This window comes from Siphateles boraxobius, unplaced genomic scaffold, assembly GCF_051911475.1.
Source record: "Siphateles boraxobius isolate OS27281-9 unplaced genomic scaffold, OSU_SipBor_1 7, whole genome shotgun sequence".
In the NCBI taxonomy this organism is placed as follows: Eukaryota; Metazoa; Chordata; class Actinopteri; order Cypriniformes; family Leuciscidae; genus Siphateles; species Siphateles boraxobius.
In genome coordinates, this window is record NW_027509197.1 from 6,400,339 (window position 1) to 6,688,696 (window position 288,358).

Below are 288,358 nucleotides of genomic sequence, written 5' to 3' on the forward strand. Positions count from 1 at the left end.
ATGAATATCAAACCATAAAGCATCTACGTAAAATACAATGGAAAAATAAATGACTAGTATAGTTTCAGTTCCAAATCTTTGTCTTACGAATACACTGGATGGATATACATCATTTTAGATTTTTAAAATGAATTTCCTTTAGCTATGGGAGATGTCAGGGAGTGAAATCCCATATAAAAAAAAAATCTATTCTATTATTATAATAATATTATAATTCTATTTCTCTTGGAATATGTAACCAAAAAGTTGTTTAAAAACGATTTTAACCAGTTCATTTTCAGGGTACCCTTTATGAAATCAAAGTCAATGGCTTGTAGATCTCAATCTTTAAATTTTGGTCATCTCTGCTCTTTTAATGTAGGTAATTGACTTTTCCTTCTCCGTGTAATCAAAATTAACCTGAATAATTTTTTCAATTGCTTTATTTGAATACAATCCTGGGGAAAATTCTGGATTATTAGGCTAATTCAATTTTATAAAATTGACATCATATCTTTACTTAGAGCAATCAGAAACAAAGCTTGTTTCCGAATGCCCTAAGTAAAGATATTATGTCAAAAACTTTATAACCCAGCCAAAAGACATTTTTACTTACCCTTATTTTATCCTCTGATTTGAACGCTCTGTTTGAAGGGGTGTGTCTGCTGTGAGACAGTGTAAACGCCCACTGCTTTGATTGGCTAACATATGTGCATCATGTGGAACTCGCTTGAAAACTTTTATCATATTTGAACTATTACAGCTCTCAAGATAATCAAGTGAAGAGTGTTGATTATAGCATTACATTTAGATATATAGCATTATGTTTAGCTCGTGGCATGAAAGGTTGCAATGCAGTGCCATTTAGCCAATAACAAGACATGCTGAGCGCATGAATGCAGTGATCTCATCATTGCAACACAATTACACACCCACGAATGCTTTCATCGTAACTAACAGTGCAAACCATGGTGAAAACACAATGTAAATAAGAGATCCGTTGATTAAAACGGGAGTTCAGAAATCATTCACTGATAAACTTGCGCTGCGTGATTGACACATCCAGCCATTGTAAAGGGGCAGTTCTTTGATTGCTCTCTATATATATAATTTAATCTCAGTTAAAATAACAGATTATTTTCTTCCTACTAAGAGAAACAAAGTGATGTTGACAGAAGTCACTGGTTACATCGATTAAGAACATCTGACTGTACATGAATGATTTCATATAAGAAATCACTGGTACTTACTTGTTGTTGCATTACTGTCGAGTCCATGTCGCAAAAAGTCTGTTTCCAAAGCCTGCACCGAAATTGTGACTGATTTATCAAAGGATCCACAGGGAATGTACCGAATACAAATATATAATGCTCAAGTGAAACATTCACATTGTTGAAAATAAATAACCACATTCCAAGCATTAGGATCTTTTGGAAGGTAATGTTATTTTTAGTCCAGTGATCCTGTATTGCACTTCTCTCCTCTCTTACTCTCATCTCACTTACACACCAGTGCACAATTCACAGCGCGAGAGTGAAGCCCAACTTCCATATTGATGAACTCCACTCTGCTCCGCGCATCTTCGAAAGCCGAACCCCACGCAATTGTTATGGAAATAAAGACAAAATGCACATCGTTACGCGGAATGGGGGCTCGCACAATGATGATGGCATTTTTTCCCCCCGCGTGCACCTTCATGCTCGTGCAGAAATGGTGAGTAATCAGTCTAATATCAGGCTTAACCAGAAGAAATAGGCCTATAATCTTTGTAGTCTTCAACATAATAGTGACTTAACTTCTATAATATTTCTTGTTCAGTCATGTCCCACATGGACTTCTCAAAAATAGACCTGACTTTGAGGTCGAATGAAAATCTGGGACATTTTTTAGAATGACATAGAACCCCATGGGATGTTGTTTGTTCAAGGCCAAGTGTGGTTCAGGTTCATACATTGTTGGGAAAAAATGTTTTTTTGTGGTCCCCATGAGGAAAACAGCTTATAAATCATAATAAATAATGTTTTTTGAAAATGTAAATATGCAGGAAGTTTTCTGTGAGGGTTGTGTTTAGTGGTAGCTCATATTGTGTCTAGAGAATGTGCTCACTAATGTAGTGAAACAAATATGTATTTTCACAGATCTTATAATAGAGCATTCTCCTTCAGCTGACCAATATCTAGGGCCCGAGCGTGTATGGTGTGAGGACCCTATTGGATTTGCTCAGTTTTCAGATTTTGACTTGTACTTCAGTTATTTCTCAACAGATGGCAATGTTTTCCAATATGTTTAAACATGCTGTTTAAAAGTAGGCTCTTAGGTTAAAAGTAGGTAAGAGCCTGTTAGGTCACATGTAGGAGAAAAAAATCCAAGACCCGAAAATCCGTGGCCACAGTTTTGCAATTCGTCACCTCAGTTAACCAGAGTCACAGATTCTAAAATTGGTCACTCAGTTTTTTAAATCGCGACCACAGATTAATAAACCGTACCCACAAGTTTTAAATCTGCGTTTAGATTTGTGAACCATACCTTTGGTTTTTAAAATCCGTGATTTAAAATCAGTTTGTAGTAGAGAATGTATACGTGAGAGAGTGATCTCAACTGATCTTACGTTATTTAGCTCATACTCCAAGCATTACAAGCACAGTAACTATTTCTATTTCTGATATCTATATCTGACTATATCTATTTCTTGGATTTGGTGGTTGACACTAGTGGGTCGTAGGATGTGTGTTGACCTCAAAGAGCCAAATAAAGCAGTGATTGTGCACTCTGACGCATGACTGAAATACTCTCTGGTCTAAAAGGTTTTCTCTATCATCGACCTGACTAATGCTTACTACCAAGTTTCTCTCCATGAGGACAGTCACAACCTCACAGCCTTTTTTACTCACTACAGACTGTTTCATTTTTGTCGTGATCCTTAGAAATTGGTTTCAGCGAAAGAAGAATTTCAGAAGATGATGACCACTGGCTTGTCAAAGGTTTAAAATTACCTGGATGACATTATTGTTCACGGACGTGACATGTATGCATCACTAAGCACTTCAAGCAGTCTTACAACGACTAGAAGCTGCTGTCTTGCTGTTCAATAAAGACTAGTGTAGTTTCCGGCAAACCAGCCTGCTGTTATACTGTTCCAGTGGAGGGTCTTCTTCCTGATGAATCGTGTACAGGCGATTCACAATGTCCCAGCTGATTATCTATCACGTTTGCCTTTACCTGCTTCTCCTGCAGATATTGCTGTTGCTTCAGCTCCTGTTGATGAGGATTCTGTTGCTTTTCTATTTGCTCCCTGTAATTCTCTGCCTGCTGATGTTGATGCTGCGTGTGCTTCTTGTCCTGTTCTAACCAAACTTCATACATAGATTTCCAATAGTTGGCCTCCTTCACCCAAGGGACTGGATGTGGAGTTGTTTCCGAGTTATAAACTGCATCTGGAACTGTCTGTTTTGGACCATTTAATTTTCCAAGCTCACGGCTGATTGCACCTGCTTCTCCTCGATCTGTGCTGGTGTCACTCTTCATAGTGCACAAAGGACATCAGGAAGGAATGAATGAATGAGGCATTTATATAGCGCTTTCATATGTACTACTGTACGCCCAAAGCACTTAACAATAATATCAGGGATTCTCTCCTCAACCACCACCAGTGTTCAGCATCCACTTGGATGCCACAGTACAACAGCGCCAGTCCGCTCACCACACACCAGGTATAGGTGGAGAGGAGAGAGAGTGATAGAGCCAATTCAGTGGATGGGGATTATTAGGAGGCCATGATTGGCAAAGGCCAATGGGTGGTATGTGGCCAGGACACTGGGTTACAGCCCTACTCTTTACTAGCAGTGCCATGGGATTTTTAATGACCACAGGTCAGTCAGACCTCAGTCAGGACCTCGGTTTTACGTCTCATCCGAAGGAGATGGTGCTCTTTGACAGTATAGTGTCCCCGTCACTACACTGGGGCGTTAGGACCCACACAGGCCACAGGGTGTGCGCCCCCTGCTGGCCTCACTAACACCTCTTCCAGCGGCAACCTGGTTTTCATGATGATTTCTGCTATGCATGTCAGCTCAATGACAAAACTGTCAGGTAAAAACCCTGCTCCTCTCCAGCTGGTGCCGCTGCCAGATGGACCATGGCAGAAAGTGCCTGTGGATACAGTCGGTCCATTTGACACTGCTGCATTTAACTGCAGGTTTGCTATAATATTAACTGATTATCACAGAAAATGCCCTGAGGTCTCCTTTACTCACACTGTCACTACGGATTCTGTGGTTTAATTTCTGTCATCAGTCTTCAGCTGGCATGGAAATCCTTTGAATATTGTTACTGATAACGGTGTTCAGTTTTTGACAACATCAGCCATGGAAACCTGTGGTAACTGACTTCTTGCAGGTGTACTGTGCCACTCCACATGCTGCAACTGGTACTTCACCCTTTCAGCTCCTCAATGGCAGGCGCACAAAGCAGTCTTCTGCCATCTGCTCCTATGTACTCCCCAACTGACATGATTGTTCACTGAAGGGTTATGTTGCTGCAGCACAAAAAGAAAAAGTACACTGATGCTATGCGGGGTGCTCGCACTCCTTGTTTCCAGGAGGAGGATAAAGTGAGGGTACGGAGACCCATGCATGGGATTCACAGAAAGTTCATAAGTGAATTGTGAATTGTGGACTCCTATTTTGAAAAGAAAGTCAGAACTGTTGATGTTGTACCTGAAGTGTTGTGTAATGCTGAAAGTGTGCGAGAACGGAAGTGATGACGAAACAAGTCCTGTCTTGTGTGCTTGATTTCTGTTTACTAACTCCTGACACATACCACACAAAGCTCGGATTTGGACCTGACTGCTGCATATTCATTTTGGCGTTGATAGTGTTGCCATAAAAACGCATGATTCAGAGGACATGAACAGCTCAGAGAAGAAGGTAATGGGTTGCCATCTTTTAATTACGGTAATTACGACATGGTGTGAACACAGCATAAGCTTGTTGTCTTGGTTCAGGGGGAACTGTAAAAGGTGGCTGCTGTTTGTTTTAGCAGCTCGATGACTGTCTACAACTCTATAAAGCCTCATGAAACGTGTGACGTCTGCGCGAGCAGGTGTGCAAATACATACGTAGACAGGCAGGTAGAACATCTTTTCATTTTATTCAGACCAAATTCAGTAATTGGACAAAGTATTTTTGGTCCTAAGACTTCCACAGAATATATATGTAATTTTTTAAAAATATTTAGACCACTTCTATTATTGATTGCTATTAGGATGTGGAGAGAGTTTCCTCCAGTATAAAAAAAAGTGTTTGTGAAGCAATATAAAATACCAGCTGGCTTACCTTACCTTTATGTTCCTGTAAGGACATCCTCCTATGACTGTATCCAATTTGTGTCCCTTTAACTCGTACCATACATTCTCTTTGTATGCAACTTGAAATTAAATTTAAAAAATAATAATGCATTTTTGAATAATTTATTCATTGTAAGAAAACAAGAATCATGTTCAAGTTTTAACAATATTCAGATGAATGTTTATGGAATATTGATTAATTTATTGAGTTATTTGAAAATTTTGAATATTGGAATTGAATAAGACAAATTTCATGGTAACTTCAAATATCATTATCTTCAAATATACAATCATCAAAAACTTTCTGGGATTTCTGGAATCATAAATATTACAGAACTGAGCATGACTAGTAATATTTCAGATAGAAATAGCTCTTTGTGCATTAAATAAAAATAACTATACAATTAAAAAGGTAAGAAAGAGCCATGCAAATTCATTAGTGACAAGGATACAAACCTTTTTATATTTCTCTCAATTATCTGAGTAAACACAGTGGCATTGTTTTGCTTCTATTGCATTTATAAATAATGTTCTCCTCCTTCAATTTCTGTGCAACACTTTATCCTCTGAAAATGTTGACACACCCAGATACTAGAAATTGTACCAACACCTGATGCCGGCTCTGTTGACTCACCAACAAGTCTTCATTATTCACCTCATCATGAGCCTAACCAGTTTCATTCTAATCAGCTCCAGTAACAGCGTATTAACTATGAGCAAATATTAGACTGTGCGTGGTATCACATTTCATAGATATTTCAAAATGGCATCTTGTATTTTATTCTTATTTTCCAAAGAACTATCTCAAAATAAAATCAAAATAAATTCATGTAATCAATTATTTGAAATACAGTTTTTAAAAAATTGTGGGGATTGTGTGTCCAGGAAAATTCCAGTCACAGTAGCGTAATTTCATGGGCAAAACGGTCCTTTGTCTTATCAAAAGTGTAAAAAGTTGACTTGCAGAAATCTATCAGTATTGTTTGAATAATATAGGACAAGTTTGCTAGTCTCAAGCATACAAATGACCTATAAACAATAATACTGAAGCGAACAAATAAAATAAAATAAAATTTGAACTTCCAAAATGGTGAGGCTTTTTCCACAATAATAAAATACAAAATAAATGTACCCTTGACTACACCTTACATAATGTGATATAACAAGACATAATAACATCTTGTGATATAATCACTTGTATTGCATGTCAACACCCCAGCTAAAGCCCAATTTATACTTCTGCGTCGAACTTAAGCCCAATTTAGGCTATACTTCTACGTCGAACTTACTCCGTAGCTACGCCGTAGGCTGTGCGTAGCGCGCGTACCCTTCGGCGTACCCTGACGTGCACCTCTCCAAAAATGTAACAACGTGTCAATTCTACGCGGACGCAAGCGCTGTGATTGGTCTGCTGAAACCGCTCCCTCGGGTTTCACATGCTCCCTCTGCGTGTGTCAACGCGGACAACGACGCAGAAGTATAAATTAAAACCAAAGCGTAGGCTACGGCGTAGAGGCTGCGGCGTATGTCCGACGCAGAAGTATAAATCAGCCTTTACCCCGTGGCTACGCCGTAGGCTGTGCGTAGCGCGCGTATCCTTCGGCGTACCCTGACGTGCACCTCTCCAAAAATGTAACAACGCGTCAATTCTACGCGGACGCAAGCGCTGTGATTGGTCTGCTCAAACCGCTCCCTCGGGTTTCACATGCTCCCTCTGCGTGTGTCAACGCGGACAACGACGCAGAAGTATAAATTAAAACCAAAGCGTAGGCTACGGCGTAGAGGCTCCGGCGTAGGTCCGACGCAGAAGTATAAATCAGCCTTTACCCCGTGGCTACGCCGTAGGCTGTGCGTAGCGCGCGTACCCTTCGGCGTACCCTGACGTGCACCTCTCCAAAAATGTAACAACGCGTCAATTCTACGCGGACGCAAGTGCTGTGATTGGTCTGCTCAAACCGCTCCCTCGGGTTTCACATGATCCCTCTGCGTGCGTCAAAGCGGACAATGACGCAGACGTATAAATGAAAACCAACGCGTAGTGTATAGCGTAGGGGCTCCGGCGAAGGTCCGACGCAGAAGTATAAATCAGGCTTCTGTCTTCTTCGCTACAGAGCCTTCCTTTTTTTAAATGTAGTCTAAAAGTGCTTTGTGCCTTTGCTTTTTTATTTTCAACAGACAGAGGTCAATATCTGCCATTGTATTTAGACCCCAGTTCTTCCCTTGAGAGCACAGTAAATGAGAAACTGTTTATTTTGCCAGCCGCTATCTGAAACAAGGACAGCAGCAACAGCACAGTCTTCTGAGAGGGTTCTTCTTCTTGTATCTGGCAGCCGTTGTGAACTTCTCCTTTGAGTCTGATACATAGTCTTGTGTCTTCTCCACATTGGCTTGTATGTTCTCGATCCGGTGCCCTTGCTCTTCCACCAGCATGAACACATCTAGAAAGAGATCTCTCAGGTCTTTCATGTTGCTTTCCAGGTTCAGGAGCTCTTTGTGGCGTTGCTCTATCTCTGAGAGCTGAGCACGAGTGATCTTCGCATCGACTAAGATGTTCTCATTGAAGATCTCCCACTTGCCCTGCTCCATCATGTTATCCACCTCCTCTTCGGACACCTCACGACCCGAAACCTCCAGCTGCCGGATGATAAACTGCTTGCATTTGTCCTGCTTGGCCAGGATCGCGTCATTGTGTCGTCGCATTACTTGCTGGAACTGGCGGAAAAGGGCTGCGTGTTGGGCCTTCTGGATGCGGGACGTGGCGTTGTCCGGGCCCAGCTCAGCCTCGGTTCGCTTGGCCTGCTTGGAAAGAGCATCTAGCTTTTTATTCAGGCTCTCGGCCGACAACTTAATGTCTCGCGTCATGCTACTCTCCTTTTTCATGATGCTGAGGCGCCTGATTGTGGCCATAAAGTTTCTCTGCTGCTGGCCGAACTTATTGACTTCAGAGTTCAGCTCCTCAATGCTGTCACGGATGTTCTGTGCCTCCTTCAGGAAGTCCTCCAGGACGGGCTCCTCCTCAAAGATCACGGCCTGCAGGCCTATCAGCGAGGATGGGTCCATGTCCTCCTCCTTGTTGAAGGCGGTGTTGTCCAGCATCTTATCACTGGCCTTCATCTGCTGACGCAGCTCCTCAATGCGGTCCTTCATGACTGACCCTGATGAGGAGCAGGTCAGATATGCTCTTAGATTTGAGTGTTGGATGTGTGTAAACTTTTCCTCTGCTTCTCATACCCTGTAAATATCCACAGAAGGCATATTGAGTCACTTTGTCAATAAACAACAAAACATTATGATTTAAAATGTACTTTTTAAAAAGTGTATGGCCTCGTAAAAGTGTTGTGTTCCCCTATAAGCAAACTCTAAAAAGGTAAGTATATATTTTGATATTATATTTCATTGTATTTATATAAAATCAAATATATGAATTTTTTATCAAATTTTTTACATGACTGTGTCCCCTTAGGGGCTCCATAATAATAATGACAGAAGTATTCCTTGATGATTTAAAAAAAAATATGCTATCTATTTTTGTATACTGCAATTTCTACTCTATTTTTGCAGTTTTTACTTTATACAAAATTATACAAATATTTAAAAATGATGTATCTTTGTGTGTGACATTGTTAAATTATTATTAGTATTTATCAGTACTAACATTATTTATATACTACTATAATATTTATTAATATTTTGAATAAGCTTTTTTATTTTTATATTTTTACTTTTGATTTTGTTGTGCTGTCATTTTTGTTAGCATTGTTTTAAATATTTCTATTTAGCTTTATTTTCAATTCAGTTTTAGTTTGTAATTTTAGTACTTCAATTTTAAATTTTAGTTTATGCTTTAAGTTTTGATTGAATATGTATATTTATCTTATTTCAGTTTTATTTTAATTAATGAAAGCGATTTTTAATATAGATTTAGTTTTAGTTAATAACAACACTGGAGTGTGATCATGTGTTTTTAAGGTAAAATCAGACATCCTGTTGGCACTGAGTTACAGAAAACAGACTATATTTGCCGTAAGTAAAGTTCACATTTTTGTCAGATGCTTTTCCATGCATTGTGCCTTCAGCTGCAGCTCTCGTGTCAAAGCAAGGATTAAAACGAAGGCCTCGACTCCAAACCTGTGCAGTTTTCCCAGTCCACATATCACCGCTGCACATTCATCACGATCACTGTAATTTATAATGTCTGTTCTGACACTGTACAGAACATGATATATGAGCATTCACAGGAGTTTGCTGCTAAATAACTCACTGACTGGCTTGGTTTACGAAAAGTAAGAAGCATGACTGCTGATGTTTTTATCCTTGGTCTAGCCTGCTGGACTGTGGTTTTGGAAAGTGAGCATAATGCCAAGGAGTGGGTATACCGAACTTGTCAGAAAGTAAAACGGAGCACTCAAAATCACTGACTATCCGGTTACTATAAGGATTTCACACAGGACAGACTGCAGTCGCATGCGTGTGTGAGAACAGCCCACCCAAGCTCCTTAGGGAGAAAGCTTATGAATATAATAGTGGCTTTTGTTTTCTGCAGGACGTTAATTCTACACACATTAATTCTACTGCTCAGAACTTACGAATGCATTGCACAACATTCTCGAATCCAGTCTTCAGCTTATGTTTGTTTACTGAATTTGCTGTATTGGATTAAAGGTGCCTTCATTATTTGTTTATTAGAGTCTCTTTGTTTTCTAAGAGCAGTTTATGTTATACAGGCTGATATGTTGATACATTCCCAGTCTGGTCTAACCTCTCCTTTTTGGAAAACAATAATGAATATTATAATATAATGAAAGACCAAGACTACTGTAGTTGTCAGACTTTTTTTTTATTTTCCCGGGAACATATCTCAGGCTATAGGTTTATTTTTAAAATTCAAACACGGTAGGCCTATAGATGCAAATATTGAAGCTATTGAACATTCCCACCTTTATTTCCCACAAAAAACAAATTGTGTATCATTTAGCCTACACTGAATAAAAGAATATTTAATTACTGCCCATTTGAAAAAGAAGTGCATGCACTTGTAGTGTACTCCAAATCCTATTTTTTTTAAATGGTACATAATTTAATATTAATGTAATAAAAAGTGTACCTAAAGAGAGGTCACTTTCATGACTATTTCTTAACGCATTTAAAATGTAAAACATACACTTTAAATCTTTGTTTGAATTTTTTGTTGTGCTTTGTACACTTATTTTGATGTGTTGACTAACATACTAAAGCACATACTGTACTTGATTATAATTTGAACTCGTTCTTTATTCAACAATATAATATTTAAACATGTGTCATTCAAATTTAATTGAAGCTGACATTAAAGTTTATTTCACTTATCATCATGAATTTACAATTTATCCATATTTCAAAGACAATAGATGTAATTAAGAAACTCTATATAAATATGTAGTTAAATGGGTCAAAAAATTAAATTAATTGCATTAGTTCAACTAATTGCATTTAATATACATTTACACTACAATGCATATATATATATATATATATATATATATATATATATACAGTAGTGAACATTTGAAGTGGATCACAAAAGTTAATCAAAGTTGTTCTAAGACAAGAACAGGTATTGTTCAAAATTCATGTATAACTTTGAAAGGTTTTGATCCACTTCAAATGTTGACTACTGTGTATATATATATATATATATATATATATATATATATATATATATATATATATATATAAATTGTGTGTGTGTGTATGTTTGTATAATGATAATTTCTCTTTTCCATAGCTACATTGAGATCTTCCATTGACCTAGAGAGGGCTGAAAATCTTATATAAGACTATTTTATCTGGATTCCGGATATCATGGTTTCTCCCTTCTAAACTGATCAAATAAAGAGAACAATTACCTGTTACTGCTTTTAATCCCTGGAAGGTTGAATATTGCTTCATTTCAATTTGCCCAGATTTTTTGTCAACACTTTATCTGGCCAGGGACTCGTACATTAGGATCCTAGCCGGACCTGTTGAAGCGTTCAGGAAGTCCTTGGAATTCCTCAGAGGCAATTGCAGCTCCCAGGAACACAAACATGTGCTAGTGCAAGTTTTCCCTCTGCTCCACTGGTGTCAGTTATGTCTATCAAAGAAAAAAGCACACAGACTCCTGGGAAATCTGGTCAACCCAGTTTAAAGCCACACCCACAGTCACAGTTAGAAGTCTGTTTGCCCAACGGAGGGTGTCAGAAGGAGTGTGGGTGACGTGATTCAAAAGGCATTGAAAGAAGACGTGCAGTGGACCAATCGTTGCCCTCCGCCTTGGCACCCTCTATTGTGTACAAGGCAACAATGAGATCAGGAAGCTGCTTAAATTATTATTGACAAAGGCTGGAAATCCTGAACTACATAAACATGTGCCTATTCTAAAGCCCTCATATTGTATTTATTTCCTAATCATTTCCAATTTAATTTTAGCACAATAAGGGTTAGTAAAAATAAAAAGAATGTCATTGGTTGGTTTTGTTGATACATCACGTTATGGCAGAAGGAGGATTGTATGGGTTTGACATTGTAAGATTTTAAGTAATAAATTGTTTTAAAGACAGTAATGGATATGGCCTATAAATGTATTTAAACATATAAAGATAAGGTGATTAGTTAATTGGGTTAAGAGAAATGTTTTTCAGAACTGATACGTGATCAGTTCAACAGAATGACTCACACAATGGTCTGTGTTTGTCCTCAGGCTGGTGCAGGAAACAGAGCAAAGAGGAAGCAGTGTGTGAAACACACATCTAGAAGCAGCATCTTCAGCTTTACTGAAGACAGCGGCCCGCTGATGTAAGTGTCTACTTTTTTTAATCATTAGTAATTGTTGAATAAGCTATGCATTCATTTTTTTCATAAAAAAATAGATAAACAATTGTATTACATTAATTAGAATATAATGAGAATCACCACCAGAATAGAAATAAAAAATAGGTATCTCTATTCTGAAATCAAAATGATCTTTTAAATACAGTATCCTGAAAAAAGGATGTAACTTTTTTTGCTAAGACATTATGTCTACATCAGTTTTAGACCCTTGAATCTCTGATGATTAAAACGGTTTAGAAAAGGTGCTCCTCGAACATGCTTTAGATTGGCAAAGTTTTAAAAGTGATTGTTAACAAGTATCTGAGTCTTCAAAACAGATTAGTTACAGGCCACATTTGCTATATTAAACACAAAATAATGAAGGGCTCAGACGTTCGCTTTTGTTTGTTTTAATGAATAAAAAAAAAATCATCATAATTGTTTTTTGGTAACACTAGTCTCATTGACAGGTGATTTTTGGCTGGTTTATTGCGCCCTCTGCTGTTTTTGAAATTACAACACTTTTCAGTTCCCAGGGCCTCCAAATCAGCTATAAATAGATTTTGCAGTAATGCTGTACAACAATGACCCATTAGTTAATGTTAGTTAATGGATTTACTAACAATAACTAGCAATGCACAATGCATTTGTTACAGTATTTTTAATTATCCCTAAACATGAGAAGTGACAGATATGTGCAGGTATAAATTATCTAGAGGTCCTCTTTCTTCGTATCATCTTTTGGGGGTCTGTCTTTCTCACTCTTCCATCACAGCTTGATCTACAATGAACAGACACAGACACTTTAGTTCAACTTACTGAATTTACTGAATCAAAGATGTTTGTCGAAATGTCTAAAATGTATCATACATGTTGTTTTAGGATGCACTTCCTTTAAATGAGGATGGACTCGATCATTTGTTACATTTACATATTTTTGAATTTGTAAAAAATCTTAAAGGTGGGAGAAGGTGACAACAAATGCTAATAAATGACACGCATTACAGCAATAAGGCCCTTTCACACCAAGGACGATTACTAAAACAATAAAGATATAGTTCTAAAAATCATTCTAAATATAAAAGAATAGCAGAGTCCACAACTACAATGATAATGGCACAGAGAAATATAGTTGGGATCACTTTCGGAACAATTTTTTTTTCAGATGGTGAATGACAAAAACACTGACAGCTACTCAGAATCCATCCTAGTTTAAAGATTAGAATAAACAGAACAACAGCCATTCTCCTCTGACCTCTGGCATCAACAAGGCATTTTCACCCACAGAACTGCTGCTCACTGGATATTAACTCTATTTCGGGCCATTCTCTGTAAACCCTAGAGATGCCTGTGAGTGAAAATCCCAGTTGATCAGCAGTTTCTGTAATACTCAGACCAGTTTGTCTGGCACCAGCAACCATGCTATGTTCAAAGTCACTTAAAGGTGCAGTAAGCGATTTCTGAGAAACGCTGTTGAAACACAAAACACACTTGTAGCTAATCAGCAGTAAGGGGTGTGTCCACTCATAAAGGCGGAGGCGCCTGAGTTGCATAAGTGTTCATGCATTTGGGGGTGGAGCTATCAAGATAGGGGTGTGATCCTTTTGGGTAGAGGCGCGTTTGCTTTGGTGATTTCAAATACCAACAGCTTGGTGTGAATGGGCCTTTACTGTTTAAATGCAATCCTACATCAAGATGTTGTATATTTAGAACTGGATGTGGATGTACCTGACGGGGCAGAATTCCCATTAGCCCAAACAGAAAACCCAGTAAGTGCCTTGGGCTTCCACTTCAAGGCGGTTGTTAAAGCAGGTTCATCTTCCTCTGCATCTCCTTTGTCCTGCTGTCAAAAACAAAACAAAAAACAAATATATGATTTGGCCTCACACATAAATTCATTCAATGAATTTATTCTTATAGTAAAACAGAGCTAAAATGAATAATTGTATTTTGGGGTGAGAATAAATAAATTGAAATTCAAGCCTTGGGTTTTTTGCCCTGTTGTGTCCTACTATTCATCTCTAACAGACACAACAGACTTTAAATGTTTTTTTAAACATTTTAAATATAAAAATATTAAACATATTCCAGGCAATATGTGCATTTGTACAAATGTTGCAATAAACAACATTACAGTGATAATCTTGTAATAAAAAAATGACAAAACTCAACCCTATCTGTTTTTGTTAAATTTCAGTTCTATCAATAATAGCCATTATAAAAGTATAAGTAAAAGGTAACGTTACAAGAAGCTATACAATAAGAAATAAAGCAAACAATTCAGTCAAATATACAAATTCAGCGCTAGTCTAACGTTAACTTTACAACGGAAAAGTTATAGCCTAAATATATGAAAATTCACTTAGCCCTCAGCCAAAACGATTGGCCAGGGAACGAATTATCGATTTACGAGACCAAAGATCACCCGTTAGATATACACAAGACGAATTACCACTACAGAGTCAGCGGCAAACGTCAGAACGACTAGCCGAGGAAAGGCTGTTCCAGGTGGGGAACATGAGCGCCGAGCGCCCGGTGATCGCCTGGAATGGACCAAATTATCATAAATCATTATAAATAAACCGCAGATTTGAGCTTTAAACAACTACATTCTCGCCTCAAAAACTCTTAAAACTACATTTCGTGAAAGAATAACCGTAGTATTATATTCCAACTGTACAGGTCCTTCTCAAAAAATTAGCATATTGTTATAAAGTTCATTATTTTCCATAATGTAATGATAAAAATTAAACTTTCATATATTTTAGATTCATTGCACACCAACTGAAATATTTCAGGTGTTTTATTGTTTTAATACTGATGATTTTGGCGTACAGCTCATGAAAACCCAAAATTCCTGTCTCAAAAAATTAGCATATTTCATCCGACCAATAAAATAAGTGTTTTTAATACAAAAAAAAAAGTCAACCTTCAAATAATTATGTTCAGTTATGCACACAATAGTCAATACTTGGTCGGGAATCCTTTTGCAGAAATGACTGCTTCAATGCGGCGTGGCATGGAGGCAATCAGCCTGTGGCACTGCTGAGGTGTTATGGAGGCCCAGGATGCTTCGATAGCGGCCTTAAGCTCATCCAGAGAGTTGGGTCTTGCGTCTCTCAACTTTCTCTTCACAATATCCCACAGATTCTCTATGGGGTTCAGGTCAGGAGAGTTGGCAGGCCAATTGAGCACAGTAATACCATGGTCAGTAAACCATTTACCAGTGGTTTTGGCACTGTGAGCAGGTGCCAGGTCGTGCTGAAAAATGAAATCTTCATCTCCATAAAGCTTTTCAGCAGATGGAAGCATGAAGTGCTCCAAAATCTCCTGATAGCTAGCTGCATTGGCCCTGCCCTTGATAAAACACAGTGCACTAACACCAGCGGCTGACATGGCACCCCAGACCATCACTGACTGTGGGTACTTGACACTGGACTTCAGGCATTTTGGCATTTCCTTCTCCCCAGTCTTCCTCCAGACTCTGGCACCTTGATTTCCGAATGACATGCAAAACTGAGCAACAGTCCAGTGCTGCTTCTCTGTAGCCCAGGTCAGGCGCTTCTGCCACTGTTTCTGGTTCAAAAGTGGCTTGACCTGGGGAATGCGGCACCTGTAGCCCATTTCCTGCACACGCCTGTGCACGGTGGCTCTGGATGTTTCTACTCCAGACTCAGTCCACTGCTTCCGCAGGTCCCCAAGGTCTGGAATCGGTCCTTCTCCACAATCTTCCTCAGGCTTCGGTCACCTCTTCTCGTTGTGCAGCGTTTTTTGCCACACTTTTTCCTTCCCACAGACTTCCCACTGAGGTGCCTTGATACAGCACTCTGGGAACAGCCTATTTGTTCAGAAATTTCTTTCTGTGTCTTACCCTCTTGCTTGAGGGTGTCAATGATGGCCTTCTGGACAGCAGTCAGGTCGGCAGTCTTACCCATGATTGCGGTTTTGAGTAATGAAACAGGCTGGGAGTTTTTAAAAGCCTCAGGAATCTTTTGCAGGTGTTTAGAGTTAATTAGTTGATTCAGATGATTAGGTTAATAGCTCGTTTAGAGACCCTTTTCATGATATGCTAATTTTTTGAGACAGGAATTTTGGGTTTTCATGAGCTGTATGCCAAAATCATCAGTATTAAAACAATAAAAGACCTGAAATATTTCAGTTGGTGTGCAATGAATCTAAAATATATGAAAGTTTAATTTTTATCATTACATTATGGAAAATAATTAACTTTATCACAATATGCTAATTTTTTGAGAAGGACCTATATTAAAAAATGGCGCTTCTTATGTTGCCATTCCCCTTGTAGGTCGCGCAAGTGACGATTCTCTGTCAACCAATCAGCGTTCTGCACTGAGTCTAGCTCCACCCTTTAGTACCGTACCACTGTGCTAGGTACCCCAACGGAAGGGTACCCAAAAAGTGATACGGTACGGTTCGGCTTTTTGGTACCATTCACAACTTTTGACAGTGGAAACGCAAATAATTGCGTACCGTACCGAACTGTACCGTACCGTACCGCTCAGTGGAAACGAGCCATTAGTGTCTTGGTATGCTTTTATGTATTCAGTTGCATCATATTCTGGTTTCATGGGGTCAATTTGCGTGTAACAGGTTTGAGATCGATTTTATTTACTTCATTTACATCTGTTTAGTGTTTGGCAATGTTTACTAGCATACCAAGCTGTAAAACTTCTGAAACTCCAGTGAACTGCTTCATCCACTCGATGCTCTAAGGGCATTCCACTACTGACTACAGTCTAAGAGAAAGAACACGGCATGAGACTTTCTCTTCATGGTCCTCTGTTGACATGCACCAGTTAACTGGCAAACTGCACTATTCAGAGGCACAGCAACAATCTGAAAGTTTCTATAAAACCCTCATCTCCAAAGGCCAAAATGGCAATAGAGAGGATCTGATGGCAGAAGGGAGAACACAACTTAAAGGCTTTCCCTTCCTTCATCTGGAGCAGGCTTGAGTTTCAGTAAAGGGAAATCTTTTTAAACTACCCTTGTGAAAAAATACACTATCAAAAAATATTAAGCACACTACAAGTTCTCATTCAATACAAAATAAGCACACTTCTTTTTCACAAGGGTATTTAAAACAACTCTCTTAACAAGCCAAATAACAAAAGTGAGGAACATTTTGTAAACAATTTCTGCTGATTTATGTGATCATGCTGCCTGAAATACATTCTCATGATATTCAAAGATCTTGTAAAACATTAAATAGACATACCTGATCTATCTGGAGGTACTCTCCATGCTGCTCACACCCAATGTCAAACACATACTTCCCTGGACCAGAGGGCTAGAAAATAACACAAATATATAAGACAATAATTAGTAAGAAAAAAGTGATCACTGTGTGAGAGAAGTGCAGATATCTTGTTATATAAATGTTAATATAGAGCAGGGTTCCTCAAATCCAGCCCTGGAGGGCCACTGTCCTGCAGAGTTTAGTTCAGACCCTGATCAAACTCAAATATCTGCAGTTTTCCTGTAGCCTTGATTAGCTTGTTCAGGTGTGTTTGACAGTAAACGCTATGTGAAACATTTTCTCAACCCTTTTTATTTAGCTATTCTTTTCTTACTATACTGATAGTTGCATTTTATTATTGAATGTAGTATAGTTCGCCTCATGTCCACAACTCAATTAGAACAGATCTACAAACCATTTTCTACAACTCACCAGCTCAGAACCATAAATGCAGAGTATTACTTACATTATTATTGACAAAGTTGCCCTTATATCTGTGGTTCAGATGGATGAGCTCCCCGGCTGACTCCATTTTACCCATAATCCATCTGCCCATATACTGAGAACCTGAGTCATGATGTGTGTATGTACCCTGCCCATGTCTAAGAGGGAAAAAGACAGACAATCAGATACTTTTATTAATAAGCATAGTTTGCCATTCATTTTTAGTTGAACTGAAGATGTTATGAATACTGTTACAACTAATATTATTAGATTCGACAGGTTACTGGATTAGATCAGTGAAAAAGAGAGCCGCATTTCAACTACCTTTGATGTTTCAGCCATTCACCATCATATGTGTCTCCATTGGGGTATGTGTAAAAACCATGACCCTGCCTCTGGTCATCCACCCAGCTTCCTGAGGAAGAGGAGGAAACATCACATGTGAAGACTGTGGTTAGAAGTCCGAGACCAGGGTAAAAAAGTCTGAGACAACTAGTTAAATTTCAGAATGTTTATCAATTTTATATACTAGTGCTGTTAATCAAATCGATTAATCATGATTAATCCCATCCATCCAACCACGCATATATATATATATATATATATATATATTTATTTATTTAAAAACATTAATGTTAAATGTGATCAATCACGATTAATCGATTTGACAGCACTATTATTATATACTATTGCTCATTGTTAATTCATGTTTGTTTACAATAAATGAATTCATGTTTATTAACTTGTACTGTTGTAATTAACATTAACATAGATTGTACTTTAAAAGCAGTGTTATTGTAGTATTATTTCTATACTATTATAGTTGTTTTAATATTTTGAGTTAGCTTTTATGTTTTTATTTTCAGCTTTCATTTTAATACGTGTTTAATTTAAAAAAAAATATTTCTATAGTTAAAAAAATATTTCTATAGTTTTCATTTATTTTTAATATATAGTTTTAAGTGATTTTAGTACTTCAACTGTATTTCAATTAACAAAAAAACTAGTTTTAGTTTCTAGTTTTTTTTTAACAATAACAAATCAGACACATAGCCTACAATATCCTGCACTGGTATAGTTACTTTAGAATATAATGTTGTAGATTTACCTTCATATGTGGAGCCATCTGGGTAATAAAATATGCCTTGTCCATGTTTTAAATTCATGTACCATTCTCCAATGTATCTGGCCCCATTCTTGAACTTATATGTCCCCTGATATATAGACAACACAAGGTTTATCAAATCTTTCCTTTGTTTATGAGAACAGAAACTGCATAATAACAGTGTTTGTAGGCGACATGACCTGGCCAGATCTCTTGCCGTTTTCATATGCTCCTTGGTAAGTGTCTCCACTAGGCAGGACAGCTTTGCCCTGTCCATGTCTCTCTCCAGCTTCATTTCTGTCTCCCTCATACTCCTTCAACACAGAGCGATCACTCTCATCTCTACTGTGAACACACTGCCAACTGAGAATACACTGTGACAAAGACTCACCCCCAGAGAGCCTTGCTGGTCGTCAAACTCTTCAGAGCCAACGTCGGTCATGATAAACGTGAGTTTAACGAACAGATAAGAGGGAACTACACCAAAAGGAAAAGCTTCAATTCAAGGCTGTTTACTGTTACCATAGCAATGCCGCGTGAGACAAGACACATGCGCAAACTAGTAGACATACATTCATTATGTCAATGCGCAAAGTGACTTTCATCCAAAGAACAGTCACACTCGCTTTAGAAATTTATATATATATATTTTTATAATAAAGTATTTTTTATGTTAAAATTAGCACTATTCGTCAAATAATTGGACACACTTAACTGAAATTATTTGTTGTTAAAAAACATTTGACCTAACGTTATGCTAAATGCTTGAAATTAAAATTTTAGACAAATGTAAATTGTGCATGTATGATTTTTCTAAACTCCTTTTTTCCCCCAATGTGGTTTAAAAAAAATTATTAAATTGGCTGAGCTGAGACGATGTCTATGTTTGATTTTAGTGAATGTTTTTATTTTAATTTTTGTTCTGCATAAAAGGTAGTTTTAAGAATTTTGTATTATTAGTTATTATAATTATTATTATTTAAACATAGATATAGCCACATATATTATTACTATTATTATTTTTTTTAGAGCGTGACTTTTATTTTGTCATGAATGTAGCTCATATGAAAAAAAAGAAAACTCGTGACTGACCGGTTGACTCAGTTTAGTCCGTCACGTGATCAGTTTTATCTAAAACAAGGATGTGAGACAAAACAGCAACATCTGCAAGAAAGACAGCGCATTGGTGTTTTTCGGAGATTGTGCTGAGATGAAGTATTCCCTTCACTTCTTTCACGCGGTTCTTCACTGTTGGACTGTGGGGCTGGTCGTTTCTAGGGTCAGTGGGAAGCAGGTCTGGCCAGTGCCTTACCAGTAAGTTGAAGCCACTGTACACTTCAGCTCAATTGCATTGCCAGCACTTAGGGCTAAAAGTATTTTTTATCGGTTCGTCTTCCGTCTGTTTTCTCCCCCTTCAAAAATCAATTTGCACGATGGTTTATTAATGTCTTCAGAATCAGAATCAGAGCTTTATGACAATTTTTAACACTCACAAAGGATTTATCTCGGTGGCAGGAGCTTCTAATGCAGAAAAAGTACAAACAGGGATAAAGGGCAACGAAAAGGAATGTAAGACACTAATAAAAAGCCAATACAATGAAATACAATACAGTAATATAGAAAATATCATACATACTTGACAGAATTACATATGTACAGATAGACTATTTACTGTTATGCACAAAATGGAAGTATAAAAATGTGTTATAAACAGTTATGTGCAAATGAAAGTGGAATTAATGTCAAGAGGTGGATAATAAATGGTTATATAAAATTATAATTGTCATGTACAATGAAGAGACGCTGTTGGCATTGTTAGTTTTTTTCAGTCGCTAACTAGCGCTTACCCATACTTCAGATACGTTTTCTAAACTCTTAACACAGACTCACACCCACAAAACACAATTGGCCAAATGGATAGTTTTCTTCTCAAAAACACATTTTGTTAAATATATACTAACTCTTCATTTCAAAATAGAACAAATCTTTCTCTGCACACACTAACTTTACCAAAACACTGGAAATTTGACTCAGAATGAAATTATTCTGTCAAAGAATAACACTTGTTTTCACTTCACAAGATACATGCAGTCAATCAAAGTACACCAGGTTTCAAAATACTGGCTATTGTTGACAAAACTTCATAGACTTTTGTGTTTCAGTTTTACAGGTATTTACATGCAAAACATGCAATCCACTGTTTTTAGACAACATTTCTTGGTTGGGAACTGTATGTCCACATGTGCAGTAATGTTCACATTCAAAAGCATTCCAGTAAAAAGCAAATCATTTTTTTTCCTTTACTGTTTACCAGCCTATCTTAGTGAGAGACCGTGGTTGATTACATGGTCAATGATAGTGACACGAATTTCATCACTGACTACTGTTCTTGCAGCCCTTGGAATGCCACCACCATTCATTCTTACACCTCTACCTTGCCCTCTCCTTGGGCCTGCTCTTCTCCCTGGCACTGCACCTCTCACTGCACCTGCACCTCTCACTGCACCTCTCACTGCACCTACACCTCTCACTGCATCTCTCACTGCACCTACACCTCTCACTGTACCTCTCACTGCACCTGCATCTCTCACTGTACCTCTCACTGCATCTCTCACTGCACTGCATCTCTCACTGCACCTGCACCTATCACTGCACCTCTCACTGCATCTCTCACTGCACCTCTCACTGCACCTCTCACTGCATCTCTCACTGTACCTCTCACTGCATCTCTCACTGCATCTCTCACTACACCTCTCACTGCACCTGGACCTCTCACTGTACCTCTCACTGCATCTCTCACTGCATCTCTCACTGCACCTCTCACTGCACCTCTCACTGCATCTCTCACTGCATCTCTCACTGCACCTCTCACTGCAGCTCTCACTGCACCTCTCACTGCATCTCTCACTGCATCTCTCACTGCACCTCTCACTGCATCTCTCACTGTACCTCTCACTGCATCTCTCACTGCATCTCTCACTGCATCTCTCACTGCATCTCTCACTGCACCTCTCACTGCACTGCATCTCTCACTGCATCTCTCACTGTACCTCTCACTGCATCTCTCACTGCACTGCATCTCTCACTGCACCTGCACCTATCACTGCACCTCTCACTGCATCTCTCACTGCACCTCTCACTGCATCTCTCACTGCACCTACACCTCTCACTGTACCTCTCACTGCACCTGCATCTCTCACTGTACCTCTCACTGCATCTCTCACTGCACCTGCATCTCTCACTGTACCTCTCACTGCATCTCTCACTGCACCTGCATCTCTCACTGTACCTCTCACTGCATCTCTCACTGCACCTCTCACTGCACCTGCATCTCTCACTGTACCTCTCACTGCATCTCTCACTGCATCTCTCACTGCACCTCTCACTGCACCTGGACCTCTCACTGTACCTCTCACTGCATCTCTCACTGCATCTCTCACTGCACCTCTCACTGCACCTCTCACTGCATCTCTCACTGCACCTCTCACTGCAGCTCTCACTGCACCTCTCACTGCATCTCTCACTGTACCTCTCACTGCATCTCTCACTGCATCTCTCACTGCACCTCTCACTGCATCTCTCACTGTACCTCTCACTGCATCTCTCACTGCATCTCTCACTGCATCTCTCACTGCATCTCTCACTGCACCTGCACCTCTCATTTTGTTGGGAGGTATAGCTTGTCTGTTAAGAAAATGTAAGCATTGTGGAAATGTGTTCACTGACTGCATATTGTGTGAAAACGACATGAAATGTGCCACAGAAGGCCGATGCTGTGCTAATTGTGTTTAGAGTATTGAACATGTGACAACTGGTTGGACAAACGCTTGTTAGCGACTGAAAAAAACTGTAATTTCAGTTAGGACCTCAGTAGAGTAGGAACATTTAAAATATTGTGATTAATGTATATTTTTATATGCATTTTAATGTATGATTTCTTAGTCAAGTCACCTTTATTTATATAGAGCTCATTATACAATACTGATTGTTTCAAAGCAGCTTTACAGTGATAAAGAGGAAAATAGATTAATGATGAGTTAACATTGACTGTATGGCATCTTTACAAGAAAACAGTGTCATTGTTCAGCTGAAGTCAGTTCAGTGTTGATTCAGTTCTGTTGTAAAGATCAATTATTAAATTAATGTTCTGCTGAAAACAGTGATGTCATCATCCAGCTCAGTTCAGTTCTCATCCAATAGTGTCAGTGCAGTCGAACCAATAATATTATTGAATCTTAAGTGTCCCCAACTAAGCAAGCAAGAGGCTTAAATTATATATAAGTTATATATACACTTAGATTTCCAGTGAATTAAAATAAACTACTTCGCAATTTTATGCTCATGAATATGAATTAATTACATTATGTGACATCCACCATGTTGGCCAAACCTGTTCGCCGAAAAGCAGACGTAACACAATTTCATATCAATTTCTAGACGACTTGACAGACGTCCAGATGTTGATCCCTACTGCCAGGCTTTATACCCGTTCTGTCCCACTGGAGATCCAGACGGTCGGATACCTGTCATGGGAGACTTCGACGTCATCTCAGTGTTCAGACTTCAGACTCCTGTGTGGGAGTTCAAATATGGTGACATCTTGGGAAAGTTTGTAAGTGAATAGCAGGCCTCTTTTCTTTAAGGGTTTATTCATCTGAGTCTAATCGAGAGTTTTCACTTCAGCATGTCATGCACGATGCCATTGGCTTTGGAAGCGCAAAAACTGGGAGAAACTTCACTATGGAGTGGTACGAGCTGTTTCAGCTTGGGAATTGCACTTTTCCTCATGAAAGAGAGGGTGTGAGTGCTCCGTTCTGGTGTAACCAGGGAGCTGCGTGCTTTTATGACGGCATAGACGACTTACACTGGAAGCAGAATGGGACTTTGGAGAAAATAGGAGAGATTTCGGGTAAGTTTATAATATATTTTTATATATATATATATATATATATATATATATATATATATTCAAAAGTTTGGAAACATTACTTTTTTAATGTTTTGAAAGAAATCTCTTGTTCTCATCAAGGCTGCATTTGTTTGATCAAAAATATAGTAAAATTGTGAAAAATAACTATTTTCTATTTGAATACATTTAAAAATGTAATTTATTCCTGTAATGCAAAGCTAAATTTTCAGCATCATTACTCCAGTCTTCAGTGTCACATGATCCTTCAGAAATCATTCTAATATACTGATTTACACCATATTCACCATCCTCATTTCGTCTGGATTTGAATCTTTTTCTTTTTTGTTTTGTTAGGTGAGATGTTTAATGAGTTGGCTCTGTGGGTTCAGAAGGACAATGAAACGGGTGTGTATTACGAGACATGGGCGGTAAAGTCAGACCCGGGTGCCAATGCCACAACATGGTTTGAGTCCTACGACTGTTCTCAGTTTGTGCATCGCACATATAAGAAATTACTGGAGCTGAGCGCCCAACTGTCGAGCCAAACTCCAACCAAGTACACAAAGATCTATCTGTACAGCGGAGAGCCTCTCTATTTGGGAGATGACACCATCTTTCAACAGTCTTCTACGAAAGATCTTGCCACGGACATTAAGAAGTTCTATCACTCATTTCGCTCTCACCAGTCAGTGATGGAAATGATTATGAGCCTGTTGGAGGCTTATGAAAAGATGGTCCTAGAGAAGACCTTCTATTTCTACTACAACTCTAAATATTGGAAGCTGCCGATGAAATATCCTTACTTACAAATAACTTATGAGGAGATTCCTTTTCCATAATGAACATATTTTTTAATACCAAATAAAATTACATTTTCAATTTTCTACTTCCTTTCCAGATGTCAGAATTAACATCAAATAAGTGTTAATTTGTACTAATGCATGACATTAAAAAATTTTTTTTTATTGTACAACATATTTACGAATATTGTTGCCTTAATGTAAATAATCTGTAAAACATTCACACAGTGTCTGCACAAATGTTTATTTGCTTTTATTTATTTCAACAAAAGACAATGTTACAATCTGATTTTTTAATCATGTTTTTACAACACAAGAAATGTAATGCTTTCATATTAGCAATACAAGCAATATGCTCACTTGCTTCAGAAAAATCAAATACATGAGTACTTGGTTTGATGCTATTTGTACATTTTAATGGTTGATGCACTTTCAAAAAGTCATGTCTAGCAAAAATGGTAAAGATATGCACTGACTAAAGCCTTACATGTGATTGAGTGAGATGCTCCATGTTGATTTATATGCATATTATATCATTTATAAAAAGTCAATGTTAAACTAAACCATCAGTATAAGCAGATCAATAAATTACACAGAAGATCAACTAATCACAAGGGTAAAGATCCATCAAGGAATAATTCCCGCTCATCTGAAAGAGATCAGCACAGAAACACTTTGAACCTCCACAGAAGTATACATTAGTATTTCTATTTATATCAAAAACACAGCATTTTATATACAGACACGTGGAGCTTCCTTCTTAAGGAAAATGTTTTCACTGCTTCACTCCAATACTGAATCATATTGAACTGAATCGAAGGGCGCATGTTAATGCAGCAAGGCCTGAAGCGCATCCAGAAAAATAAATCATTCATTATCTGCTTTATCCCATTCAGCTTTTCATTGCACAACATTCTTCATGCAATCCAATAAAAACCAATCAACAGTTCATTGTATCTTTAAAATTTAATTACCATCTCTTTCTAAATTTGAGGACACAAGTGTTCTGTGAGCCAAACACTGAACCCTTCATTTCCTTCCTCTCTGACCTATAAAGATAATAATGCTGTAATATTATTCTGCACCCTCTTCCCTGCTAACCCATTTTCTACTTGCTTAAACCACACAAAAGAAATATTTCCACTTGGTATGTATAAGGTGCACATTATTCTCTATACATTTTTGTACAAAAGCACTGTAATACCCAATCTATGTATTAATACACACAAATCACACAAAATACAGTTCTTTATCTACATAAACCAAATCAGCACACTTTCAAGTGAGCACTTATTGTATTATCTGCTGAGAACATCAACAAAGCCCATAACATGAACAATGAATATATCTGGATATGACTAGAATCTGATCTAAATGAAACGGCTTTCAGTTTCCTTTCTAAATGAACAACTCCCACCCCCGCCACACACATATTTTGCAATATAATCTGAAAATGTAACACATATACATAGTATGATGTGTACAGCGATGCTCTATTTAGTTAGTAAATGTTACAAAAATATTTTTCGCAAATAACCACCTTTATTTTTGTTGTTTTGTGACCCACAATACCATAAACTGTCATGCAAGAAATAATATACAGTATATCATGGAACTAAGTTGTTGTAGTGTCTTTATGCTGATTAAAAAAAAAATTAATAGAACTGTAAAAAGAACATTACTGTAATGAGAATCTAATGGGATTAACAAATCAAATAATCACTCAAAGAGATGCATTATTAAAGGAATGGGAAAAATGCTTAATTGTCATTTAAATTTTTTCACAATGACAAAAATCTTAATGGATTCTAAGATGGGCTCGATTTCTTTTTGATGCAAAATATAAACAAATATAATTTAAAGTTTTTTCTTTTAATTTTAGAGTTAAATATGACCTCAATAAGCGTTTGTAAGATTCATTGAAGTGTAAATTTGCCACAACATGCCATTAAAGGGATATTTCCCACAAAAATGAAAACCATCACGTCGGTATTCTGTGGAACATATACTATATACAAATTTTTTTTTTTTATGTTTGTGTGCAGTTTTTTTGTCAATGGTCACCAAAACAGTTGGGTTACCAACATTCTTCAAAATATCTTCTATGTCCCGCAGATGAAAAGATCAGACAGGTTTGAAATGAGGTTGAGTAAATGACAGAATGTTTTGGGTCAACTATCCCTTTAACACAACAGTCCACATTAATTATGAGCAGTGAGGGAATTTACATCTCAAATCAAATCTATGTACAAACCTTGAGAATTAACTAAAGACCACATAAAAAGCCCATGTTGCCAAAGGCTTCGGCGTACTTTTCAATGTTCTTTTGAATGCAATCATTGTGCATTTCACCAGGTGGGCATCATATCTGGAAACCAAACCCGACCCAGGTGCTTGGACACTTCCCAGTGGATCTCATCCAGGCTGTATTTGTGGTCTGGGATGAGAACCTCCTCCATGATAGACAGCTGAGAAAGGCGACGGCCACACATCTTCACAAACTCCACGAAAGCGCCGCAGGAGACCTCGCACTCGCCCAGCCCGATGGCCGACAGGTGCTGGCAGCGCTCAGCGATGCGAATCAGCTCCTCGTCCAGAGGCCGGAGCCCGTTGGCACACACCACCAGCTCCACCAGACGGGGGCAGTTCATGCCCACGCGGCCCAGGACCTCCTTGCTGACCGAGCGGCCGAAGTACAGGTGCGTGACGGGGATCTCGTCGCGGAAGAAGGGCCCGAACTCGTCCTCGTACAGGAAGAAGTACATGACCAGGCTGAACTTGGGTGAGTGGCGCAGCATGGCGTCCCAGCTGCTCTTCTGGATGGTGTGGAACTGCTGACCGGGGTTCTCGCTCACCACGTCTATGCGAAGGTGCTCGAGGTGCACGTGTTTCTCTGAGGAAAGCGCCAGGAGGAGATCGTCGCTCAGTAAGTGATAGTTCAGAGCCAGTTCTCTCAGGCCGTGACACTGATCAGCAACACACAGAATACCTGCAACAACAGAAGACGGATGGGTTTGACCGGCACAACACACTGCAAATCATGCAGTCTAGAAAAAAGTAATTGATTCTCAGATGCATTGTGATTTCTCTCTTCAACGATTATGAAAATCAGAATTTTGAGCTAGGTTTTTTTATTTTTATTCCACATATGTATGAACAAGAGAATTTGGAAGAATATGGGTAACCAAAAAGTTGATGACCCCTAATATTTTTTTCCCTCCAAACGATACTATGGAAGTCAATGGGGTCCATCAACTGATGGTTACCAGCATTCTTCAAAATATCATCCTTTGTGTTCAGCAGAAGAAAGAAACTCATACAGGTTTTGAACAACATGAGAGTGAAAAAACACAATTTTCACTTTTGGAACTATCCATTTAATATAAATTTTTTAAATTACTTAAATAGTTGACCTAAAATCAGAATTGTTGTTGCAAACCCATGATCCTTTGTCATTCACAAAACTTTTTTTTTAAACTGACCTGTTCCTTTATAATTGAATGAAAGTGAAATTCGTCATGTACTTGTTTTGTCAGTTTGAGACTTGTTAGCACATTCCCCTATTGACTTTTACCATATGGAGAAAAGCAGTTAAGAACTTAACTTTACTGTTTCAACTTAAATTTTTAGCATTAATGGGAGAGAGAGAGAGAGAGAGAGAGAGAGAGAGAGAGAGAGAGAGAGAGAGAGAGAGAGAGAGAGAGAGAGAGAGAGAGAGAGAGAGAGAGAGAGAGAGAGAGAGAGAGAGAGAGAGAGAGAGAGAGAGAGAGAGAGAGAGAAAGTCACGTAGGTTTGCAATGAAATGAGGCAGAGTATAAATCACAGAATTGTAATATTTGGGTAAACAATTACTTTAAACCCCACAGGCAGACTTATGAGAACAAACATCATGAAAAGATTAGTTTTTGTTGTTTAAGTCTATATTTTAATCATACTGAAGTGTATGAAAGTACATCTTCCTCCAATAGGAGCTAAACGGGTCTGGAAGAAATCTTTATACACTACCGCTAAGTCCCATCAGTCAAGCCAGCAAGAGTGAAAACATTGGTGTGCATCTATTACAATAATTACGGTAGTCTTTATGAGGAGCACAAAGGTGGCACTTTGTTTTGTTTGTTTTTTTCCACTGAGTTGGCAAAAGCCAGTCTCGTAGGCATATCAATAAGCCATAAACATAAGTTATCATATTCTGCCTGTACACACCTTGTTTATTAGCAGCATGTGACTAATAGAGATTGAACAATGACCGTCACAGACTTTACTGTTGTAGGTGATAATAGCCTGCTATACACGTGTAATTGGCTGATATTTTTTGTTTGTTTCTGTACCTTTTCAATTAAAATACAATGATTTACACTACTGTTAAAACGTTTGGGGCTGGCAAGATTTTCTTTTATGCCTTTGAAAGAAGTCTCTTATGCTCAACAAAGGCTGCATTTATTTGAATAAAATTACAGTAAAAACAACAATATTGTGAAGTACTATTGCGATTTAAAACAATATTTTAAAATGTAATTTATTTCTGTGATGGCAAAGGTATTATTCTAGTCACATGACCCTTCAGAAATCATTCAAAATATGCTGATTTGCTGCTCAAGGAACATTTATTATTAATAATGTTAAAAACAGTTGTTTTGCTTAATATTTTTGTGGAAAACTATGTTGTTTTTTTAGGATTCTTTGATGAACAAAGTTCAAAAGAGCAGCATTTATTTTAAACTGACATATTTTGTAATGTTACAAATGTCTTTACTGTCACTTTTGATCAATTTAATGCGTCATTTCTGAATAAAAGTATTATTATTATTTTGTAATTCTTACTGAACCCAAACTTGTTCAACAAATGTGGTTTGTTACACATTTGATGTCACATTTAAAATACTATAGTATTTATTCTGAATGTTTACTTAATACTGCTTTTAGATGTTTACTTTATTTGTAGTAATGCTATCTATTGCTCGTAGTTTGTGTAAGTGTTGCAAACATGCAAAATGTTTACATTTACTTGAGAATATTTACTGCATACTATATTTTAATTTACTTTGTTACCACTGATATTAATATTTTGCTTTTTAAATAAAAGTAAATTATCTTTGGCTGCAATATAATGATTTCATAATTCAAAATATGATCAAGATTGCGTAGGTGGATGTTTTCGGGGAATTTGGCTGTTAAAAGTTTAACGATTAAAGGCACTTAAATGAACGAAATGACTTGATTAAAGATTCGTTCATTTTGAAGAACGAGTTCGAACGAGAGAGTCAGTAAAATGATCCGAACTTCCCACCACAAGAACTTGCCAACATGCTAGAGCACAGATTCTCAACTCCGGCCCTTGAGATCCACTTCCCTGCAGAGTTTAATCAAACACACCTGAAAAAACGGATCTAAAACATAACAGGCGTGTGAATTTGAGCTATACTCAGCAGGAATGTGGATCCCAAGGACCAGTCCCTCAAATAACACATGTCATACCTGCAGGAGAAACATGAGGGCAGCTGCTCATCTTCAACAGCTTGAGTGTGTCACTGTTGTTGGCCACCAGGACCTTGAGCGAAGGATCATCCACTGGCGTGTCGTCAATTTTCAGAGACGAAAGAGACTTGGAGTTGACGAACACGACGGTTAGTGCAGAGATGAAGTGCGACTGAAAAGAGGAAACGATAAAACATCAGGAAACATCCAGCCCATCATCCAAACACACGACTCAGCCATATAGCGCATGTCCCGATACCTTGGGAAGCTCCATGAAGCTCGGTCGAGCAGTGGAGATCAGTCCAAGAGTCTTCAGAGAGCAGTTCACCAGCTGTGACAAGATGTCACACGCAGCCTCCGCTGATTCTGTGCTGCTGTCCACCTGTGCAAACACAAGTCACCTTCATCACAGTCGTTGTAAAAAAGTTATTAATTTAGTTCATATACAGCCGCCATGGAGAAAACCGTGATGCCATCATCCAGCTCAGTTCAGTTCTCATATAATAGTGTCAATGCAGAGAGATCAATTATATTGTAATATCTTAGCATCTACTAATGCATTTTAGGTTTTGATCAGATGTGCCATGTTCAAAGCTACTGTAAAATTGCACACGTTTACTGAATTCTTTAGTAATGCAAGTCTACATATCTACGATATTTCCTCACCCTCATGACAAAAAACCCAAAAGACTTCCGTTCATCTTCTAATCAAATGAAGATACTTTTGATGAACCTTCAGAGATTTCGGTCCATTCCACCAAAACATTGATGCTTCAAAATGTTCATAACGACATTGTAAAAGTAATAAAATATCATATCTACCATATTCCATTTACCATATTTGATGTTCTCTATTTATGTGCAGTTATTAATATTTATATGTAAATAAAGTGCCAAATTAAATCTGTTCATCATATAAATCAAAAGACTTGGATTAAACAACTCTATTTAGATCAGTGGTCTTAAACTCAATTCCTGGAGGGCCAGAGCTCTGCACGGTTTTGCTCCAACCCTAATCAAACACACCTGATTCAGCTAAACAAGGTCTTCAGGATTGCTAGAAACTTCCTTGCAGGTGTGAGTTTGAGCTGGCTGGAGCTAAACTGTGCAGAGCTGTGGCCCTCCAGGAATTGAGTTTGAGACCAAGTTTGATTTAGATGGATTAGTTTCACAATGCATTTATGAACTTTTTGAAGCCTCAACGTTTTGGTGGAATGGACTTTTTTTAATGGAGGAACAGAAATCTTTTTTCATCTTGAATAGGTTTGTAATGATTTGGTAATGCTTTTTATTTTTTAGTTAACTGTCCCTTTAAAGCAGTGGTTCTCAACCTTCTCCTGCAGGGACCCCCAACTGGACATGTTTTTGTTTTCACCCTGAAATGGCACACCTGATTCAATTAGTCAGCTACACATTAAGCCTTTGAGCCTTTAATTAATTGAATCAGGTGTGCCATTTCAGGGTTAAAAAAAAAAAAACATGTCCTGTCAGGGGGTCACTGCAGGAGAGGTTGAGAACCACTGCATAAAAGGGTTAGTTCACTAAAATATAAAAATTCTGTCGTTCCAAACCTGTGTTTTTTCTTCTGAACATGACATTTTGAAGAATGTTGTAACCCAAACAGTTTCGGTTCCCACTGACAAAAAAAACAAAAAACACAATTGTAGTCAATGGGAGCTAAAACTGTTTGGTTACCAACATTCTTCAAAATATCTTTTGTGTTCAGTAAAACAAAGAAAAGTCATACAGGTTTGGAATGACATGAGGGCGAGTAAATATTTCACACTATCCTTTTAGGGCCAGCATGATTTGTGAGCTGTAATGTTTAAAGCTGTAATGGAGTAACCCATGAACCTCTCACCTTGAAGCTGACGTACTGTAAATGATTGGAGTGCCTCTTTATGATCTGCTTTATAAGGTCGGGATGTGTGGCCTTCAGGTAAGAGCTGGCAGGCTGATTGAGCTCAAACTCGAAGCATCTCCACAGCTCGGGCATGTGGAAGGCCTGGTTCCAGCAGCGGCAGACCTGTGAGGCGAAGGCACGGTCCAGGAGCGGCAGGTACTGAAAGATGTGAAGCAGGATCTCCTGGGGCAGTCGGGTCCAGTGGGACATCTGGTCTCCGGAGTCCTCGTCGGGCTGTTTGACCCGCTTGCAGGAGTCCGTAGGCCCAGCGCAGGACGAGGTGCTGCTGTCCTCTCGCTCTCTGCTCAACCTCCTCTTCATTCTGGGGGGCCTGAGAGAACTGTATGCATGAGAAGTATAAACAGCCGAGTGAAAATACACACAAAGAGAAGAGAAGCATAATTATTTTAACATAACGTGCATCCTAAAACCATTTTTAGACTAATTTTTCTATGTGTATTTAGACACATACCTAGACTTTTTAGACTAGGTATGTGTGTGTGTATATATATATATATATATATATATATATATATATACACACACACACATACCGACAAACACTCATATTATTCATATATATATTATTCATATATATATATATATATATATATATATATATATACACATACATACATATATACACATACATACATATAAGTTACAACGTGTCATTATATAAATATATAAATTATATAACGTTACATTATATAAATATCATTTTTTTATATGACACGTTTAAATGGGTCTTAACTTTTCTAGAAACAAGTGCAAGTTAGTCCTCTTTGGCTCAACACACGGCAGGGAAATTATCAATTATTTAAATAATCAATCAGCCCGTTGTAAACATACTAACTTACACATATATTTAGTCATGGAGCCAGTGATCTAGTTAGACTAAGCCACCAACAGACTTACTGCGAATACTGTGTTTACCTGTTTTGCGTATTACTCATGTTGTCTCCGTTCGGCTCGCAGGCAAACAGTGAAAAACAAACAAAATCCTGATACCTCTCTCGTGTGAATGTCAACCCGGACAGGAACCTGAACGCATCAGAATACAGCAGAACGCACGCATTGGAAACGAATGAGCGCAGATTTATAAAGTTATATCTCGTTTTTCGGGAGTCTGGGTGCGTATGTCTCGGCGATATTTCTGGTTGACCTACTTCTGTTCTGTACCGCGGGAGATTTCAGCGTCCCCGCCTCCTCTCAACGCTGAAAATGGCGATGTTGTCGAGTGTGAGCGAGAATATCATTGGGCGGCTGCCTGTGATGTATTTCTGAGTCGAATGGGCTCTTCCTCTAGGGGGCGCACGGCGGCTCAGAGAGATGAACAGCCATAGAGCAGCATTCAGTTTTTATCTTAGACACTTAGGAAATATACGCTTTTTAATGTGTAATTCCCAACGATTAGTGTCTGAGTGACATACACATAGAAAATTAAAAACCAATTCTAAAACAAACAAGCTACTGTGATTAGTCGAGCCAGCGGAGAAAAGTGACACGTACCACGTGACAATAACACCGACTGGACCACCAATGATCTGTAGAAAATATATCTATGGTCTGGATCGTTTCGGTGAAAATGAAATGACACGGAAAAAAGGTTACTATATTATTGCTGTTGTTATATTATATAATTTACCAACCTATATCCAGATTTCAGTGTTATTAGGCTTTTATTTTTATTTTTTAAACTTTACACTTTTTTTTACATTTAAGACTACAGTTTGAAAATCACCTCACATTAAATTACTTTTGATCCATTCAAAATATGGCAAGGCTGCAGCCAACGACTGCGTATAAATACTGATTGGCTTTGTTTCTCTCATCTATTTGCATTCTGTATTATAAAGTACAAGAGAGTATTTCTTGCATCTTTTTCACATTGGCCTACAGCACAGGTACCACACAGAGCCGACGGCAAACTGCTCTGACGTGGTATATTTATGACTAAATTTACACAACAAACTCTTATGCTTTCTGTACACCTGAAGACTTTGAAAAGATTTATGCTGGGTGTACACCAAAGGATTTTCACAGTCCCAGACTAAAGACCGGCAGTCTTTAGGAATCTGACTGGAGCCTCGGCGCGCTCCCGTCGCCTCGATCGTTAAATGTGAGGTGATAATCTGCAGTCGGCGACCCGATTTATGCCAGTCTTCTCTAGTCTTTCATTTCAAACATGTTTGATATTATTGCAAGTCTTTAGTCTGAGACTAAAAACTGTTAACCCAAGTCTTTAGATGTGAGCTGATAATCTTATAAAGTCTTTTCTAATGCTTTCTGTACACCTAAAGACTTTGAAAAGATTTAGAAAAGACTTTATAAGATTATCAGCTCACATCTAAAGACTTGGGTTCACAGTTTTTAGTCTCAGACTAAAGACTTGCGATAATATCAAACATGTTTGAAATGAAAGACTAGAGAAAGACTGGCATAAATCGGGTCGCCGACTGCAGATTATCACCTCACATTTAACGATCGAGGCGACGGGAGCGCGCCGAGGCTCCAGTCAGATTCCTAAAGACTGTCGGTCTTTAGTCTGGGACTGTGAAAATCCTTTGGTGTACGCCCGGCATAATGCAGCTTCGCTCATTGCAGAGCTGCCAACTCTCACGCATTTGACCCTTTTCTCACGCCACACATCCATTTTCTCGAAGCAAAGAGGACACTGATACCGCGACAGACAAGATAGAGGTTACTTTTGATTTGAAACAAATTCTCAGCTCTCAGATTCTGTCAATTTTATTTAGAAATTCGAACAATAAATACCGTTTTGGCGCTCGTGACAGATAGCTAGTGCCTGGCGGCACCTGAACCGATAATCAAAACTCTGACCATTTGTTCTCGATTTTGCTGCTTTCATTTTCAAACTTAAATATTTCATGAATGCATGAGATGGGGAAAAAAGCACACGACACTCCTTTTGTATTGTACCTTGCTGAACAGAGAACCCGGTTTATTATTACCATTCAGCTCCATCCACAGATAATAATACAAAGCATATTCACAAGTTGCATTTTTTGTCTTTTACAGCAGCTGTTTATCACCCCCCCACCCCCCAAATATTCCTTCCTATATGCCTCCAAAACAACCACTAAATAGCCACAATTTCTAATATATCTCGTTTTGCCTCGCATTTCTTCGATTTGGTGAAGACTGGCCCCAAAGATGTTCTTACAATACAAAAGTAGAACATACTCACCTTTTGTTTTTAATTAAAATAACAGAAAAATGGTTTATACCACGTCATTGAGACAAAAGGGCAGACACCGCAGACAATAAGCCCCTCGATAACATTCTGACTACAGAAATGATATTGTACTTGCCGGGGGAAAACACAAGAGCCTGTGTATCACTGTATAAAAATGTACAGTGGCTTTATTGACATACATTCCATATGTTTACATCTGCGAGGAGGCACACCCAGTATTGCACTTCATTAAAAGTTCTGGCTCAAAACATAACCCAGAATATCAAAGAAAACTGAAGTGTAGAGTAGCAACATCGGAAAACACATATGAAGGGTTACTGTCATTATATACAAGATTAGATAAATCGTACACTATTTTCCTCCAGTTTAACATTCTAAAGTCCTCTTATAGCATTTGAATCTTTAGCCGTCAAACCATGATGCACTCCAAAGTGAAGGAATACTGTACAGGATTACGAAAACATAGTTAACATACAACAATAGAATCTTTAATTTGTATTTGAGAAGCTTAAATCATAGCCCATCCATGGTGGTCTCTGATTCGGTTCAAAATCCTCCATACATTGTACGTTAAGGTATCCTCCATACGTTTATACAAGCCGCAGGGTTACAACGGCTGCATGCAAACACGTCACAACGTTTGATTTGTTTTTTTTTTTGTTCTTTTTTTTCCATTCTTCCGTGTCTAAAGAGAGGGAGGATGCACCCTGGAGCACGGCGGCCAGTCCCAGCGCCCTCAGTATGGGACATCCGGTTAGTATCTGCTCTCAGGCTGTGCTGAAGAGGGAGTCAGCCGCCACAGGAGGGTGAATATATATATATATATATAGAGAGAGAGATCATTACAGGACCATGGCGTTTAGAAGGTATGGGCATTTCTACACACACCGCAGCCCAGCGCAAACTCTTCTCCGGTGGGAGGATGTACCACATGCAGGGGACACTCGCTTCCTTCCAACTGTTTTCCTTTTGGTCCTATGAGGGAGGAATGAAAGAAATTCAACATTGCTGTCTTGCCAATTTGTTGGCTAAAGTTTCAATACCCAAAAACAGCTTGTAATAGAACAAAGTCTTATTCAAAAAGAGAAGGATGATACGAGTTTCAAACAAACCAAAAATGGTGGTGGGAAGTTTTTATTGAAGGGATAGTTCACCCAAAAAATAAAAAATTGCTGTTAATTTACTCATCCTCAGGACATCCAAAATGTAAGTGTCTTTTTTTCTCAGTTGAAGAGTAAAGACGATTTTTAGCTGAAACCGTAGTCAATGGAGACAATCACTTTGAAAGTAAAAAAAACCCCAAAAACATATACAAGCAAAACAAAATTAATACCCATGGCTCCTGATGATTCATTCAAGGTCTTATAAAGCAAAATGATCGTCTGTTAAAGAAACAAACATCATTATGACGTCTGTGCAGAGCAAACTCACGTGAGCCGACGCTGTGTTTGTTTACAACAGAGAGGGAAGACCCGCATGTTCTTGCTCATCAAAGAGGAACTTGTACTTATACTGGATCCTATATATGCGTGATCTCAATCAGGAAGATTGACTTTTCCCAGATTCTCAATGTTTAAGGTTCCGCACATACGACAAGCGTCAGGAAGTTCGCGCTCCAGACTGTCTGCCGAGGCTTTGGATTACAGGTAATAGTTTTGTAAATGATGTTCAGTTTCTTGCAAACTGATTGTTTACCTTCATAATGTGACACTGCCACAGTAAAGCCCTGCACGATGCTCACTTAAGTAAAAAAATAAAAAAAAATAAAAGAAAAAATGTTGTATGTGCCATGCATGCCTACATTTTTATTTATTTTTTCATCTGCATGTACAGTATGTTGATTTTGAGCATTTGCATATGCTTTTTGTTTGAGGGGGAGTTAGAGGGACTTTTGTTGGCTTCTAAGGACTAATTATGATAGGCCACCCTTGAAAAGGGAAGGGCGGCCATTTTGAAGAGGGTTGTGTGTGTGGTGAGTTGGCATGCTTTTGCTACCTTAACTCAAGAGCATTGGTCCAAAAAGGATCTCTGAAAATAGTCAGCTTTATAGGTGCACGCTCTAGTCTCGAATATATGCCCTATTTTTTAGATTTGTAATTTGATCTGTAATTTTTTTTTCTTCAGCTGGAGGATAACCTGTGTTTTTGTGGGGCCTGGAACCAGCAGTGGGGACATTTGATTTTTCCATTTGGACTTTCGGTTTGCTGACTGCCCGAGGCAGAAAAAGGACTGATTCATCAGACTGAGGAGTATGATTTGTGTTATTACTTTTTATTTCTATGGACTAAGGGACTGACGCGTTGAGGCCAATGAGCCTATTCATGGACTTCCATAATTGGGACTATTTTGTTGGAGTATATAAAAGGGTAAACAGTTTGTTTTGTTTGGTATTACCTTCTAACAAATGAGTAAAAGGGAACAATACAATCAAATTCTCCCTGTGATAATTATTCGACCCTTTCATAAAGAGTTGCAGTTGCTATAATAAGACCTCAATGAATCGTCAGGAGCCATGTGTATTAATTTTGTTTTGTCTTTATGTTTTTTTTTTACTCTCAAAGTGATGGCAGCCATTGACTTGCATTATATGAATCACCAAAGACCACGGTTTCAGCTAAAAACTGAAAGAAAAGAAAAATACCTACATATTGGATGGCCTGAGGGTGAGTAAATTAACAGCAAATTTTCATTTTTTGGGTAAGTATCCCTTTAAAATGTAAAAAACAAAAAAAAAAAACATTTTACCAGCAGGACAATGGGGCAACTCTTCTTTTGGGACACTGGTCATCCTCTGGAAATCATCATGACAGGCGTTGCAAAAATGTGTCGTCCCAAAACAGAAGAACACAGCCACAGAGCAACAGTAACGACATTTGTACTCCAGGAAATCTGTCCCATGTTTAGAGCACATCTACAACAAAGAGAAAGAGGTCTAAACAAACTCATACCAAATAAGCACATACCTTGCAACCACTGTCTTTCTCTGTTTTGCTATGATTAGCCATAAAGTATTGAAAACACCCAAACACTTTTGAAATGCAAAAAGCATTATAGTGATGAAAATTTGGGGGAGAAATGTACTTAACCGTTATGATTTTTAAAAAATAATTTAAAACTGTAAGTGAAAAAAAAATATATTACATTTTGAATATGTAATAATTTTAATGTGAAACGCATGTTCTTAAATGGTTTCATGAGATTCACCAATGAACTTTGAAAATCCCTAAAGTTGATTGAAAACAGACCTGCTGATAAACTGAAATGCAGCCATGATCACCCAAGTAAATATTTAAATTTGTAAAACTAAATAATTTGGGTGTGCAGACCTCATGCAATACAATAACAATCAATGGCCAATGTATAACAGAAGTGCTGCAGGGATTTTTTTGTAGGCCATGCAGCCTGGAGGTTGGCCAACAAAAAGCAAATATGATATTTCCATTGACTTGGATTATTGCAGAAAACAAGCTCAAGATTTTATTCTGACATAAAATACATCAGTAATACCACATATCTTAAATTCAACACAGACCTTATTTCAAGCATTTAACCAACAAGCCATTAAAAAAAAACATTGACTTGGGTTAAAAAACTAATGTCTGGGTATTGGGATTAATTCCTGCAGCACGATTGTGTTTAAAATCAGGCACACAAATGAAATGTGCTTCACTCCCCACCCCGAAACACTGTTGTCCCACTGACCTGTGCTCTGGACACATCTGAGCACGCTCCACAGATGAGCTCACGGGGATCATAATCATCACCTTGTCCTGCTTCAGCATCACAGCGAGCTTCTCCCCCAAAATAGGCCTGGATGAGTAAGAAGTTCCACTGTTAGCACAACAGCTGGAGAAACAGCTTCATTACGGCAACATGTCTTCTGAACAGATTATAACACGTCTGTTCTTCTAAATCTCTCATTCCATGCCGTCATGCCGAGCAAATAGCTCTTCCTCCACAGGAGTGAGCTGCGTTTCATCTTATTTGATAACCATGTTTTTCCATTCTATTCAAAGTAAACAGAGACATCTCTAAAGGGACAGTTCACTCAAACCCAGTTATCATCTTTCTGGAGAATGAGAAATGCTTTCTTTCTTCTGAAGGTTTCCTCAGCCACTATAGCAGGAAGATTCTTGAAAAACGTTTGTGTTCCACTGAAGATTTGCAAACACTATACAAAACAGAAAACACGCAGGGACAGTGCCATGCAGATCTAACCTTTTTGCACTTGAAGCAAACGTAGTAAGCATATCTGTTCATGGCAAATCCAGCTGGGTTGTTGTGGAATCGAGCTCCAGACATTGTGATGGCTTCACTCTTGTGTAGTCCTTCATACTCCAGTCTCATTAAAGCCTTTCTCCTCACGTCCTCGTACAGCTCTTTGATTGGGTCCAGCAGGTCTTTTAGGACAGAGTGGTTTATTTTGTTCTTAAAAGAAAAAAACAAAACAGCACAGACATGAATAAATATATGGCATATCAAGCGTTGGATTTCATGACTAATGGCCGTCTAGCTGATAGAGTTGAGACTGGCTTTGGTTCTTGCAGAAAGCATGATTTTGTACGTGATTTGGTTGGTTTTGATGTCACAGCCATTAAAGGAATAGATCACTCCAAACTGCCATCAGTTACTCACTTCATCATCATTTATGCCAACATACTTCAATATTTCCCCTTCTATGAAGAAAATCAGTCATAGTTTGGAATGATATGACTGAGCAAATAAGATAATTTTCACTTTTGATTTGGGGGAAAATCTAATTGAGATGTTTCTGATATTTTTTTATTGTACTTAAATTATATTACTTTTTTTTTTTTACAAATGCAATACTAATACAGGTATCAGAACTTGGTATCGGCGAGTACCAAAAATGAAAGTATTGCTATCAGTCTCAATCTGGAAAAAGTGGTATGGTGCATTTCTATGAGAAACAGTACTATTGTACTAATACTATTCCACTGTTAAATAAAAAAATATATTTTACATTACAACTTAAATTACAATACTAATATTTAGCATATACTTCATTAAATCATAGTCTTTGTCATTTTATAATCGCACTAAGCCATATTGCAATTTTGGTTTTATTTCTTTTAATCTTTCAGCCCTACCTTTAACTCTCCTAAAATGAGTCCAGACTAGCTTATTTACCTTGCAAATAGGGCAAGACATGAACCCGAAGGTTATCCTAGGCCCAAGCCAGCGGTTCTCCAGAACCCTTCTTGTGCACTGAAGATGAAACACGTGACTGCAGTCCAGCTGAAAACAAGCCAGGGCAGATGATTACACGATGATCTCCTGCACGTATGCATGTACTGTATGTATGCATGCATTATTCTGTTGCACCTGGATTGCTGGGGCAGCAGACAGAGCCTCAGTGAAGCAAATCATGCACATATCATCAGCATCCTGTTTCAGAGAGGCTTCAGTTTTGAAACAACCATGTAGGCAGGGAAGACACAGCTCTTCATTTTTGACCCCTCCACACGGGTGGCCGCACGGATGAGTCTTACTGCAGGCCAGCTTTGCATACTCCTATACACAATATGTTTGTAAGATCACTTAATTCCAGTAAAGCATTTAACAGTGTAAACAAAGTATATCATTCTGGCAAAAAAAATGTAACATTTTTGAGCAAATACCTGACAGTCTTGGTCTGAACATACACTTCCTACAGCGGACAGCTCTGTGCCGTTCCTGGTGCCGCAGAAGCGACAGGCGTCCGAACTACTGGAAGCTGGTTTACCTGAAGGACATTACAATGATGCTTTATTGTACAAATAGTTATAGCTAAAATGGCAACTAGTCAAATAAAAAAGAATTTTAAAAATAGGATAAATCACAGCTGTAGCCTTACAGTTAACAGTCAGGGTCAGAAATTATGCTAAAGTGACAAAAATGCCCCAGATAATGAAACTGCGGGGGCAAAGCACCCCTGATGTGAATTGCTCTGATTTGATCTGTTATCTGCCATTTAACACGTATTTATATTCTGTTATAGGCTTATGTCGAGATGGGTTTAGTGCCTCTGTAGACACTGTAAGATGTCTATTTACAGTCTCAGAGGTGAGTGCTATTGACTGTGCTGGTAATATAAAGTGATTAATATTAAATAAATAAATAAATAAATAAAAGAAAACAGCTATGAAAACCAAAAGCTTGAAAGTCAATATATCAAAGACAGAGCTTCTGTAACAACATAGTGCCCAGCCAATTATTAAAATATATCAGAATATTTAGTATATCTTGTACATTAATTACAACTACTTTTGTGTATGATTTCATTTCATAGGTAACAGCCATAACTGCTCTAACTGTGAATTTATATACTTGATTCAAATGGACGTTATGATAATTTGATGACGTTTTAATATTATAATTAATATAATGTATTTATATATTCATATTATATTTTATACAAACACTATGTTCGAAAATAAAGCTCTGAGAAAATCAATTCAGACGGCAAATATTGTCTCTTAATAAAAATGATCATTGCAGTACTGACAAAGTTTGAGTCCCGTTTGAAACATTTCCCATTTCTCCTCTTCTCCTCAACATGTCCCATCTTCTCTCTAGATTATTAAAAATGATTACAAAATGAAGAAAAGTCACCTGTGTGTTCACGGAACTCCACCATGGCCTTCATGGTCTTGGAATCAGCCAATGCCATGAGCCAAAAGAGTTTTGTTCTACCGCAACCTTCATGTAGGTCTACTTTAATGGCTTCCTCCTCCTCCTTAAAGACCTGCACAAGACATTGTGTTACGAGAAACTGAAAAAGATCCTATTTCTTATTCCAACTCCAATTATTCAATTCCTGTAGTACTTTTACAGGCGCACCTATTTTTGTTCTCATACCTGTATCATTATTATACCATATTTTTTAAAGTAACATTTATTATAATAATCTCAAGTGTGTATTTTTAACAACATGATGTAATTTGAACCGGCCAGTAACTACACGATTCTTCTTAACCATAGTTGTGCACCATAATTGATCAAACTGACACTGATTAGACCAGTGTGAGCGCTCGGGTTCACCTGTCTCTGGTGGGAACGTGTGCGCCGGTGGAGATGGAGGAACCGGTCACAGTCAGTGCATAGGTTTCCGCATGCATTACACAGAATGATGGCTGCCGTCTCTCCGTCGTCATGGTTATCACACATGGGCTGGGAAATAAAAGTCAAGGTGAAGAGGTAAAGAGCTCATTCTCGGCTGAAGGACTGTAATGAACTTGAATGTGCTTTATAGCATCCCAAAGGCCTATTTAGACCAATGTGCCATACCATCTGCTTCTGCTGCCCATCTTTGCCCATCCAGCGACCTGAAGACAGTCGGTCCACGTGGTCCTGGTCCAGAACACACAGAGAGGCCAATGCGAGCCACAGCTAAAGAAAGGAAGTAGAAAAATTTGAATTGTATATGGAAATCAAACACATATGTGACCCGTCACAGAAACCAGGGACACAAGTCGGCAGCACAACTTTCGAGCAAAATGAGAAAGAAGAGTTTTTTTTCAAAATTGGTGATTTTCAATTTTTTGGAGAATCTGTTAATTGAAATCACGAAGAAGCCTCTCCATGTTTGAGATAGCAGTATTGGTATATTTAAAAGCTTACATTTTGAGGTTGAAATCGGCTTGTTTTCGGAGATTCTAGCATGCAGTAGGGGCGTGGCGTGTCATTGTCTGTGTGTATTTCCATACTGAATAACCCGGCGCTTTTGCCCCCGCCCTCCAAGTCAACCACATGGCTACTTATTATGCTGTGCTCTGGCCAGCTCTCTCTGATATCAAAATTCAATGAAGATGGATGCCGCAAAGATTGTCGCAGACGAGATGAACCGTCTGGCAGTTACACCGAAAATGTTTTCGCCGCACTTCGTGGGCTCGGGAAACTGAACCGGAGGTATGGGCGCAGCGCGCTCGCCCTCAGTGCTTCAATACGGCGGCTCGGCTCGCTGACAGCGGTGGCTGGCTGTTTCATATGTGACTGAGAATCGAAATAGAGGATGCAGTTAAGACCTTTGCTGCTGCGATGAAGGCCTGCCGTGCGTGTTTCTGAAATGTAAGTTAAGCTTCATTTGCTCTTTAGTCGTTATTTAAGATGCTGAACCTGCTGATGATATAATGTGCTTGCGGACATTTCATTTGTGTGTGTATACGCACATAAGAAAGTGGTGTAAAGAGATTTGCAACAGTAATTTGAGGAGGTGAAATGTGATTATTTGGAAAATTGCAGAAATGACTGCTTAAAGAAAAATGCCAGCAGGCATTTGCCTCCTACATAAACTTGAATATTGTTGACATTTTGGGCACACGAGCGTTGCGTACTATTTGCGCTATATGTAGGCCTATGGCTTATTGGTCTTTGTTTGTTGTTGTTGGTTTTGCGTTATATGTATATGGCATATTGGTCTTTGTGTGTTGTTGCTGGTTTTGCGTTATACTGTATGTATATGGCATATTGGCCTTTGTGTGTTGTTGCTGGTTTTGCGTTATATGCAGGCTATATGGCATATTGGTCTTTGTGTGTTGTTGCTGGTTTTGCGTTATATGTATATGGCATATTGGTCTTTATGTGTTGTTGCTGGTTTCGCGTTATATGCAGGCTATATGGCATTATTGGTCTTTGTGTGTTGTTGCTGGTACGTTGCAAATAGAGGGGCAGCACAATTGTTTTTCGCCTAGTGCGGCAGAAGTGCACTCATTCGAAGTGTAAAAAAAGCTGTAAAGCACATGGAGGAGCTTTACAGGGGGTATGGCTTATCTAAATGAGATGTAAATGAGCCCTATTGTCACCCCCAGCAGCAGAGACAGGTGAGAACTGCACAATCTTTAGCTCGTTTTCTCCTCTTTGAGCTTTTTTAAGTGCCTACTTTAAAATGGCCACAACTTCTCCAAATATTATCAGATTTCCACATGTTACACATCGTTGGAAAGCTTGGATATTACACTCTCAGAATAACTCAAAATGCCCCAGAACCGACTTGTGTCCCTAGTTTCCGTGACTGGTCACATATTGCCCAGTGAAAAAGTCATTTTTAGTCCTGGATAAGGATTATATTTATTTTAAGATATTTATAAAAAGGTTATTTATGTGTTATAACTTTAGTTGGTATAATGTTTTGAGGCAAGCATTTTTTTTTTCTTTTCTTTAGAGGTAACTTTTTTAAAGCTGTTGTTGTGTAGCACACTGTTGTTGTGCAAATGAGCAGGCTGGAGCGCATTAAGGGTTTTCTGTTAGAACGGTGTCGTGTAAGCGGCCCCTAAGTTAATAACTAACGATCTTTCCAATGGAAGTGAATCAATCAAAACTAACTTTATTCTAGAGCTGCTGTAAAGCCAAAACAATCTCTTACTTTAATTTCCTATTATCACTGTAAAGCTGAAATGAAACAATCTATATTGTTCAAAGTGCTATATAAATGAAGGTGACTTGAAGCATAGAAATAAAAACAAAATTCCATGATGTTTACAGGTTTTCCATGACTTTGGACCTGTTCATATTCATCTATATAATAAAAGTAATTATTTGTTTTAGGAATGTTGATTTCATGCTGCCGTTGATCTATATCTGACACCTCTAACTGAAGGATCCTGAGTAATACTGATCTAGTTTGCAAATGTTCAGTTGTGACAGAATGAGTGCAGTGGAGTCGTACCCGAGTGGTGGCAATGCAGCGCACTGGAGTGCGATGCTCCTCTTCCATCTTAGTGAGAGCGATGATGGTCTCAGCAATAGCATTCTTAGTCACCCTGGACCAGGCGTCTGAGAGGTGTCCCTGGGGTAAAAAGACACTTAAATGATGACCATTTCTGCAAAGGCATTAAACACATCTGCAGGGGATCAAGTTAAGCAGTGGAAGATTATACATTATATCATTCATAAACATGCAGCTGAAAAGCAAATCTGCTACATATTAAGATGAAAATGGTGTTCAGGATTAGATGTGCCATTACTACTCACGGCAGCCATGTCTTTGACTAGTTTAATGATAATCTCAGCGATCTGGGGGGGGGTGGAGCCCTTCATCCACCAGTGACTCAATCCACGCCGTATGTAGCTGCATAAACAACAATATAAGGTAATTAAATATACATATTTTTAGCATGGTCAGCAAAAAAACATTTGTCACAATGAAGATATTTTTAATCAAATTAAAATCTACTGAAAGTCATTTACACCAAAAGTTTGACACTTCAAGTTCATGAAAACATCATAAAAATAATCCATATAAATCATCTAACCGCATCTAAACCAAGCCTTCTGAAGAGACATGATTGCTCTATATAATGAATAAGTTTAATTTAGGCTTTTATTCTCATATAAACATTAATCAATGACATACATAGAGCACACCAAATATAATAATGCTGGAAGCTCAAATGATGTGCGAGAACCAAAGAACCAACCAAAGTTTTTTCTTGCGTGTCACGCAACATGTTCAAGCTTCGTTTACGATTTTTGATTAAACTGATCGATTCATATGGATTTGTTTTACAATCTCTTTATGAACTTTTTGAAGCGTCAATGTTTTGGTGTAACAAACTTTCAATTGAGGGGCAGGTATCTCTCAGGTTTCATTAAAAATTTCTCTGGAACGACATGAGGGTGAGTAAATGATGAGAGAAGTTTCATTTTTTGGGTGAACTACCTCTTTAAATGCACACCGTGATTAATCCCACTTAAATTTGATGAAGTATTTTAAACAATTCTCAAATAAATTTGATAATGGCCAACAGCTGACCTTGAGTTGAAGATCATGGGTAGGGTGACTGTAGTGACCCCTTTGCCTGCTGCCATGCCAGCTGTGCCACCTATAGTGGTGCCCTTCGCCTTGAGCTGCACAGTGAGGGCCTTGGCGATGCAGCCCAGAAACATATCTAATATGCCCAGTTTGGTCCAATCGCCCTTCTCAGTGGAGTGGATGATGTCACTGATGTCTGCTGGTGGTAGCGCCTTTACACCAATGACACTGGCCAAGCGCATGGGAGTGACCTCAGGAAGAACGCGTCTGAGCAAGGACGTCACCTGCATAGCAAGTACAGTGTTGCATATCAGATCCTGATACTAGAAAGTCAAGTTTAAGACTAGCGGTTCATGATGCATTCACAAACCTGTCTCTGGACACGTGGAGAGGCAGTGTGAAGTAGGGAAAAGAGGTCCTGCAGTAGTGTGAGCTGCTGGGCTAGATACTGCCGGCCAACGTTAGATCCACTCAAGGCCAGCACCATAGACAACAGCTCAAAGCAGTACGCATCAGAGGAGGCGTCATCATCGCTGGGCTGAGAGTTCGCGTTCTCTTTGCTAGAGATGGCATGCTCCCATTCCTCCCGCACACGTGTGGCCTCCATACGGATGGCCTGGACGATATGGGCACATACCTAAGGGAGGCAAACAGTCAAGCTAAATCAAAGAACAAACTGGTCTGACATTTAGAACTAAATCAGGCCAAAACTAAATTTGTTTGGAGTTCGTTTCAGGAGTTGGATAGTGCACTTCATGGAAAAGTTCGCTACGGCTGGTAAACACATATCATCAAACTAACATCTGCTAAATTATAATCCTAAATACTTCTACTTTAAATTGGGCAGTTATGAATAATTCCGTCTGAAATAATTTATAATTGTTGAATACTAATTATAATTTATTAGCCCTAGAAAAAACACTTTGCTTTTCTTTCAAACATACTTGTTTTTTGTGGATATTTTCAAACATTCATTATTCATTAATTTTACCATGGTGAATAAGTAGTAGGTAACTGAACTTGACAGTTCCATGCGACTGCCACTGGGGGTGACATGCAGCAATCTTATGCGAATGCCGGAGACAGTGAAAACACTGCTTTAGCATGTTGCTAAACAAATAATGCAATACTCGAATAAATCAAAAATACTGGTTAAACAATCGATTTTTCATTAGATGAAACAATTTTTGATTCTATTTTTGGTATTTAACTATTAGTATATTTATATTCAATACTTCTCTCACTTTGTCCACCATCTGGATTTTTAGGCAGCTCACTAGGTTTTCTAGAGAGCCTAGAGTAGTTGTAATGGTGTTACCTGTTTCTGAAGGTTGGTCAGTTTACTCCTGCTGAAAATAATGCCAACCATGTGTTCCTTCAAGTCTGCATCAGATGGAGCCTGAAGATGATACATTTAAACAGAATTTACCAATTTCATCTCATGCTTCAGCACTTGATATGGCATTCATCAATGATTGTAAGGAGCCACCAAACATGACAGATGCTGGTACTGACCTTGTCTTCACCCTCAGGCGAGGAGAGCAGGTTCTTCTCTTCTTGTTCTGGTGTTGGTTCTGCATCCCCACAAATTAGTTTTCCAAATACCTACACAAACACATCAACATGACTATTATACTATCTACCTTCCCTTAAAACAATACCCGGAAATGAGTGTTTGAAATGCTGATTTAAAAAAAAATATATATTATTTTTTTCACACAAAAGTGTTTGATGTTTAATCAATGTCTCTGGTATGGTGGTACAAATGTTTATAACATAACAATACTGTGATTTGTGTGAAAACAGCCTTAGTGACCCGTGTGAGATGGTTTTCAAACGCTCCCCAGTATATTTGAGTTTACGCTCTGAAGTGTGTCAAAGGTATGTATTTACAATGCGTTTAGCAGCGTTGAGCATTGTAACGGCCAATCAGAGGTGTTTAAGATAGACAGAATCAAAACAGTTCAGCACTTGTTCACTGACTGTGTTCTGCATGCTCACGAATCCTCTCATTATAACCAACATGTAGACATGATGTAAATAAAAGATTTATGTTGTAGTGTAGTCTGGTTGACTATAACAAGTGTTTTCTGTAGAAGTTTCACTGAACTGAAGCATTTGACAGGTTCACAGTGTTTATAAAGGGAGTGTACTTTGCTCACGTTCTGTTTCCATTCCATTCACAATTTGGATAAATGTTACGTTTTCCATGTTGCTAATCCGGGTGCGGTTCAGGTGGAGGTCTTTATGTCAAACGGGTCGAGTCGCAGGTACAGAATTAAATAAGTGCTGCTGTTGTATAACAGGTCAGGTATTCTATTAAGTATTGCGGTAGCAGATTTAGCAAACAAGACCTGTGAGGGTTTTGGGCTTACCTGTGATGTAATAAGGCGGAAGACACGCAGCGTTTCAGCTTCACAGTTTTTCTGCTGGGCTACACTGGCTGATATCTGCCCAGCAATCTTGATGCTATCGCCCTCCTTCCAGCCAAGCACTTTGACCTGCCGAACCCTAAGTGTGTTCTCAGGACCTTTAAGCTCGATCTTGATCACATGGTGGTCCCCCCCAGGCAGCTCGCTGGTCACCCAGCCCATGTGCCTTGAGTCTAAGTCAATCTGAGAGAACAAAAAGACCATTCAGTGAAATGTCCCTGAAGACCATAAGGGACCCATACGCTGGTCCGGTGATCCTCATTTCCATAGAGACATTTTGGTTGTTGCCTTGTAGCTCCTCAACCTCAAGACTATGAGTTTAACTGTATTTTTCTCAAAATTAAATTAATGTGACCTGCAGAAGGTTGTGTTCTTTCATTTTGAATAATAAGAAAATAAGGTATTGTGTCTAAATTGCTTCTCTATTTAAAAAACATTACCCCAGTAAATATAAATGCTGAAACAATGCATTTTTAAATGTATTTCGAAATATAATAATATACATTGTATTTAACGATAGTCATTGCATAATGAAAATCTACCTTAGGTACAATTTGTCTGGATGTTATGGTAATAAACAGTGCTTGGTATCCAATAATGTATTGATAAGTGCAATAAAAGGTTAGCAACTAGCTTATCTTTCTTAATTTAATTTATGAAGTCACTTTACATCTACATTTAAATCTACATAGACAAGTGGAATAGTATACATTATTTAAATATCAGGGAAATAAGTTGTTTTGATAAATTCAAACCAGCCAAAGCAAAAAAACAAAACAAAAAAAAGTACAACCCATCATGTTAAAGTGAATTAACAGCAGTGCATCTGGTAAGTCCTACCTGTTTGATCCTGCAGAGATCTTCCACAGCCTTCCCACAAAGGAATATCATTGATGTGACTTTATTCTGACACAAAAACAGAGCAAAGGTTATATAAATCAATTGCCGTTTATGGCCAAATGTATTAAAATGAGAAAATAAAAAAAAATAACTCGAAAATTGTCAAGACAAAATACCATATCTGAAGGTTGTATGTACTTTGAACACTTCATTAAGTGTATATACAGAATAATATATTGTGTTTTTAATATACTGACTGACAAAGAACAGACAGACAAACAGAAAGAACAATAGTTCGCAAACTCACCCCAATGTCACGAGAGTTGTCAACATGGATAGAGACATATGACGAATTGATGCCTTTCACGCAGCTTATAGTAATGCTCTTTGTTTTGTTCTTATCTTCATCTCCAGACTCCCAGAACGTCTCAGTGGAGCCATCAGTCAGGCTGCCAATCATGGCTGGTCGACTGGATGTTTTAATGTCCACCACGCTAGTCAGATCTTTCAGACAGGTCACCACACAAAGTTCCTGCAATATATGTAAAATGTAAACCTTGAATACAACATAAGGTGTTTTAGATTATACATAAAAAACAAATGTAAAGGCAGCAGGGAAAAAAAAGTCTGATGAAGTTGATGAAAATATTCCCACCTGACTGATTGCTTCGTATCCCGACTGTACACTGATGTTAAAACTCTCTTCACTGTCCCCATCGTCAGATTTGGACAGGATGTTGTTGATGTGGTGAAAAACATTACTCTGGTGCAGGAACTGATGATCTGACTGTTTGAATTTAAGGCTCCAACACCTGGTGAAACAGCAAAAAGTGACTAGATTTGTATATTTTTGAAGAAAATGAGGCGGAGATCTTTTAGCATGTTTGGGTTGCTAGATTGTCATAGGCTGCTAATGGTGTTTCTATGGCAGAGGCAGAAGATACCTCAGGGCCATCTGCTGAAGTGAGCTTCCACTGGGAAGAGACATCATAAGGTCGGAGATGGTTTGGAGTAGACGGTGGAAGGTGTGGGGCAGCGGGTGAGCCGCCTCTCCTGCGATGAGGATGTCAGACAGGGGGTGCTCACAGACACCTAAATCCTTCTCCTGCAAGAAAGAGGAAAACTGCCCCATGTCAGAAACCTCTTTTCATCACAAGTGAATAGTGACTTATTATTAACCATTGGAAGTGTTATCATCGGGTCACACCTGCTCAAGGTTCTCCTTATTCCCTTTGTTCTCCTCATCCTCTTCTTCTTCCGTCTCAAAGGGAGACGGAGTCAGAGACGCCACAAAGTGCCACAGGATATCATGGAGGGAGGTGGTCTGGGTAACGTTACACAGCAGCCAATTAAAGGCCTAAGAAGGAAACACAGAACAAAAGGTTTGAAAGAAACTGGACAAGGATGTTTATACATCGTATAACAGTGATTTCTTTCATAAAAAAAGCATTTAATGACAAACTGATGATTTTCAAATTTTATTCATTTTTCCCTGATTTCTACATGATTATTCGAACCCTCTAATTAATAGTTATTATTCAAAAGTGTTTGTCTACGCCTGAACAATTTGGGACAGGAAAAAGAGGAATGAAATTAGAAATTAAGGAATGTCAGAAAGAATATCGCTGACCTCCATGGCAAACACCCTGCAGGCTGATTTGCGGAGTGCATGCTTCATAGCCACCTCCAGGCCCTCTAGGTCATGATGCTGGATAACAAATGCCAACACGGGCCACTGGAAGTTCCTTTCACCTTTACTTAGAGAGCCATGGGCTGAGATCAGCCGAGACAACTCAGGAGAAGGGTGACGAAGCAGTGATGACCCAACTTCTGTAGAAACAAGCATATTTCACTTAGATTTTAAATATTTTATCTTAAAGGTGGGGTATGTGATTCTCTTGTTTGTCAATTTTTTCAAAATGACTTGAAATCCTATTCCTAACCCACTTACAGCGTTAGAAGCAATGAAATGAAAATTAAGCAATTTAATCATCTGTGGAACGGGCAGGACTCGAAAAACTCCAGCCAATCATTTCCTAAGACCACCTGGATTCATTGGACATTAAGCTCGTCAATCAAATGGTTGTACCACACCCCCCTCCTCCTAGCGCGCGTGACCCCCTTTGTTCGCATACTCAAAGCTTGTGACGCATGCGCATCTCGTCAGTAAAGCCGGTTCCATGATTAGTAGTAAACCGTCATTACAATCTCTCGCGCATCTGAGTTTTCGCTCGTGCATGATTGCGCATCCATGTTCTTCGAATGGGTGGAGTCAGAGCCAGCGTTGGAGGAAAGAAGGTAGGACCATTTGAATTGTGTATTTTCAAAATCTGCCGGTCATTTTCCAAATCACACACCCCACCAAATCATCGCAATACCACCATTTTAGAAGTAAACGGTGTTAATATTTACAAATTAAATAAAAAAAGTGGCATTTAATATTTCTGGTCAGCTATCACTTTTACTCTGACAGTTTCAATTAATTCCAAACTCTGCTATGACGATTCAAGTACTCAAACATTGCTAAAAAAAAAGGTATAGGTAAATATGGCAATTTTTTAAGCTATGTATCATTATATTGGTGCATATAATCAGTTTCAACATTCTTGTAGCTTACACAGTAAATTATGGTAATACAAAGTCATTTGTAATTTTGTTCTACAAAGTGACACAACAGTACCTGCATCCCCACTGTGTACCCTGCGTCTCGGCACTGCTTTGACCCGTGCTGGGGAAGCTGAGTGCTGCTTATCATACTCAGAAGCAACCACTGAATATGAGCGCTGGAATACTGTCCGCTTGGCTGTGTCACTGTCTGTGATTGGACTTGTCTCCAAACTGAAGAAACAAAGTTAAAAAAAGATGACATCTTACAGAAATAATAAGAATACCTAAAGCATAAAATCTTCATAGAAACTAGGTTACTAGAACATAGCACTTTAGCAGATGGGAAGCTTGTTACAGTACCTTGGGGGCATAGACTTCATGTTACTTCCTGGCTCTTCAAAAACATTGGGGCAGGCATCTGGGGTGACTGAGATGTAGGGAGCAGGGACTGAAGTAGAACGCAGGTAACGCATCTCATCCTGAAACAGGTTGTCATCTTGATAGGCCCCAAAGTTCTCAGTGTGTTGACTGCAGAAAGGATAATGTTAAAGACTCAATGCAATGCAGATTCAATACAATTATTAAAATAAGGCTGCTCTTGGTCATGGTGATCAAGATGAACACAATGTATTTACCGGGCTAGGGTTTGCAGATAGAGGCAGCCCATCTTGTTGGGCAGTTCTTCAGACACTCCCTCCTTGAGGCTGGGCAGATGTGAGTGGAAGGGTTTGGGTGGGTGATGGCAAAGCAGGTTAGGCTCAGCGGCGCTGCTCAGAGATAGCAGGAACAGTGCATTGGCACGGATCACCTGGTGGGCCTCCATAGTTGGTAGAGCCCGTGGGGTTTTCACCTGCAGAGGTTTCTTTCTTGACTGCTTAACCTGATTCAAGAACCAACGGATTAAACCCAAGGAAGATGTATACAGTGTTTTAGACATTCAATATCTACAAATATTGTGTATTTCCCTACATTGGTAATGACAGGCATACCTTTTCTCTAGCAGCTGTTTGTTTTTCTCTCAGGTACTTCTCTCTACAACGATCACACACCAAGTACCAGGTGCTTCCTCCAATTCCACCATCTCCACAGTTTCCAGCCCAGCCTCCACAGAAGTGACCAATACTGTTATAGCCCTGACCTCCAGCATACCGGCCACAACCTGAGAGAACACAATAAAGAACACTGATGAATGATCTCCATACATCGGTCTTTATAACTTTCCTTGGAACTGTTCTGAATAATACCCAAGAATTCACGGCACTATACCTGGGTGGGCTTGTCTCATGTGGTACGTAACAGGGTATGGGTGAGACTCTCCACACAGCTCACAGATGGTATCCTTTTCTGGGCCTCCCATAGCTAACTGTGCCATCTCCCCAAAGAGGTTCCCCCTGGGACGCACCTCGGCTTTATCCTTCTTCTTCTTCTCTTTCTTGGTCTTCTTTCCATCCTTTTCATTCTCCTTCTTTTTAAGGACAGCACTGGATCCTGGACTTGGGAAAATCATGTTCTGTGTAGCCGCTTTTATGGTAGCCATGGAAATGTCCTCCCAGAAAGCTACTAAGTGCTGGAGGGTGAGAGGCAAGATGGACTTAGACCTCATGGAGGAGTGGCTGGTCATCTCATAAGAGACCGCATCATTTTTTCCATCCTCGCACTTCTCAGGTAAAGGTGGTTCTTTCAGCATGGAAAGAACCTTGTTCTTGTTGATGCTACCCATCTTGGAAATGTCTGGGCCATGTGGTGATATGTTGAACATGTTGAGGGCCGAAGAGATCTCCAGAGAGTGGCGGTTCTTCAATTTGTTTTCCTTCTCGTCAAAACCCTGCTGGCAGCTAAGAGAATTACGGATGGGTGCATGCTCTTTGGTCAGCTCAGGGTTAAACTTGAGGAAGGAAGAGCATGCCATGGCATCATGTACTATGCCCTCATGCCACAGGAAAGCAGCAAAAACAGCACGAGCACATTCCGCAACCGAAGGTGACATGGCTTGCTTGGCGGGTTCAGTAGGACGCACGTTTTCACCTTTAAAGAGTGGCCCGGATTTGTCTTTTTTAGGTCTCACATGCCTGCTGGAGGTTTTACGGCTGACTTTGGGTGAAGAACGACTTTCAAGTTCCTCCTTGACCGGGGCTTTTCCAATACTGAAGTGGACCTTGGAGGAGCCCTCTTCAGCATTGTTCAACTCTGCATTCTCATCATTGGCTTCATCATTGGATAGCAAGGCGCTGGACATACACACCTCTACCACTTCACTGTGGAGGTTTTCCTGAACTACATGGGGAGATGGGGCTCGGTTTTCAGCATTGCTACTTCCTCCTTTGCTCTCTTTGGGTGGGACTTTTGGTTTGGGTGATGTAGACCTGCCCCTCAGAGGTTCCATGAGAGGAATCTTCTTCTTTCTAAGTGTGTCAGGGTCCAGCGTATAGGAGTCAGATTTGGATCTCTCACGGGGAGGGTCCAGGTGAACTTTAGAAGAAGGACTTACTTTAGAGGGCAGGTTCTTATCATGAGGAGAGGATGAGCGCGGGGAACTGGTGCTGGATGGGCTAGATCTGCCAGAAGTGAGGGACTTTTGTTTTGGTGAGGAGGAACGGGAACCAGGGTTTGGAGACTCAGCCCTAAGCCCTGAGGTACGGCCATCAGCTTTCAGGGCTTGCAGGGTGTTGTGGTTGGGGGAATGAGAGCGGCTGTGAGAGTCAGACCTCAGTTTGCCAGTGTCCGATTTGAGAATGAGGGCCTCGCTGGCAGACAGACTATCATTGTTCTTGCTCTTCACCTGGTCAACGGATCGGCTAGAGTGACTGTCGGTTTTGGATGATCGACTCTCTTGGCGATGCTTGCTGCCTGGAGACATAGACCGACTGGCCATGTTCTCCCTGTCACCTGCGTATTATAACACCAACAGTTACCAATGTGCAACTAATTTATGCAAGGGGTAGGTCCTGACCGGCCTTTTCACATACGTAGGGAGTACGAAAAAAATCAAGACAATAAAATAATTATGGCATAAAAATAAAAGGTTAAAATTAACAACAGGAACTTAAAAAATGAAATGTAAAACAATAGATGTAAAAATAACATCGACAAGTATCCACTGAAATCCAAGAATTACCTTAAATTTGAATTTCTTTATACAAGAATTTAAGTAAATTTTAAGGTAGCACGATGCATAAATGACTGATGCAAATGGAAAGCACCCAGGTCATGTGAAATGTTTCGTCAAGCCTATAAAACGGTCCCCATATATATTCCAAAGCACTGTACATACTCTGTTGCCATTCCTAAGAGGGGAAATAAATGGACTGTGGTAGAGAGGATGACATGAAACCCATCCCTGTAGTGAGTCTCCAGGGTGCTCCCAGGAGAAGACATGCATTACCCACCCTTTTGTCTGAGAACAAGAGATGATAGAGCGGTGCCAGGGCCGGTCGCACTGCTTTTGTGCACACGCTCACGTGAAGCAAGGCTGCGTGATGAAGCATCTACAGCGGAAAACAGTGGCAAGGAAAGTAAGCAACAAGGCTTGAACCAAGGAAAACAATCAGAAAATGAGAAAGAGTGATAGCCAATGAATAATGAAGAGTACTGGTATGAGAAAATGACTCTGGCCTTGTTTAAAACTGATATTAACATTTGTTTTGGGTGATCTAATCACAAGTGGACAGCCAAGAGAGATTTCAGTTTACACCTGGTATTTACATGCATCTCAAATGAGTCTGTTACCTTACTACGCCAGTTGCTCTGTTCAAAAACCCAGTGACTAGGTAAAGCAGAATTTTAAGGCACCACAGGTGTCCTACATAAAGACTGTTTTAAAAAGTATGCATCTTAATTATGCAACCTCCAAAGAATCATTGTTCTAGATGAAATTAACTAATTTAATAATTAATTATCTTTACAACGTATCTGAATCAACACTGAACTTAATTCATGAAAGACATTTTTCTTGTTTATCACTGTACAGCTGCTTTGAAACAATCTGTATTGTATAAAGCACTATATAAATAAAGGTGACTTGACTATTAACTGGGCATTTTACATGATCTCTCTTTACTGCAGAGATGTTCTGTGAAGTCATGTATATGTATATTTTTTTATATCAAATTTAATATTTCCTTAAAGACAGGTAGTTTACGATTTAAAACCATTGTTTTGCGCTGTGAAGTAGTAGCAGGTCAGTTTACACGACTAATGCAATGTGGTTTCTAAATACCTCCAAATCGTCTGACAAAAATGATATGCATTACAACTCCATTAAAGCCGTGTAATTGGTGATCGGATCACCAGAGAGGGATGTCAATACTAGGTGTAAACAGGGCCAGAGGAACATATAGGGCAATAGAAAGATATATGAATCGAGAAAAAAGCAACAAGTAGAAGGACAGACACTGTGAAAGAGACAGAGACTGGTAGAAGCAGGGACAAGGCTAAAACAAAACTAGGAATCAACCAGTGCAGGGAGGATGAATAAGTCAGAATAAAATGGTTGTGTGATGAGTTGTAATGAATGTGGAAAGCAGATTAAGAGTATTCTGACTGTGGAAATATTGAGACACTTTCAAATCCAAAAAAACCCCCCAAAAAACAATTTCATTTTCCTTATGCAGACATTAGTGCATTCTGAATTACACTTGGGGTTAAATGCAAAAGCACTACATGGTTTTGATTGTGTGGACAGATCCTGGACCTCTTGGTAACTGTATTGCCAATGAATAATCAAATTAATCACTCTACATGTAAGCAAGCAAACAAAATTAAACTGCAACCAAGTCAACAGAAACATCTGACATGAAACATACTGTTACAGTGGAAATAGAAAAGATGAATTTAAATGTTATTCGGCCACTAAAGTTTAAATGAGATGAGAAAGAAAAGAATCACCAATTCAAACATGGCAAGCAAGCGGGTGGACGCCGACAGAAAAGCAGGGGAAATAAGCCTGAACAGAACTCATCACAACCTAAGGGATACTAAACAATTAAGCGCTTAAGACATGAACAAGCAGCACCTGTGTAAGCAAGCACCGCCACTACCTTATAGACGGACAGACTTACTCGGAAGCTGTGGATGCAGTTGAGGCTGCTGGGAAAGGGATTGTCCAAACACAAATGGGCTGTGGACAAGGGAAGAGGGAGGTTTGGCAGCTTGCTCAAATATGGAAGGAGTTGGGAGGAAAGGCCCAGACTGAACGGAATTCAGTATGGCACTCAGCCGGTCACCTGCAATGCGGAAGACAATGGGAGTGCTGTAGCTTATATGATCCTTAAAAGGAGCCATACAAACTCGCTAGTCAGTTTAACGCCCCACACAAGCACTCTCACTTGAAGTAATGGGTGTGTGAGTGGGTCAGCTGAACCAACGTGAGGGGAATAAGGAAAGGCGGGGGAGCCGTTGTTCAGGTTTTCATGAAACCTCATATCTGGAACATCCACATGGTCACAGATAAAGCATTGGCAGACAAAGCCAATGCTATGCTTTCATCCCTTTTATAGTGCAACTCTGGAAATTATTTGTTTTATCCAAATTGTCTTTTTTAAGTATTAAACATTTTATTTTCTAATAATAATCTAACAAGTATTATATAATAAACATGAAATCCCTGAAAACTAATATTTTAGCTGAGTTGTTAAAGTCAACATGAAAAGACTTCCGTGATGCAGGATATTCGGTGAAGTAAGAAAATGTAGAATGGGAATTGATTTTATCTATAAGGCACTGATTGGATCACAAAAAGTAGGAATTTCATAAGAGAACGGAACATGATCATAGTTTGCAGTGAATTCCGAGAAGGCCTTTTGACTGTTTCAGGTCAAGTTCACCCTTGAGAAAATGTCATGGTATCCCACTGGAAGTATCTTTTGTAATAATTCGTAACACTTGTAAATCGCAAAATTTGCTGTATACTTTATTGTATTATATTAACATTACCAAATTACTGCATTTTTACATTATTGGCAGAAATGCTGATATATAACTGGCTTTCTTAGGTGACATTGGCCAAAAAAGCAAGATATTAAATTCTGAAAAATTAGGACATTTTTCCTTTGGAATATTTGAGCAATGATGAATTAAGCGCAGTAAGACTAGGAATGTGTATTAAAGGGGTTAATTAAGGTTAATATTAACTTCACGTTGACTTTTAGTCAAGAAGCGTTTAGTTAAGCTTCATAGGTGAACTTAGGTTAGGTCTTTTTATTCAGATGAACAAAGATTCAATGAGTATAAGAGATGATGAAGGACCCATCAGACAGCTGTCTATGGGTAACGCCACTAAGCAGTGGTGCATGAGAACAGTATGGTGGGTAAGACCCAGCTGCAGCACACAGAGTCTTGCCCATGCACACAATGATGCCTTCACACGCCACAGACGACAGCCAAGACACACAGCATGCAGAACACAATTACTCTGTTTACGGAGCTGAATAAGAGCAATGATTGTGTTTGCTTATTAATCATGTTACATATATTCTATATTATTGCTAAAACATCACATTTCAAGGCACAAGGTTCATACAGCACTTTAAAAAGATAAAAGAGTTTGATCTCCAGTATATCCAAGCCTCCCTGATGTTTCCATGACTTTTCTTGTTGTAAAAGGTAATTTATAGATTTCTCTCTCAAAGATCAACTTCTAGCAGATGAAATATTTTTGAAATTAGGAAAACAGTCCCGAAATTAATTTGCGCAATACACACTACCATTCAAAAGTTTGGGAATTTTTTTTTTAAATAATACTTTTGTTCAGCAAGGACGCATTAAATTGATCAAAAGTGACAGTAAAGACATTTACAATGTTACAAAACATTTTTGTTTCAAATAAATGCTCATGAACTGTTAAATGTTATCCTCCAACTGTGCAAAAACGACCACTTTTTTATTGATTTATTTAATAATACTCTACTAGGGACAGACATGAGTACTCAAACGTGACAGCAACAATCAATCATGAAAACAAATATCACAGTGACTTTAAAAAATATATTGATCTTTTTCTGATTGCAGCATTGTGAGAACTAAAGTGAAATTAGGGCATTGAAAGTGCACAGTGAATCCTAAAATCAGTTAAGTGCAATATGTGCAGTGCCAATCTGCCATATACATCACATTATAATGAGAACACTATTGCAATAGAATATTGTAAATTCATTGTGCAGTGTGTTTTATTGTTGCTGTTACGGGAAGAGTGCATCCACAACGGGACTTACACATTCAGACAAGGACGGACAAGTTCACGTGCGCATTCGTGACCTTTTGTGAATTCAGTAATTCTATTCTATTCTATTTATATATAGCACACATGTACATACAAATTTGTCTATTTTATTTTACTACGCGTGTACAAATGTTGTTTCTATGCACAGGAAATTACTTCTGTCACCAAAACAAATTCCTTGCGTCAGTTGCGTGTGAAAACATACTTGGCAATAAATCTTTTTCTGAGGTCTGAAGCAATTATATTTCACAATATTACGGTTTTGCTGTAGTGTTAGCATTAGAGACTTTTTCAAAAAACAAAAACAAACTTGTTGAATGACAGTGTATGAAAAAAATCATTCTGTTCCACCTTTAATTTATTAAAGCCAAAAGGATTTTACTTGAAGAACAAGACAATTTCAAACAAGAGGAATATAAAGGAAGGTTACTAAAAATGATAAATTAGAAAAATCCTGGATGACTAGCTATTCTACCCCTGGTGGTCTGAAATCAATTTTGTGAAGTAACGCTTAACGTCATGCAATAAGTATGAGATATATTTGCAGGAACATGGAATGAATAATTTTTGTAACCATATAAACAGAGATGTAAGTGTCACTCAATAATAAATGACATTTTATTTCTATCTCTCCCAGATCTTTACTCTCACCTTTGTTGTTGGAGATGCCATAGTCGAAACCCTGAGCTCCCGAGCTGCCCATGCCCCTGTTAAACGCCTGAACTGAGAATGGGCTGGGAGGAGGGGTTTGGGCTCCATGCTCCAAAACTGCTTGCTCTGTTCCAGAGAGGGGGAAAAAAGCATTAATAACCAAAAGCCACCTGTATTTAACTTGGTTTACTTCTGCTGTCTTGTTGGTGCACCACATTATTGATTTCCAGAATATACTTTTGAACTGAATGTAATGTTTTGAACACTAGTGTTTACTGCAATTTAATGAAAATGTATTATAGTTTAAAAGTATATTCAATGCAGTTAGCTGAACTTTAGAGTGCTTTTCTGAACCACTTACATAGGACTGAAGTATATCTTTATAACGCTTAGAAACCTTGTATGTTGCTGTCGGGCAGGGCTGGACTGGGACAGAAAATCGGCCCTGGCATTTTGGCCCAGACTGGCCCACTACATATGATCATAAACACCACCCATCTTTGCACGCCCTTGAATATGTTCAACTCCTATTCATTAAAACCACTAATGGCATGTAATGAGTGAGTAGGAACGAGTGAGAGTTAACAGATGAAATAAGTACAAAATTGTAATTTATTAATACAATTGAACTATATTCCGCAGTGATGCATCAACAAACAAGCTATAAGCTGCACTGGCATAGCAATACCAGTGTTTCCCACAGGATCTTTGGTAAAACTGTGGTGGGTGGACCTCTGTCCCTCTAGGGGGGTTTGGAGGCATGCCCCCCCCTAAGAAAATTTTGTGCATTTTAATGTTTAATTCATCAATCTGGTGCACTTTGAGAGTTAAAAATTAAAAGCTCCAACCCATTTTTAGTGTGCAAATTACACACAGAAAAAAAAAACTCTTTTAGTATAAAACTATATTTACTATATTACACTACTACATAATAATAGTTATAATTAATCTCAAGATAGTAGCCTAATAGCCATATATTGTAAAACAAATGCACTGAAAAATAAAGAAAACTTTCATAATTAGTTTTGTACTAATTTATAAACTTGAAAGAGATAAGCACATGATCTTTTGTTTTGACGGAAACTGCATCAAGCTTTTATTTTGGCGGAAAACATGGATACAAACGTGTCTCATTAAACTTCTAGTAAATTGCTGTAATCGTCAACAATGCAGAAATAATGCGTAACTAGGTAATGGGTTCCTACACTCATAGACAAAGTGTTTTAAAAAGTAGTTCTGCTTACCACAGACTCTACACTTTCTCATCGCTCTCCTGATCCTCCTCACTATCCTCCTCATCAGCCACTGGAGCTGATGAAGGTCCTGCTACTGCAGAAAACACATATACTTTGACACATTTTACAGCGTCTGCTTGAAGGGCCTATATCTATTTTTCACGCTATTTCTCTGCACATTCCTTGCGTTTCTTCTCCATCTCTCAGACTATAGACAGATTGACACTGCACGCTCACTCAAAGCACAAAGGGGGAGGTGTTTCAAGATGTGATTGGGCCAGCCCAGTGTCAATCAAGAAAACAACCAATGGGCCGCTGATCTACGTGTTTCATGGGCCGGTCTGTCATTGGAAAAAAATATGAAATTTTTTTTTTGACCAATGCATTACATCGGCACTAGCCCAGCGCCGTCAATTAAACAAAACAAAACGAATGGGCTGCCGATGTACGAGTTTTATGGGCCGTACATTTTTTTTAAAATAAAAATAAAAATAAAAATATGAGATGTATCGGCCCAAAAAGCACGTCGGCCCACCGGGCATTTGCCCGGTATGTCAGATTACCAGTCCAGCCCTGCTGTCGGGCAGAAACTACATATTTCGTCAATTAAATTTTTTTCAAAAAAATTAAAGTGCCAGAAAAACTGAGTGCCCACATATAATACAATACACTTCATAACCTGAAATGAAAAAGTAAGTTGATACACTTACTGCCGTAGATGCGATTGTTTTGATGACGGAAAAAAACACGTTTGTCCGATATTCACTGGTTTAAAACCTTCTAACTCCATTTGAGCTTGCTTTCGATAAAATGTTAATAAAATAATGACAAGTGCACGTTTCTGACTACATATTTTACATAAATTTATATAATATGTATATTTTATATATACATGTATATACATATATAGCCACAACATCAACTTTGACAACACAGCGTTTCATTATTTTAAAAAAAACACATTTTTCTATTTCCTGAAAAGCAGCGACTTTGGACTCGCGAGGATTATGCCCGACAGCGACGATATATTTCATAAATGCTTCTATTGTCTTTGAAATATTTAATGTGTACTTCTGAATGTACTGACAAATATTTATTGTGAATTACCTTGATGCATTTTCTATTGAAACTTTTGTCATGTATTTAAATACAATTGTAATTGCACATGTAATGATGAAGTTGCAATTTAGTACATTTTAAATATATATATATTGTGTTCGATAGCACTACAGTTAAAATGATAGTACTTTACATGTGCTTTAGTACGAAAGTCAACTCATCAGAATAAGTGTACTTCTTTAAAGCATGATAAAAGAAATGATGATTCAAAAAGTTACTTTAAATATACATTTATTTTACATTTTAAAGTGCACCTTTAAAAAGTGTACTTAAAACATGTCCAAAAAGTGTATTATTTTAAATATCCCTTAAACTACCTTTAATTTAATGAATATATTATCTGCGTATATGAATATGCTTTTAAGATCTGAAGAACACTTGTTGTATTGAAAGTGCACTTTCCGCAAGGGATGCCATGACAAAGACTGGAGTGTGTTTGCGTTACCTTCCTCATGACGCAGGTACTGGTTTCCCCCTCGGTCCCGGGTCAGAGACCAGGCCTCACCATCATCACTCTCACAGAACTCCACCACACTGTTCTTATCCAGCTGAACCCAGGTGCCCTCCGAGTTAACCACCTGATACAGACACAGCTTTATTTACCCCCTCTCTCATACACACACCTGGCACCACATCAATCCAGAGGAGCAAGACAAACTCAGTGGCAGTTCTAAAAATTAAGCGCATTTAGAAAAGTGAAAACAAATATATGATGCACCATTCAATTCTCAAGATTTATGAAATGAAACCACTTTTGAACAAAGACACTGTTTTAAATTTGACTTGACATTCGTGAGCAGAACAGCAGTATTTGTGCAAGTTGGGAGGCTCATAGGCAACAACTTTAAGAGAGCATTTGAAGACAGCATGACACACCACAACCTCTACCGAGAGAAGAAAGAGGCAAAGACCAGCCCTTCCATGATCAGACATGGAGACTATTCAAATGCCATAAAAGACAGGTGTTTACCAGGGTTGTGCGACATTCAGAATTCCCATTCAATTCTTGAATTTGAATTGAGGCAGTAAACAGGATGCAGATTTGTAATTCGAATTTGAATTTAAGTAGAAATATGATGAAATAAAATTCAAAGAAAGTTCATATAAGTAATGGAACAAAAATTTGTCAGTATGAATTAGGGTTGTGCTGATAGTATCGATAGTACCTCAAATTCATTTGCCTTCCCTCTAATTTTATAATGCCATCACATAACCACACTTGAGTCACTGACACGTGCGTATGAGGATTGAGGAGTCCTCAAAATATTTTAAAACAGACTTCAAAACTACATCCCACATTTAAAATGAATTGGAAGGGGATCTATACACAAATCGTCAAGAGTGCTTGTTATAAAAGACACACATCATTCTTATACATGTTTGAGCCGAGATGAAAACTGCATCGTTGTTCATCAGCATAGCACATTAACAAAACCTTTAATGACACTAATAACACACAAAAAAACAATAAAATTACAACTTAATAATAATATTCCTAAAATTATATAAGTCTAATAACAGTCTTAAGGTCCGAACACAGCACAAATCAGTTATCTGTGAAATCAAAAGCAGCTTCAAACAGACTTTCCTGATATTTTCACTGTCATTAATGTATGGTCCACAAGAGAAATATTAAGTCAGTAAATCAAGATAGTCGATATAGGCTACCCTTATCAGCTTTTATTGAGGTAGATTCATCTCGTCGTCTCTGAGAGAGTGCGCTGTTAATGCAGGGACAGATGCCAAAAGCTCGGTCAGTTACTGCTTTCACGGAATAAGTGCGCGCGTAATAAGCCCACAATGCTGGTGGTCTTGTAAACACACATTAACCCGTTTTCCTTTATCGGAGTCAAGTCATAAGCTTAAGCATAAACCGATCGCCTCAGCTAGATGTTTTACACCGATTTCTCCTGGCATGTAAACATATTAACCTGCATTAAAAGTGCACATATGTGATAGCTATGACAGGAAAGTGTCCTTATTGTGCTTATAAGCGCATCCAGACAGACCGAGCTTTTCGCGGTAAGGTTAGGGAGGAGAAAATATATCACAAACTCTCTTTCTTGACCCAAGAAATTATTAAATCGTGTTCTCATCTCGTGCAGAAGAGTCACAGTCAAAATGCTGCATATGTGTCTGTAAATTTCCCGCTGACATGTACTCTTCAGTTTTTAATGCTTTATTTAATATCACAACAGATGTAATAAAATTGAATACACTTAGATCCGATACAGGAATGGTTAGGCTAGGTTTTTACCTCACAACCAGGAAATAACCTGATTTATTAATAAACACTCGACCTTTGCTAGCAAAATAGAAAACTATTATCATATATAAAACGAAGTAATTAAGTAAGCAAATCAATGAGTAAAGTAATAAGCAAATAAATAAGCAAGTTAATGATAAAAATAAGTAAGCCCCGCCCAACGTACGATAATATTGTGTATCGCAGATCTCACAGGCTGACGATAGGACGATATGAAAATGAAGCATCTCGGCCAACACTAGTATAAATTACACAAAGATGCTAGTAAAATGCATAACATATTGGCTATTTTGAGAAGCAGTACACAATATTAAAAATGCTTAGAGTGATATCTATAGAAATATAAACTTCCCGGCCAAAAAAAGGTAGCTCTTTGGATTTAAAAAAGCAAATACTTGAGTCTATGACTGGATCATTATTATGTTTCTTGCATGTTATATGTTTGACAACCGTTCTTCTAACCCTAATAGATGGAGTGTGTAGCTTTTTATTTCTTAAACAAGCATGTAGGAAGACACATCATGACCATATTCCAGGATGACAATGTCAAGATTCATCAGGCTCAAATTGTGAAAGAATGGTTGGGAGGAAGGATGAAGAATCATTTTCACACATGAATTGGGATTCCTCTGAAATAAATGATGTTTTTCCATCAAGAGGTGCATTCATTTTTGGTCAAGATCTTGTACTGACAATGCAAGAGTCGAGCACTTTGTAAAGTCTCCACCAGCACATCCCAAAGACTTTCAATGAATTTAAGGTCTGGACTCAAATTATGGCCATGATGTGTCTTCCTACATGGTTGTTTAAGAAATGAAAAGCTAAAAACTCCATCAATCAGTGTTAGAAGAACTGATGCCAAACATATAACATGCTAGAAACATAATAATCACTGCAATAAAGATCCAATCATAGTTTATTTCCCTATTTAAATCCAAACAGATACTTTTTTTTTTGGGGCATGCAATGTATAATTAATATAATATAATATCCCAGGGTCTTCAAAACGGAATATAGTGGCATAACTACTACAAATAAATTTAATTATTTATGTTTTGTTTAAACTTTGACTCATTTAACTCAGTTAATGTGACTGTGTTGAATTTCTTTGAACTGCAATTCAGTAAATTATTCTTCCTATGATTACAATTCAAATTCCAGTTCTACGTCCTGTGGTTCACAGTAAATTCAATTCAAATTCAATTCCCGAATCGAAAGGGAACCCATTCTTAATTCTGAATTTTGCTCAACCCTGGTGTTAACAGAGTGGAAATTATGAGATGACTTCAGTTCTTGTTGTAATTCACATGCTTCCTGCCATCATTGTTAATAGGTCATTTATTAATTATCACATCACACAGATTTTCCTGCAGAGCATGCCAGATTACACTGCACAGTTACTGTGCAAAAGCTGAAGCCATGCTTGGTGGTTCTTGAAAGGGACTTTAATAATGTGAACAGAACAATAACACACCCACACACCAGAGCCATAGCATGTATGGCCTCTATCAAAAGAAGTTACACAAAGGGATCTATACTTGTCTAAAGACAAATGAAGAATTTGTGTTACAGAAACTGCAGAACTAGCAAGAAATCTGGCTAATTAGTCATTTATTGGCAGCCACAGTAACACAGTTGGGAGTCCATACCTCGCCTACCGCCTTGACTTTGTTCCCCAGAACTAACATTCCAATGGGGATACCTCTAAGGTTTGGGCAGCTTCTGATGTTGTGACCCGAAGGTCCGGTCTTCACTACCTTATAAAGACCCGGTCCACCACCCTGGCCTGCGCTCATGTCTCGTATGGTGGCGTCATGAGAAGGGTGGCCACTGGTCTCCTTTCCATAATCATCCAAATTTGACCTGCCCTCCTGCAAAACCAAAGGACACCAGTTAATTTAAATTTGAAAGTATGATATAAAAATCGTAAAATTATTTCCTCAAAATATTTCGTTCCATCTAATTTCTTAAGCCTTCGTTCTAGGGTCAATGACAAATAAGGATGTCAGATTTGATGGAAAAGAAAAACCTTTCAAAGATCTAGTTCAACAGTCCATTGAAATGTCTTTGCAGTAAAACTGGCCCACATTTTTTTAAAAAGTTAATACAATTTTCAACATCTTTTGTTGTGGTTGTTAAAGAATTAACCTTTATGACTTTAAGACTATGATTGCGGGACAGTTACACAACCTTGACATTTTTTTCTCCACAATATCTCAATATAAAAAATTTAAAATAATCTTTATAAAAGCAGCGTATTCATGCCACTGTTAATGCATTTTTGAATAGAATTTATTCAAAAATACATTTACAACTAAATTCAATTCAATTAATCCGAAAGGGGGACAAAGTGACATCACTGACTTTAAACATAATTTGCTACCAGGATGAAGTGCCTGCTTACATCAGCAATACATAGACCTGTCAATTGTGCTTCTACATACAAAAATAAGACAGTCTTCACAAATATCATGTTATTCTAATTGTAACTTGTAACTAATTTTAGGTTGTGGGATGACATTTACATTTATTCATTTAGCAGGATGAATATCATTATAACAAATAACAATGTGTTCTGATGCCAAGTACTACTGATGAATATTATAAATATGCTGTTCATAAACTGACAAAATTAATTTTTCATTTGTGTGAGAAAAAACAAAACAAAAACACATGCATTCACATATTCTGCTTTTATTAAAGGAATAGTTAACCCAAAAGTTAAAATTCGATCACTATTATTGTAAATTGTTATTTTTACCATGGAACACAAAAGGAGATTTTCAAATAAATGCTTCCATATATGGTTTGGCGTCAGTAACATCAACAGCAACTTATTTGTATGAATGATTTTTGGGGCATGAAAGATGTGGTCATTGTAAGGTCTAGAATTCACCTTCTGTTTTCCATGGAAAACCACATACAATTTGGAAGGACATTAAGCTGAGTAAATAATGACAGCATTTTAATTTTTGAGTAAACTATTCCTTTAAATCCTCATGCAACCTACTTTGTTTGTTTCAACTGTGAACAATTACATGAAAACGCAAAAAGCTTTACCCAAGGTTAACATAAATGTAATGTAATGATCATTAGGTACTGGAAACTTTGTGCATACAAGGAAAAGATGATAAAACATATTTTGTGTCGCTCAAACTATTTACACAATTAAACATGCAACTATGATGATGCTCCAATACTACATGTACAAATCACAATCTGAACATCTCGAAATCATGAGAAACACTGGTGAAAAGCAAAGCAGCAGCCAAGCTACAACACACCTCATCTTCTGACAACTCACCTGGGGAAAACAAGATAAGGTCGTCCAAGACAAAAAGTCGATATCCCTGACTCCTTGGCTAGCGCTAAAGATATTCTGAGCAACAGATTATAAGCAAGTCAAAACACGGTTGGGGATTAGCTTCAATCAGAAACGCAGATGGTATGGTTTGTCTTTTTTTGGAAGAGATGGATTTGTTATAGTGACAGTTTGTTTGGGTGTATTTTATGCCTTTCGAATTTTCTTCACGCTATAGTAAGAGAAGAATTTGAAGGTTGAGAAGAAGGTCTAGCAAATGAAACAATCCTAAACCTAGAATTCTGGGATCTGCTGAAGAGTATGACGGAGAATTTTGCAACAAAATTCAAATCACATCAAAATATGGCAAATGAAAAATAAATCACATAAGAAATATGAAGATTCATAATCTTCCAAAAAAGATTGGTGGTGTGTCATGCTGTTCACACTGGGAGCCTTGATGATATTTTCACATCCAGAGGTAATTATGCTCTCACAATCATGGCCCAAATTTCAGGCCTTTAGTTCGGAAAACGGCTTGTTTCATGGCAGAACCTCATTAAAAGTTGCGGGACCCAGACAGCTTAAAATTTCAACAGATTAGCCACTTTCAAACCAATTGTTGAAAAGGTTTCAGGGCCATTGAGCAAATTTTTAAGCAAATGAATCTTCATCAGTATACATCATCTTTTTTTTTTTTTTTACAAATTGTCTATATAAAGAGGTTAAAGCTTTCATTGAGCTCATGCTTATATACTGTCATGACCAGGAAACAGCAAAGCTTTGCTCACTGATTTTCAGTATCACACAAGAGCTATTTTTCACACCACATATGATGAATAACACAATAGGGCTGCACAATTAATTGAATATATTATTATAATGGCTGACGCAACAAGCAAATCATGAAGTGTCGATTACAGCATTCGCTGCATTTGTTTGCCCATTGGGGAATCTGCACATTGAGCACATTTTTAAGCAGTGTTTTGTTTCATTTCTATTATGAAAAAGAAAGCTGTAGAAACATCACCTGACTCTCTCTCTCTCTCAAAAATAAAAACAGTACAGGCAAAGCAAAAACATTGTGACATGTTGAGCTGCTCACTTACAATATAGATCAGAGATGGGCAACTTCATTCGACTGTTCTGTAGACTTCAGCCCAACCCTAATCAAACACACGTGAACAAGCTAATCATTTGCTGCGGCCAAAATCGCCTATTGTCCAAGTAGCAGTGTGGATTTCTTTAAGACTGCAAAGAAGCTCGGCTTCCCCTATAATGTCAAAAAATGTATGGTCAAATATGTACTATTATGTTCACATTTTATTGACTAAAAATGCGTTAGAACATGTTCATCTTGAAGATGAGTTCGTTCAAAATCAGCTTCATATAGCAGGTCGGCTGACTCGATTTCCTTCTCATACATTCCCGGAGTGTCACAGTGCATTTCCCTGTTGAAGCCCAGCGTCCATTGACTCCAATGGGGCTGCTTTGAATGTTTTTTTTTAGTGCTTGGAAACTAGACGATCATTGGATAAATCTGCGATGACGTCCCGCCCATGGACGCTCAGCGTCTCTGGTGTGAATGGAGGAGTGGGCAGGGCTGGACTCCGGGCTTCTGCGTGATGATTGGAGGGTCTGTCGAAAGACTGCATCTCCTTTTGATTGACAGCGATTTTGTACTATAAAAAGTCGCTTAAGCTGAAGCTATTCGAGCTCAGGCCCATCGCGGATTTTGCAAGTGTAGTCGAAAGACAAACTGCTGCAACCTATTTCTTGGTATTTGCCTATTTCATTTTTTTTAGATCGTTTGTTCATTCATTCATTCATTCATACATACATACAGCTTCCCCTCTTTGAAAGGCCAGCAGCCGCCACTGCCAAGTAGGTACTACATTTGAATTCAAACTTACTTCGCGACCGTTAAAAAAGCTTGTTCTATATAGTATGAATGTGGGTAGCATGAATGTAATCCAGATGTACTACAATCGCCATGATGTTACGGAGGTTTACTTCATGGGATAGTAAAGTGTCCAGCGAATGCGCACTTCAGAAACTCGCCGGAAGTAGTAGGTCACTACGCATTTTGACATACTACTTTGTTGGCGTACTGTTTTTAACATATTATATAGTATTTGATTTTGGACGCAGAGTATGTCAAGAAAGCAACGAGTAGGTGAGTTTTTTTTTTCTTTTTTTCAGGGTTGGAGCTAAACTCTTCAGGACCAAAGTTGCTAATCCCTGATATACACGGTGTGGAACCTAACATACACCAGAAATAAGTTTTGACACCAAAAAAAGAACACTTCTGTTAAGGCTGAAATACACTACATGACTTTTGCAAAGGTATTTGCCCTGATTTGCAGTCTGGAAGAGTCGACGCTAGTGGCCGAAAGTCAGGGCCATTCTACAGATTTTTGACATTTGTAGGTGACAGATTTAGCAGAAAATCGCATAGTTAATGTTAGCTTCACACTACAATTCCATCCAGTTGGAGGATGTCAAACATGTTTGGTATTTTGAACCAATTTCAAAACACATTGTTTTCATTTCAGCGAGTTTGTGTTTGAAACGTTTTGTGCATGATGCCCCGTTTTCGTCTGTGTGTAATGTATAGTGTTTTAAAATCTGTTCAGATTTTAAAAGTTCTTTAGTGCATTCCAGCCTTTATAATAAACAAGGTGCAGATGTGGTGAGAATTGCATTATTTACAAGGACTGTAATATTTTAAAATGAACACTATTAATTGAAATAAATAACTGCCATTAAAATACCAAGGGATAAAATAGACAAAATATGAAATTTTTCATAATGGTGCAGCCCTACAAAACAGAGTGCATGAGTTAGTGTCTTTCAACCAGGAGTTAATAAGACAAGGGACTGGCAACATGCACAACCCCCCCTTAAAAATGTCCATCCTGGTCTCTGAGTGATCGTGCCCAAACTAAACTACAGAATAGCACTAACACATGCAAGGGCACATTTTGTTGGCCTTTGTAAGTAATCAAAACAGCATGCTTGTAGGCATTTGGGACTGGGTCATTGGATGCCCATGATTCACTGTAAAAAGGGCCAAACTGAAGTATATCAAATGATCATTCTAAAATGTGACTGAAGTTAAGCTGACAGTTACAAGTCCCGTTCCCAAATGAGCAGTGTAGGGGCTCCGGCTAATCTACGAAGGGGGAGGCCTTTTACTTACGTCGACAGGGACCAGGAGGCTTCTGCCCAGATGCTGGTTAAAAGAGAGGCACCAGGCTTCAGTGTACCCATTCATGTTGGGAACATACTTCTTTACTGTCTCATCATTCAGTCTGAGCCAGACACCATCATCATTGTGGATCTATGGGAAACAAGCAACAGAGCGGAGCCATGCCCTCCTGTAACTGCTAACACGCCCCTCGCATGAGCCTCTGAGGCTGCAGAACCAATTGCGTAAATGCGCGACACCAACCAGTTGGATTTACAGTGGATGTCCAGTTGTGTTGAGAGAAAATGAGATGCATCATCTACAAAATTTTTATATGCATGTAGGGCTTAACAGCAAGGAACAACAGGCCCTTTCACATGACTTATGTGGGGGCTTCAAGACACTGCTCAGAGCAAGCGTTAAGCGCCACTTTGAGCATGTGAAAAGCGCTGCCATGTCATCGAAGGGTAATTCTATGGGTTTGCCAATTAGCAAGTTAGCAAAAAAGCAGAGTTAACACTACAACTCAAAAGTTTGGACATATGTCTGTATATATTTAAGTGAATTAAATACACTTCTATATCCACTTGCTTTTCCTTTACTATCCCCTCCCACTCATCCATTTAAAAAAAAGTTTAGTTTTTGCAAAGCAATAAATCAGCAAAACTAATTTCGAGCATTAAACAGTTTTTTTGATTTGATATTATAATAATTAATAGATAATACAATACTGTTCAAATGTTTGGGGCAAGTAAGATTCTGTTTTCTATCATTAATACTTTTATTCAGTAAAAATTTATTAAACTGATCCAAATTCAGCAAATAGTAACATGTATAACAATATTACAAAATATTTCCATTTCAAATAAATGTTGTTGCTTTTTAACTTTACATTCAAAGAATAGTAATAGTAATCAGAATAGTAATACTATTTGACCATTTTACTGTTCGATTTTACTGAATTAAAATCAAATAAATCCAGCCTTGGTGAGAGTAGGAAACAAAAATAATAGATAATAAATATTAAGACATAATATAATAAAAAAAACGTATTAAGATAAATAAAGTAATTATTAGTGAGTAAAGTAATTATGAAATGTAAATTCGGTCAAGTGTGTCCAAAATGTTGACTGGTAGTTTTTTTTTAATATATACTGTATATATATATATATATATATATATATATATATATATATATATATACATACATACACACACTATATACAGTTTGACTTGTCATGCAAAAGTCATGCAATTTTTACAATTAAGTGTGCTTTGAAACAGCAAATGGGTGAGCAAAACATTACAAGGTTGACACTTATCTCCATAGAGATCAATGCATTGGCAGTTCATGTGAAAGGGCCTTTAGAGCAACCGACAGCATCGCGGATGTGAGGTTGGGTCTTATAGGAGTATCAGTGATTGGCATGCAGCAATGGACTGGGATAGATAGCTCTTATATGAGCTTTAACTACAGCCTCAAAGTCTCCTGCATGTAAATGAAGCAAAGGATAGGCACACAAAATGCTTCTGACCAAATCATAAGTAAATTAGAAAGCTCAGAAAGATGGAGAAATTGTTTTAAAGGCTTTTTGTTTTAAAACAAACAATTCATTAATCATTCATAATTGTGTTCTCCGATTAAAGGAAGAAAAAACAGAAAAGGACTTAAAAACAGAACATGGACCTATTCTAGAGCGGTTTACCTCATCAATGAATGTGATGGTGCCATTGACTTGGACTATGCCTATTTGTTCGCTCTGCAGAGAGGGGTGACTACGCACGCGCAGCCCTGCGCTGTCCTTGGCCACAAATTTGCGCACCTGAGAGAAGCAGAGGGCGAGAGAGAGAGACTGTAAGACAGATGAGAAGTTGGCAGGAAGTTGCAGTCAGAGAGTAAGGGTTCACGGCACGAGAACAGAAGAGAACAGAACCCGCACATCCTATCAGACGAGGGAAACGTCAGTCCATCCAATGAGGTGTGAGAAACTCGGCAGAAAAAAGCATGAAAGACACTTGATTTTGCACAGTTGTGTTGCTTGTTTCCCAGTTCAGTACACAGTAGAGAAATACACGGTGAAGAAATATAGTGACACTGCACTCGCATATACATAGCACTGATACCACACAGCTATTTACACACTAATAGTCTAGTCTCTAGCCATCTTTATAAAAATTTTAGTCCATGTGGTTCCTAAAATAAAATGAGCTCATAAAAGGTGTCCAATAATTATAAAACAATTATACTTGAATTTTAGCTTGTCAAGCCGCAGGACATCAACTTCCAGAAAGTATTTAACGTCATAAATAATATTCATAAAAAAAGCTGTAATCGAAAGTATACTATCTAACTTCAGCGTAAAACATTTTCGGACACCATTTCCAAAGAATGACAGTCCAGTTGTGAACATTAACATCACCATTCAAAAGTTTGGCGACAGTACGTTTTTTTTTATGGAAATTAAGGATGCTTTCACACATGTGAACTCTGGTACAGTTCGCTGCTGATATGAGCGCAACCGTACTAAATTGCGGAAGTGAACCGCTATTGATGATAAAACAGTGTTTGTGTGTGTTCTCACTCACTTTCCTGAGAGAATGTATATCTCATTTCTGCTTGCCTTCAGCACAAAAGGACTCCCGCATTTCTTAGTACATATTTACAGTACATTCGCAGCAGACAGACGCAAGTGCTGTAATGTGCTGACCCCTTGGAAGCAAAAGGATCAACCAAAGGATCAAAAAAAGTGATGTGAGCAACTCTATCCATTATGGCGCTTTGTCCTTCATAGCCATTACCTAGCAACATGGGTACGTCGCTGAAAGTTGATGACGCAAGCGTACCGTGGTTTGGACCCAAATAATGTGAAGAGACCACCGGGGGAAGGGGGTGAGCAATCAAAATCTGGTTTGGACCCAGCAATCGAACCTAGTGTGAAAGCACCCTAATACTTTCCCAGCAAGGCCACATTAAATTGATCAAAAGTGACAGTAAAGACATTTATAATGTTTCAACTAAATGTTATGTTCTATTGAACTTTCTACTCATCCAAGAAAAAAAATCCTGGTTTCCACAAAAATATTAAGCAGCACAACTGTTTCTAACATTGATAATAAGAAATATTTCTTGAGCACCAAATCAGAATATTAGAATGATTTCAGAAGGATCATGGAACATTTTACTGTATTTTTTATTGAAAAAAAGTTCACCTTTGGTGAGTGTAAGAGACATCTTTCTAAAACATTAAATAAATGTATTACCGACCCCAAATTTTTGAACGTTAGGTTAACCTGGACCAGATACATCTGGCCGAGTAGCACCTCTTTAACTTCTTAACTCAGAAACTCACCTTGCTAGGTTGAGGTTCAGCTTTGGGTTTGACCATCTGTGTGCCAGGAGGGATCATTCCTTTGGGTGGGTCTTTGACCTCGACCTCCAGACCAGCATCTGAGCAAATATTATTCAGTCAAAAAACTCTAGACTCATGAGCTCTATAATATCAACCCCCAGTTTCACAGACAAGGCTTAAGCCTAATCCCAGACTAAAATGCATGCTTGAGCTGTTTTAACGGAAAGCAATTTCCACTGACATATCAGTGCACGTTTATAAAAGACACTTAAATGCCCTAATTGAACAATCCTATTCCTGTTAAATTAAGCCTAATCCTGGCTTAACTTAAGCCCTGTCTGTGAAACCAGGCCCAAGAGTTAAACACAAACAACAGGTCTTTATGTATGCGGACTATAGTACAGAGCACTTAAAGGGACACGGTGATGGAAAAAAACATGAGATGAGGCGGGGGAAATGTATATGCTTTTGCGTTCTCTCGCAAAAACTTTTGCATTACTACGAGAACCTTTGTGTTGATAAACGCAAAGCTTCTCAGGGAAACACAAAGTGTCTTGGGGGAAACTTTAAGAACGAGAGAACGCAAAAGAATTAAGATATAATCTGTCCCCCCCATCTTGCATTTGCTCATAAATCATATTTTATTATGAAAACACATTTTTTTTACATTTTATGGGGGGAAAATGCTGATAATGAAAATCTATTTGAGCACTAGCAACATACACAATCCACTTTGGACACTCCTTAAATACTTCCACAACAAAGTCCTCTAATACAAAGCTTTAATAAAAACTAAAATCCAGTTACCGATCTCAATGCCATCGATGGTCACATGAATGGTGTAGAGTCCAACAGCACCAGGGGTCCAGTTAGCGCTGTATGTTCCGTCTGTGTTGGCCCGGATAAGCATGTTCTCACTGGGTCTGAGTAAGAAGCAGACAAACCAAACCTGAAACCTGTACTTACATTTGAATGTTGACTGTAATATGAATATGACAGGTGGGTCTTTGAACCTCTTTGGTGTCGGCGAGGCAAAGCGAAGCTCTTCAAAGGAATAATTTTCATATGCCTGGGGAAAAAAAGACAGTAAGTGACAATGTAAGAAAAACATACAAAATATCAAACTATCTAATTGCAATGAGCCAATTTTTTATTTTTTAAAATGAACCCCTCTATATTTTGTAGGTGTATTAATCTTACTGTGAATGATTCATCCATATGAATGTATATATATATATATATATATATATATATATATATATATATATATATATATTCTCTCCAATTAAAGTGTTTTTTTTTTAACTTGGCTGAATGTAAACCTGTTGGAGACCTCCAAAACAAAACTAGGAACCTTTAAAATAGCATAATAGGGGCACTTTAATTATATCGCAATCTTTGCAATTTGATAATCACACCAGGCGGTATCGTGATTTCGGTTTTATTTTGACTAATTGGGCAGCCCTAGTCCAAATCATTTTTGAGTCGACTGTAATTATCAAGTCAATAGATGAGAGGAACCTTCATCATGGTGATGGCAATATAACGTGCTTCTTTGATGATCATGGGTTCATATGTCGCCTCCAGTTTGGGTGCTGGGTGGCCACCAAAGGTGAGATCAGTTCCTGATGCAGAATTAGAGGAGCTGCCTGGCAAACGCTGCAGTTTCTTCATGTTCTCCTGCTGGATGGACTTTTTCTGAGAGACAGGAACAGCCTTGACTTCAACCTACAACACAGATCAGAGACGATTAGATGTGCCAGTTTCATAACACACCGTTTGATTCAGAAAGATGCTAACCTTCATGTTTGGCACATGCACAACATCTCCATATTGGTCCTTGGTCTGCACCACAACAGTAGTGGGCCAGCCACAGCGGATGTCGTCCTTGTTCAGAATGAGTGAGGTCTTCTGAGGGTCTGCGTAGGAGTCTGGCTGAAGCCACCTGGGAACGTAGAATGGTAAAGATGCTTGGATGAGGGCCTCAAGCTATCAAAAGACCCATAAAGAATAAAGGGAGCTGTAAAATGTTTGATACAGACCTGGCGAGCCGCCCACCGCTGGAGTTCTGCATGCAGGTAATGAAGTCCTCTAGAAAGGAGTGTTCGTTAGTCTGCAAATGCAGTGGCAGGTTCCCCTCCAGTGCCTCTAGGATGGTGGGAGAGTGAGTGAGGGCCAGTCCCTTTCCCAGGAGCCCTGAGTGGGATTTACACACCTGCTCAACACAAACACACGATCAGAGCACATTCTGATGATGTGCAGCACTCACACACAATAACACTATTTCTAATTTAGTACCTGGAGTGAGGCTTCCTCTAAAATCTCCAAATCTTCCTCTAGTTCATTCCCTGTAGGATGGTAAGTAATCAATACAATCAGACAAAAAAGACAAAGGAAGTTCTTATGATTTTATCAGTGCCACCAATACAAGTAATGGTGTTGGGGAGATACTAACTTAAAGTAAAAGCAGCTCAAATGTTTCAATCAGTGCAGCTTTTCCAGTAACAAGATACTTTTTAAGACTTTTATAACAACCATCAATATGACAAAACAAAAAATTGCTGTTTAAATGTCAAATTGTATTATGCCTTATACAGAAAGGGCAGGTAATAATCAAACACACACTGTAGCTTTAAAAATGTGGTTTAATTCTGATGAAGCAGTTCATTCAGAAGGTTCACATAAATTAACTAATTAAAAAAAAAGTTCTTTAAGCTAAATATTTAGTTAAATTACAATTATTATTATCAATGTTGAAAACAATTGTGGAAACCACTTTTTTCAGGATTCTTTGATGAATAGAAAGTTCAAAATTTGGATTGGTAGTGTATGTTTTCAAAATGTATTTAAAATGATATTGCCTTTTAAGTATCACCCACTGTAGTTTGCAACTTCAGATTATGCTTTAACTGCATGGCACATTCCAGTTTTTATGCATCTTCTCCAACACCGGCAAGCAGCAGTCATACTTACCTATTGGTAGGGCAAGATCCTTTTTCATGAGTGCAGCTGCACACATGCTCCCTAGATAGGCCAATTCCTTCTCCAGCTGAATAATTCCCTGAAACCACACCAACATGACAAATATCTCAAATACATGTGAGATATGAATCACTAGTCCTTTCTCTGGTCCAAAGCAATGCACGACTGAGATACTAGCAGTGGTGGACCTAAAATTATTTTTACTTAGGATATCCAAGCTGAAATGGTTCTCACCCACAGTTTAATAAACATGCTTCTATGGCTGGGTATAGACACAAATTTCATGATTCGATTTGATTTCCATTCACAAGCTTGCGATTCAATTCAATGCTGATTCCGATTCATTTGGATAAATATATCAGGTACAATACTAATACTGAAATAATACTGTAAACTATAGAGGGAACCTTGTCAGTTGCACACATTACTATAATATTAATCTTTTAAATTAACAACTGATGGTGTATACAAACATTTAATTTACTCAAAGCAGTTTTCAGGGGTGATAGCAGAAAAAAATCCTGAGCCTGAACTTTTTTCCCTGGGACAGATGCATAAGGGCGAGTTTATCCTCCGCTAATTTCTGACACAAAGTGATGAGCGATTGTTCTTCTAATCTTCTTATATTGTTGTCATATATTTTTGTCATTATTTTTTGAGAATGCAAGGCACACACAAACACATGCCTATCTTCATAATTCTTGACTTCTAAAGTTTTTTGAATTCGACCCAAATCCTAAATTTCACTTGCACTGCACTGCAATGTATTTTTTTCATGATTAATATTGCATTGCAAAATAATGTGTGGCTGGTCAACTAGTCTAAAATTAAGAAACTCCTAGAAAACAGTAAAAAAACATTTGTACATTTAAGATAGTTCTACTTAATTTGTTATTCCAATATCCAAATATGAAAAATATGAAATATGACGCGCGAATGGATTCAAAGTGGTCAAGCGTATAACTAGACGCGGTAGGCGCGAATTTGACGCGCTATTCGCGTCCGGTGTGAACGCAGCATGAGAGAGAGAGAGAGCGCAGCACTGATACAATGGTTTCTTATCCACAAGTAACGCGCTAGTTTTCATACAAAATTATTATGTAACATAATTAGGTACTTTAGTTATTATAACACAATAACGTAACACATGCAGGCTACGTTTCTCAACACTGAGAATGAATAAATAAACGCCTGTTTGCAGACTCGCGCTTATCAGTAAATTAATCCACAAATCACAGCGCTTTCATAATCAGTAAGCCATAGCGATTTTAATTTTATTTAGATTTATTGTCGAATTGATAGATTGGTCAAATTCCGCTTCTTTTGCTGTTGCTTTTTTCTTTTTCTTACGCAGACACGTCTGTACGCCGGAAATCCGGCGTGGCGCCGGAGCGCTATCAGGCCTGAGTTTTTATAATAATAATGTTATAATAATAACTCTTAATGAAAATGTTTCTACTCCAATACGTTTTATGAAATATAAACAATTAAGTGGTGGATGTCATAAAAGCATATTTATTCAAATATGCAATAAATATTGAAGAATGGGGTAAGAAAAAATATAATGAATATATTATTAAATTCATTATATTTAATAATCAAATAATCATTTGAATATGTAATGTAAATAATCATTTTTATTGTTCATTTTTCTAGCTTACCATCAAGCTATGGTCATTTAATGGCTTTCCTGGGGTAAACGTAATGTTATGTGTCATATTTTTTACCAAGCTTATTTACTGACGTCTTTCTGCCTTTAAAACTGTGACATGATACATTTCAGTAAGTTGTATCTTTCAACATACCTGCTGATGTTCATCACTGTTTTTTTTTTGCAAGTATTTTATTATTTTAACAAGAAATAAAGATGAAGAGTTGATCAGTTCATGTGCACTCAGCACTGTCGCTTCGCTTGAACTGAGGCACGACAGCGATCTGTCACGCTACGTGACATAGCGCTAAAACTGTATGCATTGCTTGAATTTCAAATTAAAATGCAAGGAATATCAAAACTCAGACTTTGTTCCATATCAAAAGTAACAGAGCACTAAGCTTATTGTGATTTTTGCAATGGGAGACATGCTGCAAATAATGTTTAGTCAAGTTTTCAAGAGAAAACAGCATAGACGATTCATGGGATTTAAGTATTGATATTGGTTAATCAAAATGAGAACCAATTGAAATTGAGAAATCAATATGTTCAACCCAGCCCTACATGCTTGTTTGAACAGCAGAGCTGTTCATGTTCTAAATATTGCTATAAATGTTGACATGCAAATTATTATGTGTGCACAGACAATTGTTTTAAAAGTGAGATAAAATGGGCTCCTCCAACATTTCATGCATTGTGCTCAGGTTTAAGACACATCCATATTGTATGGCAAGGAGAAATTTCATACCTCATCAACACCAGGGTTAAACTCATAACCGACAGCTACACATTTGAATCCGTAGAAACAGGCTTTCTCATCTTTCACGTAATCTGATGCCGTTTCCAAGGAGAAGTGGGCTTCGTTACCTTACATTAGGGAATGGAAATGGGTTAATGACTGAGCCAGTGTAGCATAACTCATTTTGAATAATAATAAAATGGCAGCTGCCCATATAATCACAGTCCTCATAAAGATAATATTCTGTAAACAACCGCACAATCTTCCTGTTTAGATGTGGTGTTTATAAACCCTCCGTGGGACCGCACCGTATATAAAAGATTTATGTTGACAGCGTAAAAACTCCCACTCAAGGGCCTGGAAGTGGTGTTAAGTTAACATCTCAATAAACATCTTTTTAATCACTAAAGATCAACAACAATTACTGTCAACAGCATCTTAATCAGCATGAAGGTATAAAGTAAACATTTCTAAAGCTTGGTGGACAGGGACATCACCGTTACCTGGCAGCACCAAGACCGAGGTGGGCCAGCCATTGGAGCCAGAGAACTTCTTGAGCTCGGTCCAGGTGTTGATAGTCTCGTGAGCCAGAGCTTTGGAGCCGAGCCCAGAAAAGTGCATCGATCGGCTGGGGATCAGAAGACGGAGGACATCTTCTGGCTGCGCCGTGCCACACTGAGGATCAAACTCGACGGTTATCCAGCGAACGCAGTCTGGGAAGGAAACCTGAAATCCAGAGCATGGAAATGTGATTAAGCACTCTTTTGAAGGAACACTAATCATACTGCATCTCAATTTGTAACAAGAAAAATATATTTTTTTTCAAGACCAGCTCTGAACAAACATTTGTTGGCCCTATGCCTTCAAAGGACGATATATTGAGAGTTCTAACTAGCTAACAAAAAAAAAAAAGAAATTCTGTAGAGAATCACCTTTAAGTCAAGTGCAATGCAAAAACACAAATCCAATACAATTTGTATTCTATTGTTAAGCACCATTTAAACAACATTCCGCTGACTAAAGTGCTCTACATTTTAAGAACCACATACAAGGACAACCATAACCATAAAAAACATCATAAAACCACAGATAACAACATAAATAAACCCCACAGATGGAATACACAACCAATTATGATCACCCTGCCGTATCAAACGCTACGGCGAAGAGATATTCTTAAACTTGGTGCAAATCTGAGGTAAAAAGGTAAATCATTTCAAAGTTTAGGAGCTGCCATTGACCAAAACCCAAACTCTATAACGAAATGGTAGCCAATGTAAGGAATCCAAGACAAGAGTACTATAGTTTCTCTTACAAGTACCTGTTAACTCTTTCCCCAACCGTATTTTTGAAAAAAGTTTCCAGCAACCTCGGGCATTTTTTATAATTTTCACAAAAGTTTCATGGCTCCCAGGATATTTTGTTGTATGAATATCTGAACATGCAATATATCAAAAGAAAGAACAGGCCCTCATCTTTTAAACAAAAAACTAGTTCTATTCTAGCTTCATGCATTCTTTTTCTGATCAACATTTGAATGTGGGTAAGTATCATTAAAAAAAGCAACATTCTGAGCTGAGAAAATGACTAAGTCTGGATCAGATTCACAACGATGAACAGTAGTACAACTGTAGATCGAGTCCATCCAAACCATAGTGCCCCCATCTAACAGTGAAAACCGGAAAATGTTGTCAATGGCGGGGAAAGAGTTAAGAGCCTCGCAGCAGCATTTTGTATCAATTGTACATTTGTACGTGGTTTAGTAATGATTTGTTAATACCCACCTATAGCGAGTTACAATAGTCTAATCTTGTGAAAACAAAAGCAAGACTTCTTCCAAATCACATGTGGACAAAAATGGTTTTACCTTCGTTATTAATCGCAAGTGATAAAGCATGATTTAACCACAGAATAAATCTGCTTTTCAAAGATCGCTGTCAAAGAATGGCCCCAGATTTGAACTACTGGCTTGTAAAAAGGGTTGCTAAGCTGCCCAGATCAGAAAAATCATTTCCTCCTTGCTTAGTGTTATGCTTCTGCAAACCAGGCAAGTCTAAAATCCCACCTCAATAGCAGCTCATTGCAGGAAACAATTATTTGTTTAATTACACAAGTACATAGTAGTTAGAAACCTAATGTGTGAGTGAAATTTTACTATTACTAATATCTTATCTTATTTCATTATAAAAATTATGCATTTCAGATAAATAATAATAGAATAAACCATAATTTTATTTTACAATACAACAGTAAAACTAAATAATAATAATAATAATAATAATAGCAATAAGAATAATAATATTTATGGATGTCTTAATATCTTAATTTTCAAACATCAAACCATTGAAGGGCGAAGGGAATTTTGGTGGAAAACCTCATTACACGTTTGGGACAGTGGTTGGCACATGTTGCGTTCCCAAATGCACATTATTAACGACTCAAACTCAAAGCCCATGCAAAGATGAGTTTGTGTAAAGCAGCATTTACTGAGCTGCTCTGAGACACTGAAATAAAAACTGATCATGAGCTGCTCGAGTGTAAATGGACACATACCCTGCTTCAATCCAAAACATACAGTGCATTTATTTCTTTAATTAAATTGAGTTCAGGATAGTTTTCAGGATAATGCTAGGTAGTTGCTAGATATATTTGACATCCCTCATTTTGCTGAACATCGGGAAATGATCACTAATGTTGTACCTTGTACTGGGTGACACCAGCCTGCTTGTAGGGGTGATCGCTCTCTATGACAGCATAATGATTAGAGGTGGTGCAAGCTGATAGGCCCTGCTCCGGCTGGTTCCCAGTGGTGCTGTCTGTGGATTGGTTAGGATTGAAGGCAGGCGGTGCATATTTCTGGTTGAGGGCAGAAACAGCCGGAAGAAGTTCCTGAACCAAACCAAACACCTCCACTGCAGCCTAATAGAAAATTGTGAAATTTAAAACAGTTAGGCGAAGGTATCAAGAGAAAAGTAAACAAGAAAGCTAACAATAGACGAGAGGAGACTGGCTAGAGGAGACTGATCATTGTCACATCAAGACCCACGGTTGTCAATTCCACGAAGAAAAACTCCCTTACCTTAGGAACAGATGCAGCCACAGGACCGATGTATGCCAAAATAAGTGGAAGCAACATTGAAAAGAGACTGCAGGAACTCAGGAGTTCAGGAATGTCTTCAACTGTAGAGACATCAGTAACATCATTTACAAAGAGACTACTAGTAAATAACTAATGATACTGATCTATAAGGGTATATATATATATATATATATATATATATATATATATATATATATATATACACACACACGTATATAGCCTAAAAATACCTGTTTATGACAATTAAGCACCCCAATTCTCATTCCATAATGCAGTTTACTTTTGTTTTTTAATTCCCATTATTCTTAATGATGAATCGCATGAGATTTGCGTTACTGTACTGAACTTTACCATGATCAACAGAGACTTTTCAAATAAAATAATGTTTCATCATGGTTATGAGAACGAGATCTTTTTTTGCATTAGGGCAATGATAGGTCAAGTCAAGTCACCTTTAATTATATAGCGCTTTTCACAATACATACTGTTTCAAAGCAACTTTACAGTGATAAAAGGAAAATAATGCTACAAAGTTTGTTTCTAGAAGAAAATAGCATCACAGTCCAGCTTAAGTAAGTTCTGTAATGGTTAATTTTTGTTGTAAAAAACTTCATTTATAAATTTAGTTCATATAGCCGCTCTGGAGAAAACCGTGATGTCATCGTCAAGCTCAGTGCAGTTCTCATATAATGGTGTCAATTCAGGCAGATCAATAATATTGTTGAATATTAAATTAAATGTCCCCAACTAAGCAAACCAAAAGCCAAAGGCGACAGTGGCAAGGAACCAAAACTCCATCAGGAGACCCAGGCTCATTAAGGGGGCCAGTTCTCCTCTGGCCAACGAACAAACAGTGTATGATGTGTGTATTATAATGCAAAATATTCATATGTTATGCAATATATAATTTGTTATTTCTATCATACTAAAATGATCTCATCAAATAGTGTGAGGGTGGGCTGGGACTATGTTTTTGTGCAACAAATGGCAGACGGGAATGTATTTGGGGAAACCTAAGAAAACTACCCTCACCGTCCACAGCAAAGGCCCTGTGGAGCAGGTCTTTGGCCGCCCGCACCACCACGCTGACTACAGAAAGAGCACGGCTGCAGTTCTTGTCCTCTTCATTGGCTTTGCTTAACAGCTGTGATTGCAGGTCACCATCATATTCACTCCTGTAGCAAACAATCACCGTCATCAAGATGTCGCATCCTTTAGAAATAAGAAGATAAAAGAATATACAGGACGGACCTATAGTAGAGAATCTGAGGGATCTGGCCTCTGGTCTGGTTGGTGCCATTGCTGCTCAGGCTGCAGGTGCTGAAGGTGAACGCGACTCCATCAGAGCACTGTACGGTTGTTATGCCTCCATCCCCATTGGCTGTGCGACTGCCATAGTTGCGCAGGCGGACAGCATATTTCACACTCTCCTGCAAGAGCAAAAGGGTGGAAGTGAGTTTGTGCCGAAGTGAAGTTTATTCTTTGCGTGATTCATGAGTAAAATTCGCAGCACCTTCAGAGGAACAGCTTTGTCCAGACGGATCTCAGCGATGTCACTGGGGGAGTCGTCAGTGCTGTAAGTGCCTTTGACCAGTTCTAGAGACGTCCATCTGTGGGAGTGGGCGGAATCTCCAGGGTGCTCCGTCTGAGCCTGATAAAACAGGACAGATGGACAGAACAGGAACACAGAGGAAAACAACAGGGTAAGACATTGGGAGAACTCATTCACACGCTCGAACTTAAAAGATTCTTCAAAAATCCACCTTTTATGTTCCACATAAAAAATAACAGCATACAAGAATGGAACATGATGATGACATTTAATAATGACATTAAATAAAGACATTTAAAAAAAAAATCATTTTTGTATATCATTACCCCATAATTTACTCACCTTCAAGTCATTCTATGTGTATATGACTTTCTTCTTACAGCCAAACAATTTGAATTATATTAAATAATATACTTGCTCTTCCCAGCTTTGTAATTAGGGCTGTTGAAATTAATTGTTTCTACAATGCATCGTGATGTGGACAATTCTGCATCGATGCCGCAAAAGACCGTAATTGATTATAGCCTCTGACGTCCTTCGTCGCATGCGTGCTTGTCTCGCTAGCGTAAAATGCCAGAGTGAGGTGAAATACAAAAGCGAGTAATAAAAAATAGTGCACCCATTATTTTAACATTTAAAGCAAGTGAGTGTGTATGAACATTACTGTAACTTAAGTATTTTTAGGTATATTTAGTAGCCTACAGCGTAGGCCCGACGCAGAAATATAAATCAGCCTTAAGACGTAGGCGTAAGCTTAGGTGAGAATAGACGCCTCTGGCAAAAACCACGCAACTCTCTTGTGAACACACGTACGGGCGCTGGATGGATGTGCTTTTTATGGCACAAGTCGGTCATTCAATGCCATTACAAAGCTAGGAAGAGCCAGAATATTATTTAATATAACGCTTGATTGTGTTCGCTGATAGAAGGTGGCTTGAGATTGTAAAGACTGAGATTGAGTAAATTATGGGACATTTAAAATTTTTGGGTGAACTGTTACTTTAAATGGCTAAAAAGATAGCTTTCGTGAGAGCCACGAAGAGATGAATAGAGGGGGTATATGTGTGACGTCACCGTCGGCCGGAGTGACTGCGCCCACTGAGTGGCAAAAAGACTGAGCGGCAGCGTTGGTTTTCAGAGTGAATGACGTGAAACGCATCTAAAACAGGAACGAGCTTTGCGATTGACTGTATTAAAAGATTTGACAAGAAATCTGAGGTATATTTTTACAGACTGCCAAAAGCTACAGAACAGAGAAGCAAATGGATCGCTGAACCCAGGCAGCGAAAGGTGAATTTGCGTCAATATGCTGAATTTTGGGGTAAAATAATACCATATTTATTGTATTGTTATATACTGTATTGACAACTCATCAATTAAATATTTACCATCGTATTCTCAGAATAATTGAATGCTTTTAAATAAACACTGAAAAAAAACTATACAAGTTTTAGAGCTGGACAATATGATGATATACATATAACATTGATATAAGCGATTTCCCGGATAAAGACCTACCTATGCTGTATTTATATAAAGCGTTCACAGACAAATTTGATTTATGTTTTTCCCCGGCGTCGAAATGAGGCTCATATAAATGTCAGGAAACACGATTCCTGGCTCCATGTCAATATCCATGGATCACTGGATCTTTAGTAAGTTGTGAGGAACACTATCTCAAGTCCAACCTTTAGTTTAACCTGATAAACGCTTGTTTTACTCGCCTATTCGCAGTTTCCCCATTTAAATCCAGTCACGCAGCAGCTCTTCTGCCACTCAGCCCGGCTGAGAAAGTGACATCAATGCATCCCCTCTATATAGAAAAGAACTTACATCATCAGCGAGCACCTCCAGCTCATACTCATGGATGCCTCCTCCCCCGTACACACAGAAACCCACCAGCACCACTCCTGGCTTGTCCACAGTGAAGCAGATGGCGTCGGGGGAGCCGTTCCCCGTGTTCCAGCTGCGTCCCTGGCTGGTCTTAGTGAAGCGGTTGGGGGTGGCCTTCACCGAGTGTAGGGAGTTCAGCCCGTCCACCTGCGCAACAACAGTCCACACGTTGAGATAAGGATTTACATTTAGTTTAGAGGCATTCTTACATTTTATATTTGCTTTGGAGTCACAACACATTAAATGGATAGTTCACCTGTAAATAAAAACGTGACATTTTGGGGTCAACTATCCTTAGAAGAAGAACTCTCACATGTTCTTCCAGCAGGTGGCAGTAGGCCAGATTAGACTAACTGAGAGAGGATGTTTTTGTTATTGAACGGGAGCCTCCATGACAACCAACACCTAAAACCCTGCTCTTCCTGTGCTATTGCAAACAACAGAGACTGGATGCCATTTTTGTTACTCTATTAGCCAACATATGATTTATATTCAACCTTTGGTAATGAACAGTGTTAAAGAGCAGCAAAGCACCTGTAACAGTCTCCATAACATACTCTAATCGAGCATGACATGCCAGTTACCATGGCAACGAGCCAATGGCCTTTTCCAAAGCCGTCGGAGAGAGACGGACTGCAGTAGACTGTTGTGGTCCTGTGGAGGACACACCTGTTCTCATGACTCAGCTTCCTACTACAACAATCCCGCATGAGCAGGCCAGATGGAACCTGTGCCCTTTTCATTTTTACGATGATTATGGGAAATAAACTACAGCATTCAATGCTTTTAAACATGGTGAAATGTTAAAACAGTTAAGCGTGTTAGACAGTTGGTGTAGCAGACTCTTATTGATCTGATTACAAAATATGTAATAAAAAAAGTACAGGTACTTCAGTTAATCTTCCATAAATTAAATTGAAAATGATTATACCATGATTATAACATGCCATTGTATTAATTTTACATTAACATTCTATATTTTCAAAAATTTGTAAAATTATATATGAAATTTAAATAAAAACTTAAATAGCCACTGTGTCTAGCGGTTTAAGTTACTGGCCACAATTATGAAATCGATACCACAGGGAAAAACTGCCATATAGATATTTTTAATACTATCTCATAATTTGGCAGTTGGTATATTAGGCTGCTGTCACTTTAAGACCTGATGCACAGACCCATTATACTGTTTTATCTGGCCATGTGAACACAATTTGGGTGTTGTTAACACAAAATCTGCAGGAATGAGTAAAATTATGCTCAATACGCGCAATCCCACGCCTAAATTCAAGCCCGTAACACAAACAATATTCATCAGGAGCAAATGAAACGAGTGAGTAAAGGTTTGTCAACTCGCTGTCGGAGAGAATAGAGAGCAAGCACGCGCAGCTGGTATTGTGTATCCTGCGGAAAATCTTCAGATATTCCAGTATTATATATATATATATATATATATATATATATATATTTCATATATAATATATATATATATATATAATGTATAAGGTAAAATTGTGTGTGCATATATGTACATATGTATGTATTTATCATATATATATATATATTTATTTATATATAAACTATTTGAAAGAAAGGGCATGGTACTGGGATCTTTTGAACTTTCAAAATAACAGACGTGTGAGCTTTCTATGGAGCTGTACGGATACAGATTCATGAACATGAAGATAACATTTTTCCTTCACCATCTAAATGCTATTTATGGCGAGGCGGTGGCTGCAATGCAATTAGAGCAGCGGGCGAATGCTCTGCGGACAAAGAGACGAAGAAAAGAGTGTGTGTATGTGAGAGAAGTAGGAGATCTGTCCTTCTAACCTCAGAGCCGAGAGCAGAGGCGGTGAGCTCACTGACAATACTGGCCAGCAGGCCACAGGTGTTGGACACCAGATGAGGAGAAAAGAGCTCAACCTCCTTCCTCAGACTCTTCCTCACAGGAAGCACCACAATGACCAGCATCTTCTCCAGAACCTCCCGGAAAGACGTCATGCCCATGAGATTCTCTTCCGTCTGATCAAAAAGAGAATTTTGTAACTGCTGAAGCAGATGAATATTAATGCAATGTTTTAAATGATTATGCATGTTTGATCAGAAGATGGTACTCACGTGGCTGAGTTTCTCCATGTGTGCCACCAGCAGGGGGAAGCGGTGAGCGAGGGCAGAGTCGTTCTCAGTGCTGACCTGCTTGACGAGGGAGCGCAGCAACACCTCCCCGTCGTACGCGATGGGCAAGATGGAGGTCAGCTTGACCGACGTGTTACACAGCGCTGACATCACCGCAGCCAGTAGACGGCTGCTCGACGTGCGGAAGTTCGCCTCTTGGATGTCCTGGAGGTCGACATGAAGGTCAATGTTATAAGTAGAGACTTGCTGCAGTTAACCAAACTAGATGTCTGATACTAATCCAGTAACAACTCTGTTCCTCAGAAATTAAAAAAAGAAAATAAGTGGAGGCTGTTGTTTTTTTTATCTTTCTGATTTAAGGGTGTCACTGGAGGTATTTTAGAGCTCAAATTCATCAGTCCTAAATCTGTCAAGCGGCTCATTTCCAGAAAGAGCTGGGAACTGAAAGTAGTTCAGATGAAAAAGCACACACACCAACACACACACACACACACACACACACACACACACACACACACACACACACACACACACACACACACACACACACGTGTGTGTATATGTATGGATGTGTGTGTATGCATGCATGTATGTATCTTTTAATTTTGGGGTGAATTGTGACCTAGATATGTTTTTTGTGAGTCACCTCTTTAACTGAGAGGCTTTTTGATATAAAAACATATAATGGAACTGCAAAACTTTACATTTCCCCGGATGTTTACACTTTCAGTCAAATTAACTAAACCACCCAATACACAAAAATATTATAAATGAATTATTAATATTAAAAACTAAAAAAAATATAACAATGAAGATGATACTAATAATAATGTAAAATCTAACAAATATATACAGTTTGTATTGCTTTCATTTCAAGTAGGCACATTTCCACCCAAATAGAGAAAAATTGAATTGAGTTTTTTGTATTCCACATTTTTCTTGATGTTGATTATCGTTAGATTTTCAATAGAGTAATAAAAATGACAGTAATATATTGTATTACAAAGCATAAATTAAATACAGCATTTCATGTTCTTTAACATGTTTTTTTTTCCTAAAATAGGGCAAAAGTTAATATATGCAAATCCTAATTTGTTATTTCTTCCTTTTGATGTTGTATGAAATTATGACCTGGAACTGTTCTTGACAGGTTTATTGAGATTCATCCATTTATGATGTATAGACTGGCCTAAATGAGCCGTTTGCTGATTTAAAGGGACAGTCCACCTAAAAATGAGAATTCTGGAATCATTTACTCACTTTCTTTCTGCTGCTAACCATAGAAGATATTGAAAAATATTTTAAAGAATGCTGATGCCCAGACAGTTTTGGAAAACTGACTTCCACTGTATTTTTTCCATACAGTGGAAGTCGCTGGAACCCGAAACTGATTAGTTACCAACATTCCACAAAATATCTTCTTTTGTGTTCCACAGTTGAAAGTCAGTCATACAGTTTTGGAACGACATGAGGGTCTATCCCTGTGGGTGGACAATCCCTTTAAGCACAACTTCAATCTAATGCTTGTGAATACCTGGTCCAGGCAGTTGAGCAGGTCGCAGAGGCAGGCCCACTGCAGGGCTGGTGTGGGGTAGAAGGAGTGAAAGCAGGCGGTGAAGGTGTTGTGGCACTCCTGCAGCACGGCCTCCAGCAGCGTGAGGGGCTGACTCAAATATCCCTGCGGGTCATTGTCCAGCTTGGTCAAGCAGTTATCCATCCCTTCTGACAGGATCTTCTTCAGGAGGCTTCGTGTCTTTCCTACACACTCTGCCAGCTTGCTGGACTCATCCACAACAGCTTTGGTACTGGCTAGATAAGAGACAAACAGGAAGTATAAGATACAATGTAGATGCGATGTTGTCTAAACAGCATGCTTTCAGTCAAAGGTACTCAAGACTAGTCCTGTCTTCCACTTCATTACATGTTCTTAAAGGAGTAGTGTGACATGAGACCCTGCCAATCAATATAGATTACATCTGTAACTCAAGGGAATTACACTTGTGACATGGATAGTACGACTCAGCAAGAAGTGACAGCACAGGTTCAGTGTATAACAATAAGAGCAGGTGACAAGGTCTACTAGTACAGTGTCAAGAGAGTCACAGTAGTGTTCAAAATCGATTTGAACAGGGATTAACGCCTTTTTTTCACCTAAGGAGCACGTGTGCTCTTAAAGGGATAATTCACCCAAAAATGTAAATTGTGTAATCATTTACTTACCGTCATATTGTTCCAAACCTGTATGAATTTTTTTCTTCTGTTGAACACAAAATAAGATATTTTAAAGAATGTCGTAACCAGACAGTTGATGGCACCCATTGACTTCCATAGTATTTTTTTCCTATTATGGGAATCAATGGGTGCCGTCAACTGTCTGGTTATCAACATATCTTTGTTTGTGTTCAACAGAATAAAGAAACTCATACAGGTTTGGAACAACTTAAGGGTGAGTAAGTACTGACAAAATTTTTTTTTTACATTTTGATGAAATTCATTTTTAGAATAAAATTTTCTTTAATAAAAACAAATGACATTTACAAGCAAAATGGATTAGTTTATTAGAAATGCAAAATGTACAATTAGTTTTTAAGTATCTCTGTTTCAATCTGTATTTAATAAATTTATTTATAAGCATACTTTAAAGCGTCTAAACTGTATATGTAGGTAAAACACATACTAGTAAAATCTATATATTAAATAATGTGTGTTATATAATGCTCTCTTTCCTTCCTGTGACAGGTCAGCTCAAACAGAAAAAACAACAGTTTACTTCAAATTAAATTCCAGCTATACAGTTTGTGTAACCATTACTAACAATAACCCAGAAAAAAAAAAACTTTAAGCATAATGCAGGACCTTAATTATAAACAAGCCCGAAATATGCCAATATAAAAATGTTGCTCATTCAAAAGAAAGACTCAAGTTTAATATTCACATAAGGCTCTATCGCGATTCCTGTTTTTCCATCCTCAAATATAAGACCTCTTAAAAAGATAATTAAGATGTTTGTTGTATAATTTATTGATAATTTGTCTGCCAATTTTCCATTGTTAGCTGACAGACAGTTAGTGGACCACCACTTTAAATCCTTTAAACAACAGAGGAGATATAATACCAGAAATGGGGAAGATCTCGCAGATGTAGACACGCAACAGTCGCAGGCAGCAGGTGCCCACAAACCGCAGGCGCTCCAAGTCCAGAAGAGTAGCTGTGAACTGGAAACCCTTCAGTCCCCTCAGTTCCTCCACCCCCAACACCAGCGTGGTCCAGCTCCAGTGCAGGATACTCAGCAGAGACTCAAAACAGTCCTAAAACAAGAACAAACACACACTTGGAAAAGTTGGAAATGAACCAAGGATTTGACCTTTAATTAACTTGGCTTGTTTGTTTGAATGTACCAAGTGGATAGACCACCAGGAAAAAAGCCCCAATAGTAAAGGGAATTCCTTAAAGAATAATAAGCAATAAAAATACACTAAAGTATAAACCATTCCAAATTGGCTGCTGTTCATCTGTTCAATGCCAATTTCTTATAAGACAGAAGCATATTTTATGAAAATACAAGCTAGTAATGCTAACATCTCCTTTTCAGGAAATTGCAGGTCAAACTGTTGAAGCTGAGCATGAGCATATTTATGGGTCAATGACAAACAAGGATTCCAGTGATGGTGGAAAAGAGATGTCTTTTTAAAGGGCAAACTCTCGGAGGTTTTTTTTTTTTACTTTCTGATTCATATGGGTCCTCTATGAAAATATTTCTAATTTTGCCTAAAAAGTGGCTTCCACCATTTTCAACTTAGCTTCAGTAACCTGTCAAGTGATGAAACCATAAAGTAAAAAGTAATCAATTATTTTACATATACAGCCTGTACTCTGTATGTAAATATGAATTACATTTAATGTATTTTTGAGGATAACATTAGCTCTGGTGGGGGAAAAAAACCATTTAAGCTTCAGATTATTGGCCCATAAGCAATTAGTATGTTTTTGCACACACATACCACAGACACGGTCCTGGCGAAAGAACGCTTGAGGATGTGAACAGGCTCACTGGTCTGCTGCTTTCCTTTGGATGTGTTACCATCATTAGAGGGCAACCTGGAAAATCAGAGCAAAATGGGTATGTGAATGAAATGATACACCTGATACATCAAAGTAACAGGCACAGAACTAAAATTTCTCATGTACCTGTACAGCAGCTGAGGTATTTGTCCAGCATTCACATCAGTACCGTTGTTTGATTTCTTTGAGCTCTTGAACTGAAACACCACACTGCAGGAGAGAGTTCATGATGATAATCCTTGCCTTCTAGTATTATAATGCTAAAAGAATCACAGTAATAAGTGTGTTCGTACCCATCATCGGTGGTGATGGTTGCCTGGCCATGGGAGCCGCAGTCACTGCTGGGTCCAGACACACGAGCCCACGCCACATACCACCAGCCCAACTGCAGCAGCACAGGCTCATCGAACATCATGGCGTACTTCTCCCTGCATATATAAAACAAACCATCACAAATAACCAGTATTTATGAGCCATTTTGCTAATTTTTTCTTGTAATTAACTGCTGTTTTTTTTTAAATATTTAGTCAATGTATCAAGACCTAACAAAGACATAGTTCATCACAAGTTGAAGTTGAAGGTACAGTAAGCGATTTCTGAGAAACACTGTTGATATTTGAAATGAACCCAAACAAACACACCCCTCTCCCTTCATTGCTCTGCACCCAAAATGCACGAACACGCAATGCAAGAGTGGATGTCTCTTTATCATAGCTGAACTGATGCAAAATTATGCTTTGCGAAAAGCATAAGCAAAGATGATGAAAAAAACAAGAAAGAACAAACTGAATATACAGTACACAAGAGTGTATACAAGCAAGAGTTGGTTTTTCATCGCCAGCAGCACAGCAGCTCCAGACAAACAATGACACTCAAAACAGTACTGATATTATAGCTAACAATATAACAACATCATATCTTGGTTCTGTGCAACACAGCAAAACCAATGTTACTCACTAATAGAGCAGATATAACACAACCTCCGCATCCGTTTTCAGGCCCTCCGGCTCTCTAATGTCTCTCCAGCGCTGGAAAGCTTTTCTAATATTATATCTAATACACTTCTTTTTCCAGTGATATTCCTCTGAGCATCTTTTGTAACATCTCTTAGCCAGACTTTCTTTCCCTCTTGCTCACTCTCTGACCTCCCAATCATGAGTGGACACGCCCTCTACTGCTGATTGGCTACAAGTGTTGATGCTCGGTCTGATCCACTTTCAACAGCGTTTCTCAGAAAATGCTTACTGCACCTTTAACTCATCATGATCAAAATATCATTTGTCTTCATTTTGAAAAGTACATCTACAGTATAATTGGAAATCTAGCCACTTTTTTGTGCAATGTTTAGCCTGAAAACTGTGCACGGTTTTAATTTAAATAAATCTGTAATAAAATAAAATATTAATTAGATGAAAATTTGGAAGTTTAGGTTATAAAATACTAAAAAGACAAGCTAAAACTGAAATATAAAAAAAAACAATAAAACTGACAAGCATTATTACTAAAATAAAATGTAAACAAAAATGAATATATATATATAATAGTATATAAATAATACTAAAATAACACTTATAAATAGCATTTAATTAGGGATAAACATAACTAGCATATATCCTGCTCTCTAGATACACTACTCAACCAGCATTCTTGAAACAATGAAGTGATATTGTTTTGAATATAGGCATACCGGGCAGCACAGTCATAGGCCAGAACATCTGTCTCGGCCAGTAGGTCTCCATCAGTTTCATGGTCTCCTCCATCTGGACCCAGCTCAAACAGCTGCAAACACAATCACAGCTTTCAATCACGAACCAAAAATCAGAAAACTCGTGAGAATGAAGTGGGCTGAGGGCCAAAACTAAGGAAACACTCAGATAGCACCTGACCTTGATCTTTGCAGTGTACTCCCCTCTGCCTCCAAAAAGACCCAAACCCCCTAACAAGATGTCAGCATCGGCGCAGAAGCGGATGGCTTCCACTGAGTGGGCAGAGTAACCCCAGCCTCCTCCATGGCCTAAAAAAACATTGTGCAAAAAACACAATCAATCAAATTTTTACCTTTAGTTATAATTGAAAAATTTAAGTAAATCGATTAAATCGCTCATGATTGACTACTGGCTGTTTTTCCACTCGAGCTGCTGTATGTGAATGCCCTTTAACAGTCTAAAATGTTATTTAGAAATGATCTTGGATGAACTCACTCTCAAAGCGGTTGACCACACTGTAGTCCTCTTTAGAGTAGACCTTCATCACAGCCTGAGTCTCTTCTTCAGCACTGGCCACTCCCATCTTCAGTTCCTGCATCGCAGCCAGTGTGTCCAGACAACCTGCACAGAACCAAAAAGAACAACTGACACACTACAACAACTACTACAAGTCTGGGCTGAGAGAGTTTTATTTTTTATTATTATTATTTTCCCCCCGGAGGTCCATTTATAATGTTAATAAATGCTTTTTCATCAAACATAATTCAGCCATAATTGCATTTAATCTGACCATTTTCCACCTCCTCTATTACCCTTATAATTAAATGGTTAGAAAGTTAAAGTTGAATTAGAGTCTGCTATTTTGCTTTCACAGGCAGCAGTTTACTGTTAGGTCTAATATAGCTTTAAACGGCTCAATTATTCAATAACAGATACCTTGTTTAAAAAAAAAGACCAACGCCAACACAGTGATGAGATCCAGAGAAATCATCTTAAAAGATGTAAAAAAAGGAACTTAAGCTGCTAATTTGTAATGCTTAAGAATCTGTGTGAAGGATCTGCAAAACAGTAGGTGCTACACAAATCCAGAAACAGCACAAGGTTTGACTGACTTTACCGCAATTTACCCTGTTGTTCTGTTCAGTATTAAAAATATAGCTTCTATCCTACTTCCTCTAAACTACCTCACCGTGGAAATAGGCGTAATTGGCATGTAGATGTAGTCATGTGATCACATGCTCAAATATATTCACCACTCTATAATGTGAACTGTAGAATAAGGTTTTTTTGCTGCTTAAGCGGCTTTAATACGTTATTTCTTAACTAGGAAAAAAGTTCTGAAAATTACAGTGTGTTTTCATAATAAAATGGTCTCTTATTTTCAAACAGACAAAGAAAATTTGATTTGTCAGACACAAAGCAAAAAGACTGCTACCCTTACTTAGACAATAGCAACGTTTCCATTACCCTTTAAATTGCGCAAATTGAAATTGCGGATTGAAAACATGCCTAATGGAAACACGCCAATTTCGCAAAAACTCCCATTTACCGTAAAAAAGTTTACACGTTCACATGAGGTGGTTTTTCAGGCAATTCGAAAAGAAATATTTCTCAAAACTGCAATGGAAACAGTTTTTGCGCATTTACAGGTCACCTGACGTAGATGACGCGGCATGTTTGGACAGAATGCAAGACAGAGTTCTTTATTAAATTCATAAAAGACAAAAGAATTACAGGAATACTGGATTCTAAACCTCAAAAGAAATGCATGCCACAATCAAGACCTCGAAGTAGATGTGAGGGAGAAACACCCAGAAACAACAGCCGCTCAAGTCTTTCCTTACCATTAATCCTTGGATAACACACATACGTTTCCTACGATTAATAATAATGGCCAGTGCAGTGGCTGATATATACGTAAACCCACCAACATCGGTCGCCATGATTTTTGGAATGACTTATCGCGAGAGAAAAAAAAAAGTTTTAGTCGCATAATAACGGTTAATGGAAATGCTGTCATTTCGCAATAGTTTTTTATCGACATTTAAAAAAATAATAATAATCGCAAAAGTTTTGCGCAAATCTGTAATGGAAACGTGCCAACTGTCAGTCAAAGAGCTTGACTGTGCATCAACTACACTCAATGAGAAACAGCTAGCAAGCGTTGAATGTTCTGCCATCGAGTGACTTCATTCCTGACAGGTTTTGAGATCCTGATAAGAGAGTGTTGTGAACTGCACATCAAACAGAGTAAATCTGAGGTAGAATGATGTTGTGGTACCAAGGATGTGCAGTGCTCCATGGGAACGGGTGGTGCTGGCGTGGGAGCCCGAGGGAAGAGCCAGTTCAGGACTCAGGATGCTGCAGAGGGCCTGGATGTCCGAAGCAGAGGGCACACGGGCGTCTGCTATCACAGCGTTATAGCAGCACATCTCACGTGTGGCAGGTAGGAACCTGAAAGAACAGTGAGACGGCTTAGTTGAGAAGATATAGTTGTTTAAATATTCCATAAAATATAATTTATTGTCAGTAGAACAGATGAAGACCACTGAAATCCTGAGAAATTGTGTAGAGTGTATTAATGTGGCATTATTATTAAAGGGATAGTTCACTCTAAAATGAAAATTAAATTATAATTTACTCATCCTGGTGTTGTACTTATGCTGTATGCCCTTTTTTCTTTTATGGACCACAAAAGGAGAATTTTTAAAAATGTCCCGCTCACGCTTGTCTATATAATGGCAGTGAATAGCGGCCAGCATCAAGCTTTTTAAAAAAGATGCTAAAGTATCACAGATTGATCCCATGCGACATGTCCCATATATTCCAAATGTTCTGGGGGTATACACTAGGGTTTGGTTAAAAACAAACCAAAGTTTAATGTATTGTTTAACAAAAATCCAGACCTTGGTCATTGCTGTGCACAGCTACGTGACTAGCGTGTTTGTGGGACTATTAGTGCCACAGTTCACTCCGTCTTACCCAGAAAAAGTTGTGAGAAATCAAGATTAACAAAATCGCGACATGAAATAAAATCCATGTACCTTCTTCTCTGAATTGAATATATCCGTTGCGTTCGACGTAAAAAACAGTTAAAACATTCACATCTGTTAACTGAAATACTTCCTGTCATCGAACAGAATTCTGGTCTGGAGATTTCTATGTGTTAAATTTCATGTCACATATTTATTAATCTTGATTAAACACGATTTTCACTGAATAATGCATTCAACTTCGGCTTGTTTTTCAACAAATCCCATCGTATATCCCAGAATACTTGGAATATACAGCATGTGTTGCATGGGATCATTCTATGATACTTTTGCGTAGTTTTAAAATGCTTGATGCTGGTCACATCAGCATGGCATTAGAACAACACCAGGATGAGTAAACAACTTAATTTTAGGGTGAACTATCCCTTTAAGTCAGCTGACTCCAGACAGCTATGAACCTCACCTCCAGATGACATCATAGACGGGGTCCAAACAGAGGCCGAAACCCTGGAGATCCTCTTGCTCTGAGTCATTGAAGGTGCGGCAGCTCCCGTCCAGTTTATTGATAAGTAGGCATCTGAAGGGAGGAGGCTCAGATACAGATGTTGGAACTAAACCTAGAGAGAGCAGAATGGGAGTCAATAAAGACTTTAACAGGAGAAAAAGCATAGGCCCTTAAACCACACAAGTGAATCAAGCAAGAGAACATACCAATGATGTGTTTGCTAGCGAATATCTCGGAGGTGGCCAGGACGTGGGAGTTGATTAGCGCCTCGTCGATTCTAAGGAAGGTTTGATCACCGCTGGCCCCAATCCATGTTGCCTTTCGGCCGTACTTGGCACCAATATTGGGCATTGGAGAGGGCTTGGCGTTCCAGTAGGGCATGTCTAGGATGGGTCGCCCTAACTGTCCTTTCTGTTGAGACAACACAAGATATATATCTTCAGGATCTTAACCAACATAAAATCAGGCCAATATAAAAAGACTTAATTACTGAAACTGCTAACTTACTGAGAAACTCCCAAAGGTGAAGACCTGTCCATCCATGAGAAGCACAGCAGTGTGGTTACTGCCTGCTGTCACCTGAGTACTGGGGCCAGGCAGAGCTTGCACCAAAGTGGGAGAACCTCTGTGTGTGTGGATCAAATCAAAGGAGCCATGAGTTGAGCTATTTTGTTTGCAATCATTTAAAATAGATAAATAAAATAATTGAGAAATTAAAACTTTTTTAAAATAAATCATTAAAATAATTAAATATTTTAAATAAAATAAATAATAAATAAAATAAAAATAAGTAAATATTTTTTATTAAAAATGTAATTAAATAAAAAATATTTAAAATAATACATATTAAATTAAATAAGTACCAAAAATAAAGAAAAATGTTATATATATAAATAAAGGTCCTTCTCAAAAAATTAGCATATTGTGATAAAGTTAATTATTTTCCATAATGTAATGATAAAAAATTAAACTTTCATACATTTTAGATTCATTGCACACCAACTGAAATATGTCAGGTCTTTTATTGTTTTAATACTGATGATTTTGGCATACAGCTCATGAAAACCGAAAATTCCTCTCAAAAAATTAGCATATTTCATCCGACCAATAAAAGAAGTGTTTTAATACAAAAAAAGTCAACCTTCAAATAATTATGTTCAGTTATGCACTCAATACTTGGTCGGGAACCTTTTGCAGAAATTACTGCTTCAATGCGGCGTGGCATGGAGGCAATCAGCCTGTGGCACTGCTGAGGTGTTATGGAGGCCCAGGATGCTTTGAAAGCGGCCTTAAGCTCATCCAGAGTGTTGGGTCTTGCGTCTCTCAACTTTCTCTTCACAATATAACACAGATTCTCTATGGGGTTCAGGTCAGGAGTGTTGGCAGGCCAATTGAGCACAGTAATACCATGGTCAGTAAACCATTTACCAGTGGTTTTGGCACTGTGAGCAGGTGCCAGGTCGTGCTGAAAAATGAAATCTTCATCTCCATAAAGCTTTTCAGCAGATGGAAGCATGAAGTGCTCCAAAATCTCCTGATAGCTAGCTGCATTGACCCTGCCCTTGATAAAACACAGTGGACCAACACCAGCAGCTGACATGGCACCCCAGACCATCACTGACTGTGGGTACTTGACACTGGACTTCAGGCATTTTGGCATTTCCTTCTCCCCAGTCTTCCTCCAGACTCTGGCACCTTGATTTCCGAATGACATGCAAAATTTGCTTTCATCCGAAAAAAGTACTTTGGACCACTGAGCAACAGTCCAGTGCTGCTTCTCTGTAGCCCAGATCAGGCGCTTCTGCCGCTGTTTCTGGTTCAAAAGTGGCTTGACCTGGGGAATGCGGCACCTGTAGCCCATTTCCTGCACACGCCTGTGCACGGTGGCTCTGGATGTTTCTACTCCAGACTCAGTCCACTGCTTCCGCAGGTCCCCCAAGGTCTGGAATCGGTCCTTCTCCACAATCTTCCTCAGGGTCCGGTCACCTCTTCTCGTTGTGCAGCGTTTTTTGCCACACTTTTTCCTTCCCACAGACTTCCCACTGAGGTGCCTTGATACAGCACTCTGGGAACAGCCTATTTGTTCAGAAATTTCTTTCTGTGTCTTACCCTCTTGCTTGAGGGTGTCAATGATGGCCTTCTGGACAGCAGTCAGGTCGGCAGTCTTACCCAAAGATTGCCTCAGGAATCTTGTGCAGGTGTTTAGAGTTAATTAGTTGATTCACATGATTAGGTTAATAGCTCGTTTAGAGAACCTTTTCATGATATGCTAATTTTTTGAGATGGGAATTTTGGGTTTTCATGAGCTGTATTCCAAAATCATCAGTATTAAAACAATAAAAGACCTGAAATATTTCAATTGGTGTGCAATGAATCTAAAATATATGAAAGTTTAATTTTTATCATTACATTATGGAAAATAATGAACTTTATCACAATATGCTAATTTTCTGAGAAGGACCTGTATATATAGAAAAAAATATTTTTTGTATTTATTGAATTTGTTAATTTATGTATATAAAATATAGCTATATAAATTTTTTTTAAAAATTGTTTATTGTAAGTCCTTTTATGGAGTTTTTTATGGAGTTTTCAGGATGGCTTATTTTCTGATTTTACTTATTTATTTTCAAATTCTATTTTGGGAGAATGACAGTCATGGCCCTTGCAGACGTGACAACTGCATTCCCTTGAAAACCTCATTACCTAGAATTAACATCTCCATGTCCAAGTTGTCCATGTTGTCCGTAACCGAAGGTGTAAACATCTCCATTCTCCATTAATACCACTGAAGAAAAAAAAAAATCAGGTTTACCATTACAAATGGTTATAGTCCCCAATTCATATTCACCATATCATAAAATAAGAACATCAAATATTGATCCAAAATAATGATGGGGAACATAAACAATGGCTTCCTTTGACATCATCAAGGTCAGAAGAGATGTTCACTCACCGGAGTGGTGGAAACCGCAGCTGACCTGCACTGCTCGCAGCTCACAGTCGAAGCGTACGGACCCGGGAGGATATGTAGTGATCTTACTGGCATCTTTGTCCCCACGTTCACTGCTGCCATCTGTAACACAGAACAGATCTTGAGGTAAAGGGCAGACAAGGACAGCAAGAGACGAGATGGATGTCTTAAGGCAGCAGGTGAAGCCGGGGGCGGTTAACGACCTGGGAAGAGAAATGATCTGGTGCCTCAGAGGAAAGAAGAAAAACAGAGAAGTAGTGAAATATTGGCATGCGTGGATACTGAAGGAACAGAATAAACGCGAGGAGATAAAGTGAGCAGGAAGTTGTGATTGTACGCATCCTTAAAAACTCTCTCTGGGGTTGATAAAATAGATTTGGCATTGATTTGTGGCACAAACCCAAAGAAGAAACAAGAAAAGTGGGCTCCCTTTACTCCAGACTGATTGAGATAGTGTAGATCAGCTGCTTCTGTATCGATTCTGTGCACAGCAAAGGACCACGCTTAATTTGAATACAAGAATGGTGCTTAAAACGTAGTGTAAATGTCCTGAAATGAATGAATATAATATAGCATAGGCTACAACAAGTTCTGGCCCGCAGAGCAACATAACTGGGGTTGTCTGATATCAGGAGAATTCATCCCCCAATCAGAGCTTCACACTTACAGTGAAGAGTTTTAGAGTGAATAAGAGTAAATAAAGAGTGAAACAAAGCAATCATTTATAAAACTGATCAGGAATATTCCTCAGCATCCCAGATAGCTTAGAAGAACTTGATATTGCGACAGAAACTTTTGACTCTCTCTTTTCCAGCACTTTAGACACAGTTGATCCTTTGCGCTTAAAGAAGATTAAAGAAAATAGTCCAACGCCGTGGTACAACGAGCACACTCAGGCCCTTAAGAGAGCAGCCAGAAAAATGGAGCGCAACTGGAGAAAACAAAACTAGACGTTTTTCGATTTTCGTGGAGAGGGAGCATGATTGTGTACAGAGAGGCCTTAAAAACTGCTAGATCTGCTTATTTTTTGACTCTCTTAGAAGAAAAACACAACCCTAGGTATCTATTTGACACAGTGGCTAAATTAACAAGAAATAAAGCTTCTACTTATGAAGTTTCCAAAGAGCATAGCAGTAATGACTTTATAAACTTCCTTTTACAAGATTGATAATATTAGAGAGAACATTATAAATATGCAACCATCTACTACAGTATCCCACCAGGCAGTAGGGGTGTGAACCTACACTGGTCTCACGGTTCGGTTCGATTACGATTATCATGTCATCGATTCAGTTCAATTCGATATCGCGATGCATCGCGGTGCACTGCATCTGCAATTTAAATTTTTACTCCAAAAGTGATGTGTGTGCGCGCGCGCGGGCGTGTTCGCCTGTTCGGGAAGTCGCACTGACAGAAACAGTGACATTCCAGTTTAAGTTTCAAGGGAGTAAAGCCTGTTTATGCCATTTAGTAAATAAAACTGTGTCAAATCAATCTTGTTGTAAAGAAATGTTCATTTAAAAGCAGCGCTCATTCATCAGTGTATAATGTTACCATAGAGATGCGCGCATCAACCATCGCCGAGCCCGCTGTTGAAGGTAACGATCATCCATTTATAATCACGCATAACAACACAGAATAATTGTAATTTGACCATCGGGTTCGTATACTTAAATCAGCTCTATGTTTGCGTGACATGAGCGCGCACAGCGCGTGTCTTCTCCAGGTCGTGCTCACCAGGTTGTTCATTAGAGTCGAAATGAGACCAGAATAGATGTAGGCTTTTAAAGTATTCGGAGCATTTTTAATTACTCACACTCGCGTCTCGCCTCCTCTGCCATTGTATGCTACCGCGACAAAGCACACACTCGACAAATGAGGTCAGAAAAGCGTCAGTATAACCGGTTATGGTCTATTACTGAACCGATACCGAATCGTCCTCGTCTGCATCGTGATGCATCGTAGAAACGATTAATTTCGACACCCCTACCAGGCAGTGTATTGTAGTTTCCCGAGGACAAATTCCATTTATTCATTGCAATAGGAGAGGAAGAATTGTCTAAACTCGTTAAATCATCTAAATCAACAAAATGTATGTTAGACCCTATATCCCGACTAAACTATTGAAAGAAATGCTTCCAGATGTCAAAGATCCTCTTATTAATATCATTAATTCATCTTTGTCACTAGGATACGTACCGAAAACTTTTAAGCTGGCTATTATAAAAACATGCTACCCTTAGGAGATATCATTAGGAAGCATGGCATTAGTTTTCACTGTTATCTCTTCGCGCCCCAACGAAACTTGCCAATTCAAGAAATTAACGGAATGCATAGCTGATATAAAAATTTGGATGGCTAGTAATTTCCTATTACTTAATTCCTGAAAAAACAGAGTTTGTAATGATTGGACCAAAAACCTTCACGCGTACTAACCTAGAATACTGTCTAACAATTGATGGCTGCTCTGTTAAGTCCTCGTCATAGGAACCTGGGTGTGCTCTTTGATACCAATCTTTCATTTGAAAGCCACGTTTCTAGGATTTGTAAAACCACATTCTTCCATCTTAAAAATATATATAAATTACCTCATATGCTTTCAATAAAAAATGTGAAACAATTAATGAATGCGTTCATGACATCAAGGCTAGATTATTGTAATGTATTATGGGTGGTTGCCCTGCACGCTTAATAAACAAACTACAGCTGGTCCAAAACGCAGCGGCTGGAATTCTTATCAGAACCAGGAAGTACGACCATATTAGCCCGGTTCTGTCAAAACTGCATTGGCTCCCTATTAAACATCGTATAAATTGTAAAATATTGCTGATTACTTACAAAGCACTAAATTATTTGGCTCCCCAGTACTTGAGCGAGCTCTTAACGCATTAAAGTCCTTCACATCTATTGCGATCTCAAAACTCTTGCCAGTTGATAATACCTAGAATATCAAAATCGATTGCTGGCAGTAGATCCTTTTCCTATTTAGCACCTAAACTCTGGAACAGTCTTCCTACCATTGTCTAGGAAGCAGACACACTCTGTCAGTTTAAATCTAGACTAAAAATACATCTCTTTAACCTGGTATACACATAGAAAATTATGCATTCCTATTATTCAAATCAGTTAAATGATTATTAGGCTGATGATATATATACATTAACTAAATTAATAACTTAAAAAAAAATGAAACATCACTGATCTTACTTATAGGAACACACACAGTTTTTTTTAAAAATGGGGGTTATTATATATGGGCGTACATATATGTCTAAACCCTACATTTAGATAGGTGGAAAAACGCATTTTTGTCTCAGTGCATGCATTGTCTTAGTCTGGCAGCCTCGCCACTAGCTAATGAATGGAATCCTTTGTTGCCGGATAGCATGTCGTGAGTAAAAGTGATCCAAAAAAAACCTAAATTACTTCTTGAGTCCTGCGTATTTACAACGAGAACAAATAGCAATGCAGATTAAGACTAGGCGATTTCCTAGGCAGATATTGACTTGGGACTATATTGGGGTGAAGCACAGGCGAAGCAAAAGATGTCACTGTTTTGCCTAGACGTACTATGAATGCTTTTGCAACACTATTAGGTAGATGGTGCATTCTCCTGCTATGGAAACAAAATTCCCCTTGATATTTCGATGACTGGATGAGCGATATTAAGAGCTTCATTCATTTGGAAAACATTAGGGTATACAATAAAGGGCAACACTGGAATATTTTGATGTTTGATGTTTTTGATGACATCACTCTACACTTCATATTTTCTGTCCAATCAAATGCTCTCTAGAATCTGAAGTGCTGGTAATGGAATGGAAATAAAGTTTCAGTTCTGTGTCAAAAACCTGTATGCTGTAATTTTAGTCGTTAATCATTGATGAATAGGGCCCAAACCCTGAAAGGGCGAAGGCACAATTGGTTTCCTAAGGGTTATTATTATTAGGGCCCAAGCCCTGAAAGGTCCAAAGCCCTATTGGTTTCCTTGGGTATATTGGGGCCCTATTGTTTTCCTTAGGATTCCTTTTATTCTTTTTCATCAAGATTGTGGGGCGTTTGGTTTTCTTAACATGTTAAAAAAAAAAACACTTGAAAATTTCCACACAGGTCAGAATCTGCGGCTATTAGGGCCGGGCCAAAGCTGGTACACAAAATCTGAAATGCTGATTACATACTAGCACGTATTTGAATGAAACTCGGTACACATACAGATCTCATCGGGCTGAACAACTTCCACATGTCATTAGCTATGCCCAACAGGAAGTCAGATATTTCAGGTTGTTTGGAAAAATCATGCGCAAGAATTTTATATACTTCTAAGGGATTTATCCAATCTCCACCAAACTCGGTTAGCCTGAAGTCACGATATTGAGGATCCTAAATTGCGAGCAGATTTTTGATATCTCGAACGGTTTGGCCATGGCCTTGAAACAAATTTATGTCGAGAAAAGGGAAACAGGAAGTGTGTAATAACTTTTGCATTAAAGGACATAAAACATCCTATAACATCCTATGACATTATATTCATCTAAATTGAAATGATCTCATGGATGTGGTTCATGGTCATATTCATACCAGCTGCTGCAGTAAATGTGAAGTATTCAAACGATTTTGACGTAGTTCTTTTACATTTACCTGCTTCAGATGCCTATCGCTCACCCTAAACAGGTTTTCTAAAGCCACCGGGGTGGCGTGGCATTGTGGCTTGGGCCTGTCATCGCTGCTTGCAGATATATTTTACTAATATTTACTCTGATAATAGATAATACCCATTATTAATTATAAATGATAATATTCCCCTTCTGCAGAAGTTCTGGAATTTCAGGCTTAATTTCATAAGGTGCACTGGTTCTTAATGTGTGGTAATAGTTTCAGAGAAATATTTGGAACATGGACACAGGATGGAACACATTATCTGGATCACATGGATTTGTTTGATGATACGTTTATGGTGATTTTTGGAGCCTGGCAGTTGTGGTCACTATGGACTAGGGGTGTCACAATACCAATATTGATGAGAAGCATGATATTTAAAAATTGAAATACCGATTTCATGTTAATACTACACATAACATGGTAAATAATCCATTGCCAGTAACTATCTGTTTGACATGCCAACATGATAGGTGGCAGTATTGCACCCTAATGCAAGTTTCCACCCATAAATCATGTTGGAGGAGATAACAGATGAAAGTGAGACACTCTGCCACTCTATCACCCTACAATAAACTGCTATTGAATGGAAAAGAGATGCAATTCTAGAAAAATCCCTTTTTATGACAGGTAAATTAAGAAAATATAATCTTAACTAATATAATAACAGCAAATGGGTTGGGAACGACATGAAAGTAGCTAAATAATAACAGAATTGTTTGGTGAACTATTCCTTTAATAATAAAAGTTTTGATTTTGACCTAGATATTGGATTGGGCAAATAATAAAACACATTCAGATGGTGAATTAGCACGACTATTATTTGTATGTTTCTTAAAATAACTACAAAGCATAAAGTTCTATTTATATTGGTCATGCACTAGGATTTATTTTAAGCCCTTGTGAAAACTATGACGACTTAAAAGCCAGTTTGCAGAGAATAAAAACTTTTGCTGTTTTAAGTGAAGATTTGGCCACTGTTTTCCCAATAATAATTACCATAACATGACAATTCTCTAGTCTCAGTCTAGTTGAGAAAATTAGCCGTTTGGTTTAATCGTAAACCTTAAAAATTATATTTTTCACCTGACTGCAGAGTCTGATTGTTCAATGCACACAGCATACGACATATGGCCAATTGACTATTATGAAGAGAAAAGAGGTAGTAAAGTTAGGTCTTTATTCTTTCACCAGAGAGGGAGATGAATAGATGCAGGCAGAGAGAGATGTTATTGGGACCAAAGAAAGTGGTAGAGTACAGTTTGTTGAAGGAAGGAAGAAAGAACGGCATTATGGGGCTCCAGGTGGAGTCTGTAGAGAAGACCGCAGTACCTTTGAGTCTCTCCCGCATTAGCTTAAAGGCCTGAAGGGGTCTTATTCTTGCTAGCACCTGCTCACGCTGGTTCATAAAAAGGGGACCAGGGAAAACAAGGGGGCCTATGGGGGAGAGAGAAACTTTCACATGCATGGGGAAAAGCATCTCACAAATGGAAAATAAAACATGGTATATAACACATGGTACATTATGAAAACACAAGCAAGAAGGGAATTTCTACAAGCAGCCCACTCCCAGAGAAGACAAGCAAACGTAAGGTAGAAGGCTGAGAGTTCGGGTGATCAGCCCGCTTTAGGAGTATTATTGAGTAGGTAATAATACTCCATCCATGAACCCAGAGGAATATTATATGGAAAATGTATGAAGTGCTCATAATCAAGGTTGTATATGACAGAATGAACAGGAGAATGGATTATGATTAGATGTTTTGATGGGGGGTAGGGGGGGATTAGTAACATTCACAGTGGCCTGTCTATGGCATTCAATTGTCAAATGTCATTTTATGGTCCAAAAAAATTGTTTTGATGTTAAAAAGAATTATACTATTAGGGCTGGATCATATACCTAAAACCTTAGATAAAAATAAAATAAAATAAATTGAGTTTATAAAATTTATATATAAATATCAAACTTCATTTATTATTGGCTAAAAAGAGTGATTCAAAAAAAGCAATTGTTGCCAATTAAATTCAAAATGTGTAATTTAAGTACAAAAATAAAGTAAAAAAAAATCTAGTTAAAATACACAAGACATATGAACACCAGGGAGACCAATATATAACATTAAACAGCAATATTTATCCATATATAGATTTACTCAATACTTTTCAAACATGAAAAATGTGTTTATACTTCTGAAAATTTATGCAAAGGAATCTGAGCTTTCAATTTAATCCTTTTTTCTAAAACACAGTTGGACCTGATTCACAAAAATGAATCAAAAGCTATCTTTGCTACTGAAATTCTCAATATTCATAACGTTGCTTAATTTAACACTACAGTTCAAAAGTTTAGGGTCAGTGAGATTTTGTTTTGAAAGAAATTAATACTTGTATTAAGCAAGGACGCCTTAAATAAAGACATTTAAAATGTTACAAAAGATTTCCATTCAAATAAATGCTGTTCATTGAACGTTCAAAAAATCCTGAAAAATAACAAAAAAACAAAAATATTAAGCAGCACAACTGTTTTCCAGATGATAATTTCTTGAGCACCAAATCAGAATGATTTCTGAAGGATCATGTGCCAAAAAAGACTTTCAATTGTGCCACTTTACCATCATAGGAATAAATTACATTTTAATATATTACAAAAGAAAACAGTTATTTTAAATTGTAAAAGTGCAATTAGTGCATCACATAAGTGCAGCCTTAGTGCGCATAAGAGACTTCTTCGAAAAACAATTTTACAAACCCCAAACTTTTGAACAGTAGTTGGCAAATTTCCTCTCAAATACATTGCAATAGAGGGTTTTCACTACACGTCATCAATCCCGAAGTCGGCCATTTTGGAGGCACTGAACATAAACAATGCCACTGAACTGAACGGACTTGCATATTTGACTGATTATTGCTGCTGAAAAATGGTCGTGTTTTGGCCTGTACTAATCGGTCGCACCGGGAAAAAACATTTTGAGTTCTACAGACTGCCAAAAGTTAAAAGAGAAGAGTGCAAAAAACGGATGAAAGAAGGCGATCTGGTCTGATCTAAAATGATGTCCACACTATGTATCGCAACTGTTTAGATCCGATTTGTGTGTTCATGCAGCTCTTTGGCAATATGGCAATGTCGTTGCATTGATGGAGGGGTTTGTATTTGCAATAGAGATGTTGTATCATTTAAATTTTACAACATGGAAATGTGTAGCTGCCTGGCTGGACTACTGCATCTTGAGCTGCAGAACTGTAGGAGCCTGGTATGCACAGCTTTTTTCCCACGCTCAGACGTTTACATTTTACGTGGCGTGAGAAAGTCGCATACCACGCGAAATCCGATCAGAGCGTTCAGACTGAAGCGGATTTCCTGATATGTGATTTGAACCACATATGGATGTAGCTTGAAATGGATTTCATGTGCTTTTTTTGGACTGACAATCTGAACGTAGCCTATGTCGGGATAAGAAATAGAAGGAAGAATAGCGGTAAGGGCTAAAGAAGCTAGCTCGTTCGGATCTTTACCACATATTAACTTCCGCGCTCTTTCCTGCTTACCAAGTCCTTCTCTATATGATTTCGCAACTTCCATGTGTTTTTTCCGTAGTTTGGACATCATAAATTAGTGTAACAATGTGTTCAGTAGTACATAAACAGTGCGATCCATGCTGTCGTTTACATCCGAGTATCTCCAATATGGCCGCGCATCCGGGTAACTGACCAAAACGTGACGTAGGTGCAAACCCTCTATATTCGATATATCGCCCAGCTCTAGCTTTACACAGTAAATACTGAAAAAGCTGCATCGTACTGGACAGACACGTCATAGTTTCGAGAGGTGTGAGTGCGTCAAACACGTGCGGGATGTCTGGGTTTATTCTAGGGTCTGGTCATGTAGGCGTCATACCTCGACCTTCCTCTAGCCGGTGCCGGCGGTTGATGCGCTGTCTCTTCTCCTCCTGTCGAATCTGGATGTGCTCCTCTATATTGACGCCTGGGGGAGGAGGGACAGGCACAGCTAAAATAACAGAGGTCCAGCACAGGTGGGGCCAAAGGAGGAAACAAACGAGAAACAACACAGGCAGATGAATGATGAGTATGAGAGACGCAATGCAAGACAGTGAGAGACAAGAGCAGTGAGGTGATCCCAACAAAACACACATACGCAGTGCTGCTTCACTAGGCAAATATACAGAGACAACATTGCCAAAGCAGCCAGTGACCAATGATCTGCATTAGGACTGGACAGTATGACAGTTGACATTTTAGAAATCAGCGTTTGACCAATATAGGTTTTTATGAATGCTGCAATACATTATTTTTATTGCAATGCACATTATTATCATTTTATTTTTTTATTATTTTTAGCAGAAAGGATTACCTCTTGACAAAAAAAAACGTTAATTATTAAATTAATATATTTTTTTCCCACATGGTTATTAAAGTCACCATGAAATCAAAATGGACCATTCTTATTTTGTACGGCATAGTGCAGTATTTATTATAAATGATTTATCCATGCACAAAAGTATTTTAAAACCTGCCCTTCAAATCTTTATTAAAAATAATATCCACTCCATCTTCTATGATGACGTGTTTACTAATGTGAGGGCGGGACAACCTGTCACTCACATGACATCACAGCAATAGAAAACCACAACCATTCAACGATCCAATCAATTCCCGATGGACAAAATCAAGTTCCGTACTGCATTTTTTTCCTTGTTCAAGAAGCCATTTCACATCACAATAGGCAAAAAAAGACTATCACAACTTGCGTTTCATGGTGACTTTAAATTATATTTTAAAAATGTTGTAGTTTGTAATTGTTTTCATTCTGCCCTTCCCTAATCGGAATACTTCATGCATGCAGACAGTATGGTTCAACATTTGACATGAAAATGGCTCACAGACAGGAAAGAGATATGATTTGATGGCTATGGAGCTGTAACGAATGTGATTGGATGACACCTCAGTACCTAAGAGCAGATCCAGCGGTATCATTTCCTTCACAGCATCAAAGATTCCTCTCTGCCTGGCCTCCTGACCATCCAGCTCTCTGGCACAAGCCTTACAGCAGCCACATGACGAACAGCCAGACTCACCAGAGCCGCAGCCACAAATCCTGCAGAGGACAGATACACATAAATGGATAAGGACTGCAGAAGTGCTATAGATATTGATTAGAGTAAATATCACATTTAAAAAGTAACAAATAACAACTACTCTCGTTACAGTACATTTTTCTTTCTTTTTTTCTCTACTTTTATAATTAAATAATTAAAAAGTAGAATTTAATCGTGGTAATTTTACTTGAGTTAATTAAAAATAAATGACTCAACCTTTCTTTTTCAACAAAAGTGTCCTAAACATATGCAGTGAAAAATGTGAGAAAATGCATTGTAAGAAATTGAAACGCTAAAATATTGTTGTGCCATTTCAATACTCCAAAAACAAATAAATGTTTTTAAATGTTATTTTAAAAGTACAAATCATAACTGATTTATTCATTTATTATTTTATAGTTAAAAGTAGCAACATTTTCAACCATAACTTAGTTTATTCTTACTTTTAGTAATTTGAGAATGTATTATTTATTAGTTGAATTTTTGATTTGAAAAGCATTTTTTTTTATAATTAACTATCTTTTTAGACATTTCCCTTGTGGCCGGTTTAGTACATTGAGAAAAAAAACTGTATTCATGGCACTTTATTGTTCTGAAATAATAGCTGGATTATGGTGATTTATGTGTGTTGTTTGGTTTCTCTCACCCTCCTGGCACTCTGTCGGGTCGGCCACTGCTCACACAGCTAGCGCCGTACCCAGTGCAGTCTCCGCACACGGTGCACACCATACACTGGTCCAGCTTCCACTTGTGCATGCCTGGCTGACACATCATAGATTTCTCCTCCTTCTCGTCCAGCTCGTCCTCTAAGTCCTCGTCCATGGCGGTGGCCATGTTCTCAACACCAAACGCTACGACAGGAACACATTAAAAACATGCTTTCAAACGCAGCTGACTACACAACCTGACAGAGCCAACTGAGATTGAGATTCAGATTCAAAATGTTAGTTATGCTCAGGCATAAATATTTCTGAATATATCTGTCTATAAAACATTCATGTACATGAATGTGAACACCATTTTTTAAATGACAGTTACAATACATCAAAGACAGCTTGTCATGTTTCCACTCATTGGCCCACTAATGTAAATCATATTTTGTTTCAAACCATATATTTTACACAGTTGTAACAATATAATAACGTTACGTGTGAAATTATTTGTAAAATAAGTCATGGAAATTCAATTTCATACCAACAGATTTCCTTTCAAAATAAATTTGGAGTAACGGTTGACTAACTGGGGATATCGATGGACGGTGGAAGGAATACTTCAGGAAATTAAGGAAGCAGAGGCCGAGGGCTCGGAGGTGGACTTGTCAAAAACTTTGTGTGTTTTCTTTATTAAGTCATTCATATAACAATTTTATACCAATAGACTTTTTTTGGATATAACAGCATTGACGATATATCGGTTGATCACTTATTTGGAGCATCAAGTATTTTCTTCTAATAAATATTAGATATGTAGTTTATCTACGTGGATTGGGAATTTGAACTAAAGAGATTTTACTGTGGGTGAAGCTACTTAGCACAACACATCAGAAAAAAATACTAGTATCTCAATATACAGTCAAACAATACAAATAAAACCCTTTTTCCATCTCATTTTCTTGTTAAGAAACTCCACAAAAGATATAGAAAATTTTGCATTATACCCATCACTTCATTTGGTGTAATTCTCCCAGGACGGTCAGGAATTACTTAATTTATTATTCAGGGCCTTTGCTAGTGTATAAATTGTACATTTTCATGTTTGGTTTTGATTAAGTGGTTCTCACCTTTCCCTGCCTGGCTCATGGCTCCAGTGTCTCGACCACACTGGCCCTTGTTGTTCACTCCAAATGTCCACACCTCCCCGCTCTTGGTCAGGACACAAGTGTGCGCTTTTCCCATGGCTACCTGAGTTACAAACTGTCCCTTCAGATCTGACACCTGACCTGCAAGTCAAAAATAAATCGAGAAAAAAAAAAAAAAATCATGCATGCTAATAAATCTCTCAGAACATTTTAACATAAAGTAGCTGTGAGGAGAATGATACTCAAATTAGGGGTACCAGGAGACACGATTAACCACTAGAAAATTTTGCCTCTATTGCCTCTATTGCCTCTAATGTGGTTACACTCACGTGACGTTGCTGTGCTGTGCATAGCAGACAACACAGAATTTCTGAAAAAATAAAACATTTTATAGGGCCCTACTGTTGTAAAAATTATAATTATTAAATTTGAGGAAGTGGGGAACAAGAAAACAAGTTTTCTGAGTTAAACTGATTGGATGTGCTTTTTGATAAAGTTTAATTAAAACATTAAAATGGAATCCAGAATAATTAAAACAGAAAACACAAAATGTGGGAAGAATAAAATGGATTTTGAGAAAAAATAAACAGATTGCATGGGTCCTAAAAATAATTATTATTTTGTTTAACTTTTAATAAATTGTCAAATTGTACAAGTTTCGTGATCTCAATTAATTAGTAATGCGTTCTTATGACTAAAAATTAAAGGGATAGTTCACCCAAAAATGAAAATTCTGTCAGTATTTACTCGCCCTCATGTTGTTCCAACCCCGTAAGACCTTCGTTCATCTTCGCAACACGAATTAAGATATTTTTGATGAAATCTGAGAGCTGGATCACTCCTCCATAGGCTTCTTCAGGGATTGAAACTTTGCCTGCCCCGAAAAGTTATTAAAGACATCGTTAAAATAGTCCAAGTGACTACAGTGGCTCAATCTTAAGTTAATGAGATGAGAGTACTTTTTGTGCGCAAAAAAACAAAAAAATAACGACTTTATTTCAACTATTAATTTCCTTCTCTATGGGCCTCGAGTCAGTTCACTAATAGCGTAAGCTTCTGTTGTTGTACGTCACACGCATCACCCACATGACCAGCGTCGGCCAATAGTAAGCCTACGTGTGACGTAGCTCTACGCAATCACACTACGTTAACTGACTAGAGGCCCACAGAGAAGGAAATTAATAGTTGAAATAAAGCCGTTATTTTTTTATTTTTTTCGTCGTTGGATAAACTTAAGATTGAGCCACTGTAGTCACTTGGACTATTTTAACAATATCTTTAATAACTTTTTGGGGCTGGCAAGTTTCAATCCCTTAGAAGCTTATGGAGGAGTGATCCAGCTCTCAGATTTAATCAAAAATATCTTAATTTGTGTTCCGAAGATGAACGAAGGTCTTACGGGGTTGGAATAACATGAGGGCGAGTAATTACTGACAGAATTTTCATTTTTGGGTGAACTAACCCTTTAAGAAGGAAATCCCAGAAAGCTGAACCTAGAAAAATTAAAACAGTGTGCAAGATGCACATCACTATGCAGCAATCATGGATGACAGTATTTGCATATCCTGAAACTCTGCTTCAGGATTTTAAAAGATATATGACTATATAATTTGCAAAACTAAGTATCCCGTATGTAGGGCATCAACTGCAAGAATATTTGCTATATCAGCAAAAATAAGCTGGCAGAAATCCAATCATAAGAAGAAGAAAAAAGAAACTGTTTATGTACATACTCTGAAAATCCAAATATGGCGTTTTCTAAATATATCCCCCTTTTGTGAATGTGGATCATGTACTGGCTCTAAATAATCTCTCCAACAGAGGACAGATATATGGTTTTACAGACAGCAATAAGATAGGCCATCATTTCTTTCCTGCCATCTTTAATGTGTACTTACAGGTACTGTCGCTGTAAATGGCATCCTTGCCGAACATGTAGAGCTCTCCATCTTTAGTGACAATGCTGCTACTGCCATTGTTGCAGGCCGTGTAGATGGCCGTCTTGGTCTCGAGTTTGATCATCTTCTTGGGTTTGTAGGGCTTTGGTTGTCTCCTGCTCTTTGCTAAAGGCAGACACCATTATAAGAGGTTGACCATTAATCAGTATGTCAGATCAAGTATGTACATGATAATAATTCCGCTCATACTTGACTCTCCGTCCTCCCCTTTGCTGGCGGAGCCCGTGAAGAAGACGCTCCCATCCTCTGCCACCAGCAGGGCGTGAGAGCCATCATGGCCCACTGAAAACTGCACAAACTTGGGCGACTTGGTGACCGGCAGCTCCACCCACTTCCCAGCCGACGGGCCGCCCTGCTTGATGCCGAGGCTCTGATACTTTCCAGTATAGTAGATCTGAATTAGTGGAGAGGAAAACAATCACGTTTACATCTCCCTTGTGTGTTATCAAGCCTGTGTGCAATGGCACAAACCAATACCTCTTTCAGATAATAGAAATGAACCGCTGAAATGGCACTCAAGAACTCTTATACAGACACTAGTTAAGGCATTCAAGTAGTGACAGGACAACTATTTTGCACCAGACAATAACTGTGCCTGATTGGCCTATTAAAGGGATAGTTCACACAAATATGCAATATCTGTCATTGTTTACTCACCTTCATGTCGTTCTAAACCTGTAAATGTAAATGTTAGGCAGGATTAAAGCTGCACAATATTTCAAAATAAAATCAATATCACTATATGGCTTAGTGCTGTTGTGAAAAAGAGCAGACTGTGAGTTAAAGCCAGGGTAGGCAATTTCAGAGAGGCCAGAGAGCGTCTCCAAAGCCACGCATCCTACATAACACATGAACGCGCACAGCGAGAGCAGAGTCTGCAAAGTGCCATGAGAGACGGCGTTAAAATACCTCGTCTCTCAAAGAACAGAACATTACAATAATGAAAGAACTTAAGAGAGCTCTGACTTTTACCACCTGACTTGCTGCAGTTCAATTCGGCGTTAGTCTGAGAACGTGCTCTTTATAACAGCTCAGAGAAGAACGTCACGGGTTGTCATCTCTTAATTACAGTAATTATGACATGGCGTGAACGCAGCATAAGCTTGTTGTCTTGGTTCAGACGGAACTGTAAAAGGTGGCTGTTGTTTGGTTGCAACGCTCACTGACTGTGTCTCTACAATGTACTGAATGCAATGATTGGACGAACATTTTTTGGTCCTGACACTTCCACAGAAGATATATACTTTTTTTTATAGTTAGACCACTTATATTATTAATTGCTAAAAATGAAGAGATTCAATTTGAATAGTATTATAGTATTGTAATAGTGTTGTAATTTTACAGTTGTACTAAAAAATGTAATTTATTTTAGAATTATTTAATACTTTTTAACAGTACAACAGTTGTAATATCCTTTTTATTTTGTTTCCTATATTATTTAATAATAATCATAATAATAATCACGATTATTATAATTATTATATACTGAATTTGTCGGAAAAACTGTGAGAATGTGCCCTATGCAAACTCAAGTGAAGAGATATATATTTTAATCTCATTTGAAGAGATATATATTTTAAACTGTTCACTCAAGAGGCTTGTGTTAGTTCCTGTAAAACAATGTGTGAACACCACAAAAAAACAAAAACACATTAAGCCCTTAATAGATGGTTCGTACTCAAAAGATAGTCTTTGAAAAAAAAGTAAAAAAAATTTACTTGCCGTTAATTATTTTTATTGTGCATTCCCTCAAAGAATTACCAATTTATTCCTATATTTCTTCATATCACAAATCCCGCCGAAAAGGAAATGTCACTTTGCAGCCCCAGACAAGATGTCCGTACTGCAAACGTGAAAGGTTACCAGTGGCTCCAAAACTAAAAAAAAAACTAAAAAACTAAGCAGCACCAAAAAGTCTTCTTAAAATGACTCATTCCAAGCCATCTGAAGTTTCTGAAATTGCTCTTTAGCTCTCAAATATCATTTGTGCAATTTGAATACGTGCCTCGCAAGGGCAAACGATGCTTGGGATCATTCAACAAACCAGACGTTACATGTCTTGTATTTGAAGACAAACATGAAAAAGATTTAGTAGGTCAGATACACATACATATAGTATTAGTATTTAAATATTAATTTTATTAACAAAATACTAAAATTAATATAATTAAAATAAAATCTTCATTTAAAATTATATATATAAAAAAATATATATATATATTCAATTTAAAATGAAAAACTAATTAAAATATATCAAATAAATACTGTACTTCTGGAATGGAAAACACAAGGACTACAATTAATGATGACAGAAAACACGCATCAGCATTTTGTAGTCCATTAATGATGTGTGCGAAGAACTTCATAACCTTCTCTTCTATTACCGGCCACAGCATTTATTATGGAAAGTTGCCCAGTCATGACTCATTCAGGCCTGTTTTTACTGCTATGCTCACTGGACTGGATAATCTTCAAATAAGTTTTAAAGGATGATAAACCTACAGCAGCTCCCATATCTCTTGAGGCCTGGCACACACTCACTGCACCTCCCTAAAACACACTCCAAATCAATGAGACACACCCAGTGTCCAAATTGAACGTTTTACCACACGTGACAACGGCAGCTCAACTGAGATAATAAACCGGCAATTCATTGCAGTCATTATATAATTTTTTTTTTCAAATCCTAGTCAAGTTACCATTAGATCGTTTTATGTACTCGCCAAAGCCAATTTGTACTTGCATTTAGTGCTTATTGTGTGTCAGTTTTGGAGCCTGTCCACTCCCCTTTATCTGTACCTCTCCAGGAGCACATGTAAATACACACAAGCTGTGCTCTCTTTGGCCTCTCAAAAGCTCCAGCCTTACAGAGTGTCAAAGAGCCACGTCGTTCAACTGGAAGCGTAGAATAATCAAATTACTTCCAGTTCTTTAAGCATGTGTGCGGCTCTACAGGCTGTCTTCTCTTCTCTGCTGCTGCCGTCACTTTCACACAAGAGACACGATTACTGCCATCAGCCCTGCCAGCCAGACCTAGTGTGAACTCTCACACACAAACAGGCTCACATACTCACACACCCTACCCTTGTAGATTTATGAGGATACAAAATAAATGTACATGTTTAATGGTCAGATGATTGTGCACTAGCTGAATTTAATAAGGACAATGCATTAGTGCCCTTTTATTACTTGTCAACAGACCCAGTCATCTCTAATCGTACAAAATCGTTTGTATTAGTATGGATTTAAAGTAACACAAGCAAAGATAGAGTGATATATGTGAAGGTAAAACATTTTAAAATAATGAAAGAAAATAAGAAATTGTATTGTGCATAAAGAAACTTTCTAAAAATTCTCATTACCGTAATGTTCATGTAATGAAATTTTTTAGATATATTTTACTATTTACAAAGGTGATTCTCATTAGATTCTCATAAAAGAATAGGGCTGCACGATTAATCGAAATGAAACTGCATGCGATTTGGCAAAGGATGTGATTATTTTATGCGCAGCTTGTCAGTGCAGCACGGCTGACCGGTAGTAAATGCAGCTCCATCTGAACACCAGAGGGCGCTCTCACACAGATGTGCCAAATATGCCCTGCAGAAGTATGATAACACACATCAATCGAGGAAATCCACATGGGCATCATCACTGTAGCTCAATAAACAGAAGATTGAAACGTTTTGATTGATTAAACATGACTAATAAACACACGACTGCCTTATTCTGTGCAAGAAGCCACATCATCTCACAGAAGGAGTGCTTTCATTAGTGCGGTCAAAATTAACGAATTAACGCACACAATTAATTTGATCAGTTTAATGTGTTAAAAATATTTAACGCAATAAACAGCATCAGGGTTTTTTTCCGGCATCCTTTGGCTAGCGTTACAATATATGAACACACTCTTATTCAAGCAAATGCTTTTAAATAATACCAGGAAATCTTAAAGCACTGTTTACAAGGTTACATGGGTCAAAAACAACAAAAATAATAACTATTTGTGCATTTTGCCATGGGAAGTAAAAATCTGAACTGGTCTGACTGGGCGAATAGAAAAAAAAATAGTCCTGATATATTGATGGAGAGGTCTGACATTTATTATAATGGGTTTATGTGAAGATTGTTTTAAGTTCACTTAAATTAAAAGTTGTTATATTATTTAAAGCCTAGTAAATGGTAAAAAAAGAAGAAGATAGCTTTCAATTATACTGTAATGCTGAATGCCTTTAATTAATGAAAAGAATTAAAGGGGGGATCGTAACGCAATTAGCAGTATTGGTATCGGTATCTGTGACCTTCTTTCATAAAAAGATGCCATTAAACAAATATTTAAAATATAGGCTGAAATATATATCAAAATATAAACTGTCTTTGTTGTTTCTACGTTAATCGATTAATTACAACAAAAAAATTTAAATCGATTGACAGCACTAATTTTCCTACATCACCTGAGACATATTACAGGAAGATGAGACAAAGTAAAAAAAAAAGTTATATACAGTATATGCATGGCTGAAATGTTCACATTAAGATAAGTAACATGCATTAAGAAAATATATTTTGATTTAATGCCGACTTTAATGGTCCTTAAGGTTTAAATTCCTAAATATAATTTATTAAAACCATGTTCATCACGTTTTTTTGGCATTTACCCAATCCTGATCTGCTTTATCTCTACCTCTAATCTAATGCTGTAATTACTCTTGACAGAAATAGTTTCACCACATGAAGAAGAATCAAACATTTCTGTAACACAGATTCAGGTAAACATGAATGAAGAGACACTGAGGAATATAGAGATGTATGTTTACCTTCCCAGATGCCGTTTTCATCAAAGCAAACTCTCTGCCAGCTCCAATCAACGCTGCTTCCTCATCAAACCCTGTGCCTGAGGACAGAAACACACACCAGGTTCATTTCAACACTTGCTTCCTTCTAAACACCGATAGCATGCATAGATGTGTGTGCACTTAAGCACTGGTCTTACTGATGATATGAAGGTCTTTCTCAAGGTCAAAGAGCGAGATGCCACAGGCATGAAGACACTTCCTGGCCAGTTTGAGCTGCAGTTCCTGCTGTAGGGCCGGGTCTGAGCTGGTGGCGTAGATCCGCACCACAAAGCCGTCCTAAATAAACCAAAACACACACACAAAAACATTAATCATCATAAAAACATTGCCTCTTTGTAGTGCGCCTACATCTGCACGACGGAACATCAATGTTTGGTACAGCAAGCATAAAAAGTTTAAGCTCAATTTTACAGTTATTAAACGCTTAAGCTGAGCTGCAATAGGATTTCATCTAAATATGCAAATTCCAATACAAGCAAGATAAATTGAGGCCAGTTGAAGCTAAACTCTACAGGACAGTGGCCCTCCAGGAGCAGGTTTGGAAACCCCTGCACTAGTGTCTTTAAGACATTTTTAATACGTGGTTCTGTTTGTTTGATCCAATTACAGTGACTTTGGTTTGACAAAGTAACCAATGGTGTGAGTTTGAGGCGGGACCATCAGTAGCAGCAGGGTCAGTTCCATTTTATTCCTTCTGGCTGCTAAAAGCAGTCTCAATAAGTTGCCAAACCAAACCGCCCAGTCCAGTGCTTCATTTTTAAAGCAGTCTTCAGTAGCGAATGCTTTTGCCATGTCGCCACATATGGACTTCTTGGTACTCTGCAATGTCACTCGTTTACTTAACTTCATTACAGCTTTAATTATGTCTTTCTGCGTGCAGTCGCTTCCACTAAGCAAATTATATAGATTCATGCACTGGTTGTGAAAGATCTGTGCATGTATTAGTTGCCGGAAGACTCAAGAGTCATCTTTCAGTCTGGTGAAATTTCACAGCAAAAAAAGATCTATACTATACTATTGTCAATAGTGTAGAGATGTATTGAAGCACAGCTCACACAGAAGTCACTTTTAAACCAAGCAGATTTCTATTGGTCAATGCTGTGAAATTCACACGACCAAATCAAACCTGTTGCGAAATCTGCATGGGGAAATCTTTCACCCACAAGTGAAATCACCCAATGAGAAGCATCTTACTCTTAACTGACACTGATATTAAAATGGGCAGTCTTCGCGGTTTCCTCAATTTGGCTCTATTAATTGATGGTATGTTATTTTTTCGTCAGATACCATCCATATTAGGGCTGCAACACGTCGACGTAATCGACGTAAATTAGTTGATTTGGCTTAAATTAGGCCAAAATTTGGCTAATTAGGCCTTAACTGCATAAACCTGCATTTTGTGATAATATCATTAGGTAAAAGTTCATACATAGATTGGTTACGGTAACTATTTATTGGAAAATTATTGGTTAATTAACCAAATGATTAATAGACTACTCAGAAAAAAACAATAGATTAACCATAAAAAATAACTGTTAGATGAATCGATTAAGCGAAGAAAATCGATAGATTAATCGATTGAAAAAATAAAAAATCCATATTGAAACGAAATGAAAGCATGCCGAAGATTTGTGTGCAAACGCTAGTTAAGGCAGTTCAAAAACACACAAGAAGCAGCGTTCGAATAATAGAACCTCAGCAATCAAAGACATTCGCATTCTGACGGCATTAGATTTCTCAGAGGACCGCTAGAGTTTGCAAAAAAAAAAACAGTAGGTAATTTGCCCTAGAATATTTACAGAGGGTAAGTGAGAAAAACACTGACTGACATGGCAGATTCGGACGGCATTAAAATCACATAGTACGTCTGTGAAACATGAATTTCTCTAACGTACCCCTGGATAACTAGTTCCGTTCGAATAGACCGTTAGTCTGTTCATCACATGAAGTGATCATGTCTCTTCAGAAGACTCCATTTATATGGATTACTTTCATAATGTCTTTATGAACTTTTTGAAGCCTCAAAATGTTGATGTAAAGGACTTTCAATGGAGGTAAAGAAATGTATGAAGCAGGGTTCTCTAGTCTCACGCATTGGCCGTGAGACACACGCAATGCAACCAGTTCACACGCCACACCGTGTATTTCTCAAGCTGAAAAGGCAATGCCAACCAAGTTGTCCTGCAAGCTTTATATATAACGTTGTATACGAGGCGCAGGCACACAAAGTGAAGTTTCCTGCCGCAGCACGTATCTCGGCCAGATTGCGTTCGTTACTAGGCAACATAGATGCACGAACACACGGAAGTTGACGGAACATTCTAGGCCACCGTCAGTTCGTTACTAGGTAATCGTGATGGAGAAGACTTGGAAGAAAGCTCGTCTAACATTTTTAGGCTACAACATTTAATGTATAGGCCATCGTATACATTATTATTGATGCAGTCAAAAACTCTACAACTACTTTGCAACCAGGCCAGAAGCATTGGCTCAGTTTGGCTAGCTTACGTTATTATCTGAAACTTAGGGAAATGTTAGTGGGTATGGTATAACGAATGAATATGCATTTCTTCATTTTATTTTATTCTGTATTAATAGTCTTTCTAGTTACATTAAGGCTACATGATTTAAAGCAGAGCTCTCTGGGTAATACTTTATATCCTGTCAAAACATATACAAAAATTACAAAAATATAACAAATTGTAAATATTTGTAATTTTGAAATATCGGCTAACATTAAAGGGTAACTAAACACTAAAACAACTTTTTTTAGTTAATTATCTGTAAGAATGGAGCTTCATAAATGCTGTTCATTGATTCGAGTACATTTTTTGACATTTGGGTATAAAGTGTTTTAATTTTCAAATATATGGTGTAAAAATGTCTGAGTGCTGCCCTCTTCAGGTTAAACGGAAAGCTCCTGCAGTAGGGGTACTCTCTGACGTAGAATACTCTCTGACGTCACTCTGTCACGCCCTTGGTGCGAGGACACCACGCCCCTGGCAGCCCCTGGTATAAAAGCATCTGGTTCCGTCAAAACTACTGTAGCGAGTCAGGAGTTGGAATTACAAGTATTGAAAACGATCAGGATAGATACAGTATATATTAGCATCTAGTTAGCATAGCATTTATATAGTTATTTAGATTATTTCGTGTAGCCTAGGTAGTTAATCTCGCCTATCGCTCCAGTGTGCAACCTGCATTTTACGTGGGATTGCTTCTCCAATGCAATGGAGGTGGGCTTCTCCACACAGCTCGCTTCTCCACACAAACGCTGCTCTTCATACCTCTTCCTGCATGAACTCCACCACCGCAGCGGCGTCATGATGTAAGTGAGCATATATTTTTAATCACAATTTATGTTCTTTCTTATTAGGCTAAAGTTAATCCTCTGGTGTCGACAAACGCGACGGTGCGATTTGCTGATTATTTTTTTCACATAGCAGCAAAATATAATGAACGTAATAGTAATAATAATCCTGGAAAAAATTACCTCAAAATGACTGAATATAAGAATAATCGGATGCCGATCGCGATGCGGGAGTTAAGACCGCAGAATGAGCTGGTGTCCACAGACAATTCACCCTCCTCCACTTCAGGTGAAGGTGGGGGAGAAAAGTTCTCGACTTCAAATTACCGCTCTGTTGCAAAGCTACTTGCGTCACTCCATTTTAGCTAGTTTGACAGCAGCTGTCACTGCGGGTCTCAGGTGCACACCCCCCCGCTCAGCCCCGCCCTCGGTTCGTCGCCTCTATCTCCGCTGGGCTCTGCCCACTTTTCCAGCATTTTTCAAATATTGCCAGTGGGTGGAGTCAGGCTTTGACCAGGGGTTTAGTTACCCTTTAAAGAGTATATTTGTGCTGGTTAATTATAAACAATGGGTAAAATTGGGGGGCGGGATGGGTGGGGGCAAATAAAATATCTTTATTTTTGTTACGAAGATGAAAGAAAAGCTCATGGGTTTGAAACAACATGATTGTGAGCAAATGTCAGAATTGAACTATCTTTTTAAAGTAGCTGGTTTTCAGTGTTGCAGTAATGTGGACTAGATGGCGTATTTCCCCATTTTAAATAGTTTTTATTTAAATATTTGATGATCTGATTAATTTCAATGCCCAAAGAAATGATGCATGCTTGAAGTCTAATGTGACTGCGTCTTAATACTGAACAGTTACACTTATTTGCTGGATGACTGGGCTTGTTCCAAAGCTCAATAAAATAGTCATTATCTCAGAGCATTTGACAACATTAGAGGCTTCATTCTTCAGTCTTAGATTTTAACTATGTTAGCATGCGCATCGGAGATGCAAAGTAGCACCCTCACGTATTCTGGGCCAGTTTCATCCAGAAACACACACGCACAAGTTCAGGGTGTGTACACTCTGGTGATACTAGAGCTTGTAGTCTGTGCGTTTGCATGAGTGAGCATGTGATAAAAAAAAATAGAAGACGACACACTGGAGTCTTTGATTTGCAGCAGTTAATGAGCGTACTAGTGAGCTTTCAAAAACCGACGCTTCAGGCAAAAATCACACCGCTAAGAAATGCACATGTCTTTTCCTCCCTCCTAGATAAGTCCCACAGCAGTTCAAAACATTATCCCTCACGACTTCCCTCCTTAACCCCTGCACTCGCCATTCATGTATGCAAAAAGGGCTCTTCAAAGGCAGATATGAATATCACATCCCCCTCCCCGTAACTGCTGCCCACTCATGATCAGCCAGTGATATGCCCACGTCCAGTGCTGCAGCCCCTCCCCTGCCTACACAGCTATTATGCAAACACACTGAATACACGCACACACAGCCAAGCTGAATTCGGCTGAAACAAAGGAGATCAGGTGCTGCTGACAGCCACAATCACACCACTTGAGAAAAAGGTAATGATCACACTTTTATGATGTGCAGAGGGAGGGACATGGAATCGGTTGTCGTCTGATGAAGACCGCAGCATGGAGAAAACAGGCTGTTCATTTTGGATCAAACATTTATTGGGGTTCTTGCATTATTATCAATCTATTCCACTTTTCAATCTATAACAAGCGATTTGAACACATGTATTGGTTGGCTATATCAGTTTGTCACCTAGCAGTTTGGCAAATAATTGAAAAATCAACCAATAAAACCTTCTGCAAATAACGGTTTTCTAGTAAATACGATTGATTCCAGAGTTTGACATCAGCATGTTGCTAAACTAATGGCAGGACACTCAAGTAGTACAGGAAAAAAATAAAAGCACGTGTAAATAGTCTTATATACACACACTACCTTTCAAAAGTTTGGGATTGGAAGGATTTTTTTAGTCTCTTATGCTCATCAAGGCAGCATTTATTTGATCAAAAATAATTAAAGAGTGAATATAGCATATTGTGAAATATTATTACAATACAAAGTAACTGTGTTCTATTGTAATGCATTTTAAAAAGTAAGTTATTCCTGTAACGGCAAAGCTGAATTTTCAGCATCATTACTATCATTACTCAAGTGTCGCATGATCCTTCAGAAATCATTCTAATATGATTTAATGGCCAAGAAACATTTCTTATTATTATCAATGTTGAAAACAGTTTTGCTGATTAATAGTTTTGTGGAAACCATGAATGAACAATTAATTTGATTCATAAAAATTTCAAAGGAACAGCATGTATTTATAAGTAGAAAACTTTTGTAACATTAAATACATCTTTACTTAACTGTCATTCTAACTGAATCAAATCAATTTTTCAAAAACATATCTTACTGACCCAAAACGTTTGAACAGTAGTTTTCAATCCTTTTTTAATCCATACATTAACTGATCAGTATAATTATAACAAAAGAAACCCTGATACAAATACAAGTATATATATAATCAATAAATATCTCTTGCCTCCATCTTGGATTTATTTTTTTACTTGGCACAATGCATTGTGCGACTGCCTTCACCCTGAAGCATACATACAACGCTGCCTTATAATTTGACATATTGCTTATTACTTTTGGAACAGCCTGCACTACTCTGATGCCTAAAATGCTACCTACGAAGACAGCTCACTAGGTTTTGGAACAGCAACATCGCCAATAAATAAAACAACTTACATCTTTGCAGGCTGCAATCTGGTTGATAAATTCTCCATCAGTGAATATGATGTTCTGTCCATCTGCTTGTAGACCTGAGAAAGGGAGAGTGAACTTTAAAGAGAAAATTTGAAAGTTTTACAGTTTCAAATTACATCCAAATTACAGGAACATTCTGTTTTAGGCCAGTCATAAACAATCTTTAGAAGGTTTTTTTTTTAATAAACGACTTTGAATAACCACATAATATATCTAGAGCTATATAGAGGCATATAGTTATATAGAAAGCTATTGGCTATTCAAGGGAAAAAAATGAAATCCCTTGGATTTGTCCTGTTCTAATAGGAAACCTGTCAACACAGGAAAGAAAAGTGTGCTTGTCAAGCCATTTATTTGCCCTGCTCTTAGCGATCAATAGCACATAAGAGGGATGTTTGTACCCGGCATTGTGATTGTGCCCTCCTGCTCCAGAGTCTCTGGGTTGATCTTAATGGCTGCCATGCTGTGACTGTTCATGTCTCGATAGAGCAAACAACCCTGTAAAGCAATCCACCACAAGAAACATGCTTTTATAAGGCAGTTCAATGAATGACATGAGGTTCAAGGTTGAAAATGTCATAGTCACGTAATGCTTAAATTAGGAGATCCGATCAAGCTTTCAAACCTGTATCAAGTACTACACATTGATTACATTGGCGTTATATAAGACAGACAATCAGGAAAAACGCTCATAAAACAAGAGGTCAATACCTGGGCGAATCCCAGCCATGACCTTTTCTCTTCGCGGTTCCTTATACGAGATGTGGAGTTGTACACATGGCCCTGCAATCGATAGCCTCTTATTAACACCCGCACAAACACAATGATAAACAACTTGCTGCCTCAGCACAAAACCAGATCCAATTCCTGTCCGATTCTGGAGAAATTTTTTTGTCAAATGTCTCTAACCTATATAAATAGAAAGTAAATGAACACTTACAGCACATAATAACTTATTACTAACTAATTACTAGTGATGCACCAAAATGAAGTTTTCACTTGACAGGAAAATTAAACCGAAAATAAAATTAATTTATATTTATATATATTTATATTCAATTAATTAACTGAATTTCATAATTAACACTCAAATAAAAAACTGAATTCTTTTCAGAAAAAACTGAAAAATATATATATTTTCAGTTGGCAAAATTTTGATGCATCACTATTAACTACTAAATTAATAACAGAACTACTGTATTTAACAGTAATTTAGTCTGAAAATTCGCTTGGCAAAATAACTTTTTATTTCCATTGGGTGATCAGGTAAACATAAGATGTCCTCACCCGCACGGTGCCGCTATACCCTGAGCCTACTTTGTAGAGACCATCCTTGCAGAGCAGGTAGAGGAAGGAACCGTCTGTTTGAAGTAGACAGCGTTCATCTTCATCCATGTTCACCTCCTTCAGAACCCATTTGTTCATCAGTGCGGCCCGCTTAATGCCGTTTCCAAACCATTCCTGGATCTGGATCTTTCCCACCAGCACCGCCTGCACACTCCTTTGTAGTGCGTTCAGGATTGTTGGAACCTTTTTGGTGCACAAATACAATCGGGTCAGATCTTGAACATACAGTTGAGCATTCTTCACTTAATTTGGACAGAATGCTGTACTAAAATACTCTGACAGGGTTTTCCACACCACTTTTGAGCTTGGTCTGAATTGAACATGGAGAAACTAGGCAGCACTCAATAATACAAAGACAATAAATAAACAACATAATCTTTCTTTTATGATTTCCCCACTAGTACATGCAAAAACAAACACAGCGTGACCAGCAGTGTTGGGGAAACAACACTACATCCTACAAAAAAAAAAAAACTACTTGCGTTACTTTGTTGCTTTTTATGGAAAGTATGGTACGTATGTTACACTTTACTTTTTCGTCACTTTTTCTCACTTGGGCTGGGCTTGTTTGTTTGTTTATATTTTTGGTAAATGTAAAGGCCCTTTCACACCAAAAGTGAAATGAAACGGCCTCAGGCTAAATGCAAATTCACGACGGCGCAGCTTAAAGGGACATTGTGTAGGAATTTCTCCCATCTAGCGGTGAAATTGTATTTTGCATTCAAACAAATTGTGCTCTCCAGCGCCTCACTTTTTCAAATCCGTGTTGCATCTACGTTAGCTGTTATGTGCCAAAAAGCTATGCCAGGATGTCGTCTAATAGCACTTCGTCGAAACGAACGAAAATGCTTCGTGGAAACGCGTTGGCCTAGTACTTTTTGACCCTCTCTGCTATTATAGTTTTTATTATAGCTGGCGGAACGACATGGAAGCCTCCGTGGACCTACCCGTCAGATGTATATAAAGATAATAAATTATTTCAGTCAGATCATTGGCAGAGGTATTTGTACACCATTGAGGACATATTTATGAATAAAAATATTGATTTTAGATAATAAAATACCTAAAAAAAAACTACACATTGTCCCTTTAAACAAACCTTTCAGCTGTACTGACATTCTAGAATACAAATGAATGGGACGTAATATGAAGAACGTTCTACACTTACTTCAGACATGAAAACAAACAAATTAAACACAAATGTGTTGTTTATCTAAAGTCATTTTGCTTATGGTTGAATTAGATACTCAAAGGTCAGCAGCCAATACATTAGTTAAGAAAGTGAGATTAAATACATAAAGTATATTTGTGTAATTTAACATTTAATTTTTGCAGGTTTGCCTAATATTCTAAGTTTGCTAAACACTGTTTTGAATCATTTTGAGGGCTACTGAATTTGTTTTTGAGCAAGTGAGATGAGTAAATGCCCGCTCACATTTAGCCTAGACATACAATAAGCATCATGTTTTCACAGCGCACACAACACCACAACACAGGAGCGGTGTCAGTCAATAAATGGGAAAACAAAGTAACTTGTGTTACTTAATTGAAAAAGTAAAAGTTGTCAATTTAAAAGTAATAAATTACTTTACCAGTTACTTGAGAGAAAAGTAATCTGACTACGTAACTCGCGTTACGCCCAACACTGGTAACCAGCAGTTCAATTAGTTATTTTTGAAAAAAGAAATGAATGACAGTTGACAGAAAAAAAGAAAGGGAAAGAGAGAATCACTCATTGCTTTTGAGTGACATTTTTGAATAGCTTTAATAAGGATGATTCTATATTTAATGAATACAGTAAAGATTTCTTAAATACTACTGTTAGAACTACCGGTTTACATGTCTTTAATCATGTTTGAAATATATATATTAGATAGGCTAGTTAGTTTTTGCTGTGGTATCAAAATTGAAATCAAGAATTGTGAAATTTCCCTGGTAGCATATCTAAAAATGTTGGTGTCTAATTAGAATGCAAGAATACATGGGTCAAAAAAAACAATGAAAACATCACAACAATGACATTTTTTGTGAAGGATTCAATGAAAATGTTGGCAGGGCAAGGAAAAAATCTGAACCACTAGCTCAAGTGAAAAGAAAAATTGTGGAATCAATCAAAATAATGTGTCCTTTGTTTGAATCAGTCTAATGACTCACTAACTGGCTGAATCAGACTGAAATGACTCACTCACTGAAGTTTTGTTTCGAAATGAAAGAGAACTGCCACTGTTATTGTTCTAATTTAAAGCTTGTGAGACTTAAAAGCGTGTAGTTACTGACTGGTGTTCATGTGAGTATGTGGAGTTACATCCCTACCAAACCTCTCTGCACCACTTGACCTTTACCAGTCCATTCACAAAGCCCTCCTTCATCTATCTCACATCATATCCCCAGGACACATTATTTCCCCCGTTTAATATTTATGTTGATCTTTCTTTAACATAAACCACTGTGTCCGTCTTCACCCCACCACAGAGTTCCGCTGGAGGTAGTAAGGAGGTACTATGATGAATGATAATACACAGGACAGAGAGGTTTATTGATATACTAAAACATCAATGTTATTGCTTTAGATGCTCTACAGTCAATTCAATAATGACATTTAGTTTTATTGCACTACACTTCTCTGTTCTTTACAAAAGACTCATGTCTTATATTAGGACAGGGTATTGCCAGCCAACTTACAATGCATGCATTATTTCTATAATTATTTTAGACTATCCATGTCAGTAAATCGATTCCAATCCCAGATTCAACTATATATTCATGGAAATCCCTGTTTCTTTAGTAAATATTGATGTTTGCTACTATGTAATGTTATATTGGAGCATATAAATGAAAATTATTAAGTATTGTTTGTTCCTAAAGTCTATTTAATGAAAAAAAGTGTTTTTTAAAGATACATTTTCATTGTATATTGAATCTACTGGGCAACAAAGGCTGTTTGGTTGAAAGGATGGGGTTTAATACATAAATATGTGTAAATAATTATTTTTTAAAAGTAATAAATAAAATATTTTAAGCCATTTCATAGCAAATACATATGAAAAACAATCCAGCTCTAAAAAGCACTTGATCAGAATATACACAACAGCCTATGCTTGTTTTTCACTTTCATTCTGAATCACTTCAAGTTGGACTTGTGCACTGTGAACTGACAGAGACGGATCAGATATCACACTTTACACAAGCTATGTAAGTTACTCATGCTCCAATTAGGTTGTAGTTACCTTGGCAACAACAAATGAACAGTTTCTCTGATGTCTAAATCAGTGTGTGATATTGTCAGAGAGCATTAAGACATTTAAATAAGTAAAAAAATGGCATATCATGCAGACAGCGGAGGACTGAGGAGGAGTAATTGGCTGAGGGAATTTATTAATATAATAAAGACGGGAAATCGGAGGGATTTGACATTTTCAGGCAATCCGATTGTTGACTTCCAAATGCAGTTGCAGTTATGGCTATCGCATACTGAGAGATGAGCGGTAATATGCAGCAGCTTTTTATGCAGTCTAAAATCTCAACCTCACTTACCAAGCAAAAAATCCACTAAACTGTTTAAAACAAAACTGACTGAAATAATCAGTAACATTGTTAAAAATAAACTAAAAATAAAAGTAAAGTACTCTTCTTAAGTGTGGATCCTTAACCCTCTGGGGTCCTTCATTTCAGGGTCACACTCAGGGTCTTCGGGACCAAATGGTCCTGAAGGGTTTGATTCATATTTATTAAAAGAAAATCATTTTTTTTTTTTTACTTGTTTTTTATAATATTTTTTCTTTTCTTTTTTGGTGTTTTGAGATAATTTAAGATTTATAATTAATATTTATGCAATAAATATGACCCATTTTCCCCCCATTGAATATAATAGAAAATAAAAAAATAAAAAAATATTTTTTTTTATTTTTTTTAAAGCTGTATTTCATTTTAGAGTCAAGCCTAGACCTCATAAAAGCAATTTTTGAAATTAGATGGATGCCATCTGGTGGACAAACTGAGCATTTTAAAAATGCAAAACCCATATGTAATCTGAATTTATTCGTTTGTTTATGTATAAAAGTGTGTTTGTGTGTGTGTGTGTGTGGATGCGTCTGTTTTGCACTCTTGATGTTTTATAGATTCACCCCCTCACTGTTGTGTGCTTTTTTTCTGGATCGTGGCTGATTTGTAGATTGTACGCACAAAAAAACTCTGTATTGTCACATTTTTGCCAATTTCCCATTCATTTCCTATGGCGGGACCATTTGGTCCCGAAGGCCCTGAGTGTGACCATTTTTTTTACAACCACTATTCAAATCCTGTCCCCAATTTTTTGGGGTGTTCATATACCAAGTACCAACAAAGTCACCAAATTTCGGACCATTCCGATGAAGCTATGATTTTACAAATTTTTTCATTTAAATTCTTCGGGACCATTTGGTCCGAAGAACCCCAGAGGGGAAAGGATGCAGACTAGGGGTGTCCATGGTTAACCGATTAACCGATTAACCGATTAACCGTTAAAAATTGCGTAACCGAGTGAAACATTTTGCTCGGTTAAGTGGCGTCAATGGCGTGCATTGAATTTAGTTGTAATACATTTTTGCACCGCCAGAGCGCTCCCAGACATTTGAATTGTCCACAAGAAGTTCACTTTTCATAATTTTAAGGCCGTAAATAGGCTTTCATTTCTCAAATAGTGTAATGTCTTAATTTTAGTTTGAATAGGTCTTAAATTAAGGAAAGACGAGGTGTATTCACCTTGCTGAGGGGGATGTGATCAAAGCCTTGTGGAGCGAAAGCACGTTCCTCTCTCCACTCTAGCATTCTGTAATCACTTCGCTAACAGTCCACTCCTGGTTTTCAATTCCCGCTCACAGAAAAAAACTAACATGTAAAAAGACCGCTTACAAGTAAACAATTTTTTAATAGTTGGTTGGGATGAGTAGCCTAACTGAGTAGCCTATTTAATTGGAATATCAAATAGGTTGTGCGATTATTTAAAAAAAATCTCCATCTCCATGTTTTCGGTGCTGGCGCGTTCATGTAATGTAGCCTGGGTTGCGCTGCCAATAACCTAAAAGCTGTCAAAAAGAACAGGCAAAAGTAATGATTATGAATATGTCAAATATAGCAAGGAGACATTTTAATTGTTTGCAGGCTCACTCAGCTGGAAAGATGAAGTTGACAATGCCGATTCGCGATCTTCGCAGTGAACACGCCAGAGAGAAATGCACTTTTCATACGGATTACATAAGCAGAGAGCAGTCTGTTTTCTTTCGTTTTGAATTGTTGTGTTTAAAAGTAGACATTTCAATATAGATTTATTTCTCAGGTCTGTGAGACAAGTAGGCTACCTTATAGCCTACGCTGAGTTTCGGAATTCGTTTATGAGATGAGCTCCAGTTCACGCGCCGGCGGCTCCGTATTATCTAATGTCTGCTATATTTACTTCTTATTTCCAGGTAATTGGTTGATGAAACATTGATTAAAATTAAGATACAATTAATACAAAACGAAATTCACTTTAAAGAAAGGCTTTGTGCATTCTGTTTGAGGTCTCAGTGAAAGTTTTAGTGCCGCTTCCAGAACTGCCACGTCCCATTGTTTGTTCCATATAAATGCGAACACGAAAAATTAAATAAAATGAATATTTTATGTTCTGGGGAGAACTGGCCCTTCTTCATTCGGCAGTAGTACTTTTGGTTTGTGCAGTGTAATTCACAGAATTAGGTAGCCTAAAACAATATTTTGCCACCTAAAAGTTAAAGATGTTTTGTGCAGTTATTAAAGGTGTTAAAAATGAACTACCCCTTTCTCGTGTGTCTCTATCTCGGGGTTGCGGCGCGTAGACTATGGTTAACCGAGTATTAACCGCTAAGGGCCTCGGTTAACGGTTAATGAAAAACTTGAAAACGTGCAGCCCTAATGCAGACCAATAGTTGCTACAGACAGCCAGAAAAAATAAATAAAATAAACCGATGTACAGACCTCACCACATTTTTAGCAGCATTTACTCTCGTCTTCAGTGCCACATGACCTTTCAGAAATCATTCTAATACACTGATTTGATGCTCAATGCAATATCAATACTTTCCCTCACCTGGATGGTCTGGCATGCATGACTGCCATTGTTGGTGAGGATGGCAGACACAGCCTGGAGGGTTTTGCCAGTGTCTCCCCAGGCCACCACAAGGCTGAAGAGGCAGGCACAGGATAACGCAGTGAGGGTCTGACCGGTGGGATCATTCATCCCTGTGCTCCGCACCGTTGTCTCCAGCAGAAGATGGAAGAGAGACTCTGCAGGTCCAACAGTGGTTTCATGATTGAAATATACAGATTCACTTACCATTTTATATGATGAGGAGAAACCATCTTACCCAGCACATCTGGAGGTTCAGTCTGAAAGCTCTCCGGCTGTTGTCCCTGGAGCATATCTAGAAGGGCCTGAAGGCTCCGTAAGCACAGTGACGGGTGCGAGAAACGAGTCTCCTTGATGAGCTCAAACACTCCACATAGCCCAATACCAATGATCTGAGGAGCAGAAGAACATAGCTGTGAATCCAAATATTATTCCCAGTGCACACAGATTTACCAGATCACTGAGTGCACTGCTGGTTACAGTATAACTTATTTTTCATTCATATTTTAGCAATTTCTTTATTTGTGAAAAATGCTATATTAGGATTACAGAAATAAAGTTGCATATTAATTTTCAAATGATTTATTTCTAATATATTAAATATGATGCAATTAAGTATTTTTAATATCTTTAAATTAAATAGTGTTATATCATATAATTCAGCTTTATATCGGCCACCCTGCTCTCTAACATATCAGCATCAGCCTTAAAAAAAAATCAATATCGATCAACCACTAGCAATGCTTGACATTAACTTTTTTGCTCACCAGCCACTGTAACTAGTGGTTTTCCAAAGTTTCTAGCAAACTCAGCATTTTCTCTGGCCACATTTTTGACATCGATACCATGGAGAAAACTGCCAAATAGGTATTAACTCATAACTTGTATTAACTTGGCAGCAGGTATATTAGGCTGCTGTCACTTAAGACCTGACGCATGGATCCATTATACTGTTTTCTTTCTTTAACTGTTTAGGTTCACTTAAAGGCCAGGACACACCAAGCCGACACAGATGTTCAGTTTAGCGAATGATTGCATGAGAACACAAGCGAAAGACAGCGCAGACAGAAGGCTGATCTAATGTTATCCTACCCAAGCATTCCAAAACACGAATATTTTTATAACATGAGCCTCATTAAATGAAGAAAGTTCTCAACATCACTGAGATTAAAAATGCCAAGCAAGTGCTGCTTTGATTAGGTTTCATATATCTGCGTATATCGTTGTTACAGTTTCTCCTTTTGAATGACGAATATAGACTATTGATACCTGCTGATATAGACAGTTAATTCCTTACACGCAGGCGCAGAACGCACATGCTAGTTTGCAGTCGGCTGTGTTAGTAGCATGTGCTGTGTTCAGCTTTTTAATCCAGAGACGCAGCCGACGCAAGGCGACAACACTGTCGGTTTCCGTCGCCGCTAGTTCTTTGAAGTCGGCTTGCTTGCTTGCATTTTGGGTGCGAGTACAAAATCTGCTGGAATGTGTAAAATAATGCACAATACACGGAATCCCACAATGAAATTCAAGCCCTGTAACAGCAACAATATTCATCCGGAGGAAATGAAGCGAGTGAGTGAGGGAAGACGTGTTTGTGTGTCAACTCACTGTCAGAGAGATGAGAGAGTGAGAAAGCGCAGCTTGGTATAGTGTATCTGTTCTGCGGAGAATTAGTATTGGAAGCATTCAGATATTTCAGTATAAAGTTTTTTTTAAATCAATATTATTTTTTACAACACTACATTGCACTTAGTTATTTTGAAAACTATATATATTATGTATAAAATTGAACCCGCCAAAGTGGCCATTAGGAGTAGCTGTGTTACACCACTGCTGAAATAGACTCGCATTTGACAAGCCCTGACCACTAGTACTTTTACTGCTATAAGTCCATCATGCTCTCTCTGTAGGAACATTAGGTCAAGTAATACTGATTCCAGCAAAAAGGGAAAAAATGATCATGTGGATTATTCAGTATAAAACCATCAACACGCAACAGAAAAGGCCATATTTGAATTCAATGACAGGAAAAATCTATTACTAAAGCAACAATGTTGTGCTGTGAAGAGCATTATGTTGTTTACTTTGACTGAAAAAGAATAAACAACTGGTTGTCCATGTGTTCGTTGTTAAACTGACTTTTAATACAGTGTTGCCGTTTCACCTAATGGGTTTTATGGGAGAACCAGCATGTAGAACATTAGGATCACATGAGAATGAAGTAAGTTTGACTATGCCTCTTTTATCTAAAAATGTAGTTAAGATATGGACCTTGCTGTTTATCTTCAGTGACTGTATTGCAGCTGTGAACATCTACCAGCATATTTTAATGAAGGAATCTTTGGGAAATTTCTTTGTGGAAACAGTTTGTTTCTAAAAGTGCTTCCTTCTTGTTATAAGACACTATGTTGGGCTATCATAGCAAAAGGCCTGCACTGGTTCATCTTTCAAGGTCATCATCTAAAAAAGGAATTTGTGCTTTGTCCTAGGACATCTGAGAGAAATAAATAAAAATATTATCCCGTGTAGCATCTCTCAAGGTTTGGATATTAAATAAGCCCTCCATCTAAACTCTATGAATAAATATGATAAAAACTCTATGAATAAATATTTGATAATCTGTAGTTAAAGAACAGATTTTTGTGGTATGATTTAAAAAAAAAATTGTAGTGCAGCATTTTGTTTATTATATAGTAGTACTTGCTTATATTAGTGTTCCCATCATGCATTAAAATATACTTGAAAGAGTATTGCATAGTAAACTTCAAAATGAGTAAGTAGAAATTACTCAAACTCTAACTTGCCAAGTTAAATTTACATATTCTCTTTGCTACAGTCATTTGCAGCACAGAAATATGAGGCATCTTCTAGACATGTACAACACCAACCAACTACATTGTTTGAGGGCGGGTCAAAGGTAAGCAGCAAAATGATGCTGTCTGCTAACACTATAGCTGGATGCAAATGGCGTGACGCAACAAAAGCAAATAGAGCCTGTAACGACCACCAAAGAATCTCAAATGTTTAGAACATAGCAGTTTATTCTTATGACATATAACTGCAGTTATCATAAAAAGAAACAAAAAGGCATAAACGGATAAACAAAAAAAATATGCTTAATCATGAACGATAGAACTAAACCACTTGATTGGGCTTCGTATATGCATTGATGTCACTCTCACTGACCTTCGGCAGTTTGACGGCGGGTTCGCGATACTCCTCCTCTTCCTCACTGTCTGAGTCGCCGCTCTGCACAGAGCTCCGGGAGGCCAGGGCCAAAACGGCTTCCTTCTGCTGCCAGTCCAGCACGCTGTGCCGTACATTACAGTAGACGTTGAACGCAGAGGGGTTGCTGTGGAGTTTGATGTCAGGCACTGGAAAGGCCCCATCCAGAGTTTCTGTCTGCCAGACAATAAAAATACATAAAGAATTAGGAGCAATACATAAGAGGAGGGAGGAAGGGAGAAATATTGTGAGACAGTAGGTTATGATGCATGTACTACTACAGGCCTTGGGGAACACAGTACTTCAGTGATTTTTATAAGGCAATGAGAAATGCTACTGTTTGTAGATCTATATTTATATATACATACACAAAATAAAACAAAAACACCACACCTTCATTATCAGCGGACCTACGTAATACTGATTACTGTATTACAATCAAAGTATTTTATGTATTAGGGGTAGCCTGCATTACCAAAGACTTCACATCATTTACAAGTAATTTTACAATATTGTATATTAAATGCATAGGCCTATACAATATTACTATACAATAAATTCTAAATATTTATATATATAAAATATTTAATATGACGATATGACTGAGTTTGCATGCTTCAGATGAGTGCACACTCACAATCTTCTCACAGCGCAGTTCTCATTCGTGTCTTCTGGCTTTTAAATGTTTAAATTGGCAAAGCTTAAATGATTTTAGTTTAAACAGATAGCAACAACAGTCTCACCTGCATTGTTGCGCGATTTACACCCGGGTGTTGAACAGCGTAAATGACTGGTCATATTCATTCGTCATTTTATCATCACTGTTGTAATGTATTGGGAATGGGAACCCAGAATGCGAAACATGCATTAGGAGAACTTCGTCTGTCTGTCTTACACGTTGTTATTTTCAATAAACCATATTATAGATGCGTTGTGAGATTTAAGAACCGTGAGCCCCACCGTGGGTGGAGAATGGTACGGTTTGATTTTTTATCGAGAACCGTTACACCCAACACCTCTATTGAAAAAGCAGTAAAAAAGCCAATATACACACACATTCTCTAACCTCACTTAAATATGTTTTAGTGTGTCAATTTGTTGCAGACAATGTAATTTTCTCTTCAAAATAGTGAATAACAACACATGTTGAGATATTTCTTCATTGCTTTCACTTATAATAACGCAAAGTAGTTCTGATCACTGATAATCGCATGGATACCGTAGTATAGACAAAACAGCAAAACTGTACAGCATATACCATATATATATATATATATATATATATATATATATATATATATATATAAAAAGGCTACACACCATATTATCCATCCCTAAAATACAGCTAACGTTTTTGTCCCATTCATCAATACATCCCCTGATAGGCTTAACTCATAAATTTGTCTTCATTTTTGTCTGCCGATAACAAAGGATGATGTAATGCAGAGAAGGTCATTCATTTTAGGCGGACACCAAATATAAGTCTACCCCCCTGTGTTTGGCCAATGACATCAGACATCAAGTCAGTAGGAAGCCACACCTTTATGACCCATGCCTAGTACCCCAATACAGTTCCAAGGGCTGTGTGATTAATCGTAATTCATTTTTCAATTTGATTTTGGCTTCCAACTATTCTAAAAACAAGATAAATCAATGCAAAACTATGATTGCGCCAGTACCATTATATCCCATGCAGTGAGTGTATCTTCCTTTCCTTCACAGCGGTGCACTTTTGTTCCTCCCTAAAAGCCCAAACTTGACACCCAAATATAAAGTGTTGTAAAATAGAGTCTACTGTGTGACGTGCTTGTTATTAAACAGTGTTATTAAAAGCGCATTAAGCTGAGAAAAGAGATAGTTCCTAGGAGGCCCCCTGATCGTGCTCCGAGACAGGGATAGAACGAGAATAAGCAAAGTATACTGTGGGCTTCAGATATGTGCCTAAACGGTCTGAAAATAGCCTAGACAAAAATATGTCGAAATGCCTTTTTGGTAAGTATCCTCGTAAACACAGTCGGTTATGTCTTTAATGAATGTAAACACTGAGAAAGAGCGCATGTAACAGTATATTGGATCCGTGCGTTAGATCTTAAATGGTGCTTTTCCACTGCATGGTATAGATCGGTACAGCTCACTTTTTGGTGCTTTTCCACTGCATGGCCAAGCGAGCAGTACCGATACTAAATTGTGACGTGTAAACACTGCAGATCACTGATTGATCAGAGAGACTTGTCACTACCAGCATCATTGGATTTGCGACACGAGACACTAAACCAGAACAAACAAACTTCTTTATCTTGCAGTGAAAAACATCCACATGCCGAGAATCAAGAACACCATTCCATCGATATGCTCCATTGCTCCTGTGTTGTGCGTATGTTTGTGTCGCGTTTACGATGATGTCACAGCAGTAGAGGCAGCGCAACTGTCTATAATCCCACCCACTTTGAAGTGGTCCTAAACTGCAGTGGAGTAAGGCAAACCGAGCCGAGTCGTACCATGCAGTGGAAAAGCGCCAAAAGTGACAGCATCATAATAAATCTGCTGCAGTCATTATTGTTAATCGAACAACAAAAGACACTTGCTGCTCTGCTCTTGAATGAATAAACTGTAGTTTTATAAGGATTAGTCTATATTTAAAGGGGCATTCAGCAACTCTAGCTATTTTTTCGCTGATTTTCACTTGTTGTCGCATTGTATTCTCAACGAGCTCCCCCTACAGCTGTGAGGCGTAAGAGGGGAAAGTCACCATTCTCAACAGAACAGGTTATTAAACTATCCAAATGATTTCTAAACGGTTTTATTAAGTAGCAAATAGTTGCCGAATGCCCCTTTAATGTATACAGCATTGTTATTTTACATTTGATCACTTTATTTAATTTCTTTTGTATGCTATTACTTAGCATTAGTAATAAGTTAGTAGCCTACATCTTCCTGAATTTTTTTTAAGTTTAATTTGTATTTTTGTTCTGTTGTATTTTTTCTGTGTTTGTAATTTAGTTTATTTGTTCTTATTATATTGCTGACTATTAACTGTTTTAAGGATTTTTACTTGCATCATTTAACGTAATATTAGTTTTTGCTGAAGTATTTATAATTGGGAAATTTCACAGACATTTAAAATTACTCATATCATGAAATAAGACTGATCATATCACCCACCAATAATAGTGTTAAATAATCGTGATTTCAATATTGAGCAAAATAATGGTGATTAAGATTTTTACCATAATTGAACAGCCCTAACACTGATTTGCTATCAGTGTTGCAAAGAAAGAACTTCTGAAATCTTGTCCTCGTAAGTCACAGGTGTATCACACTCGCTGACTGGGAATGGAGGAGGACTGACAGAATACCGGACTGTCTCTGACTTTGCTCTTCAATACAACGTCCCGAATTTGCAATGCCCTACTTTGGCAGTAAATGAATGTGAAGCTCACTGAAGTAAATCATGTTGGCCCATAGTTTAAATGAGATTTACATTCATTCAGTACACACAGACTGTTTTGCCTCCTCTTTCTTATTGTATTAGTCATTTAGGAATAGAGAAGCCCCAGAAAAAACAACAATTCAAACTAGAGCCCGACCGATATATCGGCGGGCCGATATTATCGGCCGATTTTAGGCATTTTCCTAACTATCGGTATCGGCATTTATAATGGCCGATAAAACGAATATTTTAAAAAATGCGGGTAAGGTGATTCATGTAAGGGTGGCGCTGCCAATAAAGCACCTAAAAGCTGTCACAAGAACTGGCAAAAATAATGATTATGAATACAACAAATATAGCAAGGAGACATTTTAATTGTTTATTAATAAACAAGTGTTTTCAGTCAGTGTCAGCCAAAGATGAAGTTGACGATGCTGACTCGCGATCTTCAGTGAGCGTGCGCCAGAGAGAAATGCACATTTCATACGATTACATGAGTCTGTCTGTCTTTCGTTTTGAATTGTTCTGTTTAAAAGTAGACATTTCAATATAGATATATTTCAGTTCTCAGGTCTATACGCTGAGTTTCGGTTCATGAGACGAGCTCTAGTTCACCCGCAGGCGCCTCCGTGTCGAGATTATCTATCATCTGCTAAATTTACTTCTTATAAATTAAATCCAGGCAAATGGCTGATGAAACATTGATTAAAATTAAGATACAATTAATACGAAACGAAATTCACTTTGAAACGAAAGGTTTTGTGCTTTCTGTTTGATGTCTATGTGAAAGTTTCAAAGCATTAGTGCCGCTTTCAGAGCGCTCACGTCCGTAGTGCTGAACTGTCGCGTCTGTAACATTGTTTTTTCCTCATAAATGCAAACACGAAAAATAAAATAAAATAAAATAAAATGAATATTTTATGTAGCCTGTGGAGACTGAGAGCCAACCCTTCTTCATCCGGTGGGTAGTAGCCTACTTGTGATTTGCGCAGTGTAATTCACAGAATTGATTTCTCTGCTACAAGCCTCTGTCACGTATTGTGTGAGCTTGTGACTATTGCAAGCGCGCAGCTGAGAAGTCCTGATTATATTGTCTGCTATATTTAGGCCTTCTTCTTATTTATTAAGGCAATTGGTTGATGAAACATTGATTAAAATGCGTGGCGCGAGCGATCTCCGACAGTAAACTGATTCTGCTTTGTCTAGGGTAAACAGCTGTTGCGACGCGAGCAGTAACGGCCGCGTCCGGTGTAGACACATTGTTAAAGCTCATTCTGCCTGATAACGCTACGTTACAACATCAAGCAATATTCCAAAAATGTATATAATTATAACACTTTATATAGGGCCATTTTGCATTAAGAGTAGCCTAGTTTCACGTTTAGTACATTTTGCTTACTAATTATTTAAAATAGTATAAAAGTACTGTACATATGTAATTAAAAACGTTTTCATTATGATATTATTCATTTTACTTTAGTAAAAAGATCTGAGTTCTTCCTCCACTGGTAGAGATTAGAGGAATTAAGAGTAAAAATAGAAGATAATAAGGTTTTGTCAGTGACACTTTTTATATATTTATTGATACAAGTTATGACTAAATTAAAAGACAAAGTCGTCGTTAGTGAAGATTATGCAACAGTATTTAGAATATAATATAATATAATATAACATGCAATGCAAACTAGTTTGGTTACAGCTCAGCTGTATAATTCTCATTCTATCATTCCCCCTGCCTCCATTACATATCTGTGTCACACAAGTGTTTGATTACCACATTTGAGTGATCATTGCAAAACGTGTTTATAAAATATATTTATTCTGTTTATAGCTACTGTGTAAAGTACCCATCAAAAGTTTGTACACACCAATAGGAAAGTGTCCAAACTTTTGACTGGTATACTGTACTATAATACACATAAATAATATTGCTACTGTATTATAATATACACATAAATAATATCGGCCGATATATCGGTATCGGGCTTTTTTTACTCCCTAATATCGGTATCGGCATCGGCCCCCAAAAATCCATATCGGTCGGGCTCTAATTCAAACTATGTAAATGAAGCCAGTTTCCTGCACCACAGTACAGAGATGAGCAAATCTACAAAATGGAGCAAAATAAAGACAAGATAACACAGTCTTTCTATTGAGTTGTCCTTGACAGCAAACAGAAAATGAGTTTGTTCATTTAATAACAATCAGGGCTCGACAGTGTGAGCATTTCACTTGCATTTTATGAAATTGAAGGTTATAATATGTAAAAATTGAAACAACCAAATTTTTAAGGGTAACATTTTTTTGAGTAAAATTTGGTCTTCCATAGTATTTGGATCAAATACACAAAGTTCGGTACGTACCTCGTTTTTTTACGTCATGGTACGGTTCGGTAAAGCAGGGGGGAGAAAACTATACATAAAATTGCTTTTTTTTTTTAAGTAAAAGACACAAAAAAATTGTGTTTCTATCTTTAAATTAATTCAATTAAAATTAAAAGTTTCTCAAGGATAAAGAAATTATCTCTGCTAATATGCTGTGAACTAGAGTATATAGGGAGCCTTTACTTTCGCATTACTATTAGTATTAAAGGTTAACGGAGCCAAAACTATTACCCTAAAATTTGTTGCTATTTATTTTTAATCAAACACTCAAATAACAAATTGTATGCAAACGTGTAAACTGCACATCAGGCAGTTTTTGCATTAACTTCGAAATCTAATAAGGCTATATGTTTTTACTCCAATTCGTTGTTGAAATATAATCATTTATATTATTATTTATATTATCCCATATATTTAGTGAAAGAGTTAATTTCTCTAGCTTACTTAGCTGTTGATACTGAATGACTTTCCTGAGGTAATTGTAATTTTTGTATTCGCTATGGTGTTCATCACAGCACCAAAAACTTAAAGACTTAAAGACTACATCTGGACTACAACATACAGGGTGGTGATGGCGCAGTGGATAAGACACATGCCTTTGGTGTGAGAGACGCGGGTTCGAATCCACTGTGAGACACCAATGTGTCGCTGAGCAAGACACTTAACCCCTAGTTGCTCCAGAGGCGTGCGACCTCTGACATATATAGCAATTTGTAAGTCGCTTTGGATAAAAGCGTCAACTAATAGCATTAGTTGCATTAATAGCATTACGGACTATAAAGGAAACATAAACTCCACAGTGAACAACACTGCCTCTCTCCCAGATGAGCTGAACACTTTTTATGCTCGATTTGAGGGAACTAACATCCCCCTCGCGGAGAAAGTTCTCGCGGCTGAAGCTACAGAGTAGAGGCTGACATTTTTTCGGGAATCCCACGGGTCACGGGATTCCCGTGGGATTCCTGCAGGATGGGAGTCATCTTTGCTATCAATCACGGGATTTGGACGGTACAGGATAAATGGTTAACGGGAGCAGACGGGAGCGGGAATCAACCAATAGCAAAGACGACAAAAAAAGAAAAAAGTAAATGCATCATTTTGTAGTTTCCTTTTAATACGCCTACAGTGTAACGCAATTAAAAAATAACTACACGACCCAGCCGTCCCAGAAGCCATCAGTGCTTTTTGTCACGGCTTACCGCCGAAATTCAAAGAGCAGTGATGGAGGGAGCTAACAGCCGCGGAGAAGTCGATGTGGCAAAAAATTATTTACAGCGCAAAGTCAGAAGTAATGACATGTCTATTAAGTTCACAGAACTGGTCGGAAAGTCTGAAATATTAATTAAGTTTATGAGAGTAGAATGTGACGGTGATAGCACAATGTACGCTGCTTGTAAGACATGCTTAGTCTTAGTCAAGTACGCAAGTGATTCCGGGACGAGCGGTCTGAAGAAGCACACTTGCAAGGCAAATTCGGGAAAGAATCAGGCAAGCATCGCTTCGTTCATCAAGCGAAAATTGCCGTATATGGGAGCGATACAGGAGCGGGAGTCAGTTTAAACAGGAGCGGGATGGGATTGGGAGTCAATTTACCAGGAGCGGGATGGGATGGGATTATTTTTTAAACTTTGGTCTGGGAGTGGGACGGGACAAGATTTCTTTCTATGGGAGTGGGACGGGACAGGAGTGAAAATCCACTCCCGTGTCATCCTCTACTACAGAGGTTAGTACACTCTCCGTCTCTGTAGCGGATGTAACCCGATCTTTCCGTCGGGTGAACATCCGTAAAGCCGTGGGTCCAGACGGTATTCCGGGCCGCGTCATCAGAAAGTGCGCGAACCAACTAGCTGGTGTTTTTACGGACATTTTCAATTGGTCCCTCTCCTTGTCTGTAGTCCCCACATGCTTCAAAACGTCCATCATAGTACCTGTACCGAAGCAAACCAACATCACCTGCTTAAATGACTGGCGCCCTGTTGCTCTGACCCCCATCATCAGTAAATGCTTTGAGAGACTAGTCAGAGATTACATCTGCTCTGTTCTACCTTCCTCACTGGACCCACTGCAGTTTGCATACCGCAATAACCGCTCCACTGATGATGCTATTGCATCTACAATACACACTGCTCTCTCCCACCTGGAAAAGAGGAACACATATGTGAGAATGCTATTTGTAGACTACAGCTCAGCATTCAATACCATAGTGCCCTCCTTGCTTGATGTGAAACTCCGGGCTCTGGGCTTAAACAGCTTGCTGTGCAGCTGGATCCTGGACTTCCTGTCAAACAGACGCCAGGTGGTTAGAATAGGCAGCAACATCTCCTCATCACTGACCCTCAACACTGGAGCCCCACAGGGCTGTGTTCTCAGCCCACTCTTGTACTCCTTGTACACATATGACTGCGTGGCAACTCACAGCTCTAATTCCATCATCAAGTTTGCTGATGATACTACGGTCGTAGGTCTGATCACCGACAACGATGAAACGGCCTACAGAGAGGAGGTGCTCACTCTGACGCACTGGTGTCAGAGGAACAACCTCTCCCTCAACATCAGCAAAACCAAGGAGCTAGTGGTCGACTTCAGGAAGAACGACAGAGAACACAGCCCCATCACCATCAATGGAGCACCGGTGGAGAGAGTCAGCAGCTTCAAGTTCCTCGGTGTCCACATCACAGAGGAACTCACATGGTCCGTCCACACTGAGGCCGTCGTGAAGAAGGCTCATCAGCGCCTCTTCTTCCTGAGACGGCTGAGGAAGTTTGGAATGAACCGCCACATCCTCACACAGTTCTACACCAGCACCGTCGAGAGCATCCTGACTGGCTGCATCACTGCCTGGTATGGCAATACTACCAGCCGTAACCGCAAAGCCTTGCGAAGGGTGGTGCGCACTGCCAGCCGTATCATCGGAGGTGAGCTTCCCTCCCTCCAGGATATTTATGCCAGGCGGTGTGTGAAGAAAGCTCGGAGGATCATCAGAGACTCTAGCCACCCGAGCCATGGGCTGCTCTCACTGCTACCCTCAGGCCGGCGGTACCGCAGCATCAGGACACACACCAGCCGACTCCATGACAGCTTCTTCCCACAAGCAATTAGATTTCTAAACTCTTGATCCCTCATGATTAATAACCATAAACATTCTAACTGTCAACACAGCACAACATAACCTACTGCATTTACATAATATATATATATATATATATATATATTTGCACCTTACGAGTATCTACTCTATGTATAATTACCTCTTTTTGTATTTTTGTATACTGTTGTATATGTAAATTGTTGTATATTGTATATTGTTGTATATTGTAAACTGTTGTATATTGTACATTGTATATTATTTATTGTTCTGTTAGTGTATATGGTACTGTGAGTAATTGTGCGCACATTAGATGTGTAATCTATGTAAATCTGATGTTTGCTGTAATTGTTTTCGTCACATCGTGTCATACTGCTATGTTGCTCGGAACTGCACCTAAGAATTTCACCCACTGTTGCACTTGTGTATATGGTTGTGTGACAATAAAAGGATTTGATTTGATTTTGATTTGACTAAATGAATAAATGTAAATGTATACAGGGCTCCATGGTAAATGTTGGTGGTTTATGGATTGAAAAGGCTTCTAACTGGACCGTTGTGGCTTAATGTTTCTCCTGTTTTCCGAGTCAGTGTGGTCGAGAACATCAGTCATTTTATCTGACTTAGTTTAAATCTTGATTTGTATGGTTTGTGTAACTCTGCACCGAACTCGAACGCTTTTCATTGGATCTCAAAGTGATCCTGTTAGTCTCACAGTTGTTAGTAGTTGTGTGATTAAGACGATCATCAAGTAATTGCATTCGCTGTAAGCTCGCACTGAGGTGTGTTTTGAGCCGAGCTGATAAATGGTACGTGTGGTGCTGTTCAAACGTGGCGCAACAGCTCTGTTTCGTTCCGCTCTTGGATGCGTGTTGTGTGAGTGTGTGTGTGTGTGTGTATATGTATATATATGTATATATTTGTGCAAAGACATGCTGTCACCTGTTATGCTTATTACTGCAAATTGCAATAAAAGACACTAGCCTCAGAAAGCAGCCCTGAGAACTAGCGACAGAAGTACTGTGCTCACCAAAGAGGACTTCTACTGTTTTCCCCCCCAGAATCCAATGCCATTCGTTCATTCAATAACAATGCAATCAGCCACATACTGAGCAAGTTACCAAGGGACATAAGCACTTGGAGACAACCTTTAACAAGACCACAATTGAGCACTTGGAAGAACAACCTTTAACAAAACCATAATTGAGCAACGTAAGGAAAGGAGATAGCTTTGTAGCTGTACAATGAGACGATATATAGAATATAGACCTAATGGCCAAAGAACAGACAATAAAGTCTAGTATATGAGCATGAAACAGGAGGGGATGTTTCAAATGACCACATCAGTTGTGGTTCACTGCTACCTCAAGAAAAAAAATGAATGTACTTTGAACAGCATAAGGAGTTTCCATTTTATCAAAGACATCGATTTGGTGGACAAACTTTACCATTTCGTCACACTCAATACCAAAACAGATTCATAAATTGATTCTACACTTAATGACCAGAGATTACTATAAGCGAGCTATTCATAGGGTGCAGCTCTGTAACACTTGAAAATTCAACATCTTTAGCACCAAACCTAATACACCCGTTCTTTATTAGACAGCTGGTTTGAAGAAGAATGTAACCGGCAAATTTAATTGAAACTACAATGCCTCTATGTCAGTAAAGGGGGTGACAATTATTAATCTCGTTGTGGTAATGTCAATCTAGCATGTAACACAATATGAACGTACAATGATGTGTAAATTAAACCTGTTCTGCGAGCAACATTTGGTGACTTTCAGCTGTAACAAGAGGCAAACCATGGTGCAAGAACTTAGCTAAACAAAACAAAGAGGGTCCTGAATGTTGTATTTAGAATGTGAAAAGCCAGTTGTCTGTTCAAAGGTAAATGAGTCATACTGTATACAATTTACCCACAAGTCCCACCACTGTTGCCCTGAAAGGTCAAGAGCTAAATAATATCGGCTTCAAGGAAACTGTGGCGAAATGAGAATAGCTAGTTTTAAGATGATCCTTGCAAGTATAAATGTTACAAACTAGGTTTCATTATAAGTTAGGGATGTAGGGCTATAACGATTCTTCGATTAAATTAGAATACTCTATTTTAAAAAATCCTAAATTGCAATTTACTCGTGTCGAGTAACCAGCAGAATACCGGAAGTGGCAGATTCCAAGGACGAGAATCCCTGAACTGCATTATTAGATTGTTTTATATGTATTAAATTTAAAAAAACATATTAAAGCATAGTGCTATTGTGAATTCACAAAGGCTGTGATTCAATTAAATAAATATATGCCCTGCGTGTTTAATATATATGCACTTTAATTATTTATTTAAATGCGTTTAGGTTACGTGCGTCTCAGAGCAGCTCTGTTTACAGTAAATGCTGCTCCACGTGAACTGTTATCATTTACATGCGTGGAGCTCAAACTCCATCGTGTGCCATTTCAACAGATTTGTAACGTAAATTATTTACAAACCTACGCCAACACAGGAGAATACATCTATGTGTTTCTAAATATGCAAACTGTTCATCGCGATTTCAAAATAAAAGTTAAACCCTCACTCATGTTTTAATGTCCACATATTCTTATTCAAGAAAAAACTGTGGATGTAGCATTTCTATCGTAAAAACATGGCCAAATATAAAATATTAAGTTACCATTTGAATTAAATGTCATTTGGCCAGGCGCCCCAGGGCTCGAGACTAACGCCGTCCTATCATCCTGGGGACGATAGAAAATGTGTTTAGGATGAACAGAAATATTCTCCAGGACGCTTACAGGACGCAAGACATTTTTGTATGTGTGTTCATTTATTACTAGCCTATTAGGCTAACTTACTTAGAAAATGCCCAAATTAACCGACCAAGCGCTGACTACAACAGAGCGCGTCTTCTCATGCTGTTGCTATAGTTACTATCACTGGCCGGCTACTCACCCGGAGATTTGTTCCGCGGTACATCTATCAAATGGCTTAATGACAGCGCAAATATGTTGTGCTGGTTATGGCATATTGTAATGCTGGGTTGTGTTGAGCAAGCGAGTCGTCTGCGCTTAGAGAGCGCTTATGGCTGGTATGAAAGGAGCAAGAAAGTGAAACTTTGCACATGCGAAAGAGAACGTCCGCGCACATCCAAATACTTATTTTAAATGCAAAATTGATTTTCGTTCGCTCGAAATATTTTCTTATCTGCGAGACGAACATTCCTCCGCAAAACTCAGTTCATGCGCGTGCAAAATGCCCTTTTGCGCGCTCAAAATGTGATCTTGCGCGCGCAGAATTGTGACCGAAATCTAATCCCATATCTTTCGTGCCTGAATGGACAAATACACACAACATTATGTCGAAATGTCTGTTTTGGAGAGTATTCACGTAAACCATGTTGGTTGTGTCTTAAACAGTTGTGTTGTGAGTGTATCGGATGTGCATCAGTGCAATAATTGGATCTGCATCTCATGGACATGATCCGATGTCTTAAAGTGACAGTGGATAATAAACCTAATGCGGTCTGTGTCCTTAATATTGATCAAGCAACAAAAGAAAAAGAGAAAAGCCTTCACTGCTCGTTAATAGCTTTAATAAGGATACATTATATTTAATTCATACAAATAAATATGTCTGCTGCTTGAAAGAATAAAGAATGATGTATGCAAGTTATAAAGAATGCATATATCATTCATTGAAAAGAAGACTGTTCTACTTTAGGAAAAGTGGTTTTATTTGATTTTAAGATATTTAAAATTAGATATTTTTTTAGGCACAGTAATTAAATCTGTATCTGTATTGCATGTTCAAATTTTAAAATCATTCATATTAACAGGTTAATAGATGTTTTCTCCGGAAGTATGTGGGTTTGCAAATTTTAGAGAAATTCTAAATTAATGCATTACAATTGAACTAAACCCATTATATTTTAGTCATCTGAATTGTTTTAGTGTTAGTCTAGTTTTAGTCGATGAAATACAATAAGATTTTACTCGACTAAATCTATCTTATTGTATTTCGTCGACTAAAACTAGACTAACACTAAAACAATTCAGATGACTAAAATATGACTAAAACTAAATGGCATTTTAGTCAAAGACTATGACTAAAACTAAATCAAAATGTGCTGTTAAAATTAACACTGTATTGGTGGCCTGTGTCCGTTTGGAGCCATGCCCGGACATTTCCCCGTATTTCATTGTGCGTTAAAGACCGTGTTTGTACGGAAACAACATTTTCATTTTGGGACGGTTGACATTCACTTTAGGACGGTTCAAATTGTTTTTCAGGACGGTTCCAGGACGGAGGTGAAAAAAGTTAGTCTGGAGCCCTGTGGCGCCCTATGCAGGCATTTGTTATAATACGTAATAGGGATGAACCGATACCACTTTTTCCATAACGAGTCTGATAGATACGCTTTTCTTTCCGTATACTAGTATGAGCATAAGAAAAAAGAAAGGTAAAAGGGGACACATACAAACATGCACGCATACAAATATACAGTACATATGTATATATGTATATACACTCTAGGGCTGGATGATTAATCGAAAAATAATCGAAACCGAAATTCAGAGCCTATAACCGACGTAATTTTACCATGTCGGTTATTTCGTTTTTTTAATCCTATTAATATTTCCGCCCGTGTGTTAATGTACTTTCCCCTTAAAACATATTACCGCGTGTGTAGTCACGTAACTCCGCCCCGTCCAGTCTGCGACATTGAAGCAACATGAGCCCCTTTCACACAGCGCGTTGATCCCGGGAAATTGCCAGAACAAACACCTTCTGTGTGAACGCAAACACGACCCGGGATTGATGCCAGGTTGGGGACATAGTAACATTGCCGTGTTCAGTCCCGGAACGCACGCTGTGTGAACAATGCCATAATCAATGCCGTGTCGTAATGATGGCGCTAGGCCGGGATCGTTCGCCAGCGTGAAACGGTTCGTAATGCGCTAGTTGATGATCGAATCAGAGAAAAAAATGCAGAAGCGTGGTTTCTCGAGTGAAATCGCAGCTCATAAGCAAACTATAGACGCCGCTTGGACATGTCACGTGTCTTTGCGGGTTGTGTGTGTCTGTGCGAACGCACTCTCTTGATTCCGGAAAATCACTGGCAGTGTGAATGAACCAAAGTCAAACGAACCCGGGTCAAATCCCGGGCCACTTTATCCGTGTATTTTCCGGAATCTCTGTGTGAAAGGGAACTCAAACACTGAGTCAACTCAGCAACAGGAGCCGCTTGTACCAAAGAAACACGCGAAAACAGAGAGAGACGGACAAACACCCAGCAACAAGTGCCTCCACTCCACAAAGCAGGTTTCGATAACACAAGCATTTACAAATGCTACACAATATGAAAAGGATTAGTTTTTTTAGTTTTATACAAGTTATATTTTACTTTTAAGATGGCAATATTTACAATAATTTATTTTGTTTACAAAAATAAATATTTTCTACATTGAGGAAACTTTCTTTTTACATTAAAACTTAATTACTTTTTATTAGACGTTTTTATTTCAAGCATTGTATGCTTAGTTTGATTCAATTGTTTGAAATATTTAATAAGTAAGCATTAAAAGCTATCTGTGCGTTTCCTTATTTTAGAATCACAAAGATAGGATTATGCATCCTTTCATTCAAAAAAAAAACCGTGAACATATTTACAGTATAAGCCTTGCCAGTGACACATGAGAAAGATTTTTTTTTAAATAATAGTTCAATAATCGTAATCGAGGTAACTTGTTCGATTAATCGTGATTGTATTGTATGAGTTTCTGTTACTTTCACTGCTCATTCTATTGCGCTTTCATATTTTTTCTTTTATTTAATATCGCAGCGCATATTTAGAGCTGCTTCAGCAGGGCTCAGTGCTGAGGATTGGGACAGTGGTTCAAATGTTTAGATACCAGTGAAATATCGCAATTCTCTATTCCAATTTTGATACAACAAAAACTACTACCTAATTAATGTGAATTTAAAACATTATTAAAGACAAGTAAGCAGTCAGTAATAAAAAGAACAAATAATCGAATTACAAATAAATACAATACATTTACATTTATTCATTTAGCTGACGCTTTAATCCAAAGCGACTTACAACTGCTATATTTCAGAGGTCGCACGCCTCTGGAGCAATTAGGGGTTAAGTGTCTTACTCAACGACACAATGGTGTCTCACAGTAGATTCAAACCCGGGTCTCTCACATCGAATGCATGCGTCTTATCCACTGCGCCATCAAAGTACAGAACAAAGTAATCAAATGTGAAATATCACTGCATATTCATCACTGTATAAGGTTTTTCCTGCATAGAGAATTGCGAATCGGCATAACTCGTCAAATTTCGTGCCGCATTCGACTATAGTCACATGATTTATTTGCAGGTTTATTAGACTGCTGTCACTTTAAGACTGAAATCACAGGTCCAATATGAATGCTGTCTTCATTAGGGATGGGAATCTCTAGGCACCTCACAATTCGATTACGATTCAGAGGGCTACGATGCGTTAAAACGATTATCAATGCAGAATTTTTTCTATACAGATTTCTTTTTTTCTCACTGTGTGACTACTTGGTACTTAAAAAAAAAAAATTATTTGTAATGATCCATAATGAATTTACTTCCAATATATTTTATTAATTAAACAAATGGAAGTGATTTGGCAATAAATGTTTCGATAGAGTTTGCAATTCGCTTTGCCTCTTCCGAGTTGGGTGAAAGCTTTTAAACAAAATTGTGAAATGCTCATTTAGTTCTCTCAGAGCAGCTCCGGGTATGTTCATGTGTTCACGTCCTCATATAGTGAGTGAGACTAGACGCTTTAAACACCATGAGCGTCACACACACTTGAGTATGTACTAGGCGAAACAGCGCTGCTCATTCACACAGAACAAGCAGAATATATCTATTTTTGTGCTGTATATTAATAGACACTCATATAACGATTTGATTCATTGCACAGCTATATTCTAGATTTATTCTAAAATCTGCGTTATACTGTAAATTCCCTCAGCAACACAGAAATAATACGGCCTTAAGTTATAAATGGAAGTTTATCCGCAGGGATGGATGGTGTTCGATGAATATGGAAGAACATGTTCAACGTATTTCCTCCTTTTGCAGCCAGTCTTCGTCCACATTTCTGGACACAACTGGATATCAATCTTCAAGGAAAACCCCGCATTCATTTTTCAGATACCCTAAGTATTCCCACACTGCAGATTTTAACTGTTTTTTCGGCGGGGGATAGAGATTAGAATTCGCAGCCTCTGTCTCAGACATTTTCTCCGCTGTATGGGTGGAATCTAAGCAGTCAAGTGGAAAAAAGTTGCATATGTGCAGGTGAGATCTGGTTGATTTTTTTTCCAAAACCGTGGATAAGCAAATGTTCACGATATGATAATCGTACATGTCAATATCGTGATAAACCACCACCCGGAATAGCGTTACAACCCTACTCCACCCTTTACTGATGAAATAATAATAATTATTTATTTAACACCATATACAATGAAAAAGTGAAATCTTCGGAGACCGTTATCATACTGTGAAAATCGTATACCGTTACAACCCTAGTGGCACCTAAAAAATAATTTGCAGCCAATTTTTCCCCCCTTATAGACCTTATTTAGCCACGCCCCTTTTCAGTGCTGCGCTCGTTGTCTTTTGTCTTCCGGTCTGTATTTTCAGTGATCCTGCGTATTAATGAATGAACGGCTCGTTTAAAATCTTCCCGGTCTACTGACATCTGCTTTAAACATTACAATCCTCATGATAACTTTTGTTAACTTTACAATAAGTAAATACACTTCACCAGCTAATTACTCCTCGACAGCGAAGCCATTTAAATATACAGAGCGACTGGAAAAACGGAAGTTCAAAGACAATATTCTAAAGAGGCTTGTTTCTTTGGCGCATAAGGTCTATAAGAGCCAATTTTCTGAAGCCCTGTATTGAGATTTCATTTTTTGGCTGGATCGCCCAGTCTTAGTCATCAGTAGCAAAAAGCTGTCTGGGATTGTGTAACATCACAGATAAGGAATGGAGTCAAAGCAGAAGGGCAGTAAACTAAATTCATATTCTGATCCATCAAACAAAGCAAACTGAAGGGCATGAACACTGACTGACACTTCAGCAGTATGTCTTGAAGCCGAGCCTTCCCTGCTGGAGGAACTCCACCCATCTGTTTATAAGCAAACAAAGGCACGGAGCTCATTTTAAGGTGGCTGTGGCAGAGAAGGAGAAATATAAATGAGATTGTACTCCTTAGCCAGCAGGGTTTTAGGGTGGAGGATTATTACAGCATATTCCCCTCTCCACTATCTACAATCACATTATTCTCTCTCACCGCTGCCTGTAAAGCACTCACATCCACTAGGGAAAACAGAGTGCCTGGGAAAGGATATCCAAACACAATCAGGCATTAACCCCCACACATGCTTTGGGGAATGGGAAGACAATAAGCAATACGGGACATTTTGGGTCTCTGCCTATTTTCTGAGCGCTGGTTAACGCTGTAGACATAGCGAGACAAACCCGGCTCCCAGACACACCATAGATGCTCATTGCAGGAGATGGAGGAAGCTGTTGCCATGGAAACGTGCAACACATGGGTCGCCATGCAACAGCCAATCGTGACCTCGACACTCCTGCATTCTCCACCATGTGTGAGTGTTTACTGGTATCTTCTCAATTGTAATGACTAAAAGCATGAAAATGTGTATGTATAAATATGTATTCATATGTGCTGTATTGTGATTGGAGTCAAAACTACAAAAATAAAGCAGCTTACAGTTTTTAAGATGACAAATCATTATGCATTTTGAGAGACTGAAAATAAAATACACACAGATACAGCAGAAGTCTATGGAAGCATATGGAAATTATGCTACCAAAAATGGCTTTTAAACCATATAACTTTAGTGTCTGATTGAAGCAGCAAATGTGTAGCAATGAATCTTACAGTACTCAAAAGACAGATTATCAATCTTACCTTTGTTCTTGCTTTCACTTTTGATTTGACTTTTTGCCGCCTTTTTAGTTTCTTCTTGCTCAAAGCTTTCTTTCCCCTGGAAAATATTGGCACATGTTAGATCTGGGTTTGCAATGTCAACTATCAATAATCAAAATATTACAAAGGTCTATCTAGATAATAACAGACAAACGGTAACAGTCTTTTCCACACTGTAGCTTTTTCTGGCCAAGAACTGCCCGCTTGAAAAGGAGGAGTTTGTTTAAAGGTCTACTCACACCAATTCACATTCAATTCAAATTTATTTTTATAGCGCTTTTCACAATACATATTGTTTTAAAACAGCTTTACAGAAAATGCAGGTGTCTATATTACAATTTAGAGTGATCTGTTTTCAGAGGTGTCTAAGAAATGCATTTCAGAAATGTACTAATATACAAAACATGCAGTTAGCTAACAAAGTTGTGAACATAATGATTACAATATATGAAAAATTGTACATTTGGTGCATGTTGATTTAGAGTTGACACACCAAGAACAATAATAACGATAAAGATGTGTTAAAAATCATTCTGTAAAATAATAGTCTACACTACAACAATAACAGCACAGAAAAACAATATCATTGGAGCCACTTTCACAACGATTTTTTCCAGCTAATGAAAGATAAAAACATTAACAGCCAATCAGAATCTGTCGTGCAAGACAGCAAGAGAATATACATCAGCAGATGACAAAACTGCAGAGCACACTTATAATAAACAGAATGTTATCGTGCCTTGGTGTGGTAGCTAATATAGTTATCGTTATCTTTAGTTATCGTTCTTGGCATGTGAACAGGCTTAAACGCTTAATGCTGTTCAAATATGGATGCATTATTTACAGTATGTACAGTTACAGTAACAACAGAACTAAAACCAGTGCATGGAAAAACTTTTTTTTTTAAATAACTGTACAGCAGCAGCGTTGGTCCAAAAATGTGTAGTGCGCCAATCCAGCACATGGTAAACAATTTTATTCTCTTGTGGACTTTGCAACTTGATAGAAGGAAACTATCAATCACTGTGTGTATCGATCACTATCAATTGACTTCCAATGTGTGGAAGTCAATCACTTTGGTTTTTGAAAAATGTTTGCTAGTGTGCAGTATCAGGCATGAGATCAGCAAATTATAAGCGACTCACGCAGTGCTTTCAGAGAAGCATTCACTGTGAATGTGAATCAAAACTGAAAATGAAACTTTACTCTAAAGGATGCAGCGTGTCAGAGTATATGAAGACTTAATGCAAAAACCTCTAAGTCTGTCTGACATTTTTTTCTTTTAAATTTATTTTAATTTTATCAATGACATTTTTGAAAATAAGGCATTTCAATAACTGACTAATAACCTTTTCATTGCCATTAAAGTGAAATTACTGAACCTAAACACAGGAGCCTGATAAAAATGCTCATTTAAAAGAAAAATGTCAGTCTGTCAAAATGTCGTTCAAATTCAATCTGAAGTCTATTTATAATTGCATCCCTATCATTGCAATTTGAACGCTCTAAGCCATATCACATTGACATTCTCACAACATTGTCAAAATTCATCAAGTTAACTGGCAACTGGCCAGTAACACTGTTTCAATGCTGATTTTTACTCTCACTTTCCGCTTTGAACCCTGGCTAAGGTGTCCCGCAGACGGCACCGCGAGCTTCTGCAACGCTGTCAGAAGCACTCCGTGCATAAAATACATGTAGGCTATTAGAAAACGTTACATTTTGCAGTTTATTTAGTAATTGTTTAACCGTACGTTCACACCGCCGCCGACTTGAGCGGCAAAGAAGCTCTGGACGCTCTGTCAAGGACGCTTCTCAAAAAGTACTGGGAAGCTTGTTGACGCTTTGGTCGCTCTGACGTAGCAGGGAGAAGAGAAGTGTCACAACATGAAATGTCACATGAGATTGGTGTTTTTGCATTCCACTTCACTGCTTTTCTATTTAACTATGTAAACACGCGCTAGACTGTGTGCTCGAGCTTTGTGTATTTTGCCGCGTCTCGCGCATGTCACAGCGTTTTAAAAAACGCGTCATTCAAGTTAAAATAAGATCAACTTTAAGAACAAAAATGTAAACTATCCCAGCTATTTTATCCCATGCCTCGTTCTTTTGTAACTGGTCCCTATAAGCAAACAACGTCATATCATAAATGATAGGAAACCCAGCAACGGCTATTATTAGCTTCTTTATAGCGCTTGATATTTTCAATAAAATGTGCGTGTATCGCCCGTAGATCGTAGGGGCCTTTCACAAAATTCACATACCGCATGACACTGTTAAATGACACTGTTACTACACAGTGCAGTGTTATGAGCCCCCACAGTCATTAAAAGTATGAAAAAATAACACAAAGTGAAAATAGTGAACACACGATAACATTAACTGTTAATAAAACATATGGACGGTAATCCTGATGAATAGAATGAACATCACCTAAATCCTTTCCAGCTGACACACAACATACCAGCAACATGATTTATTGGTACTTTTTGATAATTTCATGACTTACTAATTGAAAACGTAACTACGACGTTACATGCTCATAATTTCATTTTCTCTTTATAGTTAACTTCACAATAAAGAGCAACTAAAAATATAAGCGTGTACAAAAAAATTTAGCGAATTCTGTATTCTGTTATTTCTTGGACTGCACACCAACAGTTGAGAAACACTGGTCTAGTGGCAAATCCTTCACGAGGAACACAAACTTCTCTTGCAGCGGCCGATCATAGATTCATTTCAAACAAGAGAGCCATCTGAATCTGCTATTATGTACAACCTTATGTAGGAATTGTGTTGAAGCTATAGCTTGTGTATGGCAGTAAACAATGGAAAACAAAACCGTAGCTGATTATATGCATTGAAAAGTGAAAGCACAGAGGCTGCTTGTGATGAAGAGCCTGAAGGTTTCGAGGGGTGTTCAAGGGTTCAGCTGGTGACGTCATAAGTGGATGGATGGTGCAAGTGTACACTACTAAACCACTTGTAAAAGGACTATTAAACCTCAAAGACAAATTTGCATAAACGAGGAATATTCATAATCCTTTTTCCTTAATCTCACATATCTTTTTTATTGACCTCTGGTCATTCAGCGCTTATTCATTTTGACTCTTGAGTTGTAGGCCTATGTGTAAACCTTAATTAATGTTAATTTTGAACCTTTTATGTAAACTTAAAAATACATAAAAGCAATTTAGTAAATCTAAAAAAACAATGAGTTTGATTTATTGAATATCTTCTTTAACATGCAACTAAAATAAGTAAGTTTCCACTGTTTTATTTGCTAAATAATGGAATGTCATTTTTACCTTGTCATCTGTTTAGATTTTTTTGCTAATTGTGAAACTACGTATGAATGAACTATGGACAAAGTAAAAGTATAAATATGAGCAGAAACAATAATGATTTGTTCAGGAAGATCAATAATAAGAGACTGTTATGAGTAAAGCACGTCAGAGAGTGTGTGCGCGCGCTTCTCTCTACAGCAGGGTGACGTCAGGCAAAACAGAACCCAGCCCTTCACAAATGAGACACGGCTAGAGCTCTGAATACATGCGATAAATGTTGGTGTCGTTCAATAAGTCACATTATTAAAATGAAGTGGCTGGTTATTAACAATAATAACCTTAATCTTGCAATTCAGTGAAGAAGGATAATATATAAAACCTGAACTGGGACTATAAGACATTTCATAAGCCTGACAACACTTCACTAGTCAAAATCCAGTCTTAACTGTACACAAATGTTGAGGTGAAAACTTTAATTCTTTCTTCTTTGCATAACATACCATAGTCTATGCATTGCATTTGAAGCCAGTAAAATTATAGCATACATATCAAACTCATTCAGCTATGTCCTATTAGCACAACTAACGTTATATAGTCTGGTTGTGCATGAGATACCAAAACGGTATTGTTAGGCGTGACAGCACAGAGGTGACGTTTTTAAAAAGTGCACAAATCAAAACCATCAAAAATTGAGCTTTTCCGTTGACACGAACGAATTACTCGAGTGTTTTAGCTGCGCTCGCTAATGTGTTTTCGCTAAGGAAGTTAGCCGCATGCTAACTGCTAATACTGCTGCTGCACTACTGTTTAGGCTCAAATGAGCTCATGTTTAACCCACTGGGTTTTGTTTACCAACACATCCACCCGCAAGGCACCACGGCCCATTTCTCAACCTGAACCGAACATGTAAATCAGACCCACCTGCCGAGATTTAGCCCCTGCTCTTTGTCGTTGATCGCGGTGGTGTATATCCTCCGATAGCGCTCCGCCAGTGCTCGCCCTGAGAGAAGAAGCTGGTAGCGGCTCCGACAATCAGAGCGGGCCCCCACAACGGGACAGGAGCCCATCCCTGATCCGATCGATGCGAAATCGTGTCCAGCTCCCGGAATGACCCTGACACCCAGCCCCATGGAGTGGGATGAGGAGGACACAATCCCGCTGCCACCGGCACCCGCTGCCGCCGCAGCAGCACACATCATCGTTTAGGGGAACAACGCATAAATTAGATTACAAAGTCAATCAACAGAGCTCAAATTCCCGAGCACACCCCATATATCCGCTCCGCAAAACCGCAAAAATGCCCGGCGAATTACATCCGAGTATCTCCAATTAAAACGACGTTGACGGTTAGCCGCTCTGCTGCGACTGCGAAATACGCTTCAAAAAACCAACCGTTATTTCCTCGATTGCAGGCGGTCCGACCGCGTTCAACTGCCCGAAGTAAAACGAGTCAAACGCGCGAGCTGACGTCCGTGCTTTGCGTTTATTCCTGCTGTTTTTCTTGACCCTGTAAAGACAGCAGCCCTAGTAGCGCTGCCATCTTAGCTTCATCATCCTTCCCTGTTCATGTCGCTGCTGACTGACTGTCAAGCATGCTGGGATACATTCCCATCCATAGCGCACACACACCGGCTGTGGCTCAAAGCGCAGTGCGCGCACTACCTAGACACTGTTTGGGCGGTCGGATGAAGATAATAAACCACGCGCACAGAGTGCTTTCTTGCTATTGGACTCGGTAGGTTTTGAAACGCGACCGCTGTAGTAATGGAGCGGGCGAGTTTAATAACGCAGGTTTTAGATGCTTTAACGGTCGTTTCCTCTCGCAGAAGAATTTGAATTTACTGCACGATTGTAAAAACACATCCAGGGCGATTATTTCCTTAGGGGGCATGGTGAATCGTAGCTACATTAAATTTGTATGGTTATTATTTCCTGACAATACTGAATCAAATTTGATACTCCGTTTCCTGAATTTCTGGCAGTCTGGTAATATTAGCCGTTTTTATAAGATGTCTTATTACTAGTTATTGTATTCACAAATTGTTCTGGAATACTTACTTCTGATTGGTCAATAGCATCATTTTGTCATTAGTGTATATTGTGCAATTAATGAATATGCTTCATTGTATATTTGTACAAATGACTCAACAGTCTTCTCACATAATAAAATAATCTCACTAGGCAAGTCAACAAAAATAAGCCCCATCCTTTTAAATAATTTGCTCACACCAAAGCATTAGTTTTGTTGTCAAAATGTGTTTCCGTGGATTATGTTACAGCATGTTACCTGGCATACTGTTCTGGTATAGGATTACCACTGAAGCACCCTTACCAGTGACTTGTTATTAAAACTAAGGATGTAACCTTGGGGAATTGAAAACCATAACAACCACACAAAAAAAGATAACCCACAAATCTGAATATTGGGACTCGGATTATGTGTTCCCTATAGTGGAAATGAAGTGCACTTGGTTTTTATTGAATATGCAATTGTACTTCAAATCCTCAAAGTATGTTTTTTAAAAACCATTCTATACTACTATTAATGAAATAAAAGGCCACCTAAGTGTACTTAAAGAGAGTACACGTTCATGAATGTTTCTTAACACACTTAAATGCGCTTTGTAGTAATGTGCTATGTACCTGTACGTACTGTACTTTGATGTGCTGACTAACATACTACTGCATAAAATACTTGATTCTAACATTTTAACTGATATTACATTATTACAATTGCATACATCACATAACATATTTTAGTTTACATAAATAGGCATGTCTTGTCAGTAACCATATTTCAAATACAGTATAAATAATTCTGAAATTGCATATAAAGATGTACTTAAGTGGGTCAAAAAAGCACTCTAAAGTGCAGCTTTATGTAAAGTTTAATTGCAATTAACTCTTTCCCCGATGCTTTTTTTAAATTTATTTTTTTATAAAGTTGCCAGCCACCGCCAGCAATTTTTGATAAGTTTATGAAAAAATTGAATGCCCCCCAGAATATTTTGTTGTATGAATATCAGAACATGCAATATATCAAAAGAAAGAACAGAGCCTCTGCTTTAAAAACAAAAACATTTTATTCTAGCTTCATGCATTCTTCAACAATTGAATGTGGGTATAATTCATAAAAAAGCAAAATATTGAATATAACAAATAATACAAGATACTGTGTGTGTGTGTGTGGGGGGGGGGGGGGGTATCAAAATACATTTAAAATTGTCATTCGCTGAAGTACCACTAAATATTTATAATTTATTTAAAATTTCTTAGAAATATTTGTTTTTATTTCACCTATACCTCTTCCCTTCCTCTGTTCAATAGGAATTGAAATAAGAAACTGCAAACAAAGTTTTCTCAATAATAGCTAGTGAAATCACTAATAGCTGGCTGCGGACTAGTAACTTCATTACTGTTGATATATGTAATGACTGGTGAAAAGTATCGAGACTTTTCAGTCTTGGTAATTTGCATCACTATGTAAGATAATGAAAATAACTGTATAAACCTAACAAATCAAATAAGAGTCAAGTTAATACTACTGTGTGAACAATGCCTAGATCAGCCACTTCATATGAATGCAGAAAATGCACTAACGCTAGATGGAGCTGTTCTCTCTGGGATCTCCAGATTGTGTGCATTCAAATTTAGGGTTGCTTAAAGTTGATACAGGAAATCATCTGCCTATAAAGAGGCTGACTGACACTCTGACTGACAAATAGCATTTGTATTTATTCAAATACATGTCTTTGAAATACTATCCATCCCTGACCCACTTCGTTAGAGAAAGTAAGATTTTCCACATATTCTCGTTGTAACCCTAAGACTTTTCTCCTTGATATAAATTCTGTACATCTGAAGGTATATGAAACAAATAAGAGATAGGATGTGGATGTTCATTAAACAAGAAGAGCGAGAAAAAGATTATGTGAGAGGAACTGCACATAATGCAATAAGGTCAATGAGTGTCCTCTGACTGGGGACATAACCCGAATACTGAGAGATGACATTTCCCTCCTCCCTTCACTGTCACAGACAGACACTGTAGAGTTGTGTCGGCAGCACTGAAGTCATTTACCCTACAATGATCAACCTTAGATTCAGTAATGGTAGAGGTGAGACTGAACATCTTCACCTGTGCAGGGAGGTCACTTCTGCACAGTCAAAATCAAACAGCTTTATTTTGTGGACAATGGTTGGACAAAAGATTTTTATCAAATTATATTTTGGATAAAAATTTAATTCTAACAACAGAATTTTTTTTTCTTAAGGCAGAGAGCAGAAGAAGAATGTATACATTTCTTACTTTGAAATTCTTAAAATGTCTCTACAGTAAATCCTTGAATACAAATATGACACGAACTGGAGGATTTTAATCAAAACCATTTTCTTTAATTTATTGCCCCATCTAGTGGTGAGAAACGTCAGTGTTAAGGTGAAAGAATGTGGATCTATCTATCTATCTATCTATCTATCTATCTATCTATCTATCTATCTATCTATCTATCTATCTATCTATCTATCTACTATCTATCTATCTATCTATCTATCTATCTACTATCTATCTATCTATCTATCTATTAGTTTTGTGAAAACCACTTAAAATAGCGACATTTTCAGTAGCAGTGCATTATCATTTTAGGTTATGAAAAACTAACTGAACACACTTTTCAATCCACTCAGTTTTTTGAGGCAAGTGTTAACACAAACTTAATTTGACTACATATTTAGTTTGTGACTGCACTGACATTAGCATTGCTGAATGAAGCATAAACCATGACCAAACCAACCAGCTCTCTTTCAGCGGTGACCACAAAAACTTCAACAACAGAATCTCATTTAATTTGCCAACCTAAGTGAACAATAAAGATTAAATGGTCTTTGTCTTTAATCCAAAAATCATCAAATAACACTTAATTTTAACCTTTAATCTCAATTCAGTCCTATGGAAATGCTGCGAGTAAAAATCAACGAATTCAGTTTTAGTTAATGCAACACAAATTATTAATGTACACTGCAAGAATGCAACCTGTGATTCTAAAGAGATGTTTTTTACTGGTATAAATTAATGTACTTGGGTTGATTCAGTGATGTTAAATAATATTTTTGACGTGAATAAAACTAGTTAATTTAGTTTGTTTTAAAAAATTTGACATATTTATGTGGATTGAACACAATGAAATTAAGTTGTGTTCAACAATTGTGTTGCTTGAGCTCATTTTAATTAAGTGAATAAAGCAAGCAGCAAAGTTTTTTCCAGTGTATCTATCTTGTTTTAAAGCAAACACCATATTTCCTTAAATAAATACAATCATCGTATTAGCACTCCAAATCTCGTATGTCCAAATATTAGTATTTTCATAGCCTAAAAATGTTTTGGTGTAACATAAGAAGCAGCTTTTTGTGTCAAGTCTTTGTATTGTCCTTTGCATATTACACACGTTAAAACTATTGATTAAGGGTGTGATGCATTAGTGTCACACCCAACAGACATGCCTTTCATATTTGCAGTCAGACATATATTGTAGCTTCCTTTCCGCAAAGAGAGCTTCACTCACCCACATCAAAGCATGAACCTAACAAGCCACATGCTTCAGCAACAACACAACTATTAATTTAGAACCAGCCAATCAACCCATACACCCCCCCCCAAAAAAAAAAATCTGAGGCCCAGATACATTAGACTATAAATCTCGGTTCACAATAGAAGAACCATTTTTGGTTCCCCAAAATAACTTTTCAGTGAAGATTTTTCTTAGTGTGAATTTTTTTTTAATAATCTGAAAAAACTTTTTATACTATATATAACCTTTTGTGCCATGGAAATGTTCCATTTTTGTTAAAAGGGATATATGTACACCGGTGGCCGTTAAGTGAAATGCAGCCAGCAACGAATTGCTCGTGCTCGGCTCGCACTCGTGCACAAACACTCCATCAGTCAGAACATTAGAAGTTCTTGTTCATTCTTCGATTAGAATTAAAGAGAAGTTGGAAATTCCTTTGCAGTGATGTAGCCTACTGTCTGTTGTTAACTAACATCCTGATTCCTGACGCCGTGCTGCTGAGATGAATATGTAAATAGCCTATTTGCCGCCAGCTTGAGAAAACAGTTAAGAAAGCATCTGATCATAACTATGAGAAGAATATGTTTGCTCAAGCTCTGCAATTCATCGGCATCATGTTTACAGATGAGGTAATTAAAATTACACTTATGATAGTTTGTTTATAAATTAGGCTATATAGTGCAGCAGATTAGTAAAAAAAATAATTTACTTTGGTTTAAAAGCATGAAAATAAGCACAGATACTCTCTATTTTGGAAAAAGGTGTTAGCCACTCAAAAATTCTATATTGCAGCCATTTTTTCAGATGGCCGCCATTGCTTTTCAATGCGTATTATATAAATTATTCATACAGTAATCCAAGTAGAACATTTGGTACAAATACTCTCTAAAGGACATGTTAATGGAAAAAGATGCTTGTCCCTCAAAAATTCAAGATGGCTGCCATTTTTAAGATGGCCGCCGTTTCTGTTGAATATTAATTATTTAATTTGTTCAAATGGTGATGCAAGCATGAAACTCTTTTGGAAAAAGGTATGTGCCACTCAAAAATTCAGGATGGCGACCATTTTCAAGATGGCCACCATTTCTGTCAAATAGTCATAATGTCTGCTTTGTCTGCCTCCTCTTGTTTGACCTGTCCAGCTTAGTTAAACTTGCCAGGGATATAAATTCCCCGCCGGCATAGTACTCAGGTTCATTGGATTACACAAGCCTCTCCACCATGGCAAGGTGCAGTCCACAGAGAGGAAAGGCCACTGTTAGAAAAAGGAAGTGGCCAGTAAAAATTCATGAAGGAAAACAATTTTGAAGACGGCTGCCCTCTTTTCCTATGTTCATTGCCACTGTTTCCAAAAATTGATGTAAGGATTCAAAAGAAATGGCGGCCATCTTTAAAAAATGGCCGCCATGTTGAATTTTTGGGTGGCCAATGCCTTTTTTCCAAAAAAGGACCCTTAGAGAGTATCTGTGCCAAATTTCATGCTTCCATACCAATTTGAACGATTCTCTTGAAATATGTCATTAGTCTGCTGCACTAATATTTGAGACTATAATTATTCTATTTTCTTTGCATGACACATTAGTATCACAGAATTTTCACAGAATGTCTCTTTCGGCTTTATCTAAAATTGTCTTGAATTAATTTCCTGTGTGATTGAACAGAAGAGAGGCTCTTGAGAGTGAACTTCACATTCTTTTGATTTTCACGGCAAAAACGTCCCGAGTCATTAGCCTACATGAAAATCCTTACATTTAGAGTCCCTAAAGGTTCTTCATGTCGGATCCCTCAATGCCAACACTGCAAAAATGCTTCTTACTTGGTATTTTTGAATACTTGGTATTCAAATATCTAAGAATTCTTATATCAAGAAGCAATTAGGCATACTAGATAAGTAAAATGACATAAGAAATTATATCTTGTTTTCTGAAAAAAAGAAGAAGAAAAAAAACATTTAAACAAGGTTCTTTTTCTTACCCCAATTGGCATATTTTAAGCAAAAACTCACTTAATTTATGGTATAATTTCTTATGCCATTTAACTTCTCTAGTAAATGCTTCTTGATGTAAGATTTTTTGTTGATATTTGGACTGGAAACAAGACAAAAATACTAATTAAGATACAGATTTTTTGCCGTGAATAAAGAACCTTTATGTCTAAGACTAGCCAAACACTACAGAAAAGCTTTACAACATAACTCTGACTTCCACAGTTGCTAAAATGTTTCGACACAACCTTTTAAGAGGTAATAATAAATAATAATGATTTTGCACACCTGCTAACAATTAAGGCTCTGAATAGTTTTATAAAGTTACAGTTCTTTATAATTGCTGGCAAAATATGTAACTAAATGAACTGACTTTCGAACTTTTAAACCTTAAGAACAACACCCAAACATTTTTTTTCCCCGTCTTATCTTGACATTGAAGGTTGTAATGGAGGCTTTCACATAGTTTCCTAAGACAGACAATTGCCTATGTCCCAATGACATTCATAACTTAGTGCCTTTTCATCATTCCCAGCTGACCTCATAAAACACACCCCTACAGTAAACTACGTTGACATTGCTGTGCTGACAGTTCAGGTTCAGTTGCTCTCGTAAGAAGCCACACCTTTCACTGGTCCTTCCCTACCCATGTCAAATATGTAAGAGGTGAAGAGCAGTAAACGCTATATTATTCTCATCAGAACTCTATCACATCCTGCGCACCTGAAATACCAAGGTATGATTGTACACACTATAGGTATTTCTCTTGATTCTATTCTAGTTATATATGTCAATCATTTTCATGGTTAATATTTTTTATCCGTTTTGTTTCTAAAATCAAAGGGGTTATGTTAACAGTGTGATCTTACTAAAACTAAATCTTTAATTTGGTTGGATTCTCGTCATATGGATTTATGTACACAATGTGAACAGTTAATTAAATGTTGTGTTGAGTATTTCGCAGGGCAGTTTACTAAAACAGTGTTCAATGTCAAGGTGGATTTGAAGACCATGACATTGTCACAGATTATTGCTTTTTTAAAATAAAATTAGAATAGAGGTTTTCTGCTCAAATTAGAAGTCAAATCTACACAACATGTTAGTAGTACCTGGACAAATATTTTATTTAAACAAAAATGCAGTAAAAACAGCAATATTGCCAAATATTATTACAAATTAAAAGAACTGTTTTCTATTTAAATATATCTTAAAATGTCATTTATTTCTGTGATGGTAAAGCTGAATTTTCAGCATCATTTTCAAAGTATTAATTTCTATATATTTTTATCTTACCACGAAAAGGATGGATAAAATGTTAAGCAGCAAAAATTGTTTTCAACATTGATAATAATAATATTAAGAAAAGTTCGCTGAGTTAAATGCAGAATTATTTATTCAGTTATTCAGTATGTGACACTGAAGACTGGAGTAATGATGCTGAAAATTCAGCTTTGCATCACAGGAAGAAATTACATTTAAAGATATATTTTAATAGAAAACAGTTCTTTTAATTTGTAATCATATTTCACAATATTACTGTTTTTACAGTATTTTTGTTTGATGTGTTTAATGTTTTGGTTGTTTTGTTATGGTCAACTTTGGTTGACAGGTCTATGTATATATATATATATATATATATATATATATATATATATATATATATATATATAATTCTTTTGAAAAATGCTCTAAAAGTTAGTCATACATTAATGCATAATATTTTTCCAAAACAAAACAATGTTATGTATATATATATATATATATATATATATATATATATACACATATGTAAAGAATTGGTAAAGAGCAGTTTAAAATAATTCTATGTGTGTATATCCTTGAGTAAAAAGTATGTAATGTCAGCTACCCAAATATGAAACAAATCTAAAAATAGATTTGTTATCTATTAGATTTGTTGAATCTATAGAATCTATAGAAAAATAGATTTGTTACCCCCCCCCCCCCCCCACACACACACACACACATACATACACACACATACACACATACACACACTTTTTATTTAAAATCCATCGAAACCTCTCAGCTGATGTTGTTAATTGCAGTACATCTGACGTTTCTTTTCAAAACATGAGAATGTTGCTATGGATTCAGTGGCAGGTGTTTGAAGGGTGTGTCTCTACAGGGATCAGGACAGACTAGTTTTGGGTGTATCCAGGGAGGTATGAAGTGAAAGGACAATGCAACATCAAAACCAGGAATGGAATGTACTAACCGTAAATTGTGAAAATATGCCTTTTATGAGCATGATGCTGCATTGACACTCTCTTTATGTATTTTCTGGTCGCACCATCTTGTGGATAGTAGCCTATGTATGATATATGCAGAAGTGACTACACTGTATCCACTGCAAACGTAATATTGTGTTTCAATTCCATCTTACAGCGTTAACCATGTCTTTCACTGGAAAATCATACAGTAAAGTCCAAACAGGTGAGAAGATGCATTAAAATGACATCTTTATTTTATAATCCACTTTAGACGTTATACTAACTATAAGTAACTTTGTAACTTCTTGTCAACTAGCAGTCATTCAAATATTAGTTGACTGTCTGCTTAATATCTGATAACACTTTATTTTGATGCTCCCCCAACAGATATTCAACTGACTATATGTAACTTTGCAACCACATGTCAGCTTTTTCTACTAACCCGAACCTTAAAACCAACAGTTTACTACACTCCACTAATACTCAAATGAGAGTTAGTTGACGTTGTTGCAAATTTACTTACTTAGTAGAATGTCAAAAGTGGACCATCGAAGTAAAGTGTAACCCATTGTTCTTAGTATATCATATGTGCATTCATAATCAAGTCATTTTATTTGCCTAACACGTTTTGTTGAAAACAGTTACGACTTCAAGTACTACTAAAGCAGTAGAGGACAGCAAAAAGAAAGCATCCCTGCTGAAGGACAATAGCTGGATCAGGGCAAATGTGAACGAGGACAAGCAAGTCGAGTGAGTTTTCAACACATTCATCAATGGACAGCAAACTAGATTGATACAACTTGTATTAACACCTCTCCTCTGTAATATGGTTATAAATCTTTCAGATGCTTTTTGTCAATGGGATTTATGTGTGTCTGACAGACTTAAACAGCTGACGAGATGAATTTGTGTTTCCCATTTCCCAACAGAAACGACCCGAACTTTGGCAAAACTGTTCTGAGCCGTTACAAGTCCAACGAAAACCTTGTCAGGTAGTTAATCTCGTCTTAACACTTTTGTGTGTATATCCCACATGTTGACATAAAAAAATGAATATGAAAATGAGATCCTTTTTTTTTTCACAAAGCCCTCAAGATAAAACTAGCAAAACCGAGAGCAAAACCACCACCGTCACCACACAAGGTACCTCTGTCCAAGCTCTCTCTAAAAGGTAATACACTGCTGAAGACGCACTTATCACTTTCATACAATACATTAAACACATTACCAAGTTTACAAATGTGCATTAGAATTACACAGTACATAACAATTCTCACTTTTATGGAAGGCCATTAGCGAAACATAAGAAAAAAACAATCATGCTTTGGTAAATCATCATTTTGATATAAAAAGTTATAATTATCAGCTAAAAAGTCAAAATTATGTGATACTAAGTAGAAATTATGAAAAAAATTCATATGACTTAAGTTGAAATCATGACATAAAAAGTTGACATTATGATACAAAATGTCAAAATTATGAGATAAAAAAGCCATAGTTATCACAAAAAGTCATAATAATGACAAAATATCTATATCTTTTTTACTCATTATTATGAATTAAGGCCCATTCACACCAAGGACAATAACTAGAATGATAAGTTAACGATAAAGATGTTCTAAAAATCTTTCTTAATGTAAAAGAACAGCAGAGTCAAGACCACAACTATTGATAACGGCACAGAGAAACATTATCATTGGAATCACTTTCAGAAAGTTTTTTTTTATAGCTGATGAACGATAAAAACACTGACAGCCAATCAGAATCCATCCTGCTTTAAAGAGAATGAGCATTTAAAGTGGAAGGCAACAAAACTGCAGAGCGCGCATAGAATAATGTCAAGTCAAGTCACCTTTATTTATATATCGCTTTTTACAATCCAGATTGTTTCAAAGCAGCTCTACAGAGATAACAGGAAAATAATGTTGTAATAATATTGTTAAATATAAAATTAAATGTCCCCAACTAAGCAAGCCAAAAGCCAATGGCGACAAAGGCGAAGAAAGACGAAAAAGGCGACAGTGGCAAAGAACCAAAACTCCATTAGGAGACAGAATGGAGAAAAAACCTTGGGAGAACCCAGGCTCAGTCAGGGGGCCAGTTCTCCTCTGGCCAACGAACAAACAGTGTATGGTTGATTCAGGCAGCATTATAGGTCAGAAGTCAGACTGGATCAGAACATTATATTATGTAGTTCATCTGGTTGAAGATCAGAGTCATCACACGCGTATGGAGACGAGTTTGTTGAGGATCAGTGCCGATGGCTGTCGTGACGATGAGGCCTTCACAGGGGAGATGACACTCTACTGACACTTCAGGGATGCGTTGTGGTCGTGTCCAGGCGCAAGTCCACCATCTGATCTGGATACGGCCCGGATCCGAGTGATTACAGTAAACCTAGTAATAAAAAGAAAGACTAAAATTATTGTAGATGCCATTCTTCTTATGATGTAATGAGTACATCGGGTGTTATAGGAAGTGTTCCTGGTTCCGGCTGACCTAATTTATGCAGCCTAATAATCATTTAACTGATATGAATAATAGGAATGTATAATGTTTTATGTGTATGCCAGGTTGAAGAGATGTGTTTTTAGTCTAGATTTAAACTGACAGACTGTGTCTGCTTCCCGGACAATGTTAGGAAGATTGTTCCAAAGTTTAGGTGCTAAATAGGAAAAGGATCTACCGCTAGTAGTCGATTTTGATATTCTAGGTATTATCAACTGGCCGGAATTTTGAGATCGTAATAGATGTGAAGGACTATAATGCGTTAAGAGCTCGCTCAAGTATTGGGGAGCCATACCATTTAGTGCTTTGTAAGTAATCAGCAATATTTTAAAATTGAAACGATGTTTAATAGGGAGCCAATGCAGTTTTGACAGAACCGGGCTAATATGGTCATACTTCCTGGTTCTGGTAAGAACTCTTGCGGCTGCATTTCAGACCAACTGTAGTTTGTTTATTAAGCGTGCAGGGCAACCACCCATAATAGCATTACAATAATCTAGCCTTGATGTCATGAACGCATTAACTAATTGTTCCGCATTTGTCATTGAGAGCATATGACGTAATTTAGATATATTTTTAAGATGGAAAAATGCGGTTTTACTGATACTATTCACGTGACTTTCAAATGAAAGATTGGTATCAAAGAGCACACCCAGGTTCCTAACTGACGACGAGGACTTGAGGACAGTTTTTTATATCAGCTATGCATTCCGTTAATTTTGTGAATTGGTAAGTTTCGTCAGGGCGTGAAGAAATATAGAGCTGAGTATCATCGGCATTACAGTGAAAACTAATGCCATGCTTCCTAATGATATCTCCTAAGGGTAGCATGTACAGAGTGAACAGCAACGGCCCTAGTACTGAGCCTTGTACTAGGCAGAACAGAGCAATATTGTCCGGTGATGTGGACTCTAATATAGTTTTTCTTATGTGTGGAAAAAATGGGCTCCCATAATATGGTGCTTTGTAAAAATATTATGTGATAAAATTAGATCAAAGAGTCTTATGTGATTCTTTTCATTGTGCAGATTTGGTGGCAGCCAGGACAAGTTGAATGAAACCAGGTAAAATATACACACAAATCACAACTTTCAACTGTTAATGTTTAAATCTGTCTCTGTACTTTATTTAGAAAAACAATGAAGTGTAAAATACAATACCTACTACAGTACAATAATGCTTAATCTGTTGAAGAACATGGGCTTACATTTACAATATGATTAGTCACCCATGTTTGCTGTATTTAAAACCTGTCTGTAAGAGTGATGAAAAGCCAAAATTGGTTGGAATTTAAAACATTTTAAGAGCTCAATCATCTCAATCACTCAACCCTACAGAACCACAGGAACTAAAACAACCGTGAGAACGCAGCCCAGGACAAGGTAATGCCTCTGAGACACACCTGGTTAAACGAATGATTGAATTAATAAAGACTAGCTTCTAACAAAACTGATGATTGCTCTTTCAGCGCTTCTACAACAACAATCAGTGGTTCAAAGATTACCGAGACCACAGTGACCACTACCAAGTAAGATACTGAGAGGATATCAAGGCAGATCTATCATAACTATTTCACACTATTCATCTTTACTTGCATGTTATGAATGACATGGTCGGCTTTAACTATTCTAAACTGTGTTGTCTTCTTGTCCTCAGGCAGGATGTAGTGAAATCAATTACCAAGTCTGAAACAATCACTGATAAAGACCTGGCAGTTTTAAAGACCAAGACTTCTGGGTAAATCAGATCAGTTCCATATGCATTTGATGTTTGATTTTTTTTGTTGCATTATATAACAAAATATTAAAGCAACTTTGATATTCAAATTCATTCTTTTCACACACATAAAAAAAACATTTATTTTGGTTGTAAATTATAAAATAATAGATATACTGTTCAAAATTAAGATGAATTGGTCTGTTATATAGGTTAATTAAAATTCATATCCAATTGTGCCTTTAATGTGCAAAAGTGTCCTAATACTTTTCATGTTCTCTGTATGTCTCACTGCACACGTTATATGTTCCTAAAGTGACTACAAGACTGATGTCATTACTGTGAAGTCATCAAAAGACACTGTTGACGGGTTAGTGACATATAATTAATCTTAGCGTTTTAACTTTATTTTTTGTTTGTATTAAATCTATAATACTTTTTTTTAAATCTAGACCCACTTCACCTCTCAAGACCACCACTAGGTAGTAACCAGAGCATTGCTTATTGCTGACTAAACTGAACAAATATGGCTACTTTCTTAACCTCTTATTAATTTCAATTCTAGCATTAAAACATACACCAAGGAGGATGTTTCACCAACTAAAACAACATCATTTTCTCTCCGATCCACAAAGAGGTGAGATCCTGAAAGATAATTCCAAGTAAACGCCTGTAAATGCTTTTCACCCACTGTAAGACAAAGAACATCTCTGAATGCTTTTCTACAGCACTGAGGATCAACTGTTTGACACTCTCATACCAACGCCAATCAAGTCAGCAAACACAAAACCTGATAGCATGTATGTAGCATTTAGATATTTATACACTAAACAACTTAAACAACATCCCATTAATTTCATTTTAATCAGAATATCAACCTCATCACGCCACAAGATTCTGTAGTCCAACAAAAGATCTAGTGTTTATTGCAGAAAATAATGCACTTGTTGTGTGTCTGTAAAGTGACTACAAGACTGAGGTGGTTACTGTGAAGTCATCAAAGGACATCAGTGATGTGTGAGTGTCATAGATCAGTGCTTCTACAATGAAGGGTCACGACCCACAAATCTCTTGAGTACATCGTATGTAATTTCAAATATAGTTAAAGGGTACTGTGGAATAAACTTGTATGTCATGTATTTAAATATATTTGCAATTACACATTTGTAATGATGAAGTTACAATTAAGTAATACCAAATTACACTACAGTTAAAATGATAATAAACATCAAAATAAGTGGAGTTCTTTAAACTATAACAAGATTATTAAAACATAATTATTAAAATTGACTAAAGTAAAGCTTCTTCATTTGACATTATTACAAAGTGCTATTTTTTAAAGTGCACATAAGTGTGTAAAGAAGCAGTCATGAAAGTACATCTAAGTGGTGTTTATTTATTTAATTGATTTTATATTATCTGAAAAAATATACTTTTTAAAAAATATACTTGAAGATTTGAAGTGCACATTCAATACGATAAAACACTTTTTTGACAAGGGTAATGTTACTATTTTTGCATATTTTTTGGTGTATACTGTTCGTGGTAAAAGTAATAAACTTTTTGTACTAAACCCTTTTTGGATTTTGGGTATTTTGTACTAAACCCTTTTGTTGTGTTTTGTGTATGTATTAAAATTAAATCTATAATTCATTTTGTCTAGACCACCTTCACCTGTCAAGACCACCTCAAGGTACAGTAACTACAGCATTGCTGACTAACCAGAAAAAACATGGATCCAGATTGCTGACTAACCTGAAAAATTGTCTTCTCTCTTAAACCTTTTAACAATTTCATTCACAGCATTAAAACCTACACCAAGGAGGATGTTTCACCAGCTAAAACAACATCCTACTCCACAAAGAGGTGAGAACCTGAAATATTGTTCACATCACAATTGTAATATTTATTGTAGGGATGCAGCGATATGAACATTTTGGCTGATTCGATAATTGTTTATACTTGAAAGCCAATAACGTCTCAGGTTACGACTCTAACCTATGTTCCCTGAGAACAGGGAACAAAACAATACGTCAACGACGTTATGGGAAACGCCTCAGGCGTGACAGGTGTCTGAAATCACTATCAAATCACGTCAATCTTATTGACCGGCGACAGCCCGTGAATCATTAGCGTGAATGATTATCGTGCGACCTGGAAGTATATAAGGGCGCCTTGCAAACATGACAAATCACCTTATCGTCTGAAGGGACTGTACGGTAGGCAAGCCCCGAGGCATGGCAGGGAGACGTATTGTCTCGTTCCCTGTTCTAAGGGAACATAGGTTACAGTCATAACCTGAGACGTTCCCTTTCGAAGGGAACTCAACAATACGTTATGGGGAAAGATATACCGACGCCGCCATGCTAAGGGGAGTGCATGCCAAGTGGCAGTGACAACGGTCAGAACCAGCAACAAATGAAACGCTAGAACCACTCACCCTCAGGTCACACTTGGCTGTCAGTGACAGCATTCCCTATGGTCATAGCACAAACTACAGCCTCACAGAAAAAACCTTCATAAACATGGTTAAATGAAAGGCCTATCTGGGCCGGCTCCGGGCCTGGAATCACAGCTTCCAATTAGAAGGGGTCCCTTCTAGGGAATGTGGCGAGGGAACCCGAAGGAACCCCAGCCAGTCACTATTCAGGGGAACGTACTCACCCCGAAATGCCACCAGGACGGCCTGACCTGGCGTCAGTACATAGACACTTAGTCTGGCCACATCCTGTCTGTCCGAAGACAGAGCCTCTGGACAATTGCCTTAAATAAGGCATCCAACCCGAGGGACTGCGAAGCTGGCAGTGAACCACTCACTCGGCCCGGATCCCAGAGACGGGATATCCCGGAGAGTATGACTCAGCATAGTGCTTTCCAACCCTTGCTAGCGAGGGGAGTTTCTCTACTCGATCCACGGATCTACCCAGTGTCTGTGTTTCAAAACACTGAGGAGGCCGGTGAAGGCCTAAGGGCTGATCTAACTGGGAGGCCTCACGAGAGGCCTACGACCGTCTGACCAGACTCAGGAGGCCGCATGCTCATAGTGACCCCCGGTGAGGGGAGCACAAGGTCCGCCTGGTAGGCAAACCAGACTGTAGGCAGGAAAGGTTCCGGGAGGGAACCAGTAGCAGAGAATAAACACTTTAGCGAGCCAGGGCGCAAGCTCGCCTTCAGCAGCTGCCTCCTAAGGCCAGCTGAGACTGATAGCAAGATGCCACTAGCTTCATAAACTCAGCACCACGGGGAACATTCAAAGGGAGGCCTGGAGAGGCCTACTACCTGATAACCACAGTATGTGGGGAGCTCACCTTCAGGGTGGCCCGGTGAGGCCTACTACCTGATAACCACAGTATGTGGGGAGCTCACCTTCAGGGAGGCCTGGTGAGGCCTACTACCTGGTAACCACAATCTGTGGGAACTCACCTTCAGGGAGGCCTGGTGAGGCTTACTACCTGACCGTTCTCATTCAAGGAGGCCTGGAGGAGCCTACTACCTGATAACCACAGCATGTGGAAACTCACCTTCAGGGAGGCCTGGTGAGGCCTACTACCTGACAGCCAATTATCTGGGAGCTCACATTCAGGGAGGCCCAGAGAGGCCTACTACCTGATAGCCAACGTAAGTGGGAATTCACCTTCAGGGAGGCCTGAGTGGCCTACTACCTGATAACAACTGGTAGCTTTGAGCCCTGAGTCCGGGTGATAGTATAAGGTGGCCTGCTAAGGGCAGCCAGCTGGGGACTCGCCTATCAGGGAGGCCTGGTCGGGCCTACTAGCTAATAGCAAGTCATATTCTGCCATAAAGTACACTGTTGGGAACCATACTACACAAGCATAATTTACTAATGGGCTTCCAGTAGCGCTATAAGGTATGTCCCACAATGTTGGGACTCACCTCCGAGGAGGCCTGTTTAAGGCCTACTACCCATCAGTGAGTCAACTGCCCGAACCACCAAGGCCAACCACGTAAAGTGAGCTGGCCTACAGTGCCCTCTAGGGGGCTGTCCAATCAAGGAGGCCTGCTGAGGCCTACTACCTAATGGCACAGACTTCGTTGGCAGAAAAGCTGTTTAGACAGCGCCTACAGCATCCTGGTGCCTAATCACATTGCCCATGGCAATGTACTCCGCAAGAAAGCTAGCACCCTTAAAACAAGGGGACTACAACATACGCCACTCTGCCTCAACGGAGGCCCCAGTTAGTCAGGGGCCTACCATCTAAGCATGGGCGTCAGCTCAGGGCAATGCTCTGGCTTCAGGGGAGCGTACTTCGACCAAAGAAGAAGTGAAGCTTAATTCATACTCGACCCGAGCCATAGTGGTGCGAGGTAGGATAAAACAGAACTGGGAGTGAAGTGCTCAGACCTACCCTGTATCACAGGGGAATATTCACACCTCACCCTGAGGTTACCAGGGTGCGGGCCTGCCAGCGGCTCTAGGGGTGACAGAAATGTATCTGTGCCCAACCTAGGGGAGTGGGGCTTGAATGAAAGCCAAACCACCTACAACCCAGAGCTCGGGCAGTAGCTCAGCGAGGTGAGTGAAGCCTAAACTGGCGCCTAAATCCGTAGGCCAGTTCTGCACGGCAGGGTCGGGCAGGAAACCCAATCTTCTTCGTGAAGCGAAAGACGGCCTAACCCTGCTCAGTAAAAACATATATACCACGGAGGCCTATTTGAGGCCTACCATGTCCTTATAAACCATCCTCTGCACCACGCTGCATTACTCTATTCACCCCAGAATGCAGAGAAGGGGGTGGGCCTTGGCCAAACGTCTCCCATGGGAGGAGGCTGTTAATACAGGGATGCTAGAAACCTACATTCACAAAGTGAAGGGTCAGAGGAAGAAATGCTAAATTTTTAGCAGAGCGCCTCTATTATCCCTGGCACAGCCTAGGCCAGCTACAGAGGCGGCCCTGGTGAGGGCCAGCCTGCAAGCATAGATCTATCTGAGGGCTCAGAGGAGCCACAGCCTTACTAAAGAATTAAGTCTGTATTATTCCATACAAAGGGCTGCAGAATCGCTCAGCCTAATGAAAACCCAAACAGAGCTCAAGGGGCGACATACTCAGGAAGAAGTCAAACGGACCCGTGGGCCGGACAAAAGATCTATCTGAAGCTCTAGCGTCAGTCAACACTCTAAGTAAAACAATTTTAAGAGAGAGACCAACCACTCTACCCTGAGGTGGCTAGCAGCCCGAAGGCTAACACAGTTACCGTTCTGGCCACCTAACGGGGAACTTCAGGGCCCTGATAATCCAATAAAGTTCTCTTACCTTATTACCTTGACATGACCCCATGACTCTATACAGGGAACGAGGTCTGTAAAGAGAAATATGTTATTTTTTAATCACAAAAAATACTCTTTGAAAAGACCAGCAGCTCACCTGCGGCGTGCAAAGTGAAGACTCGCCAGATAGTTCTTTACAAACCTGGGATCCGCCACTTTACATGCCTGAAAGGGGCGTTTCCACTAACCAAGCCTAGGTGGGCCATCAGAACATAGTTCTCATCATAGGCCCATTCCCAGGCCTGATGTAATGAACACCTGGGGGTCAGAAGAGAGAGGGCAGATTTCGTGACCCTCCGGGGAGGTTATCCATTACCGACGCTGTGTGCGTTTGCGCTGGATAACCTCCCTCAAATCTCTTCTGTTGCGGGTGTCACGCCTCCTCTGCGGCCTGCTCCTCAAGGGAGGGGGCGCACGAGAGGCGACACTGGCTCGCTGGCCCTGCCTACGGTCCTCAGACCGTGAGAGGCCAGGCTCTCCCGCCTGCCCGGGTGCGGACGCGGATCTCAGCTGTATACAGGACTTAAATGCTGCTGAGCGCGCCTTCGCCTACCTAAACTTCCCCACCACCGCCTCTACGGAGGTGCCAAAGAGTTTTTCTTTCTCCCCGATGCCAGCTAGATTTAGCCACAGATGCCTCTCCGTGGCCACCATCGCCGCCATCAAACGACCGATCGCGGCAGCGGTTTGCTTGGTAGCCCGGAGAGCCAAATCTGTGGTACGCCGCAGCTCAGCCACCGCCTCTGGGGACATCCCTGCCCCCTGGTCGAGATCCCCCAGCAGGTCGGCCTGGTATGCCTGCAACACCGCAATGGTGTGCAGTGCAGCACCGGCCTGACCTGCTGCCGTGTATGCTCTACCATTCAAACGAGCCGTTGTTTTCAACGGTTTGGATGGCAGGGTTGGAGCTTTCAGTGTCGCTGCCCTCCCAGACACGAGATAGTTCGCGAACGTCTCGTCAATGGGCGGCATCGACACGTACCCATGCTCTCTGATCCACTCAACATCAGCGAAACTGGCCCGCTGATGTTGGTGAATACGGGCAGAGTATGGGTTCTTCCATGCCTTCTCGATCTCCATGTGAAGATCAGGAAGGAATGGAAGGCTCACCTGAGCTGGTGGTGTATGGCCGGGGAGAAACCGATCATCGAGCCTACCGCGAGCGGCCTCTCCTCTAGCGCGCTGCCAAGGCAACTGCAGCCTACCAGCAGTCCGCTCCATAACATCCACCAGCTCTGCATACACGGGGCAGGATGGCTGAGGGGGTTCAGGATCTTCCTGATCATAAACCTCCTCAACCATGTCCTGCGCGCCCTGAAGAGCAGAAACTGCAGGAACAGTCGGTGAGTAATCTTCCCCATCGACCTGCAGTTCGCCCTCGTCAGCCGTCGAATCATCTGAGAGGTTTACAGCCCTCTCGAGGCGATCGACGAGCTCCATCTGGGAACCCCATGATGCAAGTCGCCGCTCTGCCTCGGCATGAGCGGGACCTGCACCATGAGGACCAGACGCTGAGCCCCCTTCACTCGAGAAGAGGGCCAGACGAGAGCGGAGCGTTTTAAGAGAAAAACGCTCGCAGTTTGCACAGAGGGCTCCCTCGAGAACCTCCCGTGCATGCTCTTCTCCCAGGCAAAAAACGCACAGCTCGTGTGTGTCAGCCGGTGTCAGGAACCTCGGACACGGGTCGGCACACTTACGAAAACAATCTGTCTTTCCTGTGCGTTTCATTCTCTTACCTTTTGCTCGTAACTTTGAGTAGCGTTTCACACAAACAGTCCCTGAAGACGATGAGATGATTTGTCATGTTTGCAAGGCGCCCTTATATACTTCCAGGTCGCACGTTAATCATTCACGCTAATGATTCACGGGTCTGTCGCCGGGCAATATGATTGAAGTGATTTGATAGTGATTTCAGACACCTGTCACGCCTGAGGCGTTCCCCATAACGTCGTTGACGTATTGTTGAGTTCCCTTCGAAAGGGAACCGATGTATTGGCCGATAAATCTAAATCCAAATTTTTATATCATTTTTGAGAGACTGATTACAAAAACAAAAGTCTCATCATTAAGAGCCATGTCCCAAGCACACAATTATAATGTTTTCATTATAATTTCTTGTTGCTTATTCTGACAGATTTGCACATGTTGCACTTAACTCTATTTTCCTTTTTTAAGTGATTCCAGTCATATTTCAAGCAAATCAAAACCATCATGGTGAACATTGTGTATCGGAAGTGTCTCAGCTGAAGGAAATAATAAAAAAAATTTATCTGCTTTAATATATCGGCCAAAATTTCTTATCTGTCCAATAACGATAACATTAAAAATCGGCTGATACCGATATGGTGGCCGATATATCGCATCCCTACTTTATTGCAAAAAAGGAACTGAACTTTCATTTAGAGTCTGAAATGTTGCTCACTGTAAATGTTGTGTGTCTGTAAAGTGACTACAAGACTGAGGTGGTTACTGTGAAGTCATCAAAGGACATCAGTGATGTGTGAGTGTCATAGATCAGTGCTTCTACACTGAAGGGTCATGACCCACAAATCTCTTGAGTACATCGTATGTAATTTCAGATATGGTTAAAGTGTATTGCTGAATTTTTTAAACTATAACAAGATTGTTAAAACAAAATGATTTAAAATGGACATTAAAGTAAAGCTTTTTCATTTGAAATTATTACAAAGTGCTATTTTTTTAAAGTGCACATAAGTGTGTTAAGAAACAGTCATGAAAGTACATCTGAGTTTTGTTTATTTATTTAATTGATTTTATATTATCTGAAAGTACAGTTTTTAAAAAATACGCTTGAAGATTTGAAGTGCACATTCAATACAATAAAACACACTTTTCTGTGTTTTGTGTATGTATTAAAATTAAATCTATAATTCATCTTGTCTAGACCACCTTCACCTGTCAAGACCACCTCAAGGTACAGTAACTACAGCATTGCTGACTAACCAGAAAAAACATGGATCCAGATTGCTGACTAACCTGAAAAATGTGTCTTCTCTCTTAAACCTTTTAACAATTTCATTCACAGCATTAAAACCTACACCAAGGAGGATGTTTCACCAGCTAAAACAACATCCTACTCCACAAAGAGGTGAGAACTTGAAATATTGTTCACAACTTCACATCACAACTGTTATATTTATTGCAAAAAATAATGCAGTGCAAGGAACTGAACTTTCATTAAGAGACTGAAATGCTGCTCACTGTAAATGTTGTATGTCTGTGAAGTGACTACAAGACTGAGGTGGTTACTGTGAAGTCATCAAAGGACATCAGTGATGTGTGAGTGTCATAGATCAGTGCTTCTACACTGAAGGGTCACGAACCACAAATCTCTTGAGTACATCGTATGTAATTTCAGATATGGTTAAAGTGTATTGCTGAATTTACTTGTATGACATGTATTTAAATATATTTGCAATTACACATTTGTAATGATGAAGTTACAATTAAGTAACTTAATGCCAAATAACACACTACAGGTATAATGATAATAAACATCAAAATAAGTGGATTTTTTTAAACTATAACAAGATTATTAAAACAAAATGATTTAAAATGGACATTAAAGTAAAGCTTTTTCATTTGAAATTATTACAAAGTGCTAATTTTTTAAAGTGCACATAAGTGTGTTAAGAAACAGTCATGAAAGTACATCTAAGTGTTGTTTATTTATTTAATTGATTTTATATTATCTGAAAGTACAGTTTTTAAAAAATACGCTTGAAGATATGAAGTGCACATTCAATACAATAAAACACTTTTTTTGTGTTTTGTGTATGTATTAAAATTAAATCTATATTTTCATTTTGTCTAGACCACCTTCACCTGTCAAGACCACCTCAAGGTACAGTAACTACAGCATTGCTGACTAACCAGAAAAAACATGGATCCAGATTGCTGACTAACCTGAAAAATGTGTCTTCTATCTTAAACCTTTTAACAATTTCATTCACAGCATTAAAACCTACACCAAGGAGGATGTTTCACCAGCTAAAACAACATCCTACTCCACAAAGAGGTGAGAACTTGAAATATTGTTCACAACTTCACATCACAACTGTTATATTTATTGCAAAAAAAAATGCAGTGCAAGGAACTGATCTTTCATTAAGAGACTGAAATGTTGCTCACTGTAAATGTTGTGTGTCTGTAAAGTGACTACAAGACTGAGGTGGTTACTGTGAAGTCATCAAAGGACATCAGTGATGTGTGAGTGTCATAGATCAGTGCTTCTACACTGAAGGGTCACGACCCACAAATCTCCTACATGTCTATCCTGATGGGTCACTGACAACCGAGAAAAACAATACTAAACGCAAATAAGAAAATGCAGCTAACCATATAATCATGCATAGACAGAATAGCTAAATATATAGGCTTCCTATATCTTTTATCAGAATTCTCAGTTTTCCTACAAAAGTCTATGTATCCCTTATGGGAAAGAAGTAAATAAAGAGTTTTTTTTTTTTAATATATATACTTTGTTCATTATATGATTTTAAGGACATTTTGATTAATTTAAGATCTATCTATTAGAAACAATATCTTAATTCAGTTGCTGTTGTTGTTTTTTGCTATTAAACTATATCCTTTCATACTTTTTGTACAGACCCACTTCACCTCTCAAGACCACCACTAGGTACAGTAACCACAGCATTGCTTATTGCTGACCAGCCTGAAATAATGAGGCTGCTCTATTAACCTCTTATTCATTTCAATTCTAGCATCAAAACCTACACTGAGGATGTTTCACCAACTAAAACAACATCATATTCTCTCCGATCCACAAAGAGGTGAGATCCTGAAAGATAATTCCAAGTAAACGCCTGTAAATGCTTTTCACTCACTGTAAGACAAAAAAAACATCTCTGAATGATTTTCTACAGCGCTGAGGATCAACTGTATGACACTCTCATACCAACGCCAATCAAGTCAACCTACACAAAATATGGTGGCAGGTATGTTGCATTTGCATATTTATAAGGTGTGAACCCATTTTTGACGAGTTTGACATTTGCTTTGGCCTTTAAGTAGATTAACCAGTCTTATGACTGCCAGGATGATAACACAAAAGCAGGTGCTCATTCGTGTTTAGATTCTTAGTCGAAGCTCACAACGTTTCATTAGAGCTTCACTCTCAGTGCAGTAGTGTTTATTCTATCATGGAATTTTATCGTTCCTACAGTCAAGAGGATGTATCGGTCTCCAAAACCATCAGAACTGTGCATTCAACAAATGACAGGTAGGATGGTATTTCTTAATCAAGCATCTTTTCCTGATACATTATTTGTTGTTTAGTACACTTCTCTATCTTTTTAAATGCATAGAAATGAGTGGAGTACTGTCACAAGTCCTTCTTACTCCAGATCATCATTCACAGAGAGCAGGTTCGACAGTTAAACATTACAAGAAATACTGATTAGATTTGATGGGGTTTGTAGACTTAGTCATGTAATTTTGTCCACAGGCCCGTTGATTACATATCTGACTCTCTCACATCAAAAACCTCTACAACTGTGTACACATCACCGGAAAGGTATGGAAATGGAATTGAATCATGCCAGAGTTTGATGCCATGTGACGTGCACATGTGAAATGCTTTTCACTTTATTGCAGGACAGTGAGTTCAAAGGACATTTGCACATACTGCCAAAAAAACATGTTCACAGATGAAAAGATGATTCTGGATGACATGAATATAAACTGTCATGCACGTTGTTTCAAGGTTCGTTTTTTTTTTTTACTCATATTAAGCATATTAAAAATATCAATATTTATGAAAATGATATGAATGTAATATGGAATATGAAAGTTTTAATGTTATTAATGAAATGTATTACAATTTTAACAAAAATGTTCTTTTTATATTGTTACTTATCAACTAAAATGGTTTTCATAATTATTTTCTTATAATTATATTAATTCAAGAATTTCTAAAGATTATTTATTCAAGAAAAATCATTTTAAAAGAGTATTATTATTATTTCTTTTGTTAGTGTGGGGTGTGTAATGCGTCTCTGGGACACCTGAAGGCCGGGGACAGCTTATGGGTCTACCGTCGTTCAATTTACTGTGAGAGTTGCTTTGGTGTCACCAGGGGTAAGAAGACTAAACACTCTACTATATGTTTTTTTTCAGTATTCTGAAACATACAATCAATATACTTGCAATCAATAAATAAATAAAACGTTTGTTTTACAGGCAAATGGATCAGCTGAGACTACATTAAGTGATGTTAAGAAAGAGACGGCAAATGAACTTGCCTTTACCAAAACTTTCCCATAGCTCTGATTTGGACTCGGGTATTTGAAGTGCATTTTTTGGTGGTGGACTTCTGTCTGATTATAGACTTTGGGGCATTTATTAATTGCATTGATTGCTATACTTACCTGATGGCGTGACAGGCATCTCATCTAATTACTAAAATAAGAAGAATATTTTTAAATAAGAATAATCATATGCTCGTATGTGATAATAAATGTTTTACTTTGTGTTTTGAGTTGCTTTATTGTACTTTTTTGTCACTATTGTTATATTAAAGAATTATAAGCTATGATGATAAGAAGCCATCTTTAGTGAGTTGTCATCTGATTGTTTTTATTGTTAAGATCTGGTTGAGCGACATTCCAGAGAATAGTCATGCAGTAGGCCTACCTTTCACTGATATAATGAATATGCTTTTGTTGGAACTAAGGTATTTATGTTAAAGAGACTTGCAGACTTTCAGAAATATGTTCTGATCAAGATCAGACACTTCAACTCATAACTCATGACAGGATTCCTAAGAGGATACAAATAAAGAGCTAAACTTAGCCATTGCTCAGTGAAATACTGAGAGAGTCTGCTTACATGAGAGGGTCAACTTGAAGTTCATTAATCTTTTATATAATAACAGTCTTTTAAAATGTTAATATCCAGATTCCGGTAATTTTGTCAAACGGTGGAATGTTTTAGAGGAAGACGAACCCAGTAAACATTAAAACACCACAGAATGCTTTAAATCAATTACTTGTGGTGTTTTTTTCCCACCAAAAATGGTGACAATTAAAAAGTGCATGTCTTTCGATTTGATTGCACCAAGATTGAAATTGATATTGAGTGTTTTAAAGATGTTTTAAATGTCTCTTATGTTCAATAAGGCTGCATTTATATGATTAAAAAACACAGTAAAAACAGTAATATGGTGAAATATTATTAAAATGTAAGATAACTGTTTTCTATTTGAATATATTTTAAAATGTAATTTATTCCTGTGATGCAAAGCTGTATTTTCAGCATCATTACTCCAGTCTTCAGTGTCACATGATCCTTCAGAAATCAATCTAATATGTTGATTTGCTGCAGAGGAAACATTTCTATTTGTTATCAATGTTGAAAACAGTTGGGCTGCTTAACGTTTTTGTTGAAACTTTGATACATTTTTCAGGATTCTTTGATGAATAGAAAGTGCAAAAGAATTTTGAAGCATCAATTTAATGCATCCTTAATAAAAGTTTAAATTACTTTAAAAAAAAAAGAGTCATGACCTTAATGGCTTTGAACACTACAGCCAAGTGTATATTATGGGATTAATACCTCTAGTTCAGGTAAGGAATAGAATAGAATAGAATAGAATAGAATAGAATAGAATAGAACATGGCACTCCAAATGCAACCATTTTACTCTTTGTCGTCATCTGAATGAAAGAAAGGATGGCAAAGAGCCTGGGCAGTGTGACTGGTGTTTTGTCTGGTAATGTGGTGGTCGTGTGTGTTGTGTTTTGAACTGAGGGGGAGGAGACAGAAGCATGAGCAGCACATCAGCATCTGAATGAAGCATGTAACCCTTCTGAAAGCAGTGCGAGACTGGGCACACAGGGTAAACAACACCGCCACCATCTTACTACTGTTCATATGCTTTTCTCTTCAATGGACGGACTATTTTTCAACCCGCAGATGATGGCGGACGTCAATGGCAACAGTAAGATGATGAACGCAGAACTGGAGGTGAAAAAGCTTCAAGAGCTCGTGAGAAAACTGGAGAGACAGAACGAGCAGCTCAGGACGAGAGCAAACGCTGCGAACAACTGCACCTCCAGCGCCCGTGGGTTACCAGCCCCGGCATCGCCCTGTCCCGCAGCTCCGGCTGGCCCAGACACCGGGAATCACTGCGCGTCACCCTCATATTCTCCGTCTTTTGGACTATCGGATGAGCACTATCCGTATTTTCATCCGCAGTCAGTGACTGGTGCTGATGAGGATAATGCTACTGTACTGGATGAGGTGGAAATATTAGACCTCCAGGTTGTTCTTGCCATCGATGGAGAGTCTGATTATAGCTGGTACTGATGCTGAATTATTTGCTAAGTAAACAATAGTGTATTTCTTGAAGGATTCGATTTGATTTTCTGCGTCGCATGCTCTTTGTTATCCCTTAAATTCAGTTCACATGAAATGTCACCATAGAATATGTGTCCAGGTCCATTGTTAAATTGGTGAGTGTCATTTATGGGGGAATATCTTAATTACTAGGAGATTGGCTTGCTGTTATTGCATCTGGTGATGTGAAAATTTTCCATGTTTTAGACTAGGCTATTTGAGACAATTTGTCTTCTAAATGTGAAGTGCACAGGTGCGGTTTTGTTGGAATTATTTAATAAAAATGGTAAAAAAGAAAAAATGTCTAATTTAAACCTGTGCATTATACAGAGAAATAAAAACAGAAGAAATCTGATATCTGACATTAATCATAATTGCAACACTATTATGTTGGGACTCAGATGTCTGAGATCACATCAAAATATTGAAGCCAAAACTGTAACTTAGGCTAAACCTTGAAATAATGAAGCCAATAATAATGTTCATTTAATAAATTTCAAGTCATGCTGATAATATATTTTGCTATGACCTATACAGTATTAACTTTAAAATATGCAAAAAGAATAAATAAATAAAACTAGTGGTCCCAGACTTGAAGCACACTTCTGTGTTCGTATAGGTCATACAAGTTATGCTGATTTTATAATTTGTACTGACAAATATATTAAATGTAAAAAAAGACTCAAAGCACCCTTCATGTGTTCATGGTGCAGGGTATTGATAAAGATTGAAATATTTACTAAAAGCATCCTTTCACATTTATGTGCTGAGAGTCTTATTCAGTGTTACATTTTCATGAAAACCAATAATGGACATTCACAGATTTGTTTAATAATTATCAAGTCAATTAAACATCATTCACATCCTCAATCAAAATCTAGACCTATATTATTTTATTCTTGCAAAATAGTTAGTAGAACATTTTTTTAATAAGTGAGATCATGTTTGTTTGTTTTTTTGATACAGTTTTCAGGCGATCCCTTAGTGTCCCTCTCAGACAAGTGACTAAGATTTAGCAGATAGTGGTCATATATCCATATGTATCCCACCTTTTAATCAGCTGAACTAATACAAATATCATTAGGTTAATGATGAAATCCATGGGCAATCTAGAAAACAATACAATAATGAATGTTTGCAAAAGTCCAGATTGGAATGTTTTGACCCAGATTTTATGTCAACAGGTTGTACGTGTCTTCAAAAGCAAAGCTGTTTCCTCATCTTCTCCTCAGTCCTCTTCAGTGGTGTAGACATGTGCTGGACAACCCCAGACCAGAGGTGGAGTTAGCCAAACGCTCCTTGTGCTACAAACTGGACCAAGGTACCAACAACAAGTGATATAGGAAATGACATAGTAGTGTACATTCCCAGTTTTGGTCTTTCACCATTCCCATAAATATGAAGTTATTTCTAAAATGTCAGTGGTATAGAAATTGTTTATGAGCTTGACGTTTTTAGTTACTTACAGTGATAGCTTTTTAATGGAGATGGCTGATATAATATAGATACATGCAATTTAATGGATACATACCAATTTAATGGTAGAAAATTGTATGATGTACACAAAGAACAGTGGAAGATGGTGGCGTGTTAACTGTTAATCAGCATACTTGAAAAAGCGTCAGTGAAGAACATATTTTTTAATAGTACCCTAATAAAATGAATAAGTCTAGACATAAAATGAGCCATGCAGTGTGTGAGTGGCTAAAGTGTGAGTAGATAACCTTATCTGTAGTTCAGTTAAGCTGCTTGAGGGGATGGTATCCATAGAAACAATTCCTAAATAAAACCTGCCTGTAGAATCAGCAGTAACTAACACAGATTTGAGACTGTCCTGGAGATGTTGTGAAATGCTTTTGTATAAATTATTCCATTGGATCAGGCCATACATAAATGATGTATAAGGTGCATATACAGAGATGTGTGTTGTGGAGTTGTGGCGCTCTGAAAGGCTTTTGAAAGGCCAGATTCAGTAAGCTTGGCTCTCTGCAAACGGGGTCATGAATACATCTTTGTTCCGGCGGCCTCTGAAAACCTTTGTTTTTGTGGGTAGCCATGAATGCTTGTTTTTATGCGATCTGGGAAAGTCTAATTGTTAAGGTATTCAAAAGTACTGTGGTTCACTTGACTAACAATAATTCATTTAGCTCATTTCCAATATTTTAAGGGAAGAGTTGATAACACTTTACAATCTCATTTGTTAACATTTTTAGAATTAACATTGTTAACAGGTCTCATTTGTTAACTTTAGTTAATGGATTAGTTAACATGTTAATTAGTAAAAATACAATTGTTGTTTGTTCATGTTTGAACAATGCAACCTTTTATTTGAAACATGTATTATTAAAGGTTCAAATTAACGCTAGGAATTATTGTTCAATTCCGTATTGTTTATTGTTAATTAATGTTAATAATGTATTATTTAATTCATCCATTTTAACTATTGAACCCTTATTGTAAAGTGTTACTGAAGAGTTTGTCCCAAAATGAAAGTTCTAAACCTTTCTTTCTTCCATGGAACACAAAAGGAGAGATTTGGAGGGATGTCTTAGTTACTTGTTTTAATAGCCAGAAATGACTTCAATTTTATTACTGTTTATTTTTGGCTTTAATGAAAATAATACTAATTTTCTTATATGCTCATTGTGGACCCCATTTGGTTTATAGTGGTTTTTTTTTTTTAAAGAAAAACTGTCTACAATTTAATATTGCCTCAGTGGGAAAAAATAAAGGCTTAGTTCACCCAAAAAAAAATAACATTCTGTCATTAATTACTCACCCTCATGTCGTTCCAAACATATAAGACTTTTTTTCATCTTCAGAACACAAATGAAGATATTTTTAATAAAATCTTTCTGTCTCTCCATTGACAGCTATGCAACTACAACTTTGACGCTTTAAAGGCCGTAACATGAGACTGAACCTCATTGGTTCTCGCACGTCAATCCAACTTGCTTGAGCTTCTGTTTACCACAATTGATATGTGAGTTGATGAATGTTTTTATGTGAATAAAAGCCTAAATTGAATCTGGTCATCATATAAAGCGATCGTGTTGCTTGGACTAAACAGCTCAATTCATATGGATTAGTTTTCCGAAGGGGCTTTTTGAAGGGTCAAAGTGTCATTTGTGTAGCTATCAATGGAAAGACAGAAATCTCTCAGATTCATCAAAAAGATCTTCATTTGTTTTCCGAAGATGAACGAAAGTCTTACGGGTTTGGAACGACATGATGTTGAGTTATTAACGACATCATTTTCATTTTGGGGTGAACTAACCCTTTAAACTTTAGTTTAAAAAACCTTTTACTAATTTACCCAATACCCATATAGTGCTGCAATCGAAACATTTATGCACATTATTCTTATTTAAAATATTACCCTAACCCTTTAATATATATACATTTTGTTGTGTGTGATGTTTTTTTTTAATTAATTACAATTCCCTTTTTCAATTAGCCAAAAGATGGAGAGGGGTCCTCTCGGGCAGTGGGTCATCAAACGTTCTGTACAGTCCTATAGATGGAGTCTCTTCTTTAAGCAGCTGTTCTAAACACTTTACTAAACCTGCACTAACTGAGCAAACAGGTAACTCATGTGCCTCACTCATTCTAACTCCAGATGGAAACAGCTTTTCATTAATATTTGTTGATACTTTCTCTCATTATCTCTAACTGCTAACAGAGGTACTGTAGTCTATGCCTGATAAACCACAAAGATTGTACTGTGTATTATACAGTCTCTTGTGAAAAAGAAGTACACTTTAGCATACTTAATTGCATGCTACTGCTGAATATAAAATAAAAAAATACTTATAATATACATCATATATATATACATACGGTCATGTATTTAAATATATTTGTAATTACACATTTGTATTGATAAAAAGTTGTTATTTAGTACATTTACAATATATTACCTTTAAATGTAATTTCGAAAAACACACTACAGTTAAAATTATAATCCGGTGTTAGTCAACATTGAAATAATACTTTTTTAATGCATAACAAAAGATTATTAAAAATGAATTATTTAAAATATACTTTAAATTCAAAAGTGTACTCTCGGTAAGTTCACTTAATTGATCTTTTATTTCATTTATATATTATCTGCAAGTGCAAATTTACTTTTTAAAAAAAATATTTTTAAGTTTTGAGGTAGACTACAAGTGCACATTCAATACAATTAAGCACATTTTCACAAGGGTATGTGTAAAATATAGCTGTTATTCATTTTTGTTGCTTTTTTTGTTGTAAACTAGGTAGTTAAGAAAAATAAAATAGAAGAATAGCTGAGAAAGAACTAAATGATTTTTTCAGACATCAGGTTTCATTTACTTCAGCTCAGCATTTTTTCAAGCCATGTGAAATGTGAGACATCAGTGATCAGTAGTGATGACTTCATGGTGTCTGGAAACGACATTGCAGCGCATGTTCCATTAAACAAAGATATGATTGCAATGCTTTGTTGCAGAAGGTCTACATATGATCCTGGTTGGACTAGATGTATAGATTTAGATCAGTAGTTCTCAAATTTTACACAGATTTTACTTTTGACTGTAAGTGGCGACCCAACATAGTACCGAAAATGTTAAGCATGCTATATTAAATTTAGTCTGGATCATATTTTCATAGTTTTTTCCTCATAGGTAGTTTTTACACTCCATATTCTGAGTGATCTATCATCTCTCTTCTGACGCAGATCTACCTTCACCAAACCATCAGAAGTCTCTCATGGGGAGGAACTGCTTAAGCCTAACTGAAAGATCTCCCACATTCCTCTATCACACGGCTACACACAGTAAGCACGACCAAGCTCACCTATCATACTCCACTGAGCATACACAGCAGTTCCCCAATGCTGTATTTGGATTATTTTGTTTGTACAGTATTTACACTACCTTAAGTAGATTTTTAAGAGTTTTTTTAAGGTTTTTTGAAAGACGTGTCTTATGCTGACCAAGGCTGAATGAGCTTGATTTTAAGCGCTCTGGGAAAACGTGTTCGTTTGACCAGTTGTGAACACATGTGGCAAACACGCCAAAGAATTTGGCTTAAATACCCTCTGATGATGACGTCATCGGAATGCAACAAACAAACTTTTCCTCTCAAACTATCCTCTTTTGTAAGGAGTTAGTTTTGCTAGGCAGGAATGAAGCCTTTTCACACACTCTCTCTTTTTCTATATACGAAAAGAAAAGAGTTGAAAAAAAAGAAAAAAAAAAAGAAATCATGTAGAGTGCCGAGTGCGTGCCGTCCTGGAGCTTGCGTGTTGATTTGACTGAAGAGCAGGAGACAGGCCGTCCCTTTCTCTTGCCCTTTCACCAGATTGGGAGGTCCTTTAGTCCACTTCTGGAGTGTACTACAGTGTTTCTTCAGACCGGGCTGAGGACGCTAGTTCTCTTGTGGAGATGGATATTGAGTGTACTACCACTCCTCTCGTGGCGATAGATCTTACAATGAATTACTCAAGGTAGTCACTCACGCTGTGGACAGTCTTCAGTTAGATTGGCCACAGGAACAGGAGAACCCCAGATGATCTAAGTTAGACAACAGGTACGTTTTCTGTCAGGTGGCCAGGGCATTAGAGAGGCGATCCCTCCCCTTCTTTCCATATTAACATGACAAACTAACTAAATCTTGGAATAAGCCCTATTCTTTCCGTGTCTTTGTGCCTATGACGTCGGTTTATTTCGACTATCGTTGGTGCAAAGGCACAGGGTTATACAATGATGCTCGTGGGCTATCTCTCCCCTTGCAGCGCATTATCAATTAAAAAGCAAGATGTTAACACTTCCCTTACGTGCTGGGGAGCAGTCTTAGATGTCCGTTCTGCCCAAGGGGTCTCGATTGGCATATCGATTGCCTCAAATTGATGCCTGTATGTCCGGCCCTAAAATACTTCCTCCAGCAGTTAAGAGGCTTCGATGTCATGGTGCTGGTGGACAACTCTGCAGTAGTCACTTATATAAATCGTCAGGACAGACTGTGTTCGAGCCGTTTGAACAAAATAGCGCAACGGGTTCTGCTTTTGGTTCAGGACAAGTTCCTGTCCCTCAGGGTGATTTACATTCCCGGAAGCACAAATGTGGGAGCAAATATGTCCAGACGGAAGGTCACACATGGGGATTGGAAGCTCATCCCGATGTGGTCAGTCAGATCTGGGAAAGATTTTACGAAGCAGAGGTGGACCTCTTCACTTAACAAGAAAAAGCGCAATGTCCCCTTTACTCGCTCTCTCCTCCAGCCACCCTGGATGGCCCAAGACGTGTCTATACGTGTTTCTACCTATCGCTCTGCTCCTGGGAGTCCTGCTGAAGGTCCGTCAACAAGGGTCTTGCCTCTTGCTGATCGCGCCTCATTGGCCAACCAGAGACTGGTTCTCAGAAATAATATCACTCCTCGGCAGCTCGGTTTGGGCGATACCGAACAGGAGAGATCTCCTGTCTCAGGCACAGGGGAATAGGGAGCCATGGAACCTTCATGTTTGGCCCCTGAGGGGGTTAAGAGATGCTGGACTTCCAGCGGATGTAATAGAGACCATTCTGAGTGCTAGAGCTCCCTCCACCAGAAGAATCTATGCCCTGAAGTGCCCTTTGAAAGGTGGTTTGCAATACATCATGCAGACCCAGTCCACTGCCAGACTTTCAGTGCTGGAGTTTCTGCAGGAAAAGCTGTCAGCAGGCACATGTCCTGATACTCTTAGGCTACGTTCACACTGCAGGCTGAAACGACCCAATTCCGATTTTTTTGCCCCTATGCGACCTGTATCTGCTCTTTTCATGACAGTCTGAACGACACAGATCCGATCTTTTCAAATGCGACCCAGGCCACTTGGGTATGTGGTCCAAATCCAATATGTATCCGATCTTTTGGAATGCGACTTCAATCTGAACGGCCAGGTCACTTGTATCCGACCCGCACGTCATTGATATGCGACAAACGTCATAATTCTGCGTTGAAGTAGGCGGGAATGAGAAGATAAACAACAACTATGGCGGACGATGCTGAGACCAGTCAATGGAAGGGAAGCGAGGTTTCTGATTTAATTAATATTTGGGGGGACAGCTCTATTCAGGCCATGTTTAGCTACTTCCGCAAACAACAAGTGACGTCGTTGACCGTTGAGTACTCTTCTGGGCATGCGGGTCACTTTTGGGTCATTTCACGTTCACACAGGAGATCACAAAGCTCGCCAACAAAAATTTTGCATTGGGTGAGGGATGCCATCGCCTTAGCCTATGAGGCGCGCGGTAAAGCTTCGTTTAAAAAGTTAAAAGGTAAAGTTAGGGCTCACTCCACCAGGGGCAAGAGGTGCCCCCTTGCAGCAAGTATGTGATGCTGCAGGCTGGTCCTCTGCAAACATTTATTAGATTCTATAGTTTGGATGTTCATGTTACTTAAGGACTCATGTCCTTGAGTCGACATCCCAAGCTCCTGTCTGAGGCCTTTCTCGTGTTTGTGCGCACACACTACACAACTTTGAGGGGTCCAGACACTTCCAGTGGAGCTGGAACACCTCCAGTGTTGGTATTCTCATTCCCATAGCGCTTAAAATCAATCACAGCATTGAGAGTAGCTTTTTAAAGGGAACGTCTCAGATTTCTTGACTGTAACCCTGTTCCCTGAAAAAGCGGGAACGAGATGCTACGCTTCATTGCTGCACTGAGGGCGTGTTCAGGACATTCTACAGACAAAATAACCTGATGAGCGCACCTGTCACACGTCTATTTATAGCCTCTGACGTGCGCGATGATGTCTTCATTAGAGGTTATTGAAGCCTAATTCTTTGGTATGTTTGCCACACGTGTTCACAACCGGTCAAACGAAAATATTTTCCCATAGCGCTTAAAATCAAGCGCAGCATCTTGTTTCCGCTTTTCCAGTGAACAGGGTTACAGTCAAGTAACCCAAGACGTTTTCTATTTTAATATATTTTAAAATGTAATTTCTTATTCCTGTCATTTGATCCTTTAGAAATCATTCTAATATGCTGATTTGGTGCTTAAGAAACATTTCTCATTATTATCAATGTAGAGAACAGTTGTGCTTCTTAATATTATTATAGTTCTTTCAAGATTCTTTGATGAATAAAAATGTTGAAAAGAAAAGGTTTTTTGAAACTTATTATTATAAATTATTATAAATTATTTAAATCTTTACTGTCACTTTTGATCAATTTAATGCATTATTTCTGAATAAAAGTATTACTTTGTCAAAATGAAATCTTACTGACCTCAAACTTTTGAACAGTAGTGTATGTGTACGCGAGATTGAATTATCAATTTTTCCTTTTAAGGTATTAGTCATCAGCAACGGCCTCTTAGTCCTCAGTCTTCCGTAGACAGTGAGCTCAGTGCCTCTGAACTGGAGGAGGACTCCATCTCTATGAGCTATAAGATTCAGGACATGACTGATGTGGAGGTCATGGCCCGACTGCAGGAGGAGAGTATGTCTACTTTAATACATCATGTAGTGGGAGGATGTTATTTAAAAGTCTTGACTCTATTTCAGTTTCACAACATTAAAAAAATACTATTGTCAATATATCCTCATGTTATTCCAAACCCATATTTTTCCATGGAACGAGCATGCAGTGATTTAGATACAATTTTGGGACATTGGTAGTCTAAAAGTGTGGCTTGGAACCGAAAAAAAGTATTTCATAGTCAAGGTGCTTCATGGAAAAACACATTGACGCATGTTTGTGTTTAGGTCTACGTCAGGAGTACGCAACCACTGCTGCCACGGCCACACGGCGTAGTGCCAGTTTTTCGGTACACGCAGGTGTACGCAGAAGCATGAGGAATGAGGCTGAGCTAGAGGAAGAGGAAGAGTACGATCAGCTTTCCTCTCCACAGCCTCGACTCTTCCGTACGGCCTCCATGCAGCGCAGTGCCTCCCACTCACAGAACCTCTCCAGCATGAAAGACTGCCGGCGCAGCCCCTCCACTCCTCAGTACCTCAACAGCCTGTCCTACCAGCAGCTCCACATGCCCAACCACAGCTCCAGTACCGCAGAGATCCACAGTTATAGAGCAAACACAGGTCAGACAACACAAGGTCTTATGAAGTGTAGAGTGAAAATAACACTAGGGGCCCTATCTTGCACCCGGCACAAATTACTTTGTACACTGACGCATGTATCATTCCTATTTTGCACCTGTGCAAAGCGGACTTTTCCCTCCACAGACACATGTCGGTTAACTAAGAAATACACTTGCGCTCCCCGGGGCGGTTCAGCGCAAAGAGGAGGCGTATTCCGGCGCAAACTTTCCCTCATGCTATTTTGCTGTTCTATAAAACAATTGCGCCACTGACCAGAAAAAAAAACTAGTCTAAAGTCAATGGCGCGTTGCGCGTACATTCAGATGCTATTTTAAGCGCGCATGCTTGGCCATAATACAGAGTGTGAACAACGCGCATACACTGTAGATGATTCTCTCATCTACACAGATGCATTGGTAACACTTTACGGTAAGGGTACATGAATTATCATGAATTCATGTATAAATTAATGCATGAATTCTGCATTCATTCATGCATTAATATCTCATGAATCATCAGGGACTAACACAAATTCAACGTTTTTCATTCATGATTTCATGGATAAACAACGCCTTGATTAAAACATTAACTAAGATGAGCACATCATCATTAATTATGATTTATTACGCATGATCATTATGTTTTCTTTGTTCTTTGTCTAGTTCAGTGACCTAGTCACCACTTTAGTTGAGGGGCCACACACATGATGAAGTCATTGGTAGATAATGCTTAGTTAATGATGACTACTGTATTGGACAGACCACAAAATAGACCAATCGCAACTCATAGCACACAAATTCTGTTGACATTCAAATACAGTAGTCATCATTAACTAAGCATTATCTATCAAGGACTTCATCATGTGTGTGGCCCCTCAACTAAAGTGGTGACTAGTCCTTTGAAACACTGATGAACAATGTGCTATTAATGGTGGCATAACTGTGAATAAAGAAAACATCATGATCATGCGAAATAAATCATAATTCATGATGATGTGCTCATCTTAGTTAATGTTTTAATTAAGGTGCTGTTCATCCATGAAGTCATGAATGAAAAACGTTGAACTTGTATTAGTTCCTGATGATTCATGAGATATTAATGCATGAATGAATGCAGAATTCATGCATTAATTTATACATGAATTCATGATAATTCATGTACCCTTACCGTAAAGTGTTACCGATGCATTTGACTTTTTGCTAATTATACATTATTATAAGGAAAAATATTAAAACACGAGGGAAATCATTGTTGTGTCCATGACAATAGGGAAAATAGGCATAAAGCTTACACATTTACCCAAATTATTATATGCATGTATAACCAAAGCTAATTTGGGTGGGTTTGTCCCATCCCCAATGTCACTTCTCTTTCTTTTACGGCCCTGACAAGAACATTGATCTCCTCGGCTGAGAACCGATTCTGAAGCGCGCCTGGTAAATGCGCCGTTAGAATAGTATTGCACCATGGAACAAACGCACCTCGTTCATCACGCTCTTAAAGGGAATGTGATGTAAAGCTCTTATCGGTTTGTTTCCCATTACGCCCAGACCACACCTATGAATAATGAAGCTACTTCAGACCAACCCCTTTTAGATTTGCGCCAGTCGCAAGAGGCATTTATCCCGCAGGGAAAATAGCAACACCGCCGGGATCCGCCCACAAAGTTACTTGCGCTTTGCGCTTTGACACTTGCGTTACAGATCGTTAAAATAGGGCCCTAGGAATTCAATAAGAACTCAATTTAAGATTAAGTTTCATTGTTCAGTTTAAGTTTCATTGTCCTTTATGTGTATTATTATCCTTCCTTTTCTTTTGTAATGACGGCTTAGAACCATCCATTTGCAGCTTTATTAGAGTAAACAGAGTAGTCAAACAGGCAAGTGGTTCCTGATGCCATGGAAGAACAATAACACAGGGATAATACAGCAATCAGTAATCACAAGGCAGGCAATAGTCAGGGCAGGCAGCAAACAACAGTAATCCAGGCAGACGAAGCAAGGTAAATGGGCAGGCAGTGAAACAATCATAAACAAGATAAACAGTCCAAGATCAAGCAAACTAGATACACAATACAGTAAAGAAATGCTCAGAATTGTCAGCCATGCCAAGAACAAGACTTCACATGTAGCATTGTTTGTTCAGTATGTAAATACTCTCCTAGATAGGACACTACACAGGCCAGGTTGGGAGGAGAATTGTGGGAAATGTAGTGAGAAAGGGAAGACAATATTCGGTAGAGGGAGCCCTCTGGTGGTCATCAGAAAGAGCTTTAGAGACCGTATTTGTAACAGAGCCACCCTCCCCTCAAGGCGCAAGCGGCCCCTGATGCGAGGAGGTGCAGGATGGCTGGGTCTACCTCGTGGTCTCGAAACAGGAAAGTCAGGATGGATCTGGTGAAAATTCATGCTTAGTGCTGGGTCAAGGATCATCTCAGTGTTGACCCAAGACTGTTCCCCTGGGCCATAGCACTTCTGAGCATTCTCCTGATCATAGAAACAATGGAGGTTGGAAACCCAACACACTTGGGGTGAGATCTGTGGATGGTTTCTGCACAGAATTTTGCATGAATTCTGCCCATGGTAGGTATCGGCTCAAGTCTGATTGGTTGTGCTGGCAGAAGGTCCTGCGAAAACTGGTGATCTTGGTATAACTATTCTGTCTGTCCATTTGATTGGGGATGGTATCTTGAGGGGAAGCTGACATTCACGTTCAGCATTGGAAGAAGGCTGTCCACATGGCTGATGAATTGCATCCCTCAATCCAAGACAAGTCAAGTCAATTCACATTTATTTATATAGAGCTTTTTACAATACAGATTGTTTCAAAGCAGCTTTACAGAGATAACAGGAAAATAATGCAACAAAGTTTGTTTACAGAAGAAAATAGCGTCACAGTCCAGCTTAAGCAACAAAGGTAAGAAAAAGTGAAAAAGGCGACAGTAGCAAGGAACCAAAACTCGATCAGGTGGCAGAATGGAGAAAAAAACCTTGGGAAAACCCAGGCTCAGTCGGGGGGCCAGTTCTCCTCTGGCCAAACGAACGAACAGTGTATGATTATGATTCAGGCAGCATTATAGGTCAGAAGTCAGATTGGATTGGAACAATCAGAATATTACCCAGTTACATCTGGTTGAAGGTCGATGTTATCACAACGGTATGGAGACGGGTTTGTTGAGGATCAGTGCCAATGGCTGTCGTATCGATGAGGCCTTCACAGGGGAGAGTCTAGTTGACACAACCTCTGCTGACACTTCAAGGATGCGTTGTGGTCGTGTCTAGGCACAGGTCCACCATCTGATCTGGATACGGCCCGAGACAATTTCATCTGGTAGTCCGTAGAATTGGATGATAAGAGTGCAAGAGTTGTTTCGCTGTTTCCAGTGCTGTGGGGAGCTTCGGTAGAGGGATTAGTTGTCAGACCTTATTGAATCTATTGCTAACAGTCAATAGGGTTTTGTTACCTTAAGAAGTGGGCAGATCTGTTACCAAGTTGATGAAAATGCATGACCATGGTCATTGAGGTGTACAGATAGGGTGTAGCAGCCCTACAGGTGATTGTCTGTAAAGTTTGGAGGTGGCACTACAGACACAGTTGTTCATGACCATGGTTGTGTCAGCATGTCTGTTATCCCAACATAATCGATTCTGTAGATTCATAGCATGGCAGTGATACTGGGATGGGTGAAGAATGAACCAAGTGTAAGACCCTCTGCCAGATCACAGATGGTACGTAAATCTTTCCCTGTGGACACTCTGGATGAGCAGGTTCTAACATTTGAGCCTGAATAATATCCATAGTATCTCATCGAACTGGGACGAGAATGATCGCAGGAGAGAGATGGGTTCAGTTGAGTTTTCTTGAGTGGTGTGATCGTATTGGCGGGAGAGAGCGTCTGCCATTGTATTCTTGGTGCATGGGTCGTACGTAATTTTGAATTGAAATCAAGGGAAGAAGAATGGCCATCTAGGTTGCCTGGGATTTAGTCTTTTAGTCGAGGTACTTCACGTTCCTTTGGTTGGTTAGTACCAGGAATGGGCTTCTGGCTGTTTCCAGCCAATGCCGCCATTCCTTGAAAGCTGCAGGAAGTTCTCTGTCGTCCACATCATAATTACGCTCAGCCGCAGTCAGTTCCAGGATGAGAAAGCACAAGGGCACAGCTTAGCTGGTGTGCCGTGTTGTTGTGACAGAATCATCCCAATCCCTGTATTTGATGCATCAAGGTCTAACAGACTGGTTGCAAACTTCAAAGTTTCTGGTACCAAAATACTTCATGTAACAGGAAGAGAGGAAGTGAATGTACTTACCATACTTGCCGTTACTGATGCTGGTGATACCCTAGGGGATCGACGGGAATTAATCAAATTTTCTAAATGAATGGGCAAGTCAATGATTTGATCCAGGTTTTTGCTCTCGTCCCGGCATGCAAGCTTGGAAAAGCAGTTTCAGTGTGTCATCCTCCCACACTGTTTGGGTTGCCAGAGTGTGGAATATGAGTGCGTATTCCCGTGCGGTGGTTCTTACCTGTCACAGACTAAGCAGTTGATACTCGGCCACCAGGCCTGAAAGAACGTTTTAGAAGGTCGGGAAACCGAAAGTGCCGTGGCCCAATCCAGTGCCCTCCTGAGGAACAAACAAATGAGACTTGACTGTCGTCAGTGGGATACAATAAAGGTTGTTGTCCCAGAAACATTGAGCAATGCATTAAAAGCCCCCTGAATTTAGTTGGATTACCGTCATACTTCTCCTGGTTGGCGTTAATAGCGGTAATGTCAGTAAATGGTCCCGTGGGTATCGGGATAGTGGGATCTGAGGCCGATTATGCAGGTGGGCTGAGGCGTTCTCACCAGCTCTTCCGTAAGTGTTGTCAAATGGTTGAATTGTTGTTGATGGATGACCAAAATGATGACTTGGGCAGACAATTCGGTGGAAAGCTGCTGGAAAGCCTTTTGTCGGCTCAGAACCATACGAGAGAGGACCCATTTGCAGCTTGTTTAGAGTAAACAGAGAAGTCAAACAGGCAGTGGTCGGTGACGGCGTGGCAGAACAATAACACAGGGATAATTCAGCATTCTGTAATCACAAGGCATAATAGTCAGGGCAGGCAGCAAAACAGGATCATAAACAGTATAAACAGTCCCAGGATAAACACAGAGCAAACTGGACAGAGACACAAAGAGCTGGCTGGGAGAAAACTTAAAGAGTAAGAATGTTTGGGTAACTAACTAGTCCACAGAGAAAGTAAATTGATTTGCAGACTGATAATAATATATTAATTTTGGAATATTTCAGTGTTCATCTTGTTGAAACAGTAATTGTTTCTCTTAGCTGAAGCTTTGATAATCCACAAATGAGATAATAAATATCAATATGAATATGAATAAATAAATAAAATAAATATCAATATAGATCAATATTTATTGTCAGTTTATTTATTTGCAATAATATATCACTGGAAAAAAAAACTATTGTTCTAAAAATTTTTTACTCCAAGACAATATTCAAAGATCCCCATGTGGGAAAATATTATTTTCTGTAATGACAAAGCTGATACAAATACTTTTTAGTTACTGAAACTAGTAGCAATATATTAAAATAATTTTAAATAATTAATTCCAGGTGAACTGAATGTGTTTTACTCGTTTTACGAACAATGCATTTACATAACATTCCCAGACCGTCCTGATAAAGGGATATATATTTTTATTAGAATTCACAAATAAAAATTTCTGCCTGATAAAATATTTTAAAGCTGACATAACTAGAACATTTCATATTCATTAAAGACAGTTCCATGAATTCCAGGTCTATAAATCAAACTTTAAAAACTGTTTTATATAGAGTATCCAGGTTTTCCATGACCGTGGAAACCCTGGTTCTCAAATTAAAATGACAACAGTTTAGGAAATTAATTAAAATAATTAGTTTTTTAGCTGTTTTAGCTCATTTTAAATAAATTTAAGCAAGTGGTTCTCAAGTTTTTTGACTCGAAGATCCCCCACTGTCCAACTGTGTATGTTCAGTTTTGGCTTCGTTTTTACTGTGTTCTGTTTCGTTTGCCTGTGTTCCCTTTGCTAGTTTGTCTCCATGTTTTTGATTGAGTTATGGTTATGTTAATTATCCCTGTGTATTTTTTCTATTCATCTTTATGTGGTTTTATTTTACTCTTACTCCTGAAATCTCCTGCGTGTTTTTCGTTGGATTTATTAAAGACTGTTTATTTCGAATACTCCTTTGGTTGAGAACTGCCCACTGGTTGAGAACAACAGCTATAGATTATATTTAAGTAGACTATTACACTGTTCATACTAGATTGCATGTTTCATCATGTGATGCATTTCTTTTTTCAGACAAGCTACGGAGAAGCATGCCAAACCTCATTCGAGCCCCCAGCGCTCCCAGTGTCATCGGTGTGCCTAATGTTTCTGCTCCGACTGCTCACATTGCCACATCATCTTCATCTTTTTCGTTACTCCGAAACAGTCAGAGTTTTGATTCCCACAATGTTCTGACCAAGATACAGTCTGCAAGTAAGACTAACTAAGGTGGCCGATAGAGCTCAACGCGCTGCAACTGAAGAAAACACATGCAAATAGAAAAAACACCCGCAAATTAAGAAAACATCTTCTTCAGTTTTACAACACATGTGTGTGCGCCAAACACTCACAACACAACCAAATTGGGCCCTGTCCCAATACCCGCACTTCTGCCCTTGTGCCCCTCAAATGCGCGTTCACGCTAAGGGGTGCAAGACTGTAGGGTGTCCCGATTCTCTAAGGTGTCCTCCAGGGGTGATCATCAGCGCACTTAATGCACCCCTTTCGCAAGTGCACATCAGACCTCACTTTGCTATGGGCTATTACCCAGAATCCTTGTAGTGTCGTGACGTTTCGAAGAGCTAAACAAACGGTTGCTATGGTTCTGGTCGGCAGCGGGAAAACTCAGAAGAAAAAGGAAGCCGGTGTGGTGAAGTGTTGGGTCCCACCGAAATATTGGGTCCCAGCTTAGGACCCAAGAAATACGATTGGTTCAAAGCACGTTTTATGGGTAATCGCTTTAGTGCCTGGCAAACATCAGAAGGACTAGTTTAGACTGTTCCAGGCGGGTTACATGAGCACTGAGCGCCCGGTGATCGCCTGGATCTCACAACTAAATAGGTGCTATCTTTATAAATAAACCACAGATTTGAGATTTAAACAACTACATTCTCGACTGAAAAACTCTTAAAACTACATTTCGTGACACAATAAAAGCAGTATTTTTCAATTTCGCGGCCTTTCTCCTCTGCTGTTGACATAACCTACTATGAAAAGCGCTATACAAATAAATGTATTACTTGATGGCATCAAACTGCTTTTATCAAGAATGGCAGGCTATTCACGGGGCACAGAAATGCCTCTAGCCAGGGATAAGTTAACATGGCCATACCATGAGCAGAGTTTGTTATTTGAAAGTAAGGGCTTCATTACAAACAGAAGTGAAGTGAAGATATTAATTTATACACCAGTTACATTGTACACATTTTGTCATGCTATGTTTAAATAAGTTTCAAAAGAAATGTTAGATGCAGGGTCCAAAGATGAGAATGCAAGTTTTAAAGTTGAGACACTCCTGCACACAGATATATAAGACATATTTTAAAAACTTTGTTTTTGTATAAAATGTATATTTATTTGCAACAGTTATATTAACAGTAATAATAATAAATGTCTGTCGTAAGAACAGCTATTCAGCTGATGGACTCCTGCTGCGTTGTCATGAGAACATCCCAGGTGAAAATAATGAGGAAATTGTTGCTTCCTTCATCAAGTGCGATCAAAATGGCTACATAATGGCACACAAGTGCCCTGCTCCCTCCAAAGTGCCCACTACAAGGGCTCTGCCCTTCGAAGGGAGTAGGGCATAGGGATGCTCACGAGCAATAAGCATGTCTCAGCCGGGTTCGTCACTTATTGGGGTCCCCTGGAAATATTTCCGTTGAGGTCTGTTCCTGTATTTGATGTGTTGTGAACGTTTGCAGCACGTTTCTGTATTTGGTTGTGTAATAACTTGTTCAAGATAGTTAATTTACTCATGGAACATCAATAGCCAGCAGTACACTTGATAACAGCCCCAGGTGGATTACATCTGCACCAAACAGGTTCTTCTTTGCTACTTTTCATAGATATATACACTAGATGTCGCCTTGGCTATACGGCAGTTCATTGGAACGAATGCGTCAATAGAGCCCCCATCATGGAACAGGGGAGTCCCTCCTCTTTAATGCATCAGCGTCAATGTAGGAAAAGGTCTAACGGAAATAAAACCACCATAAATCGTCATGAATGTGATTTTTTTGTTGTTTTGGTTCGTTCCAACGGTCAGACATGTATTTATCATTGAGTCCAGATAAATTTTTAAAAAATTAGAAAATTTCACATTCTTGTGAAATGTAATCCCTTGCTGTCTGGTTTTTAGATTTCGATCGTGTGATTATCCATACGCAGCACAAAAGTCTGGCATCATCCATAAATTCAGCATTACCTAGCTACTTCCTAAGACTAGACCCCTGTTCCAAGATGGCAGCGGTTTTGACGCATGCTTATAACCCCAAGGCGACATCTAGTGTATATTTCTATGGCTACTTTTAAGCCAAAGTCGAACGGCATAGAGTGCCGAAGTTATTACGTCACTTTGTAGGCCAAAACGCGGAAGTGAGTTAGCATTTTAGCACTTCCGGTTCCCTCGCCCTAAAGTCTATGGGTTTTTGCTAAATCGCCTGAAATAAGGTCTGTGGTTAAACACACCAGTTATAACCTGCTTGCGGTTTTTTTTAACTTTATTGTGTCTTGTGGTTTTTTAAACTTTATATAGCTTCAAAATGTATAAATTTTGGATTAATTTGTAAAGATTATCTTGATAGACAAAATGTGTAAGGGTCACAACTCTTTGTTGAACACAGATCTTATTTTTTGAGATTTTCCAAAAGTCTATGGGGAAAATGCATAGCTTTTCGATCCAGGGAACACATGCGCCGCTAACTTCCGAGTTGTCCGTCAAAGTGACGTCATAACTTCGGCACTCTATTGGATTAGATTGCTCCCTACAGGTCAGTCTACAAAAGCTCACTCTACAACAGGTTGTGTTATGAGCGTTTACAGCTCTTTTCTGTATTTGGCTGTGTTGTGAGTATTTGGAGCACACATGTGTTGTGAAACTGATGAAGATGTTTTCTTAATTTGGGGGTATTTTTTTATTTGCATGTGTTTTCTTCAACTGCAGCGCGTCGAGCTCTCTCGGCCACCGTAACTATCACTGTTAAAACATTCTATTAAAAATGATGATAATACTCTTGTAGTGGATGATATCACACTAATCTACAAATTTTGAATTTCAGTTCCCCCTCCTGGCCAGTTACAGCAGAGAGTTCAGAGCGTGGGCAACTTCTCATTGACATCACGGCCACCTCTGAAAGCCACAGCGTACGTGAGCCCTACGATACAGAGTTCTACCACGATGCCTTCCTCTGTTAGTCTCAACTGTCTCTACAGCAGTAATATCCCCGCTCCCAGCAAACCCAGCACCCCCTCCTCCACTCGCAGCGCTCTACCTCGACCTGCTTCCTTTGTTGGGACAAGTGGGGCCACACGCAGTAAAATTGGCCAGCCCGTACGCAGGTAATCATTTACAACTTTCTTGTGGGCTTCTTGTTGCTTTATATAACTTTACCAATTCCAAAGAGGACGAGTGTTTTACTGTTAAACATTTCTGTTAATTACCACTTTTCTTATTCACTTAAGCAAATGTAGCTAACGTTACCGCTCAACTTCAGACAATTTGACAAACTGTATTGCGAAATGAATTGCTGTTGACTGCAGACTAGTGATAGGCTTATGTTTGATGTGGACATAAAACAAAAAACATATTGACTTTTGAAGTCACTTTTTGTAATTCAGTGATTTATTTGCCTGCCACAATAATGTAAAGACTTTGAAATATCTTAATTGGAAGGCTTTTATATTGAGACAGATCTAAAATACTGACAGAAATTACTAATTCTTAGAACTGGAAATATTCAAAAACATTCAGCAGCACAACTATTTTCAACATTAAGAAATGTTTCTTGAGCAGCAAATCATCATATTAGAATGATTTCTAAAGGATCATGTGACACTGAAGTCTGGATTAATGATGCTGAAATTTTACATTTACATTTTAATTATAATAATATTGCTGTTTTTACTATATGTTTGCTCAATAAATCCAGCCTGGCTGAGCATAAAAGACGTTTAAAAACAATAAAAAATTCTTACCGATCCCAAACATTTTTCATTCAAAAAAGTAGTAAATGCTGTAAAAATAGTTTTTCATTGTTAGTTTGTGATGGTCACAAACTGATCTTTATTGGAAAATGTTAGATTTTATTATTTTTAATGCACTATAATGTATACTCTGAAGTATTGCTGTCATTATCCCGAGTCACTGTCGTTGCAGTTTCCTGACCCCGCCGAAGAGTGTGTCCGCTCTGAGCGCCCTTCGTGACGGGAGTTGGAGGGACGGCTGCTATTAACCTGCTCTACACACTGACCTTAAATGTTTCAGGCCCAGCTGGCTGGGCACACCTGTTGCTTTTAGATCTTAAGTGGATGTAAAATAACGTCAAGTGATTCAAAGTTGAAAAATACCGTTAATAAATGCAATACAGCACCACTGCAATATGCCTGATGGCTGAAACCCAGAGCATTATGCATACAAGTGTTTACGTGCAAATAATTTGCCTAACTGCAGCACAATTTTTTTAGCCACTGAAATCAATTTTCAAATGATATTATTAATTAGATATGAACATTAAATGAACAATATTGATTTAATAAGCGTAAGTCATTTGCTGTCTCTCAAATAGCACTTTTACTGTTAACTTGCATTGTTACATTAGATAACCAGTAGTGCCAGAGTCGTACCAGATTGCTTTCTGTTGTGCAAGTTGCATTACTTTTTATAATGTTGTAATTTTTTTTCCAACATCTGGCAAGAGAAATATTCAAGTGATCTGATGCATTTGTAAAAGCAGGCTAAATGGACTGTAAAACACTGTATTAAGAATTACAAATGCAGCCTAGAGTAAAGGGCAGCCATTCCAGATTGTATGTTTACATGATGCTCATGATACAGAGCACTGTGGAGAGAACATTTGCACATCAAATAGTAACATTTGTTTCTCTTTTTTTAAGAATAGGTTTATGATGGAAGGGAATGGATGTTATAATTTCCAATGTTGAATAAAAGGCTTTTGAACTGAAATATAATATTTCGTACTGTACTTTGTACAGATGATGTCAGTAATAGGGAACTGAAATATGATATTCAAGAGAATCTTTGAGTTTAATAATCTCATCTTTAATACATCTGACAAAAAAAAGTTTGCAAAAGAAGATACAATACTTTAATAATTTAGGAGATATGGGCTGCTGTATCTTTGGGTTTGGCCCATTTAACTATTTCTTGTGAACACATTGTTCAAACCTCTCAATACATGCTACACATAAAATACAGGACAATCTGAGAATTTTTTTGAAGGAAAATTAATAAAAAATCAAAAAAATCAGCCATTTAAATATGAATGACAGCGGAAGGCTGTAATACAGTAAAAAAAATCCTCATAGTTTAGTATCAGTGTAAATGCATAAAGATTAATTTGTAGTACCATGGAACTATATATATAAACTATATATTAGTTTGCAAATGATTATGATCTCCAAAATTCTTATAGATCATTATACATCACCTTATTTTTTCTTAATCCTATGATCAGTTGTCAGACACGACTGAATCCATTGCTGCTTAATCAAAATGAGACAATATCATTAGTCTCTTTAAAAATAATATATGATACAATATTTCTTTAAAGAGACACTTGAAGACACACATTTATCGGAAAAGATACATGGAAATTGCATCACTGAATCATTGATTGCAGCATGCAATTTTATTTTATATTTTATAAAATTGTAATTGTATTCGTTGAACTGTTATTCGTATAAATCGTATTTAAAAATGAAGGTCAGATGTGTTATTTTTTCAGTGATGCTTTTTCAGTTAGCTTTTCAAGCTAAACACTATTCAGGTTGAATGTTTGGATCCAAACACAAGAGAGCAGCAGAGCATCACTTACTGCACTGTTACTGCACTGTTACTGCACTGTTACTACACTGTTACTGCACTGTTACTGCACTGTTACTGCACTGTTACTACACTGTTACTACACTGTTACTACACTGTTACTGCACTGTTACTACACTGTTACTGCACTGTTACTGCACTGTTACTACACTGTTACTACACTGTTACTACACTGTTACTGCACTGTTACTACACTGTTACTACACTGTTACTGCACTGTTACTACACTGTTACTGCACTGTTACTGCACTGTTACTACACTGTTACTACACTGTTACTACACTGTTACTGCACTGTTACTGCACTGTAAGTTACTGCGCTGTTACTGCACTGTAAGTGATGCTCTGCTGCTCTCTTGTGTTTGGATCCAAACATTCAACCTGAATATTCCCATGTGTTTAGCTTGAAAAGTAATAACCTGACGTGAAAAAATGTTTCTTCAAGCGTCTTCGTTGCCGCAGTTCTTCTGAATATTGTCTGTCTCAGTTTTTTCTGTTTCTTCATGTAATCACAGACAGACTCGATCATGGGGAGATCAGTTCTCCGTGTGGATATCGGCTGTTGTCAGAATCCTTGTGCAAACAAAAATCTCACTCAAACTGATATTGAAAGTGAAGTGAAAGTGAAAGTGAAGTGAAAGTGACACGTGATGGCCAAGTATAGTAACCCATACTTGGAATTTGACCTCTGCATTTAACCCATCCAAGTAAGTGCACACACATTAGGAGCAGAGTAGTGAGTAGTGAACACACACACACTGCAAATGTGGATACACACACCCGGAGCAGCGGGCAGCCTTGAGTGGCGCCCGGGGAGCGATTGGGGGTTAGATGCCTTGCTCAAGGACACCTCAGTCATATTCCTGCCGGTACTGGAATCGAACCAGCAACCTTTGAGTCACCAGTCCAACTCTGTTACCATTAGGCCATGACTGCCCCCATTATTGCCTCCTGACACACAGTGAAAGATAGAAATAACTGGTTTAAAACCATTTTTTGGTGGGAAAATTCTACCGTGCATTAGACTTTTGCACAGTACTATATCTATCCATTTTAAATTAAAAGACAATTTTATTTTACAATATCTCATTTAAGATAACACACACACAGTATAACATTTCTATAAAAACATGCTTATGTGTGGTATGAATAAAACAAAAATGTGCTAAACTACAAACATGCATTTAATCATTTACTTTTTCTAGCATGTTGTCTTCAATAATATGACAATTTGTTATGTGAAATATTTTTGCATTACAATATTCCTATATTATAATTTGTAAAAATATTTTATATTCTGCAGGCATAGCACTAATCAGCATCTCCTTGTTTTTGTACAACAGAAAGCAGTTTTATGTGTTATCAATGTACAAAAACACAAAAGTTGTGTACCTTTTTGAGCTGACAGACTAAGATTACGTAGCATAACCAGATATATTATAAAATATCTGTATTTGGCATGTATTTGTCCAAGGACAGAGCTCAGACCCTGGAATTTGGCTCGAACCCAAGCATACTTCTGGACTGATTATGACATCCTTTGACATATAAATTAATTTGTTAAACATGGGTTTGCACATACAGTACATCTTATGATCACATATCTTAGTTTTTTTTTTTCTCTTTCAGAACAGTAAGAAGGTATGATTTCCTTTGGAAGTCAGTTGTCCCTTTTGACCCCGGCGTGTATTGCTGAAACGTGTTTCATCAAAACTTAAATATCAGAAAAAATTCATGATGAACTTCTCTATTATATTTGATAATATAATTTTCACTTGTGTCACCTTATCGTCTACATGAGCTTAAATGCTAAACTTAGAAGGAATTCTTAAATCCTTTCAAGTTTACACTCACATTCTACAAAATTAATTCTTAATGTAAAACCTTGAGTGGACAATGTGATGTTTTAATTTTTAACCAGACAGATTTGTGTTGGACAGTCCCTATGGCAACCACTGACCACTGCAATCACATTGACGTCTATATGCAACAACAGCGCAAATTTGTAAGTGTTTTAAATAAAGTATTTGGATTGTGAATTGAATTAGTATTTTAATTTCACTAATAACTAATTTAAGTCAAATGTAGAGAGACATTAGATGGTACTGTTCTGACAAACTTTGCATTGTAGCACTTGTTTCTTGCCTGTGGAACCAACTAGAATCCTTGTATAAGTGGATAAAATGCCAAACAAAGCACAAGAGGTGAGTCATCTCTACAATATTGGGTAACACTTTATTTTACAGTGTCCCTGTTACACGTTACATAGAGTATATTGTAATTGCCATAAAGTGTGCATAATTACATGCAAACCAAACCCTAATCCTAACCATAATCCTATAGTAACATGTAGTTAATTAATATTACTCAGTACTTAAATGTATAATTAAACGTTTAACCCAATATTGTTATAAATTAGTAGTCAACCTCGCCCCCATAATATGTCTCCATGTCCATGCATTCTTTGTCCTTTAGGATGCTGTGATCAATATGAAATCCGTGCAGGAGATTGCTAAGCAGTTGGGGTTTGAATGGAACGTTCTAGCATTTGAACTTGGATTCACCAGAAATGAAGTCAGACAGTTTCATGCAACATCTAAAGAAAAGAGGGTCCAGGCTCAGAGAATGCTGGAATCATGGTGTGTATTAATCAGTGTAACACACTGTTAAATGTAACTGTTAATTAATGTTTTTAAATGAGCCCTTATTATTAAAGTTGAGAGTCATTGTTTTATTAAGTAGTGGTACCTCCAATGATTGACAGGTATGAGCGTTCATGGGACAAACCGAACAAAACCAAGCTTCTGCAGGACGGCCTTGAGCGTGCGGGCCGTCGTGACCTGGCTGAGAGACTGCGTTGCCTGCACTGGGGTCACCAAAAGCTCAGCCGCAGAGTCGAGCTGCCCTCTGCCTTCCCCTTCATCATTACCGTCCACAAGACCATAGACAACAAAGATGCCTTGAGAAGGATAAATGTGCTTAATCGCAGCTATAACTAAAATGGCTAAGAAATTAATGTGAGCTAAAAGTCTGAAACTACTAGTGAAAATGCCATTCACTTAGTGAAATGTTTTATCTTAATTTGTATTCTTTAAATTTAATGAAATATTTTTCATCATAAATGCTATAGAGTGCCTTTTTCAGCGGTGCTGGTTCCAGAAGTATTTTTTTCAATTTATTTGTCCTGTAGGGATCTTTAAAAAGTCTTTGTTAAAGAGCTATAAGCCATGAACCAAGAAAATCAGCTATGAGGTGAATCACAACACTAAAAACTTTGATTTGAGGCAAAAAATAATTAGAAAATTGGACAAAAATACAGAGGTACAAGAATGTGTACTTAATGGCTTTAGTGGGGGAAAGAACTACACTCCCATGAAGCTTTGCGAACAACATAATCGAATTAAAAACGATGGAGAAATATGAAACTACTCAGTTACAAATGTTGATTATAATATAAAAGCAATATATTTTAACTTTACTGCAAAATATGTATTTTCATTCAAATATTTGTAGTATTTTGAGAGTGTTTGAGATCGATTTGATTACGCCATTCACTTCATAGTTGTGTGCGGAGCTAAGAAGATCTTTTGGCGCATGTTGCTTTTTTTTACTCTGACTGGTGTAATTTTCTGCACAGCATCATGGGTAATGTGATTTTCAACCTGGAATTCCAGTGTTTAACATGATTATTTAAAAAAAAACTAAAATAATGTGGGCTGAGGTCTACAGCAAAAGCAAATAACATCGATTAACAACCTCGTAGCTCACAGTAGGTCTGTCTGAACTTGGCAACTCTAGCCATTTCTTCGCTGATTTTCACTTTTGTTGTCGCATTTTGTCTCAACGAGCTCCCCCTACAGCTGTGGGGCGTATATTTCACAGCACTGTCGTAAAAAAACTCACTTGCGGCCCCTCCTCCCGCTTCCTAACGCTGCTCATGTGCATTTGTTGTTTTTGGAGCCGGCCAACTTAAAGGAGAACTCCGGGCAATTTTTAAGTTAATCTTGATCGTTATACCTTTGTGCGTACTGACTATAGAAAAAAAAACGAACCGGATTGGTGCTTGCTACGCGGAGCTGCGACCGCGAATGCCCAGAGCTCCCACCCAGCTAAAACGGCAGCTATGGGGGCATATACATAAAGAGCGTTTTTGAGTCTCTTAACAGACACAAAATGCAATTGAAATGTCTGTCCAACATGAACAGGGACCCTACATGTAAACAAGATACGTTTAGCAACTTAGCCATTGTTTCAACTCACCTAAATAGTCTTTTAGACGGCAAGCTGTAGTCTCGCGCTGCAGTCCCGTGCTGTAGCCGGAAAAGGTAAACAATGTCCAGGTGGGAGGAGCGTTGATCATGTGCGACGAGTTAAGATCAGAGTTGCTTACAAGTGAAGAAGAAATGGTTTGTGTTTGTGCCTTTCTGAATTGTGGCAACAGAATGCGAAAATATAAGAGCTTAAATTTTCATTGTCTTCCTTTTCATGACTTCGAGATTCTGCAGTTGTGGCTAGTTGTACTTCAACTTAATGTGCAAACTACCGTAGAAGTACTACGCGCTAAAGATTGCCGCATTTGCAGCGGTAAAGTGTCAGCTCTATTTTCAAATAATTTTGATCGGATTGAAAGGGTTGGTTTATCGAGAGAACATGTTCACTTGATCGATTGAAAACCGAAACTGAAAGGACGCCGTCCGTCGCGCTGAACGCGCTGTTCTTCTGATGAATAAAGTGTCATATAAAAGAGTGTCACGTCGTTCTATAATTCTCCTTTCACTCAGTATCTATGAAAGTGAAGCAGGACAACGGCTCACCAGTCCTTGTTTCAGATTCTCATCCACAGACGACTGATTTTGGGCATTTTTACTGCGTGATCAATACAAACAGCACGGCATAACGGTTCATCATAGTCTCCAAATTTGACATTAAGTCTGCTGTTTAAAACAAATAAAGAACCAATGTAGGAAAATGGTTATTACGCGACAACAGCGGGAAACTTTGTATATTTGTGCAGTGTGCGAATGTCAAAAAAACCTATTCCCAATTTGAATCTTTTGACTTATAAACGTGCACATCACCCCGATCATGCATCATATCACGATGTTAAGCATTCATGTAAACTACAATACATTCAGATTAATCAATCACAATGAATTCACACCGATTGAAACAAAAGTTGTGCATGTAAACATATCTTGTCTAACAAGTTGCCAGTTATGGCAGTATTTCCAGCTCTTAACGCCGCATGTGCTCTTGGATGATTAGATACATGAGGGGCTAATGTAGAAAAAAATAACTTAATGTCATTCTGGGATGAATCTATTCTGGAAATCCTGCTTTTTTTGTCATTAAGGGAAATCATCTTGTCTCAGTTACAAATTTGACTGATAAATCATTAAAAAAAAATATTTATTGCATTGCATATTGAATGTTAAAGGGGGGGGGGGGATATGGTATTTATGACAGGATGTAACTTTTTATACTTTCCTGTAAAAATGGCTCTCCTACTGACTTTGTCCTATCAGTGTGGCTCTCATGAAAAAAATAGTGAAGACCACTGCTCTAATCATTAGGCCAAATTTTCATTGTGGCCTCAGACTTTTGGACCATACATATTCAATAGTATAGTTTTAATGATTCAGTTATTTTTCAAATACACACTTCATGAAAATATTCTTCCTGTTACCAATCAAACTGATTCAATTCACTCCTCTGTGATTCAATCAAACACTCATAATAAATGTACATTTATAGCTAGTAAATGCACATTGGATTTACTCACATGTTGTTGTTTTGATAATAAAAAGGTCATAACTGTGTCTTTCTCAGTCAGAGTTGTAGCTTTTAATGTGTTCAGGCAAAACTGCAGTGCTGCTTTAATGAGCCTGATATGCTTAAAAACAGTGAAATCTACTTCAATCAAATGTTAAGTTTAAAATGATAATAAATCCTGCCTGAGCACAGAAGACAATTTTATGAGTATTTTATTTGAATCATTTAACAAATATATTACAATTGTAATATACATTAGTACATAATGATTTGAACAAACAATTCCAGCAAGGTTTATTTTATATACAGCTTACATACACAATTACATACACATACATTGTATTTATACTGAGCATCACAGCTTATCAGTATCGGTTTACAGACAAGGAGAAGATAAATGGATCTAATTACAGTGTTTATAAAGAAGATATTTCAGGAGGAAAATGAAAAATACAACCCAAAGGGAAAGCAAAACACAAGCAAAATCACTGCACTGAGGAAGATTATATATGCACACAAAATGAAAATGAGAAACTAAACAAGACACAGGTGAAGATAATCATAAGTAACCAAGGGAAAATATTTTCGGAAAGAAAACACAGGAAAAGTGTGAATGCAAATGTGCATTTTCATTCAGCCGTATAGGCTACTCTGTATTTTCGTACTGGTCTGAACGACGGACACAAGCACAATTTGGAATGATTCATGCCGATTATTCATATTGATATGAACAGTCCTTTATTCTGACAAGTTGTTTCAGTGACAGAAGTTGTATTAATTCAATGGAGTAGTGGGTAGTATAATTCGCCGGAAGTAGTAGGCCATCCGGGTACTTTTTGCCTTGGGTGCATCTCAGTCAGCTACATAAATATGATAAATACTTTGCTTTTTACATTTAAGTGGAACATTTCAGCCATAAATAAATCACTGTAAACCCTAACGCTAAAAATAATTAATTGGTTTGAGTAGGACAAACTTAAATTAAACGAATTAATTCAGTCAAATAAATTTTTTTGAGTATTTAGCACTTTCTTTTGCTTTCAAGTTCACAGAACTGATACATTTTAAGTAAACTGAACTGTTTCATTGTTTTGATTTTTCTGAAATTATTTATTTTAATTTAGACGAACTTAAGTTCAACTGAAACGGCTGGGATATCTATTTCCCAGCATGCTTTGCCGATGGCACTTGAAAGGGAGAGTAAATGCTAAAATTAAGTGTAATATAATGCTTTTTTTGTGTAAGATTATTGTGAAGTGTGAGATTTAGTAGTGATTAATGTTTTGTTATGCTAATTTAGAAGAATTTGGGGTGGTGGTGGCGCATTGGATAAGACAGGTGCCTTTGGTGTGAGAGACCCGGGTTTGAATCCACTGTGAGACACCAATGTGTCCCTGAGCAAGACACTTAAACCCTAGTTGCTCCAGAGGCGTGCGACCTCTGACATACATAGCAATTGTAAGTCGCTTTGGATAAAAGCGTCAGCTAAATGAATAAATGTAAATGTAAGAATTTCTATTAATGTTGGCTTTGATAGTTACCATCATGGTGACAAGTGGTGCATGCAGCTTGATTTGAGAGGAAATAATCCCTTTATTTTGTTGCGCTCATACAGCTAGTGCCTCTGTATAACATACTATTGTTAATATGTTAGCATTTACTATGTTAGCAGTTTAGCTTTTTAAAGCTAACTAAGTTTATACTATTAAAAGTGTTTTGAGTTCTGCCAACTTATTTGGGTTTACAGTGTACTTCATAGATTTAAGATATATTAACTGAATGGAATTAGTACTATTAACTTTATTTACCCAAGTTATCTTAACAATAAGTTATTGAGTTGCTTGGAACACAAATCAAATATTTTTTATGCTTAAATTTTTTCAGTTAATAAACTTACATTATTTAAGGCAATTGGTTTCCTCAAACGGTTTGAGTTAAACTAACTTATCAGGTTTTACAGTGTGTAAATTACAAAAGATTATGTTCATTATCTGTTGAGCAATGTATGTTTATGCTGAAATGTAATAAACGAGGGGTTTGTATTTTTTCAAACATCTCTCACGTGTCATTATAGTGAGTTGGCTCATGTGATTTATGTTTCGTGCTTCAGAACTTCTATTAAGGGAACATAGTGAACATCTATGCTCCCTGGTTTTCACGGTGCATTGTTGGACTTTTTAGGGAGCAAATGTTTCACTTCAAGGATTCTGTGACTGAGACAGCCCTTAAATTGGCCAACTCTCTGATCAGTGCTCAGACTACTGAGAAACTACTAAAGACTACTAAACCAGGGAGCTGATTGAGACGCCCCTACTCTTTTACAAGTGCTGTGAATTTAGACATACTTCTTTTGTCACATACTGTTTTCTGCCTACTATATAGTAGGGAAGTATGCGATTTCAGATGCAGCCAAGGATAATTCCTTCATATTCTACTCTCTTAAAAACATGGCCCACTGTGCTATATTAATATGAAGGAATGATCCTTAGTTATTTTTCAAAGGTGTTTCACCTTTATTTTGAATTACATATTGGATTGTTTTATGTTATAAGGCCAATTCATGGTATCAAATTACCAGTACCTTTCACAGTTTCACTGATGAGCCATAACAAACATAAAACCCAGGATAGAGAGGCTGAGTGAATGTGGTCTGAATTGTGTGGATGAGGTTCATTTGGTCAGAGACATTGTAGAAGGAGAGAGTCCCTGCACTGTGATCCACATACACACCTATTCTAGAGGAGCGGCACACCACGGGGAGATGAGTCTGTTTGTTATTGTGTATGAATGAGCAACTGGAGTCAATGCAGTACAAACTCCAAGAATGATCATTATGTCCAAACAAACACTTTTTATCCCCTCCTTTCCTGCTGATGCTCTTATATGACACTGATACATACACACCATAAGACCCACTCCACTCAACCTCCCAGTAACAGCGTCCACACACACTATCTCTACACAGCACCTGAAAATTATCTTCATCAAATCTGTCTGGAAGATCAGGATACGGCTGCTCTTTGTCAGTGTAAGTAATCAATCTTTGTTTGTGTTCCTCAGACAGACGGAGGCATTTATTCAGTGTGTTTAGATCCAGAGAGAGTTGATGGGAATCTGATGGAGATAAAACACATCACAATTCATCAGGGCCTTTGTTCAATGTATCAGCAGTGAATTCAGAACAACTAGATATCCTGTGCAAATCATAATTAGCATTAAAGGGTTATTTCACTGAAAAGTCACCCTCAAGCCATCCTAGGTGTACAGTATATGACTTTCTTCATTCAGCTAAACACAATCGGAGTTATATTTAAAAAATGTAATTGCTCTTCCTAGCTTTATAATAGACCAAAACAAAACACCGGTCACAAATTAAAAGTCTAAAACAAGATTTTTTTTATTTAAAAAAAATTCTAAAATTATCTTAATAATTTAGGATTTCAATATAAGAGAAGAGGAGCTTGAGTTTGTTGCCCAGCCCTATTTGCTGAACTGCGAGAGGGGTCTACTCTCACTTAAGCTTACGCAACTCCTACATCCTATGTCATACAGTCGACTTGTGTACAGCCATTACCGGAAGCCAGTGATTATGGTTTATAAAGTTATAAATATGGGTATTTTTCTTACAAAAATGCATCGCATTGCTTCAGAAAGCCTTTATTAACCAACTGGAGCCTTATGGATTACTTTTATGATGGATGGATGTGCTTTTTTGGGCTTCAAAATCTAGAATACAATTCACTCCCATTATAAAGCTTAGAAGAGCCAGGATGTTTTTAATATAACTGTTTGACTGAAAGAAGAAAGTCATATACAGGATGGCTTGAGGGTGAGTAAATTATGGGGGAAAAAATAGGTGAACTAACACTTTAAGAACTGTAAAACTGTTTTATCCATTTTTTTTTTCACTTTCCAAACTGTGCTTTGACGAGGGGTATATGAATACACTAAATGAGGTTCTGTTCTTGGTGACTTACATTGTAGGAGGTAATTTCTGGGTCTGGGTCTGGGAAGAATGTTGGTGAATGTGACTGTGAATAGACATTAACAGACATTATGAATGTAATTCTCATGTGAAGAGAAAATAATCACAGCATTAATAATACCTAAGTAATTTCTAATATTATCATATTAGATGGATGATAATTTACCTCTGTCAGATATCTTTTTGATCTCCTCTTTGCAGAAATTCTCAAGATTGTCTCTCAGCTTACGAACAGATTCTCTTATGCCATCAAAAGCTGGAAAGGTGAAGGTAATGGGTAGGCCTACATCTTCAGGAGATGTTGAGAGAGAATGGAAACTCTACAGAAAAAAGAAATAAAAACTCTCTTCATCACTTCCACTCTTCATCAAATAATTAATTCAGATCTGTGCGGATCTTGTTGACTTGACTTGCTATCAGAATTATCGTAAATAGTTTCCTAGTTCAAAATTGGACATAAACGCCCTGTCAAGTCGTATTTACCACTGGGAAGCTTGGGGATAATTTTGATACTTTGCAGGCCATAAACTTTAAACATGGCGGAGGGGAGAACAATTGCTGTTGTGACAGGTATAATTTATACGTTTGTTTATGTAAGTAGATGTAAATATTAGACAACAGTTTTACGATAGAAATGTTTAGCGACCATCAGTAATAGCAAACTAGTGATGTAAACTACTCAACTTATGACATTTTCCCGTTTTGAAATGAAAATATCCGATCATGATTCATTTAATTCATAAATTAATGTGACGAGACAAGAAATGTTTACGCTTTCGACATAATAGACATACAAATAAGAATCAATGTCTGCACATTTTTAAATAAAATATTATCTGCAAATAGTTTAAATTGATTACTTCATAACTACAATTAGACCTAGAACAAATTATTTTACGTATATCAGTGAACAAAGTTGAGTCTTCCTGAGGAGGTAGCGTCATTGGCTGATGATTTTGTGCTCACTCATGAAAATATTGCTATTGATTGGAGAGCACGTGAAATGAGTGCAAATCACTTTACAGATATTACTTCACAGAGTGGTCGCATTTCTTTGGGGAAGTTTGATCCGTCTAAAACGTGTAACTACTGTCGGGGAAAAGGGCATTGGAAAGGGGACTGCCCTATACTTAAAGATAAAAATAAACGTACTGATGTGAATAAGTTTAAGCCTGCTGCAGTTGCAAATTCTGTTAATTTAAGTGATGCTGAGGCTAATGAAATTCAACTGTTCGATGATTATTTGTCCACTTATGCTGCTTTCATTACAGAAGGCAGTGTCATTGTCGGATGGAGTTGAAGTTCTGGTTAGAATTCTGCGTGATACAGGAGCTATGGATTCTTTCATTTTAAAATCCATTTTGCCGTTTTCAGCGCAATCTGAAACGGGTGATAGTGTTTTAGTTCGAGCAATGGGCTTAAATACATTAACAGTTCCTCTTCATAAAGTCAAACTTCACTCTGATTTAGTGACTGGTGAAGTAGTAGTGGGATGCATCCTGCTTTACTAATCGAGGGTGTTCATCGTAGCCTAAGCCGAATCAAAAACTGAAACCGGCTCCGTTACATCCGATTTTGGCAAATTGTGACCCCTTTGAACACATTGTGGATTGCGTGAGTTCTCTGCCATGTTCAAAGTCGGGAAGCAAATACTTGCTTACTATCATGTGTCTGGCCACACGTTTCCCTTCGGCCTATCCGTTGCGTACAATTACATCACAATCAATTGTAAGAGCTTTGTCACAATTTATGTCACTTTTTGGCATTCCTAAAATCATTCAGAGTGATCAGGGTACTAACCTTACCTCTCATCTCTTCCAACAAGTTCTAAAACAGCTAAAAATCAAGCATAATCTTGCTAGTGTGTATCATCCACAAAGCCAAGGAGCGTTAGAGAGATTTCATCAACCTTTGAAGTCTCTTCTTCGTGCTTACAGTTGGATAGAGACTGGGAGGAGGGAGGAGCCACAAAGTTCGTGGGCTTTTGGCTGTGCTACAAAATTCGGTCAAAGTTTCTGACTCGCCGAAAAATTTGTTGTCGTACGTCTACGGATTCAGACAGAGGTTGATTCAGGCTAGAGCATTTACCAGAACTAAACTTGAAAAACAACAGGAAGGCATGAAACGGTTGTATGACCTCAAGGTGGAACGTCGTATTTTTGAGCCAGGAGACCAGGTCCTTGTGTCACGTCTTTTGCTTTCTTCTCCTATCGAAACGAAATTTGAAGGCCCATGTGTGGTAAAACGTAAACTGAGTGACGAAAATTATGAGGTTGCTGCTCCGCACCGGAGAAAGTCAACCCAGTTATATCATGTGAACTTACTGAAACCATACTATGAGAAGTCTAGTGCAGAGGTAAACCCTGTTCATTTTGCTCTCTTTGCTGTTTCAGATGTTAAAGATGGCTTTTGTTCCGGGCAAAGGGAGAATGAGGGTGAAGAACCAGATTATGGTATTTTATGTGGACGTTTGAATAATTCTGAATCTCTGGAAAAATTGAACGTTATTCTTGACCATTTGTCTCCTTCGCAGATAGCAGAGTTGAGTACACTTTTGCAAAGTTATTTGGAGATACGCAGGTCACAAGACCTGATTATTTTCCGCTCCCTCGGGTGGAAGACTGTGTTGACCAGGGAGGTTCGGCTAAGTATGTGTCACGGTGTGGGTTTTGTGTTTTGTTCCTTGTTTTTGTCTGTCATGTGTTTCCCTGTCTTTTCATGTTCAGCTGTTCCCCGTTTTGTTGATTAGTCTCCCCATGTGTTTCTAATTAGCCACGCCCCCTTGTTATCTTGTTTAGCTTGTTTGCCTGTGTATTTATACCCTTGTTCTTCAGTTGGTGTTTGTCGCTTGTTGTTTGATGTGAGATGTTTCCAGTTCTGTGTCCTGTGTGCCTTGTTCAGAGTTTTCCCTGGATTACTTGTCTGTTAGATGATTAAAGTGCTTGCGATTGGATTCACTCTCTGCTTCATCCTTGCTGCATCATAACAGTATGTGACTAAACAAGTATGTGACTAAACTTGACTTGCTAAGAGGTTACTGGCAGGTGCCTTTGACTCGGCGAGCTCAAGAGATCTCCTCCTTTGTCACTCCATCAGGCCTTTATTCTTACAAAGTCATGAGTTTTGGGCTGCGCCTGCCACCTTTCAACGTCTGATGAACCGTGTGGTATGAGGCCTTGAGGGGTGTGCTGTGTATTTGGACGATCTTGTTGTGTTCAGTGACAGTTGGAACTTGGATTTAAAACGTCTACATGCAGTTGAGACATCTGTCGGAAGCCAGCTTGACTGTGAACTTGGCAAAGTGTGTCTGCAAAGTGGTCGGAAATGAAGTACGACCGTTGAATGCAAAAATTCAAGCTATTCAAGAGTACCCTGCGCCTACTACCAAAAAAGAGCTTATACGCTTTTTGGGTTTAGTGGGTTACTACCGTTCTTTTTGTCGTAACTTTTCATCAGTTGTCGCACCACTTACCGATCTTTTTAAAGCCAAGGCAAAGTTCATATGGTCTTCAAATTGTGTGCTAGCTTTTGAAAATGTTAAGTCTCTATTGTGTTCATCTGTCCTTGCTGCTCCTTGCTTTGAAAGGTCATTCTCTTTGCAGGTTGATGCGAGTCAGGTTGGAGCTGGAGCTGTCCTACAACCCGCAGATGAGGAGGGGGTGGTTCGGCCTGTCAGTTTCTTTACACGCAAGTTTAATTCATACCAACTGAATTATTCTGTGGTGGGAAAAGAGGCTTTGGCTTTGATTTGGGCGTTACAGCATTTTGATGTCTATGTTGGATCAAGTCAACCTGTTTTCATTTATACTGACCATAACACAGACATTTTTGAATTCTATTCACTGCCCGAACCAAAGGCTGATACGTTGGTCCTTGTTTCTCCAGGCCTATTGCCTTGACATTCAGCACATCAGAGGGTCTGAAAATGTTGTGGCAGATGCACTGTCACGTGCCATATCAATGATGTTTAATTGGCATGTATTTGCAAAGTTACTTAGTAAGTCGAATGTCTATGTGGACTATCGAAATAAAGTGTTACCATAGTGCCAAGTTCATTGATTACACCATAGCATAAGAAATCAGAAGAAAAAGATGAATTTTAATTATTTTTGACCAAATGGTTCAAAAGTTATAATCAGGAATGTCACTGGAGCTTTTAACTGTTGGTGGTGCTAGTAAATATATGTAACTATAATAATATAAATGCTATAATAATATAAATGCTAGAATATAAATATAACTGCAGTCTCTCTAGAATAAAGACACCTGACAGTATTCCAGACAACATCATTTGAGTCAGCTACTCATTCTGCTCTCACGTCATAGCAGGATTTTGTTCATAAGTCAACTATCCTGTTTTTCTAGATCTCTATTACCTGGAGGAAATGGATGTGATCTTGTGTGTGTGAAAGCTGCTCCAGCTCAGTGTCTCTCCTCCTCAGATCAGCAACCTCCTGCTGCAGTCGCTATAAGAGTCCTCCAGCTTGACTCACTGCAGCCTTTGTCTGATCTCTGATCAGCTGCGTGACCTCAGAGTGACTTCTCTCAATGGAGCGGATCAGCTCAGTAAAGATCTTTTCACTGTTGTTCACTGCCGCCTGTGCAGAGAGCTGTTAAAACACACATCACAATCAGCTCTAACAGCTGCCTCACACAGTCTGTGAGCCACAGTGAGCTCCAGCACTGGAGGAGAGTCTTCTTCTCACCTTATGAGTCTTCACAGCATCTCTCAGCTTCTGAAGATATTTTTCTCTCTGCTGGATTCTCTGCTGTAACTTTCTTTGCATCTCCTTTAAGTGACTCTGATGAAAAAAGAACCAACAGTACAACTATAAATCATAAAATAATCACGTACAAGTTGTTAAAACTGTATTTCTTAATGACAGTAGGTTAGTATGTGCATATAGTGGTTGGGATATTTCAGTAATTCTTTCTGCAGGTTACATCGTTATGTACAATGACAAGTGTATTTATGAATGAGTCATTGAATCATTCATTCATCCGATTATTTAAAAAAATGTCCCATATAAACTAATGTATAAATAAATATTTTATTAATAAATTATATGAGAAAATGCTAAGTAGGTGTAGCATTTAGCCTAATGTAAAAAAATGCAAAGAATCTATTTCTTGCCTTCAAATCCACATCCCAGTTGGAAGATAATATATATATAAATATATATAGGGGTTGGTCTGAAATATGTTGTTTTATGACCCCTGCCAGTAATTTTACATATATCGCTTTCCCCCTATTGAAGTAGATAGGAAATGGTCTTGCTCTGAGATTGTCAACCTACCTATTAAATAATGGCTTCATTGACACTTCAGTTCAAAAAGCGGGCATTCCAGGATTCTCAGGATGCTTAGAACACATCAGTGTTATCTGGCAACGAATTCAATCAGCTAAAAAGGAGAGGAAGGAGCTCCACGTGACATTCCTGGATTTGGCTAATGCATATGGTTCAGTGCCACATGAGCTTCTTTGGGCATCATTTGATTTTTTCAGGGTACCGATGTCGATAACAAATTTAGTGAAAGCCTATTTTGGAGATTTGCAATTTAGTTTCTCAACTCCAGAATTCAGCACTACATGGCAATGCTTAGAGGTTGGAATAATGGCAGGATGCACCATTTCTCCACTGGCTTTTACCATGGCAATGGAAGTAATCATTAGGGCATCAAAATGGGTAGTAGGAGGAGAGCGCTTGGCTTCTGGGATGCGACTACCACCAATCAGAGCATACATGGATGACATGACAACCATGACTACAACGGTAGCCTGCACTAATCGGTTATTGGGGAAGTTAACAGATAATATTGAATGGGCACGAATGCAATTTAAGCCCTCTAAATCAAGGAGCATCTCCATAATTAAAGGCAAGGTAGTAGATAAAACATTCTTCATTAATGGTGAGGCAATACCAACAGTTTCTCAGAAGCCAGTGAAGAGTCTAGGGAGATGGTACGATGGGGATCTAAAGGACACAGTTCGAGTGGGAGAAGTTAGACGACAAGCAGTGGAAGGGTTGAAGAGCATAAACAGCTGTGCTCTACCAGGCAAACTGAAACTCTGGTGCTTTCAGTTTGGTCTACTGCCAAGGTTGCTGTGGCCACTGACTGTGTATGAGGTTTCTTTGACAACAGTGGATAAGCTGGAAGCGTTAATAAGTTCATACATCAGGAAATGGTTGGGAGTTCCACGCTGCCTCAGCAGAGTGGGACTTTATAGTAAAGGAGTATTGCAGCTGCCAGTCTCTGCTTTAACCGAGGAGTTTAAGTGTGCCAAGGTCAGACTGGAAATGACTTTAGCAGAGTCACGTGACAAATGTGTAAGGGAGACAGCCCCTGTGGTAAAAACTGGTAGAAAGTGGTCAGCAAAGAAATCTGTAGTAGAGGCAAAGGCTGACCTTCAAATTGGGGATATTGTGGGACAGGTACAGCATGGAAGAGGGGGTTTTGGGCTCAGTTTAGCTCCTCCTAAATGGCACAAGGCAGGCCCAGCCCAAAGGAGGAAGCTGGTAGTCAACGAGGTGCGAAAGCAGGAGGAGAGGATGAGATGTATAAAGGCCATTTCCCAGGCCAAGCAGGGAGAGTGGATGAGATGGGAGAGTGTGGAACAACGCAAAATGGGCTGGCAAGACCTTTGGTCAATGGAAGAGAGTAGGATCAGTTTCCTTATTAGGTCAACATATGATGTTCTCCCATCACCGCAGAACCTAAACCTCTGGTTAGGAGAGGATCCATCTTGTCCTTTGTGTTCATCACCTGCCACATTAAGGCACATTTTGACAGGATGTAAGGTGGCTCTTAGCCAGGGTCGGTTTACTTGGCGCCATGACCAAGTATTGCGATGTTTGGCTTTAGCATTGGAAGGCAAGCGTAGTATGACCAATAAATTGCCGCCTGTTCTAGCAAAATATTCTACAATATTCCTCCGCCCAGGCGAGCAACCACCAAGAAAAGGTGCTAACACCAATTCTCGCCCAGGACAACTGGAAGCTGCTAGGGACTGGAAGATGCTGGTTGATCTTGATCAACGGCTTATTTTTCCACCTGAGATTGCCACCACTAACCTACGACCAGATATTGTTTTGTGGTCTGGATCAGCACGCATTGTTCAACTGATAGAGTTAACAGTGCCATGGGAGGATGCGGTAGATGAGGCATATGAGAGGAAGAAACTGCGGTATGCTCATCTGGCCACTGAAGCAGAACAGCGAGGATGGAGAGTCCAGGTTTATCCAGTGGAAGTGGGTTGTCGTGGTTTTGTGGCACACTCTACAACCCGGTTCCTCAGAGACGTCGGATTCAGTGGCCAAGAGTTGCGTCGTACAGTAAAGAACTTATCTGAAGCAGCAGAAAGGAGCAGCAACTGGCTGTGGTTGAGACGGAAAGATTCTAGCTGGCTGTGTACAGGCCGCCATGCTACGGTTTCGTAGAATTCTTGAAAACTTGAAAGGTCTGTTGGTTTATTTGTATAGGTTGTATAGTATTTACAGTCATTACGTTCCTGTGTATATTGCGTGAATGACGGGTGGTTGGGCAGATATTGTGTTTTGCGGTAGGTGGTATGCCATACGGAACCGTTGCCATTGAAACTGCATATTAACGCACCAGTGGGGCTCGACAGCCTTAGTCAAACGGGTTGGCGCGTATGGTTGGGTTGCGGAGAGATTGTGAGATTGTGGCTAGGTCTCAGCAGCAACTGTTGGTTTATTTGTATAGGTTGTATAGTATTTACAGTCATTACGTTCCTGTATATATTGCGTGAATGACGGGTGGTTGGGCAGATATTGTGTTTTGTGGTAGGTGGTATGCCATACGGAACCGTTGCCACTGAAACTGCATATTAACGCACCAGTGGGGCTCGACAGCCTTAGTCAAACGGGTTGGCGCGTATGGTTGGGTTGCGGTGAGATTGTGGTTAGGTCTCAGCAACAACTGTTGGTTTATTTGTATAGGTTGTATAGTATTTACAGTCATTACGTTCCTGTGTATATTGCGTTAATGACGGGTGGTGGGGCAGATATTGTGTTTTGTGGTAGGTGGTATGCCATACGGAACCGTTGCCACTGAAACTGCATATTAACGCACCAGTGGGGCTCGACAGCCTTAGTCAAACGGGTTGGCGCGTATGGTTGGGTTGCGGAGAGATTGTGAGATTGTGGTTAGGTCTCAGCAGCAAGAGGGAAGTAGAGGTCAGTAAGCTGGGCTGAGTTGAGTGGGGGACGGAGGGGGGTGACTCTGGGACGCCAGAGTCACTGTCGAGCCCTCTTGAGGTGTCGTGGGCTAGTCGACGAAACACTGAGGACGGAAGGTGCCCACTTGAAGACCCTAGAGATGTTCCCTACTCCGCTCAATCCAGAGGGTTGTTATGGGGGACCGCACTGTGGTTGCAGCCGTTGTGTGTGCTGACGCGCAATACACTGTATTAACACCAGACAGAAGATTCACGTCACCAGATGGAAAGAAGCGTAAATGGATGGAGAAGCATAGGTTACTGTAAAGCTACGTCTTAGTTGGTGATTATCTTGGCGAAAGCCGAGTACAAATCAGCATGAAGTTTTAACATCTACTCTCGTGTAATGGAAATCGTATGACTAAAATGCCGGAGCTGTGTTGCCAATATGGCTACAGAGTGAACTGACTTGTCAATATCTGACATTTTGAGAACAGACTTGTGTTTTCGTTAAGACTAGTCTTGCCTTGAAAGAACAAGTTTAGAATGGAAGGAGAGTGCATCTATGTGGGTTTTGTGGTCTTCCTGATGTGCAGTTGACCGTTTTTTTCTCTTGAACATGATATCGCCAAATCACAGCTGTGCTGGTATACAGCCATGACACTCTTGCAAGTGTGATATTCACTTTAATATGAATTCAATATCAATGGGGTGGTAAGCCTATAGTAGTTAAAGAGCATGGTACATTTATAGGTTCAAACCACAGATTTATAGTTTTCCTGAAATGAGATAAACATGATGCATAGCAGGAACATTATTTCATTAATGAAAGATTTTACCTGTTTCTCTGTCCTCAGAGTTGCAGCCGATATAGTGTCATGGTATTTATGTTCATCCATCGTACATAGAACACAAATACATTTTTTATCAGTATTGCAGAAAACCTCCAGAAGCTTATCATGTTTATGGCAAATCATCTCCTGCAGTCGTCCAGTGGCATCCATCAAGTTGTGTCTCTTTCCTTTAAAGAAATTCTCATGTTGTACAAGATGATTTTGACAGTAAGAGTTCAGACACACCACACAGGACTTGACGGCTTTGTATTTTCTTCCAGTACAGAAGTCACACTGCACATCACCAGCTTCAGCGTAACAGTCAGCAGGAAGTTTAGTATTGTTTAGTTTTGCCACCATTTCAGCCAGAATGGTGTTTTTACCTAAAACAGGTCTTGGACTGAAGGTTTGTCTGCACTGAGGGCAGCCGTAGACTCTCATCTGATCCTGGGGATTCCAGCAGCCTGTTATACAGCTCTTGCAATAACTGTGTCCACAGGGAATTGTCACTGGATCCTTCAATAAATCCAAACAAACTGAACAGATGAACTCGTCCTGAAAAATTCTGGCTTCTGCCATTTTACTGAATGAATTGGGAGACACAACACACACAGGAGCTCAAATACACTTCCCTGAAACGAGGACTTGAAATTGTTTCCTGGTTCTCAGTCAGTGACGTGTGTAAAGCAGGTTTGTCTGAAAGCCAAGTCACAGATAATAACAGATGTCAATTTCACAAAGAAACTCAAAGATCATATGTGAAATTAGGATATGCATGAGCTCAGTAGAATCATCTGTATTTTCAATGCTGTGCTAATAGTTGTCAAAATACTAGTGATCTGGAGCATTAGTGAAAAGATATTTTTCACTTTAAAATAATGGTCTAGATCCCTAGTAGTTTCTGCAGAGTTACTAAACACTTGAGTAATTAGTGATGCATTTTATGACTATATTTAGAGAAGATTTTTTTATAGTTAATTGATATTTATTAATGAGGCCAATCTCCTTCAATTAACTAATAAGGATCTTAGTCCTAAATTTGATATTACTTACTGATTAGTTAAGCTTGTTTCCTTAAATAAAAATAAAAACTCTATCAATCTATCTATCTATCTATCTATCTATCTATCTATCTATCTATCTATCCATCTATCTATCCATCTATCTATCTATCTATCTATCTATCTATCTATCTATCTATCTATCTATCTATCTATCTATCTATCTATCTATCTATCTATCTATCTATCTATCTATCTATCTATCTATCTATCTATCTATCTATTCCAAGACATTGTTTTTCCCAGCAGATTTTCTAGTGTCATATTTTGTTTTCCACCTTGTATTTCTATGCCATTCTTTCTTCCTCTATCTTTTACAATTTAATAAAATTTGTTTGACTGTCTCTTGTGTGTTAGAGTGGGTGCAAAGTCCAGTGGGATATTTTCCTATTCTATGTAATGTGAAATTTAAACCAGCATGACCTATTCTAAGTAGAGGATGACACGGGAGTGGATTTTCACTCCTGTCCCGTCCCACTCCCATAGAAAGAAATCTTGTCCCGTCCCACTCCCAGACCAAAGTTTAAAAAATAATCCCATCCCATCCCGCTCCTGGTAAATTGACTCCCAATCCCATCCCGCTCCTGTTTAAACTGACTCCCGCTCCTGTACCGCTCCCATATACGGCAATTTTCGCTTGATGAACGAAGCGATGCTTGCCTGATTCTTTCCCGAATTTGCCTTGCAAGTGTGCTTCTTCAGACCGCTCGTCCCTGAATCACTTGCGTACTTGACTAAGACTAAGCATGTCTTACAAGCAGCGTACATTGTGCTATCACCGTCACATTCTACTCTCATAAACTTAATTAATATTTCAGACTTTCCGACCAGTTCTGTGAACTTAATAGACATGTCATTACTTCTGACTTTGCGCTGTAAATCATTTTTTGCCACATCGACTTCTCCGCGGCTGTTAGCTCCCTCCATCACTGCTCTTTGAATTTCGGCAGTAAGCCGTGACAAAAAGCACTGATGCCTTCTGGGACGGCGGGGTCGTGTAGTTATTTTTTAATTGCGTTACATTGTAGGCGTATTAAAAGGAAACTACAAAATGATGCATTTACTTTTTTCTTTTTTTTGTCGTCTTTGCTTTTGGTTGATTCCCGCTCCCGTCTGCTCCCGTTAACCATTTATCATGTACCGTCCAAATCCCGTGATTGATAGCAAAGATGACTCCCATCCTGCAGGAATCCCACGGGAATCCCGTGACCCGTGGGATTCCCGAAAAAATGTCAGCCTCTAATTCTAAGTCGAGTAATTATTTTTTCTTCTTGTGGATTTCTGCCCTGCCTAAAGCTTATGTGTACCTGTATTTGTACATTATACAAATGTCATCAAGTATCAGCTATATCCCAGTATTCTTGCCATATGTCCCTTTTTAATGGCTTTAATTTCTGCTCTACATAACAGTACTTGCATATCAACTTTTTCATGTTTTATTGATCCTTTAGCTAAGACATCTACAGTCTCATTTCCTTCCACCCCTACATGGGCAGGAACCCAAAGGAAGGACATCTTGTCCTCTATCATACATTATTAAAAGCAAGTGGAATATTTGATATTGTCTGCATGATGCTTTCCCAGATTGTATTCTAGATCATGCAGATAAGCAGTCAGAAGCTATGGTTACATTTTGGTTCTGATTATTTTCTTCCAACCACTGTATAGCCAATAAAATTCCTAAAAGCTCTGCCATGTATACCGATAAATGATCTGTTGTTCTTTTTTGGACTGCTATTTCATGATGAGGAATGAAGAAAGCAACACCAGTACGGCCTGTCTCTGGCTGCTTTGATCCTGTCGGGACTTGAGTTTGATCATTGCTCTTCCTGCTTTCTTCTTCTTCTTCTTCTGTTGTTTTATGCCGGATTTGCAAGCCAATGTAAAAGGTGCATTACCGCCACCTACTAATCTGGAGTGTGGAGTGCACATGGTTTTGGAAGAATATGCAATGAATCAATGAGGGGAAACAGCAAAAAAACGAAAAACTAGATTCTACAACTAGATTCTATTCATTGTTTCTGTATCTTTTAGATATTTAAATAATATTTCATGGACTCTTGACTGTCTTGCCTCGTTTCCTAACAAAACTTTAATTGAATTCCCATCAATACCCATGCATCCCAACTCTTGTATTAACTGCATTCTCTCCCTTACATATGCAGCACACTCAAAAATAATATGCTGCACAGTTTCTGGTTCTCCGCATTTGTCACAATTTCCTGTTATATGTTTCCCTATTTTAAAAAGACTGTAGTTTAATGCAGTATGACCAATTCTTAACCTTGAAATAAGTATATCTTTTTTCCTATTTCCATATCTTTTCCTCTCCTTTCCAATAAACTGCTGAATCTGATATAGATGTCTTCCTTTAGACTCATTATTCCATATTGTTTGCCATTTCTTTCTAATTTCAATTGATATCAATCTCTTGATTTCCGATTTACTTAATAAAACATTCACTTCTATTTGCTGATGATTTAATGCTTTCTTTGCCAGCTTTTCCGCTTCGACATTTCCATCCACTCCCACATGCGCTGGCACCCAGAGGAAGTATACCAATATCCTAACTGCCTTGTTCTAAATAGACATTGTAACACTTCAAATATTAAATCTTGCCTAGTTTCAGATTTTCCACTTATTAGGGTATTTAGAGTAGCCATTGAGTCAGCACATATCACAGTTCTTACTGGTTGAACTTCTTCGATCCACTGTAGCGCTAATATGATAGCTAATACTTCAGTAGTAAATACTGACACATGATTTGATATTCTTTTTGCAATTTTAATTTTAAATGTCGGAATGTATACTGCTGCTGCTGTTCTACCAGACTCCCGCTCCTTTGACCCATCTGTAAATACCTGTAGAACTAATATTCTTGACTTAAATATTGTTGTACTACTATATCAGTTGGTGTATTTTTTCCCTGTTTATTTATTATTTTTTGTATTTGTAAATCAATCAGTGGCGTAGTAAACATCCAAAGGGGAATTGCCGGTATAGGAACAGTTGGGGCTATTAGCCAACATAGTCCTTCAATCCCAAGCTGCTTGCCTCCTTCCTAACTACCCATCCAAAGCTTGCTATTTCTTTGTATTCATATTCCCAACAATCTTTCAGAAGTAGTCTAACTGGATGGTTTTCTACATGTCCTTTTACACTAGACCAGTACCTCATTCTCAATTGAATCCTACGTTGTTCTAGCGGCAATTCTCCCAATTCAACTATTAATGATACTACTGGAGAAGATCTAAATGCTCCACAGCAAATACGCAAAGCCTGATTTTGTATTACCTCTATCTTTTTAAGTAAGGTTTTATTCGCAGAACTGTAAACCATAGTCTATGTTTGACCTAAACACTGCATAATAAATTATTTTCAGTGACTGACAGCTTGCCCCCCAATCTGCTCCTGACAAGCATCTTAACACATTTATTCCTTTTTTGCATTTTTCTATTAATTTCTGAATATGAACTCCAACATTTAATTTATAATCCATCCACATTCCTAGATATCTCACAACTTCCACTTGTTCCAGCTGAAGACCATACATTTTAATATTCAAAATATGATTTTTTTTTCTTATTTGAAAAGCATATTAGGCCTACTTGTGTTTTTGCGACCGAAAACCTAAAGTCCCAGCTATTTGCCCATTTCTCCATCTCATTCACTGCATTTTGTATTTTATTTTCAACAAATGAAATATTACGCCCTATTTTTCCATAAAGCTCCATCGTCCGCATACAATGATCTTCCTATTCCAGTATCAATTTTATGAAAATTTCATTAATCATAAAGTTAAAAAGAGTAGAGCTGCTCACACTTCCCTGGGGAGTTCCATTGTCAATTTGAAGAGTCCTAGAATATTCAGACCCCACTCTTACTTGAATTGTTCTTCCAAACAAAATCCAGTTATACATTTTTCCCTCAATTCCCAAACTTTCCAATTTCATTAACAACCCCTCTTTCCACAACATATCATAAGCCTTTTCTACATCAAAAAAGACTCCCACCAAACTTTCTTTGTTAATTTGAGCTTTTCTAATTTCAGCTTCCAAACTCAAAATTGGGTCCATCGTATTTCGCCCTTTTCTAAAACCACTTTGATATTCTGATAAAAACGTTTTACTTTCAATTTCATAAGTCAACATGTTCATAACCATCCGTTCCATAAGTTTACATAAATTTGATGTCAGTGCAATAGGTCTAAAATGAATTGGCTGAGAATGGTCTTTTCCTGGTTTGGCTATTGGCACCATGACCCCATGCTTCCAATCCACTGGTATATTCCCTGACTCCCATATATTATTAAAAAGTCTTAAAATCACACCTAATGATAACTCTGACAATTGTTTAATCATCTCGTAACAAATATCATCCTTACCTGGAGAAGTATGTTTAACCCCTACCAGTGCTCTCTTTAATTCATACAAACTAAATATTAGATCTAATCTGCTTCCTGTTGGATTCTTCTTTCTATATATGTGATCATTCTCCTTCACTTTCTTTTCCCTATATTTCCTCATACTTTCTGATATATTGTCATTACTATGCACCTTTACAAATGCTTCTACTAACATCTCTGCTCCATCACTGTATTTAATCGCAATTCTTCCATTACTAACTGAAGCTGGAATATTATTATTTCTCCTAACCCCTCCCATCTTTCTAATCATATTCCAAACATCATTTATTTCCATATCTTCACCAATTCGACTACATAATTCTCTCCAGAACGTTCTTTTTGCTATTCTTACTTCTCTCCTAACCATTGCCTGAGCTCTCTTATAATTAATGTAATCATTAAAAACTAATGATCTTCTGGCTTTCATCATTGCTTTGTTTCTTTCCCTAACTGCCCTACTACAATTTTCATTCCACCACGGGACTGCTTTTCTACTGCTTATAGTTTTCTTTTTACCAATTACTTCCCCTGCCGTATTTCTTAACACTTCACTAATTTTACTACTTAACTCTTTAATGTCTTCAATATCTACCATTTCACACATATTATTAGTACACAATTCTTTAAAAAGCTCCCAATTGGCTGTGTTAAATTTCCACCTTGGAATTCTCTCCACCAATGATTGAACTATATCCACACCAATTTGACACCATATTGGATAGTGATCAATTCCCACTTTGTTTACTTACATTCCATTCACATTTTCTAGCTAGATTTTCAGACACTATATCTAAAGCTGTTTTTCGCCCATTATTCACATCTATTCTCGTAACACTTCCATTATTAATACATACTAATTGACCCCAATCTGCATGTCTTCCACTATCAGCCCATTACTATCTGTTTTAACACTCCCCCATAATGAATTATGTGCATTGAAATCACCACACCCTACTACCTTCTGATTTGTATTACCTCTTATATTTTCCATTACTTTCCTACTTAACTTTTCACATGGATTGTAAAAATTAATTACTTTAATACTTTGTTTCTTTTCCCAAACTTCTATCACCAACACCTCTTGATCCACACTCATTTCTACATTCCTGTATCACAAACCTTGTTTTATAAAGGTAGCTACCCCACCTCAATTTCCTTGTTTTCGATCCCTGCAATGCATATTTACCCTTGGAAGACAAAATTTAACTGAGGCTTTTAGCCATGTTTCTTGTATAAATATTATGTCAGGTCTTTTATCCAAATCAAAGATGAATTTTTTAAACTTCTGCCCATTAGCTATTAAGCTTCTGGCATTCCACTGAAATATTAAAAGCATTATTATGAACCACCACATCCTGTTTGAGTATTTGTTGTTTGCATCTTTAACTTCTCATTAATCATTTCCAGTGAAATATCCTCGATCTCTAGATATTTTTCAGCTGCTTTAATTATTATTCTGATTCTTTCTGTCCGGCTTTCATTTTGCGCTGTACAATTCACTACTTCAGCTATAAAAGTTACAAATGCTACATTGTTCTTAATCATCAAGTTTTCTGTATTTTTTACCTGTGCCTTTTCCGTCTTTGGTTGTGGGATTTCTTTTCCACTATTTTCTGATTCTAAAGTATTTCCTTCTTTCTTTAAGGCCTCAGAATACGACAATCCTTCCTGTGATTTGACATTTTGCACTTGTGACGCATGTTTCCTCACCTCACATCCTCCCTATCCCGCACTATGTTCCCCTCCACAATTACAACACTTGGGATTAACCCCTTGCCCACATTTGCCATACTCATGTTCTCCACCGCATCTCGCACACCTCTGTTTACCTCTACATACAGCCGCTACATGTCCGAACTTTTGACATTTGTAACATCTTAGAGGAGGGGCACATGTGGCCTAACCGAGAAGCTTATGAATCCTAAAAAGACTTTACTTGGTAACTTATCCTCATCAAAGTGAATCATCACAGAAAGGCTATCCCCCTTTTCATTGTTTCGATTGCATTTTAGTCTTTTCACATCAATTACTGATCCTCCCGTAAGACCTTTCTTAAATGCCACGGCCTACCTGAGCATTGTTTCTGACCATGTCCATCCCTTTATGGCCACCATGTACCCCTCCTCTGATGGCTACTTCCAGCAGGATAATGCACCATGTCACAAAGCTCGAATCATTTCAAATTGGTTTCTTGAACATGACAATGAGTTCACTGTACTAAAATGCCCCCCACAGTCACCAGATCTCAACCCAATAGAGCATCTTTGGGATGTGGTGGAACGGGAGCTTCGTGCCCTGGATGTGCAACCCACAAATCTCCATCAACTGCAAGATGCTATCCTATCAATATGGGCCAACATTTCTAAAGAATGCTTTCAGCACCTAAACCCTTCTCTTTTAAGTGCTGTATTTGTGGGGTGGAGACAACATGAACACACTGCTTGCAGAGATCATCGTCGTGTATCTGAGTTCTCAGCTAGCTGTTTTTGTTTGTTTGTTTCTTTTGATTCCTCTCTTTTCTTTCTGGCATTGAAATGAGCAGGATGAGGAGATCAGATCCCAGTGACATCAGCATCCTGCATTACATATCATATTGGAATTGTGAATTTAAGCTGCGATATAATCTTGTGCGGCAACGTGAGCCTACCATGTTAATGTAATCAAATTGGCTGACGACTGTAGCCTATTGTGTTAAGAAAATGAAAATAAAAAATCCTTCTTGAGTGCAGTCCTTCTTAATATAATATAGGATATATATATATATATATATATATATATATATATATATATATATATATATATATATATATATATAGTGAGTGTGTGTGTGTGTGTGAAATTAATTCGATTTTTTAATCTACAAATTGTCATAAATAATAGGCTACTTTAATCTGTCAAATTATCAATAAGACCAATATAATTTAAAAATAAACATAAATAATATTTGAAACTAAATCTTGTGAAACTAAAATATGATGTTGAGGCTATTATTCTGAACAAAGCTTTAGCAGGCCAACCAAACTTAATACAGAGTCCTGAGAATGACTAGCCCACGTCTCAAATCCTAGTGAGCTGCCTAGAAGGGTTGTGGGTTTCATAGCCGTAGGCAGCATTTTTTTGCAACACTGGCTTACGCTGCCTATAAATGCTGTCTATGTAGGCAGCTCAACATGTTTTGGGACACAGTCGATGTGACCAATCAGTTCCGTGTGTTGCAGCTCAGCGGTAGCATGCTTGAGTGAGACATGCTTCGTCGATGTATCAAGATCAAAAGCCGAACGAAATGGAATTAAAAAGGGACGGACATCACCGCTGCCGATAGTTTGTCCTGAAAAGCATTTCGTACAGTCAAAAAGGACCGCGTTTCATTCATGAAACATGGCTACATTGTCAGGCAACAGAGAAGCGGTGCATGCAGCTCATAGTCATAGCTCGTTGTTTTCATGACACTAACAGCAGAGCTGAGAGAGATGTAATGCCACTACCGCTCACTGACGGGATTTAGTTGCTTTCGGACGGAGAAAACGGGCTCAATATGGCTTCGGTGAACTGTTTCTGTGGTCCGGAGGAGCTCGAGGACACGAATCACGCTTCAAGTTTGATGAAAGAGCTGAAATTGTTCTACGATTCGCAGCTGTTAGTCGACGTGACAATCGAAGTGGAGTCTGACCTGGAGTCAGAGGACCGAAGCATTTCTTCGGGGTGTTGCTCCTCTCGCGCTGGGAAAGTTTTCCAGTGCAACCGAAATGTACTGGCAGCAGCGAGCCCTTATTTTAAGAGCATGTTTACAGGAGGACTGTACGAGAGCACGCAGAGAAATGTCACCATTCACGAAGTGGACGCCGATTCAATGGCTGTCATTATTGATTACTGTTACACTGGCAAAGTGTCAATCACTGAGGGCAACGTGCAAAGGCTTTATGCATCTGCAAACATGCTGCAGCTGGAGTATATTCGGCAAGCTTGTGCTAACTTCATGACAAGAAGGCTGGACCTTTCTAACTGTGCAGGGATTTTGAAGTTTGCCGACACCTTTGACAATCTGGAGTTGAAGAGCAAGGCTCAAGCTTTTATTGCAAAGAACTTTGTCCAGCTCAGTGCCAGTGTCCGTGAGCTTTGTGAGCTGGACCTGAAGCAGATTAAAGAGATCCTCACACTGGATTCTCTGGATGTGGACTGCGAACTGAAAGTGTGCTCGTTTGCAATACAGTGGATTGAGAATAATTTGCATGTGGATGCAGAAGATGTACTGCAGGTCCTCAGATGTGTGCGGTGGTCTTTGTTTTCCGAGAAAGACAGGGTTTATCTAGATGGCCTTAAATCAAAGCCTTTTATAAAGAAACATTTTTTGGATGTTTTAGATGGGGCTGTCGATGAGCAGAGCGCCATGATTTCAAAGGGCGTACGTGCTGCCAAACAAAGAATTGGCAAGAGTGCAAAAGAAATGGTGCTTTTTTTTGGACGGCCAAATGAGCCTTTCATGTGCTATGATCCCTACACGGAGGACATCTTTTCAATGGCGTCCCCGGTCATTAAGCTCACCAATCAGAACTTCAAACACTCTCCTATGGAGACATTTTTGGTCTGCTCCACACCGGATAACAATCTGTATCTCGCATCACAGCTGTCCAAGCACTTCTGGGTCTACAATCCGTTGTTAAATTGTTGGCAGGAGCTTGCGGAACGACTTCTCAGAAGAATGCACTCGTACATCGGCTACCTCAACGGGCACCTGTACATTTTGGGTGGCAGAGAACCGATATCGGATGCCAGACTCAAGGAAGTAGAATGCTATAGCATTCAAAGGAACCAGTGGGTTTTTGTGGCCCCTTTGCCTCATTCTTTGGGAAAGATGCAGGTTGTGACCGTAAACGAGCGGCTTTATGTGGTAAACAAGAGGAGAATGCTTAGCTACGAGCCAAAGAAAAACCACTGGCTCCAGCGGGGCTCTCTGAAACGCAGTAAACTCCACAAAGCCTGTGTTTTCCAGGAGCAGATTATCTGTTTGTGCGATATCCCTGTGGTCAAAGCGTATAATCCAGCTCGGGGAGAATGGAGGCGGATCGGAGACATTCCTATTGACAGCAGTGCTCTCAATTACCAAGTTGTGCAACACAACAGCAAACTGCTGCTTCTAACTATTGCAATCGTCCATCACAACAAAAACAGACTTATTATACATGAATATGATCCCACTAGGGACTCGTGGAAAAATGTAGCCGCCATGTTTGGATCCTCCTTCGGATCCATAAGCCTCTCCACCCGGGTATATACTGCATGCTTGGGGTCCGGTCAGAATTTCATCTCGGAGGAGGATGACGACAGCGGCTCCAGTGCTGACTGGGACTTCGATGGATTGACGGATGCAGACTCAGACTCGGGCAGCTCAAGCTCCTTTTCAGATGAGAACTGGTAGTCTATGCAGATATCACAGTAACTAGACTCTAAAAAAAAATGCAGGCTTGTTTTAACCCAAATTTGGGTCAAATATGGACAAACCCAACCGTTGGGTTAAAAATGTAAACCATTGGCTGAGTTTGTCTCCATGTTTGATCCAAATTTGGGTTGAAACAACCCAGCATTTTTAGAGTGTAGTGTCAAACGTGGAAGTGTGCATAACAGAGCCAAATGTAAACATGCTGCAAAGTATTTTGAGATAGAGGTGTTGACATTATTAGCCTGGTTTGCAGTGGTTCAGCCCACAGCGGCCGAGTAAAACCTACTTGAAATTCAGTTGTTTGTACTATGAGTATTAACAACGGCTTACCTTTATGTTATATGGCCAGTGAATGATACATTGTCTCAGGATTATGATAAGTTGGTACAATGAATTGTAAGTATTTTGACTCTGCCAGCCTTTGGAGGTTAATAAACAAAGAGCAGTGTTACGCTGAAATCTTGAACAGGGTACAGTCGGGCTAACAGCCCCTCTTAATGGGATAGGTCATCCAAAAATGAAAATGTTTTCATAATTTACTCACCCTCATGTTGTTCCCAACCTGCACAATACAAGTTTCATTTTTCTGTTGAACACAAAATAAGATATCTTAAAGAATCAAACAGTTGATGGTAGCACACACTCTATAAAATGCTGGGTTGTTTTAACCCAACTTTGGGTCAAATATGGACAAACCCAAACATGGGGTTAAAAATTTAATTAAAAAATGTAACCCAACAGTTAGGTTTGTCCATATTTGACCCAAAATTGGGTTGAAACAACCCAGCATTTTTTAGAGTGCACTGATGGTAGCTACTATGGAAAATCAATGGCTACGTCAACCAATATTCTTTTAAATAGCTTTGTTTGTGTTCAACAGAAAAAGAAAAAAAAACTCATACAGGTTTAGAACAACATGAGGGTGATTCATTTTGAAAACATTTTCATTTTTGGGTGAACTATCCCAAAAAGGTCTCAAAGTGATGATCAGAAAAATACTTGATTTATTTGTATTGAATATTGATTGGGCACTTCATGTTAAAGTGTGTGATAAGGTTTGTTTTGATTACAACTCCTTCAAATATAAAGTACTTGTAATGATTTAGGGGGCAAAGTTATTGGTCAAAATTTGAATACACTTGTGATAGCAAGATGATTTAGATACATACAGCATTCAAATGAACCACTTCAGGACAGGAAGGATGGACCATTTTCTATTTAGTCTACACAACTTATGGCATTTCATAGCCTCTCAAATTTACAACATGTACATCTTTAAGCTTTTAGCCCAATCGTACCACCGTCGTTTTACCTGTTTGTGTTTGTTTCTTTTTAATTGTTGTCTAAATGTTATTGTTGTTTATTAAATTATTTTGTTTATGTGATCTAATTTATAGGTTTGGTTCTTTTAATAAATTCTGTTTATGCTTTATATAAATAAATACATCATTTTATGTATTGCTTTTTCAGTAGCAGACATTTCTGTCAGGACCACTATCGTCACTATACGATTGACTATTAGCATGCAGTTTGGATTGGCGGTATGGTTCCGTTCTGGGCAAGAACTCCCTGCGCATCCATGCTGCCTAGCATGGATAAGAGCAGGGAGAACAGCAAATACCCCTCTTAGGGTAAACAGAACAGAACCAACATGCATGTACACAGACATCATTAATTCAAGATTTTAAAGTACGACATAATTTGAGAATTTATTCTGATTCAAGGGGAATCAGAAGTCCAAATCCTGACTGACGAGAGGAGGAGCTGGGGATGGAGGAGGGTAATGAGCTCCTGAGAACGCGACAGCTGCTGATAATACTGAAGGAGCTTATACAGTGATAGCTGAGAGTCAGCTGATGCAAGCTTGACTAACGTGATCTGCCAGAACTTGCGCTACGCTAGATTTTTACAAGTTAAAAAAATAAAACGACGCAAATATTACAAAATGTGACTTTAAACATTGTAAAAGTCACTTGTTTTTATACAGTAACAGCCGGAGGTGCAGGTACGACGTCACTTTGTAGGCCAACCGGCAGTTAGCATCACGCTGGTTCCCTCGACAAAAGCCCAATAGGATTTTCCCATAGGCTTTTGGATTATTGCTAAAAACAAGCTCTGTGATCAACAAAAGTTTATGATACTTGCACATTTTTTCCATCAAGATAAATATCACAGATGAAAACAACTTTTATGAATTTTGAAGCCTAAATGCAGTCGCCAGAGGTAAAAAGCTTAGGTAGGCTATAAACTACACCATATTTGCTTGAATTCAACGTCACCATCACTAAGCTTCGACAACTCTTTCAGTTTTTATCTAAAAACTTAGAATAGTTTATAAGAGCACAATTATAAGCATAATGAGGCTGTAAAAGAGGACTGAGTTTACCTTTTCGGCGTGATGACGTTTAATGTCCCCGACAGCCTCTGTAGTCCCATTTAGCCACTTGTTGGCAACCGCCTTTTTCAAGACACGTACCAGCTTTAAAAAATGGGGGGTAATATTGATGTATTTTATGTTTTGGAATAAAACGTAAAAATGTGTTGAGTTTGAGCTTGTGTTCACCATAGACCTTATTTCAGCTATTTAACCAAAACCCCATTCAAAAAACCCATTTGACTTCAGGACGACGGAACTGGAAGTTCAAAAAATTTAAACTCGCTTCTGCATTTTGCCTACAAAATGATGTCGTACCTGCACCACTCTATAATAGGAAGACTAATAAAAAAGTAGGCTAAGTAAACAACTCAGCCATTTAGATATCACCCCGCTTTTTGTCACGTCAAAATCAAACTTGAAATGGCCCGAAGACATGATGACTGTTTTTTTTTTTAGTGAGCAATCCGTTTGGGAAATTAAAGGTAGGCTAAATCTTTGTGTCTGTGTCTGTGACCAGTTAGTGCAAGCTTGATGACTGCTGAAAATAAGTTGACTTTGACTATTAAAAAGAAAAGCTGAACATTAGTTCACAAATAATATATATATATATATATATATATATATATATATATATATATATATATATATATATATATATATGATTAATATGGGCTACTTGGTTTTAATGTATAGAACATTATATATTTCATGTAAACATACAAGATATAATTGTATTTACAAGAAAGACCAATGTTTATTTAACCAGGAAAATTAAGTAACAGGAACATACATATACATTTGATTTTTTTTTTTTTAAAAAGAAAAGAAGTGAGGACTTAATATGCCTGTAAAATGAACAAAGCTGAAGCCAGGTCATGGGAGTTCACGTTAAGCTCTCGTTCTTATCCTCTCGCGATATTTCTTGAGTATCAGAGCTATGGCAATAGAAAACACAACGGGCAGCAATGAATTCGCGACGATTTACTCAAGAGACAGTCTCGCGAATGACTCGTGTCAGGAATATGATTGCCCTCAGTCGAGGGTGTTTAAAATTATCGTTATTGGGGATTCAAATGTTGGAAAGACTTGCCTAACTTACCGGTTTTGCGGTGGGAAATTTCTCGAAAACCCCGAGGCAACAATAGGAGTAGATTTTAGAGAGAGGACCCTGCAACTTGATGGAGAATACATAAAGGTAACGTTAATGACTCGTACAGTAGAGTTTATTTCACAGATATGAAAAGCTGCAAAAAGCGTGTTGACCTTGAATAACAAGTATTTACATTCTTCTCCACAAAGGGTGCACTGTGTTTTGTTGGTGACTGTTATGAAAAGTCTGCTCAGTGGTGCACAAATACTATTTCAAATATTTTTAATGTTGTGATTAATAAAATAATAGTTAAGTATTGGTTAAACAATTGTTGGTGCAAAGAATTGTTAATATTTTGACTCTGCCAGCCCCTGGAGGTTAATAAACAAAGAGCAGTAATCTTGAACAGGGTACAGTGGGGCTAGTTCAGTTTTAGTCATATACTGTATATATATATTACAAATAATTGAATAAACTGCATGTCAATTCACTGGTATGCTGATTTACCACACGTGTATAATAGGACTTTGGACCCAAAACTTTTGAGATAAAGCTTTTATGACAACAAGCCCTGTTCTTCTCAACATTACATGATGTAAACTGCCTTCTCAGTTGCAGATCTGGGACACGGCTGGACAGGAGCGCTTCAGGAAGAGTATGGTGGAGCATTACTACCGCAATGTCCACGCCATCATCTTTGTGTATGACGTGAGCAGCCTGGCTTCATTCGAGAGTCTGCCGGAGTGGATTGAGGAGTGTGTCCGGCACTCAGTCCCTCCCATGGTACCCCGGATCCTAGTTGGGAACAAATGTGACTTAAGAGGAACGAGAGAGGTGTCCACGTTTTCAGCTCAGCGACTGGCTGATAGCTACAACTTTCCTCTTTTTGAGACATCTGCAAGAGACCCTGCAGAAAAAGAGCACGTAGATGCCATTTTCCTCACGTTGGCCTACAGGCTGAAGAACCACAAGCCTCTGAGACTGAAACAGCCAAGCGAGAGCAGCTTTAAACAGCTCGCTGGTCAACAGGAGAAGACACACTGTTTATGCTAATACACTTTGGACCGTATAGTCAGTTCCATGCAATAATTTAAGTTTATTGGAAAATGTGAGGGTGTGCTCACCTTTCTGCATGAAGTCAGGGCAGAAAAAGTGATTACAGTGTAGTGTGTCTACAGGATTTCAGTTGGTGCACGTGCAGTTTACAAATGTGTTTGGAAGCATAACCAATGGATCAATTGGGGGTTTGTTTTGCTAATTTGTTTGATATACCTGCCCTATTACTGCATATTATTATTTAAAGGGATAGTTCACCCAAAAATCAAAATGTTGTCATTACTTGCTCGCCCTTAAGTTGTTCCAAATCTGTATGAGTTTCTTTCTTCTGTTGAACACAAAAGATATTTTTAAAAATGTTGGTAATCAAATAGTAGGGGGGAAAAAATACAATGGAAGTCAATGATTACCGTCAACTGTTCAATGTAACTTGTGCAGGTTTGGAACAACTTGAGGGTCAGAACTATCCCTTTAAGAGCATTTGCAACTCTCCAGAAACCTGCTCAATGACATGAAGACTTGACTCTGGAGAGCCTGTTATAACATTTTCTGTCTGTAATAACTTTGCTTGTTTTTATTTCAATGTCATATTTAATGGTTATGGCTACATTGTGAAAATTACAAGGTTGCTATATAGTCTATTTAAAATTCTAAGGCAATCTGGAGAATGTCCCAAACACAGTGCCCCTCATTATTGTGCACCATGAGCTTTCTGATATGTTTACGGATACAGAAGAATTACTGTTATCTTTAATTTGCACTAGAAATTCAACTTCTTTAGAAAAATATATATTATGCAAGCGCAATTTGAACTGAACCAGAGGAATGGACAGCTGTGTAATGCATTACCAAAGCTATAGCTGACTCCATATGAACACTAGTGGACACCACTATCAAAGCATTCAGAGCATTATAAGCAGAAACCTATTGAGTTTAAAAAAGAGGGAGGAAACTTCACACCCTTAATCTTAAATAAATGAGGGCATTTATATTCCAGCCTCAATGTAAAACATTTGCAGAACATGCTCTAAAACTTCTAACATATTAGTGATGTTTAATGTAGTTTACAAGCAAATCCCTGCATCATTGAGACTCCAGCACATCTCTATGCTTGATTTCAATCGTTTGCTTTGATTTGACAACTATAGCATTTGGAAAACCGGGACTGTATTGCACTTTAAATTGAGATTGTATCATGTCTAAAGTTTGTCTTGATTATTTGGCATCATGTATAATGTTTTTGTACTTGAGAGAAATATGTTATCATTGTGTTTGCATTGACTCTCAGATGTGGTTGGAAGTGAATATGAAAATAAAATGTCCAATAAGGTAATTATATCAAGGTCAAAGATCAATTTTAAGGTCTGGTTTCACAGACATGGCTTAGATTAAGCCAGAACTATAGACCATCAATTAGGACTTTTAATTAGCTTTTATAAATGTGACTTGGAAAAAAAGGTTATTGATGTGCATCTTGAGACAAAACAATAGCACTGACATATTTTAAGAAATCTCAGTGCAAGTTGCTTTCAGTTAAAACAGCTAAAACATTTTAGTTTGGGAATTTAAATTCTGGACATAACAGAAAAAAATTACATTTAAAAGCCTGGAAAAGTCACAGAAACTACCAACATGTAAAATATATATATATATATATATATATATATATATATATATATATATATATATATATATATATATAAACGTAAACAACATACTGGAAAAGTAATGGTCAAAATGGTATCCCTCATCGTTTTTCATCAGTATCCCATTTTTTTTTACTGCAACATTCAGCAAATCCTTGTTAACGTTTTATTTTGTGAACTGAGCAGTTTTCAGCCTCTCAGACTGTAAGTGTCGTCTTTAACACCTTCCATGCGCATTTAAACCCTAAAGTCAGCAGGAAAGTGCAGCTGCAAACACATGTCTTGTTCAACCATGTGTCTACCTGTTAACTCCACCGCCAAAGGTGTGAAGAGCTCTTTTTAAACTGATAAATCCCACACCCCCACTAAAAATAACAACAAGCAGAATATTTCAGCAGTTACACTCCTAAAAAGAAAGGTTCTTTATTGGCATCTATACTCCAGGACATTTAACATGGCACCTTTCCATCTCACAAAAGGTTCTTTGTAATGGAAAATGATACTTTAGACTTTCAAAAGAAGAAATGCGACTTCCTTTCGATTTAAAAAGTATAGGCCTCAAAAACATTGGCTTACTGCTAAATTGCCTATGGTGAAAATAGGAAAAGTTTCCATGTCTTGTTCGGCCTGTAATCAAAGATTTATTTGCTTTCTTAACCATAACCTGCCGTTTAATGTGATTATCTGTAGTTGCACATTAAGTTTTGATATCAATACTTGATGTGCATGTGAACACATCTGGCCTGACCATTAAAAAAGGTTCTGTATCAGAATCTAATCTAATTACCATGAGTGAATAACATGAGTGCACATTCATTTAGTCACCACCAGATGTCTGCAGAAACTTAACTTGGACCGAATCAGTTTTCTGAGCATGTCAATGATTAGACTTGACACAGAAAATCGGGATCCTTTGAATTTAACACCCAAATAAGAGGAAAAAGTTAGGGTTATATACACACAATGCATTTATAGAAAGTGTTACAATCAAGGAAATTCTACATTTAATTTAAAAATTTTACCAAGTTATTACAACTTATTACAAGTTATTACCAAAATATTACAACATTTGGTGGAGCACTAAGTACTTTTGTAATATTTATCATAATCCTCTATTAAAATACACTATTTGGTTAATAAATGAAAAAAAGGGGACTGGTTATTGATAATTTATGGTTTTATTACCATATATATTACAATATAATTAATCAGCATCCCTTTGCAAAAAGGTTTCATTTGATAACATTAGTTAATGTATTAACATGAACAAAGCATGAGCAATACATCTGTTACTGTATTTGTAAATCTTTTTTAATGTTAGTTAATAAAAATACAGCTGTTGGTTGTTTGTTCACAGTGCATTAACTAATGTTAACAAATACAACATTTGATTTTTAATAATGTACTAGTATAGCCTAAATGTTGAAATGAACATGAACAAAGATTAATAAATGCTGAAGAAGTGCAGTTCATTGTAAGTTCATGTTAACTAATGAAACCTTATTGTAAAGTGTTACCAATTGATCAAATACTTTTTAAAAACTTATTATTAAGTAAAAACGTTGATATTAGGCTGAATATTGATATTTTTATTCCTTTATGTCTTTTGTGTCTGGGGATTTTAATTAAGAAAAAAAAAACGGATTCTACCGGTCATGTAGCCTATTCTCCAAAACTTTACAAATGTCACGAGTAAACCTAGATGAAACAAAGTATGAAGAATTTTACTTTTTCAACAAGTATATGTAGACACACTCACATGTGGACACTCCAAAGGGCTATAGGGACCGTGATGTATTTTTAGATAGGCTATATTCCGTACCGTCTATTACATTACACACTTCGCAAGCATTTTTCCTGTAACATTATTACTGTATTGCTGGTCAAACATTGCAACAAGTGAAGTCATCACAAAACGAAGGGTGACCAGGATGGAGTTATGGTTAAAAATAAAGCATCACTGATGTCGTGCATGTGTCACACAAGCTGTTTACAAACACATACTTCAGGAGTGAATGACGCCAGTCCCGGAGGGCTAAAACAAGCGCGAGCGTCTCATTGGCGATGCGTTTCCCACGTCCGACACGCCTCCGTCAGGCCCCGCCCCCTCCCGGAGCCGGGACACATTTAAAACAACCCCACCGACCGCACGAGCTCAGACACAGTGTGTTTTAACAGGAGGAAATTTTATCTTATATCGGATATTTCGGAATTGGACATTAAAGAAGCGCAGAAGATGAAGTCTCCAAAGATGAAGTCACAGAGCAAATGTAAGTCTAAGGTTTAACAATACAATTTAATAGTCAAATGAAGTAGCCTACGACTGGTTCAGATAAACCTTAAATTTAGGTTTATACACCCGTGCAAGTATCATGCTTATTACATTGAGGCGATAGTGCGTCGCTATATAGAGCATTCTCTGTCAAGACTGAAAATAACTTTGCGTGCATTTTCTAGCATTTCTTGAGGATGATGACGGTCTGAACGCCGTGTTGTGTGAATTCGACGCTGTCATTGAGGATTTCACGTCCCCCGTGGAAAAGAGACACTTCAGATATGATGAGCACTTGAAAACCATGAAGAGACGGAGCAGCGCGAGCGTCAGCGACAGCGGCATCAGCGATTCTGAGAGTGAGTATGCAGTGCACTGCTATAGTATGCAGGCAAAAGTTGCATTTGACGTGTCATTATTCCAGAAGTTTGATAGCAGCGCGCGCACGTGCTCGTGCCTTTGGGGCATTATCTTGTCACGATCTAAGGTCCGCACCCTCAGTAACAGTGCACACTGAACACTGCATAATCTTATCTAATCTAATCTGAGCCCACACACCAGCACAAAGAGCAGATAGGTTTCATTAAACGTCTTTTATCCTGTTAACTGTCTTGTCACCCCCGTTTTCTTGAATGGTAATGAATGCTTTGCAACATAGGGTAACTTAGGTCTCTCTTTAAAGAAGGCACTCAGTAGAATGAATGAAAATGAAAAAAATTAAACCGTAAACGTCTAGTCTACTGTAAAGCAAATATAGCCTACTGAAATTATTTTTTTATACAAATTATATATTTTACCAAATAAAGTGAAAAATAAAGCCATATGTCTAAACAAGTTGAGTTTAAATCATAAAAATTGAGCCCACTAAATGATTTTAAAGTACTGTTTCCATGATGATTAAAACATGGGATAGGGAAAAAAGGCAATTAAAAAATAAATTGTGCAAGTGTCCTGCTACTGGAACACTGACAGTTAACAGGCTATAAGAAGTTAATAACTTATAAAAACCTTGACACACACACACACACACACACACACGCAAATATTGGTCGGTTAATTGTCCTGACTTGTAGTCTCTCACTAGCCAGTTGTAGTAACTGTTCTGGGACACACACAGGTTCACTGTAGGTTTATTCCGTCAATCCTACAACTGGAGATTATCCAAAATCTGAAGAAGGATTGCGTCATGAATGCATAAGGAAGACTTTTATTTGGTAGCTTAAAATTGCATTGAATGGTTCAAAAGAAGAGGAACCATGTCAGTATAAATGGGCACTTTTGTTCTGGAAGTGTTCTTGTGTTTAATGATTAAGCAAGTGATCTCTCTGTACTTCACAGTATTCCTTCTGGAACAAACAGGGAATGTGTCCGAATCTGTGCTCTGGTGCAGTCAGAGGCTCAGAATGGAGTTATGTGCTCTGAATCACCCTCATGGATATGTGCAACTGCATGAATCAAATCAATTCTTATGCCATTTTGTCACACGTGCCATTGATCTAGTTTAGTGGCTTCAAGCGGTTCTGCTTCAGGACTACAGGATTTAACAATGGAAAAACATCAACAAAGGAAGTGTTTTCTCTTTCCTTTCAAAAGCATACTCTCGAAAAAAAAGAAGTACACTTTAGCATACTTTTAAAAAATTAGTATTTATTACAGAAATAATATACTTTAAAATAAGATTAAGTGCAAACTGGATGTAACACACTTAACTGCATGTTAATTGCATTTAAATAAATGTATTATAGTTTAAATTTATATTCAGCGGAGTTAGCTGTTTGACCCACTTAAGTAGGGTCAACTATAAGTATAAGATGTATATATAAGTACCACTTATATACCGGTATGCAATTTCATATGGTTAAAGTAATTGGTAATATGGTTAAAGTGCACAGCTAAAATTTACTGAAAAGCATTTATGCTAGACTGAAATGTACTTTAATGTAATTTCTATGTAAACTTGTATGTCATTTATGTATATTTATAATTACACATTTGTAATGAAGTTGCAATTTAGTACATTTAAAATATAGATGTAATATCAAATAAGTACTTTAGCATGTCAGCATCAAAATAAGTGTGCTTCTTTAAAGCATAACAAAAGATAATAATAACAATGATTTAAAATGTACTTTAAAGTCAAACTTTTAATTTGACATTGCAAAGTGCACTTTTTAAAAGTGTACTCCCTTTAAGTAGACCGTAGCTTTTTTTTTGTTTTTTGACCTCTTTATGTCAGGCTTTGTCACTGCAGTCTTATGGAGAAAGAGGACCAGATGCAGAATGACCAAGGGATTGAATTTTATTGACAAGACACAATAGGAATGGTTAGGAGTGTGGATGATCCAAACAGTTGGACAGGACAGTCAACCGGAGACAGGGAAGTCAGATGAGATCCGACCCAGGCAAAGCTATAACCGAGGAGATGGAGTAGCACCACATACTGTAACGACAACACTGGAAATCAGGCAGTATTGAGGAATGGAAACTTTGAGCTGTAACTGAAGCTGTATCTGTCTTACAGCCTGGTCTAGGGAGCAGCAGCCAGGGTGGATCAGGATGGAGGACAGGAACAAACACGAGAGAAAAAAGAAATAGAAATACACGGACTCAGCACAGCAACTAGAGGAAAGAAAAAAAACAAGCTAATTTAACTGCAGATAGAAAATGATAAACAAAAAGGAAAACACTAGGAACTATAAACAGAGAAAAAAACAGACTAATTAAAATAGAAACCTAAAATAAGGCTTGAGAAAACGGGAGCAAAAGACTGGAACTAGAGTACAGCAAACTAAAAAGAATAAAATTCAAAAACTAGAACTTGCAGGGAACACGGTCTAAAAAGATCAGTAGACAAGCAAAAATCTCACACACCCAACAAACCAGCAAAGACAAAAGGGAAAGGAGCACAATATAAAGGATCAGAGCACATGAGGATCAGGTGAGCACAATCAGTGAAACAAGGACCAGAACTTGTACCGCCCATAAACAAGGGGGCGTGCAAGAGGAGCAAATGGCCAACACAAACAAAGACAAAGCCATGTGCTCAGACACAAGACAAACAAAGAAACATTGAACTGAGACAAGACTGACAGGGCAGAACCCTGACACTTCAAGGGTCTAATGACTGAAGCGTTGGGCAAAGTCGAGCTTCTGTGCAATAGCACGCCTGCTCTGCCTTAAACTAAGAATGTGTAAACCAGGGTTTCAAACCATCTGAGTCAGGGTCAGATCCTTGGCTTTAAATTAGCCTGCTGGAGGCTGGGTCACGGTTGAAACTGCTTTGAAAGTGTTCTCGTGAGAGAGAGAGAGGCTGTTATTAGAGGAGTATGCATTGATTACAAACTCAACCTGCTCTGCTAGCACAGATTAACCCCCACGACACCCCCTACCCCCTCTGGTTATGGGTCAGTGCACATGTTTGGGAAGCCTGTGTGGTAGAGAGCAGTGCCGCTCCACTGGTTTAACGCTCACTAAATTCTATAGACTTCCAGACTAGAGTTTGTCTAGTTGTCCCTTGAGTTTCAATGATTTCATGCTCTCTGCAAGGAAATGTGTACAGATGTTGCGAGTGAAACGTTATTTAAATATGCCTTTTTCAAATATTACCTTTCATGCAGTAAAGCTGTTTGTGAATGTAAAAGGTCTGCAAAGTTTTGAAGATCAAATTGCATGACAAATAAAGTTATCGTCTCCTAAAAGAAAGAATCGATTCTGAGCTGCTGGAATTAGTCGTCAGGAATTTTTCCTGGTACATACCTATGTAACCTTCATCGGCTGCCGGGGAACAACGTCTACTTTGACCCTCAATACTGTAGTTGTAGTTGAGGCCAAGAAGAGTTATGGAGCGATTTGTCGACATGACAAGAAATACTGTTTTCAGTATTTGCTGCGAATCTCAATTTCAAAAAGAAGAGAACTCGGGCTCAAATTGATACGGTGAAATCGTTACTGTTCATATCACTGTATATACGGGTTCTGAAGCTGAGATTAGGATATGGTAATGGACATTTAGTTTTCTGGCATGCACTATAAGCGGTAGACCAATAACAACAGACCGAGTCAGCTGACCAATCAGAGCAGAGTCTGCTCTCGGAAAGGAGGGGTTTAGAGAGACTGAATCTTCAAATTATCTTCGTTTTCAGACTCTTTTAGAAATTAGGTGATTTTAAGTGAACATTGTAAGTGTTTTTTGACCTTGGATGCAAGTAAACTTATTGTAGAATACCTAAAAAAAAATGGAATCTTTAAAATAGTATTTTTTAATGTATTTAACTGGTCAGAAGTTTGGAATAATTAAGATTTTTCAATGTTGTTGAAAAACATGCTCACCAAGGCTGCAATTATTTGAAAATATAAAGTGAAAATTGCTTATAAATCCTTATTAATAACTAAGCAGCAAATTAGAATGATTTCTGAAGGATCATGTGATGCTGATGAAATAAAGGACATTACATTTTAAAATGTATTCAAACTAAAATGTTATTTCTTTCAAAAACAAAAACAAAAGTAATGATATAATTATTCTAAATTTTTGACTGATAGTCTAGTTTGACTTATATTTTCTTTTACCTTGCATAATTTGTTTCTTGGCAGCATCAGTTTAATTTGGATTCTTCCACGGAGTGACAGATGTCGAGTGTTTGCTAACTGTTGTTTGTTTAGTTGCATTGCATTAATGGCATTATAACTTTGTCTTTTCCCTGCTGTCTGCGCTCTATCACTATTGTGGGTCGTGAGCCACCTGTTGAGAAGCACTGGTGTGGAGTTAGAGGAACACATGCTGTACACACACAGGAAGCTTCAGCTTTTCATTTCTGACTTTCTCTGTCTCTTTTTCCTTCTTTAACAGGTGCAGAGTCCTTGAACAGAAACAGTTTCAGCTTCAGTGATGAGAAGCTCAACTCTCCCAGCGTCTTCTCCCACTCATCCATCAGTCCCTTGGTCACATCTCCTAAACGTGAGTTCAAACATTTCTGTTTTGTTTATTTAATTAACACCAATGAGTCATTTATTGTTTTATTTCCTGTACTGTGTTAATCAACTGCATATGTTTCTCTTCAGCTAAACTTGGAGACACTAAAGAGCTAGAGGACTTCATTGCTGACCTTGACAGAACATTAGCAAGTAAGTGCTGAAGGACGTGGATTCAAAGACTGCAATACTTTTGTTTTGAGGTCAAATTTTAAATAATTTGCAGCATGATTTTATGCATGATATCTATGTTGATGACCACCCTTGTGAAAAGACCTATACCAAAATGTATTTAAAATATGTTTATTTCATACTAAGTATACTACAAATCCATTAACAAATTTACTGACATATTGCTTGTGACTTAATAATACAAATATTATTATTCAAATTTATTTGGAGTACTTCTTTATTGTTCAGTGCAGATTTCTTAATATTAAGCCTAAAATGTGGTTTAATATCAGTATTAGGATAGTATGATTACTGTATAATTTTCATCTAAAAGGCCATCCTTTTACATGAATATGAATATAATAAAATGTAATATAAGTGTTACATAATATTATCAGTGCAAAAACAGCATTATAAAATATGAATAAGATTATTATTATTTTATTTATTTATTTGCGGGTATTTCACTGGATTATAACAAAAAGTTGAAATATAAGGGAAATAAAAATAAGGTTAATTTTAAATTTTAAATTTAAACACTAAATTTAATGTTTAAAATAATGTTAATTAAACATCTATATGGTGTAGTGTCAGTAATATATGAAGGTTTGATCAGTAAGAGTTTTCTTTTTACAATAACGCATTAAACTGTTTCCAGAACTTTTTCAACATTGATAATAATAAGAAAAATTTCTTGAGCAGCAAATCAGCATAGAATGATTTCTGAAGGATCATGTGACACTGAAGACTGGAGTAATGATGCTGAAAATACAGCTATACCAACACTGGAAAAAATGATATAATGTATAGTGTTTTTAAATTGTAATAATATTTCACAGTATTACTGTTTTTACTGTAATTTTTTATTTTAAAAAATTCAGCTTTTGGCGAGCGTAAGCGATTTCTTTCAAAAACAAAAAAAAATCGTACTAATTCCAAACTTTTGAACAGTAGTGTATTCAGTATACCATTATTGTTATTAAAAACTCATAGATATATGATTTAGTTCATACCACCCACGCTTTTTATTAATCATCAGATGTGGGACAGTATTTAGATTGTGAGAAGAAACAAGTCACTCTTGAATCAACGGATGTTTGTGAAAAATGCTAATCATTAGGTCAAATCGTACACACTCCTAGACTTCTTCACTGATGCATTAACACAGTTAAGTTGATTTGTTTTGGATCGCTCCTACACTCTAGAGATCTGTAACTTGCATCAGAGAGAGAGAGAGAGAGAGAGAGAGAGAGAGAGAGAGAGAGAGAGAGAGAGAGAGAGAGAGAGAGAGAGAGACAGAGAGAGAGAGAGAGAGAGAGAGTGTATAGACCTTCAATGACTCAAACTGGAAGTTGGTCACAGAGAAAGTAGTCATATCATATCATTATATTTATATCATTTATATAGTTTCATGCTTCAAAACAGTCATAAAACATTTTTTATGACAACTGTCCTCTCTTAAAACCTAAGGTAAAAACATTTATGTAGACTCCTTTACTTTCCCTAATGGTGTCGGGGTAAGCTACTGCAGTAAATGCTTCTGTTCATGCGTTGAGGAAGCTAATTTATTATTATATTCAGAGTTCATTGAGGGGGTTCATAAAAAGAGGACCAAGAATAACCTTGACACAGAGGACCTGGAAATGTACTAAGTATGTTCTCTTCTTGCTCCCCACTAAAGGCATGTGAGTTAGAGACGGGATGACTGGAGCCCAACGCATTGACAGCCAGAGCACACCTGACAAACCTGAACTGCAGTGAAGACGGACAACACACACTCCTGGTTTCACATGCTGAACGATGAAGTTCCACAACAATTTTTCTATACTTGCGCCCATACAAACAAACTCAAACTAATGCATAAGAAACACACATTTGACAGTAATGGCTGTGCTCTCTGAAAAACTTGAGCTGTAAGATTATTTAAATAGTTTTTTTTATAGAAATATAATTGTAATTGTATAGAGTTGGTTATTGTAAATTTATCTGTAATACTATTTTGTGAATTTCTATTTTTGTATTTCATGTAAATATAGTTCCAGACTCGCCTTGCTACAAATGAAGCATTTCCTGTTTCACATGAGAATAAACTCAAATCTTAATTCATTCGGAAAAACTGGAAAAGCTATATAACGTATTTAATACAATTAATGTCTTCAAGAGATTAAAGTTGACAGATTTTAAGATATGTTTCATGGCGTGTCTCCTTGCATCAAAAACCTTTGAGTGTGTAGTATTTTCATTCTCAGTGTGGACTTACCACTGGTTTCACAAACAAGGCTTAAGCCTAGTCCCAGACTAAAATGCATGTTTGAGCTGTTTTAATTGAAAGAAAATATCTTAAAAATATATCAGTGCCATTGTTGTTTCTCAAGATGCACACCAGTAAGGTTTTTTTCTGAGGGAAGTTTTTAAAAGCTATTTCTAATTGAACTAAGGTCTAATCCTGGCTTAATCTAAGCCCTGTATGTGAAACCGGGCCTAAGAGTATGTTGTTAATTAATTCAGGGCTGTGAGTTAGTCTGCTAATGCTCTTGAATGATTGAGCCCACAGCAGGGGTCAGTGGTTTGCAGTTGCTCTGGGGAGTTTGTGACACCTGGTCACCTCCTCAGCACTTTGTGTTTAAGCTGTGCTCTTTCACCATCCAGTTCCAATGTGATCGCAGTTATTTGTGAACAAATGCAGTTGTTGTAACTGCATTTGTTCAGTTACATCTGCATTTGTAACTGCAACTGTATGTAAAAATGCAATTTATGATGGCAAAGCTGAATTTTCAGCATCATTACTCCAGTCTTCAGTGTCACATGATCCTTCAGAAATCATTCTAATATGATGATTTGCTGCTCAAGAAACATTTCTAATTATTATCAATGTTAAAAACAGTTGTGCTGATTATTATTTTTGTGAAACTCTGATGCATTTTATTCAGGATTCTTTGATGAATAGAAATTTCAAATTGTGTTTTTTTAACCTAAATCTTTGTAACATGTAGTGTTGTTGTTTTTATTCCCATATATGGGAAAATCCCACTTGCACCCAGAGTCCATACTGGTTTCTTATCCCAGCCGGGGGGAGTACTCTTGGTTCGGGCCAAAATACCAAAATACCACGCCAAATATACACTCGTTAAGTCTTTACTGTCACTTTTGATCAATTTAACAATTTAATATTTTTCTTTATATATTAAAGCTTGTATTTATATGTAGGCCTATATATTTATTATAATTTAAACATTATTTTAGATATAATAATATATTATAATATTAATAGTCAATTCATATAATAATTATATAATACATAAAAAAAATCGAATTAATATAATATAAATATATTAAATAATTAGCAGCAATAAATGTCTTCACTATAAAGTGCCTTAATTTGTAGCAAGAGATATAGGAGGCGTGGCTTTATTGCATCAGATATATGTCACTTTGCTCACATCTTACAGGTCCAGTAGTTTTGGTTTGCGAACTTTGGTTTGAGTTTGGTTTGCAGAATAAAACCTGCTCCATAGAAGGTTAGCCGCGGAGCATGAACACCGCTAAAAACTTAAGCCCCAAAAACAGAGTCTGTTCAAACTAATTTCAAACTTAACTGGGTAAGCAACAAAAACCGGCTTCATGCAACAGGCCACAGTAGTCAAGTAAAAGCTATCTTGAAAAAATGTGTTAAGACACGAATTAAAAGTACTTAACAATTGTGTTTTCCTAATGTTAGCTGGGAGATGATGAAAAATCCCTGTTACTTATAGAGTAGTGTATGGAAACAACCAAAAGACAACTCTGAGAAGACGCAGGCTAAGACTTGGTGCTTATGGTGTTAGAGCTCAGCTAAATACTGTGGAGTCAGACAGATACGCAGGGTCATGCCCTCTGTTAGCAGGTGAGATAGAGGAGGCTTTAATCTGCATTAAACAACATGAAGCTCTGTGAAGAGAAGACAAAACACAACACTTACAGCTCTCCTGGCAATGCTCCATTATGTCATTTGAATTTGAAATGTTAAGAAAATGTAGTGGTCTGATCAAGTCATTGCTGAAACGTCAGTTGGGTCAGGGTGCAGTCGCATTAGTGAAATACTGCAGGCAAGAAAAGGTCCATTGTTTATTGTCAACAGTGCAGCGATGTATAAAGCACAGCTCACTCAGAAGACACTTTCAAACCAAGCAGCTTTTGGTTGATCAATGTGTCGAACCTGTGTGATGAACGTGAACCCGTTGCGAAATCTGCATGGGGAAATCTTTTGCCCTCACAAAAATTCCCAATTGCATGTATTCCTATTACAGTTTTTCTAGATTCCTAACACACACTTCACAAATATAAACACAATCTGAAAACTGCAAACCAACTTGCACAAACCTAAAACTTCAACTTCCAAATCAAACATACTAGTCAAAAACATATAGGCCTACTCTTTTGTCAGAATCAAACTTTGGCTTCAGATGACACACAAACCTAACAAATACACAGACTACTTTACTGACCAGGGAACACTAGTGTGATCAATTCATAAAACTGTAACAAAATCACTAGAAACGCAAGGCTTTCCTCTGCTGCCCGCCAGTCACTTTTACCAGGTTTGTACTGAGTACAAATGTAGTAAGACACTGATATTAAAAGACCAAATTCAATTTACACTTTATTGATGATGTGTACTATGTAAGCAGATGAACCTAGAATATTAATGAAATGTGCAGTTTCTCGTTAAGTGCTTTTCCATAGAAAACCATTTGAAATTTGGTGCCAAAATACACTCAATAAGATTTGACATTTTCCTCCAGAAATGCTGAAACTGTTTATACAAAGCATAGTGTTTTCTGTGTCTGTTTATAGCATGGGAATATGAGGCATGTGATTGGCTGTCTATTACTAAGATATCCATGACATTTTGTTTCTTCATCTATTCAGATTGTACAAGTTTGACAACACAATGATGGGTTAACACCGCAAACATTGAACTAAACCTGTTGGGGTTTCATAACCCCGGGTAAAAGTGCTAACCCCACTTCTAAATTACAAGTGTGAAATGTTCCTTTACCCAGGGGTTAAAAGCAGGATTTGTAGCGGCAATCAATAACCCAGTGTTAAGCACAGTGTGAAAACACTTAGCAATGTACAACAAAATGGATAGTTCAGACTATTCTGATTGGACTCTTCATTATTCTAATTAACTATTTTACTGCCAGAAGAATTGTTCATTGCAATCATTAGTGCATTGGTCCATTTCATTTCATATTGCTGCTTAATTTATTTCACACAAGCCTCAACAAGGTTTCTGCTTCTCCTCCCTGCACATGCAGCAGACTCACACTGTAGTAGTTTTTCTGCACCTGCGCTCATCGGACAGGACAGCAGCGCTCTCACATCCTCATCGGACTGGCCAGCGAGCGCTAGATGTGCCGACGTAACTGCTTAACTCCGAGATAAGTTGCTTGGCAGAGCTAGCGGGCACATCTTGGCAGCTCTGGGCCTGTGGGCGTCTGGATGAGGACAGGCGGTGGTCTGGATGTGTTGGAAAGTGGGAGAGGTGAACAACAGGTCCAGCTGAACATTCGGCCAAGGCAAACAACTTTCCTCATTTGGAGATCAGTGTTACTATGTGAGAAATTCACAAAGAATGAAGAGGATTTCAAAAATTCTTTCAAAGGATGAAATTCAGGACATTTCACATTTCATTCAGGACAAAATCCATGCAGATCATGTAGACCAAAAAAAAAAAAAACTCTAAATCAACAAAAAACATAACACATATGTTTGTGTTATGACAACTTCTAATGAAAATATGTTCAACCAAAAAAAATATACAATAAACTTAATAATTTATAAGATAAACACAAATTTTTAAGTTAATTGCTCAAATTTAAACAAAATTAAGTAGTGGACCTGAAACCAAATAACCTTATCTATTTCAGCTATACCAGCTTGCATACATGCTAAATGTCACTTATTTAGCATGCCAATTTAATGAATGGTAAAAAGTGCAATGGTAGCCACAAAAACTTAAAAATAAAGAAAACTTTTAAATGCAAACACAACAGTGTTAAAAGCTAACATGTCTTTCACTTAATCTCATCAAAATAATGTTGTCTTAACTTGAACTACAATGAATTACAATTATTAACATGCAACTTTGCATTTATTTAAGTTGTGGCAACAGGTTTCCTGAATTTCTTTTTAGAGTGCATCGACACTCTCAGTATGTTCACATGCATTAGACATTAAACAGTTAAACCTGAAAACTGCTCCATGAACTCATGTTGTTAGACGAGATGGAAATAACACAGATTTATCCTCCTGTGACAGCAGCTGGGGGCAAACATGAGGAATATTCACTCTGAAAGACACCATTATGGCAGTAAGTCAGCACTGTCAACTGTGAGCAGAGAATGAGAGAGTTGCACTGAAGAAACATCAGCGCAGACGTGTTCCTGCAGGCACACGGTTTCTTTTCAGGAAATATATTTAAACATTCATATTCATAACTGTCATGCGTGTGAATTGTTCTCTGTCAAGTTCACATTTAGGGCATTAAGCTGCAATGATCCAGATCAATAATGTCCAACTTTAGGGTCATACATCACATTTAAAAGGGGTTACATGCATATATCCACGTATGGATCTGCAGATGGACAAAACTCACCAAGAGACCATCTGCTAACTTCATTTGAGTTGATTTTGGAGGACAATCTGACCATGTTGCTGTCAAATATTGTTTTTAAACCTGGTATCTGTCTAACCATCAACATCAACAGTGGTGAGACAGATGTCAACACTTGCTATTAATATCACAAACGCATCTTCAAATGGATCATCAAAATGGATCGTCTCTAAAATAATAAAAAAGCATAATAGTTGCTTCCAAAATAATTGTGTTTCAAAATAATGTGTACCACAGACAGAATGTAAGTGAGTATGCAGTTACTTGCAAAATGGAGCGCAACGCCTCAATAAAGCTGAGAATATGTTTAAGTGCAGATCGTATATATATATATATAGAATATATGTGGCATAAAGAGAGATGAAGATGATCACATCACATTAAAATGAGTCCTCTGCTAAGAAAAACAGAATTCATAGATGAATCTAGCAGCATGCAGAGATTCCTGCGGTTCCATTAACCCATATGCACTGAATAATTCAGAACAATTCAAACACTATAAATCTATAGCGCTTGCTCACATACACAGAACTCTCCTCACCCTGCTAACACACTGGGACACTGGGATGTTTGATGGTGGGACAACGGAGCCCCCGTCCCAGTGGGGCACATTGATTTAAAGTAATGGAACTCCCAGGTTGAACACTCTCTTCTCAAACTCAGTCCCTCTATTGAGTCTGTCCTTCCCCTAACCTCCAGTCACCAACCACCTTTCACCCAAATGCACAGCAAAAGAGCCCAGGTCAAAGGTCACACAAAAAGGCACGGGGTTCCAGAGGTAGAAAGGACAGCGGAAAGCTTGACGAAGAATTTCTGTCTTTGAACAGCGTGAAAGCGGAAAAGGGTGTTTAATCCAGTATGGCGTAATCTCTGAAAAGACCACAGGAGATCAATGGAATATACTTGTCTAAATGATTTAGGGATAAAGAAAATCTCCCTTCTTTAAAGAAAATTAAAATTGGCAGAATAATTATCTGCCTTTCTGTGCTTATACAGATCTAATGGATAAATGAAGAATTGGATAACAAAAAATCACTTTCCAAATAGAGAATTATATACATGTATATATATATATATATATATATATATATGTGTGTGTGTGTGTGTGTGTGTGTGTGTATATATATACGCAACCACCATTGTTTAAATATATTTAGTTTATATAAACTATTATAACTACTGTAACATTATAAAACTTCACATGAAAATGATAGTTGTCACCTTTATGTATTTGTTTCATAGCAGCTTTGCAGTGATACACAGGAAAATAACTATTAATGATGCAAAGCATTATTCAATCCCGTTGTAAAGAAGCTCTAATAAGACAATAGTAAACAGCAGTATCAAAGCTGGGTGTAACTCATTATATTACATTACTTCTTATCAGTTATGGAATGAGTTCAATTCACTTACAATGCTGCTCTGGAGAAACAGTGATGTCATTATCCAGCTCAGTTCAGTTCTCATCCAATAGTGTCATTGCATTCAAGTAAATAATATCTTCAAGTAAATAATAATAATAGGAGGGGGGGGGGGGGGGGGGGGGGTTAAAATAACTATTATTTTAAACTTTTATTCTTATTCTTATTAGTAACAAGGTTTCAGAAATCACAAACTTATAATATAAGCAGAATATAAAACCAGTCCAAGCCAAAAACTCAAATATTGTGCACTAATTGGTTCCACATTATGATATTATTGCTATAGTAAAATAGAGTGGTGTGCCGCAGATGGTGTGTCGTAATTCAGACTCCTTTTCCATTGTGATGAGACGGTCTGATGTCCATCTGACTGAACTCTCAGCAGGAATGCTGTTTCGTGTCACAGAGGAACAGAGGCTGGAGATGGTCTCCTATATCAATCTTATATCCTACATCAAAATATCAATCTTGTGCCATACTCACCTCATTCCATTGGTTAACTCAAGACTACAGGGTTAAAACATGGTTCAAAGGAGTCATCATTGACCCTGGCCGTGTTGAAATGGCTTTACAGACAAGGTAACTGAGTCTTATGATTGTATTGTCATGAGTGAATCATTTGCTCTTTGTTCATTCAGAGAATAAAGCAGCAATGACTGACAGGAATCCTGAGATCAGTGTGTGAGATAAGATTCAGCACAGGATTTCCACTGCTAATTTTGGGAAGCTATAAAGTAAAACAGCTTTCTATGTAATCCCCATTACACTTGGTTGTGTTAAAAGGAATAGTCATTAATAATTATTTAATCCGAAACCAATATTGTTATTTGGAACACGAAAGAGAATCTTCATGTACGGTAAGCTCTTGTATGTACAAAGCAGTTCATAACAAAAATGTGTTCTTTTGTGATAAAAAACAAAACAGAATATTAATTTTTGGCTAAATATTCCGTTCAGTTGTATAAACTGCATTCATCGGCCAGCTGTAGTGATGCTGTTAGGGAATGAGACTCCCAGTGTGAGACTGAGAGCTTGTAGATCTATAGTGTAGTGCCAAACAATTTGTTCCTATTCATTCCTCAATGCATCTCTCAGCACAGTTCACTTATCAGTTAGTGGCAGGCCAATGGCTGCCAGAGGGGAAAAGAAAGGCCACTTTGGGAGTTCATGAATGAGTTTTATGCAGGGGTCTGACAATGACATGGAGGGGCTCAATACAGCAGGCTGGAGAGACAAGCTGTCTCCTGCAGAGGGTTTTTATTCACTATTATTTCACTCTACGTGTGACAATAGCTTTGATAAAGGAATAGTTCAGCAAAAATGAAAAATCTGTCATTTACAGTCATGCTGTTTCAAAACCATATGATTTTTTCAATGAAATCTGAGAGATTTCGGTCTTTCCAGAAAGTCTATTCACCCAAAACTCGGACTTCATAAAGAGATCGTAAAATAAACCCATATGAATCGAGCTGTCTCTGAAGAGACATGATCTCATTTTATAATGAAGAGATTTCATTTAGGCTTTTTTTAGCATATCAACATTGATCAATGTACATAGAGAACTCAAATTTGGTAAACAGAAGCTAAAGCATGCTTGCTCGATGCGTGAGGACCAATAAAGTTCATTCTCGCGTCACGGCAGCAAGGTTGAGCTTCCACAAAAACCAATGAGGTTTGTTCTTGCATGTGAAGCATTGCAGTCGAGCTCCCATATACTATATTTGTGTTCTCTATGTAAGTGTTGATCAATGTTTACATGTGAATAAAAGCCTAAATTAAATATGTTCATCATATAAAGCGATTGTGTATCTTCAGAAGATTTGGATTAAAGTCGACGTGAAATGGAAGTTACGATAGTCATTTCTTCCCTATTGTGAAGTGAAACGGCTTCTGGAATGAGGATAAATGTAGGATGGAACTTGATTTCATCCTCGGGCATTGATTGGATTGTAGGAAAAAGGCTACTTTTAAGAGGTAACTGAGAAAATTCAGCTATTGTGTTTTGTGAATAAGCAGCCATTCACACAGAAAATTTCTTCCTGCACTTTCTTTCTGTTGGTTTTCTATGTGAAGGTGAGCTGGATGGATGTCTTTGACCATTTTGTTGATTGTTGCGATTTTAGTGTTTTTTTTTTTAAATTAAAAAAGTGTCTAGAGAGACATTCATTCTGCTCTGCTCTGTAATGTTGCTTTCATTGATCGTTTGGTCTGAGAATTACAGAAGTGTATAGTTTGCCAATATAGCTATACTCTCTCAGAAGTTTCATTTTGAACATGAGCACATATTGAATTTAACTTTTAAAGTGTTGATTTTGCAAAACCCTGCAGGCGCCCCTGTTAAATGTCACACCTGCATGCATCTGATGCATATAAAGGCAATTCAGACAGAAACTTTTCAAAGAATAACGACTTAAATTTTGCACATTTGTATGAAGTCAGAAGATTTGGACGTTTTTTAGATATTTATGGCTTTATATTCATATTTATTTTATTTGCAGCACCCATCCCATTCACATAATATGGAGAACCAGTCAGGATATTCCTTAGAAATTCTCCCATTTTTGTTCCATGGAAGAAAGAAATTCTTTCAGATTTGAAACAATAAGGGTTAGTAAATGAGAACAGAATTCAGACTTCTCCTTTGATAAACCACAAACTCTCATTCAAATTCCCCACACTCTGGACAGCTTCTGGGAGAGTTAGATAAAATATTATGTAATATTTTAGAACTCTTAACCACATAATTCATTCTGGCAACCAAAATCACTGACCCCTAGTCTCACGTTCCTCTCTCTCTTTCTATTTAGACAAGCGTGACTGTCCCTGCTGCCTTTAGGGTGAAAGAGCACACCTTTACTCGACGCTCTCTCCTGTCACAACGCTCTCAGCTCTCTGTCAGAGGGTTGATGTATGTGGAAAACCATACACATCAGGCCAAGTGTAGGCTAATGATGCCTGATAATGATTATTGAGCCTCTGAGCAACGTCACCCTGTGAATGGTCATCTGTCAATACCTACTCGCTTAAAACAGTTGGGTTAAAAATGAATCACTAGACCTGCACAAACGTTCGCTTCAGGCAATACTTTCAATGTTCTGGACAATACCAATATACCTTTTTATTTAGTTTTATTCCTTTTACCAATTGGCGTGGGACAGTGTAAACTGAAATTTTGGGGCACAAAGCTAAGCCACAAATTATTTAACATTAACATAACATTTATGTTTTATTTTATAATTGTTTTTTCTTCGCCATTTGGCTTGAGACAGAGTAAGTTGACAGAGACAGAGTGAACTTTAAGTCACGTTTGATACTTGCATTAAAGGGTCAACTTTGACCTGTGTCATGGCCCTCAGTATCTGCACGCCTGCAGGGCTGGGTGGGAAATGACCTGGTCTTATAATTGCCCACCTCCATGCAGTGAGGAACAGCATGGGAAGAGCTGGATTCTCTCAAACAAAAGAGACAGATGCTCAGTCTTTCCTCTGGCTTCGCCTCTACCACTTCTCCAGATACGACACTCGCCCTGTTCTAACTTGCCTAGATTTATGAGCCGTGTGTAATGTTTTCCACCACACAAATGACGCCGCATGTACACAAGGTGGGTGGAAGATTATTAATGAAGCACTAAACCTAAAAGAACAGTCCGCCAAACCAGGAATGAAACGGCCTTAAAGGCAGTTACAGGGAAATAAACAGTGTTGGTGCTGCGACATGCATGCAGGGTGCAGGTGTAAGATTCACAAGATTTACGTGTTACCAAAAGAACATATATGTATAAGACCACTCTGTGAATCTCCTCCCTGTGAACCTCAAACTGACACATTCAGCAAAGTAGTTTTGGAGCCAAAGTCACCAATTGAAACGATAATAAAAAAGTCTCTGGCGATCACATGATACTGTGATCCGTGCAACATGACCTGCAGGCATGCAGAACAAGGAGTCTGGGTAAACTTGGGCACCGTGTTTCCATGCTGATACTAAAATCACTCCTGGACAGGACATGCAGACTTTTTTTATAGTAAACATCACTTCAATAAATAAGGAGGCCCTCACATTTACTCAGTGCTTACTGAACTGGGAATAGCAGCACAGGCTTTGTGTTTCTTTGAAATACAAGGAAATGCAAACAGACAAATTTCCACACTTCACTTGTTCTTCAATATTTGGACAGAGAATCCAACAAAATCATGATGAAATCTCTAAGTCACATTTAAAGTCAACATGTAATCCACATTGACCTAAGCTGCTTCCTTAAAGAAATAGTTCACTTAAAAATGAAAATTCTGCCATCATTTACTCACCATCGAGTTGTTCCAAACCTGTATGAGTTTCTTTCTTCTGCTGAACACAAAAGAGGATATTTTGATGAATGTCGGTACCCAGAAAGCTGATGGACCCCATTGACTTCCATAAGTAGGACAAAAACTACTATGGAAGTCAATGGGGTCCATCAACTGTCTGGATACCGACATTCATCAAAATATCTTATTTTGTGTTCAGCAAAAGAATTCATACAGGTTTGAAACAACTTGATGGTAAGTAAATGATGAAGACTTTTCATTTTTAAGTGAACTATTCCTTTAATACATGTTACTGGTCTTATTATGCACAATTCACTATTGAAAGTTATTCCATAGAAATTGAAATGGGAGGGGTGGGGTGGGGGGGGGGGGGGATCTATATTTTTTTCTTGACCTTAGTCAGGGAACATGCCATATTTAATGTTTTGTGAATAAAAATGAGGCTGAGGGTAGATGTACAGTCTGTTCAATGGGCTGTACTGTTGTGTATATGACTGATCATTTGTTTTTCTTAAAACTTCCGTAATATATGGGCATCTAATCCAAATAAACTGAATTACGCATCAGGTCGTTGTGTCAGTTCACAACAAGTTAACGACATAAGAACTGCAATGTTCTAGACCGTTACGCATAATTACACACGAAACAGGAATGAGTCTTATTACACACCCTGCCACTGTACACACACCATATGAAAGAGCTTCATTCAGAGCTGTTTGCCCTGTTTAACGTTCATAAATGTTTGCACTCAGTTTCCGATGGAACAGCAATGCTTAATCTTTTATGGTGCATTGAATATTTGCATGTGCAATAGGTGCATGCTTTGAGCCAAAACCAAGTGCTGAAATTATGATGGGTATGAGCTGTGAAAAATAGCTCAGTTGACTTAAGTGTACATGTTCTTCTAGGTTAAAGTGAATGACACACAAGCGGGTCAGTGTGTAAATGCTGATGTCAGAGATCTCCGACAGGAATGCACACAGGCAAAGGGAGAGTGTTTCAGGGGTCCTGCGGTGAATAACAGAGATAGTTAGATACTATCAGACAGCGCTGGCGGACTCAAGTTACATGACTTGACATGAGTCTGACTCGGGTCGCAAATTAAAGGACTTGTGACTTGTTCGACAAAATGAAGAAAATGACTTGAGAACTGATTGTTTCTTTTGGATATAAACACTTCAAAATTGAACATATTTATTTTAGGATATTTTGCTGCGGGCACAATTTGCAAAGCCAGGATATCGGACATGGCCATCACAAACTCAAACTTCATTCTCCACTGGAAAAAGGAAATGTATTAGCTAACCTGTTCGTTACAGAGAATAATGTGCAAAACTGCATACTTCTTTAACAAAATTATTTTCGAATGTAGCTTAAAGGCCTTGCAGTTTCATAGCGGCTAGCAATATATAGCAAGCTAGCTTTGAAAGCATGAGATCCCACCTTCCTTCAGAGCGTCTTAAAAAGCCACATCTTCTCCAAAACACATGAACACACACACATAGCCAGAGTAGAGTCTGCAAAGTGCCATGAGAGACGGCATTAAAATATCTCATGTCTAAAAACACATAACATCTGACTGCTTCAGATTCATTTCAGCGTTGATAGTGTTACCAAAGAAACGCATAATTCTGAACGTGAACAGCTCCCGGTAGAACGTCACGGGTTGCAATCTCTTAATTACGGTAATTACGACCACGTGAACGCTTGTTGCTTGATAAGTTTGTTGTTTTGGTTCAACTGTGACTGACGATACGTCTGAAATCACATAATGTCTGAGTAGATATTACATTTGAATTAGAATTTACTTTGCGACCATTAAAAAAGTATGTTCTGTTCTATGAGTATGGGTAGCATGTAGTCCATACATAATCCGCCATGTTGTTACTGTCAATTTGACCTACCAGTGTCAGTTGCGATGCTTAATCTCCATTCATAAATTCTCTCCTGTGGCCTAATGGGATAGTATAGTGACCATCAAATGCACAGTTCAGAATCTCACTGACGTAGTAGGTCATTTGTAACCTGGTCTCACCAGACTCTCGTACATTTAATTTCATTTGTACATAGAGACTGGCACCGCTCCAGTGCCAAGCGTTAACTTCCTTGTAGGTGGGTACTCTATTAAAGTGTAAAACTATTGGATCTGCCCAGAGTCACTCTGGATCTGCCATAACCAATCGCTAACGTTTAGTCGTGACGTATGCCTAGCGTTCGCCTTAGCCAACTCATTCACCAATAACGGAACGAGCTGGAAAATCAAACTTTTCCCAAACCCAGTGGGGAGGAGGGCCACAACATCATGGCCAAAAGATTTTGCTCTGGCTTTAACTTCTTGATATTCGGCAGTGTCGCCACAACGGACCGAATGGCTTTCTCCGCTGCCATTACTGCCGCTGCCTGGTAAAAAAATTGATCGGAGAAAACCAAAGACTACAGCGCAATCCCAGATGTAGTACTGAAGGAAAATGACAGTTGAGCGGAAGTACGTAGGAGGGCAGAGCCGGGCTGGCTAGATCATTTGGGTACTTGTTTGTGTTCGGACATACTTTTTTGGTGTACTGTTTTTCACTTACTATATAGTAGCGAGTATTTGATTTTGGACGCATTGTAAGTGTCTACATTTCTGCATAGCCTCATAGAATGCGCTGATGTGTGGTATCTGTATTTTTACAGGCAGGAAGGATATCCATTGCATTCGGCCTGAATGCAATGATTGGACGGACATTTTTTGGTCTCAAGACTTCCACATAAGATACAGTACTGTGCAAAAGTCTTTGGTATGTTAGTATTTTCACAAAAGAAATTGGTTTCGAGACAATATTTATATCTTTTGCTGTAGAGTGTCAGCACGCAATATCATTTTACATTTCCAAACTTTTCCTTTAGCCATTAATTGTAATAATCCAGCGAGATTTTTGTATGCACAATAAGTCTGAGAACCGCCAGTGTGATCCACACACAGATCTGATCTCATCATCAAGTCTATCTGAGATTACATGAAGAAACAGAAAAATATAAAATCCAGTAAATCCAGAAGAACTGCAGCAATGTCTCCAAGACGCTTGAAGAAACCTTAAGAAATAGAAAGCTTGAAGAAATACTAAATGCCTTTTGCACGAAAAGATACGAAAAGACTTTTGCACAGTACTGTATGTATGTATATATATATATATATGTATAATTTAGATTTAAATCTAAATTAAAAATAATTATATTATTGATTGCAATGAGGATGTGAAGAGAATTTCAACCAGTATAACAAAAAGTATTTATGAAAAACATTGCCTTAATGCTGTCAGTAGATTCAAATTATTAATGATTAATCTAATCTTTTGTAGTAAAGCATGTACTTTAGACTTGAACATGTGTGACTTGCTCCCACTTCTGCTATCAGACAGACTGAGCACTTCCACGGGCTGAGTGTTTCTACGACACATCACCAACGTCTGTTAAAATATGACTTGCTATGGAGCAATCAGGCATAATGGATAACTTTCTCCAGGGAGAAAAGCAATAATTTAGAGAAAAATGGTGGTGGTGACTGTGGGAACATCAGTTACTTCAACTGAAAGACACCAATTCAGTGGAAAAATGCCATCCACGCAGATTGTGTTCCTGCAAAACAAAACAAAAAAACAAAAAACACAACACACACACACACACACACATGCACGCACGCGCATGCACGCGCATGCACGCACGCACGCACACACACACACACACACACACAGGAACTGAATGTCCTGCTAAACTAATCAGCAACCCTCACACACTGTAAAGTACAACACATCCTCCAAACACAAGGCGTCCCACCCATCTGAGATAATCCAGTTACGGAAGAACACAAGAATGGAGAGCAGGAATCACTGAATCAGCTGGAGAAACATATCTATACTTTAAAAGGACAGTTCACTCACAAATCTGTCATGGTTTACTCACACATGTCATTCCAAACATGTAGCTATGACATCTCATCCGTGGACACACACACAAATGAGAAATTTTGAAGAATCATCACACAGCTTTTTCATTCAACAATCTTTCAGGATTTCAATGCAAAGTACATAATGACAGAATCTTCATTTTGTTTAAACTACTCCTTTATTCAACAGAATTTGAAAGAGTGAGTAATGATTCAACACAAGGCTGATTGAACGTTGCTAAGAAGATTTAGAGACCAAGTTAGACTCAGTCCAAGACATCTGGACATGTTTGCATCCCATGTGACAGCAGCGCTTGTGGAAGTTGCAGTGTTTTGGCAGAGACTGCAGGACTGAGGACTGGAATCTGCAGCGCTGATCTGAGAAACAAAAGAGTAGAAGATCCGATGTCCGGTCTTATCCATCATGTACACTGAACCCTTGTCACCTCGTTGGACTTTATGAAATAAAATAGAGAGCATTTAAATTAGTGTTAATGGCAGTCTAGTGCTGCTGAACATAGTTACTAAGGACAGAGTGTATTTCAGAAAGCCAGATGAGATGGGTGCAAAAAGGAATACTTTAACGTTCCTCAATCCTGCAGTTTCTGATGGATTAATTGGGTAGTAATGACAGCTCTATATTAAAGCCCACCTGATGAGCGCACACACACACACACACACACACACACACACACACACACACACACACACACACACACACACACACACACACACACACACACACACACACACACACACACACACACACACACACACACACACACACACACACACACACACACACACACACACAGCCATGTGTGTCAACAGCCATGACAGATATAGTCAGCGCTGACACGTCTCCTTTATCCCCAGACACCTGGCCTCCTACTTTCCCATGGAAATCCCCCCTACATGACCCTTTCCCAAAAATTCTTTATTGTCTGATAATGGAAAATTAGACAACAGCTGACAGACTGACAACTGAACACATTCCCAAATTTCTGTCATCATTTTGTTGCAGTTCTGGATGTTGTTTGTGTGATTCTTTAAGCTGCTCTTTTCCATATACCAGAAGTTCATAATGACTATCTTACCATAAAAAATCGTCTATATAGCTCTTCTGAAGTCATAAGATAGCTTTGTGTGAGGAAAACACTTCATAAGTCATTTGTGTTCATGTTCAGATTTTAAAATGGTTTCTTTAAAAATCCTCCTTTTCCATTCCTTATACAAACAAAAGCATTCAGGTTTGGAATTACACAAAAAGTGAGTAAATAATGACAGAATTATGATGTTTGAGGGAACTTTCACTCAAATGAGCACATGGATTGCAGGCCCTGATCCACACTGATCATTCTTAAAGGAAATGTGTAACTAACTAATATGCAGAACTAGCCTCCAGCGCATTAGAAACATAGATCAACAACATAGAGCAAAGGATTATAGGTAACTCTGTAACGCACCAAAAACTGAATGTCATTCCATTTTCACAGAAATATCCACAGCAGAGTAAAAACTTTTTCAGGTGGGATCTGTTTGTAATTATGTCGCTAGTAATTCAAAAATGGCATAGTTCATCTTGAAGCACGACAAGAATTAACACAAGCTCGATGGAAAAACTTATTTTTGTGAAACTCCAAACAACATACCTGCTATACACACAATACACTGGATTTTCCAGATGATATGCATGTTTACATCACATGACCGGCTCCACATGTGTCTTTAATGATGTAGTAAACTTGCCCGGTGGTTCACCTGATACAGCACTGTACTTGCGATGTGCAGTGTTTTTATATCACATTTGCTTTTGTTAACAGGTTTAATGTAGGTGCTATGTTATTTTCAAACCCGACAGAGCATTAACCTTTTAGGGACATTACCAGGACACATCCAGGACTAGACAATAACACACGTCAAATGCGGGTGTATTTCAGCAGTGGCGTGTAACACACTTACTCATACTAGCCACTTTGGCGGGTTGAATTTTAAATAATATACACAGTTTTCAATTATAGTCTTTTAAAAAGGCGTCTGAAATAATAAACTAAGTGTAATGTAGTGTTGTCAAAAATATTGCTTTTTCGATACTGAAATATCTGAAACGCTTCCAATGCTCATTTCCCACAGAACAGACATACGATACCAGCTGCGCTTTCTCGCACAAAACCCGCCTCCTGGATATAGGGCTTGAATTTCGGTGTGGGATTGTGCTTACTGCGCATAACTTTACTCCTTCTCAAAGTTTTTTGTCAAATACAAACAAGTATTCACGTAAACAAAGTAACGTTTTAAGTGAACGTAAACACGCATGCGTATGGATCCGAGCCTCAGGGTTTAAAGTGACATCAGCCTAATACACCTGCTGCCAAATTATGAGATAATATTTAAAATCTATATGGCAGTTCTCCCCCATGGTATTGATGTCAAAATTGTGGCCAGTGAAAATGCAGAGTAAACAGTGGCTGGTGAGCAAAAAAGCTAGCGTCAAGCCATGAATTCAACAACCAGATTCACGTCCATCTGTTTCAGATAAATCTGAATGTGCATTTCACTTTAAAAGTCAAGTCACTTTCATTTATTTAATGCTTTACACAATAAATAGTGTCAGTGTACTAAAAAAGTGTTGCAAAACTCAATGTAATATAATACTGCGGAAATGACGCCACAAGCATTTCCAATGAGCCCCGGCTGACAAATATGAAGTGAAGAGAAACACCCTTCTAAGGCTGAAAGCATGATCAAATTCTGCGGATCTTTGTGTTAGTGAGCTGCTTCCTCTTTCCATCCCGATGTCCAGTATCAACCGCATCAGGAAGCTTGTTAGCACAGACACATATGCGAGCCAGACTATAGCCTCATGAAATTACGGAAACAACACACTCACAAACGCCCGTTTGTGGAAGACGTTTATTAGCACACTCCCATTTAGTGTGCAAGTGCTGTAAATAGAAGACGGTGTTCATGCAGAGGTCACATATCTCCAGGCATGAGTGTGTGATGAGTTTGATCATTGCACAACTACTGTATGAAACTGTCATCACAAATCCAGCCCAGACCAGTCCACACCTCCTCCTCTACATGAAAAACTGCGCCTGAAGGAGAAAATAAATAGCATGTAATCCATTATAGTTATGCTTCAAAATAATTGTGTTCTGCTGGGAGAATGACAGAAGGAGATCCAGAGAGTGACATCACAACAGATTAAAGGTGGTTATTTGAGGCACAGGAGGGTGTTTTGACATCTGCTCGAGTCTGAGGAACATGGAACATATTAGGACTTCATGTCATTGCCTGAACAAAAACCTCTGCATGAATAGCTACATATCACAGAAAAAAAGAAAAAATATATTCGCACAGCTTTCAGCACACTTCTGAGAAGTCTAGACGCTTTATCTTATCATTGTTTCACGCACAGGTCAAACGCACAGGTCAGGTGGAGGTGAATCCGTCACCTTTAGTCGATCTTTCATTGCTCCAGCAGAACATACCGTCATTGATGGACTCAAACACATGATGGAAATCATTAACAACGGATGTTCCTATCAGCTTTAGCACTGATTTGATTGTGAGGATTCAGGATGGGGATATTTTCACTAAAACCCCCCTAAAAAACGGATGCAAACTGTTGCTTTTTTCCACACACGTACACTATCAATCAAAAGTATGGGGTCTGTAAGATTGTGTATTAAATAAATTAATACTTTTATTTAGCAAGGACAAATTAAATAAACAAATTAATTTTATATTGATACAAGATTTCTATTTCTTTACATTCATCAATGAATCCTGAAAAAATGTTTCCACAAAAATATTAAGAATCTGTTTTCAACATAATAATAATAATAATAATAATAATGCAAGAGCAGCAAATTAGCATATTAGAATGATTTCTGAAGGATCATGTTATGTTAAAATTACTTTTTGAAATATTGAAATAGAAAAGTTATTTTAAATGATAATATTACTGTTTCAAATAAATTAAGCCTTTGTGAGCAAAAGAGACTTTTGAAAACATTTTGAACGGTAGTATATAGTATATTTTTGAGGAAAATGTGTGAAATGGATTTAAATACTGTAAAATGTTTTAAATGGAGTTGAGAGCACTATATTCTTATTGGTAGCTGAAAGAAAAATTAAAATAGCTATAAATATTTAATACCTGAACGGTTACACTATTTTAAAATGACAGTTACATTGTACTTACTCAAATAAGTACGGAGTAATATTAATTTACTACAGGTACTTACTATAGAGTTACGGTTAGGGTTTGGTTTAGGGTTAGTTACTTGTAATTCTGAATAATTTACTGTTATTACAATAGTATGTATGTACACGTAATGTGTAACTACATTACCACACAAATACAATGATGTGCAGAATTTTTTCCTGTCTTTGAAAATGGCTGTTTAAAGTGCATGCATACTATATATATATCGTATTCAAAAACCTAGTGTTGTGACAACATTTTACTGGAGTATGGTAAATGTCAAGTACTTCTCATGATGTTTCAGTTGTTATTTCAGTATAGTGCAACAGAGAAATATTCATTGTTTCAAGAGGTTAGCGATGAAAGAAGTGCAAGGACCAAAATAAAGTTTATGGGACACCAAAAACAAAGCAAAAATGCAATTTCAAATTAGGCACTTAAAAATAGCGCAGGCAGAAAGAAACAAAGAAACACTTTCTGAGTTAATTTTACACACACTGTTTATTTGATGTGTTAACATGTATTCATCACACCACTCTACATCCAAAAAACAGACCACATCAAAATCAAAAGATATCAGGAAAAAATGAATATACATGTTCAGCAGCAATTAACAAGTCAAACTACATTTATGACCTTCAATGGCTGTTATTGTCAGTCATTACATTGTTTTTACAAGACATGTTGGCAGTTTCAAAATAAAACGAGGACTGTTTTGGTGAATGAAGTGCGATGATTCGTTTATTGAGTCTTGGCACGCCATTTCAGTGAAGTATGTGATGGCAGCACGCACTTTCAAGTGATGCACCTATATGTGTGAACATGCATGTGTTAAAGGGATAGTACAGCCTTTATTGTTTATTGTTACCTCAGGCCATCCATGTAGGTGAATTTTTTTTCTTCAGTTGAACAGTAAAGAAGATTTTTAGCTGAAACTGTAGTCCTTTGGTGATTCATATAATGCAAGTCAATGGCTACCGTCACTTTGAGAGTAAAAAAAAAAAAAACATAAACATAAACATGCAATACAAAATTAATACCCATGGTTCCAAACGGTTAATTGACGTCTTATGAAGCGAAACGATCGATATGTGCAAAAAACTGAACATTATTTACATTATTACCAGTAATACACAGCCTCTGCAAACGGCCCAGAGCGCGTTCACAGGAGTCTGGAGAATAATGTATGCAACATTTCTCTATTCTCTGTCGCATTAACTTCCTGTCGCATAATGACGTTTTTTTTTTACTCTCAAAGTGACGGTAGCCATTGACTTGCATTTTACAAATCACCAAGGATTGCGGTTTCAGCTAAGGCTGTGTTTACACTTGGCATTAACATGTGATTCACTTTGATCCGATCAAGCAGATCGGATCATAAGCCAATCAGGACACGTTGCGTTGTGCACAAGTGGCTTCTGTATCTGGATAACAGATCAGATCTCGCATTCCTGCGAAAAAAAAAAAAAAACAGTTTTCAGTTGGGGTACAATTTACAAATCTCGCAAAATGAGGAGGATGAAGAGGCTGCACGTACTAATAATGTGGATAGATGCCGTAATGGAACCGGTATAGAGAAACGTATCCGAGAACATTGCCAGCTGTGGTGGGAAAAATGCGCGTTCTTTACAGAAAATTAATGGTTCTGCAACTTTAGGTTACGAAAGCAAATATTTCAGTATATTTGCGATGTAGCCTACTTCGCACTCGACTGTATTGCAAAACCACACAGCTCTCCGTTCCGGAGACAGGAGGGGGAATAATAACAGTGGGCGGGTTGACGTGTGACGTCCACCTGTGAATGCAGACCACAGATGCAGACACGATGGCTGGATCGCGTTTACATTACACTGAGATCCGATCACAGAGTGTCCTCGAATACCTCCGAACCTGGAAACGCTGATCGGATAACATTCCGATCAGAAACGTGTTTACACTTGTCTTTTCAATGTGTATTGGGACAACATCCAGATACAGGTCGCATGTTAATGCCAGGTGTAAACGCAGCCTAAGGCCCCATCCACACTACTGCGTTTTAGTTTAGAAACGGAGAATTAAAACGAATACGATCTCCGTCCACACCAGCGTTTTAGCTGCGTATTAGAACTGATCTTCGTCCACATTAAAATGACTGAAAATGCGGATCACGTCACCATTCACCAACACTGGGCATGCGCGTGCCGGTGTAAACAGGAAACGGATTGACTATTCCTCAGATTTCGCTGAGGTTGATAAGTGCCGATCTGGACATTCAAGAGTTTTCGCACCATTCTTCAGGAGCTACAACTTCATTGATAAAATTATCCCACCATGCGCTGGTTCTTCCCGGCTTAACTCAAAACCGACGCTCCATGTGCGGTCGATACTGCCGCTGCACATGGGAACTGTCAGATCGCTGGATTAATAGCTTGCCTCCGGCGCATGTAGGCAGTTATAGCATTGTGAAATGCAGAATTTACTTGCACTAATGAACTGGTAGTCCAGGCTGTTGCTGTGCGTTTTCTTCCATTGTATGACATCCAATCAGAGAGCCGAGCGTGAGCCTCTGCGTCATCATTTCTAAAGTCCTCCGTTTTGACCCGTCTACACTAAAACGCCCTCCGGAGATTCAAAACGCAAAACGGGGTCGGCAGCGTTTCTAAACTTCTCCGTTTTAGGTCTTCGTTTTTGCCGTTTTAGTGTGGACTGGAGGTGCAAACGTAGCAAAAGGTCTGCGTTTCTAAACTAAAACGTAGTAGTGTGGATGGGGCCTAAAAGTCTTCTTTACTGTTCTACTGAAGAAAAAAACATCTTGAACGTCATACAACTTTTTCATCCTACATCTCGGATAGCCTGAGGGTGAGTAAATGAACAAAACATAATTTTTGGGCAAACTATCCCTTTAAGTCGGCAGCTCAGTAGGTTTTGAAACAGAGCGTCAGTAGAAACATTCAGTTGGACAGTCCTGCTGGCTTTCCAAAGTTCAACTCCTCATGCTGGCCAGATTCTATAAATTACAGCTCCACTTTCTCCTCGGAAACATCTCGGGAGTGTGGCGTAACTGGAGCCAGCGGCTGGATTCCTCAGGCAGGGTGGCAGCGCCAGGCGTCAGTGGGTCCAGGGGACAGGAAGGAAAAACACTGTTGACATTGATGGAGCACTTGGAAGGCGTCTCGGAGAAGCGCGTGCAGTCAGGTGGACAACATTCAACACGCAGAACTGCTAACACGGGCCTGGGACAGAGCAGAGGTCAAATATGACAGGAAGTCCAGAGAAAAAAAAAACCCTTCTCCCTCAAGATGACTCACAAACACAGGATAGGCTATACTTTTCTGCAGTAAAAAAATATCCTCGTCTTTGTGTGCTGAAAACGCAAACTTCATCTGTTCTTTTGACCTCTGGACTTGGTATTTCTGTGAGTCGTTGTTTTTCCTTTAACGTTTCTCACAGCTCTGTGTCAGCGAAGCCGAGTGTCAGGCCTGTCAGAGGTCTCAAATACATTTTCATTTGCGCTCATTTGGTTAAAGAGTGATGAGTGTGTAATGGGATGGCTGAGGAATGTGATGTGGAATTGCACTTGCGGTTCTGGTTCCTCAGGACGGAAAGAGATTTACGAGGAAGTCTTGGGTGATGGTGGTGGTGTGACTCTCTCTTTCCTTCGCTTCAGTCTCAATCCCTCTCATGAGTTACAGGATGTGTGCGCTTTACAAACGTGTTTAGAGGACACTCGGAAAATCCCAACAAACTTGACGAAAGAGTGCCAACTCTTACACAATACACGGCTCTTGAAAACAAAACAGGTTACGCACCTCATGTTCTATTAATACACTCTTAACCACAACACAGCTGGGCATTTTGAGTGATATAATTACGCAACATTATGAATGTTCTGAATAATATTTTGTGTAAATGTAACACTATTTTGTACTATATAATAATACGATATTAGGTTACACTTCATTTTAAGGTGTCCGTGTTACAGTGTAAGTATACATTTAAGTACTATGTACAAGTAATTAACTACATGCACTTACTATAGGGTTATGGCTAGGACTGGGGTTTGATATACAGTTAGTTGCATGTAATTATGCATAATTTATAGTTATTACTGTAGTAACTACAACTACACTACATTACAGTAACTAGTAATGTGTATCAAGGACACTCTAAAATAAAGTGTTACCCAATATTATATATTTTGTCCTTTGAATATAGCATTATTTTTTATGTGTTTAACTTGATTTTTTTAATATAATCAAAAGGCATTAATATATATTTAACTATATCGCTCAGCACTGTTAAACAAACAAACAAACAAACAAAAAATCAAACCAATACACTTATCAGATAGACCACGCTTAACACGCGCAGATTGGTTAGCCATTTAGACATGTGCGTGATTTTGTTAATAGCTTATAGAATATGTTAAGACAACAGACAGACTAATTTTCCATAACACTTTATGTATGTTTGTGCAAATATTGTAGAATAATGTAGACAGTTCAGTTCTGATGCATCATGTAATTGTGATTTCTGGCCACATGCCATTGTCCATTGACCTCAGGTTCTTGTGCAAGTTGTAAGTATCACTGTCGAGTCCAACTGCCTTTAATTTAAGCTGATAATAGTTAGCTATACTAGCGTTTTCGATACGAAGGGGAAAGTGACGTCAATGCATAGCCTCTATTGTGACTATGGATTTTGTACAGTATGCACTGTTGTCCATTGTCCATCAACAAAGCTGTGGGCCTTGTGACTGAGGTCGTATTGAGCGCAGACAGATCTCGGGTTTTGTCCGTAGAAACTGTGATGAAATCTCTCATCTCAGGTGAAAACAGACCAAAACCAGAGGATCCGCATAGACATTTCCATGTCACAAAAAATACATTTGAAATTCATAAAAGATCAATTTTGCTTACATTTTAAAAGTGTAGTTTTTTTAAAAACAAAACAAACAACACAAAACTAAAATAAAATAATTAATATTAATTTAATTAATCATTTTAATTGTGATTGTGACAATGTGTTTATGACAATTATCATACCCCCCCAAATTCTCACCACCACTTTATTTTTACATTTACATTTTGAGTTTTAGTAATTCACAGGTTCCCATTGCCCATTATTGTCATTCAGATTTTGCTACAAAATATTTTTGATATTTTAAATCAGCATACATGAATGGCAGATATGTTTTACTTTATGTATGTATGTATGTATGTATGTATGTATGTATGTATGTATGTATGTATGTATGTATGTATTTCAACAATTTTTTGGACATTTTTGGACAATTCTCGAGAATAAATGTTGTAATTACATTTAATCTCAATGGGGATTATCATACCTGTCATTCATTTTTTTTTTAATGTATTAAGATAAACTGTTATACATTTATTACTTTTTAAAATCAGCATACATGCACATCAGTAATGTTTTACCATATTTATGTATTTGTTTCTGTTTTTATGTACATTTTACTGGAGTTTAGTAATTCCATTTGATTTCAATTGGGATTCTAATTACTGTTCTAAAAATATATTGTATAATACAATTATTTTTTAAATGAGCATACATGAACTTCAGCAGTTTATTTATTTTTCATTTTTTGGAGTAATTCCATTACAATGAATGTCAGTGCAACATAAAATCATCTTATGACGTATTAATACATATGTTATTACACTACAAGAATAAATGGTAATGAGAATTCAGGGTGAAAATGTGCTTAGTATAAATTAAAAAAGAATATTGGCTTATTTCTTTCTTCTGATTTTCCAGTGACATGTTTTCACTACGCCTGGAGCAGAGATCGCTGCGTGTCATCAGTGACGTGGCAGGTTTGGTGGGATTCACCCAACAGTGTTCTCCTAGGCACTGGACAGCATGGTGGATGTGAAAATCTGCTGAAGGATCTGAGGGATCTGCTTGGTGTCCATGGCGACAAAAGATCGGCCGGCCGGCAGAGTCCTCTGGAGCCTGGATGTCGGAGAGAAAGAGAAAAGAGCCCCCCACATCTAACATTAGCAATGCAAATCAGCTTTTCCTATTCCCCCATATGAGGAACAATGGCTGTTATTCATGGAGGGTCTTTGATAAGATACAGGGTCTTGGGAAAAGCCTGTTGGTTAAGAGTGACTGAAAGCAAAGTGCCGCCCATGTCCTTTCACTTAGCTGCCGCCCCTCTCTCCTCACTAATCATTCATTACTGTCATTTAGTCCCTTTAAAAAGAAAGCACATGTTCAGAGAGGACTGCTCTTTAAATCACGGAGGCCATGAGAAGACAGCCTATATGGGACGTGTCCGACCACCACAGCGGCGCCTTCCGCATGCCTCTGTGAGTCACAAACAATGCGCCAAAGAGAGCTGAACATGAGCCTATAGACTCAGGTCTTTTATTTGAGAAGAGCCGTACAAATCACGCAGGCCACACTAAAGACTTGACACGGCTCCAGAAGGAGAATGTTAATTACAACTCAAACTCATTATGCTTTATAGTGCCGCCCTAAATATTTTGAGACACTGCATTTAGCACTGAACGGGCCTTGTTTTTTTTTAAAAAAATTTAAAGAACTTTAGAGACTGACTTTCACTCAAAGGCGTTTCACCGCACGGCAGTTTTCCTGAAATGGCGCTGCCGGTTGTAATCCAGGCTTAACCTTTAACCAAGCACGCTAACGTTTAACACACAACCTGCTGCGGGACATTAACCTCACCTCTCCGCCTGGTCCCCGAGGGAGCCGATGAAGATGGCGAAGGCGTTGACCTGCGGGTCACTGGTGAGGGCTCGTGCGAACCGGTCCGGGCTGATCCCGTAGCGCTCCAGGTTGGCGTCGCTCAACACGATGACGAAATGCTCGTCGGCTTCTTCGCGCGCCAACTCCTTTACGGCGTGCTCGGTGCCCTCCAGGGTGTAGTCTCCGCTCATGCAGAACTGAGAGTGGGCGTGCATGTTCTGGGACGGAGGCGTACAGCAGAAGAAGAGGTTATAATGCATATTCAGATGCCCAAGTGGACAAGAAAAGGCCATATGCTAAACAGTTTGTTTTAATGCACTTCCTGGAGCGCTAAGCTTCTTCACAACATCTCAATAAACAACATTGAAGAGGGGTTTGAAGACATTTTTTTTTGCACAGATTCATGGGAAACAGAGGCTAGGCAAAGAGCTACAGCAGTGTTTCCCAGAGGATTTTGTGAGACTATAGCGGTGGACGTTTGGTCACTGGGTCCAGGGACATGCATCCGTGGAAGATTTTTTTTTATATTTTAAAGTTAAATGGGTCAATATTGAGCACTATGAAAGTTCGACATTAAGAGCTTCAACTGCTTTTCGGAGTCCAAATTGAACAGAGTAAAAAGTCTTTGCAGTGTAATTACAATAAGTACTTTTAACCTCTGTCATGATTCCTTCACTTGGAAGAGTTAAACCTTTAAGCTTTCATTTGGATGGAAAACTGCAGTTTCTTTAAAAAACAGGATTACAGGCTTTCGATTTTAGTTCGCTTGACAGAACAACATATGCAAAAAAATACACGGTTTATTATGAAACGGTGCCAGGACAGAACACTGTACAGCTTCAAAAAAATATATAGACAATGGTTAGAGAGCAGTTTCTTTTCTTTTTTAAAATTTCTTAAAGCCAACAGCCCAAAGTATACTGTGTTTTTTTACTTGTATAATAGGGTATGGAAGCTTGTTTCCGCTACACAATATAACATTTTAAAAGATAATTACGACTTTAAATCTCACAATTCCGACTTTATAACACGCAATTGTGACTTTATATCACGCAATTCTGACTTTATAAAACACAATTGCGACTTTATATCACGCAATTCTGACTTTATAACACACAATTGCGACTTTATATCACGCAATTCTGAGATAAAAGTCAGAATTGCGTGATGTAAACGCGCAATTTTGAGAAAAAAAGTCAGAATTGTGAGATGAAAAGTCGCAATTACCTAAGCTTCCATAGTTAAGCGTACAGTGTACGAGATGTAAATTTCATCATCAGCATTGTATGCGCACAGCCTGATTTTTCTAACTGCACACACTGGCACATGCATTTTGAATTTCTTTTTGTTGCACTCATTAGTTTGGCCTGTGACATTATTTCACATTTTAAAAAGAAACAACAACAGATACCCATGTTGATGTGCGCTAGTGTGTGTGTGTGTGTGCGTGTGTGTGTGTGATTGGTAAGAGATACTTGAAAATCTAGTTTAAAAGACTGCAAAGACATTTTTATTGCTCATATTTTGTGGAGAGAAATAGTGCAGACACTGGACAAGGATGAAACTGTGTCGACTACCTGTGTTTGTGCACGTTATAAAATGGAGTATACTTTGAAAGACTATTGTTCTGCTTGTCCGCGTTCAAAAAATAAGACTGTTTTAAGAGAACAAAAAGGTCTAAAGGTAAAGCATGAATTTGCCAATAGTTTAAATGATCTTTTGCTGAGACAGCTATTATCAGACAACTGTTTTAAAACACTAGGGGCTGAAATATAACTAGTAGCACTTTGCTTTGGAAATAAAGGCGATTGTTTCATTTTCGAAGGCCCCGATCTGGCTGCAGTCGTGCGTCAGTGAATCCCAGGGTCCATCCCTGCAGTCTCACGTCTGAGAATTTATGCTTGACTTTCTTCCTGATGTGGTCACATAAGACAATAGGAGGAATTCTAGGAGAAACGCTGGCTACTACGTCAGCACAAGTGAATTCATAAGAGCATAGATTTCAAAACAAAAAAAGGAAATGAGGTCACACCCGCATTACAGAGGCATTACTGTACCTTTAAAACCTTCAGCCTCTCCTTGTTGTTCTTGGGCACTTTGTCACATCTGACCAGTTCTATGTCAAAACCGTCTCCGGAGTGTCCCATAATATCATACTACAGAGGAAAAAAAACAGGAAGGGGGAGAAGGGTAAGTCCACGCTGCCAAGAACATAACAAGCAGACAAACAATGCTGAATATAAACACTCGTCAAGAAAAGATTTTTACAAGTGTACCTCAATAATGTAATACAAAACAAAAAGACAGAAGATGGTGTAAATCAGCTATACGGACAAAGATGGAGCTATTTTGAGTTACACTCATGAATAGTCAATCAAAGGAAGTCTCATAATAAAATCTAGTCCAGTGAAGCAAGTGTCTTTGCCAACAATGCAACAGTTGATGACACTGACAGTGTTAAATACATCCATTACGTCAATAGATCTTCGGTATCTTTCGGCAGGTCGTTGGCTGAAATGACCATATCAGATTTGACTGGCTGACTTTTGCACACATTATCTGTGAGTCAGAGTGCACTGCTTTTCCTCTGTCTACCATATAAAGTTCTTGGTTTAGAAAATGTGGACCAGACTCTATGCTGACTGTCAAAGGTTTGGCTAAGTGAGACTACACTATAATGGGTAACCTGCAGGGTTAAAGCACAAATAAGAAGAATAATATGTGTGACACCTGCCTTGAGATCACAGGTGGATGAGTTATCAGGTGCATTTTAATGTAATGCAGATTACGTAAGTGTCACAGAGGAACAGATATATGACAGACCAGCTGGATGAGCAAACACAGCCAAGGTGGGGCCATAAAGTCCTGGCACTCCTCTCTCTCTCTCTCTCTCTCTCTCTCTCTCTCTCTCTTTCTGCGCATGTGCGGAGTGAGTGTGGAAGGAGCCGGTTGTTGGGAGTGAAAGTATCTCTTTGTTTGAGTGAGATTTCTTTACTTTTCTATTTATTTATTTATTTTTCTTATAACTTATTTATAGTTAATAGGTTTAGTTTTTTTCCCCTGACTTCGGTCAGAGAGTGAGGTAAATGGGGTCGGAAATGGCGGATCTCTCACGATTAACAATTAAGCATGGTTGTAAGTGTATGCCTGAGGCCGTGGTATCAGTGGAGGATTGCCTGATAGCTGTGAGTGCGGCGATCGGTGGTGCTAATATAAAATCTGCCTCTCGTATGAACAAAGCAATTGTGTTTTTTCTTAGTGAAAGCCAAATGGTGGATGAATTAGTTGAAACCGGGTTGATAATCAAAGACATTTTTGTGCCTGTTTTGCCTTTGTCAAGCCCAGCCAAGAAAGTCATTTTATCTAACATACCTCCGTTTGTTAAAAATGAAAAACTAGAGCAAATTCTCCAGAGGTATGGTAAAATAGTAAGTCCTATTAAAATGATTCCTCTTGGATGTAAAAATCCCGAGATTAGACACGTGATGTCTTTTCGGCGTCAGGCTTTAATGATTCTGAACTCTCAGAGTGATCCATTAAATCTGTCGGTGAAGTTGAGTATTGAGGGAAAGGATTACACTGTGTTTATAAGTTCAGAGTCAATGAAATGCTTTGTGTGTGGTGAGTTTGGACATGTTAGACAAACTTGCCCGAGGCGAGACAGGCCAGCTCCGGCTGCAGGTGCGGAGAACAGCGAGAGGGCGGCCGGCGCAGATGTTGCTGCGACGGCTGTGGCGTCAGAACCGCAGCCGGACGGAGCGCTCTCTGCGGCCGGTGATGTGCCCGAAGTGAGACCGGTGCTGGAGGCCTCTGGAGACGGCCTGGCGGGGGCTGTTGAGGAGGCGGCCGGGCCGAGTCATGCTCCCGCTGTAACGCAGCCGGAGACGAGCCCGGGACAGGTGTGTTTGCAGCCTGAAACTGAGTTGTTTTGCGATGGAGGACAGGCGCAGCCTGATAAAATTGAGAGTGATACTACAACTGAAGAAGCGTTTAAACAGAGTAAAGATGACATTTTATCTCAAAACCCTGTGGATTTAATGGATGACTCTGACAATGAGCACGATGATACGGAGTTAATGAGAGATTACGCAGCGGATTCGGAGCTCATCTCTGGAGGTAAGACCAAACTTTACTCACTTCAGCAGATCAATCACTTTTTGGATACTACTAAAGGACTTCGTAAACCGAGAATTGATTCATATTTTCCGGATGTAAAATTGTTTTTATTGTCCGGCACCATGGCTATGAGAAAAGCTTCCTTTGAAGAGCTTGATTTACCAAAACGGTACCGTCTCAAGAAACTTTTGAGTAACGTTAGAAGTTCTTTGAATTTGCAAAGTAAAAAATGAGTATAGTTTGGTTGTCAAATAACCCTTGTGGAGTTACTTTATTGTTTGGTTATTTTTTGCTTCCTTTTATGGCACCTTTGAGATTTAGTTCATTGAATATTAATGGGTGTCGTGAGGTTTTGAAAAGGACTAGTCTTTTTGATTATATTATTATGAAAAAAAGTAGTGTTGTTTTTCTACAGGAAACTCACACAGATGTAAATAATCAATTTCAGTGGCAGAGTGAATGGGATGGACAGGTTGTTATGAGTCATGGTTCTAGTATCAGTGCAGGGGTGGCTATTCTTCTTGGAGTTGAGTTTAAGGAACAGAATGTGAGCGTTTTTGATGTTCTACCAGGTAGATTGCAAAGAGTAGATGTTGTTTTACATGGGCTCAATTTTTCACTCTTCAATGTATATGCCCCTAATATTGGGACTGAACATACACTTTTTTTTGGGAAACTTCATACAGCATTAAGCAGTGTCCCACAGGGTAGGTTTATTGTTTTGGCTGGAGATTTTAACTGCACTTTAGATCATACAGTGGACAGGAATCATGAAGAACCTCATAGTCCGTCAGCAGATGTTTTTAGAAAATTGATAGTTTTTTATGATCTTGTGGATGTCTGGAGAGAAGCTTTTCCTGATGTAAAACAATATACGTGGATAAAAGTAAGTTCGAATAGGGTTTCTGCAGCAAGACTTGATAGAATTTATGTACAAAGAAGTGTTTGTGAAAAGTTTTTTGATAGTTGTATTATTCCTACTCCTTTCTCAGACCACCATTATATGTCTGTTAATGTTATATCTGCACAGAGCACATTTAAATGTCCCTACTGGCGTTTTAACAATAAGCTTTTGCAGGATCACAACTTTGTGCACTCTTTGACACTTTTCTGGGAGATGTGGAGAGAGAGTAAATCTCAGTACAAGTCCCTGAGTCAGTGGTGGGACATTGGTAAAGTTCAAGTCAAGATGTTTTGTCAGAAGTATACTACCCACAACAAGAATACTCTTGAAAACAAAATGAGACAACTTGAACAAGATATTTTGCAGCTGAACATTGAGCAATATGATGGAAGTACTGTTGAAGCGTTGGAAACAAGGAAAATTCTTCTCCACAATCTCCTGGAAGAGAAAGCCAAAGAGACTCTGATTCGTGCAAGGTTTACATCTTTTAATTGCATGGATGCACCAACATCTTTTTTTTTCAATTTGGAGAAGAAAGTTGTTGATAGAAAAATTTTAAGTCGTCTGAAACTTCCAGAAGGAGGTGAAACAACTGATGAGCATGAAATAATTACTCAAGCACTGCTTTTTTATGAAAATCTTTATAGAGCAGAACCATGTGATGGAGAGATAACAGAAACACTTCTCCAGGATCTACCACATCTGATGGAGAGTGATAAGGCCAAGCTTGATCAGCCTTTGCAGATGAACGAACTGGCTGCTGCTATTAATGATATATCTTCAGGCAAGGCTCCGGGTTTGGATGGCTTAACGGCAGAATTTTATAAACAGTTTTGGTCAGTGATTGGAGAAGATTTGTTCTCAGTTTTTTCAGAGTGCTTTGAAAGAGGCACCTTACCGCTGAGTCTACGAAGAGCGCTTATCACCTTGCTACCCAAAAAGGGGGATCTTGCGGATATAAGAAACTGGCGACCAGTGTCCTTGCTTGGAGTGGATTATAAGATACTGTCCAAAGCGTTAACTAATAGATTAAAACTCTATATATCAACAATAATTCACGTAGACCAGTCATACTGTATTCCAAAACGTACAATATTTGATAATTTGTTTCTACTTCGTGATTTGATTTCATTTGCCAGAGATAATAATGTTAATGTGGGTTTTTTATCTTTGGATCAGGAAAAAGCGTTTGATCGTGTGGATCATGAGTTTCTTTTTAAATGTTTTGAAGCATTCGGTTTTGGTTGTTCTTTTCGTTCTTATGTTAAATTATTGTATACTGATATCTATAGTTTCTTAAAAATAAGCGGTTCACTCACAAGACCTTTTTCAGTTGGCAGAGGCATACGGCAAGGATGTAGTATGTCAGGTATTTTATATGCCATGGCCATTGAACCATTGCTAACGGCTCTGAGGCGTCAACTTTGTGGTATTTCAACGGCGGGCCATTTTACATCAGAGATGGTAACTGTTAAACTCAGCGCTTATGCTGACGACGTCACTGTAATAATAAGATCAAATGAAGATGTGTGTAATCTGGAAGCGGCTCTTGAGATTTATCAAAAAGCCTCCTCAGCTCGAGTCAACTGGGAAAAAAGCTCATCTTTGTTATTAGGCCGATGGGAGGAAGAAGGTAGGCCTATTCCAAAACTTCCTCAGCGCTGCCCCTGGAGTTCAGAGGGGTTTAAAGTGCTGGGGGTTTTCCTTGGAACAGAGCAATACATGCAGAATAATTGGGAAGGTTTTTATGAAAAGGTGGCTGGTCGCTTACAGAAATGGAGGTGGATTCTCCCGCAATTGTCGTATAGAGGGAGGGTTCTTGTTGTAAACAATTTAGCTGCATCTATGCTGTGGCATCGTTTGACGGTTATTGACCCCCCAAAAGAGCTACTACAAAAACTACAGAAGGACTTTGTTGATTTTTTTTGGGGTGGTTTTCACTGGCTTCCTTCTGGAATTTTATATTTGCCAGTAAATGAAGGAGGACAAGGACTGATTGAACTGTCAGCTAAAGTCAGAGCCATGAGACTAAAATCTGCCCAGAGACTGCTTTTTTCTACAGAATTTATTCCTTGGGTGTCATTTGGACTAACTTTACTAAGATCCCTTTGTGGTAGTGCTCTTGATAAGCACCTGTTTTTGATGTCACCTTTTATTGAAAATGTTAAATTTGGTGCAAATTTCTATGCATCGGTTTTGAAATCTTGGGAAGTGTTTAGGTTGAATCGATCTGAAAATGATCATTATGGCTTGAAAGAACCACTGTTTTTTAATCCTTTTTTAGGGAATGTTTGCGTATCTAATAGTATAGTTAAATTATGTTTGAAGAAAGGTTTTACTAAAGTAGGACACTTGATTAATTTAGACTTAAAAGAGTGGAGATCAGCAGAAGATGTTGCCAGGCAGGTTGATTTGAGGTCTGTGAGGGTGGTAGAGCAGTTGATTTCAGGCTTGAAAGCTGCTCTTCCTTCTTCTCTTTTTCAGTTTGTAGAGCTTTCCTTAGAGGGTGGGCCTACACATCTCGCTTTTCCTATTTTAGGTGTGTGCCCTGGAGTTTGCCCTGAAACCAGTCAGGTTGGGAAGCTGCTAAAGTTTGAGAGATTAAAAGGGCTAGTTTTTCATACAGTGGGAAAAAAAGATATGTATCAGGTTTGTGTAAAAACAGCTTATTTTAAAGATCTTCATGATAGATCTGATACAAAATGGAGAGGAAAACTCACAGTTGCAGATGAGATTAATCCTTCTTGGAGGCTTTTTTATAAAAGTCCCCTTCCAAAACGTTCAGGTGATCTACAATGGAGAGTATTACATTGTGTATTAGCCACTAATGTCTTTGTGTCCAAATTCACTTTGAATGTTTTGCCCTTATGTCATGCCTGTAATAGTCATGAAACGGTCTTTCATGTTTTCATTGAATGTCCAAGGTTGGTGCCACTTTTTGCATTGCTGGGAAGAATTATTGATGGGTTGGGTTTTGATTTTAACGAAGTACTTTTTATTTATGGCTGTAGGTATTCTAAAGTGAACAAGGATCGCTGTACTGTTGCTAATTTTATACTTGGGCAAGCGAAACTAGCTATATGGAAGACTTGTAGACTTGCTCTTGAAGGACGAATTGTTAAAGTTCTAAGTCTGTTTACAGCACTTGTTGAATCAAGAATAAGGGCAGAATATATATTCTTTAAAACTACAGGAAATATGGTTGAATTTATGTACAAATGGTGTGTTAATAGTGGGTTGTTTGTGTTGTGTGAAGATGACTCTTTATCTTTTGTTTGGTGAACATTTTTGGATAATTCTTGTATTACTGTTAAGTGTGTAATGTAATTTTTGATTGAGTAAAGAATTTTAAACGTCTCTCTCTCTCTCTCTCTCTCTCTCTCTCTCTCTCTCTCTCTCTCTCTCTCTCTCTCCCTCCCTCTCTCCCTCCCTCTCTCCCTCCCCCCCCCCTCTCTCTCTCTCTCTCTCTCTCTCACTCACTCACGCACGCACGCATGCACGCACGCACGCACGCACACACACACACACACACACACACACACACACACGACTGTCACTTCATTAATCTCCGTCATCATCTAACTCACTCAAACTGAGATCTGACTGGCGCTGGGAAATATGGCTTTTAAGAAAAAAAAAAATAAGCATTAAAACCTAAGACCTTTTTTCTGCAAGGATGCATTAAAGTGACAGTAAAACATTTATAATGATACAAATATTTCTGTTTCAAATAAATGCTGTGCTTTTTAACTTTATTCATCAAAGAATCCTGAAAAAAAGTTTCATGTTTTCGTTTCTACAAATATATTAAGCAGCATAACTGTTTTCAACATTGATAATAATAAGAAATGTTTCTTGAGCAGCAATATTATCAGCATATTAGAATGATTCTGAAGGATCATGTGACACTGAAGACTGGAGTAATGATGTTGAAAATGCAGCTTTGCATTACAGGAATACATTTGTAAAATATATTCATATGACTGAATATATTGTTATTTTAAATTGTAATAATATTACCACTTTTACTGTATTTTGAACAAATAAATGCAGCCTTGGTGCATATAAGAGACTTCTTTCAAAAACATAAAAAACTAAATCTTACCAAGCCCAAACTTTTCAACGGTAGAGCATCTTGATATTTTTTGTGTATCTTGAACCTTTTCAGACACACAACCATTGTAGCCAAATAAAATTAATATATTCAATCAATATTGGATCATGTAAATTGCTGAATCACTATTGAATTAATACAGCCAATTCTAAATAACTGATTCACAAAAATAACTAAATTTACCAGCTCGTTTGTTTTTGCAACTGAGATCTAAATCTTTAAAACAACTCAGTCCAAATGCTGTTATATTCCAAATACACAACTTGCACTTGTTATTATTAAACTTAATGAAAAAATAAATGTGTGATACAATCATCATTATAGATGAACTTTACATTGCCAAAAAAGTATTAAAATATATTGCTGTATATTTAAACAATATCAATACGTAAGCAATGCACTGCCCTAAATGATAGAAACAGAAATGTTTCAGTGCTGCATATCCAACCAAATAAGTGCACCATATCCAGCTGTTTTACAAATCTCACATCGCATCTATATTTATACGGTCCAGCCTCAGATCTGACCTCACACATTTAAAGTGTTAATGCACATTAGAGCAGAACGGGATAAAGTAAGGCATTGACACCCGCGCCTGCATATCTTCCGCTGCTTTACTCCCCCAAACTCCCCGGGATGGAGATAACAGATCATCTTTTGTGCGGGCGCTACAAATCTGCGAGCTGCTCCAACAAGGGCCGTGATTCACATCTGCCGGCATCTCAGATGAACAGAGACAGAGAGATGGACAGAGGAAAAAGAGCAACATCGAGTGAAAGAGAGAGATGAGCTGCGAACCAATAATCAACCTAAACCAGCATGACTTTCTCTATGGCAACCAAGCATGTGGCAGCTTCTGGGGATCCGACATCATCCTTACTGCCATGGCAACCACCATAACAGTGTGTCAGCATGTGCGGCGGGGAGATCCCTATTTCTCAGATTAGTTTCCATGGTGCGTTGCCTAGAGGGGGTTTACTGTAAACAGATTTTGCTATTTTTACTGAGTTACGAAAGTTTTTGTGGTGAAAAGATTGAGATACATGTAGAGACTATATTTGAACTCTCTGGTCAACTTATACCAACAGGAGATTCACTGAAAATAGGCATGTTTTTTTTTTGTTTGTTTTTTAAATGAAAGGCACTGCCCCAAAATCTAGTGGGCCACCTTGTTGTCTACATAGGCAGCATTTTAGTTGACATGGATCCTTATTAATGACAAAGCTATACTGGTGTTTGTTAGTTTAAACTGGTCTAGCTGGCCTCCTGGCCTGGCGAGCTGAAAAGTGTATAAAACCTTTCTAAAATGATCAACCTAAAACACACTTTAAGCCTCACTTTAAGGCACACTTTAATCCTCAACATTTATAATGTTACATAAGATTTATATTTCAATTAAATACTGTTATTTTGAACTTTTTATTGATTTAAGAATCCTGAAAAAGTGTATCATGGTTTCAATAAAAAAGCAGCACATCTGTTTTCAACATTGATAATTAACATTTTTTTTTCTTGAGCAGCAAATCATCATATTAGAATGATTTCTGAAGGATCATGTGACACTGTAGACTGGAGCAATGATGCTGAAAATACAGCTTTAACATCACTGGAATAAAGTACATTTTAAAACATATTACAATAAAAACTGTTTTTGAATTTTACTATATTCACAATATTTTATGTTATGTTATATTAGGTAATTGCATTTTTGATCAAATAAATACAGCCTTGGTGAGCATAAGAGACTTCTTTCCCAAACATTAAAAAATATTAGCGACCTCAAACTTTCGAACAGTAGTTTAATTTCAGAATCACTGCTTTGTCAGCCATCTTGGAGGTTTTCTTTTCTTTCCCACAAGTTGGAAAAATGCATTATGGAATTGCGATGTGATGTGATTGTGATGGTACCTAAGAATTTGGTCAAAAGAAGGAAACTTATGCTGCCTACACAGAGCGGATGGGTGACTGTCAGATCTCACCTTAAACTTGTGCTCGTAGCTCTCCAGAGCCTCCATCACCATACACACGGCCTCCATGGAGCGCTCCAGACGCCCGTCCACGCCATTAAAGCGATACATGCTGCCAGAGACGTCCGCTAGCAGACGCAAACGCTTCGGCTTCTGCTGAGGGGACCCCAACTGCAGCCAGACCAAAGGAAAAACACACAAGTCATACACACATCCAGTCTCGAATGACCAGACAGATATTTAATTAGGGAGGTCATTTAATGCAGTTACTATGTGGTTTCTTTAATTGCAGCGTTCTATTTGCCCAGACTCCTCTTTATGGTCAATGAGGTTTTTAATGGATTATACAGGAGTCACATAATACATTAAGGCACCACTGTAATAACTCAGTAACATTATTACAATAAATTCAGACAGTTTTTAAATATGCGCTTATGGGAAACAGTGAGTGTCTGCTAAACTGGAATGCAGCGATACCAGTAGAAGAAACAATATGAATAGGAAGAAACGTTTTAGTCAAACATCAGGAAATCTAACAAGAATGCTACACCTTAAAGTTATAGTTTGCCTAAAAAACAAAATTCAGATATTATTTATTTGCTTTGAGTCCTTCCAAACCTGTATGCTGTTATTTTTTTTATGTGAAATGCAAAGTTTATAATTTTAAAGAATGTACCCGCAACACAGGCACCGAAAACAAGCGTTGTTTCATCCAAGTGAAACAGATAAAAGAAAAAATGTGTGTGGAACTTGGTTCTATCCATCAATTGTTGATTGGATGGGGGCAAATCTGAATGTGACCTTGTAATGTGAATTGTGAATTGTAATAAAGAAGCTGGGTTTAAGCGGATAAAATGACTGGAGAAGTCTAGTATACATCACCAGAATGAAGTCAGTTGTCTCACCAGAAAATCCAGTGATGATATTTAGATTAAGAATTAAAGCCCTTATACACTGGCATGGCATTGTCTAGAACAGCGTTTCCCAAACGGGG

At 38.2% G+C, this 288,358-nt stretch overlaps 13 protein-coding genes across 44 annotated transcripts in view; 7 read left to right on the forward strand and 6 right to left on the reverse strand.

The window, feature by feature from the left end:
• Positions 1 to 5,475: 5,475 nt before the first annotated feature.
• Positions 5,476 to 11,487, reverse strand: stx19 (syntaxin 19). The gene is made up of 2 exons (XM_077215304.1): positions 11,209 to 11,487; positions 5,476 to 8,555 (listed from the first exon to the last, which is right to left on the reverse strand). Exon 2 carries the CDS (start codon positions 8,468 to 8,470, stop codon positions 7,586 to 7,588), a length of 885 nt encoding a protein of 294 aa, XP_077071419.1. The 5' UTR covers positions 8,471 to 8,555; positions 11,209 to 11,487; the 3' UTR covers positions 5,476 to 7,585.
• A 1,063-nt stretch (positions 11,488 to 12,550) lies between these two features.
• On the reverse strand, positions 12,551 to 19,483 carry rsph1 (radial spoke head component 1). Of its 3 annotated transcripts, XR_013197097.1 has the most exons (9): positions 19,352 to 19,483; positions 19,161 to 19,274; positions 18,964 to 19,069; positions 18,180 to 18,270; positions 17,878 to 18,013; positions 17,391 to 17,462; positions 16,829 to 16,908; positions 13,880 to 13,994; positions 12,797 to 12,932 (listed from the first exon to the last, which is right to left on the reverse strand). XR_013197097.1 is itself a non-coding variant. In XM_077215760.1 (8 exons), exons 1-8 carry the CDS (start codon positions 19,400 to 19,402, stop codon positions 12,910 to 12,912), a joined length of 708 nt encoding a protein of 235 aa, XP_077071875.1. In that variant the 5' UTR covers positions 19,403 to 19,483; the 3' UTR covers positions 12,551 to 12,909. The 3 variants fall into 3 exon arrangements, 2 of the variants coding, with proteins under 2 accessions (XP_077071875.1, XP_077071876.1); XM_077215760.1 differs by lacking the exon at positions 16,829 to 16,908 and having other exon boundaries at positions 12,551 to 12,932; XM_077215761.1 differs by lacking the exon at positions 16,829 to 16,908 and having other exon boundaries at positions 12,781 to 12,932; positions 13,880 to 13,991.
• On the forward strand, positions 19,106 to 26,136 carry cln5 (CLN5 lysosomal BMP synthase). 2 transcript variants are annotated; one of them, XM_077215753.1, is made up of 5 exons: positions 19,106 to 19,196; positions 19,286 to 19,409; positions 23,398 to 23,572; positions 23,644 to 23,869; positions 24,224 to 25,618. In XM_077215753.1, the coding sequence occupies exons 3-5, from the start codon at positions 23,489 to 23,491 to the stop codon at positions 24,706 to 24,708; spliced, it is 795 nt and encodes a 264-aa protein (XP_077071868.1). In that variant the 5' UTR covers positions 19,106 to 19,196; positions 19,286 to 19,409; positions 23,398 to 23,488; the 3' UTR covers positions 24,709 to 25,618. The 2 variants fall into 2 exon arrangements, with proteins under 2 accessions (XP_077071868.1, XP_077071867.1); XM_077215752.1 differs by lacking the exons at positions 19,106 to 19,196; positions 19,286 to 19,409 and adding an exon at positions 20,046 to 20,274 and having other exon boundaries at positions 24,224 to 26,136.
• On the reverse strand, positions 24,902 to 33,271 carry fbxl3a (F-box and leucine-rich repeat protein 3a). Of its 2 annotated transcripts, XM_077215756.1 has the most exons (6): positions 33,217 to 33,271; positions 32,984 to 33,091; positions 32,006 to 32,387; positions 30,404 to 30,526; positions 30,145 to 30,316; positions 24,902 to 27,658 (listed from the first exon to the last, which is right to left on the reverse strand). In XM_077215756.1, exons 2-6 carry the CDS (start codon positions 33,001 to 33,003, stop codon positions 27,018 to 27,020), a joined length of 1,338 nt encoding a protein of 445 aa, XP_077071871.1. In that variant the 5' UTR covers positions 33,004 to 33,091; positions 33,217 to 33,271; the 3' UTR covers positions 24,902 to 27,017. The 2 variants fall into 2 exon arrangements, with proteins under 2 accessions (XP_077071871.1, XP_077071869.1); XM_077215754.1 differs by having other exon boundaries at positions 32,006 to 32,378; positions 32,984 to 33,238.
• A 1,706-nt stretch (positions 33,272 to 34,977) lies between these two features.
• On the reverse strand, positions 34,978 to 158,481 carry mycbp2 (MYC binding protein 2). Of its 21 annotated transcripts, XM_077215696.1 has the most exons (85): positions 157,815 to 158,481; positions 153,589 to 153,664; positions 135,655 to 135,870; positions 132,707 to 132,860; positions 132,430 to 132,626; positions 126,288 to 126,530; positions 125,712 to 125,783; positions 125,402 to 125,498; positions 124,983 to 125,056; positions 119,043 to 119,181; positions 118,867 to 118,943; positions 114,239 to 114,443; positions 113,990 to 114,154; positions 112,074 to 112,232; positions 110,940 to 111,144; positions 110,147 to 110,292; positions 109,075 to 109,161; positions 106,512 to 106,616; positions 100,506 to 100,625; positions 100,256 to 100,337; positions 98,057 to 98,174; positions 97,756 to 97,960; positions 97,508 to 97,661; positions 96,333 to 96,505; positions 94,547 to 94,672; positions 94,232 to 94,359; positions 94,033 to 94,124; positions 92,639 to 92,773; positions 92,472 to 92,555; positions 92,285 to 92,381; positions 91,399 to 91,591; positions 89,818 to 90,092; positions 88,266 to 88,487; positions 87,978 to 88,169; positions 86,085 to 86,291; positions 84,213 to 84,350; positions 83,951 to 84,129; positions 83,732 to 83,874; positions 82,679 to 82,779; positions 82,300 to 82,518; positions 80,103 to 80,325; positions 79,609 to 79,727; positions 77,201 to 77,288; positions 76,526 to 76,575; positions 76,270 to 76,442; positions 76,028 to 76,172; positions 75,749 to 75,955; positions 75,241 to 75,296; positions 75,035 to 75,150; positions 74,228 to 74,325; positions 72,584 to 72,700; positions 70,890 to 71,030; positions 66,036 to 66,257; positions 62,566 to 62,698; positions 59,767 to 59,892; positions 56,957 to 57,121; positions 55,286 to 55,384; positions 53,166 to 54,785; positions 52,889 to 53,058; positions 52,535 to 52,779; positions 52,260 to 52,427; positions 51,973 to 52,130; positions 50,923 to 51,122; positions 50,500 to 50,649; positions 50,237 to 50,397; positions 49,948 to 50,104; positions 49,600 to 49,824; positions 49,293 to 49,358; positions 48,396 to 48,635; positions 47,536 to 47,625; positions 47,339 to 47,419; positions 46,391 to 46,657; positions 46,021 to 46,304; positions 45,240 to 45,336; positions 44,935 to 45,054; positions 42,558 to 42,659; positions 42,312 to 42,440; positions 41,883 to 42,015; positions 40,910 to 41,013; positions 40,614 to 40,802; positions 40,419 to 40,526; positions 39,486 to 39,695; positions 38,970 to 39,077; positions 38,013 to 38,178; positions 34,978 to 36,242 (listed from the first exon to the last, which is right to left on the reverse strand). In XM_077215696.1, exons 1-85 carry the CDS (start codon positions 158,090 to 158,092, stop codon positions 36,127 to 36,129), a joined length of 14,220 nt encoding a protein of 4,739 aa, XP_077071811.1. In that variant the 5' UTR covers positions 158,093 to 158,481; the 3' UTR covers positions 34,978 to 36,126. The 21 variants fall into 21 exon arrangements, with proteins under 21 accessions (XP_077071811.1, XP_077071814.1, XP_077071813.1 ...); XM_077215699.1 differs by lacking the exon at positions 55,286 to 55,384 and having other exon boundaries at positions 66,144 to 66,257; positions 109,075 to 109,185; XM_077215698.1 differs by lacking the exon at positions 55,286 to 55,384 and having other exon boundaries at positions 109,075 to 109,185.
• Positions 158,482 to 163,013: 4,532 nt separating this feature from the next.
• Positions 163,014 to 182,776, forward strand: scel (sciellin). 3 transcript variants are annotated; one of them, XM_077215745.1, is made up of 32 exons: positions 163,014 to 163,089; positions 166,851 to 166,898; positions 167,317 to 167,425; positions 167,605 to 167,667; positions 167,763 to 167,846; positions 170,212 to 170,247; positions 170,521 to 170,565; positions 170,652 to 170,711; positions 170,840 to 170,920; positions 171,216 to 171,269; positions 171,352 to 171,381; positions 171,465 to 171,536; positions 171,628 to 171,699; positions 171,863 to 171,916; positions 172,563 to 172,592; positions 172,703 to 172,765; positions 178,633 to 178,686; positions 179,092 to 179,121; positions 179,233 to 179,295; positions 179,433 to 179,486; positions 180,022 to 180,051; positions 180,163 to 180,225; positions 180,363 to 180,416; positions 180,817 to 180,846; positions 180,932 to 181,000; positions 181,094 to 181,165; positions 181,393 to 181,449; positions 181,535 to 181,594; positions 181,675 to 181,743; positions 181,824 to 181,932; positions 182,204 to 182,306; positions 182,409 to 182,776. In XM_077215745.1, exons 2-32 carry the CDS (start codon positions 166,859 to 166,861, stop codon positions 182,423 to 182,425), a joined length of 1,827 nt encoding a protein of 608 aa, XP_077071860.1. In that variant the 5' UTR covers positions 163,014 to 163,089; positions 166,851 to 166,858; the 3' UTR covers positions 182,426 to 182,776. The 3 variants fall into 3 exon arrangements, with proteins under 3 accessions (XP_077071860.1, XP_077071859.1, XP_077071861.1); XM_077215744.1 differs by lacking the exon at positions 163,014 to 163,089 and adding an exon at positions 164,997 to 165,180; XM_077215746.1 differs by lacking the exons at positions 163,014 to 163,089; positions 171,465 to 171,536; positions 171,628 to 171,699; positions 171,863 to 171,916; positions 172,563 to 172,592 and adding an exon at positions 165,035 to 165,180.
• A 1,056-nt stretch (positions 182,777 to 183,832) lies between these two features.
• On the forward strand, positions 183,833 to 204,892 carry slain1a (SLAIN motif family, member 1a). 3 transcript variants are annotated; one of them, XM_077215750.1, is made up of 10 exons: positions 183,984 to 184,064; positions 184,168 to 184,527; positions 185,749 to 185,885; positions 188,022 to 188,150; positions 189,267 to 189,365; positions 192,864 to 193,013; positions 193,280 to 193,612; positions 199,963 to 200,142; positions 202,989 to 203,268; positions 204,086 to 204,892. In XM_077215750.1, the coding sequence occupies exons 2-10, from the start codon at positions 184,172 to 184,174 to the stop codon at positions 204,159 to 204,161; spliced, it is 1,740 nt and encodes a 579-aa protein (XP_077071865.1). In that variant the 5' UTR covers positions 183,984 to 184,064; positions 184,168 to 184,171; the 3' UTR covers positions 204,162 to 204,892. The 3 variants fall into 3 exon arrangements, with proteins under 3 accessions (XP_077071866.1, XP_077071864.1, XP_077071865.1); XM_077215749.1 differs by having other exon boundaries at positions 183,889 to 184,527; XM_077215751.1 differs by lacking the exon at positions 188,022 to 188,150 and having other exon boundaries at positions 183,833 to 184,527.
• A 2,810-nt stretch (positions 204,893 to 207,702) lies between these two features.
• Positions 207,703 to 209,191, forward strand: LOC143723402 (uncharacterized). The gene is made up of 4 exons (XM_077215778.1): positions 207,703 to 207,775; positions 207,902 to 207,974; positions 208,246 to 208,409; positions 208,535 to 209,191. The coding sequence occupies exons 2-4, from the start codon at positions 207,954 to 207,956 to the stop codon at positions 208,767 to 208,769; spliced, it is 420 nt and encodes a 139-aa protein (XP_077071893.1). The 5' UTR covers positions 207,703 to 207,775; positions 207,902 to 207,953; the 3' UTR covers positions 208,770 to 209,191.
• A 2,545-nt stretch (positions 209,192 to 211,736) lies between these two features.
• On the reverse strand, positions 211,737 to 226,729 carry LOC143723796 (E3 ubiquitin/ISG15 ligase TRIM25-like). Its single transcript, XM_077216580.1, has 6 exons — positions 224,546 to 226,729; positions 220,234 to 220,329; positions 219,904 to 220,137; positions 215,694 to 215,847; positions 215,520 to 215,573; positions 211,737 to 214,656 (listed from the first exon to the last, which is right to left on the reverse strand). Exons 1-3 carry the CDS (start codon positions 225,116 to 225,118, stop codon positions 219,994 to 219,996), a joined length of 813 nt encoding a protein of 270 aa, XP_077072695.1. The 5' UTR covers positions 225,119 to 226,729; the 3' UTR covers positions 211,737 to 214,656; positions 215,520 to 215,573; positions 215,694 to 215,847; positions 219,904 to 219,993.
• Positions 226,730 to 233,207: 6,478 nt separating this feature from the next.
• On the forward strand, positions 233,208 to 236,900 carry kbtbd7 (kelch repeat and BTB (POZ) domain containing 7). The gene has a single exon (XM_077216694.1). It carries the CDS (start codon positions 233,541 to 233,543, stop codon positions 235,419 to 235,421), a length of 1,881 nt encoding a protein of 626 aa, XP_077072809.1. The 5' UTR covers positions 233,208 to 233,540; the 3' UTR covers positions 235,422 to 236,900.
• A 1,802-nt stretch (positions 236,901 to 238,702) lies between these two features.
• On the forward strand, positions 238,703 to 241,303 carry LOC143723864 (ras-related protein Rab-33B). Of its 2 annotated transcripts, none has more exons than XM_077216696.1 (2): positions 238,703 to 239,014; positions 239,522 to 241,303. In XM_077216696.1, exons 1-2 carry the CDS (start codon positions 238,757 to 238,759, stop codon positions 239,960 to 239,962), a joined length of 699 nt encoding a protein of 232 aa, XP_077072811.1. In that variant the 5' UTR covers positions 238,703 to 238,756; the 3' UTR covers positions 239,963 to 241,303. The 2 variants fall into 2 exon arrangements, with proteins under 2 accessions (XP_077072811.1, XP_077072812.1); XM_077216697.1 differs by having other exon boundaries at positions 239,528 to 241,303.
• A 2,331-nt stretch (positions 241,304 to 243,634) lies between these two features.
• On the forward strand, positions 243,635 to 252,017 carry rgcc (regulator of cell cycle). The gene is made up of 5 exons (XM_077216698.1): positions 243,635 to 243,881; positions 244,069 to 244,242; positions 248,733 to 248,840; positions 248,945 to 249,007; positions 250,707 to 252,017. Exons 1-5 carry the CDS (start codon positions 243,848 to 243,850, stop codon positions 250,712 to 250,714), a joined length of 387 nt encoding a protein of 128 aa, XP_077072813.1. The 5' UTR covers positions 243,635 to 243,847; the 3' UTR covers positions 250,715 to 252,017.
• A 21,951-nt stretch (positions 252,018 to 273,968) lies between these two features.
• vwa8 (von Willebrand factor A domain containing 8) overlaps positions 273,969 to 288,358 on the reverse strand; it is a 142,617-nt gene continuing 128,227 nt past the window's right edge. For 2 of the 3 annotated variants that reach the window (XM_077215719.1, XM_077215720.1), the window contains 4 exons: positions 287,377 to 287,535; positions 278,321 to 278,419; positions 276,243 to 276,481; positions 273,969 to 275,504 (listed from right to left, as the gene is read on the reverse strand). In XM_077215719.1, the coding sequence (XP_077071834.1) occupies positions 275,396 to 275,504; positions 276,243 to 276,481; positions 278,321 to 278,419; positions 287,377 to 287,535 (606 nt within the window). In that variant the 3' untranslated portion in view covers positions 273,969 to 275,395. Of the gene's footprint in view, positions 275,505 to 276,242; positions 276,482 to 277,750; positions 278,210 to 278,320; positions 278,420 to 287,376; positions 287,536 to 288,358 lie in introns of those variants that run through there. The other variant, XM_077215721.1, reaches the window with a different exon arrangement.

Coding starts and splice junctions, on each gene's coding strand:
- slain1a (XM_077215749.1), top strand. CDS start 184,100: ATGCTTTTCTCTTCAATGGACGGACTATTTTTCAACCCGCAGATGATG. Junction 189,366..192,863: donor CTATCACACGGCTACACACA/GTAAGCACGACC, acceptor TTTCCTTTTAAG/GTATTAGTCATCAGCAACGG. Junction 193,014..193,279: donor GGCCCGACTGCAGGAGGAGA/GTATGTCTACTT, acceptor GTTTGTGTTTAG/GTCTACGTCAGGAGTACGCA.
- LOC143723402 (XM_077215778.1), top strand. CDS start 207,954: ATGCCAAACAAAGCACAAGAG. Junction 207,975..208,245: donor TGCCAAACAAAGCACAAGAG/GTGAGTCATCTC, acceptor TTTGTCCTTTAG/GATGCTGTGATCAATATGAA. Junction 208,410..208,534: donor CAGAGAATGCTGGAATCATG/GTGTGTATTAAT, acceptor AATGATTGACAG/GTATGAGCGTTCATGGGACA.
- mycbp2 (XM_077215696.1), bottom strand. CDS start 158,092: ATGATGTGTGCTGCTGCGGCGGCAGCGGGTGCCGGTGGCAGCGGGATT. Junction 111,145..112,073: donor CATGAGCCAGGCAGGGAAAG/GTGAGAACCACT, acceptor TTCCTGTCGTAG/CGTTTGGTGTTGAGAACATG. Junction 75,956..76,027: donor TGCATGTGCCAAACATGAAG/GTTAGCATCTTT, acceptor TCTGTGTTGTAG/GTTGAAGTCAAGGCTGTTCC.
- fbxl3a (XM_077215756.1), bottom strand. CDS start 33,003: ATGAGTAATACGCAAAACAG. Junction 32,388..32,983: donor ATGAGTAATACGCAAAACAG/GTAAACACAGTA, acceptor TCATGCATACAG/TTCTCTCAGGCCCCCCAGAA. Junction 30,317..30,403: donor GCTTCATGGAGCTTCCCAAG/GTATCGGGACAT, acceptor TCCTCTTTTCAG/TCGCACTTCATCTCTGCACT.
- LOC143723864 (XM_077216696.1), top strand. CDS start 238,757: ATGGCAATAGAAAACACAACGGGCAGCAATGAATTCGCGACGATTTAC. Junction 239,015..239,521: donor TTGATGGAGAATACATAAAG/GTAACGTTAATG, acceptor CTGCCTTCTCAG/TTGCAGATCTGGGACACGGC.
- stx19 (XM_077215304.1), bottom strand. CDS start 8,470: ATGAAGGACCGCATTGAGGAGCTGCGTCAGCAGATGAAGGCCAGTGAT.
- LOC143723796 (XM_077216580.1), bottom strand. CDS start 225,118: ATGGCAGAAGCCAGAATTTTTCAGGACGAGTTCATCTGTTCAGTTTGT. Junction 220,330..224,545: donor CTCTGAGGACAGAGAAACAG/GTAAAATCTTTC, acceptor TTTTTTCATCAG/AGTCACTTAAAGGAGATGCA. Junction 220,138..220,233: donor ATGCTGTGAAGACTCATAAG/GTGAGAAGAAGA, acceptor GTGTTTTAACAG/CTCTCTGCACAGGCGGCAGT.
- rgcc (XM_077216698.1), top strand. CDS start 243,848: ATGAAGTCTCCAAAGATGAAGTCACAGAGCAAAT. Junction 243,882..244,068: donor GATGAAGTCACAGAGCAAAT/GTAAGTCTAAGG, acceptor TGCATTTTCTAG/CATTTCTTGAGGATGATGAC. Junction 248,841..248,944: donor CTTGGTCACATCTCCTAAAC/GTGAGTTCAAAC, acceptor GTTTCTCTTCAG/CTAAACTTGGAGACACTAAA.
- scel (XM_077215745.1), top strand. CDS start 166,859: ATGTCTTTCACTGGAAAATCATACAGTAAAGTCCAAACAG. Junction 170,248..170,520: donor GACAAGTTGAATGAAACCAG/GTAAAATATACA, acceptor TCAACCCTACAG/AACCACAGGAACTAAAACAA. Junction 179,122..179,232: donor CCTGTCAAGACCACCTCAAG/GTACAGTAACTA, acceptor TTTCATTCACAG/CATTAAAACCTACACCAAGG.
- cln5 (XM_077215752.1), top strand. CDS start 20,171: ATGAAGTATTCCCTTCACTTCTTTCACGCGGTTCTTCACTGTTGGACT. Junction 20,275..23,397: donor GTCTGGCCAGTGCCTTACCA/GTAAGTTGAAGC, acceptor ATCAATTTCTAG/ACGACTTGACAGACGTCCAG. Junction 23,870..24,223: donor GAAAATAGGAGAGATTTCGG/GTAAGTTTATAA, acceptor TTGTTTTGTTAG/GTGAGATGTTTAATGAGTTG.
- rsph1 (XM_077215760.1), bottom strand. CDS start 19,402: ATGACCGACGTTGGCTCTGAAGAGTTTGACGACCAGCAAGGCTCTCTG. Junction 18,271..18,963: donor AGATGGCTCCACATATGAAG/GTAAATCTACAA, acceptor CCTCTTCCTCAG/GAAGCTGGGTGGATGACCAG. Junction 13,995..17,390: donor AGTACCTCCAGATAGATCAG/GTATGTCTATTT, acceptor TGTTTTTGACAG/CAGGACAAAGGAGATGCAGA.
- kbtbd7 (XM_077216694.1), top strand. CDS start 233,541: ATGGCTTCGGTGAACTGTTTCTGTGGTCCGGAGGAGCTCGAGGACACG.